The sequence below is a fragment of the Sorex fumeus genome, unplaced genomic scaffold (assembly GCF_029834395.1).
Source record: "Sorex fumeus unplaced genomic scaffold, SorFum_2.1 ptg000037l, whole genome shotgun sequence".
Taxonomy (NCBI): domain Eukaryota; kingdom Metazoa; phylum Chordata; class Mammalia; order Eulipotyphla; family Soricidae; genus Sorex; species Sorex fumeus.
Window position 1 is genome coordinate 43,581,299 of NW_026606094.1, and position 231,032 is coordinate 43,812,330.

General features: G+C 38.3%; 2 protein-coding genes across 4 annotated transcripts; one reads left to right on the forward strand and one right to left on the reverse strand.

The window, feature by feature from the left end:
- Positions 1-255: 255 nt before the first annotated feature.
- KRIT1 (KRIT1 ankyrin repeat containing) lies at positions 256-30,537 on the reverse strand. Its single transcript, XM_056118651.1, has 17 exons — positions 30,402-30,537; positions 26,998-27,101; positions 25,282-25,441; positions 23,429-23,521; positions 21,485-21,614; positions 20,879-21,122; positions 20,576-20,691; positions 19,653-19,796; positions 17,111-17,267; positions 15,566-15,673; positions 14,083-14,239; positions 12,530-12,681; positions 12,013-12,179; positions 10,008-10,095; positions 8,453-8,659; positions 2,647-2,763; positions 256-1,359 (listed from the first exon to the last, which is right to left on the reverse strand). The coding sequence occupies exons 2-17, from the start codon at positions 27,097-27,099 to the stop codon at positions 1,291-1,293; spliced, it is 2,211 nt and encodes a 736-aa protein (XP_055974626.1). The 5' UTR covers positions 27,100-27,101; positions 30,402-30,537; the 3' UTR covers positions 256-1,290.
- ANKIB1 (ankyrin repeat and IBR domain containing 1) lies at positions 29,945-175,034 on the forward strand. 3 transcript variants are annotated; one of them, XM_056118648.1, is made up of 20 exons: positions 29,945-30,498; positions 82,041-82,311; positions 101,311-101,611; positions 115,585-115,767; positions 121,768-121,885; positions 125,160-125,368; positions 126,696-126,784; positions 131,707-131,851; positions 133,144-133,310; positions 145,218-145,306; positions 153,014-153,144; positions 157,047-157,181; positions 158,074-158,160; positions 158,245-158,311; positions 161,642-161,787; positions 163,421-163,599; positions 164,548-164,599; positions 169,020-169,128; positions 170,420-170,553; positions 171,077-175,034. In XM_056118648.1, the coding sequence occupies exons 2-20, from the start codon at positions 82,124-82,126 to the stop codon at positions 171,812-171,814; spliced, it is 3,267 nt and encodes a 1,088-aa protein (XP_055974623.1). In that variant the 5' UTR covers positions 29,945-30,498; positions 82,041-82,123; the 3' UTR covers positions 171,815-175,034. The 3 variants fall into 3 exon arrangements, with proteins under 3 accessions (XP_055974623.1, XP_055974625.1, XP_055974624.1); XM_056118650.1 differs by having other exon boundaries at positions 170,420-170,463; XM_056118649.1 differs by having other exon boundaries at positions 169,038-169,128.
- Positions 175,035-231,032: the final 55,998 nt, after the last annotated feature.

The window sequence follows — 231,032 nt, forward strand, 5'->3', positions numbered from 1 at the left end:
GTAGTACTGGGGACTGAACCTCTCAATTATGCTCAATTATGCTTATAAGATGGACATTTTAAGCCAGTGAGCCACCTGGCTCACTGAAAGACATTTCTGTAGTACCTCAAACACTTTGGCCTTTAAGTGTCCTAAGGTCTTACACTTCTTTCACTTTAGAGCTCATTTGGTCTGCCTCTTCCTGCTTGTCTAAAAACCTAAAACATTAGCTTTGTGAATACAAAATTTCAATGAGAATCATACCAGTATGAATAAGATTGTTGTAAAAAAAAAATTTCACATTCATTCAAAATAGACGGTGTGAATACCTGCACCAGATTGTCTTCAGTCGAACCAAGAAGGAAAGAAATGAGTAAGGACTTGAAAGATATTTGACAGAACTCCACAAATAGGATATGTAGGGTGATAAAAAGACCACAAGATTTCCAGGTTAATCAACTGAACGCAATTTGATGTGCCAGTTAACAAACAAGTGAAAGGATAGAATAGATTACACAAAACAAACTAATAACCAGCAGTGGTCCTTAATCTGTGTACCTAAGTATAAATGTGCTTACTATCATAATCACTACATAGTTTTAAGTAACTAACTTAAACAAACAAATACATTACTTGTTTTTAATTATTTCAGAAGGAAACAATTTAAATTCAAGACAAGAATACCAGGTCCTGCTACTTCCAGAGAGTGAATAAACTTGTCTAGAGTGAGTCTCTGAAATTCCTGTTCTAAGTAGGCAACCTGGTAAATATGACGCAGAGAGTTCAAGTGCTATACTTTGAAAAATACTAATATATAGAAGATAAATATTTTAACTGAGATTTTATCCAAGCATGTTGAGATTCTAGACTATAGAAACATGTTTTAAATAAGTTACATGGTTTAAGTAGAAAATGCATTTTCTTTATTCAAGTTCACTTTTTGTATATTTTTAAATGACACAAAATTATAGCAAAACCAATTATCAATTTCATTACATTCCACTTCAAATTCTTTGAAATTTACCAAAATATTGGTTTTTTTTAAATAAAGCTTACTATTTTGTCTACTAATAAAGGCTACTGATCTATATCTTTTTGTGTTTCTTCAAAAATTAGAATAGTTTATGAGAATATTATATAAAATTAATTGGTATATTACACACCAAACATAAGTACAGATTCTGTACAATACAACAGTATACATGTATATTATAAGAAACTTAAGTCCTTATTAGAAGTAACAGTTTAAGGTATCTTTCATGGAAAAAAACGCATCAATGTATGGTAGTTTGAGTATCCACTGCTTTCCACTCATGAATTTCTTTCAGTGGGCATTAACTGTCCATTTAACTTCATTAACAGTTTAACCACAAGGCCAGCCTACAAAGTGAAACACAAAAATAAAAATAAAATACATATGAATGTGGTAAATGACATAATGTAGCAGTTCCCTATTCTATCATACACCTAAATTATTGTTCTATTTTAAAATAGAATATTTTGGAATATTCTATTATAAAACATTATTCTATTCTATTTCTAAAAATTCAAGGAGTATTTATTCATGCTTTGGATGGATTTTAATAAGTCATCTGTTGAATGCAACTAGTGGCTCAGATAGATTACTGGTCAAGAAGAGGGATATGTTTCAGTAATAACGTAAATGTCTTGCATGCTTGAGACCTGGGCTTGACTCCTAGCAACGCAGAAATTAGAAAAAAAAAAAGTTACACAAGAGGCACTGTCAACCCAATACTCTGAGAGAAGAGAAAACAAAAACTGATCAGGAAAAGGAAATGACAGGAAAGAATTTTATGTTATAAAACTAAAATTATTTAGGAAAGTTTCTGGCTTTCTTTAAGAAATAACTGCTTTTCTCCCGTGGTCTTAAATATTTAAATTTATAAAATATTAGAAGTTCTTTAAAATAAAAATTATATATATTACAAAGAACTTTACTGCCAGGACTGTAACTCAGTAGCACAGCACATCCCTCCCCTGTGTGAGATACTAGGTTCAATCCCTAGCAGTGCCAAAAAAAAAAAAAAAAAAAAAAAGAGAAAGGTATAACTTTACTAATACAGTAATTCATTATTAAAAGTTCAAATTAAGACTCAGCAGTGAATTTGGGAAGACAGCAGCTTGCCGGAGATTTCTTGGGATCCCGTGCTGAGCCGATTTCACTGGGGAACCTTAGATGGAGCAGGCACCCTCTCTCCGCCCACTCTAGATGAACACAAACTTCCAGAAGAAAAACCCAGGTATGTGGGAATATACCATCTCTTCCTATCTCCCCGCCCCTTCAGGGTCCTGGCTCTCGCACCCACAAACTGCCTCCTGGTGCCATTTGAGCTCATTAACAGCCTAGATCCAGAGACTCACAAGTGAATCTCAAAACGGGTTAGCTACAGAGGTATCTCCAGACCCCAGTCATTTACAATTTTAGAATTCCAGGAGCATGTGGCTACTTTTGTGGCCACACAATCTCTCATGATATTCATAATAAGCAACAGAATATAAACTATCTAGCAACTGCCTGTGGTGGGAAAATTTGAAATAATGGTGGTGGGACTGGTGTTGAAATATTGAATGTAATCAATGTGAACAACATTATGAAAATAAAATTTAAACATTAAAAAAAGTTCACATTAATTGATAAGTACTTACCTGTTTTGTGTGTACTATAAAGCTCATTTTATTTTCCATACTATGAATCTGAAAACAAGTATCGGCATCTCCTAACTGCCACATGAAACAACCATACTTAAGACTGATGAGTAAAGCCTGAAATATAATTAGAAATCATTATATTAAAATACATACTGAAAATACTTACCTTTTTTTATTAGCCACACTTATCTAATCAGGTCTAAACATAGTCCTTGAGTGTTACAAGAGTCTATTCACTGTCAGCGCCCACACTAACCTCACAGTCTACAGTACAGAGCCACTGAGATGGTAGATCCCAGGAGAATGCCTTGAGCAATGACACTCTTTGTATCAGACTGATATAATTTTTAAAGATGCTCATTCTGTGATATATTAAAATACACACACACGAGAAAGAAAATCATAACATCTGCAACAACAAAAGGGCAGACATAGAAATAATAGAATTGTGATTGCTAGAGGTGGTAGGGGAACAAGATGTTGTCAAGAATACAAACATCTACTAATATGGGTCTAATACAGAACATGAAAATTAGAGTTAACAATACTGTCACTGTCACTGTCCTCCCATTGTTCATCAATTTTCTCGAGCGGGCCCAGTAACGTCTCCATCGTGAGACTTTGTTGTTACTGTGTTTGGCATATTGAATACATCACGGGTAGCTTGCCAGGCTTTGCCGTGTGGGCGAGAGACTCTCGGTAGCTTGCTGGACTCTCAGAGAGGGCCGGATGAATCGAACTCAGGTCGGCCATGTTGGCTACATGCAAGGCAAATGCCTTACCTGCTGTGCTATCGCTCCAGTCCATAGTTAACAATACTGTATCATATACTCTAAAAGAGAATAGATCTTTTTTCTTCTTTTTTTGGCGGGGGGAGCACTACTGGGTAGTGCTCAGGAGCAACTCCCAGCTCTGGGATGGCAGGACTACAATTCACCAAGTACCATCAGCAGAAAACCCTGAACACAGTTGGGTGTGGTACAAAAACCCCAAAGCAATTCCTTCTTTATCAGTACCTTTTGAATATTCTCATATAAGATGAACAGCTGAACAGTGTGGAACTTTCAGAATTCACTTGATAGTTCTAAGAGCTCAGTGTGCTCCAGAGGAAAAGCAGGTCCTCTTATTTATTTATTTATTTATTTATAGGATAAACTTATAAAAGATGAGGTTCTAAGTGAGGGGAGTCAACAAAGCTCAAGCACAATGCCAGAGATGGCTGAGAGCAGAAAAGGGAAAATCAGAGAAGTCAGAAGTAGCACACAGGAGAAATGATCCTAATTGAAATAACGATCATTAAAAATGGCACTGTGGGGGCTACAGAACTAAGTACATGTAAGGCATGTGCTTTAAAGTAGCCGACTGGGTTGAATTTCCTGTACCCCATATTGTCTCAGTTTACCAGGAGTGATTCCTGAGCACAGTTTGGTATGTGCTTTTAAGTGTGTTGTGTAACTATGTTCAAAAAGTTCTCAGTATTTTGTTGCTAAAACATTGCTAACTATATAATAAGCTAGAGTCATCAAGAAAGTTGATAAGGCAGATGTTCGAATAGGTCACCGCGGCCACAGGGGGCATGCGATCAGCCCGAGGTTATCTAGAGTCACCAAGAAAGCTGATAGGGCAGACGTTACCATCTGGATTCCACAGGACATCAAAAGATCACATGGCTGCCCACCTAAGAGACGGTCAGACTTCTTTGTGAAGACCCTGAACCATTGGTTTGAGGCTCTTCAAGTTCCTGGAGCGAGCAGACGCCAGTGGGCTATACTAGCACACAACAGGGATGAATGGAGACGTTACTGGCGCCTACTCGAGCAAATCGATGAGTAACGGGATGTCAAGTGATCAAGTGATATAATAAGCTAAAAAATGCTAATCATCACCTAAACCTTCAGGGAGTTGTAACATTTTTAGTTAGGGAAGGATCTTGCCTATAGTTAATGCTGACAGATCAGGGTGGTGATTATGTATCTATTTGACATACCTGTAGCAGTTGCTTATTTGTTGCCAACATAACACTACAGATACAAGGGGAAAAAAAAGTTTCTTAGAGCTTTATTCCTGTCTAAGGACAGCTCTGACTGAGGAAAAAAAGTCAGTAATGACCTTTTGTAGGGATTGGAGGAATAGTACAACTGGAGTTAGATCTCTAGGGTCACCGTTATATGATTCCCTGAACTCTACCTAGGAATGATCCATAAGTAAAGAGCAAAGAGTAAGTCCTGAACAGTATGGGGTTTGACCCCCCAAAAACTATAAAGAAAAAGATAAAACAAAATCCTGAAATATTCTTCTGAGGCATCCAATGCTATTTAGCCACAGAACTTTCAAAACTGGAGTCAATGCTCTAAAACTTGTTTGCTACTTTACCAACTACGTAGTATTTTTAATCCTCTGTTGTAAATTCAACAATGTTCACAGCATCTTCAAGAACAGATTTCATCTCAAGAATTCACTTCACTTTGTCATTGATTAAAAAAGCAACCCTTTCTCTATTCAGCTTTCAGTATGAGATTACATCAATTTAGCATATCTTCAGGCTCCACTTCTAATTCTAGTTCTCTAATTGTTTCATAACTGCATTTTACTCCATAAAGTCTTATATCTTTCCTACTTAAGGTCATCAATGAAGAATGCAGTTCATTTCTTTCAAATGCAATTAACTTCTTTCAAATAATGTTGATTATTTTGACCTCTTCTCATGAATCACTTATGGTTCTTCAATGGCATCTAGTATGGCAAATTTGGGGGGGGTGGTTATTTGTTGTTGTCAAGATCCATCACAGAAATCATTATTTTTGGCAGCTATAGCCTAATAAAACATTTCTTAAATAATGAGACTGAAAAATTTTAAATGACTCCTTGGTTTATAGGCTTGCAAAACATATATGTGTTAGCATGAATAAAAATATTAATCTCCTACACATTTCCATGAGAGCTCTTGGCTGACAAGATGCATGTTAAATGAAAAGTAGTATCTTGATGGGACTCATTTTCTGAGCGACAATTCTCAACAGTGAGCTTGAAATAGTAAGCCATGCTGTAAATGAATGTACTGTCATATAGAATTATCTGTAGAACAAAGGCAGAAAAGACTTAGCATATTTCTTATGTCCCAGTATGTGTGCACCCATTGGTGCTTAGGGCATACTCCTGGCTCAGTGCTCAGTAATCACATGCAATGCTGGGTATCATATTCAGGTCAGCTCTATGCCAGGCAAGTGCCTTACCAAGGGTTCTATCTCTCTTGCCCAGACTTAGCATATTATTTAAGGGAACCTACAGATGGCTGAAATGGTAAACACTGACTTTTACTTAGTCAGTAGCTGCATTAGCCTGTTCTTTGAAGCTGGACTGACTTTTCTGTGTGGCAGTTTTTTTTTCCTTCATCTTTTTCATCTTCAGTGAAAACCTTCTGTTTATCAGTGCCACCTTCATCAATGATCTTAACTAGATCTTATTGGATAACTTGCTGCAGGCTTTCACTTCAGCATCTGTTGCTTCACCTTCCTGTTCTGTGATACAGAGATGGCTGCTTTCCTTAAATCTCATGAATCGAACTCAACAAACTTTTCATCTGGACCTTCCTCACAAGCCTCAGACTTGTTTTTATAGAATTAGAGCTTCTTCTGAATTAGGTTTTGGCATAGAGACAAACAGATTGTTCTTACCTCTAATGATTAAAGAAAATAGAATCGTTGTCAAAAATTTATCAGCAGTTTACAGATCATAAGGTAAAGACCAAAAGGACAGAAAATTATTGGCTGGATACTACATACATACTTTTTATTGCTTTCTAAATGTAGAATGGTTCCAAATGTCAAATATAAACTACTGCTTAGAGAAAGGTTGTTACAGCATCACTAATCAGTCCAATGGAGGACTGCCATAATATGCTCTGAAATAGTAATCCCATTTTGTGTTGAGTAAATGTTTTAAACAGAAAATTATAAGCAATAACCCCAAAAAAGCAAGCTGATATTTGAAACTATAAAAATCAAGTCATTTCATTTTTGAAGTCACTAGTTATATATATTCCTACATATTCCTTATGTCCTTTCATATGCCTATCTAACTGTAGTAAAATCACTGTTGTTTATAAGGTTCCTGAGTTACTAGGAAATGACTAAGATATGATGGGTTAGTCAGAGGTTATGAGATTACGTAGTAAAGCATCATAAGTTTAAATTAGATTTATGATAAAGTACCTGATGTTAAATGCCCTTTCAAAATATGTATAACCTTAATTACTATAACTGATTTGGAAATGATCTATTCTTGACTAATCTAAATGAAGAAAACAAATTTTATTTGTTATTATAAAAATAGAAAGCTATTATGAATAAGAATCTTTCATTAAACTAGAGTGGTTATATGTGCTAGATATGCTAATAATAATCCTCATTTTATAATATAGTGACTTTGATTAGAAAAAAGTAATTTACAATTGCAATGAAAAACTTCTGACTGAAAAGTCTGAAATGTCTTAATGAGTATTCACAGTTTCCACACTGCATCCTGTTTTCCAAAAGATTTCTATCAGCAACTATAACTTTCACCTTCATGTCAGATACTGTATTTAATTCACTATTTTATTTTAAAATAAGGGTCACATCCAGTGATGCTTGGTGGGGGTGGGACTGGGCAGTGCAGGGGCTATACCTAGTGATGCTGGCCCAGTGATACAGGCCTGATGGTTCAATGCACAGCTAAGGACCGTACTTGGGGCCATCACAACCACCTCAGTGATGATGAGTGACAGTGTCTTAAGGTTCCAAGGATCAAACTCAGGACTTTGTACATCCTAGGTATGTGCTCTTAGCACTTGAGTCATATCCCCAGCCCCCAAATTACCATGCACACACACACACACTCTGAGTCACAACCAGTGGTGCTCAGGTTGGATACTCCTAGCAGTGCTTGGGGGACCACATGATGCCAGGGATTATACTTGGGGTTCTCACATGCAAAGACTGAGCTCCAGTCTTTTAAGCCCACTCCCCAAACCCTAAAATATTTACAAATGGCATATAGAGGATAGGGAAATCTTTTTCCTACTCTTGCTTAAGTGACTTGGTATTATTCTCTAAAATCTCTAAAATTTTATATGCCTATATAAGCAACATACATTTATATTGTTTTTATACTAATTTTTACATGAATGGTAGCATATTACATGATTTAGCATTTTGCTTTTGGTTTTGGGGGCATAACTGGCTTACTCCTGGTTCTGGGCTCAGGGATCACTCCTGGAGGAGTTCAGGAATCATATGGGGAGCTGGGGATCAAACCTGGGTTGGCTGTGTGCAAGGCAAATGTCCTAACGGCTGTATTACTGCTCCAGCACTAGCAGTTGTCTTAAAATAAATTTATCTTGGAAAATACTACACAAAAATATTAACTCCTTCATGTTTGCTATGTATTTTAATGTAGAACTAGGCGACAGCTGGAGAGATACCTCGAAGGGCTGAGTACATGATTGCACTCAAGAAGCCTGGGTTCTATACCTGGAAGTACATGGCACTCTGAGCATGACTGGGAGTAGTCCATGAGCACAGATCCAGGAGTAGCCCTAAAGCAAGCCCCACTATGTGACCCAACTTCCTTACTCCAAATAAATAAAAAGAAATGACTAAAATTCTTAATGCCCTATTTTGATGCCCCCACTAATCATTTGCTACTATACAAGACATTGCAAAGAACAATTTTGTATATATGCCATTTCAAGATTTTTCTTCTCATGGTGTTTAGATACTACATAAGGCAAAAATTCAAAACAGCTGAAAAACTAAAAACCTACCTTTGTTTCCATGTTGAGGAGATGAAGTCCTTTTATATTCACCCCTACATATACTGGGATTACTTTATGATTGCTGGGGCTTGCCTTTGTAAATATCTGTCCTGTGAAAAAAGCTGCTCCATATGTAGGAATTTCCCAACAATTCTGTAAGAACATGCGCTGAAGGTGATGCATTTCTTTACTGACACCCTCACTTGTACTAAGATTCTGAAACAAATGAGGAAAAATAAAAGATTCAGACATCCCACATTGCCACCAAGTAAGCTCATCTTACTGGCCTTGCTCTAGAGACTCAAAAATGATTCTCTAAAGAGATCAACTAGCCACAAAAATTTCTCAGATACTGGCTAAGACTCCTGGGGCAACTTCTGGTGTGGGTTGGACCAGCTTCTGCCCTACCAAAGTCCAGGTAACCACAGTCACACCCCAAAGTCACAGTATGCCTCTGGCCAGACAGTCCAGTTAAATATTCTGGATTTTCTGGAGCAACATCTCTGAACAATATAATACTAACATCCCAGTAGTAGCATACAAGATTGAAAGGAAATATAACATAGAAGCCAATCAATCTCAGTTAACAAAAACATTAACACAGAAGGCTAAACTTGCAACAACAGTTTGGTAAAAACCCTCAGACAAGCACTTAATGTCCTTATGGTGAGATACAAGTTTCACAAATTTTCTACGGAAATATTTTTTGATTATTCAGTTAGCCATTTAGTGGCAACAAGCAATATAAAATAAATTGTTGTAAATCTGCTAGAGGGGCAGGCTTGAGGAAAATGGAGAAAATAGTGGAGGGAAGGTAACAGCAGTAATGCTAATGGTGTTGGAATATTGTATGCCTGTAACAAACCATGATGAACAACTTTGTAAACACAACTTTGTGTTTAATAAAGTGGAGGAAAAAAATAAGACATGCAAAAAAAAAAAAAGGACTTCTGATAACCTAAGTAGATTTAATAAGCAATTTCCAAAATCAAGTGAGCTCCCAGTGAAGAATAGCATTGTGATAATATCCTAACCAGCTTTTCTATTGAGATCTTAAATATTAAAAAAAAAAAACACTAAGGTTTATCCTACTAGTTTTTAAGTGCATACGGATAGTGCAAGTGCAACAGTTCATATTTTAAAAACATTATCATAGTAATCAATATATAGAAAAAGTCAGTGAAGTATTCTACAGTGTTCTCACAAGCAAAACCTGAAACTCCAGCCTTTTGTATTCTCTCCCCAAAGCCTCGAAACATTAAGTTGTAAATGACATACAGTGAATAGTGAAATCTTTTTCCTAATCTTGTTTTAGTGACCTGACTATTTTCTAAAGTCTTTAAGATTTTATATGCATATATGGTAATATTATTTATGTTGCTACATTGTAATTTCAAGAAATTAAAATTTTAATTTTATTTAACGCACTGTTGCTTCTGGTATCACCAGTGAGTCACACTGGAATGCTATTTAACACAAATATAGCAGTGCTACTGTCAATGTTTAATACAAATAGCAGTTCTGTCATTAAGTTATTAAATTTATTATTTCATAAATAGCTTACCTTGTATTCATGTAGTATTCTATTTGTCCAGTGAGGTGCCTTACTTTTCAACTTGGTAATAGGAACAATGGATTTTAAATTTTCTTCACTGTAAACAAATTGTTATAAATAAATTGCCTATAGTAGCTAACTGTTGAGACACAAATGGCTTTGAGTAACAGGATTTGTTTTTGTGTGACACCCAGCAGTGCTAAGAGGTTACTCCTGCTCGGGGCTCAGTCACCCATGGTAGTGATCAGGGGACCATATATATGGTCCTGGGCATCTGGCAAGCAGAGCATGTGCTCCAGCTTGTTGAGCTGTGGAGTAACAAAGAGCAATATTTTAATTAAAAAGGTTCAGTCCTAACATGCTCAATTTAAATAAATGTTTTCCTTTCAAAAATCGCAAAATATTTTTGAAGTGTAAGAATATGAAAAGTAGACTTCAGATGTGGTAAAAGCTCAGTTGGGCTAGGAAAACAGCTCGAAGGGCTGAGTGGGAGCTCTAGGTTTGATCCCCATTGTCGTAGCCCTTCCACCCATCTCCCACGGACTGAAAGGGCATGGATCCTCCCCAAAAGTAAATAATAGAATCTTAGTGCTTTCTCTTAAGGACTGAACATGAAACTAGTTTTGTGATAAGAGGCTGGTTTTATTTTGTTTGTATTCTGGTCATTGCCAGTGAAATGCTCGGGGGGCAAAGCCAGTAAAGGAAATGAAATATGGTCTTCTCATCTGCTCAGCCATTTAAGTCATCCCCAAGGCCTATGGCAAGATTTCTTAAGTGTATCTACCTTATATTTTTATATATTCAAGTCAGATTTTAGTGTACTTATTTTAACCAACAGTAAAGAAAGCTGTACTTGAAAAATATAAGGTGTGGCCAGAGTGCTAGTAGTGTGGGTAGGGCATTAGCCTTGCCCACAGCTGACACATTCAATGCCTGATATCCCAAATGGTCCCCCAAACACCACCAGGAGTAATTCCTGAGTGCAGAGCCAGGAATAAGCCCTGATCATTGCCAGGTGTGACACTCCCCGCACCCCCCACAAGCCTATGTATATATATATAGTAGATCTAGCTACAGGCAAATGCTTTTTAAAAAAATTCCCACCCCCACTTTCTCCATCATTGTTGTTACTGTTATTACCACGGAAGCTGTACCTATGCCTGACAGTGATATTCAAATATATTTGAGTTGAGGTGCTTGTAAATTTGGCTGCAAGAAACCAAATTCTTTGTTTTCTGGGCCACACCCAGTGGTATTCAGGGCTTATTCCTGACTCAGAGATTAGGATCACTCCTCAGAGATTATTCCTGGCAAGGTTAAAAGAACCATAGGAGGTGCCAGGGATTAAACCCAGGTCAGCTTCATGCAAGACAAGCATCCTACCCACTGTACTATTACTGGCCCAGATTTTGTGGCATTTGCACAGCTGTTCGCCAGGGGTTGCACTCTTGTACGAGGCAAGTATCATTTGCCTTGTGCAAACTAAAGTTTGTTTATTATAATTGTGGTACTTGCTGCAGTTGTGGCTGTGGTCACACAGGTGCTTACCAAAGGCTGCACTTCCTTGCCATAGTATTCACACATATATGTTTAGTTACAGACTTCACTGGGGGTGGGTGGGTAAATGCCCTTTTGTAGTACTTATATGCACCTGGCTGCAGTGTGGTCAGTGACAGCACAGCTGGCAGTCTCAAGCAGCAGAGTTTCTAGGGTCACAACACTTGTGGGACACCAAGGAACTGAACTTATTACCCTGCACTTGCAAGGCAGATGCTCTAAATCACTATTCCTCTGAGCTCCATATCCAACTCAAATATCCTTATATGACTCTGAATAATTTTGGAAAGAACTCAATTAACTTTACCACAGTTCATTCCCTTTTCATGCCTTATATTAATTATTTAATTTCAAACAAATGTATGAATATGTCTTAAAACAATAATCTAAGCTTTTGTGATTCAAACAAACAGAACCTTGAACATAGCGTGAAACATGCACACTATAAAATACTTACTTTAGAAAACCTTGCTTGTGTTTTTTGCTTTCATAATTTCCATAAACTATTTGCAGTAATAGACTTGCCAATGTTATCAGTTTAGCATCAGGAGCTGTATAAAAGCCCTTCAGTAAATTATATCTGGCTTCATCAAAAAGAATAAGAATTGCTAGTGGGTCTTCAATCTTAAAAGGAAAAGTATAATTTGCTTATTAGGCTTTAATTTCTTGTTACAAATGTAGAACTTATCATTGTCTAATCAGGAATAGCAAAAGTCACACATCTCTGATAAAAGGAAGTATGTAAATTTCTAGAGGGGTACATGTAATTAAACGAATATAGAAATAAGAATACCAACTAGAGACTTTATAACTCACACTATACCTCTTACCACAGGCTTGTGAAGACTGAAGTTTAAAAAGAGAAGTAAAATCCTCTCATAAAAAAGCACAATTTTTGAATCTCTACTACTTAAAATGAGAACTCAATAGATTCTATGCATTTATATAATTATAAATGAGTTTTAAAAGCAAACCTTTTTTTCAACTTCCAAAGGAAGTCTCACATCTCTTCTTAGAAAAAGCTGTGGTGTTTCCCTTTGAGGATCCAAATTAGTCAATTCAGAAAGTATCTCTGGCCAATCACGAACATGCTGCAAGGGCTTATGATAAGGCTTCAGCTGAAGGCCTGAAAAACATCTTTCCTTTTATAAATGATAATGTAAAAATAAATATCAATACATTGAAAATGATATTAAACTATCTGCATTTAGGTTCTGAAGACACAAAGATTTAAATTTAAATCAATAATGAATTTAGTCATTATTTCTACCTAATACAAGATAACAGCTTTTGCTTTTAAGAAATAAGAATAAATTTTAAAATAAAAAAAATTTAGCAATTTCTCCATTACAATTGATTTAATTCTGATACATTCAACAGAATTTGGTATTAAAAAATACAATGAAATCATTAAACATTTAATTATAACATTCACAGGTAATTCCTGTAGGTATTTGTAATACTTTGAAAGATAATCTATAGTGATATTACATTGATTTTGTATGTTTTGTTTTCAATCTATACCTGGCTGTGCTTAGAGCTTAGTCCTAAATCTCTGCTCAGGGATCACTTCTAGTAGAATCTGTGAACCATATGAGGTGCCGGGGATCAAACCCAGATCAAGCTGAATGCAAGGCAAGCTTGGTACCTGCCGCACTAACTTCCCGGCTCTTACACTGAGTTAACATGAATAGAACATTTGCATTATTATGTTGAGTCAGGTAAGCACTGAAAATAAAAGCAATCTGGATAAGTGCTAAATTCAACAGTATTTATATAAAATTTTATTACCAGAGAAGAAAAGTTTTGTTTCTATCACTTTAAAATCATATTTCAGAGGCTGGAGTGATAATGCAGTGGGTAGGGTGGTATGTGCTTTGCATGCAGCCGACCTGGGTTCAACCCCTGTCATTCCAGATGGTCCACTGAGCACTGTCAGGAGTAATTCCTAAGTGCAGAACCAGGAATGAGCCCTGAGCATCGCCAGGTGTGGCCCAAAAGCCAAAATATTATTAGTAACAATAATAATAATAAAATCATGCTTTGAATAGAAGATCCCAAAGTTTTCCCTTTTTTAGTAGTTTGAGCTGAATTGATATAGAAGAAAAAAAAATTTAAATAGAAGGAAAAAGTTTATATATTTGTACATAAGGAAAAAAGTACCAAACTTTAAAGGTCAAAAACTGTTACTATACTTAAATTACCAACTGTAGCACTGTAGCACTGTCCTCACATTGTTCATCCAGTGGGCCCAGTAACACCTCCATTGTGAGACTTGTTGTTACTGTGTTTGGCATATGGAATACTTCACGGGTAGCTTGCCAGGCTTTGCCGTGCAGGTGAGATACTCTCGGCAGCTTGCAGGGCTTTCTGAGAGGGCCAGAGGAATCGACGCAGGGTCGCCCTGGTCAGCTGCGTGCAAGGCAAACGCCCTGCCCACTGTGCTATCGTTCCAGCCTTAAATTACCAACAACCTACTCAAAAGCAAATAATGAGGTTTTATGTAACAAAATATTAACTTTCTTACTAAGGTTTTCCGAACAGATCCAAATAGTGAAATACTGCTGTGTTTCTTGGGATAATCGCATTCCTTCCATTATCTGCTGCACTGTGGTATTATTTCCATGCTTCAGTTCAACAGAACGGTATGATCCATCCATTCTGTATATTCGAACTTTTTCATACTAGGATCAACAATAATACAAATTATACAACTTGGTTAATATCTATATATGACGATCTAACAAAATGATTTAATTTCAACTTCATGTGTTTCATGTTATTTCTAGAATGAAAAATAGAGAAACTACTTCAACTGGAAACCTGTTGATAATATTTTCAAGAATTTTACCCATTTTAATGTTTTTCAAAATGTTTTCCTATATTCCCAATTAGTAAAATAATTTTGAGAAACTAAGGCAAGTAGCTTTCGAAGAAATTTTCAACTTCATTGGCTGGGGTACAGATTCAAGGCCTAGAACACATGCTTTATGTGCAGAGCTATGGATTTTACTCCTGACAGTGCATGGTCCCCAAGTACTGCCCAACCTATTCCAGCACTGTGAGATATAGCCCAAAAAAGTGAGGGGAAACCACCATGCTCTAATTCTTCTGGTATGTATGGTGCATGGGGTATACGATATAGACTTGGTAACTAATGGTATTAGACAATTAACTAACTTGGTATTAACTAACTTGGTATAAGACAGCTTACTTTGGATAAAAGTAAATTAATCCTTATATACTGAGAATGTAAAAATTAAGCAAGAGAGACAAAAAGTATTTTAACTATGCAATTAGAAAATAAATTTAATTAAATCTAAGGATAATTATACTATTCATTTCACTGTGCCCATTGAATCATTCAGAAAATGTATCTGTATGTGGTTGTGTGTATATGAGTAATATTTCTTAAAGCTAGAGATAATATATTCATCCCTTATTACTTCCCGCATTTCATGTATTTCCATATCTTATGGAGCTAAATTCACAAACTACGATACAATACTGTCTAGTTGATAGAAATGGATGGAAAGGCTCAGGAATATCAAAAAAGGTATCTATCCTTTATTGGTGTATATCTTTTTATATGGTTTTCAGCTTTTTATACAATTTAAAAGTAGATCTTAGTTTTAGTAGAGTCACTCCCTGTAGAGTGAAACATGTTTGATGCTGGGGATCAAACCCTGGACTTCGGTGTGTCAAATATGCACTCCAGCCCTATGAGCCACATCTTGCTTCAAGGATACCTGTTTTATTGAGCTTTGTTTTATAATGGCTCAATTAATACTAAGATTTTTATAAACTGAAAGAAGTTTTCGGCAATCCAGCATCAAGCAAGTCAATTAGCTCCATTTTTCTAACAGTATGTATTTACTCACTTTTTTCTTAAACCAATTTGAGACTTTAATGTAATTCTTAGTATTATTATTATGATGTTTGGCTATCTCTGACGTGTTTATGCTGTGCTTGTACCTAATGTTCGAACTGCTTATGAAGATAATTCTTACTGGTTTATTGATGGCTTCTTTCAATAATTTTGCAGCTTCTTCCCAATTATTTTGTTTATTTTCTTCACAAATATTTAAAGGGGATCTTCCTTGTTGGTCTGTTATATGCTAGTATTGTGGGGGTAAAAAAGAAAAAGAGTAAAGAAAAAGGCATTACACATATATGCATTTTTAAGAATAAAAATCTTCAGTTTCATAAAAAACTCTTGTCAATATTAAGTAAATAATAACATACTTATACACTTGAAATTAACATGAATCCCATTCATTAAAGACATGAAGCACAAATCAATGTGATCACTTTACTGATTTTTGATCACTGTATCACTGTCATCCTGTTGATCACCGATTTGCTTGAGAGGGCACCAGCAATGTCTACATTGGTCCCTGTCATGTGCTAGTGTAGCCTGATGGTGTACTGGGGGCTCTTTCCGGGTCAGAGGAATGAGGACCATCATTGTTACTACTTTTGGCATATCGAGTATGTCATGGGTAGCTTGCCAGTCTCTGTCTTATGAGCAGGATATTCTTGGTAGCTTGCCGGGCTCTCTGAGAGGGATAGAGAAGCATGGTGTGATAGTTATGGAAAATGAGTAGGGAGTGTCTTATGAAGTGTCTTTTGAGGTTACACGGTCCAGGAATATGTTCACTCATACATGAGGCTCGCCCCAGCATGTGGAAAGCTGCCTGGAGCATGGCTGTGGTTCATTTGTGGAGGTCAGCTGCTGGTCCCTTGGGGCGGGGAGGCTCTCATCCACCCCCCTCTAAGGTGCCCCGAGTGAAAACAGCCTGGCGCAGAGTCCCGATTTTAGATACATTTTGATAAAGCTTTTTTCTTTATAAAATATTTGTTAATACAAATAAGAGAAAATGTGCTGAAAGATTTTTCTTCTCAAAGATATACTTGAGGAAATACAACATAAAATAAAACAGCTGGGCTAGACAACTCAATTGGTTGCAGTATATGCTCTGCTAGAGGCCAGGCTCAGTCCCTAGCACTGCCTGTCTCCACCCCACAACACAATATCACTAGGAGTGACCTCTGAGCACCACCAGGGGCCCATACCCTCCCCACTTCACCACAAAAAACAGTTAAATTTTGTGTGCCTCCTAGATATAAATATATAAAATAGAAATAAATGTATTTAATTCACTAAACTATATACCTAAAAATAGAGGAAATGGCAAATTTTATGTGAGGCATATTTAATAATCACAATAAAAATTTATGTGTAAAAGCAAAGTTTACTTTTATATAGCAAGTAAAACTTGTTTTTAGTTTTCAGCTGAATTTGCAAGTAAACAATTGGTGTCATTAGTTGTTTTTCACCACTGGAACTTGTTAAATAATGTTTATTTTGGGGATATACCCAGCTGTGCTCATGGATCACTCCTAGGAGGCATGAGGGGCCATATGGAGTACCAGCAATCAAACCTGTGTTGGTCCTGTATAAGGCAAACACCCTACCACTGTAGTATTGCTCTGGCTCAACTGCTGCAACTTAAAAAAAAAAACAAAAACAAAAACCTAGAAAAACAGCTTACTCTGTCAATTTCTGGATGGTTTAGGAGAATTTGTACTATTTCAGCATGTCCTCCTCCAGCAGCAAAATGAAGAGGAGAACTAAGCTGTCCATTTAAAAGGTTTGGATTGCACTTTCCTTTCTCCAGCAATATGCGAGTGGCTTCAACTTTCCCATACCTACAAGAAAATACAACACTTAAGAAAGACATCTGAAATGTCTTAGTTATAAATTTAATATCATCTTAAGGAAATCTAAAAATTTCTTAGAGCACAGAACAAGAGATTAGATATTGACATGAATGTTTTCACTGGTGATGGATTTCTTAAAAATTACTATTTATGATTTATTCAGTTTAGTGATTTTATGAATTAATCAACTATTTCTCAAATATGAGATCGAATTTTTTAAAAAAAAAACCCAAAATTGTGTAAATTCCATCACCAGGGAAAGACACCATGGCAAGCCTGTGTGTAAGCACTGCGGCAACCACTGGTAAGCACTGTAACAGTAACTTGTGTGCCTCAGTTAAGAGGGCTATCCTGGTGAGCATGTGTGCAAATGACACAACTAAAGGAATGCAAAGCTTAGTGAACACTGTAGCTAAGTGTACAAGTATCTCAACTTGATGTGGGACTCCTGGCAAGCACCACAGCTAAAATAATGTCAGCAAGAAAGCCAAGCATGTGTGCAGTTCTGGTCACTATAACAATAATTATCACACACACAAAAAAGGAAAGGGAGAAGATACAAAAATAATAAAAATTAAATAAATGCAAAATTTAAGTAAGATATTGATTCTTACATCTTAATTAAAATGTTTTTAAATGAAAATTAGAATTTCATGTGATCTAATAATACCACTTCTAAGCATTATATAAAAAATAAAACACTTAATTCTAAATGACATTTCACCCATATATTCATAGAATCACTTAAATGCCCAAGAACATCTAAAACACAGACTCACTCTAATTGCCCATGGGTAGTTGACCTGGTAAAGAAGTTGTATCATAGGCAGTCCAAGGTTGGCTCTACTACACATACTGAGTGTGATCTCATCACCACCACAAAAGGTGCAATCTCTGGAACACCAAGACTGTGTGAACCCTGATGCTTATCACATCCAAATATGTGACCCCAATCAACATAATAAGGGATTAGGAAAGGGGGTAGGACCTATTTAAACTAAATGAACAGATGATCTTGAGAACACACCTCTGAAATCTGATATAAATTTGGACATCAAACTGCATCAGATCTGAGATGCCTACTAGACTACATACCGAGGGTCCTGAAGTCTTTATCTAAAATTAAAATTTTGTTGATATTGTTGGTTTGGGGGCCACACCTGGTGACGCTCAGGTTACTCCTGGCTATGAATTCAGGAATTACTCCTGGCAGTACCTGGGAAACGCATATAGGATGCCTGAGATCAAACCAGGATCAAACCAGCATGAAGGGTAAGGGTCCTACCCACTGGACTATCTCTTCAATCCCTCAAATAATCTTCAGCAAGGGTTGCTACAGACTTGTGAGTGATGAAGATCCTTTGTCAAAAGCGGCTTCTCCTTCCGTAAAAACAAATATCTGTGACTACAAACACTCCTTTCTTCCCTCTGCTCCTCAACCATCTTATTTTCAATGCTAACTGAATTGTATGCAGGTAATGCTCTAATGTGGATTTCTCCTGGTAAAATTGTATTTTTAAAAAATCCAAGAGATGTATATTTAATAAAATATTACTTTGCTATTTAAAAAGTTGAAATTGTGTCCTTTGAAACAAAATGAATAGATATGAAGTAACTATGCCAAGCTAAATAAAATAAACACTACTATCATAGTGAAATATGAATTACTAAGGCATATGCACACAACGAAACTAATGCCTAAATGTCGTAAAAACTATGGTGGTTACCAGAGGGATAGTAGAGGTTCAGGGTGGAGAAGGGATGAGGAGACAGGGTCTTTTGGGGGGGGAGTAGTGACTAACACATGCAAGTATGAAGCCAAGTGCTTGAAGTTCTATATTGTGAAATAATGTTAGCAAAAAAAAAATAGGTTTAAAAGAATTTATTCTACCTCAGGGAGTTATGTATACAGAATAGGACAGTAAGAGTTATACTGAGAGCAGCTGGTGTAAAGAGCTAACTTCAGTCAAATCATCTAATAGCTCTAGGGGAGCAAAAGCAGGGGAGGCTCTTATCTGATAGACTCACAAGCCTTCCTTGGTCCTATAGCTAACCAAAAAAACTAAAATGATACTTTTCTAACATTATATCAAGTCACAAATCATTAACACAGGGGATCTTATGCTGCACAATTACACTAGTCATTAGCTACCTACTACAAAATCTGTTAATATCCAAGAACACTAATGATACTTTTCCCACTGGACAGGTCTTGCAGTTCTTAACAGTGGCACATAAAATCAATAATAAGTAAAGAACATAAAAACAGGGCAGAGAAAAAAAAGGAGATGAAATGAGAATAGTCATAAAAAGAACTCAAGAAAACTCATAATTCATTCTTTCTAAAAGAAAAGAAATAATTACTCCATTTACCAGCATGCATAATGAATGGGAGCCCAGTGGTCACTATCTAACTGGTTGACAGAAAATCTTTCATTGAGAAGACGGCTTAGTAATTCTGAATCTCCTTCACAGGCACTTCGATGGAGAGGGAAATCATCTACCCATTGTCGTTCCCTTCATAAAACAAACAAACAAACAAACAAAAAAAAACAGTTAAAATTTCAAATATGACAGCTACATATCATTAAGCAGGAGCAAACGAAATCATTTAACAATGACTGCACTGAACACTAAATGCATATTTTAAACCACTGTTTCTCCACCTTTTTCCAACTGTGCCCTACTTCTGACACCCTGCTCCATCCTTTCAGTTGGTTCTCTAGTCTTGCGCCTGACCCTCTCATATACAGTTTTCATCTGTGGCCCCTTATGAGTATCTTGGGGGCTGACAGAGGACAATTATGGCCCCTGATTAAGCTGCTTTGTTGGTTTTTTTTCTTCTTTTTGGGCTCCTCAGCCATACCTGGTGGTTCTCAGGGCTTATGCTCAGTGCTCTATGTTTAATAATCACACCTTATGGTGCTCGGGAGACTGTATGGCAAGCCAAGATATCTAACCCGGGCCTGCCACATGTAAGGCAAATACCCAAACCACTGTATTATCCCTCAGGCTCAAGAAATGCTGTTTTAAATATAGTAAAATGTAGTCTTTGTTGTTTTTGCATTTCCAAGTGGACCACTGGTTCGGTGCTGCTTGGCCCACTGGTACCAGGGATTACCCAAATCACCCCATCTGTGATAAGGGTTTCAAAGGCCACACTTGGTACTTCCAAGGGCTGTACCTGTATGCCTGGGGGACCATGTGTTATGGGGAAGAGTTGGGGCCATGCCTAACTTGACATACTATCTCCTAGCCCCACCAGAATGTAACTTGTAGTAAAAACAAAATAGTACTTGTCTTCTGTGACACTGCTCATGCTTCTCTGCCATTTTTCCTGTTTGGGAATTTGGATTTTTGAGTAGTCTGGAGCTCCTAGGCCAAAGTATGGATTTATTACCACTTTATCTACCTAGAAAGAGAAAATAAAACAAAATCTTCTTAGAATATTTAGATAACTTGACTTTAACATGAATAAAGCTAAGTATGTATATCGTTTCTATTTATATAATTTGTACCAGATTCATTTATCCTAGAAAAAAATTATATTTGAGATGAAGTATCATTTGCAATCGAGTCAAAATTCATTCAAGTCTTACCCGATTTGTATACTGAAGATCTGATCCAAACAAAGGATTATAAATACAGGTATCTGCTTTCTCTAGGGCTAGCATTTTACTCTTTATTTCTACTGCACTATAGCCCATATGCAGTGAATTTTCTGTCTGACCTGATTCAGTAGCATATGCAGGGTTTATGACATTAGTTTTTATCCTCTCCAGAGGAGAAGGTCGGAATAAAGCTGGAATAAAGTGAGATTGTGTATGACGTTCATCTAACCACCTGGCAAAATAAAAAGCAGAAGTATATGTTAAAAAAAAAGCATACGTTACAAAAATTTAGACCAAAATGAAAAAAAGATTATGAATCCAACTTCGATATATAATATTTCTTGATATTACATCCTGTCTTCATTAAGTATTTTATTTACTATTAATAAAAATTTTGTTAATGGACACAGAAAACTATTTTTAAAACTGCATACTAGTACAATAGCAAAAGTCCCTTAAAAAAATAACAAGAAATACCTTTAAAACTTTAACCACTATGAAGAGACATAAGCCTTCTGTTATTATCAGGGGTAATATTTACTATTAACCTGTTTTTATTATATTTATTACAACATTTTTAATGGCATTTCTTACTTATCCAAGGCTATTAACATCCTCGCTGTAAGTGTAGCAAAGTGTGTGCTGGATTCACTACAGACTCGCATAATGTCTTGTAAGCAATAAAAAATTGGGCATCCAGGAGTATATGTATATTTGGTATTATCTGAAATGCAAAAAAGAAGAATTACATCATCATATGACAGGCTTAGAACTGTATATTCATTTAAAAGTATACAGTACGTAAAAAAGATTAATAACATAAATTAACCTAGATTTGGAATAAGATTTGAATTAAACTGATAACCAGCTGTGACCATATCCACTGGGATGCATGCAGCATTAAGGATCTTAAGAGGGGCTTGAGCATCACCCAGTGTTTTCTGGTGTACAGAGCCAGGAGTAGCCCCTAAGTACCACCTATTGTGGTTCTGCACCCCCAAAACAAAAATTTAAAAAAAATCACTGATTATAATCTAAAAACTTTAAAATTATGGCATCCCTCAAAGCTTTTATCAATCATACTTAATTTGGGGATGTGTAGGTTTTTTTTTTCTGACCAGATGACAGTGCTCAGGGGTCACTCCCAGCTGTACTCAGGATTGACTGCTTGCAATGCAAGCACTTTACTATGCATACGCTCTCTCTAATCTTTTTTTTTTAATTGAAATTTCATTTTATCCACCATCCCTTCCTTTTGTTGTTGTTTTGACAACCAAGTGTCACACTTTTGGTTGCAGTGATCACTGGGAGTCACACATTTGGCTTCTGTGCTTGCTGTGAATTCCACATTTTAGTTATGGTGCTCACACACATTTGGTTGTGATATACCTGAGATCAAGTACTTTACTGTGATACTGCAGATCACAAATGGCAGGGCAGCCTGGATTGCACTTGACATGTGGGGCAGTACAGGGGATTGAATTTATGGCTTGTTTTCCCACCCCTAGTCCAAAGAAGTGGAAGCAGCACTGCATTGGGGTACGTTTATTCTTCAAGATCACCATTTTGCTTCCAGGTTAGGAGACCGCATAAAGCAGAGTTGGAAGTAGAAGGCTGTGAGACACTCTTGCTTGCCTCCTCCCAGCCCTAGTCCTGAGATCCCAAGAAACAGAAGCAGCACAGTGCCCGGGCACTGTTTATTCCTCAAGATTGTCCTTTTGCCCACAAGTTAGGTGGCCCGGAAGCCTCCTCTACTCCTCCAATCTTATCATTAGCATATAAAGATATCCTGACTCCAATCACCAAGACACAAAACAAATACATAAACACACCTCCAACTGCAAAAGTGAAAATATGAAAGCAACACAGAACCCCACCATGCTTATTGACCAGATGCTAGCCCTGAAGACTCAACCAGTTACAATGAGCTGTATAACCTCCCTGATAAAGATTTTAAAGAGGCAATGTGAGGATATTTAAGGAGCTCAAGCAAACCTTGGAATGGGACCAGAAATGAATTTATGACCTCATATTTGCAAGGCAGGTGATCTAGTACTAAGTTAAGCCTAGTCTTAACTTTTAAAATCCTAAAATAAATAAATAAATAAATAAATAAAATTACAGTTCAGTCCAGAGCCTGAATATTGCTTAAATCCAGTCACTTAGACTAATCAGCCATTCTGCATCTACAATTACTTGAAATCAAAACATCTCTAACAAAATTTTCCAGCTTCTATTAATCTAAAATTATGTATTTTAAAATAGCAACACAGTGGCTGGAGCGATAGCACAGCAGGTAGGGCATTTGCCTTGCACGTGACCAACCCAGGTTCGATTCCCAGCATCCCATATGGTCCCCCGAGCACCGCCAGGAGTAATTCCTGCATGTATGAGCCAGGAGTAACCACTGTGCATCATTGGGTGTGACCCCCCCAAAAGAAAAGCAATAGAGCAATAACTAGGAATATTTTTTAAATCGTCATTTTACTTTAGCATCAAAAGTACATAAAAATCCCGAAGATCAAACTTAGATTTTACCTTTGACAACTGATGGAACAATAAATAATGCTGCTTCTCTGCCCATCTTCTCCCCATCCAGCGGAAATTTCTTCATTAATATCACCCGTTTTCCTAATCATAATTTTAAAAGTCAGTACAGATTTTTAGAGTTTTTACATCTTATAAAATAACTTGAGAATTAGAATTGTTTAAAAATAAAATTAAGACTAACATATAAAGTCAATTTTAAATATGCATTAATAAAACCTGTTAATTCTGATAATGCAAGTTATTCTATGGACAGTCACTTGGTACCTTCCTAGTCCCTGTCTTGACTCACTGCAAAAGAAGCTTCCTATGCACATCAAGGAAAGTTTTCCTGCAAAGAATTGATAAAGCAGCTAAACAACAGGTGATCCTTTAAGGTTGAGGTATATGGCTTCTCACTTAGCAGGGATGCAGATGGAAAGAACTTCACTACAATCTAAGATGGCTAAGGAGAGTTTCAGAGTTTTCAGTTTAGAAACTCTTCATTTAACATTCAACCTTCACCCTCAAGTTCAGTTTTTATTAAAATCTGGCTATAAATTATAGTTCTGGATTATAATCACCATTCTTTGGCAGAAAGAAGGCTATAAATAACAACCTATGAATCTGGCACTCTAAAACCTCTCATCTTCTACAAATCTTTGCCAGGATTTTAATCAGCCCTCCTAGGTATTCCCAGAGCCACCTCCCCCCACCAAATAAATCATTTTTTTCTAACCCAGGTAGGAATGCCAAATTGGATGTGTTCAGTGATTATACAGATGAGTTCAAGTAGCTTTATTTACTCATAAAATACTAGTCAATTTTTTTTATTATTATGACTTTTAGTATATCCCCATAAAATTTAGAAAATGAAATTCACAATTGTACAAAATATGATAAATACAGTAACATTCTAATAGTTAGAAGCACTATTTCTTTTGAATTGTTTGAGGTATTGTGCCACTTAGATCTTTTCTGCCTTACTCCTTTTCCATATCCACTTGTTTTTAACTGCCTACTTCGCAAATTTGTAACTATAAACTATGATTTGGTGGGAAAAAAATAAATCACTCAATACAAATTAGGAAATGAAGTTTCTAATCCTAACTCCTCATATAAAAATCTATAAATTATATATATTTATAACAACAACAAAACTCTAAATAAGTTTCAGAAAACCAAACAGGAATGTCTTACCTAACAGAAAATAATGCAACCTATACTTGATGGAAATTAGCTTTATCTTTTTAATTGTGATATCTGACTCTGACATAGTTTATAAATTCTATAACTCATAACTGCTATCATAGTCTACTTCTTTTAGACTATGGCCTGAGAAAATGGATCACTATAATTTCATCAGTTTCACTGGTTCTATATCAGCTAATATTTTCATGGTACACTAACCTTTTAGGATTAATAATTCTACAGTTTGGCTCTCTAGAAATGATCATCTTGTGATCAAATGTGAAGAAAACCTTTGCTACCTCATGGAACCATTTCTAATCCATGAATCTTAACTTTCAGATACTGAGGTAGGTTTTAAGTTTCCTCTGTTCTGGAGTAGAGAAATATATCAGTAGTTTAAAGATATTTATCTAGGGAATTGTAGCAAAAGTAACTTGTGCTTTATTTTAGTGTCCAGGCTGCCCTTTGATTTCTCCTCTGTATTGAATAAATCATTAACACTGTGACTTAAATATTTCTCAGCTTTAAAAAGTTCTTGAGTACCTTTAAAGGATTTTTTAAATGGAAAGAAACATTTAAAAAGAGATGAGTTTACTAAATTTTTTAAAAAAGTGTTTTCCCTACATTATTTGGAGTAAACTATGTTAAAAATAGAGGGGAAAATATTTTCTTACCTTTGATACCCTGGTTTGCGGGAGAAATTGGTTTTGTGGTTTCTATTACATAATCCAATATGCCTTGTGTTATTTCACCATTGCTTTGAAGTTTAGCTTCCAACAAAACTTTCTTTCTCTTCTTTTTTTGTCCTTCAATGGGAACTTCATGCAACAAAATCTTAGATGCAAATAAGATAGTTTAAAATAAAATTCACTTGCTTAGAACATAATGAGTTAGCAATCTTTATATCTCTAGTTATATATTAGAAAAACTTGTGAGCTTTAAAAAAGTGCTAATACTCTCCTTTTTCTCAGATCTGTTAATTCAGAATGCATTGAATTTGGGGCCCTGGTCTAGACGCTGCTCTGGGGTCTGGAAAGTTTGGGCCATACCCAGCAGTACTTGAAGGGTGGGTTACTCCTGCCTATGCTTGGATACTACTGAATACCAAACTGGTTTCTCTGCTACATTGGCTCATACAAGGCAAGTGCAGTAATTACTGTACTTTCTCTTTGGCCTCTGGTTCTAGAATTTTTCAAAGTTTATCCTGGATGAATCAACAATGCAGCCAGGATTGAGAACCAGTAAAACAGAGGATTGATGAAGCAACAATCTCGTGAGGACTAGTGTTTCCTTTTATAGGCTTCCAGTAACCAAAGAGCAATTTAAACAAAAAGTTTGAGAAATTAGTTGGAGTCAGGTTAAATTAGAAGCATTTTATGATACCTGGAATCTGTTGCATATAAAAAATAATTCTACTTTGTGTTTTTTGGCCTCATTCACATATACTAATATATGTAATATTATCAAGACTTCAAATAAATAACTTGTCTAAAGCTCAATTAAAGATAAAAACCTATTTAAAAATTGAACTGTTAAAATAGTTATCAGAAAAATAGCTAAGAAAAACTGTTAATTTTGAATTTAGAATAAGTTAATTTTTGTGCTTTCAGTTTTGAGCTCTTCTATAAATTAAATATTAAACTTAAATAGTATATTTAATATCTAATAAAATACATATCAATGGATAGAAACAGGATCAAAAGGCATGTAGCAAGTGCTATTTACAATTGCTCTGGTCTGGAAACAATCCAAATAAAATGAAATGTGGTATATTATAGACAGTAGAATACTAGTTATATGAAAAAATGAAATCCTATCTTTCAGTACAATTTAGATGGAATTATAGGGTTTCTTAATGAGCAAAATTAGTCAGAGGAAGAAGGATAAATGCTGAATTATTTCAATAATATGTGTGATATAAAGAAACAAAGAAGGGAAATGGACAATGGCAATTGAAAACAAACTCTTGGATTCTTAACAACAGAACTGAGTTTACAAAGGAGAGGAGAATGCTGAATAGAGAAGACAACTCTAACAATGCTACTAAACCCCCACAAAAAAAAATTGTGTCTGGAGGGAAAGAGTTCATGATGTCTTTAACACATAGTTCCAGGATTGACTGTCTTTGCCCATGATCCCCTGTACTGCTGGGAGTACAGATCTGGGAGTAGCCCTAATGTGGCCCCAAAATGTAAAAATTAAACACACACATATTATATATATATTTTTAAAAAGCATGCTATGAAGAAAAGTGATGGACAAAGACCTAGAATTGCCAATTCTAGTTTGTCAAGGTCTAGGTGGTCAACATTATTAAGACTTTAAATGTTAATGAAAATGATAATGGAGAAAGGCATTCAATAGAAGTAAATCAAATGTTATATTCTCACTTCATATGACTTGGCTCTGTATTCCCGAGAATTGAGGCTTGCGATATTCTTTGGACGAATAACAGCAACATAAGCATCTTCTATGTTTTCTGGATTTCCCATTGCTTTACAAAACAAAATCACTTGAAAGATTAGACACAATTACTTTAAAAATCATTTTAAGATGTTGATTTTTCTTAGTATAAACTACATATAAAGGGCAACCTAGAGATAAAAAGGGCAACCTAGAGATAAAACTGGGTGCTCTTTGCATTGATACAAAGATCTAATCAAAATCTAAGCTTTGAATGTAAGATTTTCTTGTACTCCGCTTTCCTTTTTTTGGCTATAAACTTTTTTAAAAAGGAAATATATACTCTCATTGATCTTAATTTCATAAGGATCTGCTTTTTGAACCCCGGAAAGTAAGTTTGGACAAATACATAATTTCTTTCTGACTCAGTTTTATTATGTGACAAATAGGGCTGAAAATTGTAGTAATTTCAAACTGGCTTGAAAAATACACAGTTGAAATTATAAACTATTCAAAACAATGTCTGAATATAGCAAGCTCCTAATAAAATTTATTATTTTTAATAACTGTAAAAAAACTGAATTTCAAAAAAAGAAAGGAATCCGCTTTTTAGATGTAAAAACAAGGATAGACTTATAAAATATAAGTATCAATAAAGAATGACTTAAAAGTTATTTAGGATAACATACAGTGTTGTTCATAAATTCCACAGGTAGAGAGTTGATAGTTTGGAAACTGAAATTAGGTAGTACTACAATCTTTAAAAGAAGTGATATCAGATATTTGGATGAGCTACAAGATGATTTTTTTTTGAGGCATCTATCAGAAACTAAACAGTTTGCTAGTTAAGAAAACAATCCTAATGATAACAAAAATATTTTCCAATTTTGTTTCCAAATATGTGTATACATGTAAATATATATGCATATACGTATATATGTACTCACATAGATATGCATATACATGTACGCATACATAAAATGCTTGCATAAAACTACTTTTCCCAGACTACTGGGCTAATTTTAAGTTACCTTTGGATGATTGCCAACAAGTAATTGAATTTCAAGCACTCTTGGGGGGTGTGTATACACACACACACACACACACACACACACATCTATTTCCTCATTAACTACTGTTACTTTATTGTGACAAGTATCAATCCTTATAGTTATAAAAGGAAATATACATATTTATATGTATGCATTTATTTAATATTTACATATTAGTTTTCAGAGTCTCCCAAAGATGGTCAGGAAGACTGGACCACTCCCTGCAAGACTTGGCCATAGGGGCTGCAAGACTCAATGGTTCAGTCATCTGCTCTGGCCCATGGGTACTGAGGGGATTACCAGGGACTCCAAGACTACATACACTGGTACTCTTATTACTCAGCTTTCTTTTTCCTCATCCTCATTTTATCACTCATCACGTATCAATAAGGAAAATCTTCAAAAACGTGAGTCTATTCTGTAGCAAGATCTTTTTAGTTTAAAAGGCAATTTTACTAAATAAGGTTAACAGAAAGGGAACGAATACTGGAACTTGGAACCAAATAAATTCCCACTGATAACGGTAAGTACATTTAATGAAATTATCCGGGAAGCACGACTTTTTTCGGTCGAATACCGAAATAAGCGCTATACCAGTTGCTCCTGTAGTTTTTCAACCTAATTCTACGAGGGAACGCATGCATCAGGTATTTGGATAAGCTACAGTATAATTCATTATTTTTTGAGGTGTCTATCAGAGTCAAACACTTAGCTAAGAAAAGCTAAGTTCAGAAAGGATAATGCGGGGCTGGAGTGATAGAACAGCAGGTAGGGCGTTTGCCTTGCACGCGACCGGCCTGGGGTTCGAATTCCCAGCATCCCATATGGTTCCCCGAGCACTGCCAGGAGTAATTCCTGAGTGCAAAAGCCAGGAGTAACCCCTGTGAATCGCCGGCTATGACCCAAAAAGAAAAAAAAAGGGGGGGGAGTAAAGAAAGGAAAATGCAACCAGTTATTGAATTTTAAACTTAAGAAAACTTGTGTTTTGTAAGGTGAGAAGAAAGAAAAGCGCTCGCAAACCAAGTGTGGCAACACGGACCCACAAACACTTAAGAAGGGAATGGCATGAGATTCAGGGCGGGGTGGCAAGATCAAAGATTCCTGGAGAGGCTAAACCCACGGAGAAATAACAGAGAAGGCCCAAAGTTTTGGGACTCTCTGGGAGTTGCAAAGCGGTGAGCTGCAAGCTGAACCGCTCTGCCCCGAACTGACAGAAATACAAGCTGTCAGGAGGTTCGCCACCACCCGTCCACTCCCGGCCAAGGACCCCCAACTCCTCTTAGCTCGAAGAACTGCCACCCTGAAAGTGACTCTGACTCCTTCGCAACCACTTGAAAGAAAGAAACTCCTTGCCTGGTCAAACTGGAGGTGGAGAGTTCAGGCTCCCAGCTCAGTTTTTTTTTTTTTTTCTCGCTGTGATGGCGAGCCTGCGCCTCTTCGTGTGCCGAAGCACCAGGCAGCCAGCGGTCTCGCCCGTGCGGGCGGCCGAACACCCCCGGGCCGCTACATGCAATTCACTGGGCGGGACGGTCACTTTTGGGGCAGGGGGCTGTCATCGCGCTCGCAGTCCTGCCCTTCTTCCCAGCGGCTCGGCCCAACTTCCTGTGAAAGGAAAACCCTTGATCGCCTCCGGAGACTGCCCGGCTCCTACAGCAGCGCTCCCCACCCCGTGCCTCGAGAGCTCTGATCTGAGGATCAAAGACTAAGTCCACCGGCCCGTTACTGTCCCGGGTCCTCGCACCTCAGCCTCCCAGACGCCCTCATTCCCTCAGTAAGCGAGAGAATTCCAGACCTCCAGAGGCCTCCGAGTGCCACCCCGCTGCTACCGGGGCGAAAAATTCGCTTCCGGGTTCACACCCTGGCACCCTCGCGGCAGGCCGCAGAAGAGCTTCCGGGTCGGGGGCCGAGGGGCTGCCGTTCGCGCCGCGGCTCGCTGGGGCTGAGGGCTGTCTGGGAGCGGCGGAGGGCAGCGCGAAGACTGGGGCGACGGCGGCGGACGCGCCAGCTGCAGTGCCCGCGGCGGGGGAGGGGAGGAGGGCGGCCAGGGCGGCGGCGCGCGCGCGCCAGACGTGAGCATGAGCCGGACTTGACCGCGAGGCGGAGGCGAGAGCCACCGCCCCCTCTTCCCCTCCCCCGTGTGAGGCGGCGCGGCGGCCGGAGAGGGATGGGGGGCGCCCGCCCAGTCTGATCCTCGCAGCCGGCGCGGCCGGCTAGTTCAGCGCTCCCCGCCGGCCTGCGGCGCGCCTCCGCGGCCCCAGCAGCCTCCCGCCCAGCCCGCGCCCCCGGGTGGGCGACTTGGAAGGGCCGCCCGCCCGAGGTGGGTGGGGCGGAGAGGCTACCTGAGGTCGCCGACCCGGCGCGAGAAGCCGAGGCGGCCGCGGCGGTGGCAAGACTGCGGGGTCCCCCCGACCCTGAGCCTCGGCCGGAGAAGGAACCGTAAGTCTCAGCGTCGCCTTCCCGGTCGGTGTCGAGGTCGTCTCAAAACCATTTGGGGCTCTGGATTCCGCGCTGCCGAGTTCACGCCCTCCTGGGTCTCCTGTAAATGTGCCTCGCCTGCCTCTTGGCCCGGTTCTGTGAAATGGCAGCGTTTTCCGTCTATTCCTTGGGGGATTTTTTTTTTTTTTTGCAAACCCTGTGGATTTGCAAGCCGCCCAGTCGCCGTGGCGCGTCCCTCCTCCCCATCTGGGTGCATTGCCTTGTCCCTCTGTCCTCAGAGGATCTGTGTTCCTCCTCCTTTTTCTGTCTGTACCCCGGAGCAGACAGCCTCCCCCCCGCCAACCCCTAACCACCCCCCCACCCCCCGAGACGGGTTCGCCTCTTTGCAGGGCTTGAGAGTCCTGAACGGGTGGATTCAAGTGTTCTGCGGGGCGGTGCTGGGTGGAGATAGGTGCAGATGGCTCCAATGAACCTTTTATTTTTGCAGCTTCTGCCACCAAAACAAAAGAACGGGCCGCTCCCTAGGACCTTTATTCCTTTCCCTAACTGGATAGGATAGGAGCTCTTCTCTCTGTGTTGCTCTTTGAGTCCTAGGAAATTGGAACGAGAGCTATCATTGAGCATCTCCTGAGGAGGATTTGAGAATTAGCCTTACAAGCTCTATTCACACAGAATGGGATATTGGACACTTTTGTATCGAAACGAAGATCCATTCCAGAAAAGCGTTACTAGCAGATCCGAGAAACGGAGACGAAAACAAAAATCCGGTGTTTCAAATATTTTAAATGCCTTCAGATGATTTTTAGCGTTTTGGACCTGCATTTAGTCATTAATTTACCAACGTGCGTGTATGTGAATGATGTGAAAAGCTTTGTACTGGAAGGGTTTGCTTTGTTAGAAATTTTGAAGATCTTCAGATTATATATCTGGTGGTATTTAAAATCGTTAATTCCAAAGAGGTTCTTTTTAAAAAAAAATTTTTTTAGATGATTTAGATCTGCCATTTATAGACCTTACACACCTTGATGCTTCTGACCTTCCTGTTTCTTAGTTTTAAGTCTAATTAACTGTGAATATATTCAATGTATGTTTTCGGGTTTGAATTTGTGTGTTTGTGGTGTGATGGCGATGAACACAGGTTTTCACACATGCAAGGCATCATGTGCTTTACCATTGAGCCGTATTCCAGCCGCTCTTCCCAGATTTTGCACTAGAATTATTTTTTTTTTCACTAAATTTTGTTTGGCTTTTAAAACTGACGTGCCAGAACTTTCCAGAAATTAGATTTATAGATAATATTAATTCTGTCAAGAGATTGGACAATAAATAGCTCTTGCATTGTCTTCAAGGAAGCAAAATTAAGAATACTTTCATTTTCTGTTAATCTTTTTTTTTTTTAATGCAGACTGGTAGCTTTAGTTGTTTTTTAGCTTATATTTTCTCCTGAGAAACACTGTCATTTTGTTTTGAAATGTGAATGAATGTTTTTAATGATCCCCCACCTTTCAGCAGTTCATGTGATATTATTTATAGCCTCATTTTGTTCATAGATTTTAATTTGAAATAGTCTCAAAAGATGTAGTCCCAACTATCTCTGGAAATGTGCTTGTTTCAGAAGCCAGAGCTATAGAGTTCAGTTTTACTAAAGGGTGTGGTTTTGCTTTTCCCTAAATAAATCAGTTTTTTTAAGTGGAATTTTGTAGTGAGGTGATAAGCAACAACTTCAAGTTGCCTTTTAAAACAAAAGACAATTGATTCCCTCCCTCTTTTTTTAAATGGGCCACTCCAGTGCACTGGGGCCATGGTCAGTAGCACAACTCAGGGCTTAGCACAAACAAGTCTTGTATTCTATCTACCTCTTAAGCTACATGTTTGACCCAGTTGGTCCCTTCTTATCCTCAGGGGTGGGGTGAGCAAGATAGGACTATATTTTCATATTAAACTTTTTATTTCCCACTGATGTGGAAATGTTGAGTGTGAAAAATGTACTAAGACCATAGACTGCTTGCTGTAAGTGTATATTCTAACAGGTGGCTTCTGATTCAGCGTTTTGTTAGCTTGTCTTACTTTTTTATAGCACTGGTCATTTATGAGAGTTGATTTTCCCCCACCACCAGAGTTGGGTCTTTTCTTGATGCACTTGAACTAGTGAAAGTGAAATAGTTGTATTTACAACTTACAGCTGAAAGTTCAAGCTGATTTTCATATATAAACAGAAAGATAAACTAGGTCTTTCATATTCCTCTTGAGTTTAAATTAAGAAAGATTCCTCAGGATTTGCGGCATTTGTTTTTTCACCTCTGAAATGGCATATTACTTTTATATAGATGATTTTTTAAATAATTCTAATATTATATTTTTATATATGACACTTTTTCCGAAAAGGATTTGAAAGTGGTTCATTATTAATAAGGAACCATTCTATGGGAAGTTTCTGTACATGGTATTTTATTTATTTTCTTAAAGTGAAGTTTTAGAAATAGTAATTTTTAAAGTCTCGGTATTTTTCAATCTCAGACCACTTCTTCATTTATACTTAAGTAGCTCTTTATTGATTGCTTACTTTGTATGCCAGGAGCTGTGTTTGATTTTGGGGTTATGAGTATAAGTCAAACATTGAATATGTTACTCTTGATAGTTTACTGTGACTTTATTCCTTTGTTCTTCAAAAGTTTTCTACAAGTTTCCCCCCTACCATAAATAACAAATATTTTTGAGAATTCCTAAGATGGTTAATGCCTCCCAGCTTGAGGGATGCCTCCCACTATTGTAAGAAATCACTGAAAAATCACACACTATCCCAGTACCTCTGGCTAATCTACGAGGTTTTCAAGTCATTTGACCTTATTGCACGGCTGTTCCACTTCTTTTCTATAAGAACATACACAATACTATTTATTGAGTGTTGAACCCATGCTAGTCACCACTCCAGGCACATAGTAGTTAACATTATCTAATTTAATAAAACAATCCAAAAAATGTTTTAACTTAAAAACCATACCGATTCGCATTTATAAGGTAAAGGTAAGGTAAAGCTCCTCCTGTTGTTCATCGATTTGCTCGAGCGGGCTCAGTAACGTCTCCATTGGAGACTTTTGTTGTTACTGTGTTTGGCATATCGAATACATCACGGGTAGCTTGCCAGGCTTTGCCGTGCGGGCGAGATACTCTCGGTAGCTTGCCAGGCTCTCCGAGAGGGGCGGAGGAATCGAACTCGGGTCCGGCACGTTGGCTGCGTGCAAGGCAAACGACCTACCGCTGTGCTATCACCCCATTTTTTACTTGTAATGTGCTAGAATACATATAGCTTTAAAATTTTATTTTAAGGGGAGGACATATTGCAGTTTTAAACTTTTTGATTAGACATTATTTAGAGTAGAAAAAAACTAATTTTATGTGATTTAGTATCTTGTTTTCTAAAGCAGATGAGTTATATGTGTCGTGATGTAATAGTCAATTGTGTTTAACAACAGGAGGAGCTTTACCTTACCTTTACCTTATAAATGCGAATCGGTATGGTTTTTAAGTTAAAACATTTTTTGGATTGTTTTATTAAATTAGATAATGTTAACTACTATGCTTGAAAAGATTTTTCTAAAGTTTATTATGGTGTTAACTTATAGCAGAGATTTTTAAGCATCTTTTAGTTCAGCAATAGGTTCTATAGTTTATAAAATATACTAAAAATGTGCATTCACACAGGATAGATATGGATCGAGTATTGAACTATATGAAATCTACTCATTTTTAAATACCTTTGAGATCAATTTAAAAAAACTAAATGCCTTCGAAAGTTTTGCTTAGTTTAGTTTTTGCAATCCCTGGGATCGAACTCAGAGCCTCACACTTACTTGTAAGACAAGTACACTTTTGCTGATCTGGATCCCTGGCCTATAATAGTTTAGTTTCCTGCAATAAAAATCTGTTCCAGTTTATTTATTTTTTGTGTTTTGGGAGCAGACCCTGCAGGGTTCAGAGCTTGTTCCTACATCTGTACTCAGGAATCACTCTTGGCGGTCCTGTAGAACCATATGGGGGTGTAGTGGATACTGGATTGACTGCTTGCATGGCAAGCACCCTGCCCACTGTACTATCTCTCAGTCCCTTATTCCATCCAATTTAAAAGTGATCTTACCGGGGCTGGAGCAATAGCACAGCGGGTGGGGCATTTGCCTTTCATGTGACCAACCTGGGTTTGATTCCCAGCATCCCATATCATCCCCTGAGCACCGCCGGGGTAATTCCTGAGCACAGATCCAGGAATAACCCCTGTGCATCGCTAGGTGTGACCCAAAAAGAAAAAAAAAAGTGGTCTTACCATGTTTTAAATGTTAAGTTTTTCTGAGATTTAGGTGCTCTTTATAATGATCTATTAATAGAATATATGCTTTCAGAGCAGTTAGATATGGGCTGGAGAGATAGTACAGTTGATAAGGCACTTGCCTTGCATTCCGCCAATCTGGGTTTGATCCCAAACCATCAGGCGTGATTCCTGAGTACAGAGACAGAAGTAACCCCTGAACACTGCCGGGTATCACCCAAAAGCCAAAAAATGAGCAGTTATATATGATTCAATTTAAACATTTTTCAGAGCTTCTCATAAAAGATTGTCTTCTACTATCCACTCTTCCACCAAAAGTCTATTTGGCTCTCCCTTTCCATGGTCACGGTCACGGTCCTCCCGTTGTTCATCGATTTGCTCGAGCGGGCTCAGTAACATTTCCATTGTGACACTTGTTACTGTATTTGGCATATCGAATACGTCATGGGGAGCTTGCCAGGCTTTGCCGTGTGGGCGAGATACTCTCGGTAGCTTGCTGGGCTCTCCGAGAGGGGCAAAGCGATAGCACAGCGGTAGGGCGTTTGCCTTGCACACAGCCAATATGACTGACCCGAGTTCGATTCCTCCCTTTCCACACTTTTAAAAAATTGTAATTGGTTTATAGTGATACAGAATTCCATGAGTATAGTTTAAAACTTGTGTATAGGATTCATTACACTTATCACCAAAGTTCCACTACTACCCTCCCTCCATAAAGATATCTGTCTTGTTCTCTGCTGACTCTTCTGATAACTACCATAGTTTTCACTAAGTCTTGGAGATGCTTTCATTATCTTTTTGTTGGTTTACATATGAGTGAAATCTTTTTCACGCAGTATAATCATCTCAAGGCTGGAGCGATAGCACAGCGGGTAGGGCGTTCGCCTTACAAGCAGCCAACATGGCCGACCCGAGTTCGATTCCTCCGCCCCTCTCGGAGAGCTCGGCAAGCTACCGAGAGTATTCGATATGCCAGACACAGTAACAACAAAGTCTCCAATGGAGATGTTACTGGGCCCGCTCGAGCAAATCGACGATCAACGGGAGGGCCTTTACCTTTACCTTTACCTAATCATCTCAAGTTCCACATATTTTTTACCAAAAGGCATGATTTTTTTTTCCCCAAATAGCAGAGTAGTATTCCGTTGAGTAGAAGTACTACAGCTTCTTTGTCCTGTCCATGGGCATTTAGATTGATTATACCTTTTGGTTCTTGTGAGTAACGCTGTGAACATAGAGATCTAAATTCTCTTTCAATATTATTGTAATATCCTTTGGATAAATGCTAACTTGTGGTATCACTAAATCATATGTTACTCCCATTTTTATTTTTTAACGGATCTCCATGCTGTTTTTCATTGAGGCCACACCAATTTACATTTCAGTAACAGTGTACCATGGTTTGCTTTTCTCCATGTTCTTGCCAACATTTGTTGTTTCTAATCCAAAAACCTCCTTTGTATTTTGAACATTTTATTTCTGTTTTCTTACTCCAAACTGTCAACAGTTTACCATTATTTATGCTGACTTTTTTGCTTTGTTTTGGCTATTGGTTAAATACTCTTAGGATAATACTATAATTTTTCTTCTTGTAAATTTCTAAGAATGATAATCCTTGACATTTTACTATCTACAGTCTATGTATTTTAACTTCTCAGTTTTCCTCTTTCAATATAATAGAATCTTTATACTATATTTTCTAATCAGAGCAATGATGGTTGTAGAATTGCTATTAAAGGACATAGCAATGAATACATTATTAAATACGTGGTAGGATCTGGGATCACATAAATAAAACTATTCTATAAAACTATTTTTCTTAAGAAAAAATATTCATGATCAGGGGTCAGAGAAATAGTACATGGATTAAAGAAAGCACTTACCTTGCACATGGCCATTGTATCCTGGCATTGTCTGTGGTTCCCCAAGTACCTCAGGAGACTCCTGAGCACAGAACCAGGAGTAGACTCTGAGCAGTGTCATATGTGACCTAGAAGCATAACTCCCAAAACATATTTCATGATGAGAAAGCAAAGTGCATTTAAAAATATTGAGGTACTCTTAAGTTGTTCAGTAGAGAGATTGAACTAAGGCTTTATACATGTGAAGGTATGGGCTCTAACACAGAGTTATGCCCCCATCCCAGCTCTTTTCCCGTCCAGCATACTGTCCTGGTATACATGTTATATTTTGTTGTCTTCTTTTTCTTCAGACTTTTTCCCCGTCTGTCTTTGACAGTTTCAGAAAGTTTAGGTCCTGCGTTCTATAGGATGATCCACAACACATACTGTAATACTTTCTCATGACTTCACTTGGGTCATGCATTCCTCTCAGGATGACCACAGAAATACGGCTATACCTTCTCAGTTCATTGCACTCAGGCATAAGACGTCAACCCATATTGTTATTGGTAATTAACTTCCTGATCACACTGGTGTCCTTTTTTAATTGATCAGTATTTCTGGTGAGGTGTCCCAAAATAATGTCAGCATCCTATTTCTCATAAAATCTCTACTCTCTTATCTTAGCGTGGAAGTAATTGATGACTTCTACATGAATTGACTACTTTTACAATTGCCAAACATTATTTCTCTTTCTACATATATTAATTAGTATTTTATTGTGAGGCAACACTTCTGTTTTTCTTTCTTTTTTTTTAAATTACAGTTATTATTTGGAATTTTTGAAGGGAAGAAGGGAGATAAAGTGGAGTAAGGTGCTTGACAGAGCCCGGGCTTCTCCAAGGGTGGAGAGAGCCCTTCCACACATTCCAGCATTAGACATGAAAACATGAAAGTACACATCTCAAGAGGGGAGATGCAGGCGACACATATGCTCAGGCAGCATATGTGCACCCCTTTTTCTTTTTATTCCTTAACACAGTAGGTATTCAAGGACTTTAATTTTAAAGTATTGCAATTTGTTGCTATTATTTGTTGCTCTACTATTAAGGTCTCCCCTTGTTTAGCTAATGGGGTCCCTTTAAGTTTGCTCCTCTATTTATCATGCACCCATACCATTCGTTGTGAATTTCCTTCATACTTTTTGGTGAAAAATGCTGTTCCTGGATCATCTCATACTTTGCCTGATCTAGTCCTGGAATTAGCTGTTTCTCTAAGGTACCCTGATTGATTTAAGTTGTTGCTGTTTGTTTTTGTAAGAGATGGTACATAAAAACATAAATATGAGGTCTTGCAGAGTTATTTCCTCTCTAAGTAGGAAATATATGAGTGAAGATATGCACACATGTTGTAGATGTTCAGAAATCCATCAGTATTTTTGTAAATTTTAAGCTGCTGCTTATATTTCAGTTACCCAATCTAATACATCAGGATTCTTTGCTGTTCTCCTTCCTCTGTTTATAAATGCCTTCTTTAGCAGTAAGAAACTTGGCTTCATTTTAGCCTAAATATAGTTATTTGCTCAATGCTACTATTCTCTTTATGTAGACATCTCTTTGTATATTCCCTACCATGCTGCATTGTTGACTACGGGGTTTGCTGACCTGTGCCTCTTTGTGGATCCACAACCCCTCACTGGCTCTACAACTCTGCAATTCTCATGGCCACACAACACCCCATTATCCTTGCCTCTAAGCCTGTTGACTTATATCTCTGCTGGCCTTTCTGATATGCCCTCAATGTCCTGCATCCTATGCCAACATATTGAGTATTTTGCATAGCTCAATGTTTAATTTATTTTTAAGTATATTTTTAGGATTTACAAACATTGATTATTGACTATATACATAAATCTTCCATAGAGAAATGGTAATGTGCTACATATATTAAATGTTTTGCATCTTGTTTTTAACATTGCATGGTATTCTGTTGTGTATGTGCATTTGTACACTTACATATGCACATATACACACACACCTGCCTGAGGTAGAATGATTAATGATCATCAGTTTCTTTCATTCTGGTATTATTCCTCTTTATCTTGTGGTTTATCTAAATTTTCAATCTAGAGTAAGGTAAGGTAAAGGCCCTCCCGTTGATCGTCGATTTGCTCGAGCGGGCCCAGTAACGTCTCCATTGGAGACTTTGTTGTTACTGTGTCTGGCATATCGATCTAGAGGTGAAATCTTTATTATCTGAATCTTTCTTGACTTTATGATTTGCTTTGACCAGTGTATGGTGGAGGTGATGTATGAATACTGAGCTTATTCCATAAAGAATGCCTTTCTGCGACTCTCACATAAAGAAGCTGGTCTGAGTTCTAAGAGGATGGATCCGAGTTAACAGGCAACATCAACCAGCAGACAAAGAGAAAGGCTATCTTGACTCTGCTAACCCATCTGACCATTTAGATGAATGTTCCCACAGGGGATTTAGAGGTGAAACCAGACTATGCAATCCACCTTCTGAATTGTGAGAAATGCTATTTAGAGACTGAGGTTTGTTGAGTAGCAGTAAATATCTAAAACCATATCTGTGTTTATTTTAGACATCTAGGTTGTCTTTAGTCTTCTGTTATGAACATTATTGCAATATCTCATACACAAGTGCATACTGAATTATTTTCTAGAAGTGTTGGACACATTTTTTACTACCATCATTAATGTTTGATATTAATGTCTCATTTGCAATAAAATATAGAAAAAATTCTCTAATTTTGCAGAATAGGATTTGCTTCTCTTTTTATTTTTCTGTTTTAATATGTGGTATTTTTACTGTATATTTTTCTTTTTTCTTTTTTTTTCCTTTTTGGGTAATATCCAGCAATGCACAGGGATTACTCCTGGCTTTGCACTCAGGAATTACTCCTAGTGGTGCTCGGGGACCATACGGGATGCTGGGAATCGAACCTGGGACGGCCATGTGCAAGACAAACGCCCTACCCACTATACTATCGCTCCAGCCCTCTTTTCCATTTTATTTCATCATTTATGTCTTTTTCCCAATGATTTCTGATGTTCTTTTCTTGAAATTTTTTCTCTTATCCCAGGCCATACAAACCTTTTCTTAAATCATCTTCTTTATATTTATTTTTATTCCTTTCAAGTAGTTATGTTCAGTTGCTATAGAAATTAAAGAAAAGAATGGTGTAAAAAATTAGGGGTGCCAATTTATGAGAAGTTAGAGATGGATTGTCTAGGGCTGGTGTTGTGACTCCTCAATACTGTGGGGGAAATGCATATCTTTTTTTTTTTTTATTAGTGAAACACCATGAGGTACAGTTGTAGATTTACAAATTTTTGTGCTTGGATTTCGGTCACACCATGATCAAATACCCATCCCTCCACCAGTGCCCATTTTCCACCACCAGGATAATATCCCTCCCCCCCTGCCACTGTGGCAGGGCATTCCCTTTTGTTCTCTTTCTCCTTTTGGATATTGTGATCAGCAAAAGAGGCATTGAGTGGCAAACACGTTCAGTCCAGTCTACTTTCAACCTGCATCTGCCCTCCTGGGAGGATCCTCCAAACACCCTCCATTTGGTGCTCCCTTCTCTATCTGAACTGTCCTTTCCCCTAGAATACCCGGCTGGCCTCTAAGCTATGGAGTAATCCTCCTGGTGTTGATCTCAGCTATTCTTGAGTATTAATCTCATATTTTGTTATTTTATATCCCCCAGATGAAAGCAATCTTTCTATGTCTATCCCTCTCTTTCTGACTCATTTCGCTTAGCATGATACTTTCCATATTGTACCACTTGTATGTAAATTTCATGACTTCATCTTTTCTAAGAGCTACATAGTACTCCACTGTGTAGATGTACCAAAGTTTCTTTAACCAGTCATCTGTTCTTGGGCACTCAGGTTTCTTCCAATTTCTGGCTACTGTAAAGAGTGCTGCAATGAACAAACAAGTGCAGATGTCACTTCGGCTACACATTTTTGCCTCTCTGGGATATATTCCCAGGAGTGGTATCGCTGGGTCAAATGGGAGCTCAAGGAAATGCATATCTTTTTGCTTATCTTTTTCTTCAGTTATCTGTAGCAGCTGTTTGCCACCTTTAGGTTCCAAAGTGATATTCCAATCTGAACAGCAGTTTCTTTCCATTTTTACTTTCACCATCTCGGCTTATTTTAATTGAGGATCATATCTAGTTTGGAACCTTTATTTTCTAGGAATGGGGCTAAGACAATGCTGACCCTCCTACCCCCATTCTCCACCCCACCCCCGAAATAATGGTATGTTCTGTGAAAAAATTCTTTTCTGTATTTGAAAATAAATAATGCTGATTTTCTACATTATAATAAATATGCAGAATACGACTTACGCTCTTTTTCTTTAATAAAATAGTAGCCATTTAAAGATTTTCAAAGTTATAAAAAGACAGGGAGATAAATATGATATTCTCAAATTAGAAAGATATTGAGAACACAGCCTTTTATCATTATGTTCAATAAATATTATTAAAGATGTTTCATGTGACAGAAACTGTGGTAAATAATGATGTGTAAACCTTGTTCTGAAGAAGCTTAAGATAATTGGGGAAGCGTATTGAATTTTTCCTTATAGTATTTTTAGACTAACTTGGCTTGGGGTGGGGATTGGGCTGGGAAATCACTGCTTCTTTCTGGAAATCTGTATTTTTTAAAGAAACAAACAATATACCCATTCCTCTATCAGTTACACTCAGGGTACTTCCATACCGCTCCATTATTTTTAATGGGGCGTGCACACGTGCGCACACACACACACACACACACACACACACACACGTATATTTATGGAGAAAGAGAGAGAGAATGAGAGAGAGAATATGAGTGTGTTGGGGAGGAAGAGCACTCATGGCCAAGCACTAGGAACAATATGCAATGTCTCAAATCAAGCCAATCTTGGCCTTGTGCAAGAATGCACTTCAACCTCTATACTATTTATTAGGTTCTTGAGATTTTATATTTTAAAATAACTAAAACAAGATAACAGTAAGAGGCAATGTAATAATATGATGACCTCTATAAAATAGGTCAAGTAAGATCTAAAATTGAAACTAGAACACAGGTCTTCATGGCTCTGAAGCCCATATAGTTTTCCTGTTTACCATGTTGTCTTCCATTGCACTTAATTATAATTGTATTGTTTGTAAATTACCTCAAAATTCTTGTGAAATCAGATTAAAGTGCAGTTAAAATGCTTTTTTTTTTGCTTAGAAAACAGAATCAAAGGAACTCATTCTAGGTTCCTGTATGCAGTGCTTGTTGGATGGGTATAAAAAGTGGGATAAATGTCAGTCCAAAATATTGCCACATTATTTCAGTGAAATAGTTATTGTAAGTAGTCTTGAGATTGGTTCCCGGGGAATTTTAATATTGAAGTCCTAGTTCAGGAGAGGAGAAGACTTTCCATTAGATCAGCAGCATTAATGTTAAAGAGTTTTTTTTTTTCTTTTTGGGTCACACCCGGCGATGCGCAGGGGTTACTCCTGGCTCATGCACTCAGGAATTAACTCCTGGCAGTGCTTGGGGGACCATATGGGATGCTGGGAATCAAACCCGGGTCGGCCGCGTGCAAGGCAAATGCCTTATCCGCTGTGCTATTGCTCTAGCCCACAAAGAGTTTTTTTTTTTGAGTTATTTAATATAGGGTGAGGAAAGAGAAAAGGGCATGCACAATTTCCAAGAAATAAAACAATGATGCTTTTTGATAACGTATTTAGCTTGCATTTCCAGAAAGCAATTGTAACAGTAAAAATCACTCTTTCAAATATTCTAAATCCTTACTTTATTTAAATCTTAAATTATTTTATCTTAGTCCAGATAATGACAAATGGAGGTAATTTATTCTTCCTGTGTATTTATTTAAGGGGTTACTTGGCATGTGATCTCTTTGGGTCTTGGATTTCTCATTTATGTTAATACTGTATTTGGATAAATAATATGATGATTCTTTTTTAAAACGTGACTTGACATGACACCCCCTTCAACTACTTTAAAAATTACAATACAATATTCTGTTTGTACAACTGTTACCTTTTTCTACAGAATAGGAAGGATGACAAAGAGAAAAATGGTTGGGCTGATACTTGAAATCATAGAATGGAGAAAAATACGTAACTTGAAGGGAATTGATCCTACCAATATTTTAAGTATTCAAAAACTGTTTTTGAGTAAAATGCCATATAAGATAGTCAGAAATGCAAAATAATGAGTCCTATGTTATAGACTCATACCCATTTAATTATCATTCCTTGGAGTTGATCCTTAATATTTTAAGAATTTTTCAAAATTTAGCATGTATCTGAATCATTGGGAGGGATTATTTATGAACAGATTGCTGGGCTTAATCCCCAAATTTTTATAATTTAATGTGGAATTGCCTGATAGTCATAGAATATTTTGGTATGTATCTTGCTTTTGGATGATTTTGTGTTATGATTTATAACTTTGTATCACAACTTCTTACTTTTTTTTCAAGAAAGATTAATATCTATATTTATTAGAAATCTGAATTGAGAGTGCCATTTTGGTTTTGAGAGTTTTATGTAGCCAGTTCTTAACAACTACTTTCGTTGGGAGAGTTAGATTCCCCATCGTGCATCTTGCAGTCTTACACATTTTCTTTTGGCCCAGCAGTACTTGAATCTTACTTGCAATGGAATTTACTCTCTCCTTTTTCTTTTTTTCATTTTAGGCAATGTGGTTTGCAATCCTGTTACTGAAAGCATATCATGCATATCACTTTACTTCCTTTCTGCACCCAGTTCTCATCAAAATTGGCCACTTCCCCTGTCATTGACACAGTGTCCCTTCCCTTTCCAAATTTATTTCATAAATTCTTAAATCCTCCTGTGGCAAGCTTCCTACAAAGGACCAGTTTTCTTGCCCTTCACTTCTCCTTGCAGCCCCCTCCCCCACCCACACACACTTTATTCAAATACCATGGTTTACTAAGTTGTTCATGATACATTTGTTACAGGCATTCTATATTCCAATACCAATCTCGCCACACACTTCTCTTCACCATACTCTCAAGATGGCTAATGGACTTGTCAGAAAATAACTTCAGTAAAAGAATTTTTTTTTAATTGTTACATCTTACCATGGGAACATCAAGTCCTTTTGTGAAGGTTGGTATTGTAGAGATTGGAGATATTCTGGATATTCTGAAGTGCAGCCACATTCCATAAAATACAGAATATTTAACTGGGCAGTGAGTTACCTGCCCTTTATTGTCTTTGGGCTTTATTCTCCTATCATGTTTCTTTATATCCCACAAATGACTGCAATTTCTGTGTCTGTTTCTTCTTCCTCCGACTCATTTTACTCAGCATGCTAACTCTCCATGTCCATTCATATATCTACGACTTCATTTTTTCCCTAATGGCTGCATAGTATTCCATTGTGTAGATATACCCTAGCTTCTTAATCCAGTCAGCTATTTTTGGATACTTGGGTTGTTTCCAGAGTTGGGCTATTATGAGTAGTGTTGCAATGAACATAGAAATGCAGATGTCTTTTCTAAATTATATTTTGGGGCCCTTAGGGTATATTCCCAGGAGTTGAATTGCTGAGTTATGTGGAAGTTCAGGTCTAGTTTTTTTGAGGAATATCCATATTGTTTTCCAAAAAGTCTGAACTCAGTGAGGGTCCCTCACCCCTCTCCCACATCCATCATCCACACCAACACTGGTTGCTGTTATTCTTTGTGATGAGAGTCAATTGCTTTGTTGTGAGATGATGCCTCCTCATTGTTCTTTGAATTTTCATTTCCCTGTTGATTAGTGATACAGAACTTTTTTTCAATTATGGAGATGTTACTGGTGCCTGCTCAAGTAAATTGGTAAACAACGGGAGGACAGTGCTACAGTGCTATGTTTTGGCCATTTGTATTTCTTCTTTGAGTATTTGTTTATCTCCTCTTCATTTTATGATGGGGTTGGAATTTTTTTCTTGTAAAGTTCTACCAGTGCTTTATATGTTATATATTATATAACTATATAATTTTATATCACAGTCACAGTCCTCCCGTTGTTCATCAATTTGCTTGAGCGGGCCCGGTAACATCTCCATCATGAGACTTGTTGTTACTGTGTTTGGCATATATATATATATATATATACATATATATATACATATATATGGCAAAATACATATATTTTACATATATTTATATATTAATTCTCTGGGGCTAGAGCAATAGCACAACGGGTAGGGCATTTGCCTTGCACAAAGCCAACCTGGCCGGTCCGAGTTCAATTCCTCTGCCCCTCTTGGAGAGCCTGGCAGGCTACCGAGAGTATCTTGCCTACACGGCAAAGTCTGGCAAGCTACCCGTGGCATATTCAATATGCCAAACACAGTAACAAGTGTCACAGTGTAGACGTTAAATTGATGAACAACGGGAGGACAATGACAGTGACAGTGATATTAACCCTCTGTTAGATGAATGGTGGGCAAAAATTCAGTAGTTTTATTTGGGGAAAAAGTGAGAATTTATAAATTATGTATCCCAAGGTGAAATGCAGGCATTCTAGAATAAAATATGCTCATTGCTAAATGTTTTAAACATTGTCTGAGGAGCCAGAGAGATAGTACAAGAAAGAAGGTGCATGCCCTGCACTTGGGTGGCCACTTTTGGTTTCCATTACCACTGGTCCCCCAGGCTTATCTGGGTGCAACCCTGAGGACCTTCTGAGCACTTCAGGGGTATCCTGGACAACAGTGGATTCTCAGGGTCTTTCATTGAGTTGCTGGCCTGGGCTCTGTAAGCACTACCTGGGAGCTCCTTACCCCCCAACCCCAGCCCCCCTCAAAAAAAAGTGCATTTAGCCCAGTAATATTAAATCTGCATTTTTAACTTTTTTTTTTCTCTTTTTCCAAGAAAAGCAAAGCTAATCCACTGTTAGAATTTTGTTTTGAGAGTTTGCATATTTTTTGGTCAGTTTTACAAGTTTCTTTAGAACTAGTGAGGCTTTATTAAATGAGATAAAGTGTAGATCTGCTTTCCTTAAAAGGTGTTTTAAGAAATCTTATACTTTTATTGAGATTTAAAGGGACCCTGTTTCTTGTTTTGTTCTGAACCAATTAAGAAGTCAAACCAGGACCCTCTTCTCGCCCTATTACCCATGACCATGACCTCATTCTGAGTCCCCTGGACTGAGGCAGCCTCCTCCCGAATAATGCTGGCGCTGGCCTCATTCATCATTTTGGTTCATCAAGGGCACATATCCTCTTCCTCCTCCTTTTAACCCTGCACTGTGACACCCCCCCCCCCCCCCCCCCGAAACCAAAATGGCATGCGTTAGTGTGCAGGTGACATTTTCACTCTTTCAACCCCACCAACTCTACAGGTTGTTGTTGGTTTTGATATCTTGCCTCAGATACCTTCATACTAATACTCTATGCAAATGGGAATATTAGCTACTGACTTGTATGACCATTGAAAGAGTATCCTAAGGGCACAGAAATTCTTAAAACAGCTTGCTGAAAAATAGAAAAAAAAACAGATAATAGCTGAAATAATTGGGTATCTGAAGTTCAAATTAGAGCACCCTCAACTTTTTAGAAACCATTGGGAAACAAAGGAATTCACCTGCTCTGGCAGACAGACACACTAGTCCCATCAAATCATCTGGCTCCAAAAAAAAGACTCATTTCATTGATGAGGAACTTAAACCAATGCTCCATGAATGGCCATGGAAATAAAGCAGTCACTGGAAGAAAGATTCAACCAATTCAAAGATGACTTGATCAAGGATATCAGAGTCCATACAGATAGAATTGAAATAGTTAAAAAATACAATAGCATGCTATGGCAACAGAATTCAACATGTGGAAGACTTATCAGTGATACTGGAAAAAATACTAGTTGTCACCAATAATAAAGTGAGAAAAAAAATGTTTTTAAGCAAATGGAAGAGAATGTAAGATTTGTGATAGCAAGAGGGATAATCTGCATATCAAAAGATTACCAAAAGGAGAGGAAAAAGAGAAAGAAGAATGGTGGAAGACATAGTAACCAAGAACTTTCCTGATCTCTGGATAGAGACACATGCATAGATTCAGGAGGCCAAAAAAGTATCAAATAAAATAGACTCAAGCAAACCAACACATAGTAATTAAAATGGTAAATTCAAAAGACAATGGCAAACTATTTTAAAGCAACAAGAGAGAAGAAAACACTCAAAAGGGAAACAACATAAGAATCACATCAGACTTATCACATGACAATTTACAAGCCAGAAGAGTGGAATAACATGTTCAGAGTACTGAATGAAAAACTTCTAGCGTAGGGTCCACTACCCTGCAAAGCTATCATTTACGCTTGAGGGAGGAATAAACAAGAGCCTACAACATTTGCAACAACTAAACCAATCCTGCAAGAATTACTGAAAGGCCGAGTATAAAAACAAATAGATTCTTGCAAAAAGAACTTAATTCTAAAAACAAAAATGGCAACAGAACCTTTCTATCAGTAATTTCTCTCAATATCAATGGAATAAACTACCCTGTAGAAAGGCTTAGCTGAATGAATCAGGAAAGGAAATATGTTCCTCTGCTGCCTATAGGGAAATACACCTAAACTCACAGGATAAATAGACTCAGAGTGAAAGGATGGAAAGTAGTCATAGAAGCCAATGGAAGACCAGACGAGGGAAAAAAAAACCTTATCATACTTATCAAACCAAATAGCATTTAATCTAAAGAAAGTAATTAGAAACAGTGATGGATGCTACTTACTAGTTAAGAGAAAAGTAGATCAAGATCAATTGTCCCCACATTTGTGTACCTGATGAAGGGTCAGTGCAGTAAATAAAGCTTCTGCTTATAAGCCATAATAAACACATTGACAGAAACAGAATTGTAATGGGAGACTTCATACCACTTTTGACACTAAATATATCAACTAGACAGAATACCAGTAGAGAGAAGAGTCCTAAACATTGAGCTACAAAACCCATAATATGATAAAAGTAGAAATTTTTGACAGAAAGATGAGAAAAACTTCCAATACTAGGGGAAAAAAAAGCAAAAACAAGGAGGAAATAAAAAAATTCCTTCAAACTAATGACAGTGAAGATATAAACTATCAAATCTTCTGGGATACAGTGAGAGCGGTTCTACAGGGAAAATTTATAGAGATGAACATGTATGTTTAAAAAGAAGAGAGAGCTCAAATCTAAACACACATATCAATCATATGTAGAAGAAACAGCAAGCGAAACTGAAAAGTGGGAGGAGTAAAAATGAGAGCAGAAGTCAACAATATTGAAACCAAGAAAACAATTCAAAGAATCAGTGAAACTAGTAGTTGTTTCTTTGAAGGAATGAACAAGATAGGTAAGTTAGCTAGACTCACAAGGAAAAAAGAGAAAATATTCAAATAAATTGCATCAGAGATGAAAAGGGGAGAAATTACAGTGGATCCTTCAGAAGTTTAAAATATATGAGGTTTCAAAAAAATAAATAGATATAAAAGGTTTCTGTGAACAATTTTATACTCTAAAGCTGGACAACCCAGAAGGAATTAATAGCTTCTTAGAGTTGTGTAATCTTCCAAAGCTAAATGAGGAGGAAGTAGAAAGCCTAAACAGGCCAATCACAAGTAAGGAAATTAAAACAGTTAAAAATCTCCCCAAGAACAAAAGTCCAGATGGATTCACTGTTGAATAAACCTTAAACTTTCTCAGACCTTCAGAGAAGATTTACTGTATTTACTCCTTAAGCTTTTCCCAAGCATAAAGACATAGAATACTTACTAATATCTTCTCTGAAGCTAACATCACACTGATACCTAAAGCAAGGACACTTCCAGAAAGGAAAATTTCAGATCACTCTCCCTGATGAATATTGATGCAAAAATCTTAGCTAACTGAATCTGATGACATAAAAAAAATTCATAACCCTGACCAAATGGGATTCATACCAAAGATGCAAGGATAGTTCAACAAATCAATTAACATATTATACCACATTAATGAAAGGAAAGAAAAAAATAGTGATATGATCATATCAATCAATTAAAGGAAGCTTTGACAAGATCCAACATATATTCATAATAAAACCCTCAACAAAATAGGGGTGGAAGGAACCCTCCTCAAGTAATGGCCATCTGTAGCAAACCCACAGCCAGTATTATTTTTAATAATGAAAAACTGAAAGCTTTCCTTCTGAGATTAGGTACAAGGTAAGGATGTCCGTGGTACCATTTTTATTCAATATATTACTAGAATTCCTGGCTACAGCTGTCAGGCAAATAAAACAAATCATAGGTATCCAAATTTGAAAAGAAGTCGTAAAATTATCACTATTTTAAGATAATAGGATAGTATACATAGAAAACCCTAAAGATTCTAAGGGGGGTGGGGAAAGCTCCTAGAAACAGTAAACCAATACCACAAAGTAATTGGCAATAAAGTCAACACACAAAGATCAGTTGCATTCTTATATAGAAAGAGGAGAAAGCGATGAGGGGGTCTATCCATTTAAAAATAGTATCCCAAAACATTAAGTACCTAGAAATCAGCCAAGAGGTGGACGATCTAGTCCATAACAACTTTAAATTACTTAAGAAAGAGATAGGCCTTAGGAAATGGAAAAATAACCCATATTCGTGGATTAGAAGAATCAATATTGTTAAAATGACTCTTATCTAAGCTTTTATATAGATTCACCGCCATCACTATCCAAATTCAAGCATTTTTCAAGGATTTAGAAAAGTCAATAATAAAGTTTGCATGAAATAAGAAGTGACTATCAATAGCCAAAGTCATACCAAAAATAAAAAACTGGGAGATATCTTATTACCTAATTTAGAAATGTATTACAAAGCTATAGTGATCAAAACTGCATGGTGCTAGAAAAGATAAACTATCTGATCAGTGGGACAAAATCGAATTTTTACTCAGTATGCAATATAAAGTTTTTTTATTGATTTTCTTTTTATGCCTTTTGTACCTTTTGTCAAAACTGAATTGATTATATTTAAATAAGTATATCTGGACTCTGTTTTCTGTTGTATTAATATCTGTTTCTGTGAGTAACTCACTGTCTTAATTATTAAGAATAAACCTTACAATGAACTAATTTGTTTGCTCCAACTTTATTCTTTGAAAAATCCTTTTTCTAGTTTCTTTGTCACACAAAGTTTAGAACTAGTCTATAAAAAAATTCCTGTTAGGTATTTTGTTGTAATTGTTTTAACTCTGTGGATCAATTTGAAGAGTGTTAACACCTCTATGTTGAGTTATTGAAAATTGATTTTTCTTGGGTGTGTGTCAGTGGAGGGGGGATGGGATGGGAGAGTTTGGGTTTTTGTTTTATTTTGTTGTTTTTTCAGTATGAGATATTGAATCACAGAAAGACCTGACACATGAAAGGCAATGATCTATCGCTGAACTGCAACCTTGACCTACTAAAAGTTTTTAAAAAGACTGTTTAAAATCTTCATAGAGGGCCATCCTGCCAGTGCTTCAGGTTTTCAGGGACAGATCTGCCATATTTTGGGAGCCATGTTGTATTGGTGAGTGAACCAGGGTCCACCACATGCAAAGGCATTCTTCTTAATCCCTCTAATATCTCTCTGGCCTTTATTCTTAATTGGTAAAAATATGATCATTTTAATATACTAAAACTAGCAATGTACTGGATGACAAGGCAAATTGAAAAATAAAATGAATGCCATAAGTGAAAAAAAACCAAATATCTTCATAAAGATATTATATCTGTGATCCATATATTGTAGATATGGAGAAAGAAACACTCAGATGACTAGATTTTTTTGAAACTTAAATATGATAGTGAAAATTTAAACTCAGTATAGCACTGTCCTCCCGTTCATCGATTTGCTCGAGCAGGCCCAGTAAGGCTTGTTGTTACTGTGTTTGGCATATTGAATACGTCACGGGGAGCTTGCCAGGCTTTGCCATTTGGGCAAAATACTCTCGGTAGCTTGCCGGGCTCTCCAAGAGGGGCAGAGGAATCAAACCCGGCTCAGCCAGACTGGCAACTTGCAGGCCAAACACCCTACTGCTGTGCTATCACTCCAGCCCTCAGTAACTCAGTATAATAGTTGATAAATAGAGATAAAGGACAAAGATGAAAGTTTTGAAACTTAGATCTACTTAGAGATATTCTTTATCCAGAAAGGTAGAACAGAGAAATAGGAAGACAAAGATCAAAAAGTTTGTTCTAGGATAAATGAAGCATCTAGAGTCCTACATTTTGGAAAACTGATTTTTAAAAAGAATCACATGTCCCTTGCTCATGGATCAGGAGGATTAACATCATCAAATTGGCAATACTCCCCAAAGCATTATACAGATTCAGTGCAGTTCCTATCAGGATACCCATGACATTTTTCAAAGAAAGACAGAACACTCCTGAAATTTATATGGAATAATAAACCCCCAGGAATAGTAAAAACAGTCCTTGGGAAAAAATCACGGAGGCATCACCTTCCCCAACTTCAAAGTGTACTACAAAGCAGTAGTAATTAAAACAGCATGGTATTTGAATAAAGACAGATCCTCACACCACTGGAATAGAGTTGAATATCCTGACACAGACCCTCAACTATATCATAACTTAATTATTGATAAAGGAGCAAGAAATGTGAAAAGGAGCAAGGTAAAGCCTGTACAACAAGTGGTGCTGGGAAAACTAGACAGCTACATGCAAAAAAATTAACTCAGAGCTCTCTAATACTAGGCACAGAACTCAGATCTAAATGGATTAAAGACTTCAGTCTCAGACCTAAATCTATAAGGTACATGCGGAAAACATAGGCAGGACCATCCATGACATTGAAACTAAAAGCATCTTTAAGGATGAAACACCGCCGACCAAGAAAGTGGAAACAGACATAAACAGATGGGATTACATTAAACTAAGAAGCTTGTGCACCTCAGAAGAAATGGTGACCAAGATACAGAGACAACCCACTTTTGGAATTGGAAAAATTATTTACCCCATACCCATAAGATAAGGAGTTAATATTAAAGATATATAAGGCACTGGTAGAACTTTACAAGGAAAAAATCTCCAACTCCATCAAAAAATGGAGAGAATAAATGAACAGAAACTTCCTAAGAAAGAAATATAAGTGGCCAAAAGACACATGAAAATATGCTCTATATCACTAATCATCAAGGATAAGTAAATCAGAACAACAACAAAGTGTAATCTTTTACTGCAGAGTCTAGCACGTATCAAAAAAGAACAAGAACAGTCAGTGCTGCTGCGAATGAGGGAAATAATGGTCTCTCATTCATTGTTGTTGGGAATGCTTACTGTCCAGCCTTTTTGGAAAACAATATGGGCACTGAAGCACTGTAGCACTGTCCTCCCATTGTTCATCAATTTGCTCGAACGGGCCCAGTAACATCTCCATTGTGACACTTGTTACTGTGTTTGGCATATCGAATAGTCATGGGTAGCTTGCCAGGCTTTGCCTTGCAGGTGAGATACTCTCGGTAGCTTGCCTGGCTCTCCGAGAGGAGCGGAAAAATCGAACCCGCCACTGTAGCATGATAGCACTGTCCTAGCATTGTTCATCAGTTTGCTCGAGTGGGCCAGTAATGTCTCCATTGTGAGACTTGTTGTTACTGTGTTTGGCATATCAAATTCGTCACAGGGAGCTTGCCAGTCTTTGCTGTGCAGGCGAGATACTCTCGGAAACCCTCCGCCCCTCTCGGAGAGCCTGGCAAGCTACAGAGAGTATCTTGCCCTCACGGCAAAGCCTGGCAAGCTCCCCGTGACATATTCGAAAAGCCAAACATAGTAACAATATGGACATTCCTCAAAAAACTAGAAATCAAGCTTCCATATGACCTAGCAATACCACTTCTTGGAATATACCCCCAGGGTGAAAAAACACACAGCAGAAATAACATCTGCATTTGTGTGTTCTTTGCAGCACTGTTCATAATAGGCAGAATCTAGAAACAACCTGAGTGCCTGAGAACAGATGACTGGTTAACGAAATTATGGTACATCTACATAGAATATTATGTAGCTGTTAGAAAAAAATGAAGTCATGAAATTTGCTTATAATTGTGTGGGCATGGAGAATATCATGCTGAGTGAAATAAGTCAGAAGGAGAGGAACAGACATAGAATGATTGTATGTATTTCTGGGATATATATAAAAAAAAACATAGTATGAGACTAACACCCAAGTAATAAGGGCCAGGAGGATTGGTCCACGATTGGAAGCCTGCCTCATGGGCTGGGGGAGAGGGCAGTTGGATAGAGAAGAGAACTTTATGACAATGATGGTTGAAAGTTATTACTCCAGATAGGAGATGTGTGCTTAAAGTGGATAAAGGACCGAATACGATGACCTCTCTGTATCTGTGTTGCAAACTGTAATACCCAAAGAGAGAGAGGAAGTGAGAGAGAGAGAGAGCGAGTGAGAGAGCATGAAAGAGCAAGAGAGAGAGAAAGAGATTGAGAGAAAACAAGAATGAGTGCGCGAGAGAGAAAGAGAGAAAATGCCTGCCATAGAGACAGGATGGGGCTGGAGGTGGTGGGTAGAGGGAGGGAAATGGGCCACTAGTGGTATTGGAATATTGTATGACAGAAACCCAGTCATGAAAGCTTTGTAACTGTGTATGTTACGGTGATTCAATAAAAAAAATTAAAGATAAATAAAAAGAACCACATGATTTTTTGTTCTTTGTTTTTATTTTGATTAAAATTTTATCTACATTGAAGAGGTACAGAAAATCAAATTTAAGACCTCACACATGCATGTGTTCTACTACTCAGCCATATTATGCATCCCCCGAACCATATCCCTTAAGACAGAAAAGTGAATAGTAGTTGCTAATAGTTGGAGAAATGAGGAATGGGAATTATTATTAAATTGACACAACAGACTTTTGGTTTGGGAAAATGAAAATTTTTGAAAATGATTGTTTGGAATGGTAATACAACGCTGTGAATAAAGTACTTCAAACCACTGAACTGCATATGTTAAAATGGTTAAGATGTTAACTGTAATGTTATTTATATTTGCCACAATTAAAAACCGCACCAAAGCATATTCCTTGAGTTTTAGAATCATGTCTGTTATTTTAACCAAAACACATAATGAGAAATAATTTTTATATTATAATCTGTTTTTATAGTGTGTGTATTTGTGGATTATAGGGATGTGTGATTTATTTAATGGGAAGCTTTTTTGTCTTTATTACACCTTATGTAAATGTATTTGTAAATGGACAACTTAGATAAGGACATAAGGCTCTGTGTGTGTGTTTGTGCTTGTGACTGTAATAAAGTAGACATTTATATACTTAAGGCAATGCTCAGCATAAATATAAAATTAGAAAATCATTATTCAAAACTGGTTTTGTTTGGGACAGAAATAAAAATGGTATTTTGGGGGCCAGAGTAATAGTACAACAGAGAGGGTGTTTGCCTTGCTGACCCGCGTTGGATCCCCAGCATCCCATATGGGTCCCCAAGCACCACCAGGAGTAATTCCTGAGTGCAGAGCCAAGCAGTAACTCCTGAGCATCACAGGGTATGACCCAAAAAGCAAAAATATTAATTTTTTTTAAAAAAAGGCACCTTGGATAGAATGTGTTGATCATTTTTATTTTTAATCTTTTTTCTTGGCCCAACTATAGAAACTTAAAAGATTGAGTCTTTATTTTCCAGCTCTTCTCGCCATTCAATGGTAGTAATGTGATTCAGTTTTGTCTAGTGAGGCTTGCAGTTTGGAACTGTTGCTAACATTTTATGAATAGATGAATACTACAAATTAACAATGGCAGTAGGTAAAATTAGGAGGAGTTAAGGACTTCGATTAGAGTATATAAAAGCTTTGAATGACCTTCTAAATTTATAGTTTTAGGACAAAATGCCATTATTTGTTTAAGCCACTATAGATTTTTTTCATTTCACAGTGGGTAGGGCATTTGCCTTGCATGCGGCCAAATCTGGGTTCGATTCCTCCGCCCCTCTCAGAGAGCCTGGCTAGCTACCAAGATTATCTTGCCCACATAGCAAAGCCTGGCAAGCTACTCATGACGTATTCGATATGCTAAGCACAGTAACAACGAGTCTCACAATTTGTTTTGAGACATTACTGGTGCCTACTCAAGCAAATCAATGAACAAAGGGAAGACAGTACTACTTTAAAAATGTATACATATTACATATTGCTATAATAAACTTAGATCAAATTATTCTGTAGAAACAGATGACCACGAAAGTTAGGTGGCTTATGATAACAAACATGGCATTTAAATTCACTAAAATATTAGCTACAGATCTGCTTCAGATTTGCTCTGTGTCTTCATTCTGGGATCCAAGCTGAAGGAAAATTTGCTGCCTGGTCTGGCAATGAGAACCGTAGTAGGCTCTTAAAGCTTTATTCAGAATTATTGCTGTACAGTACAATGCAACTTGTTCCAGTGTCCTTTTGTCTTGTTCTTACTGACTTTGGAGTTTTTATACATTTGAGCTTCTAAGTGTCTGTTTAGCTTTTACACTTAGACCTGGGATCCATCTTAAATTTATTTTTGCATATGGTGTGAGGTAGGATGTACAAGTTCATTTTTTTCCACATAGGTATTCATTTACTATAATTTGATGCAAGACCTTAACTTTTCATCATTGGATTGCTCTGACACTCTTCGTGATCATAGTACTCTTAAGTGAGTCTGTGTTAAATTTATTTCCAATATGTTATGTCTTTCATACCTTAAATAAAATTTAATTTTTGATTTTTTTCTACTGCTTGTCCTTACTTATAAAAACAATACCATTTTGTTTTTCATTGAGTGTGTATATTTGTATATATTAGAAAATTGTCTTCAGGGCTAATGTATGCAACACATGCTTTCTACAGTCCAGCCACATGTTTGCTCCTATTCCTAATCTTTTTATTATCTTTAAGTTATTTGTACTGTGTCAATAATGCTGCAATGAAAAGTTGGCCATATATTATTTTAAATGTCACATGATTTGACTTAATTTTGGATCCTATAATTATAATACCATTATAATACACCCATCATTAGAACTAGCTTTTTTTTTTCACTTTTATTAGTGAAACACCTTGAGGTACAGTTGTAGACTTACAAATTTTTGTGCTTGGGTTTTAGTTATACAGTGATCTAGTACCCATCCCTCCACCAGTGCCCATTCCCCACGTCCACCAATCCCAGTATCCCTCCAACCCCCCACCCCCCATCCCACCCTGCCTCTGTGGGAGGGCACTCCCCCTTGTTCTCTCTCTCCTTTTGGATGCTGTGGTTTGCAAAAGAGGCATTGGGTGGCAATCATGTGACATCTTTGAAGATACCATTAGCTTCAATGTCATGGAGGGTTTTGCCAACTTTGTCTTCAGTTACCTTATGGATTCCGGTCTGATGTTGAGGTCTTTAATTCGTTTTGATCTTACTTTTGTACATGGTGTTAGGCAGAGATCTGAGACCAGTTTTTGGCATGTAGCTGTCCAGTTTTGCCAGCACCATTTGTTAAAAAGGCTTTCCTTACTCCACTTCACATTTCTTGCTCCTTTATCAAAGATTAGTTGATCATATGTTTGAGGGGAGATGTCAGTATATTCAACCCTGTTCCATTGGTTTGCAGCTCTGCCTTTGTTCCAGTACCATGCTGTTTTAATTATTACTGCTTTGTAGTAGAGTTTAAGGTTGATTCTTCCCATTTTCTTTTTCCCAAGAATTGCTTTAGCTATTCGTGGGGGCTTATTGTTCCATATAAATTTCAGGAGTGTTTGCTCCATTTCTTTGAAGAATGTCATGGGTATTGCAATAGAGATTGCATTGAATTTTACAGTGCTTTGGGAAGTATTGCCATTTTGACAATGATCCATGAACAGGGGTTATTTTTCCATTTCCTCGTGTCCTCTTTTATTTCCTGAAGCAGCGTTTTGTAGTTTTCTTTGTACAGGTTCTTTACTTCCTTAGTTAAGATAATTCCTAGGTAGTTGATTTTCTGGCGTACAATTGTGAATGGGATTTTTTTCTTCATGTCACTTTCTTCTCTGTCACTATTTGCATATAGAAAAGCCATTGACTTTTAGGTATTGATTTTATAGTCTGCAACTTTACTATACAAGTCTGTGGTTTCTAGGAGTTTTCTGGTAGAGGTTTTAGGGTTCTCTAAGTATAGTATCATATCATCTGCGAATAGTGAGAGCTTGATTTCTTCTTTTTCTACTTGGATGCCCTTAATATCTTTTTCTTGCATAATCGCTATTCCAGTACTTCCAGTACTTGCAATAGCGATTAGGCAAGTTATTTGTACTGTGGAGAGAGTGGGCATCCTTGTGTCGTCCCTGATCTTAAGGGAAAGGCTCTCAATTTTTCCCCATTGAGGATGATGCTTGCTGTAGGCTTGTGGTAGATGGCTTTAACTATATTGACGAAAGTCCCCTCTATCCCCAATTTGATGAGGGTTTCATCATAAATGGGTGCTGGATCTTGTCAAATGCTTTCTCTGCATCTATTGATATGATCATATGATTTTTATCCTTTCTTTTGTTGATATGATGGATTATGTTGATTGATTTCCAAATGTTAAACCATCCTTGCATCCCCGTGATGAATCCCACTTGGTCATGGTGTATGATCTTTTGATGAGTTGTTGAATTCTATTTGCTAGTATTTTGTTGAGAATCTTCGCATCTGTGTTCATCAGGGATATCAGCCTGTAGTTTTCTTTTCTTGTGGTGTCTTTGTTGACTTTTGGTATTAGAGAGATATGGGCTTCATAGAAACTGTTTGGGAGAGTTTCTGTTTTTTCAATTTCCTGGAAAAGCTTGAGACGAACTGACAATCCTCTTTAAATGTTTGGATAAATTCGCTAGTGAATCCATCTGGACCTGGGCTTTTGTTTTGGGGAAGACTTTTGATTACAGTTTCAATTTCCTTGATGTTAATAGTTCTATTCAGGTACTCTATATCTTCTTGCCTCAGCTTTGGGAGATTATAGAAATCCAGGAAATTATCCATTTCTTCTAAATTCTCTTGTTTCATGGCATACAGACTTTCAAAATAGTCTCTGATAATCTTTTGAATTTCTTTGGTTTCTGTTGTGATATCTCCATTCTTATTTCTGATTCAGTTTATTAGGGTTTCTGTCTCTCTGGGTTTTTTTTTTTTTTTGGTGAGTGTTGCTAGTGGTTTATCTATCTTATTTATTTTCTCAAAGAACCAACTCCTATTTTCATTGATCTTTCTAATTGTTTCTTTGGTTTCCATGTCGTTGATTTCTGCTCTAAGTTTTATGATCTCTTTCCTTCTGCCCGATTGGGCTCCTTCTGTTGATCCTTTTCTAAGATCTTGAGCTGTGAAGTCAAGTTGTTTATGTGCATCCTTTCTTCCGTCCTGAGATATGCTTGCAGAGCTATAAATTTTCCCCTTAAAATGGCTTTCGCTGCATCCCATAAGTTCTGGTAGTTTGTGTCTTCATTCTCATTTGTTTCCAGGTACCTTTTGATTTCAACCTTGACTTCCTTCCTGATCCACTCATTGTCCATCATTGAGTTGTTTAGTTTCCAGGTGTTTGATCTTGTTTTCCATGTCTATGTGTGATTCACTTCTATTCTCAGTGCATCATGGTCTGAAAAGATTGTTGTTACTATTTCTATCTTCCTGATTCTATTGAGGTATGTTTTGTGGCCTAGCACATGGTCTATTTTGGAAAATGTTCCGTGTACACTGGAGAAGAATGTATATTCTTTCTTTTGGGGGTGTAAAGCTCTGTATAGGTCTATAAGTCCTTTCTCTTCTATTTCTTCTTTCAAAGCCAATGTTTCCTTGCTGTGTTTTGTTCTTGTTGATCTATCCAGAGGTAATAAGGTGATGTTGAAGCCTCTAACTACTATTGTGTTGCTAGCAGTGTCCTCCTTAAAATCTGTTAGCAGTTTTAAGTATTTAGCTGTTCCTTTGTTAGGTGCGTATACATTTAAGAGTGTAATTTCTTCCTGTTGTACATATTAGAACTAGCTTTTTAATAAATTCTAGAAAATTTGAAAAATATCCAAAAATACTAAGAAAGATTTCTAAGTACAATGGTATAATTCTGCTATGCAGATTTTACAGTGTAAATTTTCTTAGTGACTGTATTCTAGCATTCTGTTAAGTTAGTTTACCTAATTGGTACCTAAACAGATAAACATTTGTTCATAGTTTGCTAAGAATTTATATTTAAAAGTCCATGAACTGCTTGTAAATTGAGTGTTAGCCACTTTCTTTCCAGTATATTTAAAAATTAACTTATAGCTTTCCCCTAAATCTCTTAAAATCTAATGATTCTAGTTTTACTTCTTTCACTCTAAGGCACTAAAAAAGAGTTGAAATATGAAAACTCTTTGTGGTTTTATTATGTAGCATATTACATTTATTGCAGTATAGACATATATTGTGGGAATAATAAAGCTTAGAAGGCCTGGGGGCCCCAGTGTTGAGTCTCCACTAACCACACCAGCAGTTGGGCAGAAGGGTTGGGAATGCCATGCTGCTAGTGGTGCCAGATGCCTCTGGAGATCATGTGGTGCTGGGAATGCTGTACTATCACTCAACCCCTAACCATGTGTGATACCTTTTCTTTTCTAAAGGAAATGTTAATTCTCTCGAATAAAGAATCTCCCAATCTCAGGAGAGCCAAGGGCTACTTCCAGCAGTACACAACCAGTTTGGTTGTATGGTTCAGTGCTCAAGCCTGGCATTGAGTTGTGAAGTGGGTTCTTTGCAACAATGGAGGTATCAAGGCTATACCTAGCAGTATTTAGAGGTATACCCACATGCATAATCTTTAGCTGAAGTCTAGAAAACAAATTGACTATTTTAACTTTTTTCCTAAAACTTGTTTGTTGAATCCATGCAAGGAACTTCAAACAAATTTTGGAAGGGAGTGGGAGAAAGGTCTATTTTATGTTTTGGGAATGGAAGGAAACATTGATGTTTTAATTAATTAGTTAATTCATTATTCTATCTAGAGAATGTTGGAGTCAAATAAAGAACCTGGCATTTATCCTCTGGATTTCTCTCTCACTCTTTAAGTAGAATGTGACATCAGGGGTTAATCAGTCACTCACCATTGTTTCTGTTGTTGATCTTCAAATAGCTTATTGTGAATTAAAGGACTATGACATAGAAGAAAATTGGCAGCATCCCATCTTTTGTTCGCTCTGCTTTACTTAGTATTGACTGATACAATAGTAGACTTGAGTTTTCTATTTAAAAGCTGCAACTTTGAGTGCCCAGAATGTTTATCTGAGAATATCCCATTGTTTTTTTAATTCTAAAAATGAGGATTCGATTCAGGTTTTAACTTGCCCTCACAGTTTAAGAAATTAGGAAGATTGTATATGCTTATATTTACATAACAAATACATCATAGCTAAAAGCTGTGATATTAACAGCCAGGATAATTCTTTATATTTGAGAATATTTCTGATACATGTATAAATAGCACATGACTATTTAAAAAAAGGGTTGGGATGCTTTATTCCTTCTTGATGTGATTTTTTTTTCTTTTTGGGTCACACCCAGCCGATGCTCAGGGGTTACTCCTGGCTCAGCACTCAGGAATCACTCCTGGCAGTGCTTGGGAGACCATACGGGATGCTTGGAATCGAATTCTGGTTGTCCGCATGCAAGGCAAACACCCTACCCGCTTTGCTATTGCTCCAGCCCCTCGATGTGATTTTTAATCATTTCTGTTTTCCTTGGGGCTTTCCTTTTTCCTTTTTTTTTTTTTTTGCCTTTTTGGGTCACACCCAGCAATGCTCAGGGGTCACTCCTGGCTCTGCACTACTCAGGAATTACTCCTGGTGGTGCTTGGAGGACCGTATGGGATGCCAGGTATCGAACCCGGGTCGGCCACGTGCAAGGCAAATGCCCTACTCGCTGTGCCATTGCTCCGGCCCCTTTTTGGGGGCTTTTTAAAGTGGCAATGTAAATTGTAAGGTTCATTGAAAACTTCCACTTGAATTTCATCTTTTAACAGGAAAATAGAGAGAATATTAGTGTGTTAATTTATTCACTGGGGCTGGAGAAATAATACAGTGGGTATAATGCTTGCCTTGCATGCGGCTGAACTGGGTTCAACCCCTAGCATCCTATATGGTGTCCCAGGCCCCACCAGTGATCCTGAGTGTGCAGGAGTAAGATCTGAGCACAGTCAGTATGGCCCAGAAACAAACAAAAATTTATTCTGAGCCCGGCAAGCTACCGAGAGTATCTCGCCCGCACGGCAGAGCCTGGCAAGCCACCCGTGATGTATTTGATATGCCAGACACAGTAACAACAAAATCTCCAATGGAGACGTTACTGGGCCCGCTCCAGCAAATCGATGAACAATGGGAGGGCCTTTACCTTTACAATTGTCTGAAAGTTCTAGTAAACAAAACACATTGAATTAAAATTATATTACCTTGATAAATGGGAGACAACCTTTTAAACAAAGTTGAATAATACCTCTTGGGTTTTGTATAAGTATATACACTTTTAATGAATTGATTTTAGCTGTTTTTATATTATCATTGGTTTGCATTATTATGGAATTTCAAGGACTTTAACTTTACACCTTCGTGTATATTAGTCACCAAGCCCACCACCAAAATTCCAGTACTGTCCTACCACCAAAAAGTCCCTCATTTCTAACCAAATATTTTTATATTTTGATTCATTTTTATAGATATTATGGCAAACAAATTTTGTCATGTGCATAGCATAAATTTCCTAATCTTTTTTAAATTTACTTTGTTCTAATGTATTGGGCTTTAAGTTTCCAGAACTATTTAGAAATAAATTCTTGGTTTTGTTTTTGTTTGGGGGCCATACTTGGTAGTGCTCAGAGCTTGCTCTTGTCTCTGTGCTCATTGGTCACTCCTGGTAGTGCACAGGTGACTATGCAGTGGCAGGGATTGAACCATGGTTGGCTGCATGCAAGAAAGTGTACTTGTACTCCTTTTCTGCCGCCTAGGTGTGAATTTTAAGAAGGTAGTGATAAAACAATACTTAGAGATCATCTCACAGCTTGGGTTTGAACAATCAGATATCATGTTTTTAGTGGTCAGACTTAGAGCCTTTTTATTTTTTTTTAAGCTGTCTTAAGATAAAGAGCCAGTAAGCAAGCAGAAGCAGGTTTCTGGGAAAATTAATTTTTTTAAAGTATACATATTTATTAAATGTCTTCTGTATCAGCTCTTATTCCAAGTATTTTACTTATTATATTATTTTCATGATCGTTCTGTACTCAAGGAAACCTATCCTGAGAGTTGAACAAATACTAGAATTCAGGTCCTTTTCAAAATCTTTTTTTAAAAGACCGTCTTAAGCTTATTGTAAAACTGAGAAGTAGATTTGACCATACACATGCATGACCTTCCCCATTATCAAAATCTCTCATCAGAGTGGTAAATTTTGTTACAAATGATAAGCACTTATTGCCCACACTAACACATAATAAATTCTTAAAATCTGTAGTTTATTTTAGGATTCACTCTTGGTATTATACATTCTAAGAGTTTGAATAAATGCATAATAATATTCCTTTATATAATATACATACATAGTATTTTCAGTATCCTAAAACACTGTTTCGCCTTCCTATCATGACATTCACTCATTTTTTGAAATTCTCTTCTTAGTGTTGTCTTTTCCAGAATGTCACATAGTTGCAGTATGTAGTCTTTTCAGTTTCGTTTCTGTCACTAGTATATGCTTTAAAGTTCCTACATATATTTTTATGACATGGTAGTTCGCTTTTTTGTTTTGTTTTGTTTTACTTTGTTTTTTAGCACTGAATAATACTTCATTTTCTGGTGTATCACAGTTTACTGTTCACCTGCTAAAGGGCTTCTTACTTGCTCTCAAGTTTTAGCAACGATGAATAAAGCTGTTACAAAAATCCTTAGCAGATTTTTGTGTAGATGTAAGTTTTGAGCTTTTTCAGATAATCACCAAGAAATATAATGAGAATATATTTTGCTTTGTAAGAAACTACTAAACTCTCTCATAAAGTGGTTTTGTCAGGGCTGGAGCAATAGCACAGCGGGTAGGGCGTTTGCCTTGCACGCGGCCAACGCAGGTTCGATTCCCAGCATCCCATATGGTTCCCTGAGCACTGCCAGGGCTGATTCCTGAGTGCAGAGCCAGGAGAACCCCTGTGTGTTGCCAGGTGTGACCCAAAAAGCAAAAAAAAAAAAAAGTGGTTTTGTCATTTACATTCCCACCTCTAATAGAGTTGCTTTTGCTCTTTATCTTTGCCAGCATTTGGTATTGTTCGTGTTCCAGATTGTGGCTAATATTATTTGTATGCATTACTGATTTGTTTTTTCCCTGTTTGCTAATGTGGTGTGTCTATTTTTTTTTAAGTGAGCAGTGTTTCTTTTTTTTTTTTATTAGTGAAACACCATGAAGTACAATTGTAGACTTACAAATTTTTGTGCTTGGGTTTCAGTTATACAGTGATTGAGTACCCATCCCTGCCAATGCCCATTCCCCACCTCCAATGCTCAATTGATTTATAGTATGATTTTCAGGAGTTTAGCTTTGCACCCTTATATGTATATAATCCTCAGTACTCTTACCACCAAATTTCTAGTGCCAAAAAGACCCCTTTGCTCATTCTTCACACTCTTTCCCGATTCCCCTTTTAATCTGGTAGCCATCATAGTATTCATAAGGTTTAGGACTTAGTTTTGAACACGTTTGTTAGCTGATTTGTTTGCTTTAGTTACACATATTTGATGTGGAGTATCTTTTATGTGCATATTTGCCTCTGTGTGTCATCTTTGATTGTTAAAGAGTTTTAGCTAATTTTAAAATTGGATTTCTTATTGATTTTGGTTGAGTTTCAAGAATTCCTAATATATTTTTAGTAACCGGAGAGCCTGACAAGCTACCGAGAGTATCTCGCCCGCATGGCAGAGCCTGGCAGCTACCTGTGACGTATTCAATATGCCAAACACAGTAACAACAAGTCTTACGATGGAGATGTTACTGGGCCCGCTCGAGCAAATCGATGAACAACGGGAGGACCGTGACCGTGATTTTTAGTAACTGTCCTGTATCAGATGTGTCTTTTGCCGATATATTGTCCTGTTACTTGTTTTATATTTTCTCCTATTCTATACATTCTCTTATGTGTATATTGTGTTCTGTTGAATGATCATGCAATGCCAGGGATCTAACAGGGGTTTGTTACATACAAGGCAAGTACCTTAACCCCTGATATTATCTCTCTGGCCTAGGAGTTTTTAATTTCAATAATGTTAATTCTTTCATGGCTTGCAACTTTAGTGTGGAAAGAAAAGGATCATCATTAAGATTATCTAGGTTTTTTACTTTCATGGGAGTTTTATCATTTTGAGTTTTACATATAGATTTATGATCTCTTTTTGGCTTAATATTTGTGAAGGATATAAGACCTGTTTATATTCTTTTTTTTGCATGTAGATTTTTTTTATTGTTAGAGCATCATTTGTTGAAAATAATTATCTTTGCTCCATTGTATTGCCTTTGCATTTTTGCCAAAGATCAGCTGACTGCATCTATGGCTATCTTTCTGGGATCTCTATTCTGTTATCTTGTCAGATATTAATTCAATACCACATTACTTTGATTACTATAGCTTACAGTAGTGGTTTTCAACCACTATCCATAGGTATATATAAAGGTTGAAAAACATTGGTCTACTTCTTGGTTATAATTGTTGACCCATGAACCAGTATACAGAACAGGTGCTGGTCTACAGGTATAAAAAAATGTTGAAGAGGGGCTGGAGCGATAGCATAGCAGGTAGGGCGTTGCCTTGCATGCAACCAACCTGGGTTCTATTCCCAGCAATCCATATGGTCCCCCAAGCACTGCCAGGAGTAATTCCTTAGTGCAGGGACAGGAGTAACCACTGAGCATCACCAGGTGTAACCCCAAAAGCAAAAAAATAAAATAAAATGAAAAATAAAAAGTTGAAGAGATAGTACAGCAAGTAGGGCACTTGAATGAGACTATCCCCAAGTTTGATCCCCAGCACTACACATGGACCCCCAAGCACCACAAAGAGTGATTCCTGAGCTCAAGTAGCCCTGCTCAAGTATGGGGAAAAAACAGAAGTTGAAGAATACTGGCTTGTAGGAATTTGGGTAGTATCAGTCCTCCAATTTTGTTCTTATCATTCAGGATTGTATTTGTTATTCTGAGTTTTACCTGTGCTTACAGACTTTAGAATCATGTTTTCATTATTGAAAAATAACTTGCTTGAATTTTGATTAGGATACATTAAATTTGCAGTTCAAATTGAGAAGAACTAAGGGAAATATAAAAAATGGTAAGATTGCTCATATTCACGGATAGGAGGGCTTAATATTGACAATATATTTCCTTTATTTTGTCCATTAGTGTGTTTTTTTTTTTAGTTTTTCTCGTGTAACTTTTACACATATTTTGTTAGATTTACACCTATATGTACTTCATATTTTGAATACTAAGGTAAAACGGTGTTGCTTTCTAAATATCCAAGTTTACCTTTTCATTGGTGGAATTTAGGAAAGCAATCTTTTTCTATTTAATCTTGTTTCTATGGCATTCTTATAATTGCTTTTGTTATAAAAAATGTTTTAGGGCTGGAAAAATAATATAGGAGGTAAAACATGGCTGTGATGACTGTGCCCTTGGTTCAGATTGTTGGTACCACACATGGTATCCTGAGCACTGCCAGGCTACACTAAGCTATGTTCAGAAAACCTAGTAGTGCGGGCAGTCAAACCAAAGATCTTGCATATGTTAGGCATGTGCTCTCCTGCTTGAGCTGTCCCAAGCCACAGTGTTTTCATATTAGTTACAATGTTTATGTTTTGTTTTGTTTGTTTTTGCTTAAGAGCCAGAGAGATACTACAGTGGTAGGCTTGCCTTGCATGCAGTAGCCTGGGTTCAATTCCTCTCTCCCTATGTGTTCCCCAGAACTCCACTAGAAGTGATCTCTGAGTGCAGAGCCAGGACTCAGTTCTGAGCATTACCAGATGTAGCTCAAAAATAAACAAAAAAATTGTTTTGTTTATTTTTCTTGATTTTCTAAGTAAGTGATTATTATTTTTTCCCCTTTCAATCCGTATACCATTTTGTGGCATAAGTAGAACTTCTAGTCTAAAATTGAAATCGAAAAATGTAGTGAGAGAATCATCCTTATCTTGTAAATATTTTTAGTGGGACATTTTGGGTGTCTTAAATATAACATTATTGTAGATATTAATATTAAATCATTACCTCTATTTCCAGTTGATATACATTATCATGGTCTTGAATTTTGTCAGACACCTCTTTCTCTTTTCTTTGTTTTTGGTTTTTGGGTCACACCTGGCTGTGCTTAGGGCTTTTTCTTGGTTCCATGCTTAAAGATCATATGGGTTTGAGGGACCATATGGACTGCAGGTGATTGAGCCCAGAACAGCTGTGTTCATCAAATGCCCTGCCCTCTGTACAATCTCTCTAGCACCTCAAACATCTTTTTTGCATATGGTGATAAGATCTTAGATTTCTTTTTTCAGTCCATTGATATGATAGATTTAATTAAATGTATTTTTAGTATTGAAGCAATTTTTTTAAAAATGTAGGTATTTATGGGGCTCACAAAGACAACACCAAGGTTCAGTGACTTGCTAGGATTTCCGAGATTAAGTTATATTTCTAGCTAGGATATATTCTTTTTTTTTTTATCATTTTTTTTTATTAGTGAAACACTATGAAGTACACTTATAGACTTATACATTTTTGTGCTTGGGTTTCAGTTATACAATGATCAAGTACCCATCCCTCCACCAGTGCCCATCCTCCCCCACCACGGGTCCTAGCATCCCTCCCACCCCCCATCACCCCCCCCCCCCCCCCCCCCGTCCCACCCTGCCGCTGTGGCAGGGCATTCCTCCCTGTTCTCTCTCTCTTCTTTTGGGTACTGTGTTTTGCCAGAGAGGCATTGAGTGGCAATCATGTTTGGTCTATAGACCACTTTTAGCATGTCTCTCCCACCCTGGGAGGGTCTTCACAACACCCTTTATTTGGTGCTCTCTTCTCTATCTGAGCTTCCTTCTCACCTTAGCTAGGATATATTCTAGTTAAAGAATTTTTTGTGGTCCAGTTTTGATGGTGTCCAGTGCTTGATGTGTTTAGGGCTTACTTCTGGCTTTGTACTTAGGGATCACTTCTTGCAGTGCTCAGGGGGCTTTATGTGGTGATAGGGATTCAACCTGGGGTGGTTGAGAGCAAGGCAAGCTGCTGAACCCCTGGACTTTAACACCTGTATTATCTCCGATGCCCAATAGAAGAATTGGAAGCAAACTCAGCAAAGGGAAAAAAAAATACATGGGACTAAGATTAGAAGAAACAAGTCAGTTCCTATGTCTCCTCTCCTCGTGGAATCAAACAGTGGGGGGTCTAATATCTCCAGAATTGAATTGTAACATGATGTATAAAATGTCTGTCAAAGAATGTTTTCTAAAGAGTTCGTGTATTTTTTTCTTTTTTTTTTTTTTTGTAGGAATACTGCTATTTATTCAGCCACTGATTAGCTGATTGAATTGGGCATGAACTCCACCTTAATATTTTTTTATTTATTTTTCTTTTTATATTTATTTATTGAATCACTGTGGGAAAAGTTACTAAGCTTTCAGGTTTAAGTCTCAGTCATACAATGATCAAACACCTTTCCCTTCACCAGTACTCATTTTTCACCACCAAGAACCTCAGTATACACCCCCTCCCACCCCTCCAAATGCCTGTGAGGCAGATGATTTCTACTTAACTCTTCTCTACATTGATTACATTCATTATTTCAACAAAAGATGCACCATTATTGTTTAGAATTTACCCCCAAACAATCAGAATTGCTGAAAGGACATTGTGAAATATTTTGTTTTCTATAGCTGGTTATGAGAATCATATAATGTCATGCGGCCATGATTTTGGATTTCTGCAAAGAGCCAGATAATTATGAGATTGGTTTCTGTGTGTCTGGTGTTATGGCCGTGCCGGAGAGCTGCTCATGGGGGTAACTCGTGACCTTGGTAGGGCGTGAAGGGTGTGCTGGTACTGCCCTCCTTCCCATGAGACTGCAGTTGCTCCATCACCGCCGGCTCATACCTGGCTTTCATAAAAGCTCTGAGGCAGCGGCCACCCTGCTGCGAGGGGGAAAAAAAGCGGAAGGGAGCAACACCCTTTCCCTCCTGGGGAGGCATGGTGCCATAGTTTAACACATGGTCCATTCACTTTTCTTCTGCAAGCTGCTGGGCTCTAGACAAAGTCCTTTTGCCTCTGGAGCCATGGTCATGCCAAGAGCCACTTGTAGGGGGCAACTCAGGACGTAGGTGGTGCATGAAGGACGAGCCGGTACCGTCCCCCTTCCCATGAGACTGCAGTTGCCCCTTCACCGCCGGCTCATACCTGGCTTTCCTATAAGCTCTGAGGCAGCGGCCACCTTGCTGCCAGGGGGGAAAAGGGCAGAAGGGCGCAACACCCTTTCCCTCCTGGGGAGGCATGGTGCCATAGTTTAACGCATGGTCCATTCACTTTTCTGCAACAAGCAGCCGGGTTCTGGATTAAGTCCTTTTGCCTCTGGAGCCATGGCCATGCCAGAGAGCCGCTCATGGGGGATAACTCGTGACCCCAGTAGGGCATGAAGGACAAGCCGGTACCGCCCCCCTTGCCATGAGACTGCAGTTGCCCCGTCATGGCCGGCTCATACCTGGCTTTCCAGTAAGCTCTGAGGTGGCGGCCACCTTGCTGCCAGTGGGGGGGAAAGGCCGAAGGGAGCAACACCCTTTCCCTCCTGGGGAGGCATGGCGCCGTAGTTTAACGCATGGTCCATTCACTTTTCTGCCTCAAGCTTCTGGGCTCTGGATTAAGTCCTTTTGCCTCTGGAGCCATGGCCGTGCCAGAGAGCCGCTCGTGGGGGGGGGGGGGGGCAACTCGTGACCTCGGTAGGGCATGAAGGACATGCCGGTACTGCCCCCCTTCCCATGAGACTGCAGTTGCCCCATCACGGCCGACTCATACCTGGCTTTCCAATAAGCTCTGTGGTGGCGGCCGCCTTGTATGCAGTCCAGATGCATTTCTGCCAAAAGCCACTGGGTTTCAAGATTTGTTTCTGAGTCTCCGGTATCATGGCTATTAATCAGCTTGATCAGGAGCCATAGAGGCCATTTGTAGGCAGCAAATCGGGGTCTCGTTGGGATGGGGAGAAAGAGTCGGCTCCACCCCCATGGGTGTCTCGTGTGTCTCGTCACTGCAGACCCAAACCTGACTCTCTAGTGGCCTCTGGAGGATGGTGGTCACTGGGCCGCCAGGGGGAACAGGCCAAGGCACGAAACCTATTCCCACCTGGAGTGGCCCAGCGCCAGTAACCTACTGCAGGAATAGGACGCATTTCTGCCAAAAGCCTTTGGGTTCCAAGATTCGTTTCTGAGACTCTGGGATCATGGCCATTAAGCAGTTCAGGAACCAGAGAGGCCCTGCCTCCAATTATATAGCTGAGCCGGAGGTGATTTGTGGGTGTGTCTCCCACATACCTAACTTTTGGCCATTTACTTTCTTGGTAAACTTTGCCCCAAGTTTTTGGGGTCTGGCCAAAGGCACAGCAGCAATTTTGGGGTATCTGAAAGTCTGACGTTGCCATCAGACTGCTGATGCACTCACCTCACAGGTACAGATTGACCTGCTGGCGGCACCATACCCCCAAGAATTCATCTTTTGACACTTGGCCACTGAATCTTGGGACCTATACCTTTTAGAGGTTCAAATTTAGACTGAACCTCTAAATGGCTAAATTTTATTAAGAATAAAGATCTATCCTGGAAAGCTAGATTGTATCCTTTTTGAGTTTCAGTTGGATTTGTTTTTTTTTGTCTTGACTGAGGTGTCACTTCAGATATAACACAAATCTGATACATTGGAAGAGACATAAAATGTCTTTTGGGACTGAAATAGTGACCTAGTAATCATCAGCATATACCCAAAGGAAGTACAATGCCAGAAGCCATGCTTATACCCTTGAAAACAAACAATTCACAATTGTTAAGATAGCCCACATAGGATATAAATTACACCAGTACAGGTTAATTGGACCCCTACTTTGGGGTCTCCCACTCCAGGGTTCCCAGTCCAGTTCATTCAGTTCATTTGGTTTTAGGACTACAATTTAGCAAATATTTCTAAACAGACTCCCATTTATTCACATCACGTGTATGGAACACGTTTACCATAAGTTCTTTGATAGAAAGTGCTAAACTGGACCTCCCTCTGCTTTCTTGTACTCAAAGCTGTCAGGCATGATTAGAGCTCAGTGTGAATTCGAATGCTTACAGCCCCTTAGGCAGCTTGGAGAGCTTTCCTTCAGGAAGAGATCCTTTCCAAGAGTAGTGCTGAAAAACAAAGATCATTAATACTCTTATCCTGTGCCAGCTTTTGTTTTGTCACTGTTGTTACAAAATCTATAATCCATCTAATAATTGCAACTTTCCATTTTTTCAGTCATTTGTTCTCCTCCATACTCTTTATCAAAAAGAGAGCATTTAAGATGGCATCTGAAACCATTTGGTATTTACAAAAGACCTTAAGTGTAAAAAAAAATAAAATTCTACATTTCATCAGGAGCAGGAAAAAAAATGTCCTGAATGCCAAGACAAAATAACCATACGGAAAACACTTTTTTTTGCTTTACTAATGATTTCATAGTCATGATAGTTAAAAGGTTCTACCAAAAATGTCCATACAGACTTTTCCCAGTATGTCCAAAGCTGCTTTCCCAGTACCTTGATGTATGGAATTGCTATCAGTCAGGGCTCTGTGGGCCTTAGGAGAAAGTTAATATATCTTTAGAATGCAAATTGACTCTACATAGGGATAGCTCCAGTAATTACCATTTAATAAGAGAGCTCCATCTTAAAGTATGATACACATCAGAGACAAGGTTTTGTCATATAATGTTGTCCCTTCTCTTCAAGTGAGGAGCTACCTGATGCTCCAGATCTTATCTTACAGTACAAAGTATAATGCCCTTTTTTGTGCCATTTTGTTTAGAATGTACAGCTATGTACATCCATGTAATTGAAGTTGTGGTATTTTTCCTTAAGGGGGGGGGGGGGAAGAATTGGGTACAGAAGAAAAGCACTTTCACAAAAAGTGGGTGTTTGTTGTTGGTGATAGTGGTTTTTAGTAAAATTTGACCAAAAAATACATTTTATCATTATGTCCAGGGTTGTCCAGGATTAAAGTCTGACTGCCCAAATGTTTTCAAAATATGTTATGTTTTCTCTTCCTTAGCCTGATTATCTAGTTAGCTACTTAAAAGATATTTGCTTTCTTCTTCTTCCTCCTCCTCCTCCTCCTCCTCCTCCTCCTCCTCCTCCTCCTCCTCCTCCTCCTCCTCCTCCATCCCCCTCTTCCCCTGCTCCCCTCCTTACTTCTCCATTGATCTTCTCTAAAGCAGGTCTATCAGGAATAAAGATTAGAGAAGTGGAGACTATCAGTATATTATTATGAAATACAACTCTGGTAAAAACCTCAACACATCTCATTAGCAGTGGGCCATCCTCACCCAGTTGGAGGCCAGAACTCAGTTTGTCAGGCATAGATGGAGGTGATCACATTGCTTATAATGTACCTTCTGCCAGCTTGCACCTTTGGTTAGAAGTTTCAAGTTAGGAATGCAATTAGTTTCTGTATTAAAAATATAGAGCCAGTCCAGTAGCCTAATTTTAGATAGTCCCATCAGAGAATAAGGTCTTTTTGTGGGGATATGGATGTGACCCAGACAATCCAGCCAGCATCCACTGATGTTTTCATTGTTTAGGACTCCATGGAGGAATGTCCTAAATCTGAAACCTTCCTAGATACTGAGTTCTGTTCAGCTCCTCATTGCTTTCAGTTCAGCAAAACTCATGCTGAGACTGAAAAATCCTGTATTAGACAGTTTCAGAATTTAGTTTAGAGTCATACCCAGGCAATTAGACACTGTGAATTGAGAATTCCAAAACAGATAGGTACCAGATTTTTTTCAAAGCTGAGTCTCTACAAGACTGGATGGGTGTGTTCCAAATCCAAGTGTTATATAGGGCTTTCTTCTTCCTTTGAGCATGTCAGTCTTGTTCCAAGTTGGTCCACTCAAAATCATGTACATCAGACTAACAAAATCACCAGCCTGTAAGGATCAATTGATTTTATACCAATTCATTAGCACCTAAAAGCTTCTTTCAAAACTGAGTTATACCGGGAGACTGCATATCTTTTTATATTGTCTCCTTTTTTTAATAGACAAAAAAATGGGTATGGAGAATAACTGTTGCTAATATTTAAAGAGTTTTGATCTGCTTGCCAAGAACAAAAAGCTAAGAGTGTTTTGTCCTACTGTTATTTTCTACTTCACTTCTTTTTCTAATCTAGAATTTCTGAAGTTGCAAGCATGCAGATATAAAACATAGTTCCATTTCATCAGACATCCAGGTGCAATAATCTCAAAATACATGGTATTTTGTAAAGCTTTCCCATTTTTCTCATTGAAATTTGAGTAGCCTTAGAACTAAATCTATTCTTGATTAATAGCAAGGTTAATATATAACATGAGAGAGCGCGCTCGTGCACGTGCATGTACTTGTTGTATTGGAGTATACATTTGTTGAAATGTAAGGGAGAAATGGTTGCTGTAGAAGCTTTTTCTTGCTTTATCTAAAGCTTTGCTTCAGCTTTCCTCCATTCAGTTGTAAAAGAGCAATGCAAATTTTCAATATTTTTGGCCCATTCCCAAACTCACCTCTGGGAATATTTTCCCCTCCCTCTTATTGAAAAAAAAATAAGCAAAATTGTCACCTGTGTTGTACCTATCCTCTCTCTTTCAGTAGTATAAACAGATCTGCAAGTCAGCTGTTCTTGAGGGGAGACTCATTTTCAAACATTTTTTACAACTTTTAAGGATTATCATTCCTTTTCTTGTTGCCTTTGTTTTCCCAAGTAATGATTGTTGTATATTTTAGTGAGCTGGGAATATGTCAACAGATCCCATTTTTTACTGGTTCATTATGTATAGTGTCCTCAAAATCACCCACAGATTCAGTGATTGTCTTGGAGCACTTAAAAGACACTATATACAGCTGTACTCAAAGCCACATAAAGTATTAAAAGGATTTGAAGGGAAAAATCAAAGGGAAGAGATGTGGGGCAAAGTCCAGAAGAAGTTAGACACAGATTTCTAAGAATTCTTTCCCCACATCAAACAAGATGTACCTGATTCACACGTTTTGTCAAATACTTCAGAATCAAATTGTATGTAGACATACATGGGAAGTCTTTTGTTCACTAGACTCTCAGTATCCATGGGTTTTATGAAAGCCCAGTCATGTAGGCAGCACTCACCTAGCATATACCAATATTCTAGGCTGTTAGAAGAAAAGCAAGTATTTAAACATAGTTTATTTAAACAACCTAGTTACAGTGAGACAGTAATCACTTAGGGAAGTGTTATTCCTTTGGAAGTTCAAGTTTCCAGCCAGTGACCAATCTTAGAAGTAGGCTTTTATAAGGAAGGATAACATCTCAGTTCCTCCCATACAATGGAAGATATAGCAAATCCAGAAAGACTCGCTATTTTATTTTATTTTTTTTGGTTTGGAGGCCATAGCCAGCAGTGCTCAGGCTTACTCCTGGATATGTACTCAGGGATCACACCGGGCAGAGTTCGGGGAACTATGTGTGGTGCTGTGGATTGAACTTGAGACAGCCATGTGCAAGGCATGTGCCCTACCCACTGTATTGTCCACAGAACTCATTGACTTTATTATTATTATTTTTTAATGTAGGAGTACTGCTATTTATTCAGTCATTGATAAGGCTGATTGAATTGGGCATGAACTCCACATTACTTTTTTTATTCAGAATGTTAATTTATTATTATTATTATTATTATTATTGGGCTGGAGTGATAGCACAGGGGGAAGGGTGTTTGCCTTGTACGCGGCCGACCTGGACGACCTGGGTTTGATTCCCTCGCCCCTGCCAAGCTACCCGTGATGTATTTGATATGCTAAAAACAGTAACAGTAACAAGTCTCGCAATTTGTTGTGAGATGTTATTGGTGCCTGCTGGAGCAAATCGATGAACAATGGGAGGACAGTGACAGTGATTATTATTTTCTTTTTAAATCACCGTGAGATATAGTTACAAGGGGCTGGAGTGATAGCACAGCGGGTAGGGCGTTTGCCTTGCACGCAGCCAACATGGCCAACACAGGTTCAATTACCAGCATCCCATATGGTCCCCCGAGCACCGCTAGGAGCAATTCCTGAGTGCATGAGCCAGGAGTAACCCCTGAGCATCACCGCGTGTGACCCAAAAAGCAAAAAAGAGAAAGAGAGAGAGAGAGAGAGTTACAAAGCTTTCCTGTTTCAGTCATACAATCATCGATCACCCAATCCTCAGCCAGTGCACATCTTCCACCAACAAGGTCCCCGATATACCCCATATCCCGCCCCTGCCTCTGTCACTGTCACTGTCCTCCCATTGTTCATCGATTTGCTCCAGCGGGCCAAGTAATGTCTCCATTTTGAGACTTGTTGTTACTGTGTTTGGCATATTGAATATATATATACATCATGGGTAGCTTGTGAGGGCAAGGTACTCTCAGTAGCTTGCCGGGCTCTCCGAGAGGGGTAGAGGAATTGAACCTGGCTCCGCTGGGCTGGCTGCATGTAAGGCAAACACCCTACCACTGTGCTGTTGCTCCAGCCTCTATGGCAGACAATCTCCTCCATAATCTTTTTTGTATTGCTTGTTATGAGTAGCATAAGATGTTGCATGGCCACAAAGAGTGGCTGTGTGCTCCCGGAATTCTAAAATTTTGGATAATTAGGGTCTGGAGAAATCTCTGCTGAGAGTTGTTTGGTTCAGAGATTCTTTTGTGTGTCTGGATCATTGCTGTTGAGTTTAAGTAGCAGTTGGAGGCAGTTTGTGGGCGTGACCTCTAGGGTCCCATGAGAAGGGACGTGGATAGAAGGACTGGCCAAGGTCCTATCCCATGAGGCCTGGCCTTCACTGAACCTGCGTAAATGCACTTCTCATTGGGTTCTGGAAGTTCGTGGCCACCAGGGTTTTTAGGAGGCAGGTGGAGGGACAATGCCTATCCCCATCTGAAGCACCCCGGTGAATCAGCCTAGCTTAAAGTCTGGAGGCATCTCTACAGCATGCTGCTCCGTTCGGAGATTTTTATTTGTGTCTCTGGATCATGTCCCTTGTTTCCATCTTTTCCAGAGAAATAAACTATTGGCATATGCCCTGCAGCGTGCCACAACCTGCCCTAACTGTGGCTTTTGATCTCTTTTGAGATTTATGGGTCTCTCAAATAAGGCCAATAAATGAGCTTGTATAACTGAACCAGAGGTGGTATGTGGGTGTGGCTCCTACATACCTAACTTTTGGCCATTTAATTTCTTGGTAAGCTTGGCCCCAAGTTGTTGGGGTCTGACCATACGCACAGCGGCAATTTTGAGTATCAGGAAGTCTGAAGATACCATCAGCCTGCTGATGCGCTTGCCCCACAGGTTCAGGTTGACCTGCTGGCAGCACCATACCCCCCAGAACTCATTGACTTTAGTGTAGCAGTCAGGGCAGTTTCTTTTTCAGTGCAGATAATCTAAAATCATTTTTATTATAGCAATTTTGTTCTTTGGATAACTAATTTGAGAAAGGGACTTTTTTAATAGTGCTTCATAAACTTGGGTTAAATTTGAAGGTATAAAATTATTAGATTTGTTAGGGAACAGTCTGATCTGAAGTACAAACAAATTTTTAGTTACAATTCAGTTTCAAAATTTTAAGTCTGAAAAATGGCTTATAAATATTAAAAATAAATTAATGTCTTTAAAACAATATTTGTTTATAAATTTCTAAAAGGTTATAAAAGTATGTAATTTTTGTCTTTTTAACTTTTAGACCTTAGCTTTATAATACCCAGATAAAATACTTTTCAATGTATTTTTCTCACTGGTTTTTATTTAATAAAGACAATATAGGATTCAGAAATTATGATGACATACACTGCCAAATATAGGTGCCACAGTTGCTGAAGCTAAGTCATTCACTGATGCACCATAGCAGTAGATCATGAAATGTAAATTTTCCAGCTGAATGTAAATAGAAATTCTCAGTATGGAAAGTAGTTGTGGAGGGAGAGATAAATTATAACATGTATATTGAATACTTGGAAAGTTAAATGTATGAAAGACAGCTCCAAAAATTTTATTATGTTCTGTAATCATTACAATTTGTTTATACATATTTACAGGTAATTTGTTATAATAAGAAATAGAAAAGTAAGACTGACACTTCATCCAAGAGTTGTATCCAAGTTTCAATTATTTTCCACTTGTGGGTCTTGTGTTAGCAGTTTTCAGTGTTCATTTGCCAATTTGGCAAAAGGTAACAGTTAGCTGCTGCCTTGCAGCTATTTTCATTTTTTCCTTTTCTAATAGCAGCATCTTCTTCCACACTGTGTATGGATACAAAAGATATACAACAGAGTCACTAAATTGGATTTTTTTTTTCCTTTTCATGTATTTGTTAAGAGGTTTCAGGCAAGTTACCACATAAATTAAATACATTCGTAATAATACTTTTGTATTTGTGGTTATTTTCAGTATTAAGATATTGTAACAGCAAAGTGATTTTTAAATTCTGGAATACATATTACTGGGAAGTTACTTTTCTAAAAGTTTTTTCATGGCTCAGATCATTTTCATTGTAGTCTCTGATACTCAGAAATTTTTCTGTAGTCTTTTGGGTATTCATGAACTTCTTCCAGGAAGCTACTAAGAATAAAGCTAAGTCTAATGTTCACTTAATATGCAATTAGGTAAGCTAAACTTCTTAAGCCATACTTTATTTTTAGCAGCATTTAGATTTTCCGGTAAAACTTAGAAGCCCAAAATAAGTAATTACTTTCTCTCTTTGATAATCCATTACCTGTTTCATGAAGCTCTGTAGATAGATTTATATTAGAGTTGGAGAAATACTATTTAAGCATTTGATTTAAACAAGGAGGGAATAATCACTAATTTTAACTATGAAAAAGTGAAAAGATAGATCTTATAAATTTTTAGGTAAGATTTGTGAATATAGAACTCTGTTTGAAATGATACATTTCCTTGCGTGACTTTGAGACATATTAAACTTAAATTTTAAAAGTGAACAGACTTGAAAATAGCAAAGAACCATAAGGTAAAGGTAAAGGTAAAGGCCCTCCCGTTGATCGTCGATTTGCTCGAGCGGGCCCAGTAACGTCTCCATTGGAGACTTTGTTGTTACTGTGTCTGGCATATCGAATACTCTCGGTAGCTTGCCGGGCTCTCCGAGAGGGGCGGAGGAATCGAACTCGGGTTGGCCATGTTGGCCGCGTGTAAGGCGAACGCCCTACCCGCTGTGCTATCGCTCCAGCCAAAGAACCATAAAAGATTTGTTATTTTTTAACATTATGCTTTTTAGCATTAATCATATAATATTTAATGCGCAGAGCTTTACTGATTCTTAAAAGTATCTTTTACCAACATAACCTTGACATAACTTTCTTAGATATTTTCTTCCACATTGTAGATAAAAATTATTTTGTTTTGTTTTATTTGGGGAGGGGTGTCAGTGGATGACATGGGCGTCAGGGATCAAACCTTGGTTGGTCATGTGCAAGGCAAGTGTTCTACCCACTGTACTATCTCTCTGACTCCTAGAAATTATTTTTCTTACAGGATTTTCTTTTTTGGGGGGGGAGTGAGCTGGAGCGATAGCACAGTGAGTGGGGTATTTGCCTTGCACATGGCTGACCTGGATTCGATTCTTCCGTCCCTCTTGAAGAGCCTGGCAAGCTACTGAGAGTGTCTCTCCCGCATGGCAGAGCCTGGCAAGCTCCCCATGGCGTATTAGATATGCCAAAAACAGTAACAAGTCTCACTTCACTTCATGTTCCTGGATCGAGCAGATGCCATTGGGTTACACTAGCACGTGACAGGGATGAATGCCCGCTTGAGCAAATCAGTGAACAATGGGATGACAGTGCTACAGGATATTTTACAAATTTATACTAATCTAATTAAAAATTGTTGGGGCGGAAAGATAGTACAGCAGTTAGGGCACTTACTTGCCTTACATGCATATGACCTGGGCTTGATCCATAGCACCAAAAATGGTTTTCTAAGCCCCATCAGGGATGGTTCCTGATAATAGGCTCTGTGCACAACAGGTTGCTACCCCCAAAACAAACAAACAAACAACCCCTTCCCCTGAAAAGATTATGCTTAGAGCTACGTTCTAAGATAAAGGATAAAGAATTTCAAATTCTCTTAGGAAATACCCTTTTGCACCAATATACTATTCTATACTTTTGATCATAGATAAAAACATACTAAAAGTGGAATGAAATTCTTATTAAGAATAATAATACACCCTTGGGAGTTGGGAATGACTGGCAGAAAGTGCCTTACTTGCAAACCTGAGGCCTTGAGTTGAACCCCTGGTGCTACTCACATATGCCAAGCACAGTCCTGGCTGTTCTATAGTTTGGAACCCCCCAGCACTGCAACAGAGTGTGTGATCTCTGGATCACTGCAGTCATGTGTATGTGAGCATTGCAGAGGTGTTACATACACTGTGTATTAATACCATGTAAGTACCAGAATTCCAGGCAAGTATGTGTGAGAAAACCACAACAACCACTAGCTAGTCCAAGAACTCAAATGTGTATAAATACCGCAGCTAAATGAGTGGGACTTCTGTGCAACCTAATGACCCTAGCCAACCTTGTGACTGCTAGTCATTCCAACAGCAACAAGTGGAAGGTGGGGTGGATGGAACTGAATAATATGGGTTTGGGGATGACTTAAAATGCAGTTTTTGTTCAATTAGTTGTTGGACCATACCTGATGGTACTCAGGACTTATTCCTATATCTGTGCTCAGGCATCACTCCCAGTACCCCATATGGCTTACTTAGAAGGTCATATGGGTTGCTGGGGATTGAACCCATGTCAGTTGCATGGAAGGCAAGCACTCTACCGGCTGTACTATCTCTGGCCTCCAAAAATTAAGTTCTTAAAGCAGAAAACAGCATAGCCAAAGAGATTATTTAACTCATAATAAAATTTACTGAATTTTCAGTTTTGTGAAAACTTACAGAAAGAAATAAAAAAATACACATTGTCTCTAAAAAATTCCCTAAGTGGCTATAGTATATTGTGATAAGCACCACATACAGGAGGGAGAGATTTGCTGCTTCCAAGATGATATGAAAAGGATTAATACTACAGACTAAGGGCTTAGCAAATCTCTGAAAATTAAATAAAAATTTAAAAAATGATGGAATATGATCTGTTACGTAAGTATACTATATATGTGTTATATACTTTGTCTTAGAAACACATTTTTATATATATGTATATATTATAAATAGAATATCAGAATGGTTGTCTTCAGCAATTAGGGGTTTTTTGGTTGTTAAGATGGTTTTGTTGTTGTTTTGGGCCACACCTGGCTATGCTTAGGGGTCACTCCTGGCTCTGCACTAAGGAATTACTCCTGGTAGTGCTTGGGGTACCATATGGAATTCTGGGCACTGAACCCTGGTTAGCCACGTGAAGGCAAGCACCCTGTTAGCTGTACTATCGCTCCAGCCCCTGTCTTCCATTATTAATCAAAATGGTTATCGAGGTCTTTATTGCCCAGAAAATAGGTACTTGGAGTTTTTAATTCATATTTTCAAATTTTCTACTTTGCATATGTATATAAATTTTTAATGAATTCTTAAAAGCCCACATGTTGACCTCATTAAATATAGATGTAGGCATAAAATGTTCTGTAGGGAGAAGTTATTTAATGTCTCTTCTAAAGTAGCTTTTAGCACATGTCTTATTCTGCTTGCTCACCTTCATCCAAATTCAGATATAAACATGTATCTGGAGGGATTCAGTTAGTTGTTTTTTATTTTATAAGTGGTGTGTGCACTTTGAAGACATCTAACAGGTTTAGATACCAGTGCATAGATGCTACCCCATAGAGACTGATTTAATTGATGTAGGATGAAGTTGGCCAGTGGGGCTCAATTCTTTAAGTTATTAAATGTACAGCCAAAGCCATGATCTCTGTTGTATAGGAAACTTGAGAAAACAAGTCATTTAGATTTTGGTCTTTTTTTAGATCTGTGTTCTTTTGTGAATATTACAACCCACAACAAAGCTTTTGTTAAACATGTGAAACGTTATTTTCAACTGGAAGGGGTGAGGGAAGTTTGGGGCCACCCCTTACTGTGTTCAGGACCTACTCTGCACTTAGGAGCCACTCCTAGTATCACTCAGTGAACTATATGTAGTGTTAGGGATTGAACAGGGTTGACACATGCAAGGTAAGAACCTAAATCTCTGTACTATCTCTCAGATACCTATTTTCAGGATTTTTTTTTTTGGTTTTGTGTGTGTGTGTGTGTGTTTGTAATTTGTGTTTATTTTGGTTTGGGGGGCCACACCTAGTGATTACTTCTGGCTCTGCACATAGAAATTATTCCTGGTAGTGCTCGGGAACCATATGGAGTGCCAGGAATTGAACCGTGGTCAGCCACATGCACAGCAAATGCACAGCAAAAGTGTAGTATTACTCTGGCCAAAATTTTCAACATTCTTAAAGCTGTGTATTAATGTCCAGTCTGCCTCTGAGTTAGATAATGTGATAGACTCTTGGTTTTTTCCCTATAGTTTGTCTTCTGCTTGTCACAATAGTTAATTCTTGAAAACACAGTTCTGTCTGCTCTTCATAAAAGCCTCTAATTGTGTGGGGGTTTTTCTTTCTTTCCTTTTAACAGGTTCAAGTATAAATTTCTTGGACTATTTCCAATCTATTTTCATTTTTTATTTCCTATTAGTTAAACACAAAAAAAGATAGAATTTTTGCTTCCTATTAGTTGAATACTAAAAAGATTAGTTGAACACTAAAAGTGCATCATTCCTTGAATAGGGTTTTTTTTCTAATCTTATACCTGACTTTGCATATGCTGCGTCTTTTTCCACAGTTTTGATCATAGTTCTAGTAGATTCAGAAACTTATTTTGGAATGAAATGAAATTAGCATCTCGTGAGTGCATTAGCCAAGTGTTATGGTAGGTACTTTCATTAAAATAGCTCTTATAATTCCGATAGCCATTTTTAAGAAGCAGTTATTTTCCTTCACTGAAGAATTTTTTTTCTTTTTTTGGGGGGGGGTCACACACGACGATGCACAGGGCTTACTCACTCCTGGCAGTGTTCGGAGGACCATATGGGAAGCTGAGAATTGAACCCAGGTCGACTGCATGCAAGGCAAACGCCCTACCTGCTGTACTATCACTCCAGCTCCATCTTGTTTTAATGCTTAATAAAACAAATGTAGCACTGCACTGTAACACAGTCCTCCCATTGCTCATCTATTTGCTCGAGCAGGCACCAGTAACATCTCACAACAAATTGTGAGACTTCTTATTACTATTTTTGGCATATCAAATACATCATGGGCGGGATACTCTCGGTAGCTTGACAGGCTCTCTCAGAGGGGTGGAGGAATCGAACTTGGATCTGCCACGTGCAAGGCAAACACCTTACTGCTGTGCTATTGCTCCAGCACCATCTTGTTTTAATTCTTAATAAAACAAATGTAAGGTCTAAAAAGTTATAATAGTCACTTTTCCATTGTTCTATGTAAAATCAGTTATGATCAGTTTTTATTTGCCGTTGCTGTGATCAACAGTATTTTCTGTGTATTTTCTTTGTATTTGCTTTGGGGACTATTTTTGGTGATCAGTATCTGTTCATCTTAATAGCTTCTTTCTTATCCCCTTTTAAATACTAAAACATTTTACTTTTTTGTTTCTGTAATATAATGCTTGTTTTTTCTTAGTTCTATTTGAGCAAAATTTCCTACATTTTTCACAATCTTACAAATAGTCTGAATCAGATGTGTAAGTAATTTATACAGACGTTTAAGTATCTTCAACCATAAAATTCATTCAGTCAAGCTCATTTTCTCTCCAGTTGCAGGAAAAAGGTAGAAAAGCTTGAGCATGTAAATAGATTTCAAACTTCAAATTGCAGCCTTTATTTGCTCTCTAGGAATGTACTATAGCAAGAAGTTCATTTGTATAATGTTAAAAATATGTTAATTTCAAAGATTAATTTGGTAAAATGTAAAATTGTTTCTTAAATTTTACTAATAGTCCTAATTGTAATAGTTTCTTTAGCTTATTACTTCATAATTATTGTTTTGCATTCTAATTTGATCATTTTTTTCTCCTCTATTAGAATATAAACATGTTGCAGAATCATTCAAGAAGTGGCTGAAAGGGGAGAGAAACAAGTGCCAGTCAGAAAAAAAAAAAAGAAAAATGGGAAATACAACTACCAAATTTCGTAAAGCACTCATCAATGGTGATGAAAACCTGGCCTGCCAAATATATGAAAACAACCCTCAGCTAAAAGAATCTCTTGATCCAAATACTTCTTATGGAGAGCCCTACCAGCACAATACTCCACTACACTATGCTGCTAGACATGGAATGAATAGAATATTAGGGTAAGTATTACTGTAAACCAATTGATTACAAGTGAAGGAAGGAAAATTTTTTAATCTTAAAGTACATATACATATATGTGCATTTAAATATGAGTTAATTTTTTAAATGGCCAAAACTTCTATATATACACACATATGTGTATCTTAGCATTGTCCTGTCCTCCCATTGTTCACTGATTTGCTTGAGCGGGCACCAGTAACGTCTCCATTGTGAGACTTGTTACTGTTTTTGGCATATTGAATATACCACAGGGAGCTTGCCAGGCTCTGCTGCTGTGCGGGTTTGTTACTCGGTAGCTTGCCGGGCTCTCCAAGAAGAACGGAGGAATTGAACCTAGGTTGTCTGGGAGCAAGGCAAATGCCCTACCCGCTGTGCCATTACTCCGGCCGACAGTGGACAGTGTTATAATCTGTCACTGTCACTGTCCTCCCATTGTTCATCGATTTACTCAAGCTGGCCCAGTAACGTCTCCATTTTGAGACTTGTTGTTACTGTGTTTGGCATATTGAATGCATCATGGGTAGCTTGCCAGGCTTTGCCATGTGGTCGCGATACTCTCAGTAGCTTGCCAGGCTCTCTGAGAGGGGCGGAGGAATCGAACCCGGCTCGGCCGGGCTGGCTGCGCCCAAGGCAAACGCCTTACCATTGTGCTATCACTCCAGCCCAGTGCTATAATACACGTACAATATATGCTACAATATATGTGTATACAATAATAAATTCATTTATATGTATATATATAATCTTGGCAGGTGTGTGTGAGTGTGTGTGTGTGTGTGTGTGTGTGTGTGTGTGTGTGTGTGTGTGTGTCTGAGGGAAGAGTGGGTTGGGCCAAATCCAGTGTGTTCAGGGCGTACTCCTGACTCTGCTAAAGGATCACTCCTAATGGGCTCAGGGGCCCATATATGGTACCATGGATTAAACCTGGTTGGCCATGTTCAATGCAAACATCTATTCACTGAATTGTGACTTTGGCCCCTTAAATTATTATATTTTTAGTATGTGTAAATTTTACCCGGCATGTTTATGTGAAGTTAATTTATGTATTCTTGTTGTTATAAACATATTTTTATCCTTGGTATGTTTTTAAAGCAGATGTTCTTTTAAAAATGTTTTTATTAATTGAGAGTCTGATAAATTCTTTTAAATTTTTTTTTATTTTATAAAGTAGTTCACAATATTTGATTACATTTAATATCCTTACACCAATCCCACCATCATTACACCTTCCCATCACCATATTTAGGAGGTTTCCATCCTGGACCCCAACCCCTGCCCCAAGGGAAAACCGAAAAAATCTATTTTGTATTGTTTGTTATGAAGAGCCACTGAAAATGCTACAAAAAAAGGTTCCTTAGAGGAAAGAGTGTGAAAATTGTATTTCATGCAGGGGTCATTAAGCTCTTCTATCAGAGATCACTAACATGTTTGAACCTTGTGTGAGTTTCTATATATGTCTGTAAAAAAAGATTTTCCTCTAAGATTGGTTGCCTCTTACTTTAAACCCCATCAAATGTGGTGCAGTTCTCTTAAAAAGTATGGATGGTGTGATGAATGAGGCATTTGCTGCCACATGGGTTCAGGAATAGGTTCACTCGTGGGTATGTGGAGAGCGGCCGTGACCATGGCAGTAGTTGAGTTCTGGAGGTTTTCAGCTGCCAGGGCTGTGTCCCTTGGGGTGGAGAGGGGGGTCTCACCCGCCCCTTTCCAGGGTGCCCTGAATAAAACAGCCTGGCACAGTGTCTGGTGGCATGGTTATAGCGTGTGTCATGTTATGCTCCCTTACAGGAGAGAAGGACATGCGACTCTGATAAATTCTTGATTTATAATACTGTTAATGGTGTTTCTCATGCACAGAATTTCAATACTACACCCATCATCAGTGTACCCACCTCTCTTCCCTAAGGATCCCAGCACCCTTCCCTTTTGAATATTCCACCACCAATTCAGTTGTGTGGATCAGTTTTTCAGTTGTGTTGCCTTTGGACTTTTTTCCTACCTTTCTGTGTATTTTTATGTCCCATATATGAGAGCAATCATTCTATATCCCTTTCCTACTGACTGACTATACTCAGCATGATATCCTCTTTAGTTTCATCCTTGTTGCCGCATATTGTATGATACTGTTCTTTCTTCAAGCTGCATAGTATTTTATTGTGTGTATTTCTTTTTTTTTTTTTTTTTTTTTTGGTTTTGAGCCGTACTCAGCAGTGGTCATGACTTACTCCTGCTCAACTCTTAGGATTCACTGCTGGCAGTGCTTAGAAGACCATATGGGATGTCCTACCTGCTATACTATCTCTCCGACTCAATTATATATACCACAATTTTTTTTTCCTTTGTTATGTTTTGGTTTGGGACCACACCTGGTGATACTCAGGAATTACTCCTGGATTAATACTGCTGGTAGTGTTCAGAGGACGACAAGGGATGCTGGTCAAACCCATATTGGATCAAACCCAGGTTGGCCGCATGTAAGGCAGACGTCCTACCCACTGTTCTATAACTCCAACCCCAAACACAATTTCATGATCCATCCATTCATAGTTGGGCAGATAGGTTATAGTATTGGCTATTGTACTAAGTGAAGGGGCTAGCTAGAGCGATAGTACAGCAAGTAGGGTGTTTGCCTTGCACGAAGCAGATCATTCGTAGTTGGGCAGATAGGTTGTTTCTATATTGGCTATTGTACTAAGCGAAGGAGCTGGAGCAATAGTACAGAAAGTAGGGTGTTTGCCTTGCACAAGGCGGACCCAGGTTCGATTCCTCTGCCTCTCTCAAAGAACTCGGCAAGCTACCGAGTATCCCGCCCACATGGCAGAGCCTGGCAAGCTCCCCGTGGCGTACTCAATATGCCAAAAACAGTAACAACAAGTCTCACAATTTGTTGTGAGATGTTACTGGTGCCCGCTCGAGCAAATTGATGAACAACGGGAGGACAGTGCTACTAAGTGAAGTGATGAACATTGGTGTGCACATATTCTTTTGAATTAATGCTTTTGTATTTTAGAGATAAATGCCAAGTCGTATCTCAGGGTTGTGTGGTAGTTCTGTTCCTATTTTTTTGGATAGGTCTCTATAATGCTTTTCATAAAGGATGATCCCGATGACATTCCCACCAGCAATAGTTGAGGATTCATTTCTCAATACAGCCATGCCAAACACTGTTTCCAGATTCTTTGATATGTGGTATTCTCAGTGGCATGAGATGATATTTGATTGTTGTTTGGATTTTGTTTTCCCCTCATTGCGTGTGTTTTTCCCTTTAGGAGCACTTTTTTGTATGCCTGTTGTCATTCCTGTCTTTTTTTTTGGGGGGGGAAGCATCTCTTCATTTCCTTGCCCTATTTGTGGATGAAGTTGTTAGGTATTTTTTTGTTGTTGAATTTGGTGAGTGGTTTATAAAACTTGAATGTCAGTCCTTTTTCTAATTGTTTGCTGATAGTTTCTCCCATTTACTATTGTGTCTTTTTATTATAGCTTGAGTTTCTTACACTGTATAGAAGCTTTTAAATTTGATGCAGTCCCATTTGTATATTTTTTGTTTTTGTTGTCTTTGTAACTGTGGTCATCTTTTTAAAGACTCCTCTGCAGTCAGTTTCCTGGAGAGTTCTGCCAATGTTTCCTTCAATATATTTTATGGATTCTAGTCTAATTTCAAAATTTTTAATCTATTTTGAGTTTATTTTTATGAATGGTATGAAGTACAAATATGTATTTTTTAATAGTATGAATTTTTGATGATAGTAAGTTCCTATCAGCAAAGTTCTAAGCTCTGACTAAATAGTTTAAATTGCAAACCTGATGCACTTGCTTTTTATAGTCATGATGAGATTTGAATTTCCTTTCTTTGAATGGGCTTCAGTAACTTGAAAGACTTTCTAAAATCAAAGCATTTTCTTAAAACTGAAAATTCTTAAGATTTTTTATTAAAAATATCTTCAATAAATAAAACATGAGTCACAGCAAGTATGTAAAGATTCTTATCTAATTATATTGGAATTAAATTGATAGAAGTAAAAGAACAAAGTAGTTCTAAAACATATTCAGTTCTTTGGGAACAAATTATGCAAGTGTGTTTGATGTTAAAGGAGAAACACTCTGCTTTGACAGTGAAATATAATTATTTTGTTGTTGTTGGTTTGTTTATTTGGGTTATTTTTGAGTGAGACCTGGACATGCAGTGCTGGAAATTGAACCTGGGACTCACACACTCAAAGCCTGTGTTCCTATCCTTTGAGATCTCTCCCCAGCCCCTGAAATATAATTCTTTTTGTTGTTATTTTTGGTATTCGGACCACACCCGCCAAGGCTAACTCCTGGATAAGTTATTCACATTTAGTTGTCTTTTTGGTAGCTCTGAAATATGCAGTGTGTGTCTGTTCTGTCCATGCTGCTCTCTCTGGGGAGTGTCCTCCTCCCCACTGACTCTACACTCAGGAATTACTCCTGGCGTTGCTTGGGGGACCATGTGGGATACAAAATCTATCTTAAGGGCTGAAGATTGAACCCCGGTTGGCCACATGTAAGGCAAGCACTCTACCTGCAGCACTATCACTTCAGCCCTTAAGATAGATTTTGTTTAAATACATAATTTTTAAATATATTTTAGTATGATGTAGAACTTATAAAATTTTATTTTATCATTTTGTGTATGTCTACCTGAATTGCAAATTAAAATATATATAGTCTCTGTATATAGAGTCTGGCAAACTTCCCGTGTCATACTCAATATGCCAAATACCAGTAACAATGATGGGTTTCATTCTCCTAATCCTGAAAGAGCATTGAAATGGCTCTTTTAAAATCTCAGGGCTAGGAAGAAGGAGACATTACTGGTGCCTGCTCGAGGAAATCGACGAACAACAGGATGCTCGTGATCGTGATAGTTTCTGTACTCCTGCATCTTTTATATATAATAAAAATACATTTTATATGGGCTGGAGCCATAGCACAGGGGGTAGGGTGTTTGCCTTGCACGCAGCCAACATGGCCGACCTGAGTTCGATTCCTCCGCTCCTCTCGGAGAGCCCGGCAAGCTATCGAGAGTATCTCACCCGCACGGCAGAGCCTCGCAAGCTACCCGTGAGGTACTCAATATGCCAAACACAGTAACAACAAGTCTCACGAAGGAGATGTTACTGGGCCCGCGCGAGCAAATCGATGAATAATCGGAGGACCGTGACATTTTATATAATTATTGCAGAAGGAATACTTTATGATCAGAATTTGTAAATGAGAAAAATTTGATCGTAAACAGTTTTGGCTATCCAGCCCACAACTTCTTGAAGTTTTTTTTTCATAATCTAAAAATAAATTATTTCCTGATTTTAAACGTTGGTGTTGCTATAAAATCTTTTTTTTTTTTGGTAAGGCACAGTGATTTACAATATTGTTAATGTTTCAGGAATGACATGTTAGTACACCACACCCACCACTGTTCAGCATGCCGTCACCACTGTTTTAAGGTCCTCTCTCACTTGTAACACCCCCACCGCTTAGCAAACTCAGTTCTGTATACCAGCTCTCAAGGTCTGATATTACTGACCATTGTTTTTTCCCTGTGTTGCTTTATATTCATACGTTTGAGAAAATTAAATAGCTGTCCTTCTTCTTTGACTCATTTCACTGAGCCCTCCAGTTTATCCAAATTGCAGCAAGTTTCATCCATTCTAGTTATTTTTTTCTTCAGGATTTGATTTTTTTCTTATAGCCGAACAATATCCAGTCATATGTGTGTATATATATATATATATATATATATATATATATATATATATCTACACACACACACACACACACACACACACACACATATATATATATAGAGAGAGAGAGAGAGAGACATACCCAAATTTCGTTTTTCATTCATCTTGGGCACTTGGGTTGTTTCCAGACCTTGACTTTTGTAAATAGCACAGCAGTAGGATTTCATTGAAAGTTTTTGTGCTTTGGGGTTAGATGCCAATAAATGGACTGCTAGGTCATATGTCTGTTTGGTTATTTTTGCATTTATATTTTAATTTCACCTCTCTAGAAACTTTTAGATGCCATTTCCAACTTACATTTTTTTGAAATTTCACTTATTTTCTTTTTTAGAGTTTCATCTTCCCTATATGTTAATAACTTTCATCATACTGATATGGCAAATATGGGCCAGAAAAATAGTACAGTAGGTAGGGCAGTTGCACTGTCATGCAGCTTACGTAGATTTGATCCTTGGGACTATAGATGGTTCCCTGAGCAATGCCAAGAAAGATCCTTGAGCACCAAGCCAGAATTAAGCCCTGAGTACAGATAGTTTGCCAGTCCCTACCCAAAAAAGAAATAAAATATGACAAACATATTGAAAATAATACTTTCTAGGCACCTGTAGCAGTGCTTATACCCGCTGTCTTACTTATTCTTATTAAACTTTGTGGTAGCTTCATTATCTATTATATTTTTTTAAATTTTATTGATAGCACAGCTGTAGGGCATTTGCCTTGCATGTAGCCAGCCTGGCTGACCCAGGTTTGATTCCTCCACCCCTCTTGGAAAGCCTGGCAAGCTACCAAGAGTATCTCGCTATGCCAAACACAGTAACAACAAGTCTCACAATGGAGAAGTTACTGGGCCTGTTCAAGCAATTCGCTGAACAACAGGAGGAAAGTGCTACATTTTTATAAAATTTTTTACATTGATCTATTAAAATTCAATATTCCAACACCAATCCCACCACCATTACACCTTCCCACCACCATTATTTCCTATTTTCCCAACAACTACCCAAGCCTGCCCCAATAGCAGATCCTAAATAATTTATCTTGTATTGCTTGTTATGAATAATCTACTAAAAATGATCTAAAAATGTTTCCTTAGAGGAAAGTCCGGGGCTGGAGCGATAGCACAGTGGGTAGGGCGTTTGCCTTGCGCACAGCCAGCCTGGCAGAGCTGGGTTCGATTCCTCCGCCCCTCTTGGAGAGCCCGGCAAGCTACCGAGAGTATCTCACCTGCACGGCAAAGCCTGGCAAGCTACCCGTGATGTATTCAATATGCCAAACACAATAACAATAAGTCTCACGCTTGAGACGTTACTGGGCCCGCTCGAGCAAATCGATGAACAACGGGAGGACTGTGACTGTGACTGAGAGGAAAGTCCATGAAGATTGTTATATCTCACCCTGGATCTATTACGCTTTTATATAAGAGATTACTAACATGTTGTTACAGGTTGAGCTTCGTGTGCTAATACACACACACACATACACACACACACACACGCGCATAATTTTTTTTTTAATAGAGATTGGTTTTCTTCTACTTTACGCCTGATCCAGTGTGTTGTGCTACTCCTGATACATCAGTGTAGAGTATGATATGTCACTCGAGGAATTCTAAAATTTTGATTGGGTGATACAGCTAGGGTTAAGTTTTTAAAACTGGATGGTGACTTTGGAGTCCAGAAGAATCTCTGCAGCTCGCTGATCTCTTTCAAGATTTATTTATGAGTCTCTGGGTCATGGCCAGTTAATGAGATTATTCGGTCCGCACTGGAGGCAGTTCATGGGCATGACTGCCAGGCTCCCAGGAGAACAGGGGCATGGGGGACTTCACCCCGGCTCCATGGGAGCCTGGAGATTTCAGTCACAAAACCGGCACACCTGAGTTTTTTAACAGATTTAATCATGAATGTGGCTTTCCCGAACCTGTGGGGTACGACCATGAGCTTGCCAGCAATTGGGTTCTGGAGGTTTTTAGCTGCCAGGATTCTGTTGGGGTAGGTGGAGAAACTCACCAGCCAGCTTTCAGAGTCCCCTGGATCAGAAATTCAGCCCGGTGGGGGTCTGGAGGCATCTCTGCCATTATTTGTATATTAGATCAAGAAAACTGAAGCACACAAAAATTAAGGAACTTGTCTGAAGTCTTACACCTTATAAGTAGCAAAACTAATTGCCCAGGCAAATGTCTGCAATCTTTAAAAACTTTCAATCATTGTGCCATTAGAGCCTCTTAACTCTGCAGTCAGGTCATTCTATGTATCTGTGCTGATTAAATCACTTATTAGATAGACAAGCTACTTGGTTGTTCTGGACATGTTTGTTTTTCTTAGAGTCTTACGGGGATAATTAAACCAATACACATATGTATATTATGTCTATTATCCTGATTATCATAAAACTATTCAATATTATCAGTCACTATGACCCTAAAAATAACTTTAAATTATTCTTGACTTCATTCTTGCTCTCTTTGTTTCCTTTTGTTTCCTATTTTCTTTTCCCTTTCCCCTTTCTTTTCCTTTTTCTTTTTTCCTTCTTCCCGCCTTTTTTTTTTAAATAAATATTTACCCCTTCCTTTTTGTTGTCATTGTAGTGATTAGGTAACATGCCTAGTTGCAATGCTTATACATGGTTTTGTGCTCACCACAGAAACTTGACTTATATGGTCAACTGACTGCTGCAGTCAGAGATCGCACACTTTGTTGAGGTGCTTAGGATCACAGTACTGACTGGTTCTCACTTTGATATGTGTGGTGGTACCCTTTGAGGGGGGGTATCATTGGGGTAGTGTTACACATTAAACTCAGAACACATTAAACTCTACAGCCTTTTTTTTTTGCAAGAGTGGCACTTGACCACTGAACTATTTCTGGCTCTGTGTGTGTGTGTGTGTGTGTGTGTGTGTGTCTGTGTGTGTCTGTGTGTGTCTGTGTGTGTCGGTGTTTTATGTTTCTTTTTTTTGGTTTTTGTTTTTTTGTTTTGCTTTTGGGGTCACACCCAGTGATGCACAGGGGTTACTCCTGGCTCTGCACTTAGGAATTACTCCTGTCGGTGCTTGGGGGACCATTTGGGATGCTGGCAATCGAACCCGGGTTGGCTGAGTGCAAAGCAAATGACCTACCCACTGTGCTATTGCTCCTGCCTCTGTGTGTGTGTGTGTGTGTGTGTGTGTGTGTGTGTGTGTGTGTGTGTTTTAATTTGCCTTACCTCCTCCTTTTAGGAAGTTCACTAGGTCATTACTTGGATTCTATTCTTTCTATTCTGTTTCCCATAGTTTTGTTCATTCTTATCAACCCCTGTTTCCAATACTGGAGACAACTAACTCCCTAAGCATTCTTTTATTTTTTTCAAGTCTTTTCTTTTTATAAGCTCATACTAGTTTAATATTGCTAAAGTATACCCTTTTCTGTGTTCTGTAACAGTACTCTGCTGTCTGTCTTGTTCTGTTTGACTTCCAAAACCCTCTTTACTTTGTCCTGATTCTCCCCAGCTAGTTTAATCTCCTCTATTCTTTAACCAATCTTGATAAGGTAGTTGATTGGATTCTTTCTTACTTCTCCTGTTTTAGTAATATCACCCCTTTTGTTATATTCCAGTTTCTCCTTGATTTCAAATATGGTGTCTTTTCTAATTCCGTCTTTTAAATTCTATCTTTGTTTTTACCTTTGTCATGAATCATTTTCAGCTACTCTAACCTGTAGTATTCTTTCTACTCTCTGAAAGCCCTAGACTGTAGATGTTAAACCATCCTATTATTATTAAACTTACCTCCTCCACTAAAATCTAAATATAGGTACAATGCTATATTCTTGGTAATGGTATCTGTGTATTAACTGTAAGTTGCTCAGTATTAGCTTCTTTTAATTGAACATTTTAGTGAGATTACTAAATTGTTGCTTTTAGCTTCCTAAGACTCAACACTCCAGTCATATTTAATATCTTCTTGTAATATAAGAATAAAGCCTATTTAGAATATCAAAGTAAAATATAATTATTACTAGTAAAAGGTAATATATATTTTAGTATAAAAGAAATTAAGATACAAAGTATATATTTACCACCTTTAATATAATTTGTAAAGTTATTTTGTAAAATTGAAAATACTACATAAGTTACCTAGTTCAGCTATACCCCAGCCTTTCCTTTTGTTTCTTTTGTTACCATGACATGAGGTCTGTCTCACCATACTTCCATAGGTACTTAAGGTGCTTGCTGGAGATCACACACTTTAGTGGAGCTTACTGAGGATTGCTGTAGTGCTCACATACATGCTGCCAGGCATCATACCCCTGACTGAGTACTCTCAAGTGTCTATGCTTAGCACATGTTGGTAGCACCAGGGATTGAACACATGCCATCATTCTTGTAAGCATGCACTGCTTTTGCCCATGAGCAATCCCCTGCACCCTAGTTCAGTTATTTTTAAAGTATTTCTGAGGACTCCTTGGGGTAAATATGGTCAGAACTACTTTATACTAATGTTAAGAAGATAAGTACCTTTTCACTGTGATGATATCTGCAATGATATCCGTGGGGTAAATGTGATCAGAGCTGTTTTACACTATTATTAAGAAGATATGTGCCTTTTTCACTGTGATGATATTTGCAATGATGTTGCAAAAAAAATGGAAGATAAAATTTCTGGTACCTTCAGGTAAATGAAGGCAGTTAGACAAGACCTTATTAATGGTCATTGTGTTCATCACTGTATACACTGGCAGTTAAAAAAAGAAAAATCATTTCATGTTAAAGTGCCATTGATGAAGAAGTCAAAATTATTAAGCTTAATTCATTTCCATCCTCGTGTACACATCTTTTTAAATATCCTACGTGAAAACTAGGAAGAATTTATAAAGCTATGCTAGACGTAAAGGTGTTTTGATTCTTTATGGATGTGTATTTGGGTTGCAAGTTGAGCCATTTTCATTATTGTGCTTTTTGTACCACATCTGACAATACTTGGGGACTGTTCCCAGCTCGGTACTTAGTCATCATTCTCTGCATTGTTCAGGAGGCCCTGAGATGTCAGGGGTTGAATCTGGAGCTCTTGTAGGTAAAGCATTCTAACTCTTTGAGCGAACTTTTTGGCCCCCATTTTCATTTTGCATGAAACATTTTAAACTAAACAACAACAAAGATGGTTGAAAAGACATATCAAACCATCATTTTCTTGAAAATGAATTAAGGGAGCTAATCATTTCAAGAGAAAACTGGTCAGTATTTGTTAGTAATGATAAGAATTGAGCTTTTAGGTGAATTTCACTCCCTTCATTATGCTATCTTCCCTGATAGTTGAGACTTTCTGATAAGATTGACAGTGACATAAATCAGTGTGGTTTAAAAAAATATATATTATATATAATATACATTATATATATGATGTAATGTTACATCATCTAGAAGCTTATAACTCAGTCAATTGGTTGTTTGGGGCATAAGTGGGAGAAGGGAAGAGAACCCAGGCTTCAGTCCTGGGATCCCTTCAAACTATATTTAACCTGGTAATACAGGTATGACAGTCAAGTACTCAGATGCTGTGATAATAGTGCTGTTTGCTCAGCAGTGCTGAGACATACCACGGCAAATTTAGGACCTTGTGCTTGCAAGGCATACAGTCTATCCTTTTGAGTTTCCCCTTATAGCTTTATTGGTCAGTCTCTCTCTCTCTCTCTCATTTTTTTTAACAAGTCCACATATTTTCTATTTAATTCAATTAAGGGCTTATATAAATATTAAACACAGTTACAAAAAATTTAGATTATCCATAAATATAAGTGTACTTTTTAGCCTGAAATATAGTTGAATGCAAAACAAAAAACTTATAATGACAAATTAGAATTTTTTAACTTAGTTGATTGTCATTGACTCTCCTTCCTCTTGAATACTATATAAATTCTGTCTAAAAAAAAGCTCGATTTGCTCAAGCGGGCCCAGTAACATCTCCATTGGAGACTTTGTTGTTACTGTGTCTGGCATATCAAATACGTCACGGGGAACTTGCCAGGCTCTGCCGTGCGGGCGAGATACTCTCGGTAGCTTGCCGGGCTCTCCGAGAGGGGCGGAAGAATCGAACTCGGGTCGGCCATGTTGGCCGCGTGCAAGGCAAATGCCCTGCCGCTGTGCTATCACAGCTGGAGCAAAAAAAGCAGTTTTTTTAAAAAGTAAAATCTGAAATGATTAAGCCAATATTTGAAATAAAGAAAACATTTTGACTTGAACAAAAGCAATATGATATATTCTATTAAATTCACATATAATACTCATAAATGGTTCGGAATTAAAACAACACATTCTGACACTGTTCTTTTATTTCCTAATTCATAAAGTAAAGCTAATTTTCTTTGTCAGTAAAATTGCTTTCTCATACAACTAAATTCAAGTGGAAGGAGAGAGGTGATAAACAAATGGATGCACAGGTAATAATTCTTATCATAATAAAACTATAAAAATAAAAAGCATTCAGTCATTCAGGAGGGGAGAAGCCTTGTTAAGAGTGCACAGGGAAGATCTCTGCAGGGGACACCACTGTCATTTTAAGGAGAAATAATTGCATTATGAATGATATATTCATATCTTAAGTATTTAAATATTATCTATTAATTTATAACTAGTAGTTAATTTTATAGGAAAATAAAAGTTTTAATGGGGGCGCATATGCCGCCAAAGCCCATGTGCTGCAGTGTCTACATGGTGAAGCATACGTGGTGCCCGAACAGGTATCACCCCATCCCATCTCCCCTCTTGAGATGTGTACTTTGATGCTTTCTTATCTAATGGATTGATATGTGTACTGGGCCTCTCTCCATCTTTTTATTGTTATTGTTGTTGCTTCTTGAACTTGTATTTTTTTTTTATTGGATCACCGTGAGATAGTTATAAGCTTTCATGTTTGGGTTATAATCACACAATGATCAAACACCCTCCCTCCACCAGTGCACATTCCCCACCACCAATATCCCCAGTATAACCCCCCTTTCCCACCCTCCCTCTGCCTCTGTGGCAGATATGATTCCCCATAATCTCTCTCTACTTTTGGACATTATGGTTTACAATACAGACCCTGAGAAGTTATCATGTTTGGTCCTTTATTTACTTTCTGCACACTTCTCCCATCCCGTATCAGTCAGTCTCTTGTCTTTAAAAATTATTCATGGGTAAAACACAAGCTCAAAATGCAAGACAGACCAAGAGAGTTCAACAGTACAAAAACTTTATTTTTAATATGATTTCAGATTTTGTATTGCTACTATTTAAGAAATGTCTGTTGAATTTTTGGGTTAGGATTAAATATGAATATTCACAATAATCTGAAAAGGCTATTTCAAAATGCTTCTTGTTTTTCTAATTATATAAAGCCTCATTTTCTTTATATATTTAAACCGGAATGACATATCTCAACAGATTGAATGCTGTAAGAATCCATCTGTCTTTTGTTAGTCAGACATTAAAAGAAATTTGTAAACATGTAAAACAATGCCATTGTTCTCACTTAATTTCTTAGCTAATTATAGTTTTAAAAATTTGACATGTTAAATATGTAATAGGTTTATTTTAAAATAGTCTGGTTGCATTTTTGTTTAAAATTTTAATATAATATCAACAACATACACAACATCCAAAGCACTTAGCTCGTGGTAATTTTTAAAGTTGTACAGTAGGACAGATGATGCAACTCAATGGTAGAGCTCCTGCCTTGCATATGTGAGGCCCTTGGTTTAATCTTTGTTCCATAGTAACATTCCTTACCCTAAAAAACAAAATGAACCTAAAGTTAAACAGTATTTCTATGACCAAAAATTTTGAGAAAACTACTGATCAGGCTCGAGCAAATGACGATCAACGGGAGGGCCTTTACCTTTACCTTACCTTACTGATCAGGCCAAAAATATTGGTTCTTCTAAGCAAGAATATGTGTTTCTCTCCATCATATGATTGTTATTTTATTAAAGGAATAAAAACCTGGCCAAAAGGTGACTGAGTAATCTGAAATCAGTTCATACTACATTTATAATTTGGCAGTACACTTTATATTTAACATTGCACTTATATTTTTACATGATACTTAAGTTGGATTTTTATAGGTGGTCTGGGTCAGTTCCTAGGAAACCCAGAGCAAGAAACGAAGGGCATACATATTTTCTGTGGGGATTAGAAACTTTGTGTAAACTCTGTGGGACTATGGAGTAAATATTTACAGTTAGAGTTTTCTGAGCAAATTTTACTGAAACTTGAGACCTTGGCTAAAAGATAAGCCTTGGGAATTAAACTATGACTGAATCAGTATGGAAAATACTTTATTAAAGAGTAACTTCCCAGGAGGTCTAAAATTTTATTTGAAGTGTAATGAGGACTTAATGAGACCCCAGACTTTGGAGAGTTTCTTACACTGTAAAACTCAAAAATGCTAGTCTTACTTTCCTTCTGGAGATAAATAGTAAGACCCAGAATCGTTTTAGATTCATGGATAGATTTTCCCCCATCTCCAAAGAGTAGAAGAAGCTCTGCCATATAGGGTCCCAGGATCTTAATTTGGGTTCCTTGCTGTATTAACCTCTAATTGCTCATATATATATGTATATATATATATGTATATATGCGTGTGTGTATATATATATATGAAAAGGAAATGGAGATGTGTAAAATCTTATCACACCAAAGGTTGTGTGTTCACGGGCTCACTGGATGGCTCTTTCTCACCGCCTGCGTTCAGTGCTCTTGAGCCCTGTGTGTGCTTGGAACAGGACGACTGTTCTTTCTCTCAAGCTTGAGCCCCTCTCGCTCTGACTCTCTCTCTCCGGGTTTATGTCTTAGTTTATATAGCAGTCACATAAGGCAGTGACATAAAGGTGGGTTGAATATTGGCGAATCAACAAAGAAAGGTAAGACCACGCCTCAGGAGATTAACTCAAAGATAAAATCTCATCTACAGAGATTACTCCAGATTACTAGGAGATCTGCTCAAGGGTGGGATCCCAACAAGGGTATGTTCTTCCCTCAGTTAGTAATCTACTTAAAGAGTTGTAATAAATCTACTTCTAATATTCCTAGCCATGTCATTCTGTATGAGCACAGTAAGAGATATAAATTTAGTTTGGTTCTTCCTGAGAACATCTCACTATACATTCCGCAATCCTCAGGCCAGGTTAATCTTCCTAGCTCCAGCAGGGTCCTAGTCTCCTCGTTACTTACTTTTGGATCATGACAGCATTTGTCCATGATCATGCCCTCAACTTATAGTTGAGCATGATGGGTGGCTCTTTGGCCTGGCCCATTTTGATGCCAGGGTAGCTCACTGCTTGCCCCGGGTCCATTCAGTCCCTCGTCGGGACCCTGCTTTGGGGGTGCTAGGAACTAAGGGCAACTGAGTCAAGAAATCAGATGCCCAGGAGTAAATATTATTCGGAGTCAATCAACTCCCAAGTTACAGATAATATTAACTGTCTTCCTGTGTCCATACAGAAAGGATATTGCTTACAATACAAGTTCAGTGTCCTTAGATGTGTGTGACCTGATAAACCTAAGCTACCTGAGAAAGGACAAAAGAGTGTTATCCTACAGAGATGTAAAGGAAAAACAAAAGAAAACAAAAGGGTCAAGGAAGTATACACACACACACACACACACACACACACACACATATTGCCATGAAACTGACAGTAATCCTCTAACTATAGCCAAAGGATAATACCAAAGGACTTATTAACAACTCTGATATCTGGCTTCTACTGTTGGTAAAGATTACCACCTTGGAATTAGGTCTTGATCCTCTAGAGCTAACCACACTTCACCTTTGAGAAAGTATGATACTTTACAAATATATGGTTTATTTCAAAGGCTGATGACTTCTAGGAAGTAAAATTTTCCCTAGATTTAAATTTTAGTCTCAGACTTACATGACATTATGTGCCTTACTTATGTTAACTGTCACCATCCTTACTAAATACATACCCAAAGCTCCAGAAGGACAGTACAGTGGGTAGGGCGTTTGCCTTTCACACAACAGACCTGGGTTCGATTCTCTTATATCCCATATGGGCCCCAGGAGTAATTCCTGAGTGCAGAGCCAAGAATAACCCTGAACATTGCCAGGTGTGGCCCCAAAATAAACAACAACAACAATAATAAATGTCCTCAAGAGAAATAAGGTAGAGAAATTAAAACGCTGTGAATCTTTAAGTAATAAGTATCATTACTTTCTAATACTGTTTTAAAATAACTGAAAACACTTTTTGATTTTGACATATGGGTAGACCCTAGGTGTTCCTCCCCCTTGACCCTTTTGTTTCCTTTTTTTTCCCTTTACATCTCCATTTCCTTTTCCTCCTCTTTTTCTCTCCATCTCTTTTATTAGCTAATGTTATAAAAATGTTTTGAATGTTTAATGAAACTTGGAACTGTACCTAAAAGATAAGCCTTAGAAATTAAATTATAAATGAACAGAGAGTGAGAACTCTTGCTGTGTTCTTGACCAGTATATGGCACTGCTCACCTGGATCTAGTGCTGCCTTGGAGGCTGGAATGATGCACTGGGATTAAGGTGATTACCTTGCATGCAGCTGACTGGGATTCAATTCCTAGCATACCTTTTGCCCCCTTATCAGCACCAGAAGTAATCCTAGCACAGGAGTAAACCTTGACACCTCCGTGTATGGCCCAACCAACCCTCTAAACTTGTATTTCTTTTTTTTTTACTACATTTAAAATTTTTTAAAGTTTTTTTTAAGTAGGCAAAAGTCACGACTGTACAATTCTAGCGTTGAAATTGATTAGATAACAAAGCTCTACTGTTAAATCAATTATTATGTGAAAATTGTTATGTCTTTCAACACTTGAATTTCTTAGTATTGTTATAGAATTGAGACATTTTAAAATGTTTATATTGTATAGGTATATAGGTAACTTTAAAAAATTATTTTAAAATATTTTTAAAATATAATTTTCATTTTTTAAAATGTAATTTTTTTTTATAATTACTGACAGGATTTCATGCCTATGGCATTCCAACACCACACCCTCCATCAGAATGTCAACATCCCTCCACCATTGTCCTAGTGTACCTTTATCCTCCACCCCCGCATTTGGTTCCTTCCTGATCCCTTCTGCAGTGATGTGATTCCTACTAAGGACCAGTTCTCTTTCTCTTCTATCTTTACTATGTGTCTTTATATCCCAGATATGGGGAAATTCATTCTGTATCTAACCCTCTCCTTCTGACTAACTTCACTCAGCATGATATTCTCCAGATCCATCCACATTAAAAAATACTGCATTTTTTCTTATAGTTGTGTAGCATTCCATTGTGTGTATATCTCTCATTCTCTCTGTCTCTCTCTCTTTCTCTCTCTCACACACACACTCACACACACATACACATATATACACCTTCAAAATTTCTTTATCCAGTCATCTGTTTTTGGACACTTGAAGTGTTTCCAGATTTTGGCTTTGTGAATAATGCTACAATGAACATAAGAGAGCAGATGTTCTCCTTCTATTAAAGGAGATTTTCAAAATATGTCAAAGATTTTGAAGACATCAAAGAACTCTATTCTGAATAGATTTTTGACTTTTGGGGTGGATGGCAAGAAGTAGAATTGCTGTATTATGAAAAAAATCAATTTCTAGTTTTCTGAGACGCGTGCATATTTTTTTCCCAAGGACTGGGCCACTTAACATTCCCACCAGCAGTGGGTAAGGGGTCCTCTTTCCCCTCCACATCCTCACCAACTCACCAAGACTGACTGTTTTTTTAAATTTTGTCTGTATATGTATAATGTGTGCCAGTCTCAATGGTGTGAGGTAATATCTCATTGTTGCTTTAATTGACATTTCCCTGATGATAAGCAGTGGAGAACATTTTTCATATACCTTTGGCAATCTGTAAGTCTTTGAGGAAGTTCCTGTTCATTTCTTTCCCCCACTTCTATTTTTTGGGAGTGGGGGGAATCCTTACCTGGCAGTACTCAGAGGCTTATATGGGGTTCTGGGGATTGAACCCGTGTCGGCCATGTGCAAGGCAAGCAAGCACCTCACCCACTGTCCTATCTCTCCAACTCTATATATGTATTTTTGATTGGGTTTTATTATTGTTGTTGTTGCTGTTGTTGTTGTTGTAAAGTTTTATCTGTGCATTGCGTGTCTTGGATATGAACCCTTTGTTAGGTATTTAGTGGACAAATATTTTCTTGCAGTCTCTGGGGTGCCTTTTTATTCTGGTCATTTTATCCTTTGCAGTGCAGAAACTGATTAGTTTCATGTAGTCCCATTTGTTTGTTTGCTTTCATATGTTTGGCTAGTTGCATCAAATCATCGAAGATTCAATGTCATTATCTTCAGTATAATTTTGAATCCAGGTCTGATATTAAGATTCTTTAATCCATTTTGATTTGACTTTTGTGGTGTTATAAAGTGGTCTGAGTTCAGATTTTTGCTTGTGACTGACTTGTTTTTCTCAGCACCACTTATTGAAGGGGATTTCCTTGCTCTACTTTATACTTTCTGCTCCATTGGCAGATTTTAAAGACATCAAAGATGTCCATACATCTCAGTATTTGTCTCTTTATTCTGAATTCTGTTCCATTGCTCTGAGAATTTATTTTGTCTTATTCCTGTTTCACACTGTTTTGATTACTGCAGCTTTATATTATAATTCAAAATTGAAGGTAAGTCCTTCATCTTGTTTTTCCCTAAGATTTCTCTGCATAATCTGGGGGTTTTATTACTTCATATAGAGTCAACAGCTCTCAGAGAGCCCAGCAAGCTACCAAGAGTATCTTTCCCGCATGGCAAAGCTTGAAAGCTACCCTTGACATATTGGATATGCCAAACACAGTAACAAGTCTCACAATGTTACTGGGCCTGCTTGAGCAAATCGATGAACAACAGGAGAACAGTGACAATGACTACAATAAATAAGTTGTGCATGTATCTTTTTGGATTAATGTTTTTATGCTTTTTGGAATAGGTGCCCAGAAATGGAGCTATTGAGTCTTGTGGAATTTCTATTCTTAGTTTTTTTGTTTTAAAGACACCATTCTGTTTTCCATAGAGGTTGTACCAGACAACACAGAATAGAGTTGTTTTGTTTTGTTTTATAGCTATGAATTAGTAACTAAACTGCAAGAATTCAAACTATTAAGAAGTAATAATTCTACAAAAATTGTATTAGCATCTTAGGCGTGGATTTTATCTTAAATTCCTTATCTCTGTGCTCATGCTTTTCCTTTACCATTTCAGGACTTTTCTTTTTGGTAGAGATGGAAATCCAAACAAACGGAATGTACACAATGAAACATCTATGCATTTGTTGTGTATGGGACCTCAAATTATGATATCTGAAGGAGCCTTACATCCTCGCTTAGCAAGACCTGCAGAAGATGATTTTAGAAGAGCAGATTGTCTGCAGATGATATTAAGGTGGAAAGGAGCAAAGCTTGATCAAGGCGAATATGAGAGAGCAGCTATTGATGCAGTTGATAACAAAAAAAACACACCCCTACATTATGCTGCTGCCTCTGGAATGAAAACCTGTGTGGAGGTAGAACTTTGCTTTTTAAAAATATTTGATATGGTCAAATTTATGTCTCAATAATATGTAACCATAATTGGTGTTGTTTAAAATTAAGTACACTTATCCTTATTATGATTTTGAAAAGAATTAGGACCATTTTTTTTTCTCTTTTTGTGTCAAACCCAGTGGTTCTCAGGGGTTACTCCTGGCTCTGCCCTCAGGAATTATTCCTGGCAGTATACTTGGTGGACCATGTCGATGCCAGGGATCAGTTCTGGGTTGGCCACATGTGAGGCGAACACCCTACTTACTGTACTATCACTCTGGCCCCTAATCAAGACCTCTTTTAAATAAAGTAATTCCCTTATTTTTTCTGGGGAAATATTAAAACAAATTCAAAGTTAATCAATATTGAGAATAAAATATAAGCAAAAGCAATTAAAATTTACTGATATCCATAAAAATAGCATTTATCAATCAGATAATATATTGAGAATAAGATTTTAGAAGATACACACTTTCTAAAATGTAGAGAATGTGTATCTTCTAATATGGAAGATCTACTTAGAATAAGACTTTAAAAGATATACATTTTCTACATTTCAGAATGTAGAATTTCTAAAATGTAATACATTTTAGAAAATATCTTCTAATATAGGAGATCTACTTTTTTATACCAATATTTGGTAGCCAATTTATAAAACAGATATTGGCGATAACAAATCTTAGCAATGGAACCTATAACCATATTATCGAGAATTTTTTAGTTCCCTTATCAAGGAATACATAGTAATGAATAATAATGAGTACATGTATTGGAGTGGGGTTTGAAAAACACAAATGTTAATGTGCTAATTTTTACTTAATCTACTGTGCTACACTAAAGTGCTTTTGAATGTTACATTGTAAGTAAATTATACATTATCTATTAATTTATATCTGTAATAATAATGAGCTTAAATGAAATCAACCATATTACATACGATCCCGATTAATTAAGAAATCATTACTTTTCCCATCACTGCTGGGCCTGAGCAGCACTGTATTTCTAGCACAAATTCTGTACTAGAAGGTATGCATGGTTGGGCTGATTATCACTGGAAATAGCTCCTGGTTCCCCTGAGCACTGCTTGTAGATTCTATCTATCAATAAAAAAGAAATGATTACTCCTTAACCTGATCACTGTTATTCTACAATGAAGAGAATAGATTTTCTCAACTACTTTATATCATGTCCTACACAGTTCATAGAATTTCTTTCTTTTTCTTTTTTTCATTTTTGTTTGTTCTTTAGCCACACCTGGCAGTACTCAAGGCTTATTCCTGTCTCTGTGCCTAGGGATCGCTCTTGGGGGGTTGAGGGTGCTGGGTATTGAACCTGGGTGAGCAGAATGCAAGGTAAATGCCCTATCTGCTATATTATAGCCCCACTCTAGCCCCAGGAATTTCTTTCCTATGATGAATCACAGAGTACCTGCATTGTCAAAAAATATAAACCTGTATTGGCAAACCAGTGGTTCTAACCAAATAAAAATATATTTCTGAAAAATTAATATTTCCTTTTTAAATTTTATTTTTTTATTGAATCATCGTGTGATACAGTTATAAAGCTTTCATGTTTGAGCTTCAGCTATACAATGATCAAAACCTATCCCTCCACCAGTGCACATTTTCCACCACCAATGTCCCCAGTATCCCTCCTACCATCCTAGTCCTCACCTTGCCTCTTTGGTAGACAATTTTCCCAATACACTCTCTCTACTTTTGGGCATTATAGTTTGCTCAAATTTTCCCACCACCATTCAAGCCCCGCTGTCAGGGGCAGATGCTAGAGAATTTATTTTCTATTGCTCACTTTGAATATGATGAGAGATCTTGTGGCGCGCTTCTGGAATTCTAAGATTGTAAATGGCTGGGGTCCAGAGACATCTCTAGGATGATATCCATTTTGGGATTCAATTGGGAATCCCTCCACCGACCCACGCCTTTGGTGTGCTGAGATGGTGGGCGTGACAGCCAGGATTAAGAGCAGAGTGGCTGGGGAGCTAGGGAGGGACAGCCTGACTCCTCTGCCACCGCCACTGGAGTCTTAGTCCTGGAACCTGAATATCTGGGCCTTGGTTGTGGAATAGTTCCTTAACTTACATATATTTTATCCTTTTAAATTTATAAATATACCAAAAATAGGGATTTTATTTTCTTATTCATGTTGAAAGATTATAGTGAGAGCTGGGGAGAAAACTTAAGTGGTACATGCCTAGGGTGTGAAAAGACCCTGAGTTCAATCCCTGAGTTTAAACAACTACTGGGGTAATAATTTAGAGTCTTTGTCTCGGGTTTGTTACTTTTGTGATACAAAGATGTCCTATAAATTTAGGGTGTAGGGGAGCAATTGACAGTATTCCTGAGGCGGGGAACACCCGCGGGCGCCTGTGGGGGTTGACCCCGCGCCTCACCGTGCATGCTCGGTGTCAGACGTCCGGGCTCAACCCCCTTGTGGGTGAAACCTCTCCCGATTTGTTGGGCTGGGGTGATAGCACAGCGGTAGGTCGTTTGCCTTGCACGCAGCCAACATGCCGGACCCGAGTTCGATTCCTCCACCCCTCTCGGAGAGCCTGGCAAGCTACCAAGAGTATCTCGCCCGCAGGGCAAAGCCTGGCAAGCTCCCCGTGATGTATTCGATATGCCAAACACAGTAACAACAAAAGTCTCCAATGGAGACGGGCTTATATTTTTTAAGTAAGTTAGAGTGAAAAATACTCGTTTTCTCTACAGAGGTAGTAATTTTTTTAAATTGTAACTTTAATAACTTGCTTCCAGGCACCAGAGTGATAGCATGGTAGGTAAGGTGCTTGCCTTGCATACAACCGACCCTGTTTCCATCTCTGGCATCCCATGTAGTTACCCAAGCATGCCAGGAGTGATTCTTGAGTGCAGAGTCAGGAGTAACCCCCGAGCATTGCTGGGTGTGGCCCTAATATCAAAAGTAAGATTTTCAAATAAATAACTTGGGATGCTGGGGATTGAACCCTGGTCAGCTGCATGCAAGGCAAGAACCCTATCCACTGCATTATTGCTTCAACCCCAAGGGTATGGTGTTTTTACTAGCATAATTTTTACTTAGTGAGAAAAACTAGTGCCAGGTTTATTCTGATGTATTTTACAATCCTTGACCTTATATAAGTGTACATGTAGAATTTATATATTTCACTTCAGTATATCACATTATATAAACCATACCATTTGTTGTGTTTTCATTTTTCTGTATTAAGAAGCATTAGTTTAATATAAAACATCCCAAATGGAACTCTTTAATTGTCGTGGTTATATTTATTCTAGCTCTTATCAACAAGTTTCACTGTAACATTTTGTTCAAATAAACAAAATGTCTTTCATTTCTCTTATCTCTTAACTGTACACTTTTCCATTGTTAGGCCCTAAATGAGTTTTGACAGTACAAAGTATTAATTTAAACTGTAAGAGTTTCTTGAAGAAATGGATATTGGCTAATTTCCAGAGATAGACTGTATTTTCAGTGACATAGACATAAAATATGTTGAAATTCACATGACGTACTACATACCTGTTCTATATATTTTCAGGTTTCTTTATGTGATATGATACTCTTTTGATAAACAAGAAAACCTTAGTCTTTATAAGATTATTTCATGAGTACTTTGGTTTGTTTGTTTTAGGGTCACTCCCAGCAGTACTCAGGAGTTACTCCTGGCTCTGTGCTTAGAAATCCACTTTTGGTGGTGCTTGGGGATCATATGGGATATCAGGGATTGAACTTGCTTGGTTGCATGCAAAGCAAGCACCCTATACTGTAACTCTGGCACTGGTACTTTTTGTGAAGCTATTTATTGATACTGATTTTTATCATTAACCATAAAAATAATAACTATAGTAGCTAATATTTATATAGTTTTTTGTTATGGTACACATTTTATCATGTATGATGAAAGTTAAGGGTTGAGAAAAAAGTACCAACAGGTATTTATTAATATTTTTTTTACAAAGTTAAAAGATCATGATAAGATTTATACTTTGAACTCCTAAGAGTAATTATCTCTGAGACAGAAACTATTCTTGATATGAGGAAATACAAATTAAAATTTATGTTTAGGTGAGCATTAAACCTTGGTCTTAATAGACACTGTGGCAGGTGTGGTCTCCTCATGTAGTTAACTGGGGGGATAGAATTAGGCAGTATTGTATTCCCCTCCCAACATCACAGGGTTTTTCACAGCTAAAAAGAGAAGGGACTTTTCCACCTGGCTAACTTAAAAACTTCTCTAAATTCACTTTCTCTCTACCTAATTTTATCCCACATTACACTTTAATTCCACAAAGAACTTTTAAATACTATGTAATGAATGCTCAGTCTACAGAAATGCAGTTTCATTAAAATTTAAATCTTAAATTCAATTCAGCAAAATAGTAATATACTTTTTCTTAATTGCCGAAAGATTTTGTTTTTCTGAATAGACTTTGGAAGGGAAGTATGATTACATTTATTGAATATGACCCATTGAAAATTCCAGTGATTTTTCTTTTCTTGGCAAGTCTAGTCTCATCTAGAGAAATAAATAAAGCCTCAATTTTATTAGCATTTCACCTTTCACAGTGATTCAATAAATGACTAATACTAGTTTTGATATTGTTTCATACTTTATAAAAAGCATTTTTTAAGTGAGCATATTTTAGATAATTCCTCCATAGGTTTTCCTGCTTGTTTATTCAAAGCTTTAAGTGTTGCTAATTATTTGTCAGATATAATAGAGGTCATCAGAAAACTAAGGGTGAAAAGTCACAGTCTTTTTATTTTTACAGCCATAGGGCCTATTTGATACTTTGGCAATTATCAGAGCATTTTACACTTCATTGAAAAGTCATAAAAAACCATTCACAGGATAGATTGAAGAGCTTTACCCAATTATATTGTGTTTTTTAGCACCTATACCTTTAAAACTATGAAAAGAATACAGAGATTATAATCTTAGCTCAGCTACTGAGTAAGTTTGCCTAGTTGGGCCTCAGTTGTTTAGTATTTAATCAAAAAAGTTATGATCTTATTGATCAAAAAATATTTTTATTCTAAGGGATGTGTTAATTATTGATATAGACATTGAAGGAAAGCAAAGATTATCTTCATTTTACTTATCCCAGACGATTTTGTGGATTAGACTTTAGTAGTTAAGATTTCAATTCCACAACACAGTTTCACAGACAAACAACTCAGGAAGTTCATAGACTCAAAACCATGATTACAAGAACAACTATTAGGGCTACTTTAAGACAAGACAAGCCCCTCACATACACCAAACTTTGGCAGAAAAATGGAATAAAACCCCATAACAGTAATCTCTCTCAACATCAATGGGCTAAACGCACCAATTAAAAGACAGAATCGCAGGATGGATCAGAAAATTGAATCCAGCATTCTTCTGCTTGCAAGAAACATATCTGAACTGTCAGAGCAAACATAGACTCAGAGTCAACACTGAAAAACAAATCTACAGCAAACAACTCCGTCAAAAAAGCTGGGGTGGCCATTCTGGTATCAGACCACATTGATTTCAGACTGAAGAAGGTCACAAAAGACATTGAATGTCATTTTCTTTTTTTTTTTCTTTTTGGGTTATACCCAGCGTGCACGGGGGTTACTCCTTGTTCATTCACTCAGGAATTACTCCTGGCCATGCTCAGGGGACCATATGGGAGGCTGGGAATCGAACCCGTGTCGGGCCACATGCAAGGCAAACACCCTACCTGCTGTGCTATCACTCCAGCCCCTGAATGTCATTTCTTACTGATCAAAGGTTCTGTACATCAGGAAGAACTTACACTCCTAAATGTATAGGTACCTAATGAGGGACCAGCAGAATACTTAAAACAACTGCTCATAGACTTGAAGAAAGACAGCAATAGCAACACAATACCAGTGGGAGATTTTATCACCTCTTGATTGATCAACTAGACTCAAGTTTAGCAAGGACTACTTTATCTGAGGGAAGAAATGGAAGAAAGGGGCCTAGTAGATATATACAGGACACTTCATCCTCAAGAAGCTGAATATACATTCTTCTCAAGTGTGCATGGGACATTCTCCAAGAGAGACCACATGCTGGGCCACAAAACAGACCTCCATAAAATTAAGAAGGTAGAGATTCTATCAGCGCTCTTCTCAGACCATGATTCAATGAAAAATAGAAGTGAATCACACACAAACAGAAAATCAAACCAAATACCTGGAAATTAAACAGCTCACTACTGAACAATGTATGGCTTAGAAAGGAAATCAAAGATTCCTAGAAACAAATGAGAATGAAGACATGAGTTACCAGAACTTATGGGACACAGCAAAAGCTGTGTTAAGAGGAAAGTTTATAGCTCTACAAGCATTCCTCAGGAAGGAAGAGTGAGCCCACATGACTAACCTAACCTCACAGCTTAAGATCTTGGAGAATGACCAACAAAAGAAGCCCAACCCAGGAGGAAGAAGGAAATAATAAAACTTAGAGCAGAAATTAACAAGATGGAAGCCCACAAACAATGGAATATCAGTGAAACCAAGAGCAGATTCTTTGAGAAAATAGGCAAGCTCGATAAACTTTTAGCAAGAGTCACAAAGAAAGGGAGAGAGAAAACCCTAATAAACAGAATCAGAAATGAATAGGGGGACATCACAATAGAAACTACAGAAATTCAAAGGATCCTCAAAGATTATTTTGAGAATCTTTACGCCACGAAAAAAGAAAACCTCAAGGAATGTATAAAGTCCTGGATTCCTATAGCCTTCCAAGGCTGAAACAAGAAGACCTTGGAGTACCTGAACAGACTTATCACCATCGAGTAAATTGAAATGGTAATAAAAAGTCTCCCCAGACACAAAAGTCCTGGCCCAGATCGACTCATTAGTGAATTCTTCCAAATCTTTAAAGAGAACTTAGTCCCAATCCTTTTCAAGCTTTTCCAGGAAATCAAAGAATCAGAAACACTTTCGGACAGTTTCTGTGAAGCCAATATTACCCCAATATCAAAAGCAGACAGAGATGCCACAAAGAAAGAGAATTACAGGTCGATATCCCTGATGAATACAGAGGCAAAGATCCTCAACAGAATCCAACAACGCATCAAAAAGATCATACATCATGAACAAGTAGGATTCATCCCGGGGATGCAAGGATGGTTTCACATTTGCAAGTCAATCAGCATAATCCATCTTATAAATAAAAGAGAAGATAAAAATCATATAATCATATCAGTAGATGCAGAGAAAGCATTTCATAAGATCCAGCACCCATTTTGATGATGAAAACTCGCAACAAAATGGGCATTGAGGGAACTTTCCTCAGTGTAGTCAAAGCCATGTACCACAAGCCCACAGCAAGCATCACGAGCATCATTCTCAATGGGAAAAAACTAAAAGCCTTTCCTCCAAGATTGAGGACAAGACAAGGTTGCCCACTCTCACCACTCCTATTCAATATAGTACTGGAAGTTCTTGCCATAGCTGTTAGAGAAGAAAAAAGGTATCAGTGGCATACAGATAGGAAAGGAAGAGATCAAGCTATCACTATTTTCAGATGATATGATACTATACTTAGAAAATCCTTAAGACTCTATGAAAAAAGCTCCTAGAAACAATAGGTTTGTATAGTAAAGTGTCAGGCTACAAAATCAACACCCAAGAGTCCATGGCTTTCCTATATACAAATAATGAAAGCAAAGAACGAGATATTAAAAAAAAAAACCCTGAGGTGGTGCTGCTGAGTGATAGAGGCTTTTGAAGGCTGCAGTGCTAGTGATACTCTTTACTAGCTCGAAATCCCTTGGCTCCCCTCATCCCTATGAGACCCTGAAGGTCACACCCACAAACCACCTCCAACTGCTACTTAAAGATCCTTAATGGCCATGATCCAGAGACACACAAAAGAATCTCCAAACCGAGCAGCTCCCTGCAGAGATTTCTATAGACCCTGATTATCTAAAATCTTAGAACTCCAGGAGCACACAGTCTTCCCCCCACACACATACAACATCTTATGCTATTCATAACAAGCAGTACAAAAGAGAGTATGAGGTAGATTGTCTGCCAGAGGCAGAGGGAGGGGTGGGGGGGATACTGGGGACATTGGTGGTGGAAGATGTGCACACTGGTGGAGTGTTGGGTGTTCGATCATTGTATAAGTGAAACTCAAACAGGAAATTTTTTTAACTGTATCTCATGGTGATTCAATTTAAAAAAAAAAAAGATCCTGTTCACAATAGTGCCTCAGAAAATCAGGTACCTCAGAATAAGCTTAATTAAAGAGGGAAGAACCTATAGAAAGAAAATTACAAAACACTAGTTGAAAAAAATAAAAGAGGACACTTGGAAATGGAGATACATCCACTGCTCATGGATAGGTAGGATTACCATCAAAATGGCAATACACCCAAAGCACTATACAGATTTAACACGGTCCCTATAAAGATATCCATGACATTCTTCAAAGAATTAGACAAAACACTCCTGAAATTAATATGGAACAATAAACCCCCACAAATAGCTAAAGCAATCATTGGGTAAAGAAGATGGGTGATGTCACCTTCCCCAACTTCAAACTGTACTACAAAGCAGTAGTAATTAAAACAAGATGGTCTTGGGCTAGAAACAGACCAACAGACCAATGGAACAGAGTTGAATATTCTTTCACAGATTCTCAAATATATGATCACTTAATCTTTGATAAAGGAACAAGAAATGTGAAGTGGAACAAGGAAAGCCTTTTCAGCAAGTGGTACGGGGGAAACTGGACATCTACATGCAAAAACATGAACTCTGATCTCTGTCTAACTCGAGGCACAAAAGTCATATCAAAGTGAATAAAAAAAAAAGACCAGAATACAGAGAGAGCCCACAGAATGGGAAAGAATATTTATTTGCCGAATACCTATCTGATAAGAGATTAATATCCAGAATATACAAGACACTAGTAGAATTGTACAAGAAAAAATTTCCAACCCCATTAAAAAAATGGGAAGAAGAAATGAACAGAAGCTTCCTCAAAAAAGAAATAAAAATGGCCAAAAGACATATGATAAAATGCTCTACATCACTAATCATCAGGGAGATGTAAATTAAAACAACAATGAGATACCATCTCACACCACAGAGACTGGCACATACTAAAAAGTGCTGGGATGGATGTGGGGAGAAAGAGACTCTTTCATTGTTGGTGGGAATGCCTACTGATCCAGCCTTTTTGGAAAACAATATTGGCATTCCTTCAAAAACTAGAAATTAAGCTTCTATATGACCCAGCAATACCACTTCTCAGAATATATCCCGCGCGTGCAAAAAAGCACAATAGAAATGACATCTGCACCTGTATGTTCATTACAGCACTGTTCACAGTGGACAGAATCTGGTAACAACCGAGTGCCCAAGAACACACGACTTGTTAAAGAAACTTAAGTACATCTATACAATGGAATACTATGCATCTGTTAGGAGAGATGAATTCATGAAACTTGCTTGTAAGTGGAGGATCATGGAGAGTATTATGCTAAGAAAATGAGTCAGAAGGAGAGAGACAGACATAGAATGACTGCACTCATTTTTGGAATATAAAATATCATAATATGAGACTAACATCCAAAGACAGTAGAGACAGGGCCATGAAGATTGCTCCACAGTCAGAAGGCTTATGAGCTGGGGGAGAAGGCAGCTGGGATGGAGAAGGGATCACTAAGTCAACGATGGTTGGAGGGATCACTCAGGATTGTAGATGTGTGCTGAAAGTAGATAAAGGATCAAACATAATGGCCTCTCATTATCTGTATTGCTAACCGTAATGCTGATAAGTAGAGAGAGAGTAAGAGGGAAACTGTCTGCCATAGAGGCAGTGGTTGGGATGGGGCAGGGGGTGGTAGGGATACTGGGGACATTGGTGGTGCAAAATGTACACTGGTGGAGGGATGAGTGTTTTATCATTGTATGACTGAAACTCAAACATGAAAGCTTTGTAAGTATCTCATGGTGACTCAATAAGAAAAGAAGAAAGGGAGGAAGGGAGGGAAACAAAAAAAAGAAAAGGGAGGGAGGGAGAGATTTATGGTGACTTTTCTACCAACAATTTTCCCAGTATCTCCCTCTCCCCGCCTCCCATCCCCAGCCAAACCCTCCCCCCACCTCTGTGGCAGACAATTCCCCCTATACATGCTCTCTACTTTGAACATTATGGTTTGTTCGAATTTTCCTACCAGCATTTAAGCCTGCTTGCCAGGGGCAGATACTAGATAATTTATTTTCTATTGCTTATTATGAATATAATGAGAGGCCACACAGATTTCTAAAATTGTAAATGGTTGAGGTCCAGAGACATCTCTATAGGGGGCTAATCTATTTTGAGATTCATTTGGGAGTCTCTGGATCAAGGCCATTGATGGCCTGAGATGGCGCCTGGAGGCAGATCATGGGTGTGACCCCGAGAACTGCAAGCTGACTGGGAAACTGGGAGGGACGGCCCCTCTTAGTTTCTGCTATGAAGCCTGGAGTCTTAGTAATGGAACCCGCGTACCTGGGTTTTGCTTCTGGAAACTCGTGGCTGCCCGGGTTTCATTGCTCCATTCACTTCTGGTGATATTCAGGGAAGCATGTACAGGTGCCAGATATCTAACCAGGATAAGCCACTTGCAAGGAAGCATCATAAATATGGTACTCTCTACCTCTTGTCTGTTGCTTCTAATGATAATTTTTTTAACTGTGAAGAAGCATTTTATTTTGGTCTAATGACATTAGCGTGTTTTTTCTTTGTGTGGTTTTGAATCACCCCTTGTGGTGTTGAAGAGTTACTCTTAAGTTCTATGCTTGGGAGTGTTTCCTGCCTAGGATCAGGGAACCACGTGATGTGGGGTCCCCTGATCCAAACCTGGGGATCCCAACCTGGGCCTCCTGGCTTTTTGGGTCACACCCAGAGATGCTCAGTGGTTACTTCTGGCTCTGCACTGAGGAATTACTACTGGCGGTGCTGGGGGATCATATGGGATGACAGGGATCAAACCTGGGTCGGTCATGTGGAGGGCAAATACCCTATCCGCTGTACTATTGCTCCGGCCGCCTTATTTTTGCTTTTAAGCTTTTTGTTTTTTTCAGCCTCTCGGCTATATTGCCAGGAGTAGTATTGCTGGAACATATGGAAATTCAGTTTCTAGTTTTTTGAGGATTGTCAATATTATTTTCCAGAAAGACTCAGTTGCTCGGCATTCCCACCATCAGTGAATGACTCTGGTTGCTTCATACCTTCATGCAGTCACAGACCACTGAGCTGTCCCTAGACCTCCCTAATTTTGATTTTATTTTCTTTATGGTTAGAGTTAAATCACTGTATATAGAGGCTAATATTGTGAAGTGTTTGCCTATTTTTTCTTCAATGTATAATATGGTTTGGGTCTAATATTCAAATATTAAATTTAAGTCTTTAATACAATTTTGAGTTAATTTTTGTGCATGGTATGAGTTAGTGCTCAGTTTTTTTCTTTGCATGTGGCTGTCCTTTTCCTCGGTATTCCCCTGTTGCAGAGACTTCCTTTTTCTAGTCTTAAAATGAGCATGGTTTTATTTTTGTTGTTTTTGTTTGGTTGGTTTTTTTTATTGTATCACAGTGAGATACACAGTTACAAAGTTGCTTATGATTGGATTTTGGTCATAGGATGCTGCGGTTCCCATCTCTTCACCAGTGTACATACAAGATAGCATAGTTTTGATCCTGAATCAATCTGAAGCCTGCTTGCAGTTAACAAATATTTAAAAGGGGAATTGAGGTAAAGGATCTAGTTGAAATGAAAGGAAAATTTTCTTTTTCTTTATTTCTTCTCTTTCTTTCTTCTTTCTTTTCTTTTTTTTTTTTTTTTCTCCTTACACCTTACACAGCAGGACTTATTCCTGGCTCTAAACTAAGGGGCTATGTTGTACTGTGGTGGGGGTGGGGGTAGCAGTGGGTGTCAAACAAGGGTTTGCTGCATGCAAAAAAGCATCTAAATCCCTATATTATCTTTTTGACTTGCAGAGAATATTTAGTTTTTATTTCCTGCCTGTGCTGGCTATTATTGGGGAACCCTGTGGTGCCAGAGATCAAACCTTGGCCTTCTGCAGACCAGGCACACACTGAGCCTTTTGAACTATCTCTCCAGTTCTGAGTTTTCATTTGTAGGGATGGGGACTGCATTCTAGGTTATTTACCTCCAGTTATTCAGACTATTGAAAATTAGATCCAGAACCTCAATTTTAAGAGTTTTAAAAAAAGACACAATTAGATATAAATAGGAATATTATCTGCATGGAATTGATAGTTGAGAAATGCAAGAAAGTAATGTATGGATAAAGTTAAAGTCAAGTTTACATCATCAGTTTAGAGAATCACTATATTTAAAGAAAGTGAGAGCAAGAAGCAATCTTTGTAGGAAACAGAAAAAGCAGTGAGGTTAATCAAGATAATACAGTGTTAAGAATGCCAAGAGAATGTCAAGGAGACAAGAGAGTCATGTGACATGCTGTAGAAAGGTAAAGGATTATAAGATGAGGAATGACTAAGGTTTAAAAGGTTTTGATTCTCACTGAGTTCACTTTACTGAAATGGTCAGGATGCAAGTAAAATGCTGGGAATAATTGAGTCATTTGATCAGGAAGTGGAGAGGTAGTTTTTGTCAGTCACTAATTTGAGAAACATGACTGAGAAAGAACAGAGAGTATTAGGAAAATAGCTAAAAGGATAAAATTAAGGTAGAAACCTGATAGTACAGGACATAAGGTGCCTGCTTTGCATTTGGCAGATCCTGGTTCCTTCCCCATCAAGACATGGTTCCCCAAATACAGCTAGGAGTGGCCCCCAGGCACAGCAACAGTTTGTTGTTTGGCTGGATAACTAATGATACACGTGAAAACCATTTTAGTAAACACAGGTGTTAGTGACTGCAGTTCTAGCAGTTGTGTATCCTTTTTTTTTTCTCACTTTTTTTTTTTGAATATTCTTGAGATAGACCATGACAAAACTGTTTGTGATTGGGTTTCAGGCATACAGTGATCCAACATCTATCCCTCCACCGTGTACATTTCCCACCACCAGTGTCCCCTTTTCCCTCCCACAAACACCCCCAGAATCCCCCTTCTTCTCAGCCTCCCTCTATGGCAGGCATTTTCCTTCTTTCTTTCTCTCCATTTGTGCATTATGGTTTGCAATACAAGTATTAAGGGGTCATCGTGTTTTTTCAGGACATTCAGTATTTTTATAGGGGAGGTAAAACTGGAGTAGCTTTTTTAACTGGGTGGCAGCTTTGAGGTGTGGATGTGACTGCCAAGGCTTCCCGAAGTACAGGGAGATGGGGAAAGTAGCCCGTCCCAACCCCAAAAAAGCCAGAAGATTTTAGTCACAAAACCCACATACCTGAATTTTCAGCAGATTATATCTCGGAGGTCTGTTCCAAGATGGTAGAGTCATGGCAGGGGCATGGTGGCGACTTTGGATTGTGGAAGCAAGTGGCTGCTGGGGGCTCTATTGGGGCAGGCACCAGGCTAACCCAGCCCCTTCCGATTTACCCTAGTCTGTTCAGCCTTGCATGGGTCTGAGATTAACTGCGGCTTTTGATCTTGGGTATCCATGTTTAAGAAAGATACATAGGAATTTATAAAATTTAAAATGTTGAATAACTAAGATTTTATATTTAATCAAAACCTTATTTTAGAATTCACTAGAATACTTCACAATTTATTTGTAAAGTTTTAGGTGTGGATTTTTGTTGTTTTTATCCAAAGGAATTCATCTGTTTTCTGATTAACAGAAATCACTAATCTTAAAATTAGAAGCTACTGCTATCTAAATAGATGTTATTATCATTTCATTTATACATTGTACATTTTTATTGTGCTCATTTTAATTTTTTTATGTAAGCATGAAGTAACTTGACTTAAGTTTGTGGTTACAAATTTATTACTGTTTCTTAATTCATTTTAGCTTTTAGTAAAGCATGGAGGAGACTTGTTTGCTGAGAATGAAAATAAAGATACTCCTTGTGATTGTGCTGAAAAGCAGCACCACAAAGATTTGGCCCTTAATCTGGAATCTCAGATGGTGTTCTCAAGAGACCCTGAAGCTGAAGAAATCGAAGCTGAATATGCTGCATTAGACAAACGAGAGGTCAGATTTTTAAATAAAAATTATATGAATTTTACATTAAATTGATCAAATTTGCCTTTAATTTATTTTGGAGGTGCCAAGATTTTATTTTTTGGGTGGTACTGGTTTTAAATTTTTATTAACCTAGTTTGTGTAGTCTGCAGTATATTAAATGCCTAATCCACTACAAAGCCATAAATACAAAGATATGTCCAAAAACCGGTTGATGAAGTCTTTCCTTTAACATTTGTATGTTTTACACCTAGAGATGCTGGCATGTGATGTATGAATCCTAACTATTCCTACACTCCAGTCCTCTTTTTTCCCTTTTTTTGAATTGCTCATAACAAACAAACCATAGTATTTTTCCTGTTTTGGGGCCATATGTGGTGCTGTGGACCAAACCTGGCTGGGCTTTATGCAAGACAAGTGTCTTACCTGCTGTGCTATTGCTCAAACCCCAGAAATTTCTCTCTTCTACACAATGGAATACTACACAGCTGTTAGGAAATATGAAGTCATGAAATTTGCTTATAAATGGATGGACATGGAGAGTATTATGCTGAGTGAAATGAGTCAGAATGAGAGGGACAGATATAAAATGACTGCATCCATTTGTGGGATATAAATATGTGTGTGTGTGTGTGTGTGTGTGTGTGTGTGTGTGTGTGTGTAGGAGATTAGTATCCAAGGCCAGGAAAAATGGGGGCCAGGAGAACTGGTCAGTAGTTGCCACAAGAATGTGAGGGGGTAGGGCATTTGCCTTGCACGCGGCCGACCCGGGTTCGATTCCCAGCATCCCATATGGTCCCCTGAGTACCTTCAGGGGTAATTTCTGAGTGCAGAGCCAGGAGTGACCCCTGTGCATCGTCGTGTATGACCCAAAAAGCAAAAAAAATGGAATGTGAAGGGGTGAAGGGCAGTTAGGAGAAAGTACTAGTATGACAATAATAGTTGGAAATAATCATTTTGGACAGGAACTGAATGTTGAAGGTAAGTAAAGGGATATACCTGATAAGCTTTCAATATCTGTACTGCAAACTATAAAACCCAAAAGGAAAGGGGAGAGAGGGAGGAGGGAGGGAGGGGAAACTGGTGACCTTGGTGGTGGGGGAAATGTACATTGGTAAAGGGACTGGTGTTGGAACATTATATGACTGAAACAAACAAACAAAAAAAGATGGGGAGTTTTATTTGTTTGTTTGTTTTATGCTTTTTTGGTCACACCCAGCGATGCACAGGGGTTACTCCTGGCTCATGCACTCAGGAATTACTCTTGGTGGTGCTCGGGGGACCATATGGGATTGCTGAGAATCAAACTCAAGTTGGCCGAGTGCAAGGCAAATGCCCTACCCGCTGTGCTATTGCTCTAGCCCCAGATGGGGAGTTTTTAATTCTGTGTTTATGCTCAAACCACCATCTTGTTTAAGTTGAAACAGTAATCTTTCATTTTTGTCCTAATTTCCCAGGATATAGTGATATCTTTATCTGTCTGGGAAACAAGCAAATCTTATTAAAGTCCAATCCAGTAATAAAAAAAAAGAAAAAAGAAATTTCTTTCTTAAAAACTAAAAACGGGACCCAGGTTGGTAGGGCTCTTGCCTGACCCAGGTTTGATCCCTGATCCATTATGTCCCCTCAGCCCTTCCAGGGGTAAGCACTGTCCCAAAAATAAAATTAAACTAAAAAATAACTTCTCCTTAAACCATTTTTTCCCAAGCCCTATTCTTTTTCACTTCATTTTTATCTCTGATTTCTATATGAGAAAAACTAAAAAAGTTGTCTATAAAGCCACTTCTTTGCTTTCATTTTATCTTTCACTCAGAGTTCTTCAGCCTATACCTGCAGGCCAGTATGCAGTACCAGTTCTAAATACTGGTCCAGAGACTAGCAGGTATAATCAAGGTGGTAAAACTTTTATGACCAGTGGTTAAAGAATGCTGCTTTAGCCCATTACGATTATTTTCCCTTCTACAAAGATGAAACTTCTCTTGTCGTAGACATTAAGGCCAGTGTGTTGCCAAATCCAGTTAGGTACTTTTCTCTCCTCATCTTATTTGAATTCCTCTGCAAATATTGATACAATAGACTACTCTCTCCTTAATGACACATTTCCTTTAGAATAACATAATTTTCTGATCTCTCTCTCTCTCTCTCTCTCTCTCTCTCTCTCTCTCTCTCTCTCTCTCTCTCTCTCTCTCTCTCTCTCCCCAAGCGATATTGGGGCAGTGCTCTGAGAATAATGTAGTGCTTGGACTCGAAGCTTTCGCCATAGCACTAAACTATGTATTAGAGGAAGATTGAAATATACTAAAAATGATAGTTACAGTTATTGAAATTTACTTTATTCTTCTATTATGTTATATTACCTAAATTTTATGATAAATATTTATTGCTAAATGCATAAAATAGTTTCCTTCTTGAATTGTCTCTAGTGGTAGTAGTGTCTTCTGTATACTACCAGACTTTCTTTGAAAGATTGGAGTGGGGAGTTAGGCCACAGCCGTCAGTGCTCAGGAACTATTCCTGGCTCTGAACTCCGGGATCACTTCTATTGGTGCTTAGGGGACCATACGTGGTACCAGGAATCAGACAGGACTGGCCATGTGCAAGGCAGGTTCCTTAACCCTATCTACTACTATACCTCCAGCCCATATACTACCTGACTTAAGGGAAAATATATACATACTGAATTTTTAATATAAAAATAAGATCATATCATGAGTTCTAAAACATCTTACAACTTAACAGTACGTAATGAATGTCTTTTTAAAGTTATAACATACTGTCTTTATATACTTACTGAAGAATATTAAAAATAATTTAGACATTTTTGCCATTAAAAATAGTCAAAGGGTCGTCCTAGTATATGGCTTAAAGGATAGAGTAGATGCCTAGCAATGTTTGAGGCCTGAATAAGAAACCCAGCAAGTTCACATCTCCCCCAGCACTACTGATTCTCACCATGATTTCCTCTAGCAACAAGAGTCCTAACACTGTAATGCCAGGTGAGCATTGAATTTTGGGCCTACAGCATACTGCATTGGTATGAGTGTCCCTTAAGCATGGTTGAGTATGACCCCTAAAATTAAAAAAATAACCAGAACACTCAAAGGGAATAATGTCTGATGGTCATACATACATCTTTATCCAGTTGTATAATTATTGCAGTTAAAATTGTGAAATTGTGAATTCTGAGGTCAGAATGGGTTTGTATCTTTATAAATTACTTACTGTATTACCTTGAGTAGCCTTCTGTTTTTTTCTTCCTTAAAATGTAGATAATTACTTCACAGACTTATTATAATTTTTAAACATGTATAAATGCTTAAAACAGTTCTCAATTCATTATAACTTACTATATTTGCTTTTATAAACATATCATTTTGCAGCATTTACATATACATTTAAAAAGGTTTATTCAGGAGCTGGAGTGTAGCACAGTGGGTAGGGCGTTTGCCTTGCACGTGGCCAACCCGGGTGTGATACCCAGCATCCTATATGGTCCCCCGAGCACCGCCAGGACTAATTCCTGAGTGCAGAACCAGGAGTAACCCCTGAGCATTGCCAGGTGTGACCAAAAAAGTTAAATAAATAAATAAATAAATAAAAGATTTATTCATATAAGATTGCAGAAACTTTTCATGTGTGCCATGATATTTATACATTTTTAAACTGGAATAAATGTTGTTAAGCCATTCTAAAAATATTTTAATAGCTTACTTCCAGTAGTGTAGTAGAAATTTTTTTTCCTTGCTTCTTTGTCAATATTAGATATTAGATATTATTAGTGTTCTCTCCTTCGCCAATTTAGGACAAATAAATGATACCATTGAAATTTGTTTTCTGAATTATTTTTGAATTGATAGTTCATTTGCTTTTTTCTATGAATTGTATTTTGTTAATACTGTCCAAGAACATTTTGTGCATGTTGTTTTTTTTTTAATATCCTAAACCTTTCACTTCTAGGGTATTCAGAGGTATATATTTCTTTTTTCTTTTAAGGGTTCCGAGTTAATAATACACTGATATTATAGCACATGCTCCTATATTTTACCTACTTTCATCCTATATTTTATCTACTTTTTGGTTTTATTAAATCTATATTAGGCTTATATTTGTCTGTTCTTTCATAATGTAAAAGAATAATACTTAATGGATGCTTATAACAGCAATATCCCAATAGCTCAAAGCTGAAAAAAACCAAAGTGGCTTATCAACAGATGAATGGATGAGTAAAATACAGTGGAATGTTAGCCATATAAAGGAATGAAATACTAATACATAATAAAATATGAATCAATCTCAAAAATAGTGTGCTAAGTGAAAGAAACAAGACATATAAAAGGTGACATATTGAATAATTCTATTTATGTGAAATACTCAGAATAGGTAAATCTGTGACACAGAAACTGCACAGTAGTTACTAATTTCTAGAGGAAGTAAGAAATGGGTAGTTACTATATAATGCAGATGGATTTTTTTTTCTGATGTCTTTATCTTGGAATTGAGTACAACTGCTGGTTGTACAACATTGTGAATGTACTAGAGATTATGGAATTATATATTTTTTTTATGTAGGAGTACTGCTATTTATTCAGCCACTGATTAGGCTGATTGAATTGTGCATGAACTCCACCTTACTTTCCCCCCCCCCCCATTTTTTATAATTTTATTTATTGAATCACAGTGAGAATAGTTACAAAGCTTTCAGGTTTAAGTCTTGGTCATACAATGAAATACCCATACCTTTACCCTTGCCCGTTATCCACCACAAAATCCTCAGTATACCCCCATCCCACACCCTTTCCCTATCTGTGGGGCAGATGATTTCCAAATTACTCTCTCTATACTTTGATTACATTCAACATTTCAACACCAGACCCACCATTATTATTTGGGATTTTACCCCAGCATTCAGATCTGCCAAAAAGGCAACAATAGACAATTTGTTTTCTATTGCTGGTTATGAATAACATATGATGTTGCGTGGCTGTAGTAGTGGCCGCGTGATTTTGAAATTCCGAAATTTTAACAATTAAATCTGGAGGGCTTTCTTGCCTAAGCCTGCTGGGTTTCAAGACTTGTTCCTAAGTCTCTGGGATCATGGCCATTAAGCAGCTTGATCAGGAGCCAGAGAGGCCATTTGTGAGCGGCAACTCAGGGTCTCCTTGGGGTGGGGAGAAAAGGGCCAGCTCCAACCCCATCCCATAAGGCCCCATGTGTCTCATCACTGCGGGCCCAAAACTGACTGTCCAATGGCCTCTGGTGGATGGCAGCCACCGAGACGCCAAGGGGGAACAGGCCAAGGCATGAAACCTATTCCCACCTGGGGTAGCCCAGTGCTGGTAGCCTACTGCAGGGACCAGACGCATTTCCGCCAAAAGCTGTTGGGTTTCGAGATTTGTTATTGAGTCTCTGGATCATGGCCATTAAGCAGTTCAATCAGGAACCAGAGAGCTCATGCCTCCAGTTATATAGCTGAGCCAGAGGTGGTTTTTGGGTGTGGCTCCCACATACCTAACTTTTGGTCGTTTACTTTCTTGGTAAATTTTGCCCCAAGTTTTGGGGGTCTGGCCAAAGGCACAGGAGCAATTTTGGTGTATCTGGAAGTCTGAAGGCGCCATCAGGCTGCTGATGCACTGGCCTCACAGGTACAGATTGACCTGCTGGCAGCACCATACCCCCTGAATTATATACTTTAAAGTGATTGAAGTTATGTGAACTTCATATAATTTTTTTAAAAAACAGTTTTTTAAAATGCAATTTTATTCCTTCAGTTTTGACTCTGGTAAATAGTTTTACATGCCCCATATATTAACCTATATAAATAGTACTTTAAAAATATTCATGTTTTACAAGATGAAATACCTATTTTAGCTAAGTTCTTAACTAATCACTGATCTCTTTCCTCTAGATGGTTAGCATTTTTAAGTTGATAAAGTTAACTTCTTAATTCCATCTTTTATTAAAACTGAGTGAACACTTAAGTAGTTTAACTTTTTCTTCTTATTTTCAAAGCCTTATGAAGGATTAAGACCTCAGGATCTTCGTAAATTGAAAGATATGCTTATTGTGGAAACTGCAGACATGCTTCAGGCCCCACTGTTTACTGCTGAAGCTTTACTTCGAGCTCATGGTAATGGAGAAATGTCTTATATTTGCAATAATGTGGATGCTATTTGAAACTTCAAAGTTAAAAGATGTCTAGTTATTTTAAAATAAAATTTGGGCTGGAGAGATGGTATAGTGGGTAGGGTGCTTTTCTTGCATGCAGCTGACCCAGGTTCCATCCCTGGCACCACATACAAGCATTGCCAGGAGTGATCCTAGAACTCAGAGCCTGAGCACCACCAAGTGTGGCCTAAAAATACAAAGGGGGAAAATAAAACTAAAGGCCAAAATGGTAGCTCTTGAGCTGTGTGCATTCTTTGTGCATTCTTTGCGGCCTGGGTATGATCCCTAGCACCATTTGGACCACTCAGCACCACAAGGAGCAAACCTTGAGAACAGCCAAGAGAACACTGCTAGATGTGGTTCCCAAACCAGAACAAATAAATAAGTAAATAAATAATAAAACTAGTTTGTTAACACATAAGCATGTACTACTATAGTATCAGTGGTCGTATTTGAATGTGGTAATAAACACAAATTACAGTGCCAGCATCAGGACAAGCATAAATCATTTTTTGCTTAGTGGTTATTAGACATTATCCTCATAACATTTTGTGTTTTCATATATAAGCTAGGCAGAGCTATAGCACAGTGGGCTTGGCATTTGCCTTGCATGTGGCAAACCCAGGTTCGATTCCTTCGTCCCTTTCAGAGTGCCTGGCAAGCTACTGAGAGTATCCCACCAGCTCGGCAGAGCCTGGCAAGCTACCTGTGACGTATTCAATATGCCAAAAACAGTAACAACAAGTCTCACGATGGAGATGTTACTGGTGCTCCCTCGAGAAAATCGAACAACAGGAGGACAGTGCTACAGTGCTACTAAGGCATAATTTATTTTATGGCTTTTCAAATAGCCATCCAAATTCTATTGTTTTTGAAGCTAAGATCACACTCCCAATCGTATACTTCTCCTTTATCTCTGCTGCTACTAACCATCTAGTCTTATGCTTCCAACATCTCCCTTATATTGCCTAATAGCTTTCTGTAAAGTCTGCCCTCTCTCCACTCTTGCCATATCAGTTGCTCTTCGTTTTTCTGTGCCATAATCAGAATGATCTTTTTGAATCTTGTTATGCCATAATTGCAAGTCCAGCTTTTTACTATTGGCCTGTCACCTCTAAGATGAAATAGAAGTGTAACTGAAATATCTTCTTTTACCTGCTCCCTGTCCTTTCTCATCTCACACATTGCTTCCCCTGTGGTTTGCATGCTCTGGTGACATTGACCTTTTTACTTTCACCAGGATGCCACTTTTGCTCCTGCCATGTGGTCTTTGAACATGTGGTGTAACATCTGTATAGAATGTCTTTTACCTAATTAACATAATATTTTCCTTCAGATCTCTTTCAAGCCATTTTCTCAGTTTTACTTCCCTGACTCATTGACTTGGATTCTTCAGGGCACTTTTAACAGTAGAGATCTGGTTGGGTTTTTTTTTTTTTTCAGTATGTCAGTTTTTACTTTACAACCTTATTACAGACTTGAAATCTCATGAAGGCAGGAATTAATATATCCTACCATTGTATCCTTATTATCTGGCATAGCTGAGTAACATGCTAAAGATAATTCAATAGATGAATGATGTGGCAGAATCTAAGCAACAGTTATTTTGAAAAGTTATTATACTATTAGAAAAAAACAACAATTTGGTATATTCAGTGTATTTTTTAACTTTGATTATTCTTTTCATTAAAAAGCAACAGTGGAATAACAACGCCATTATTCTAAGAAAAGTATTTTTCGATTTGTAAGTTATGACTATGAACACTGAAGTCCATTTTCAAATATTTCCTGAAATCTTTCTTGCCCAGTTTTTTAAATTGCTAATATTTTCCTCTTCTTTGTAATCTGAACCCTACATCCAATCTCATTTTCTATCTCCTAACCACAACATGATATACTGTAAGAACTACCTATCTTTTCATTTTGCTTCTGTGCCTTTGCATGCATGGTTTATACAGTCAGAAAGGCAATCCATCTATCTTTATTCTAAGTCTGAATCATAATAATCTAAGTCACCAAACATGACTGAACATGGCTGAAACAGTCTACATAGAAAATTTCCATAGTAATTTGTATTTGAGTAAAAATCTATATAGATTGGGCCTACTGTGAATAATTGACTATGTTAAACTTGACCACTATTTCTTATAATCACAAAACTTGGTTTCATATTGCTTGTCTTCCTCTATGAGCCTGGGCAAGTTATATAAATTCCCCTGAGTCTGTCTGTCTGTCTGTCTGTCTGTGTGTCTCTCTCTCTCTCTCTCTCTCTCTCTCTCTCTCTCTCTCTCTTTTCCTTAAATAATGATTGAACAGTTTTTTGGGACAAGTTGAAATACTGCATATGAAACATCTCCCAAATATAATTGGATACACTGGTTTGTTGTTGTTGTTGTTGTTGTTGTTTTTCTTTTTGGATCACACCCGGTGATGCTCAAGGGTTACTCCTGACTCTGCACTCAGGAAATACCCCTGGCGGTGCTCAGCAGACCGTATGGGGTGCTGGGAATCTAACCCGGGCCGGCCACGTGCAAGGCAAACACCCTACCCTCTGTGTTTTCGCTCCAGCCCCTGTTTATGTTTTTAAAGAACTAATTTTTATGACTCAAGATTGTAATAGTAATAATAATACTATCTGAAAGGGTATTCATAATATGAAGATAATTCTTTTTAGTTAACCCAGTTTTGAGACCACTTAAAAAATTTATACCTGAGTCACTAAAGCTTTATTTAAAACAATAGTCCCTTCAGAAGTTCCTTCTATTTTCAAGTAGTATATCAAATAATTTTTAGAACTTTTGGTATTCTGACATTTTCATACATAATAAGCTCTGAAGTCATTTTATAACGACACCAGTGAAGCAAACTACAAATTCATACTCTTTTCTAGAAAGAATAAACCATCTAAATCCTACACCAAGAAAATTGTAGTTAATTTTGAAAGAGAAATATAAATCATTCTTTCTGTGTTTCTAGTAAAGAGGACAAGGAATTTGGGCCACAGTGTTAGATATTTGGCACAGTTGGAAGCCTTGGTAAATTATAGAAGTTTAAATTCTATGAAAATTAATAAGTATAACATCTAAAATTTATAATTGCTATGTTGATATAACTATTTTCTTCCTTAGATGATTTATAGCTCTTTATCTCTACTGTTTCCTTTTGTTGTTACAAAACTCTTAAACATCACCATTTTTGCTCTGAATTATGAAAGATCCATTTCATTTTTCTTAAAGACTGGGACAGAGAGAAGTTACTTGAAGCCTGGATGTCTAACCCAGAGAACTGTTGCCAACGATCAGGTGTTCAAATGCCAACTCCTCCACCAAGTGGATATAATGCCTGGGACACGCTTCCTTCTCCAAGGACTCCACGGACTACTCGCTCCTCCGTCACTTCTCCAGATGAAATAAGTTTATCTCCTGGAGATTTGGAAACCAGTTTGGTATGGTATTCCAAATTATTACCTTTGTGTTTATTAGTCTCTTAATTTGTATTTACTTCTTTTGTTTGCTTTTTATTTTTTATTTTGAACCATACCTAGTGGAGCAAGGGAGATAATTCTCCCAGTGCTGTGTTAGGGTGTCTCACAGCATGCTTGGGGGATCATGTAGTGCATGGGATTGAACCTGAGGCTCCCGCATGCAAAGTACATCCTCCAGACCTTTGACCTGCCTCCCCCATCCACTTGTCTTTTAATTTTTTTATTTACTAATATTGCTCTGTGTAACCTTGCAGATTTTTGTATTTGAATTCTTTATCCTTTTTAAATATTTCAGTTATTTCACAACAGTAAACTTATTATCACAAAGTATTTTAGTGATTATTAAACTATAGGTGAAAAAAATTTTATTTTTTTAATTCAGTCAGAACAATTTTATGAAAAGAATTTGAGAAAATTGCCCATTTACCAATATTCTTACTTAAAACAATAGTTGTTTAAAGTTTCAAACGTGCAATATTGAAATATCTAACATTATTTATGATAACCACCTTAAATCAGATATTTCATAGCAATTTTTGTACTGAAAATTTTATAATATTTATAAAGACATTTATAACTATGTTTTTTATAAAGCTTTTAGAGTTTGTTATGTAGATTCATTTTCATAATGATTTCTTTTTAGTAAGGAACAATACTACTTTGTCTGCGTTTTCAGTTGGCATACATAGTTTGTGTTCCAAGAAGTTTTGGTATGTTTTTAAAATGATTCAGCCACTCAAAATATGTGGAAAACATGAAAGCATCCAAGTTTTATCCAGGCCTTTTGTTATATAGAATCTTATCTATAATTTTTATCTGAAACATTATAAAATGTTTGCTTTATAGTAAGGCCTTATATAAAAAATACATAATTTTTCTAAATAGAAATCTCTAAGATCTCTAAGTTGCTATTGTAAATATCTCGAGTTCTGTACCGAAAACATAGTTACTATGTTTATATAAATTATTCTGGAATGACCAAAGGGTAAAGGTCATAATTTCTTAAGTAGTTACTTTACAAAAGATCATTTGATTTTTGAAATCTATGTGTTTTGACTTAGGTGTTAAAACTTTTAAATCCCACAATAGTTTATAGTGAGATAGGCATGCATTTCTTATTCAGTCAAAGTAGGCATAACTTTAGATGCCCTTTAAGTTTGAAACAATAGACTTTTATAATTATTACTTCTCCTCCTAATTAAAAAACTAGTATTTTATGCCTTAAACCAAGAAACAGGTGAATGTTGAATATCCCTTTGTTTAAAGCCTTGCTCTTTTTTATCTACAGTGTGACATTTGTATGTGCAGTATTTCTGTATTTGAAGATCCAGTGGATATGCCCTGTGGACATGACTTTTGTAGAGGATGTTGGGAGTCGTGAGTATATATACAGCTTAGTTTGTTGTTTGATAGCGCACTGATTTGGCAATAAAATTGTTTAATTATATGGATCATTGATGGTTTCAGGGTTATGCCAAAATGTATTTAATTTTCCAAGGAAATTTTTTGTCGTTCCGTCTATTTTTTTGATAAGCAAATAACCTTAAGAAACTGAAACAATATTGGTGTTTAAAATTTCGTTTTAATTAATACAAAGATGTCGGGGTAGTTGGATATATATTACAAATGAAAAATTTATTTAACTTCTTCCTATTTATATTCTCTTTTATTGCTTTGTCAAGATTGACAACCTGTTTAATGAATTACTGTTTAAGGAAATCTTTACAGTTGTAAGTTTCCTTACTATGTAAGAAAATCTTTAAAATTGTAAGTTTTTCAGAGTGCTGGATACCAAGTAAATTTTCTTTTTTACTTTTAAAGCAACATGGGTGTAAAATTGGCAAAGAATAAACTACAAATTTAAATAAATAATATGTTCTGGCCTATGCAGACACTTATGAAAACATTACCACAGTCAAGATAGTACATATATCCATCATCCCCCAAAGTTTTTTCATTTGTACTTTTCTAAAGTCCTCCCCACAATTATGTCTTCTTATCCTCCCACCATCCACTCCTTCTCCCAGTCTATAGGAACTACTGATTTTCTCACTTTCATTTTAAGTACATTATGTTTATATGTATTCCAAATTGGGCTGTGATTCCAGTATTTCATATGGGGAAATAAAAGAATTGCTGTTTTTAAAGGGTCAGAATAAATTATAAAATCAGGTAGGGTTGTTTTTTTTTTTAAACATATACATGCTAGACACTGCTTCAAGTATAATTTGATAGGATCAAATCAGTACAGCAGTGATAAAAATGAACTTACTCTCAGGGTTCAGAGCTCACAGTCCAAAGTAAACTTTGTTGACCTATTTATTCTGAAACAAAATATTTTTAAGAGCTTTCTTTAACTTAAAGTTGTTGACTGTATTATGTTAAATAGCAATGTTTGGGTTTTACCATGTTTGTCATGGTTGCTTGCTTTGAAAAACTGATTACCACCCACCCTCCCAAGGTATTTACCTAAAAAAAAATTTAACATCCTTGACCTTTCTCACCTAACCACTATTCTAGGTACCATTTCTATACTTATCACCAATTGGTCATGAAACTTTATCATAGAACTTAAATTTGAAAGATCTAATTATTGTTTTCTGTAGTACATTACTGGCTACCTTGGATTCTCCTTCCCATTCTTGCCAAGTACTTGTCAAATCAAGCAGCTCCAGCAAAACAAGTTTCAGGTTGGGTGATTCATGTGTGATGAAACCATATTTTAATTAATTATAGTCCTTTCATAAGTTATATAGAAAAGAAACTTACATTACAAGCAAAGGAGAAATACTTTAAGGTAGTTAAAGAATTTGAAAACCTTTCAGTTATCTAAATCTTCCCAACCCACTTAATTCATTAATCTAGTGAGCTGCTTTCAAGGACCTAAATGAAAGGGAAATTTTATTTTAAATGAAGTAGCACTGCACTGTCCTCCCATTGTTCATCGATTTGCTCGAGCGGGCACTAGTAACATTTCCATTGTGAGACCTGTTGTTACTGGGGTTTTTTTTTTTTTTTTTTTTTTTGGCATATCGAATACGTCATAGGTAGCTTGCCAGGCTTTACCTTGCAGGCGAGATACTCTCAGTACCTTGCCAGGGTCTCCAAGAGGGGCGGAGAAATTGAACTCTGGTTGGCCTGGTTGGCTCGTTCGGCCGCTTGCAAGGCAAATGCCTACCCGCTGTGCTATCACTTATTATTCTCACATTATGTAAATTTCATTGTGCATCTTTATAGATAAATCTTAGTATATAAGTTGAGCGCTGAATTTCCAATTCTTCCCATTCTCCATCCTTTGAGTTAAAGGGGAAAATCTTGGGGCTGGAGTGATAGCACAGCGAGCAGGGTGTTTGCCTTGCACGCGGCCGACCTGGGTTCATTCCCAGCATCTCATATGGTCCCCTGAACACCGCCAGGAGTAATTCCTGAGTGCAAAGCCAGGAGTAACCCCTAAGCATTTCCGGGTGTGACCCAAAAATCAAAATAAATAAAAGGGAAGTTCTTTTCGACCTAGCCTACTTAGTCTGCTACTTAGTAGTTGTTAATTTAGGCAAGAGCTAACTTTTCTGTGCCTCAGTTTCCCAGTGTATAAAATGGTGGTGATAGTACCTTGTGGGATTATTGTTAGCTTATTGCTAAATGACTTAATAATATATATGAAACACTTAGAGGGGCTGGAGTGATAGCACAGCGGATAGGGCGCTTGCCTTGCATGGTGGCCAACCCAGGTTCGATTCCCAGCATCCCATATGGACCCCCAAGCACCGCCAGACGTAGTTCCTGAGTGCAGAGCCAGGAGTAGCCCCTGAGCATCTCTGGGTGTGACCCAAAAGGCAAAAAAAAAAAAAAAACCACTTAGAACAGGGCCTTACACATAATAGCCACTCAGTGAATGTTAATTATTATCATCTAACCATAGCAATGAGCAGAGATAATGTATTTATGATAAAATTTTTGAAGCCTATTTTTAGGATAAAAATAGTTTTCTCAAATTTATCTTTTAGTAGGAAATTCTATCTTGATGTGGCAATAGCACAACTTCCAGAAAAATAATTCTGTCTTCAATAAGTTCTTAGTTCTGTCATTTTATTTCCCAGAGAAAATTTAAACTGTTCTCATATATTTAAAGCACATAAAATTCAAAGCATCATCGTATAGGATACTCTCAAAGCAAACTGTCTTTAAGTTTAGAAAGGGAACTGTAAATTCTACTCATTATCATATCTATAAATTCTATTCAGCTGTCTAAGAAAGAGGAACAGAAGTTATCAGAAATTGTTGAAAAACTTTGATAAGAATGGAATGTGGACCTAAAAGGGGGCACTTGATTGAAAGGGTATTTTGGCTTGTGAAAATTCTCAGCTTATTTATTTTACTAAGGATAATTTGCTCGAGCGGGCCCAGTAACGTCCCCATTGGAGACTTTGTTGTTACTGTGTCTGGCATATCGAATACGTCATGGGGAGCTTGCCAGGCTCTGCCGTGCGGGCGAGATACTCTCGGTAGCTTGCCGGGCTCTCCGAGAGGGTCGGAGGAATCGAACTCGGGTCGGCCATGTTGGCTGCGTGCAAGGCAAACGCCCTACCGCTGTGCTGTTGGAAAATGAGTGAGAAGAAATAAGTTAATGGATAGTTCACGTCCCAATAATGAGCAAATTTAAGGGTTAATCTGAAATAATTAAGCCTTGTTTTGTTGAAGAGAGTGAGAAGATGACGTTATCTCAAGTACAAGGTTTAAGGTGTGGTAAAGATAGTAAGAGATAGAAGAGAGTTACAGAGACTGTTTCTTGTCCGTTGGTCAAAAGAAAATCATGTAGAAGAATATAAAGGAAACAAGTTTCATGAGATTTCTATAAACTTTATAGTTTTTCTTCTAAGAACAATGAAATTAAGAGACAGAGAAAACCAGGGAAAAAAGATTTTGTATACAGTGGAACAATCAACCTGTTTATAAAATTGACCAGAGAGCACTGTAGCACTGTCCTCCCGTTGTTCATCTATTTGCTCAAGAGGGCACCAGTAACGTCTCACAACAAATTGTGAGGCTTGTTGTTAGTGTTTTTGGCATATTGAATACGTCACAGTAGCTTGCCAGCTTTGCTGTGAGGGCGAGATAACTCTCAGTAGCTTGCTTGGCTCTCTGAAAGGGTTGGAGGAATTGAACCTGGGTCAGCTGCATGCAAGGCAAATGTCCTATCCACTGTGCTATCGCTCCAGTCCATAAAACTGACCTTAGAATGGTGATTTAATTTTCCATTTTCCTATCTGTTTTCTTTAGGTTTAAGTTTTAAATTCATACTTTAAATATTTGTGTTCTTTTATTTTCCATAAACAGTATATTAAAACCTTTGCTAAAATTTGTAAATTCTTTTGCTGTGCCAGTCACCATGCAGATATTTCATATACATGTATATTTCATCATTCAATATATATAACAGATTTAAGACTTGCATATTATTTTCTCCTCTTATTATGAAAGTGATCAGAACAGTTAAAAGTGTTTGTTAAGATCGTTGTTGCAGACACAATTTCAAGCTCACAATTTCAACTCTTAACCACTTAATTCATCTTGGTCTCTGTTCCAGTCACTTCCGATGCATTTTCCTGTTACCTCAATTTATGTCCCTAGATTAAGAAATGAAGGCCATTTTAAGGTAAAGGTAAAGGCCCTCCCGTTGATCATCGATTTGCTCGAGTGGGCCCAGTAACGTCTCCATTGGAGACTTTGTTGTTACTGTGTTTGGCATATCGAATGCGTCATGGGGAGCTTGCCAGGCTCTGCCCTGCTGGCGAGATACTCTCGGTAGCTTGCCGGGCTCTCTGAGAGGGGCGGAGGAATCGAACTCGGGTCAGCCATGTTGGCTGCGTGCAAGGCAAACGCCCTACCGCTGTGCTATCGCTCCTGCCCAAAGGCCATTTTAGTGTCATCTAAATAAAATACAAACAGCAAACCTTTCATTCATAAAGACTTTATTCTAGTGCCATCATAATATCTATTTTTTAAAAAATGTGTCGAGTATGGAACATTTAATGAGACCTTTTATGATATTTTTACACCACTCATTTATTTTACTTATTTGATGTTAAACATGTCTATTCAATATCAATAAAAGTTAAAGCAAAAGACAAACGTGGAAAAAAAACATAAGTATGTACATATGTATGTGTTCAGTGTTGTGAAATTACAATTGATATTTGTTCATTTATTTTAATTACACTCTGAAAATTTGGCATAAAGAAATGAGAATGTTCAAATAAACTGTATCCTTGCTTTTTCGTATCAATTGTTAATTTTAACAGATTTTTGAATCTGAAAATTCAAGAAGGTGAAGCTCACAACATTTTCTGTCCTGCATATGACTGCTTCCAACTTGTGCCTGTGGATATCATAGAAAGTGTAGTTTCTAAGGAGATGGATAAACGATACTTGCAGTTTGATATTAAAGTATGCTGTCAATATTAGATTCCCATCATTTTAATTTTCTTAAGATATATGTAACAAGATTTTAATATATTGGTTTTTTTAGCATAAAGTAATAAACTTTTCTCTCTGAAAAGTTACATGAAGAAATGGTACAAATTAAAATTTTAACTGAAGCATTTTTAATAATTATGATGGAAGTAAATGTAAAGAATATAATAGTTGTTGATCAAGAAAATAAAACTATTTCTCAGAATAATTTACTAATTTGCCACTTGTATAATTTTGTAATTGATTTTATAATAAAAATGTTAAAATAGATACTAAAGTGTTTCAAAAGATATTACATATTCCTAAATATAAATGTCTTTAAAAAAGAATATAATCTTGAAAACTTGAGTTTCAGTTTTTTTCAAGTAGCTATTAGATGAATTATGAATTATATTTTTTCTCCTTTTCTTTTTATTTTCAGTTCAGAAGTTATACAAGTTCTCTTTTTGTGTGATTTAAGTTATATTTTAATTGCCTTATACAGATATATTTGAAAATTTCACCCCAATAAATACTGTTTTTGAACCACACAGTGGTAATCAGGGACTACTCCTGGCTCTGTGTTTGGGGTTACTTCATGCAGTATTGAGGGACCGTCTGATCCCCATGTTCAAACCACAGCCTTCAGCATGTAAAGCATGCACTGCAACCTTTTTGAGCTATCTCCCTGAATCTCCTAGTAGATGGAACTTAAGAGTTTCTATTATTTCTTTAACATACAAAACATCATGCAATTGATTTTCATGTTACTAGCAGGATGTCATATAGAAATTTACTTTTCTAATGCAAATAAATAATCACAAGTTTCTATTTATAATTTTTCTCCATCAGAAAAGTAACACATTCTAAAAATTCCATGTTGTCTGTGTAAGTAATTACATTTCTCATCATTATATACTTGATTTTTAGATAAAATTTTCTTAGGGCTGGAGAGAGCTTAATAGGCTGGAGCCACAGCTTTATATGTAGGAAGAACAGGTTTGAGTCCTGGCACCTCATGTTTCCCCAAGTATCAGACCAGGTTTAGCTCCTGAATACTTCCTGGTGTAGTTCCCAAACAAACAAGAAAAAAAAAACCTAAAGTATATATCTTTTAGAATTGTCAATTTTTTTCTTATTATTGTTTTTAATCTTAATGTTTCAAATACTTTTTGAGAATGACAGATTTTTTATTTTACACTATTTACACTTTGAAGTAAGTTGATACATTGCATATTAGGATTTACAGTTAAAATATTTTTTGTTTTCTATTGCTGTTTAAACAGGCTTTTGTTGAAAATAATCCTGCCATTAAATGGTGTCCTACTGCTGGCTGTGAAAGAGCAGTCAGACTAACCAAACAAGGCTCAAACACATCTGGGTCTGATACACTCAGCTTCCCTTTACTCAGAGCTCCTGCTGTGGACTGTGGAAAAGGACACCTCTTTTGCTGGTCAGTATAAGACAAATTGGAGTCAGACAGACTGCTTTTTTACAGCTCTTAAAGAGATATTATACCTGAGTCATGCCTTAACAGTACTGTTTAAATGTGTAACGAGTAGTAATTGTTTGATTTTGTGGTGTGTTTAGTGTATGCAAGGCAATGCCAAATTTTTATTTGAATCACTGTGAGGTACACAGTCACAAAGTTCTTCATGATGGGGTCTTAGTCATACAGTGTTCCAGTACTCATTTTTTCGCCAGTGCACATTTTCTGCCACCAGTGACCCAGTTTCTCTCACACTCTTCCCCACAGCCTGCCTCTATGGCAGACACCTCTCTCATTCCTTCTCCCTCTCTCTCCCTCCCTGCCCCCCACTCCTTTTCTCTCCCCCTCCCTTCCTCCCTTCCTTTCCCCCTCCCCCCTTCTCTTTTTGGCACTGATGATTGAAATACTGTTAGTGAAAGATTATTATGTATAACACTTAACCTCCTTTCAGTACTCAGTTCTTGTCCAGAGTGATCATTTCCAATTATCATTGAATATTTTTATATATCCATTTTTCTCAACAATGCAATGACTTGTGCTTTTGTTACATCCACTTTATAGATAAGGAAACACAAGCTCAGAGAAGTTGTCCATGGTCATGCAGCTGGCAAATGACAGATATAGGAGTAGAACCTAGATCTGTTTGATTCCAGAACCCATGTGCTTACCAAATTGCTATCTGTAGATTAGAAAATTCTTAGAATGTGACTTTTTTCTCAAATCTCCAGCAGTAATTTTTAACCACAGGTGCCAAAAAAATTACTAAGTTTTTCCTTATTTTCATCATAAGCCCCAACAAGTAAGATTTTTATGTAGTAGATTTTAAAGTGGGTGTCCCCCCAAAAAATATATATATATAGTTCTAGTTAGAAGTAATCTTGTGTGCATTGTGTTTTGTTCATTTAATTTATGATGCCCAGTGAATACCTATTAAGTATGAGCTGCTGGTAAATCAGTAATTAAACTATATATTTATTTGACTACCTGTTTATCTAATATAAGCATTTCACTTAGATTTGATAATTTTTGTCTTACTCGCTTTGGGGATTTTTGGTTTGGAGGGTTTTTTATTTGGTTTTAGTTTGGAAGCAATACCTAATAGAACTTGAGGCCTATTCATGGTGCTAAACGACCATGCTGTGCTGAGAATCAAATCCAGGCCTCCTGTGTATAACAATAGTATTTGTTCTGATTTTTGCTTATTTACAGATCTGCCATATATACACACTGATGGATGAAAATTTGCTGTTTTCACTTAAGTACTTTTATTTACTTAAATCCTTTACTTTTTTACATAAATACCAGAAATAAAATTAAATTCTAGTGCTACAAAGGGAGAGTTCCGAAAATATCCCCACAGTAAAGGTTTTATTTCTTACCATTATCATTCGCTTAGATTATTTCTTTTTGCTTTGTTTTGTTTGGCTTTTTTTTTTTTGTGGGGGGAGGTTGATATTTTTTAATCACAATGAGATGCAGTTGCAAAGTTTTTCATGATTGTGTTTCACTCATAGAATGTTCCAGTACCCCTCCCTTCCCCAGTGTAGCTTTCCCACCACCAAAGTCCCCAGTTTCACTTCCATGCTCCACCACCGCCTGCCTCTGTGGCAGGCACCTCTCTCTCTCTCTCTCTCTCTTTCTCTCTGCCCCCTCCTCCCCCCCCCACTTTTGAGCCTTATGGTTTGCAATACAGATACTGAAAGTTTACTAAGATTATCTCTTGAACTGCAAACTTATGTGTTAACAGTAAACTTTAGGTCAGATGTCAGTGAATTATTATATGCACTACTAAAATGTTTTATTGAAGCTTAGCCATGCCCATTCATGCCAATTTATATATGGTTTATGACTGCTTTTAGATTATGATAACATTGAGTAGTTATAAGAGAAACAGACTTAAAGTCTAAAATATTTGCTGTTTGTCTTTTTACAAATACAGCTTACTAGATGCGTAGGTGCTTTTAATAGAGTGATTAATGAAAGAAAAATGATGATTACTGTTTCCATGGTTATATCAGACTCAACAAGTGAAAAAACAACAGAATGATAAATGAGAGCCACATGACATAAAGCAGTTTTTTGATAAATTTTTCTAGCTGACTTTTTGCTGGTTGGTTCTTAATTACATCTCGCTAATCTACCAGAAGAGATAAATATTCAGCTATAAGAAATAAGAAGTGACTTAAAATATTTTTTAATAAATGAATGAGCTTTAGATGAATATAAACTTAATTTCCTAAAAGAAAATAAAAATAAACTATGAAAGGAGTTTCCTTTGTGAAGTGGGGTGGTTGGGTTTCACTGAGCTCTCTGTGTTCAGGGATCTCTCCTGGTGGTGCTGGAAAACTTTGCAGTGTGGGGAGAGGGTGGCAAGTAGGGGATGAGGAGGAAGTTAGAACCAGATTCTGCTGCATGCATAAAGCTCCTGACCCTTGTATATGTCTCCAGCCCAGGACTTTTCTATTTGAATTGGTTTGGGAGTTTCTTCAGAAAGTTAAGCTCGTATGTTCCAGGGTACTCCGTAGTTTTATCCTATGCATTTAGAATGGTGCAAGTTCTATATCTTGGAAAAACTGAGAAGACTTTACCACATAAATCACTTTCTGAGTTCTCTGATTTATATAATGAACACTGGTTGAAAAACATGGTTCAGATACTACAAAAATGGAAATCATAAGACTTGGCTCTTCATGTCTACTCTCCCTTGAACATATATCTTGCTTGCTCTATGTTTGGAGAAGCCCGAGTTCTCTCTTGAGCACATTACTCTCCACTCTCTCCCACTTCCTCTTCCTCCTTCTCTTCAAAAACCTCCAAATAAAATGTTTTGCTTAAAAAAAGAAGAATAGTTCTTAACGAGGAAAACTGGACTGGATCGATAGTACAGAGGGTAGGGCATTTGCCTTCCACACAGCTGACCTGGGTTCGATCCCTGGTATCCATATCATCCCGTGAACACCGCCAGGAGTAATTCCTGAGTGCAGAGCCAAGAATAACCCCTGAGGGGCTGGAGCCATAGCACAGTGGGTAGGACTTTTGCCTTGCATGCGATTGACCCAGGTTCGATTCCCAGCATCCCATAAGGTTCCCTGAGTACTGCCAGGAGTGATCAGGAGTGATTCCTGAGTACATAAGCCAGGAGTAACCCCTGTGCATCGCCAGGTGTGACCCAAAAAGCAAAAAATAAAAGAAAAACAAGAATAAGAATAACCCCTGATTATCGCTGGGTGTGACCCAAAAGGTTAAAAAAAAAAAAAAGGAAAAACTATGATATAAATTGCCTTCTTCAACTAGTTTTTGTACTCTAGCTTTTTCTGTAGTTGTGCTTTGAATTCATTGTATTGTTTCCCACCTCTTTCAATACTGCAAAGAATAAGTTTGACCTGAATGAAGACAACTAAATAAATGGAAACATGTACCAGTATAGGATAGACTCTCTATTTTATCTATAAACATATGTGATACTTTAAAATATACATTTCTTTCCATTTTTAATTTTTTTCAATTTTTTTTTCTTATTGAATCACCATGAGATGCAGAGTTACAAATTTGTTCATGTTTGGGTTTCAGTCATACCCTATTCCAACACCTGTCCTTTTCACCAGTGAAAATGTGTATGTCTAGACCAGTGATTAAAGAAATGTATCAGCCCACTCTTTATCCCACCCTAAAACACCTAACACCTAGTCTCTAAGTGTTAATGCTAAGATCATAGATCCTACTTTGAGTTTATTCCAACTTAAGGGTCTGTGGATGGACACATGGATTAAAGGTCACATTTGATAATTATCTACTTTTATCCTTTTCATAAAAGGAGTAGAGAATGTAGCAAAGATAATGATCGTTTACTGAACCTACCAATTGTAGAGAATTGACTTAAATAAAATATGAGTAGGCTTCAAGGTCAAGAGAGATAATACAGGGTTAATGCACTTGCCATGAATGCAGTAGGCCCTAGTTTGCTCCTCAGTGCAACATGATCCTCTGAATATCACTGGAAGAGACTCCTAAAGCACAGAGCCAGGAGTAGCCCCTGAGCACTGCCAGGTATGGCACAAATACAATCACTACCACCTCCACCACATAAAATAGGAGTAAAAGAAAGACAGTGAAAGACAAACTCAGGTTTTAGTTTTTCAAGTGAACTTTGTTACTTTTCAGTTTTGATAGCTCTTAAGCTTTAGCATTGAGATATATATATATATATATATATAATACATTATATATGTTATATATATACATATATAATACATTCCAGGGTTTTTACTTCATTAAATAATAAGTATTGATTTGAAATGTTCACATTTTTAGCTATTTTGTCTTATTCATAAAAGCTTTACCTGTAATCATTTGTAATTCTACACATATGATTCTCCTTCCCCTGTGTTGCAAAAGGAAGCTTTGCAAGAGAGAACTTTATAAAATAAAAGACTATTGATTCTGTTGTTTTTTGTTTTTGTTTGTTTGTTTAGCCTTTCTTCTATGTAAGAATTGCATGTGACAGAGTCACTTAAGAATCATCCTAGAAACCGCTCTGTCTTGATATAACTTAGTACTACATTCATTGTTAGGAGGAAAGTTGAGAGTAGGTATTTCCCTTCCCACAGGACAACCCTTTCTTTTGTAACTTGATTACCAACCATATCAGTGCCCTTGATATCTAAACCTGTAATATTTTCGTGTCCTAGCCATAAGAATTGCAGTTTGTATGATTTTGACAATATTCTCCGTAGATAGTGTTCAAACCTAGATGGACTCTTTAAAACTAATAACCATCATCCCTCTATTTTTCTTCATATTAAGTTGTATGTAACTTCTCTGCCATTTAAACTAACAAAATATCTTTCTTTTTAAAAGAAAGATCTAAGGGCTGGAGTGATAGTACAGCAGGTAAGCATTTGCCTTGCACGTGGCTGACCCAGGTTTGATTCCCAGCTTCCCATATGGTCCCCTGAGCACCGCCAGGAATAATTCCTGAGTGCAGAGCCAGGTGTGACCCAAAAATTTTAAAAAATGCTCCCCTGAGCATCGCCGGGTGTGACCCAGAATTTTTTTTAATAAATAAAAGAAAGATCTATCTGTGTATCTGCTAAAATTCATTGTGAAAAGTGGGGCCAAAGTGATAGTGCAGCTGGTAGGGCAATTAAATTGCCTTGCAGGCTGCCAACCCAGATTCAATCCGCAGCACCCAGATCACTGGCCAGGAGTGATCCCTGAACACAGAGCCAGGAGTAAGCCCTGAGCACCTTTGGTGTGAGCCAAAACCAAAATATATATATATATATATATTTACTGTGAAAAATACTCTTCTGCCACCAAAATAATCATTTTAAAGAGAAAAATTCAAATTTTGTTTACTGTAATGGTGGTCATTTCTCTCTATCATCTCAGAATGTTTCCTCAGAATGGTCTCAAAATGGTCCCTGGTCCCTTTAGTTACCAATGTCTCCACTGCAAACAGAAAAATTTATTTGGAATTCATCTATTCTAAAACTATATAGTCAAACGTATAAATATTTACTGAAATTGGCAATAATATCTTAAAGTGATTTTTAATATATCATCCATTTGTGAAGGCTTTTTTGCTGAAACTATACAAAGAAACCTTTATCTTCTAGGTAGAAGTATTGCTACCATGAAAACAATGTGAACCCCTAATAGTAAAATGTAAATCATACTAATACACCTGACAGAGAATCACATTACCATATTACTAGTTCTAACTTTAAGTCTCTAGCTAATCAGAGCATAATCTCTACTTGCCAATGCCTAGTTTTGGGGGAAACTTTGAAGTGGATGTTTTGCAATAGAATTATCCTCTAATACCCACAATAAAGATTTTGATGTACCTATTCCTTTATTAGGATCATCAATCTTGATTGAATTAAAGAAATAGCTTCATGCATCATCTCCTCAATAGATTTCATAGGCAAAACAAACTAAGAGTCCTCTGGGCAAAATAAATGAGAATTTTCTTATTTGTGGACCTTAATAATTGAATCTCATCTTCCCTTTCAAAATTATTCTCTTTAGGTTAATAGTTTGGTGGTTAAAAAAGAGAGAGACAAGAAATTCCCCCAGGCTAGCAGTATTAAAACTTTAAGCCTGAGTCCTGCCAACAGAATCCTCCATATCTTCCTAGGTCTAGAAATTAAAGCCTTATGTTCTTAATTTGATAGTGTTCCTTCTTAGTACCCTGTTTAAGTATCTTGCCATCCCACATGCTGAGTATAATCCCAGTGGCATTGCTTTAGAATCTTGGCACATGGCAACTAATTGTGTGCAGACACCACAGCCAAGTGTTTTGCAATCCCCAATTGTTACAACAGTAACAGAAAGGGAAGGGAAATAACTAAACAAAATCTTAAAAATAAAAAAAGTAAACATATTGTCTACTTTTACAAAGTAGAGTATCCAAATGTCTTGAGAGTTCAATTTGTACAAAAGCTTAGATTACATGATTAACTTTAATCTGGAGCTTGAGGGCCCTCATCTGAGACTTAGCTTTGCCACTTACTAACTCTTTATCAATAAATAAGCACACTGTCTTATAATTCAGCAATACAAATGAAGTATTTATATTGGAATCAGTGAACATAAAGCATCTGCCTCAAAAGCCAGTCTATTTTGCCTTCAAATCTTAGCTTTGTGTACTACCTTTTTAACCTTTGGCAGTTTACTGAGTCTTCTTGTGTATGTAAAATGGAAATAAACAGTATCAGTTTTAAAGAGTTTAGTAGATTAAATGAGTCAGTACATGTAAGGTGATTATAATATTGCCTTGCATACTAAAAAATGTTGTAATTTAAAATTATTAATTTCTGGAGCTAGGGCTATCTCTCAGGGGACTAAAATACATGCTTTACTTGTGGGAGACCCATGTTCAATCCCCAGCACTGTGTGGTTCCACCAAGTACTGCCAGGACCACTGCCCCAGAAGCCCCTAGACATTGCCAGGTATGGCTCCAAAGCAAAACAAGATTATTTTTTTTAAGTTCATTTGTTAATTGGAGGAGAAAACTGGTTAAAAAGGAGAATGATAAAATAAGGATTACTACTAACTCAGGATTGATCATTAATGTTTCTAAAATGGCAGTAGACAAATTGTCAACTTTCTGGATATTTAATATTTAGATTTTTCTTTTTCTGAACTGTTTGTAGCCACTTTGTATTCTAGTCAGTGGTTGTAAATGTTGCATATTTTTAAGGAGAGATTCATCTATTTCTATTGAGAGTAGTAAGCCATCTGGACAGAATCAAGGATTTTAGATTGGATAGCCTTTACTTTTCTTTGAAATTTCTTACCAGACCCTGTTTCCCTGAATGAACTTACATTATTAATGTATTTAAATCCTCATTAGCTATATGTCAAAATACTCCTTTCCATTTACTTATTGATATTTTGAGGTGCTGTCTTATCAACAGGTACTGGCACTGTCAGAATACTTGAGTCTTCAAGAATACATCAGTGTCTTCATTAAAACTTGACTCAGGAATTTGGGTTTCTCTTGTCTATCGAGTATTCCAGAAATATCATTTATTTCTATTAGAATAGTTGTTGTCAAAAATAATACATGGCAGATTTTAGACTATCAATCATTTGTTATATCTGGTAACACTTTAATTGTCATACTTTGAAAAGGTTATGCTTATTTTCTCTAAGTATATGTGTTTGTGTTCAGTTTCAAAGATGCTTAATAATGACAATCTCTGAATCTCTTTCAGTTTTCTTTTTTTGCTTTATTTTCTCCTTTATTTGTAAGCTGCTTCTTTTTATACCTGTGTTGAATATTGCACTGGGAGTTAATAGAAACTGTGCCAAGCGGTTACAATGTCCAGAAATATCCTACTGATTGAGTTAGTGCCTAAGGAAACAAGGAAATATCTGTATTCTCTATGGAGGACTTCTTGAAAATCTCTGTAGCTGTCTAACATAGCACAACCTCAGAGAACCTAGCACATTGATAAACAGTTGTAGCCTTTTGAGGAAGTGGCATTAATTTTTTTAAACTATCTAAAAGCATTAAGCTCTTTCCACCCCATGTCTATTTTCTGTTTTTCTGTTAGAAAACATTTTTATAACAGAGCCAGTCCTACTAGTATTGAGTCTACTAGGGGAAAAAAAATATGCTGTTCAATCTTTGGGAACAAGAAGATTTTAAATATAGTAGGATTAATTTATTTTACTTTGTTTTCTTTAAATACAGATACTCTATTCCCACTTGTATTATCAGCACTGTATAGAGTGTTGTTCCTTTATCTGCGGCACATTTCTTTCTTTATGCTGGTTTACAAGCCAGATTATAGTCAGCAATGATCACAAATGTCCCTTTTTATTCCCCGAAAGCAGTTCATTTTAATGTACACAAATAATCCAATATATCTACTTCTACTTTTCATCAGTATAGTTTTTTTTATGATTCTCTCCATCTCTCACCCTTTGTTTGTTGTTCTTGTTGTTGTGATGATGACTCGAGGGTTGCACACATGCTCATCTGTGGTGCTCAGTCTTGTTTTCTGGTTGGGTATTTGCTAAAGTCATACTTCAGGTCCACCAGTGCTTATGCATTTGGCAATAGTGCTTATCTTGGCTTCTCCTCCTTTGATTGCAGTGCTTATGCACATGCTCAACCAGGGATTGCATTACCTGACTGCTCTTGCTGGGAGTTGCACCGTTTTTGTGGTGCTTACATGTACTTGACTGCAGTTTTTCTGGAAATCACTTATTCTGTGGTCTGCAGCCAGTTGAGCTGCTAAGCTCAGATAGGAGAACTTCCAGCATCCCATTCAACATATATGAGATATTGAGGATTTGGACTCATAACCATATGATTGCTAAGGTATTTAAGCCACTGTACTATTCCTTTTGACCCTCAACATATTTTTTTAGTTTTTTTTTTATTGTTAGACTATTTATTTTATTCAATTTCTTTAACAGGCTTTTTTTTTTTAGTTTTTATTGAAAAAAATTAGAGAATTAGGAGCAGAGAGGATGGGAGAAAGAGAGAGGAAGGAAGGGAGGAACAGGGAAAAGGAGAGGGAAGGATAGAGGTTCAAGAGAGAGTATGAGTGTCTCCAGAATGGAAGAAACCTTTTTATTCCATTGGGTGGGGGGTGACTCACTCCTGATGGTGCTCAAGGTACCATATGCAATCCCAGGTTTGAACCCAAGTTGTCCGTGTGCAAGGCTTTATCCCTGTACTAACTCTCTAACCCCTTAGTAAAATATTTTTTAAATGGTTGTTGTTACCACCAAGTTACTAAATTCTATAAAACCACATTTATGGAGGGGAAATTCCAACTGCCAAATTTAGTTCTAAGTGAAGATTTTTAAAAAATTAAATTACCCTTGAAAAATAATTGTAGCCTTTTTACTTTTAAAAACCATTTTTAAAATTTTTATTTATTTTTAATTGAATCACCATGAGCTACCATTACAAAACTTTCATGTTTGAGTTTCAGTCTTACAATGATCAAACACCCATCCCTCCACCAGTGTACATTTTCCACCAGTAATGTCCCGAGTATCCCTCCCCCGCCTTTCCCTCCCACCCCGCCCCCTGCTCTGTGGCAGACAATTTCCTTCTTACTCTCTCTCTATTTATGGCTATTATGGTTTGCAGTGCACTCCTGTTGTTTCCAGATTCTGGCTATCGTGAACAGTGCTGCAATGAATGTACAGGTGCAGATGTCATTTCGACTGTGCTTATTTGTACCCTCGAGACATATTCCCAGAAGGGGTATGCTAGATCAAATGGGAGCTCAGTTTCTAGTGTTTTGAGAAATGTTCATATTGTTTTCCAAAAAGGCTGGATCAGTCATCTTTACCACCAACAATGAAGGAGAGTCCCTTTCTCCCCACATCCACACCAACACCAGTTGCTTTTGGTCTTTTGGATGTGTGCTAGTCTCTTGTGGTGTGAGGTGATATCTAATTGTTGTTTTTATAGGCATCTCCCTTACAATTAGTGATGTAGAGCATTTTTCCATGTGCCTTTTGGCCATTCAAATTTTTTCTTTGGGAAAGTTTCTGTTCATTTCATCGCCCCATTTTCTGATGGGATTGGATGTTTTCTTCTTGTCAAGTTCAACCTTGTATATCCTTGATATTAGCCCCTTATCAGAACAGAAGACTGGTTAAAGAACCTTTGGTACATCTATACAATGGAATACTATGCAGCTGTTAAGAAAGATGAAGTCATGAATTTTGCTTATAAGTAAATGGTCGTGCAGAGTATCATTCTAAGTGAAATGAGTTAGAAAGAGAGGGACAGACATAGAATGACTGCACTCATTTGTGAAATATAAAATATCATAATATGAGACTAATATCCAAGGACAGTAGAGACAGGGCCAGGAATATTGCTCCATGGTTGGAAGCCTGCCTTATGAGCTAGGGGAGAAAGCAACTGGAATAGAAAAGGGATCACTAAGTCAGTGATGGTTGGAGAGTTCGCTCGGGATGGGAGATGTGTGCTGAAAGTAGATAAACAACCAAACATGATGGCCTCTCGTTATCTGTATTAAAAACCATTTTTAAGTGCAGAATTTAGTAGCATTAAGTATATTTACTATTGTACAATAATCACACCTTATCTTAACCCCCAATTAGAAATTCTGTAACCATTAAGAAATAATTTTCCATCCTCCATTCCTACCATCACCCCAGCGTTCAGCTGCTGGTGACCACTATTCTACTTCTGTCTCTATGAGTTTTCCTATTATATTATTTCAGTATAAGTGGAATCATATTGTATTTCTCCTTTTGTGTTTTATTTATTTCATTTAGCACAATGTCTTCAAGATTCATCCATGTTGTAATAGCTATCAATATCATTCCTTTTTGGCTAATATTATGGCCAGTATTTCTTTCTTACATCATGTTTTGTTTATCCATTCATCTGTAAATGGGTACTAGTTTTGTTTCTATCTTTTGGCTGTTGTGAATGATGTTATAAGCATTGATCCATTCTTAGTAAAGTATGTGAGATATTACCTCAGTGTTCATAAGACCAAGTCAGCACATCTTAAAAAACTTAAACTTTGTAAAGTATTGTAATTAAGACTGCTAATTATGATGACAGTGGCACTTGCAGGTTGAATTTGTAACTATAAAGATTGCCATTGAACTATAGGATGTGGCTTCATATTGAGTAAAGTAATTTATAAAGGCTTTAGATTCTTTATTATGTAACTTCTATGTAGTTATAGAAAGAATATAAAATTAAAATACAAATGTCAGATGGATATACTTTTATTATTTAAATCAAAATCAGCCAAATTTTAGTGAAACAGAAAAGATTGATCAAACTCAAAATTTATTTATAATTCCCGAGTTATTACTTGAAAACCAGAATAAAAGTAAACAAGCATATAATTAAATGGCAGTTCTCACACATCAAAATGCAGAAGGATTACATTAGTGATTTTAATAAAACATAGGTTCTTACCAGTAGATTTCCAAGAGCCTACTCTTCTGCACCTGTAACAAGTTCCTGGGTAATGGAAGTGCACAAGCCTGGGGAATATACATTGAGATGCAGTAATTTAAAATAATAGTGAGATAGAACTAATTGATAAATATTTTACAATTCCTAGACATAAAATTACTTTATAAATATTAGATAATTTATTTGGAACTTTTCAAATGTGCAAATGAATATAATAATTAAGAAAATAAAAAACAACCTGACCTAGTGGTATCAAGTTTTGGAATGTTTTCGATTCTTTATTGAGATGTTTCATGTTTCAGTAGTCACCATCTTTTGGTTTCCTCAGCTTAACAGTTGGGAATATGTTTACCACCTATTCTTCTACCTTAAAGTTAATAAAAAATATCTTAAAATTTCCTTTTTTATGTTTTCCTCTTAGGGAGTGCCTTGGTGAAGCACATGAACCTTGTGACTGCCAAACATGGAAAAATTGGCTACAGAAAATAACTGAAATGAAACCAGAAGAACGTAAGAGGAGTTTTAGATAACTATGCTACATGTTTTCCAAAAAAAAAAAAAGCATTTGAAGATTTTGTGACTGTATTTCTTTGAGTCTTTATTTAAAATTTTTTTAAGTTTGTTAATACTAAAGTTATCACCAACATCCTTTTGGAGATAACAGGTTTTGTTTTTGTTTTCTTTTTTTTTATAACTTATTTATTTATTTTGGTTTTGGAGTCACACCCAGCAGTGGTCAGGGCTTGCTCGTGGCTCTGTGCTCAAGGATCACTCCTGGTAGTGGGACCATATGGGATGCTAGGGATCAAACCATGTGAAAGGCAAGTACCTTACCCACTGGACTATTGCACCAGTCCAAGCAATTACAAGGTTTTTTTTTGCAAAAGAGAATCATAGGTCTTATGTTTGTAATGAATTCATTCTGTAACGAAAGATAAACAAGATGAATAGTCATTATGCTTAAATGCCCATTCTATAACTCTTTCATTTTATCCTGGAGTGGTCTTCTTAGCTTCTCTGTACTTTGAGGAAGAAATACATGATGCGTAATGAGCAGAAGCTAAATTCCCTAGAAGCTTCCAGTAGAGGATAATATAAGTTAATTTCTTATTATTATATTGATTTTTTAGATTTACTTATGTCAAATGACATCTATAAGTTTTTTTGTTGTTGTTTTGTTTTAGGCCACATTCAGTGCTTAACACTTACACCTGGCTCTGCATTCAGGGGTCATTCCTGAGCGGGGGTGCCTCAGGGAACCATATGGGGTGCCAGGGATCAAACCTGGGTTGCCACTTGCAAGGCAGATGCCCTACCCACTTTATTATAACTCCAGCCCCAGGAAGATAGGATTTACATATAGGTACACACTTTGTACATATCAGGAGAATACCATAATATTTCACAAATAATTCAGTACTCTTACCTTCCTATACTTTTAAACAAGAAAAGGGTATTAGGTTTTGTTTTGTTTTGTTTTGTTTTTTCTGATGTTTCTGGTACCTAAAAGCATATTTATTTCTTGAGTTGGCTTGCAGTTACTCACCTACCTGTGTTTCTTTGTAAATTATTCTAGAGCTTAAAGCAAGGTCCATCTGACATATTTACCAAAAATAAATCTGGAAAGATTAGTATAACCAGACTATGAAAGTTCTTAATCGCATTTTCTGAATTTATCCTATTAGCAAAATAAGTGACAATAACACATGATTTTTTTTTTTAGAGCAGGGAATTGACATTATTAGAACAAAATGTTTTGTCATATTGCCTATCATAAATAAAATTTTTATTTTTATATGTTGAACATGAAATATATTTCACAAGTCCTGGCAAATCCCTTCTCTCCTTTAGTAAAGATTGCATGACGATTTGAATAAAGTCAGTGTAATTTTGCTCAAAAGGGCTGGAGCGATAGCACAGCAGGTAGGGCATTTGCCTTACACGCGGCCAACATGGCCGACCCAAGTTCGATTCCTCCGCCCCTCTCGGAGAGCCCGGCAAGCTACCGAGAGTATTCGATATGCCAGACACAGTAACAACAAAGTCTCCAATGGAGACGTTACTGGGCCCGCTCGAGCAAATCGACGATCAACGGGAGGGCCTTTACCTTACCTTTACCTTTCTTAGAATTAATTGTTAGAACCTAAAGTTTTCTGTGCTTTATAACTGATTATTTTGTGAAACTTCCTTTAAATAGTATAATATATCATCTTCCTCTGCTTTTCTCATTTCTTCACCAAGAAATTTGTTCTTTTTTTTTCCTTTTCTGTGTTTGAATTATTTCAGCTATCCATAATTTGTATATTGTCTCAGAATTAACTGTTAGATTTGGTGATGAGTTGTTAGATATTTCTAACATGGGCAATCTCTAACATGGGTTCATTCTAACATGGTAACATTGTTCATATGTAGCATTCATTGTTATTTGCATCTTTCTGTTTGCACCATCAAACACAGTAATAAACTGTTGTTGAAGTAACAGCTTGCTTATATTAAGACAGAGGGTAAATTTTAAAATTTAGTGTCATAATTTTTTTCATATAATTAAGTTTTTAAAAATTACGAATTGTTGGAGCTGGAGTGATAGCACAGCAGGTAGGGCGTTTGCCTTGCATGCGGCTGACCTGGGTTTGATTTCCAGCATCCCATATGGTCCCCTGAGCACCGCCAGGAGTAATTCCTGAGTGTAGAGCCAGGAGTAACCCCTGTGCATTGCTGGATGTGACCCAAAGAAAGCAAAAAATAAAATAAAATAAAATCACCATGTTTAAAAAAAATTAGGATTTTTTAAAAATTTATTTTCTGCAAATAAACTCACTCTGTATTTAATTTTGGTAGCAGTGAGGCAAGGTTTCTATATACCTCTATAGCTAACACTGTTATAATCATGTTGCTTAAGCTATAATAATAAATGTTTTAAATAATATCAAAGGTATGTCCATGGTCCTCCCATTGTTCATCGATTTGCTCGAGCGCAAATGAGCAATGAGCCCAGTAACGTCTCCATCATGAGACGTTGTTACTGTGTTTGGCTTATCGAATATGTCACGGGTAGCTTGCCAGGCTCTGCAGTGCGGACGAGATACTCTCGGTACCTTGCCAGGCTCTCCGAGAGGGGCGGAGGAATCGAACTCGGGTCGGCCATGTTGGCCGCTTGTAAGGCAAAACGCCCTACCGCTGTGCTATAACTCCAGCCCATCAAAAGTATGTAAGATTATTTTTCTAGCGCCAAAGAGAAAGTACAGGAGGTAAGGTGCTTGCCTTATATGCTGCTGAACCTGGTCTGATCATGTGACCCTGCACTGTTTGTGACCCCAGCCCCACTCCAAATAACACCAGAGGTCACTCTTAAACACAGAGCCAGAAGTAGCCCCTGAGCACTGCTAGATGTGTCCCACCTCCCAAAAAAGAACATTTCTCTAAAAAATAAGATGTTTACAATATAATTGTAAGAACTGAAAATATTGTAAAGCTAAAACACTGGTATTTCCATCAGTAATAAGGATAGAATAGTAGAGAAATGACAGCCAGGGACATTTTTTCAAATCTTCGTTATAATAGGATCAGCAGTCCACTCCTACTTTCAAGAATCCTTGGAACTGTGATTACCATTTTTTTCTGAGTATGCAGGAAACTTGAAAGCAGATAATCACAATTTGAATTCAGGCATCAGAAATGCAGATAAAAGTACTGCTGTCTACCACCACTACAACTGTTTTTGTTCTTCTTATAGAAAAAACTGAGGAATGGACATTGTAGAAAAGGCAGAACGGGCCATAGCTTTGCCAGTTTCCCAGAAAATAACTCAAGTTATTTTAATTCAAACAAATGTGCTACCTAACATCTTCCAAATTACTCTGCATCTACAGAAGGAACATAATCTCATACCCATCTGCAAATAGGGTTTTAAACTTTTTAACAACTCCAGTGTAAGAATAATGTTGAAATGAAGAAGAAAGAGAAAACATGAAAGATACCAATGAAGCTAAATACCAAAGTAGAAAACCAAATAAAAGTTTGACATAATTTGGACTAGAATTGTAGCAATAGAAGTGATAAGAAGTGGCTTTGTTTAGAATTTAGAAGATCAAACTAAAAGAATATGCTGGAGTATTGAATGAAAAATAAGAAAGATAAAATGGTCCCTGACAGTTAATATTTTATGAGCATAAGCAAATAAAAACTGAAATTATCATTTTCTGATTTGGGAGAATTGAAGAAGATATGGGCAGGGAGTAGAGGTCAGAAATAAAGGACCTAACTTTTAATATTTTTTTTAACTGAGGTGCTTTGTTTCTTTAACTGTCATTGTCACTATCACCCCATTGTTCATTGATTTGCTCGAGTGGCCCAATAACATTGTGAGACTTTTTACTGTGTAGGGCTGGAGCGATAGAACAGCGGGTAGGGCGTTTGCCTTGCACGCAGCCAACATGGCAAACCCGAGTTTGATTCTTCTGCCCCTCTCAGAGTGCCCGGTAAGCTACTGAGAGTATCTCCCCCCTGGTCAAAGGCTGGCAAGCTTTCCCGTGAGGTATTTGATAACAATATAAAAAGTTTTAGATTAAAATGTGCAACATTGTATTTCTGTTTTTTTTCTATGTACCACATTTTTACCAAATACATGTTTGAGTATCTTTTAAACAGCAGTAGTTATCAAATAGGCAGTCAGAAAAATATCCTAAATTCCAGTGTGAGTTCATATGTAGAAAAAAATTTTGGAAGGGATAGATCAAAGGAAAAATAAAGTTGAATTTTTGAGTATCAGGTGATGTATGCATTGGTCAGCTTAGGAAAGGACTTCTGAGAAGTAGCTCATCAGAAAAGAAGCTAAAGCCAAGTCTACAAAAAGGTTTCCTAAAGCTGAGAAAATGTAGCCATTTTTTCACTATACTGGTAACTATATACAGTTATCTATTAATAACCACTTACATACAAAGTATATAATACAGTATGTCTTTGGTATTAGCATTTTCAACCTAATTTATAGATTTATGAGAACTTTCTCCCTATGTTTAGCTTTCCAAAGTATTTGAATTATGAAGCGCAAAAGGAGTAACAAAATCTAATGACAAAAAATACTAGAAAATATAACTGGATCAGTTCACAGAATTCACTATAAGTATTCAAATGTTCTTGTGCGGTAAGACTGCTTCTCCCCCCCCCCCCCCCAATCAGAGCAAGAAACAAAATGATAAATGGTTACATTTTCTGTGAATGATAATTTATAAAATTTTCAGCTGAACTTTTTTATAGTGTATATTCATTAAATAGTTGTAGAGTGTCTTTTTAAAGAAATTTAGCCCTCAAAAACTACTTACACTTACATCTTGACTCTACCTGAAAGTTTTATATTGTGTTATGCTCTATGTTTTGCTTTATGTTTTGATAAAGTTAATATTTATTACAAAGAGACTTGAACATACTAGATTAATCAGGAAAGATCAGGGTATCAAAGTATGGAAGCTAGTAGAGTAAGAAGACTTGCCAGGTAGGCTGGAGAGTGATAAGGGCTGACAGCTAAGACACTTTGTATGTATAAAGAGCTGATATATGAAATGAGCATGTTCAGAGAACAGGGTGAAAGGGCAGCTTTTTCCTAGCACATTTTCTAAGCACGATTTACTTCATGCGTTTTGCTAGAATGCAGTTAGAAACTAGCATTCTCTCCAAGTGGGAGAAAAAAACTTATGTTGCAGGCCACACAACTGCTTTGTTTTAATGGCTTTATGCTTTATTTACTGTAACAATGGACAGTAAAAATCTAGGAATATATTAGAGCTTCTGAGTGGAAAATAATTGTCAATGCTGAAAGCAGAAGAAAGGCCACTACTTCTAGGTCAAAATTATATATTTATATTTAAAGGTCTGGAGCGATAGCACAGTGGGTAGGGCGTTCGCCTTACACGCGGCCAACATGGCCGACCCGAGTTCGATTCCTCCGCCCCTCTCGGAGAGCCCGGCAAGCTACCGAGAGTATTCGATATGCCAGACACAGTAACAACAAAGTCTCCAATGGAGACGTTACTGGGCCCGCTCGAGCAAATCGACGATCAACGGGAGGGCCTTTTAAAGGTCACTACTTCTAAATTAAAAATAGATATTTATATTTAGTAATTAATTTTTTTAGCCATTCATTTTTATAAACAGCATTGCCTCCACAATTTGATATGTTGAGTTCCTTAAACTCTCTACCAAATTATCCCAAAAGACTTGCCACTAACACACAAAACTGATTATTGACTTCCACTAAGTGAAGTTTAGCACTGAACTGGAGTCTGATCAGTTTATTGCTGCTATTGTTTTTCTTTGCTATGTAGAATTATATTCTTTTGCTTTATAGATCAACTTGAAGCTGCTGTGCTGTTAACCCTAAATAGGTAGACATATAGACTGGTTTCCATGGCTTCCTTTCAGTTAGACAGTAGTCCTCACTGCTAGATTCTATCAAAGTGCTGCTTCTAGTGCTCAGCTCTTTCTGTTCCTATACAGAGCCACTTCCCAGGATCAGCCCAAAACATTTTTCCCTTCCCCTCCCCAAAGATTCCTGTCTTGGAGGAAGGTGAGGGGGAGGGTTGGTAACTTTTCCTCTTAAGTCTCAGAACTGAAAAGAATCTGATTTCTCCCCTGCTTAACTATGTATGACTAACCAAATACTTTCCCACTCTTTTGAGAGTGTCTGCATGTAAGTAGGAACTTGTCTAGAAAATAACCCAGTAGTGATTTCTAGACATATCCTATTAGAGAAAAAAAAAGAAAAAAGAAAAGAAAAAAAAAGGGGGGACAGCCCTTAGAGCTAGAAGGCAATCTAAACATAACAAACTTAATTGCTGACATTTTTGCAGAATAAAACATACACTTTTTAATTGTTCATCTGAAACTCTCGAGCCTCCCTACCTTTCCATCAGAGAGGGTGTTTTTATGTGTGAAGAGTTTGTAGAATATAAAATGTGAAATTTAGAATTTTTTTTTAAAGTTTGTATCACTGAACCAGAGAAATAGTACAGTGGGTTAACATGCTTGTCAGTGCTCAGCCAACCCCAATTTATCCTTGACACCAAATATGGTCCCCCCAAGCACCACCAGAAGTGGTTCCTGAGCACAGAAACAAGAGAACTAATTATAAACACAGAACCTAATTACAACTGGTGATAGGGCTCAAAAGCCATATAAAATAAGAAAATAAAATGATGCCTTCCTTAAGATTGCATACCTGACATTAGATTCATAAATTAGATTTTTTATTTTATCTGAAATCAGTAAAAATGTTGATAATTTCATCTAATTTTTATATTCTTTACTAGAATGAAGTTTCTGATCATTGTTTGCAATGGACCTGAGTAAGGAATTTTTGTTTAAATTAGTCATTCCTCATAATTTTCCTTGGTGTAATTATTTATTAAACAGAAAATGACATTGCTGGGGGCTTTTTTTGTTTGTTTTTACTATAGTTTTTCTCTTCCATAGTTGGGTAAGAATTCAGGAAATGTGCCACAGAGGTAGTAGGGCAGGTAAGGCTGTACTTGGATGCAGCTTACCCAGGTTTGATCCCCAGTATCACATTTGGTCTCCCCGGCATCCTTTATGGGAATCAATTGCATATGATTCCTAAGTGCAGAGCCAGGAGTAACCCCTGGTGTGGTTTGTGCATTATCAGGTGTGGCCCAAAATACAAAACAAAGCAGAAAAAGGATTTAGGAAGAAATACCCCTTAAATCATTTCAAAAGTAGAACATTAGGCATTTAGCTCCTTACCTATAGTCATTCTACTCAGAATGAAGCAGTTGAAACAATTTGCTGTAGGGATTGAGAGGTAGCTCAGCGGTCAGAAGACATGTACCAAGAACTGAGTTTGAACCGGAGAACTGCAGAGCCCTGATGGGATATAGAGGGATTTAACCCCGGAGGCTCCCCGAAGCACTGCTTTGATTGCACTGGTGGTCCCTGGCACTGCTGGGCCTGAGGAGCTCCACATCCTCGGACCCTAGCAGTAAACCATGCAACTTGGTTCTCTGATTATCAGTGTGAGCCACCCTGGAACCCCCTGAACACTACTTAGGAGCACCCTCAAAAAAAGAAAAAAGGGCCATAGAATCTATGGCAAATGGGCATGAGGTTTAAATTGAGAGAAAACCTACAATGAAAACTTTGGGGTCCCACCCAAAGTTTTACCCTAAATAATTTTCTGTGTGTGTTTTTGTGCTTACTATCCCAAAGTTGTGGGAGTTAGTGAAGCTTATGAGGATGCTGCCAATTGTCTCTGGTTGTTAACTAACTCCAAGCCTTGTGCTAACTGTAAATCTCCGATACAGAAGAATGAGGGATGCAATCACATGCAGTGTGCTAAGGTAAGCCATATAGAATTTTACCAACTTTTCAGTTAAAATTTGAGTTTTATTATTAATCCAAAGAAGAAATGTTAGAGGTACAAAAATATTAAGTTTCAGATAAACCTCAACAAGGGATTTTATTCTGTATTCTTTGTTGAATAATACAGTATTGGTTTACATTACTAAATTTTATACTCTTGGTGAATGTTAAAAAAAAAATAAGGGTAAGAGTTCAGTAATACATAGTCAAAAATAAATACCTAAATCTTTTCCTGAGAGCCACCTATATCAGTGAGGATTTTGAAAATGTTTTGGGTATATATGAATAGTAATATCAAATTATTAAGTAGTATCTTGCATAGATCTTCTGCAAAGTTGGTTTTGCACCCTAGACTCTGGAGCGCACAGTTCAGAGTCAGGCCCAATCCAGGCTGCCCTCCTTGCCCCCTGCCATACAAATGCAGAAAAAATAACCGTACTACAAATCCTACAAAATACAAATCTAAACCACAGTTCTGTATATATATATATATATATATATATATATATATATACATGGTATACATAATAAAGACACCCAAAGTGGTGGACAGACTTTAATTCTGCTAATAAAAGTATCAAATAACTAATTCACTGCTATATTTTTAAATGCCAATCTACTTAACTATAGGTCTGCAAAAAATATATAATTACCTATAAAATAATATTGTTAGAAAGTTACCCTTTTAGTGACATAGAAATAAATCGTTCTTGCTCTTCAAGCCCATGTTCTCCCTTGAACATGTATCTCGCTTGCTCATCTGTTTCTTTGCTTGCCTGTTTCCACTCTGAGAAGCCTGTGTTCTCTCTTGAACACACATTTACTGCTTTCTCTCCCCTCATCTTTCAAAATAAATTTCAATAAAAGCTATCTTTAAAAAAAGAAATTGCCATATTTAAAACAAATACTCTGAAATTAGATTTATCAGATTAATCCATATCTTTATGAAAATTTTAGTTTTAAAATTGTTATTCTTTTCCTTTTCTATTAGAAATGCGATCTATATAAAATAACTGTTTAAATTATTGATAAGAACAATATATTCTAATTTAGCATGTGATGAAAATTTTGAAAGTTTATAGCAGGTGGGATGTTCGCCTTGCACACCTCCACCCCAGTCCATTCCTGGCACTCCATATGGCCCCCCAAGCACCACCAAGAATGATCCCTAAGCTCAGAGCCAGGACTAAGCCCCTATGCACTGCTGGCTGTGGCCCCCAAAACAACAAAAAAGTAATTAGTTAGCAAATGAATTGACTTGGGGGATATTAATAATAATTTCCTAAGTGTAAGAAAAATCTTGTACAGTCTTGAAATTGTGAAGATTGCTTAATTCGTTCAGCTAAACAGGCCAGACTACTTCTATTTTATTTGTGCTTTTTTCTCTAACACCCATATCTTTTTTTTTAAGATAGTTTTTTTGGGGGAGGGAGGGGGGCTCTGATACACCTTACATTAATATATAAAGAAATATACTAGTTGATCATAAAAATTATCAGTTGTGCCGCTACAAAAAGTAGGATGTGGCATCACCTTTGTTTTCTTTATACTACCTACTAGTAGTAAGTACTGGCTAATATAATTATAGTAATGAGTATTTTTGTAAATTAGGTATTGGTAAGGTAATTCATCTTAAAATGATTTTGTTTAAGTTTTTGTCTTAAAAATGTTAATGTCAAACACGTTTAATGGAATCAATGATTAACACAATGATTAATTTTACATTTAGTAATGCCTTATTATTGAGTAGATATTTTTTATTTTCTGGTATCAAGTGGTTATACATTTTAAAAGAATAACAAGTGGGAGATAGCCCAAAGGACAAGAATTCATGTTTGGTACACAGAAGCCCCAGGTTTGATTACTGGTACCACTTGGTTCCCCAAGCACCCAGCAAGAGTATTCCTGGAACCCTAAGCCAGAAGTATCCACCAAGAAAATTCAGATTTTGCCCTCAAATTAAAATCATACAGACAAAATAATGACTAATATGTTTCTATTAGAATTATTTATGCACATTTTTATTTGATTTCCATTGATTTTCATCAGTTTCTGTGAGATCTTTTTTGCAACTCAAAATTATTAAAACTGTAAGCTTTTTCATCATAGAATATACAATTTGGCTATTTTGTAAGTTTATCTTGGTTTGATTTGATTTTGGTGCCACACCTGGAAGTTCCCAGGGCTTACTCCTGGCTGTGCACTAAGGATTCACTCCTGGCAGGGTTCAGAGGACCGTATAGATTGTTCAGGGTGTATAGAGCACACAATTCATTGTGTATTACATGTTTGTGAAGGAGTGTTTGAAAGAAGACTTTAGGGGCCAGACTAATAGTACAGAGGGTAGGGTATTTGCCTTACATGCAGCCAACCTGGGTCCAATCCCCAGAGCCCCAGGTGGTCTTCCGAGCACTGCTTGGAATGATTCCTGAGGTCAGAGTGAGGAGTAATCTCACAGCACTGATGAGTGTGACCCCCAAAACAACTAAAGAAATTTTAAAAATCAAAGTAGACTTTAAATTCAGCTCTCTGTTCATGGCAGATCAACTATAAAGTATATAAAATTCCATAAAAATCTAGTATACGACTAAGATATATGTATTGCTGTATGTTCAGACTCTGTATCCTAAAAACATGGACTGCTCATCTTTGCAGTACCTATGGAATAGTCACAAAACATTGATCATTAATCATCAAGGAAAATCTCAACAATATTTCAGAAAATAAAAAGTAATTTAGCAGTAAATCTAATCATAATGGAATAAAATAAAAATTAATAATTAATAATACTTTTTTGGAAATTTCAGATCTCACAAACATCTTGATTTCTCGAAAATAGTAAAATGAAAATTATCTTCTAGATAATTAGACTAGTGAAAATATTTCTTTATCAGAATCTGTAAACCATAAAAGTACCAGAAAAAATATATATATATTTTTTTAAAAAGGATTTTCCTGCTGAATACTCTTTGGCATTGTCTATTAATTATTGTAATTAAACGAGTGAAATTTTCTAAAAAATGTAAAATAGGTTTTATGTTTGATGTCATACTTTAGGAAACTAAAACTTGTTTCCAGTTTTAAAACCATTATAGACCAGTATAAATCAATAAGTTGCTACATACTCAAAAAATGAAATGTCAGTATGTTCTTATTATTTGGAAAGAAATTCAATTGATATTTTTTAATTTTTTGAGAGTGCATCAATATTATAATTTAATTTAATTTATCCTTATAAGCATATTTTAAAACTACATAGTGCAGATAAGAGGAAACTGAAAAGGAGGGCATGGCCTTTTTTTTTCTTCAAGGAAATAGAACAAATTCTACCATTTTTAATTATTTTTTAATTGAATCACTGTGAGATGGTTACAAAGCTTTCATGTTTGAGTTTCAATCATACAATGTTTGAACACCCATCCCTCCACCACTGCACATTTTCCACCACCAATGTCCCTAGTATCCTCCCCTCACCTTCCCCGCCCCATGCCTGTATGGCAGACAATTTCCCCTGTACTCTCTCTACTTTGGGGCATTATGGTTTGCCATACAGATACTTAGAGTCTATCACCTTTGGTTCTTTATCTACTTTCAGCACACATTTCCCATCCCAAGCAATCCCTCCAATCATCATTGACTTAGTGATCCCTTCCCTATTCCAGCTGCCTTCTCTCTCAGCTCATGAGGCAGGTTTCCAACCATGGAGCAATATCCCTGGCCCTTGTCTCTACTGTCCTTGGATGTGCGGATGTGTCTTTAATTTTTTCTTCTGGTCACACAAGCAGGATTGTTTAGTCTCTATAAATTGCTTTGCTAGAAATCGAAAAGTAATTTGTGTATTAACATACAGAGATATCAGTATATATGTTTTCTTTTGAAGTGCAAGTATGATTTTTGCTGGATTTGCCTAGAAGAATGGAAAAAACATAGTTCTTCCACTGGAGGTTATTACAGATGTACTCGCTATGAAGTCATTCAGCATGTGGAGGAGCAGTCTAAGGAAATGACCGTGGAGGTAAAAAGAATCATTTAAATCACAGCTTCCACTGAAGCTTTTTAATGCCTTGAAATATTCTACAGCTTCTTTTTCCCTCTTCCATTGTTCTTAATCAGGCATTAAATTGAATACACACTGGAGTAGCCTTTCATTGAAAAAGCTAGATCTATAAACGTGAAGTTTTTTAATTTTCTTTCCTTTTCTATGTTGAAGATGTCTTTCATATCCCAGTTTCCTTTGTAGTGTCTTAAAAACACTGACAATTAAGACAATACCATTGATCTTGTATTTTGTTACAGTATACAGTATCTTAATCTGTTGCCATAAGAAAATACCATAGACTGGGGACTCTTAAAATCCAGAGTCTGACTAATTTGGTTTCTGCTGGGGATCTCTTCTTGGCTTGTAAAGAGCTTTCTGTTTTGCTCTGCTTTCACAAGACTGGGGTAGGCCAGGTAATAGCAGGAGACAGTGAGAAAGATAGCATCCTCCAGTGTCTCTTGTACTTTAAAGGAGGAAGCAGTATTGAATTGAGACCTCACTCTAGTACCTTATTTTACTTATATCATCTCCTTGGACACTCTCTCTCCAAATACAGGTCCATTGGGGGTTAAAGTTTCAATGTATGAATTTGATGGTGAAGTGTACACCTCAATATATAGTATTAAACAATGTAAAACATGATCTGATCATCATCACAACATTTCAGAATTATCTTTGAGATTGTGTAGTTAATGTGTCACAGAATGGAAATGTAAAATCTTGTTCTGAGACCCTTTAAAATATTTTTCTCTCAGTAATATAATCAACAAGCCTGAATTTATTACTACTTATCAATAAATTTAAGTGCTACACCAATTTTAATTTCTTGTAGTTTTATCAGTACCATGTATAGATATTTGTTTCCTAGGCTGAGAAGAAACACAAACGATTTCAAGAACTTGACAGATTTATGCACTATTACACAAGATTTAAAAACCATGAGCATAGCTATCAGGTATGTTCCTAATTATTTTAAGCTGAATTAATGTTTTGGATGAATATAGGGAATGATTTAAATTATTTATTTCTATTCTTATAGTTAGAACAACGGCTACTTAAAACAGCCAAAGAAAAGATGGAGCAGTTGAGTAAAGCTCTCAAAGAAAGTAAGTTATAAATGATATGTGATAATTAATATGAAATAGGCTTTCTTGCTTGAATCACTTTACTGGTGGGAGTTTAAGGCCTTAAAAGGAATACATTATTTATATTAGCTTATTTTGATCATTGTATACTCTCTAAAGCTAAGACTACAGTTTAGTATTTAATGCCTCAGTGAGTAGAGTTTCCACCAGCTTTAACCTCATGAGCTCCTTTAATTCAGTTGGTACTGTTAGCAGATAAACACACTTCTTTGCTTAATTGCTCTGCCATTACTTATGCTCTACATTGTTGTGAAAAAAATGGATGGACCTTAAGGGAATCACTGACCTAATCAAAGGATCAAGATTCACATACAATCCAATAAATTGTGTGAATGATTTCTCAAAGTTTTTAGAGAAAATGTAGCAAAACTTTTAATAGAATGGAATCTTGTTCAGTTCCAAGAGAAACCTCACTTGTAAATCAGGACATTGGAGTAAAAAAATAAGTCCATGACATAGCTAGTTTATGGTTCATGAATTGGATGTTCAGGAAAACATTTCTAGGACCAGAGCAACAGTAGAGCATGTAGGGTTGCCTTACGTGCCGCCAACCCAGTTTCAGTCCCCAGCAGTCTTGTATGGTTCTTGAGCCCATCAGAAGTGATCCCTGAGCACAGAGCCAGGAGTAAGCCCTGTGCACCATCATGAGTGGCCCAACTCCCCACCCAAAAAACAAAATGTAAGCAGTGACGTTATAACTAATGAATTCTGAAAGAAAAAAATGTTCCTAAAATGCAGTGACTGTTGGTTACATTATTAGATTATAATCTCTCACAGTGGTCACACAGAGTATAGGTTCTGCTGTGTTTGGCTTAAAAGGTTGCGTTTTAAAATGATTATACTTTGTGTTAAAAAGATTTAAGCCAAAAATGTAACCATATGTGTGTGTGTTCAAGTCTATGAAAATAATGTATACATGATTCTCATAAGTATAATTCCCTAATGACGGTAGTAGCCTGAATTTAATTTAAATGGGGAAGAAATGTGTCGATATTAGCTTAGTCACCGTGTTAATAGTTGGTTCTTGGACATTAGTAATGCTATAATGAGAATGCATCAGGATCAAATTCTTGAAGATAATTGGGCTGTAAAAACTGAAAGTGAGAGAGAGGAGTGATGAGGCAGACAAAGGTGACATAGGGAAAATGAGATTCTTGGGGATTTCGGTAATGGTGGGATGCAGTAACTTTGTACGTTGATACTATAAATATATACATTGATCCTATAAATACTGTATCCACCAGGTTATCTAAATTATAAAAACAATTTTTTGTTAAAAATTGAAAGGTGCACAAGGGAGATAACTCAAATGGCTCAAGTGTATGCCTTGCATGCCAATGCCCCAGGTTTGATCCCTGACTTGACAAGATCCCCATAGCATGCCTGTGACCCTGACCACCATGCTGTGAGTAGTTCCAGAGCACAGTTTGATATGATCCAAAATCCAACAAAACTTTTGGAAGGAAAAAATTTCTCGTAGACTCTGCAGCAGGAACTTTTGTTCCAACACTGATTTATCCCTAATACTTGGAATAATGTCCAATACATAATATAGCTGCAGGTTGACTTTAGGTTGAACTTGCGACCACTCACTGGCTGGAGTGATAGCACAGCGGTAGGGCGTTTGCCTTGCACGCAGCCAACATGGCCGACCCGAGTTCGATTCCTCCACCCCTCTCGAAGAGCCCGGCAAGCTACTGAGAGTATTTCGCCCGCACGGCAGAGCCTGGCAAGCTCCCCGTGACGTATTCGATATGCCAAACACAGTAACAACAAAGTCTCCAATGGAGACGTTACTGGGCCCGCTCAAGCAAATCAATGAACAACGGGAGGGCCTTTACCTTTTACCTTTACATAATATAGCACTGTAGCACTGTCCGCCCATTGTTCATTGACTTGCCTTCAAAGGGCACCAGTATTGTCTCCATTGTGAGACTTGTTACTGTTTTGGGCATATTGAATGGGGAGCTTGCCAGGCTCTGCCGTGAGGGTAGGATACTCTTGGTAGCTTGGCAGGCTCTTCGAGAGGGATGGAGGAATCGAACCCAGGTGGGCTACGTGCAAGACAAGCGCCCTACCCACTGTGCTATCACTCCAGCCCAATATAAATATTATTTATATTTATATTATTTATATTGTTATATATAACATTTATGGATTACTTTTTTTTTAACATTCTGAAAGCTCTAAACAGTATAGTAGGATGTGAAAAAATTAACAGTTGCAAGGATTGGAAAATATTAAATAAAATTTTATATTTCATATGCAGCATTATAACGAGAGGTGGTTTATTTCTTTTTTATCTTAGTTAAATGCTTTCATCTTGGTATTTTGATTCAGTGGGTATACACACATATACTCTTTCCTTTTTATTTCTTTTTTCTCTTTTTTCTTTCTTTCTGTTTGTTTTAAAGCCACACCCAGCAGTGTACAGGGGTTACTCCTGACTCTGCACTTAAGAATTACTGCTGGCAGTGCATGGGGGACCATATGGGATGCCAGGGATCAGACCCGGGTTGCTATGTGCAAAGCAAATACCCTTCTATCACTTCAGCCTACATGTACTCTTCCTAAAAGCATGAAGAATGTTATTTTCAAAGAATGTATGAAATTCAGTTCTGCATAATTTCTAGGTATTTGTATTTTAAGGATGAGACTATAATGTTATAAGAATGTATGATGTATGCTCTCCAGTGTTAAGGCAATTTCTTTTCCCTTCTTTCTCTTTCTACTTCCCTTTCTCTCCCTGAAGATGTTTTATTTGCTAGCTTTAGTTGATCCAGTTAGTTGTTCCTGAGAGTGTTGTATCCTTTTTGTACAATATTGGTTTTTCTGTGGCATAATTGCAGTTAGGCTCCACCCACCCCCCAGTGCAAACATTTTGTCAAGACATTCATTCTGTTCCTTAATCAGCAAAATTTTGTTGAAGATAACCTCAGAAGTGTAGTAAAGTGTGGAAGTTTTGGGTTGACTCCAAGTTCAGTTTGTTCACCAAGAGATTGAGAACAGAATCCAAGATTGCTCTACGTATTTCGTCATGACTGCTGTTAGTGTGCTCCTGTACTACTGCAGTGTGGGCTTTGTTTGTAAAGAATAACTTGTCATACATGAGTATTTTATGTAGGTTTTTAGTCTTATTCAGATGCTATCCTACAGCTTTAGTTTTGTCTTAGGGAATAATTATTTTTTTCTCTTAAGAAAATAGATCTTAAATTTTATAATTAGATGATTTTTATATTTAAATTTTAAATTTGAAAAAAGTTTTTTTTCACTGTCTGATTTATTTTATAGCTGAAGGAGGCTGTCCAGATACCACTTTCATTGAAGATGCAGTTCATGTGCTCTTAAAAACCCGACGCATTCTCAAGTGTTCTTATCCATATGGATTTTTCTTAGAACCTAAAAGCACAAAGAAAGAAATATTTGAACTCATGCAAGTAAGATATCTTTTTAAAAAACTAAATGGAGTTCTCATTTTTTAAAAAATCCCCTTTCCATCATGTAAGTTAAGTTTTATCTTATTTGGGTATTAATAGTATACAGTTTTGGTTTTAGTTTTAGAGTGATTTTAATAAAGATACGGTTACCAGTAATAAGCTAAAATTTCCTATTTATATACGTCAATCTTCAGGTCCAAATAAGTTCCAAACTGTACAAACATTACTTTGTTTTAAACTGACTGAGGCTCAAATCTGGCCTAAATCTCATTATGTAATTTGGAATTTTGTCTTCAGAGATGAAACAGGTATTATTTACTAGATGATAAAATTGCTATCTTGTAGTTATTTTAGAAGTCCAACTGAAAATGACCAGTGAGATACCTTAGGGGGGCTGGAGTATCTGCCTTGCATATAAGAAAACAGAGTTCAGTTTCTGTTCCTATCCCTGTGCACTGCCAGCAGTGACCACTGAGCATCAGGCTAGGAGTAGTCCCAAGCTTCACCAGGTATGACCCCCAAAACTGAGAAAGTTAAACAGTATCTAACAAATAAAATCACCCAAACTTCATTATAGTTACAATTCATTGTGCCTTTTTTTTTAACTCTTGAAGCTACCAGAATTTCCCTTTTATTACTGTATTTCTTTCAAGATTAAAATAATCAGTTTGTTCCATGAAGCTGCCTTCAAGACCCAACTATGAATGACAGGGGTCTTTACTTGGCACAGAGTCCTTCAGCATTTACATACAGTATATTCTGTGTGGTGCATTTGATTATACAATGCCTTGAAACTTACTCATTTTTTATAGACAATTTGTAAGCTCCTTATACATCACTGCTATTTACTTGTAATCTAGCAACTAAATAGCTGTAAATGCCTAGCAAATGAGTGCTGTATTCCTGACTTCGTCACATACAATTCGTATTTTTCTTTCGTAGTCTGAAAAAAAATGTACAATATTGAAAATATATGTGTTCCATTCCAGAATATTCCCTAGCAATCAAACTTAGTGCTCTCAAGGAGTTCAGCTTACTTACTTGTTTGATTTTAGAGCAGTGCTCCAGTGCTCTGGGCTGTGCCTGGCTCTGTGCTCAGGAGTGAGTGATCCTTGATTAAACTTAAGGGGCCATGTGTGGTGCTAGGGATTTGAACCCAGAGTCCTCCACTTCCAAGACAAGCACATTAACCCTTATGCTTTTTCTCCATTTCTGAGAAATGGAGATTTTTAAACTCAGATTCAGATCAAGGGATGCGGATAGTTGAGGAACTGACATCTGTTTTTGATTTTGGATTTTTTCTTTTGGCTGTCAGTTCACTTGCCTTTCTGGGAGAGCAGCATCCTCTGGTCTATCAGAAAGCATAGATAATTCTGGGTAATACTTGGTTACATGTGGGTTACATGAAGTAAGTTCCAAAAGCTAGTCAGAATGGCCTGATTCCAGAAGAAGTATAGATGTGAGTATAACAAATATTTGTTATTTTTCAAAATAAAATACATTAAATAGGAAGTTATTTCAAAATCTCGATACATGTTTGATATCAAATAGATCTAATGGAAAAACAAGATAAACATTGTACTTGCTTTTTTATCTAATCTACTCAGTCTATAACCTTTTCTTGTTTTCATAGACAGACCTAGAAATGGTCACTGAAGACCTTGCCCAAAAAGTTAATAGGCCTTATCTTCGCACACCACGCCACAAGATCATCAAGGCAGCATGCCTCGTTCAGCAGAAGAGGCAAGAATTCCTGGCATCTGTGGCAAGAGGAGTTGCTCCTGCAGACTCACCAGAAGCTCCAAGGCGCAGGTAAAAGGACACACTGAAAATCATCCTCCCTCCAACCTCAGATGCTAGCAGGATTTTTACCTATCTAACTAGGGCTCATATTCTTGGAAGTTATTTAGAGCTAAACTATGGATTGCTAATACCTTTGTCTCTTCTTTTTGTGATTTTTTTCTATTTTTCTTGTTTTCTGTCATTGTATAATATCTAAGACTAAATTAGGCTAGATTAATTTCACATTTAAGTGAACCCAACTTCTGTTGTGGGGTTTCAAATAACTAATACAGGTAATGTGAGGGCCCTAAAACAGTTTTGCTCGGTTTGTTCTGTTTTTGTTATTTTTGGAATTTTTTGCTTCTTAATGTATTCTGTGTGAATTTTTTCCCTACAACCTTGCCTTGTATATATTATTGTAGTAAGCAGTTACGAAAAAATTAGAAATCTGTATTAGCAAAGTTATTTACGTCACCCATGCTGATACACTGAAGTAGTGATCTTCAGCCTTAAATGCATAGCAAACTAGACCACTGGTTTGTAAACGGACAGCAAGAAATTTCTGCAACTGGCATTGGTCCACAGTGGCTGAATACTGCTGCCTTAAAGTACATTTGATTTCTCATTGTTTCAGATAGTTTTCTGTAATTATAAATTGAAGCATGTTTTCTTATTCAGAATAGTTATAGGTATTTGACATTTTAATACTAATTTACATAAAAATTTAAAAAAGGAACAATCTCAAAACACTGTTTTAACAGATGATTTTTATTTTTTTAACCATTTTACACAAAGCAATTTAGAGTCTGAAAAAAATAAATGGAAGTACTATTTTAATTATAATAAAGGATTGCTCTTTTTTGTTAATCAAGTTTTAAGCTAACAAATTTAAAGTAATGTTCCAGGGGCAAGGTTCTTGTGTGATAGTACTTTGTAGTACTGATAATAAATCAAATGGTATGTCTAATTTCTTTGTAGCTTTGCTGGTGGAACATGGGACTGGGAATATTTAGGATTTGCATCACCTGAGGTAATTGTTCTTTGGAGGTTTTGTTTTGCTTTTAACTTTATTTTTCTTGCTTGCTTTTAAACCTTTGTCTTTTCTATTACTGAGGTTATCAGCAATATTTTCTCTTCTTTCTCTAATAAAAATGACTTAGAGCCTACATTTATCTCTTCATGCTGTATAAATTATCACATTATTAAGTGCATTCTGCTTATCTTTTCTAAACAGTCAGAATTAAGGTAAATTTAAAGCATTTTTGAAAAACGTTCAAATTGGTTAATAAAGGTACTGATTTTATTAGAAGTGCATTTCTACTTGTAATATTGTCGTAATATGAATCTACTAAAAATCTTAGTGTATTTTTTAGAGTTGTTGGGGCTAGAGCAATAGCACAGCGGGTAGGGCATTTGCCTTGCACGCTGCCAACCTGGGTTCGATTCCCAGCATCCCATATGGTCCCCTGAGCACCGCCAGGGGTAATTCCAGAGTGCAGAGCCAGGAGTAACCTCTGTGCATCGCCAGGTGTGACCCAAAAAGCAAAAATAAATAAATAAATAAAAGTTGTCTAACAATCTCAGATTCTTAATTGTTAATGGTAGAAATCTGACATTAATGGTGTTTATGCTGAAAAAAAATGCTTTACCTAGTTACTATGTTTCCCTTTAAGATTTTCCCACTCCTTATTTTTTTCAAGTGTTATTGATATGCCATATTAAAACAGTTCTAATATACATTGGAAACATCTGAAAAACCTAAAAATAAGAGTGAAAAATCTTAATCACATTTCTCTTTTTCTCAGATTTAAATGGCCACTGTCACTGATTTTAAGTGGTTTTATCAAATCTTTCTAGTTCTGTTGCTCTTGCTCTTCACAAAACAAAGTGATGCTAATCATACAATTCCTTTTAACTTAATTCTTGGAAGGGAGCAGGACAAACAATGAAATCCATATCACGTGTGATCCATTTGTAACTGAGAGACAGGGAAATGGTTTATTTTCTATTAATGACTGTGGCTTTTTTAAATCAAGAACTTTTTCTTTTCAGCAACTGTGGATACTTGCAATCACCATGTGACATTTTGTGTTATAAATATATTCTAGAAAATATTGATTTTTGAGAAAACAGTTTATGCTTAAATTTCTGATAGGAAATTTTAAATACATTAAAATCAGGAAAAAATGACATGATTTCTAATTGAAAGCAAACTAACCTTTTGTTTACCTGGTCCTGTGATTATTATTTCTATTATAACGTAATTGTCGTATTGGAGATATTGTGGTAAATTTCCACCTAAAAGGAAGAATAAACAAGCTTCAGTTGTCAAAGAAAGGGTATTGAACATTTCAGTGTTTTATGGTAAAACACATTTTAGGAGAAATAAAACTCTTACCAGTATGTTCATTATCATGAACAAATTATCATGAAGCTTCTAGTTCTTTTTTCTTAAGCTTCTAGTTCTTATAGTAACGTCAGTATACAAAAAAGTGTTGTCATTGACTGTTAAGGGTTTGCTAACTTACCTGTCACACATTAGTTAAGAAAAAACTAGGAAGACTTGTCACCTCACATGGAAATATTTATAAAGATTATTGAACTTGTCCCTAAAGATTGAAAATTGTGGAGATATAAATATTTTCTTCTTGAGCTTATTTTTTAATAACTCAGTAAATTTTCAAAGAGTGTGTGTGTGTGTGTGTGTGTGTGTGTGTGTGTGTGTGTGTGTGTGTGTTGCCCGGGATTGAACCTAGGCCTCATCAGAGCATGTGCTCTACCAACTAATCTATGTCCCCAGCCCCTATAAGAATCATTTTGACTGACTTACTTGGCACGTTGAAACACCAAACTCTTATTCAGCAGTTGGGATCAGTGCCAGGTCTTGGCACACAGTTAATAGGCTCTTTCTCGGAGCCACAACCTCGATCGAAAACAGCAAGCTTTTTTGAAAGCCTTATTACACATCTAAGGAATGACTATAGACCTTCACAGTTCTGTACTAACTGTTAGCTGTCAACATTATTCAGTTAGGTAACTGGCCAAATCATGTCTTTAAATATAACTCTTTGCTTTCATATAGACTGAGAAAAAGTAACATTACCAAACTCCAAACTCTAATAGAGATTTAGGTTGAATTTTTATTTTCTCAGTAAAGCTATTTCTAAATTACTCTTTATATATACAGTATTATATATATAAAGAATTATTATATACATATATAATCATCATCAGATGCATTGTTAAAAAACTCATCGTAGTGAGATTTTAGTCATACAGTGTTCCAATTCCCATCCCTCCACCAGTGTACATTTCCCACCACCAATGTCCCAGTTTCCCTCCTGCCACCCTCCCCTAGTCTGTCAGCTTGTCTCTGTTGCTGGACTGGCACTTTCCTTCTCTCTCTCTCAGTGCAGATACTGAGAGGTTATCATGTTTGTTCCTTTGCCTGTTTTCAGTACATAGTTATCCAGTCTTTATTATTCCTTAATGTTTCATCTTTGGAGCTGGAGCAATAGCACAGCGGTAGGGCATTTGCCTTACAAGCGGCCAACATGGCTGACCCGAGTTCAATTCCTCCGCCCCTCTTGGAGAGCCGGGCAAGCTACTGAGAGTATCTCGCCCGCAGGGCAGAGCCTGGCAAGCTACCCGTGAGGTATTCAATACACCAAACACAGTAACAACAAGTCTCACGATGGAGACGTTACTGGCCCGCTCGAGCAAATCGATGAACAACGGGAGGACCATGACCGTTTCATCTTTACCATGGAAGTGATATCTCCCCAATGAAATTCTAAAAGTATTAGAGCATCTTATTAAGTCAATGACAAAAATCAGTACTCAGTAAATGGTGGCTATTTTTATTACTAACAAAACTGGCAGGTTTTCTTTTATAGATCCTAAAATGTCTCCATCTTCTCTGTAGTATTTACACCCTCAAAGCCTCTGGAGTATCCCAAGTAAGCCTTCTCATATGCCTATTTGAAAATCCTGGGAGACTTTAAAATTTCAGATAAACTTACTTTTATGAGAACAATTAAACTTGTATTGTGAGAGAATGCCACTTGAGTTTCCCACCTGAATAATTATGTCATGTCTTTTGTAGTTTGTTTTAAATTATTTAGTTTTTTAAATTGGAATTAAATGTGTGTACTATGGTCAGTAATAATTTAATTCAGAATAACTCCCATAATCAAGTATTTCAAGTAAACAAATTTTCGTTAAACATAAATCTTGAACTGAGATAAAATTATGTAATCTTTAAGAAATATGGGGTCTTTAGTGAGCCATGATAACACATAACAACCATACAGTTTTTGACCAGGGAAAGAGATTATAACCCCACTCACCATGAAACTTTTAAAGAACTTTAATAATGTCTCTGAACACTTGTAATATATTTAACTTATTGTTTTCTAGCCTGGTAAGATTAGCTCCTGCTTCTTATTAGAGTCAAGTACTTACATAGATTATGTGGTTTAAATTAATTTAGCCAACGTTTTAAAATGTGAAAGTTATTTGTGATGTAAGTCTTCCTTTATTCCAGTACTTGTATTATATAAAGATACTGATTCTTCTTGGATAACCTAGGCAATTAAATAACTCAGTACTTTAGTGTTTATCACTAAAAGATTCAGCAGTGATTCGCAATATATTATTTTTTATGCTGTTTTCATGCACACTGGCCTTTACATAGTCTGTCACTTAGGTCTGGAAAAGTACCCAGGTAACAGAAAATCGCCCCAACTTTTGTCGCTCCCAAACTAATAGCAGACCCACTTTAAACTTTTTAGACAAAGATAAAATAGACTCGGGGACATCTGGAAAAATCTGTGTTTCTCCTATATGCTAAATAGAAAACATTTTCCCCTACTTACAGACAATCTCACATACTAGCAAATACAGAAAGGAAACCAAGTAACATTTTAAAGCAACCTCATGTTTTTCTTTTAATCGTTTGACTTGTGAGTATATGGTATATATATATATATAATAGTTTCAAAGAATATAACTTACAGTCTAACAACTACTTGTGTGTACTTTCCTTCTTTGTTCCTGCTTCCTATTGCATATATCATAGTCACTTTTAAAATATCAAGCCTACAGTGAAACCTTCAATTACGCTACTAAAATCATTATGCTATTATAATATTACATTAACAAGATCCAGATATTTGAAATAAGGCACAGTTATGATATATCATGGGGCTTGCAAGTATTCCCAGTTTGTTCAAGCAAATATTAAATTTTAAATATGTTTCCCATTTTATTTTTTTCATTTTCTTGGCATGGCAAAACCTGAAGTTTCTTTTTCTTTAAAGCAGAGTGATTTTATAATATATGTATAAAATCACACATTTTTTTCCTGGCAAAAAAGTGTGTTGTCTTGACTTACTAGCATTTTAAAAATTGCATGCTCTCCTGTATTTTATAACCTTTGGTTTATGCAGGAATATGCTGAATTTCAGTATCGAAGGAGGCACAGACGCCGTCGAGGAGACGTGCACAGTCTGCTTAATAATCCTCCAGGCTCTGATGAGACAAGTGAAAGAACTCTAGGTAAACTCTTGGCTTGGATACATTTTAATCTCTTGGTTCTAATAAGTTTATTTATAAATCTGGCTAATCTAAATGTTTGTGAATACTAAAGGGCTTGAGGCATTTGTTTTGCCTGGGAGCAACAGCTGGGAGTGATCCCTAAGTGTAAACAGGAGTAGCCCACAAGCACTGTTAGGTGTGGCCCAACCCACCCCAACCCCCCCGAAAAAAATTATAATTTGGGTTCATTATCAGTACACACATGTTTCTAAAATCACAGTATGTCGAAAACTAAGGGTGTTGATAATGTGGGCTTTGGAGTAAGACCTGGGCTCAAGACCCCCATCTGCTAAGTATCAGGAAGAAAATTGAATCAAGTGATTGAACCTCTTCTAGCTTCAGTCTCCTCCTTTTACAAAATCAGTAATGATGATGCTACTTCATGGGCCCTTATTTATGAGCATTAAGTGGAATAATACAGGACCAGAGAAATACTATAGGAGGTAAAGCATCTCCCTTGTTTGGGACCAACTGATTCAATCCCCAGCACTGCTTATGATTGGTCCCTCCAGCAATTACTTACAACCTTTGAGCCAGGACACGCCCCTGAGCAATGAACATATGGCTTAAAAACAATAAATAAGTAGAATAATGCATATTAAAAAACACTGAAGCACTGGTACCATCTGGTGAGGGGTTAATCATTGATTGTTATGGTTTGTGTTCATGGAATATTTTTCCTTGCCTCTTTTTTTTTAATAAGCATTCAGTTTTAAACTTTTAATGTTAAAGAGCTAATTGAAAATATTCAGGCTAGGTGCCAGAGAGATAAAACAACAGGCAGGCTGCTACCCTTGCATGCAGCCAACCTGGGTTCAATCCCTAACACCCTCTGTGGCCCCCAGGAGTTATCCCTCATGCAGAACTAGGAGTAAACCCTGAGCATAGGTGGGTGTGGCCCAAAGAAAAAGAAAAGAAAACATTCAGGCTATAAAAATCAGTAGATGTCTTTAATAAATCAAAATCAACAGACCCAGTGCTATTACAAAATTCAAATTAAAAACCAGAGTTCAAATTAAGAACCCTGGAAATTGAAACACCTTTTGTTAATCTGTAAGGAAAAAAGAGAATGGATAAAGGCACTTGAATTTATGAATAGAATCATCTGAAGTGTAAGCAGAAATATAAGGAGCAATCATAATTCAAAATATTAATATTAGTGATATGTATTATTGCCTATAATGAGAGAAATATGGTTGACAGTTTTCTGAAAGATTAACTTGAGTGTGTGGTACTGCTTCCTTTGAAACAGATATTCCAGAAGGTGGCAGCAGCCGCAGGCCTGGCACCTCCGTGGTAAGTTCTGCATCTATGAGTGTGCTGCACAGCTCTTCCCTGCGTGACTACACCCCTGCCAGTCACTCTGAGAACCAGGACTCTCTTCAGGTAGCCTTCTTGGGTAGCTCCATTGCTCCTGCTTTCTTCTCTCTTTGTTTAGCTTGGATTCCTATTTTCAATCTTAGGACTTTCCTTTCATCTTCAATTTCAAAATCTCTGTTTCAAAGATGTACTGTAGGAAAAGACTTCTGTCTGTCAGGTTTCTTAAGGAACTTTTCATACCCTTTAGCATGAACTAGGAGAAAATTTAAATAAGATTTGAGTTGATAGGAACCGGAGTGATAGTACAGCAGGTAGGGCATTTGACTTGCACGCAGTCAACCAGAGTTCATTCCCTGGCATCCCATATGGTTCCTCAAGCAACGCCAGGAGTGATTATTGAGCACAGAGCCAGGAATAACCTCTGAGCATTGCCAGGTGTGGGCCAAACACCCCCCTCCCCCCCAAAAAAAAACATAAAGATGCGAGTAGATAAAATAATTCTTTATCGAAGTAATATTAATTATCTGTTTGGTAAAAAGAACAGTGTTAATCCTCATTGGGTTAAAGTGACTTTTACTTTTTTCCTCAGGCTCTGAGCTCCTTGGATGAAGATGATCCCAATATACTTCTTGCAATACAGCTATCACTGCAAGAATCTGGGCTGGCCATTGATGAAGAAAATAGAGACTTTCTCAGTAATGAATCTTCCTTAGGAGCCATCGGCACTTCTTTACCTTCCAGGCTGGAGTCAGTCCCCAGAAACACAGATAGCCCACGGGCTGCCTTGAGTAGCTCTGAGCTATTGGAACTTGGTGATAGCCTTATGAGACTAGGAGCTGAAAGTGACCCATTCTCCACTGATACCCTGAGTTCACACCCACTCAGTGAAGTAAGAAGTGACTTCTATCCCTCATCCAGTGACCCTGACTCAGCTGATCAGGATGCCAGCATCAGTGACAATCTTCTTGGCAATATCATGGCTTGGTTTCATGACATGAATCCTCAGAGTATTGCCCTGATTCCTCCAGCAACTACCGACATTAGTGCAGATTCTCAACCCCCCTGTGTCAAAGATGGGTCAGAGGATGTGAGGGATATGGAACTGGTGCTGCCAGAAGAAGAGTCTGTGTTTCAAGATGCTGTTGTCAGTGAAGGTAGAGAAACCCAAGTCAAAGAGGAAAATCCTATGGAAGAGAATACTCTGACAGGGGAAGCAACATCTCAAACTGGCGATAATGAGGCTGACAACAAGGGGAATGATGCCAATATTTCAAGTCAGACACCTCAAGCCTCAAGTGACTGGCTTGAACAAGTACATTTAGTGTGAACTGCACACCTCTGGGCTCTTAACTGAGTGGCAGGTACAGATGCTAGTGGAGTATTCATTATAGAGACTTGACCCATTTAATTCTAACTCAGTTATCAGCCACTGACATTAGGATTGAATATGAAGGCATTCCCTTGAATGATAGCTTCATTTTTAGTGTTAACCTTACCAGGATTTTTTTTTGTATATAATTGGATAGCTTTTCCTCTTTTTGCTGACAAAATAAGAATCAGAGAAAGAAGAGAGAGAAACAAATGGAATGAATAGGTTAGTCACTTTCTACGAGAATGTAGTCATCCATTTAACCTAAGGTCAGCAGTATTTAAATTGGAAATTTAAATTAAAGGCTTACTCCCTAATCCTTGGGTGGTTTTTCCTTTTTAAAAAAAGGAAGTTTTCTTCATTTTAGAAGTTACTTTGGACAGATCTAATAGCATTTAGTTCCTTGGTCTCTTTGTGCTCTACCATAACTCTTCCTTCCTTTTTTTTCTGAGCATTGTGAATTGAGGTATCCAAGGCATCTGTTTAATGCTTCATCTACCACAGTATAAGTAATTTTAATTTTCACATGAATCAAAGACTTCTTTTCGTTCTTTTTACAGTTCACCTGTGCCAAACTCTGATTGTGTGCTTATTGGGAAAGCCTTTTTGGTGTGGTATCCTCGAAGGTTCTAGAGAAGTTTCAGTGTTCTTGGGAGTAAAAGGTGCCACTTGGTAGCAATGATATTTCAGAATTTAATGGGCTTTTATTGCCATGGAGACTGCATTTAAATAAATGTAGCCTGTAGTTTAAGTTAACTAAACCTAATGCTGCTGTTAAAAACAGTTTATTTTAATATTAAAATACAGTTGATTAGCAACAGCGGTGCTGTATTTTAAGAGACACTTTATTGGAAGTGCAATCATAGTTCTTTGTTTTCACAATTTTACAGTGCATTCTACTTACTAATGGGTGCAATTACTTTTAATGGTGTTTTATAAAATAGAAAAAGTGGAGTTTTCATGAGTTATAGTAAATCCCACCACAATTATTTAAAGAAAAAATTAATAAAACATCCTGCGCAACATGTTACCGTGCCTTTGCCTAAACTAAATGGATAGTTGCCAGTTAAATAAGTGAGTAATTCAAATCTCAATGTCTTTTCTGAAGTAACTATGCTACGAATTGCAAAGACCTCCATAAAACCACCCATGGCCTTGCCTTTACAGTAAATATTACAACTAAATGTCAAATCAGTTTGTTTGCTTAAATAGCAAATGCTGACATGTGTTTGTTCCATTGCACAATACTCATTGCTGTGTGATTACTGTTTAGTGTTGAAAAATCAACTTCCTAGTTATCAGTGTCTTACTGTGAAGTAAATACTGGTCTTAGTTGTAATTAAGATAAAATGGTACAGTGTGTAATTAAAACTAGAGTAAACGTTGGAATTGCTGTTTTACTTACATATTATCAAAACTAACTTACATAAACAAAATAGATATGCAACACTCCGATTAACATCTTGCCAGATTCTTACCAGAAATCTACAGATACCAAAATACCAGTACTGAGTTTTTACAGGCAAGTCATGGGCTGGATAAAGGGTGATATTAGTATTGATAGTCACATGTGTTATGATTACAGTTTTTGATTACATTTTTTTCCCAAACTATGCTTTCGAAATATTCTTGTACTTTGAATTCTATATGGCTAGGACATTATTTAGAGTATTTAATATTTCCCTCGTTCCCTTTAGATAAACTTTGTGGGAATTGCTCCTATGCCATGGCTAGCAAAGCTCCACATTCGTTTTTATTTCCCCAATTATCAGAAACATTGATAACTATTAAAATGAATTGGGGAAAATATTAACTATCTACAGTGTATTACTGTATATTAAACTGAAATAGTCCATTAAAGGATTTTTTTTACAAATTTATTTTGGATTAAAATACCAACACCAATCTGTTTTTAGACCAAGTTGTAATTTTTCAATAGAAAGAGTCTTTGTATCACATTGAGGCATCTTGCAAAGCTGCAATAAGGTGAGAAAGTGCTGTGTGTAAAGAAAGTTTAAGTGGTGGGTTCTGGTTCTTTGCACCTTGTGCGGTACCCTTTGTTTCTGTGCTGTTCTCTCCTAAGCATGAAAAATGATCATTATCCAATTTGTATTTCTTTGCTACCTATTTTAAAAGCAACACAGTCATTGACTTTACAATTCAGAAATAAAGTTTGGCAAAGCCTATTTTGTAAACAAGTTAATTTTATAATGTAAAAAAAAAATTACTCTAACCTTGACTTGTTATTTGCACTTTCATAGTCTATACTTGATACATTCCCACTTTATATACCGTAGGATTCTACAAACGTGTAGATGTTTGGCCAAATGAATGCTGTTAATAATATGTAAAATTCTTTGATTAAACATTTATTACTTAAACTTTTTTACTTTTGTCTCATTACATTACCAAGTCAGGAAGTTTATTTTCTTTAAATTATATTCCCTTCAATATGACAGGATTCATTTTTTACTAGCCTAGTGACTGAGCATTTTATACCCCAGAGATAAACCCCAAAACACTGCATGTCGGTATGTTAGAATATTGTGATTTTGATTTGTTTTATTTTAATCATTTCAGGAGAAAAGTATTATAATTTTTCCTCCTTTTTTGATATCTGATGGAAACAAAAATGGCTGAATTCGGGGCTGGAGCGATAGCACATCGGGTAGGGCGTTTGCCTTGCAAGCGACCAACCCGGGTTTGATTCCCAGCATCCCATATGGTCCCCTGAGCACCGCCAGGAGTAATTCCTGAGTGCAAAACCAGGAGTAACCCCTCAGCATCGCCGGGTATGACCCAAAAAGCAAAAAAAAAGGTTAAATTCAAGATGCCTTGTGAAATTGCTGGGGAGGGGGAATTCATACCATATGAATAGAAATGTCTGTTTCTCTATCATTTTATTGTTCTCTCTCTTCTTTGTTACCAAAACAGCCCTCTCACATTAGAATTTTAGCTTCCATAGAAAAGTATCTCCTGGTATTTGCCAGTGATAACCACATAGTTGTGTCATTTTATTTATTGTTTCATTTTGTGCCTTGTGAAGCCCAAGTACCAATGTTCATATGCTGAATTAATCTTTAATGTTACTGCTTACTGCAGCAGTTGATCTAATTTTTGTCCTCTTTATAGTTTTCAAATATCGCTTACCTGTTATGAATTAAAATGTGAGACTTTATTCAAGTTTGTTTGTAATTTAAAATTTTATAGTGTATCTCTGAAGAGTAAAAAAGCCTTGGAATCCAAATATTAAATAATAATGCAAATTGGAAGGGGGGACAGTGTCATTTAAACCTGAAATTAAAACTCTATAGGGAAGAAATACTCATATGCTCATCTCTTGGGCTGAATACTTTTATATCAGCGTAGGACTGTGGATATAATTACTATGTCTTCACCTTTGTAACAGTATGTTACTGACCTATCCGTTATTATCACTTTCTCACCAGAATAAATTTCTTTCTAAAAAGATACAAGTAGCTCTTTTTAGTCTATTATGTGACTACCTAATGTTAGGAATCAATAATAGCCATCATTTTTAAAGATAGACTGAAAACATTTCCTTTAGCTCCCTATCCATTTAGTATTGACAGGTAGATGACAAACTGAGTGGTAATGAAACTTCTGAAGAAATTCTTTGGTCCATGGGCTAGAGAGATAGTACTGTAAGATGCATGCCTTGCATGTGGCAAACCCAGGTTCAATCCTCGCCATCCTGTGTGGTCTCCATACACCATCAGAAGTAATTCCTGAGCACAGAGCCCTGGGCACAATCAGGTATGACCCAAAAACAACAACAACAACAATAATAATAATAATACAATAATAATAATAATTCTTGGTCTTTGAAACTTTACTTTCAAAATATTCTTGGTCAAGCTTTCTATCATCTCTTGGCAATTGTAATAAAACAACCCTGCATCAGTTGACATGGTGAAAGATAAGTATATAAAAGAGCAAACAAAATATAAGAGTAAAAGAACAATTGTCAGAGAAGACAGTCCAGTTTTCTTGTACCTGTTAAATGCCTATGCTTTTTGCTGGATATGTCGTGATTGGAAGGTCTGACAGCTTGGGTTTGCTCTCAAAATTTATTCATTAGCTTCTTCATACTTAGTATTCTTCAGCCATCTTAGTATTTCTCAAACTATCTGCAGGCTTGATTTCTGTCTTTTATCCCTGTGGAGCCAAAGGAACTAACACTAATTTCTTGATGTTTATTCTGTATGTGTGTGCCAAAAGTTATAACATGCTTATATCTTCTTTCTGCTGCCAAAAAACCAAAATGCTAACTTACTAGTTTGTAAATAGATCATTATCAGGTCTGGATAGTTTGAAACTGTATGACAAGTTTGGAAATTTAAGATTTCCTGGCATCTATCTGGTAGTGAATACTCTAACCCAAGTCATAGATAAGGGCAGGGGGAAAAGTGTTTCCAACTCTCCTACTGAACAGAGTTTAAAGTAATGTTTAGAGGCTTAGTAAAGAAGTAGACTTGCAATAAGCAGGTACTTTGATTGGTACTAACTCTTTTAGATAGGTAGAGGAAGGAATGTTTTTACTAAGGGTCAGCAGGCTCTGCCTGAATGGCCATGTAACTCCACTTGCTGGAATAAGGAGTCCCTAAACAGTCATTGTCAGCATTTGCTGTTTGAGTGGACCAAAGACATCAGCTCATTCAGTTGGCTGCAAGAAGTTGCAAAGCTATTCAAATGCCAAAGTGAATGCAAAGCCTTGAGTCACAGTGCAAAGCCAGCCACCATCATAGCCCAGGTCCTTGATTTAGCTGAAAAGGAGAGCAAGATGCCAGATTCAGGAGTGACACAGGTGTAAAAGGCTTCAGGGTAAAAATCTGGACACTGTGTAGAGAGAAGAAACTTGCCTCTGAGCACTGATTTTCTCTGGATGCCGGCAGGAGAGGTAGTTGTGCCCATACTCAGGTTCTGAGTTTGGAACAGGAGACTAATCAAGAAAAGAGGCCAACAATTAAGTTTTTCTCACTCCTACCCCAGGGTCCTTCACATTCGGGAAGGAGTGTAGGGGAATCTGACACCATATGCAGTGTGATGTAACTCCCAATTTACGCATTTTAGACTCCCTAGTTAGGATCAAGACATTCAGTTACTCTCAGAGGTGAAAAGGAAGACTTCTTCCCCTATGGGGAATACTGTCATTTCCAACCCTGAATGACCAGTGGAATTGGTGTTGTACATGCCACAAGTTTGTGTCTTTGTCAGTGGAATTTTTCCTGTGCAGGAGTAGCCATGATAGTGTGATACTGTAACATGAAAATTTCTCCCATTCTGCTTCCTTTCTCTCTCCATGGTAGTCCAGTTGAAATAGGAGAAACTAAAAAAATCATTATGTTAAAGATTCAATAGCACCAGAAAATCAGCCCATTTTTTTTTAACCAAAGAAGTGATTAACAACTAAGAATCTCTGTTGCAATTGAATGCCTGACCAAGAAAACCAATGGTATAACATCTCCAACTTGATGTAAGTTAACTGGAATTTGAGAATTAGCATGGACCCAACAAGTTAAATAGGAATGGTATACTTAAGACTTTAGTGGGCAAATGGCTCAAGTGGTAGGGCATATGCCTTGCATGTAAAAGGCCTTGAATTTAATCCCCACCACTGCATTATCTCGCACTGCAGAGTATAACCCTGGTTGCCTCAAAAAAATTACCAGGCCTGAGCACTGAACCACCAAGCCTGCACTGCATGGCTGACCATCATTAGGAGAGGTTGGAAGCCCCCATGACACAAAACACACACAGACACACACACACACATATACACACATATATATAGATACGTATGTGTGTTTCTTAAGTATCCCCATTTCAGATGAAAAATTAGTAGCTACCCCTTCAGAGGGGATATTCTGTGCCCAGGTACAGTGCCAAAGCTTAGTAGGGGTCTCAATGGACAAAATGAGGATGATTAATTTGATTGCCAGAAATTTCTTCTAATCATGAAATTTATATGGAAAGGCAAAGGAAGTAAAATAGCAACACAATTTTGGAAAAAAAATAACTGGTGCCTTAGAGACATAGTATAACAAGGCACTTGTCTTGCTTGCATCCCATATGGGTTCAATCCCCGGCACCCCATATGGTACACTGAGCTCACCAGGAGTGATTACTGAGTGCATAGCCAGTTGTAACCCCTGAGCACTGCTGGGTGTGTCAGTTGACGTTACTTGTGTGGAGGTTATTTTTGGTTTTCTGTTCTGCTTTATGAGTCTATAATTCAGTCCTATCAGTATCATAATCTTAATTACTATAGTTCTGAAATTGGACTGAACAAGTCTTTTCCATGCCCTAGCACAGGCTCTGTTGACATTCTCCCTCCTTACTCCTATTCTTCTCTGTCTCAAAAGCAGCACTCATGGGTGAATGTTATAGTTCTTTCCAGTTTTAAAAGAAAAAAAGGCTCTTAAGATTATCCCTTCCTATAATCCCTATCACTTCCCAATTTTTAGTACTTTCTGTCTGGGCTGGAGCGATAGCACAGCGGGTAGAGTGTTTGCCTTGCACATGGCTGGTCTGGCCAACCTGCGTTCGATTCCTCCGCCCCTCTCGGAGAGCCAGGCAAGCTACTGAGAGTATCTCGCCTGCACGGCAAAGCCTGGCAAGCTACCCGTGACATATTCATAGTTTGATATGCCAAACACAGTAACAAGTGTCACAATGGAGATGTTACTGGGCCCACTTGAGCAAATCGAACAACAGTAGTGACAGTGACAGTGACACTTTCTGTCTGCCTTTTAAACATGCCCAAAGTTATCATTGGAAATAAATTTTAAAATTAAAAAACAAAAAGCAAACACCTTTGCCTGCCCCTGCTGTTTCTATCCTTATAGAGGTGAACCATCCAAACTTCAGACTTCTCCCAGGATCTAGCCCCTCTGCTGCAAAACCATTGCTGCCTCCTTGTATTCTAGACTCCCATCTATCAACCTTTCCCTCCAGTGCACTCATTAGCTCATTGTCAAAGTTATTGGACTTCTGAGTTTTGTAGTGCCATGAACTTTAACTAAATGTTATATTCTCAAGATCTGAGATACCGTAACTAAGTGAACTATAACTGCACTTCACCCTGAGTCTTTGCTGGCCTCCATAATAGACTCTCCCCATTCTGATATTTAGCTGCTCTCACTCTCCCCTCCCCACCAATGATCTTATTTTATCTTACTGTCATGCAGTCCCAGAGGTCAGTCTTTGGGCTTTTCTCTTCCTCTCATGTCAGTTTTATCTCAAATCATCAGTTGTCACCTAACTATAATGACCCAAATTCCTCATCTCTAGCCCTGATCTCCATCTCCCAAATCTGCCAAATTAACTTCCTCATCTGCAAAATACCTATCCTACAACTGCTTAAGTCTTGTTCTCCTTTATATAAGATGCCCTTATTTAGTAAATGATAGTTGCCCCCAGTATCTGGGGCAGAGAGATAGTATAATGGGACCAGAGAGATGACTCAGAGGGCTGGAGCACCAGCTTTACATGCAGAAGCCCTGGGTTCTGTCCCCCAGCACTGTGCTGGGATTAGCCTCAGATACTATTGGGCATGGTCCCATCCCACCCCCAAACCTGGGGTGACAACCTAAACCCCTACCAGTCAGATCTAGTTAAGTGTCAACTCCAGTCAACTTTATTTGTCCATTCTGTTTTTCATATGTGGTTGATTTTCCCCATTTACCATACCTTTTGCCCTGTTTATTACTGTCTACGTTATAAAACCTGGAATCCTAAGCTTGAAAGTTGAGGTCCTGCATCATCTGGCACAACTGTCCCTCTACATAAATCTCTGCTTTTCTCTTTAGTTCCATCTCTGAACAGTATAAGTCACTTCAGGAATGGACCCACTTTGTGCTTTTGTCCATCCTACAGATGTGTCATAGTCGTACCCTACTGAGACAAGCATCCCCAAAGGTGACTGGGTCAGCATTTAGAATTCGAAATAGGGCAGGGATATGGACATAGGTTCATTTAAATAGATTTGAAAGTCTTTCTGTGAATTTTTTCTCATCAAACATCTCACACGTACATGGTATTTTATTCCAAGAGGAATATGGAGACCATCCAAGTCCATGACCTTCAGGAAGTTAAAATGGTTCTGTAAGATAGGCATAAATAAGGGGGCCATAGTGATAGTGCAGCAGGTAGGAAACTTGCCTAGCATACGGCCAACTCGAATTCAATCCCCAGTACCATATCTGGTCCCCCAAGTCCCAGCAGGAATTCTTGAGCCCAGAGTCAGAAATAAGTCCTGAGTACCACTGGGTGTGACCCAAGAACAAACCAAAAATAGGTATAAATAAAATGAGTTTAAAATGTTGATTCTTTTCTTGATTCTTGGGTATGGGGTTAAAGTTTTTACAAAATTAGAAACACGTCTCAGGGCTTGACGGAAAGCTCAACATGTTTTCATTACAGGAGACCTGGGGTCAAATTTCAGCAACGTACAGTCTTCGAAACTCCACCAAGAAGTGACCACCAAGCATATTGCTACGAAGTAGCCTCTGAGCACTTCCAGGTGTGCCTCCCCAATTAAAACAAACCAGGGAATAATGGGGGAAACCAGGCCTAGGGTAATAGCTGAAATGGTAGAGAACATACCCAGAATTTATGAGGCCACAAGTTCAATCCCTGACCCTGTATGCTCCCCAATGAGTATGCTTCCTTAAAAAAAAAAAAAAAAGGTTACATGGTAATATGAAGGCACTTAATACATAAGAGTCATAAACTTGAAATGGTTATGGTGGTAAATTTAGTTACTTATATTTTGTCACAGTTAAAATCATCTTTAAAATACTGTGGTACTTCAATGGAGATGTTTTGTCCCAATTAGAATTGATGGTCTCTGAGGTAGATTCAAAAGTACAGGTAAAACAGTGACTATTAAAACTAAAATTTCTTCCTGGCCCTTTATATACATTGATTTATTAGTCTTTTCAGAAAATACAAATGCTTGGTTTGATAATGCTTTTATTTAAAAAATAAAAACAAAATGTGGGCCAAAGAGATAGCACGGTAAGGAAGGATCTTTCCTTGCACACAGCCCACCCAGTGCCACATATGGGTCCCCAAGCACTACCAGGAGTCACTGCTGAGCACAGAGCCAGGAGTAAGTCCTGAGCACTACCAGGTGTGGCCCAAACACACCCCACAAATTTTTTTCAGAATCCCCAAATCTAAGAAAAAGGAAGGAGTAAATATAGGCTTCTATAATCAATTTTATTCATGTAGAGGTATATTTTGATAGTCTGAAAAATTTTGACAAATTAATAGATCTCTTATACATGCATGTAACACCTTTTAATAGAAGTGTCACACAAAAACTTTAGTGACAGTGGCACTGTTATTACATCTACAGCTGCACACTACAATATGCTTGGTTTCATTTGAAAAAAATAGTTATATGAGCTAATGAAGTGGTAACATTTGCTTCTTTGAGTCTTGTGAGTTCACAAGATTGCCTTCATCTCTCTTTTCAATACAAGCCAATATTGATCATATGGCTAGTGACCCATATGAACTAGTTGCAAGATAAATAAGAAAAGGTTAATTATATCCATGTAAATGTTCAGGGCAGCAAACACATACTCTTCTGGGTTCAGGTTATAATGATGATGACGTCCTCCCACCATTAGCTGCACATCCATCACCAAGTACTTAAAAGAAAGAAGAATGGCTTTTATTACAAATATCAAATAAGAATCCTAAGGTGTCTAGAAAAATTATTTTGTATCAAATAACTTGAAGATGGTCTGTGACTATACATGTTATTCTTCAGCATCAACTATTCACTGTATATACTCTGTTCCTGCAAGTAGTCCTGGTGAAGTCAGTGAGATCAAGTCCATGAATCTTCCTTGCTTTCAAGTTCAAAAACTTTTCTGCCTTTTTTTTTTCCCCTTTATTTTATTTTATTTTTTTTTAAGTTGTAGATTTACAATTTTTTGTGCTTTGGTTTCAATTATACAATGATCAGATACCCATCCCTCCACCAGTGCCCATTTTCCACCACCATGGATAATATCCCTCCCACCCCCATCCCCCCATCCCCCCGTCTCTGTGGCAGGGCAATCCCCTGTGTTCTCTCTCTCCTTTTGGGTGTTGTGGTCTGCAAAAGAGGCATTGAGTGGCAAACATGTTCAGTCCATAGTCTACTTTCGACATGCATCTCCCCTCCTGGGAGGATCCTCCAAACATCCTTTATTTGGTGCTCCCTTCTCTATCTGAGTAGCCCTTTCCTCTAGGATACCCGGCTGGCCTCTAAGTTATCGAGTAATCCTCCTGGTGCTGATCTCAGCTATTCTTGGGTATTAATCTCATACTTTGTTACTTTATATCCCCCAGATGAATGCAATCTTTCTATGTCTATCCCTCTCTTTCTGACTCATTTCGCTTAGCATGATACTTTCCATATTGTACCACTTGTATGTAAATTTCATGACTTCATCTTTTCTAAGAGCTACATAGTACTCCATTGTGTAGATGTACCAAAGTTTCTTTAACCAGTCATCTGTTCTTGGGCATTCAGGTTTCTTCCAGTTTCTGGCTATTGTAAAGAGGGCTGCAATGAACAAACAAGTGCAGATGTCACTTCGACTATACATTTTTGCCTCTCTGGGATATATTCCCAGGAGTGGTATTGCTGGGTCAAATGGAAGCTCAATTTCTAATTTTTTGAGAATCGTCCATACTGTTTTCCAGAAGGGCTGAACCAGTGGACATTCCCACCAACAGTGAAGGAGTGTCCCTTTCTCGCCACATCCACGCCAGCATCGGTTGCTTTAAAAACTTTTCTGCCTTTTGTCAATTACGTGGACTGGGTAGGCATGAAGAAAAGCTGTAAGGTGCTTTGGATTGTGGTTTTCCCACATATTCTCAAAAGATGAAAATAAAGTTGTGTCTCCAACACTTAAGTTCACACACAGCAGTAAGACCAATTCCTGGAACTTTGTGTGTGAACATTTTCAAACCTTGACACTGAGCATGGCTTTAAGACGAAGTCAGTATTTACAAAATAGAAAAGGAATTCATACGTGACTAAATAACACTTCCTCCCCTACCAAAAAAAATAGCATTTTTGATCCAACTGCAGTAGACAAAATGCTCAATTCCTCAAAGAACAGGATGATAAATTCATACTTATGTTTGTTGCAGAGAGCAGACTCCTGGCTGTGTGGGAGCATTAGAGGAATGAAAGGGAGACGAGCTACTTATCCCTTCATTGTTTCCAGACTTTACGCCAAGGCTAGTGATTTGATTGCTTCTTGGCCTTTGGGCTAAGAGTCTAGCAATTTGAGGTAGCCCTGTCAGGTTAAACATAGGGAATTCCCAAGACTTTAAAGCTTCATTGAAATGTTTATTTTAGAAAAATATCCACTTCAAGTGGAACTCCAAAGCTACCCTATATCAATGCTAAATATCTCACAATATTAGTCAAATAATATGGTGCTGGTAAAGAGTACATAAATAAATCAAAAAACAATAGAAATCTTTGACAGTTTCTTAAATAAAATCAGAATTTTTTTGCATGTGATAGTGTATATTTTTTATAACTCACAAGAACCAGAAATAAACCCACATAAATATATCCAGACAATCTTTGACAAAGAGGAAAGGAAATACTAATAGAGCAAAACTAGAATCTTCAACAAGTGCATTTAACAGGCCATCAACATGCAAAAAAAAGATACATCTACAATAGATCATAAATTCCATAAAAATTCAAATGAATCAAGAGTTAAAGGTAAAACAACTCTAAAATTCCTAGAGAATAACATGAAAAAACCTACGAGACATTGGTTTAGTGATACAACACTTCAAAAGTTGATACACAAAATAAATATAAATTGAATTTTATTAAAATTTAAAACTATGGAAAGCATCAAGAGAATGAGACAATCCACAGACTGGGAAATATTTTTTAAGAGCAAATATTTGCAATAGATCCATTTGATAAATCTTAAAACTCAACAATAATGCAACAAAAATAAGCAAATGAGCTTAACATACACCTCACCAAAGAATATATATCCACAGTTACAAATATCTAAGGCACTCTACATCATATTTCAGGAAAATTAAAATGTAACAAGACACCTCTACATTTCTCCCACAATGGTCAGTTTGGAACACTGACTCGGCCAGAATGCAGATTCTGGAGCAGCAGCAACTCACAGTGGGAATGCAAAATGGCAAAATGGCATCATCCACTTCAGAAGACAGACATTTTCTTACAAAACTAAACTTTCTCTAACCACTTAATCAAAAAATGTTCCTCCTTCACAATTACTGAAAGGATCTGAAAACTTGGACCAAAAAATGCACAGGGGGACTAGCGTGATAGTACAGTGGTAGGGCGGTTTGCCTTGCATGTGGCCAAACCAGGTTCGATCTCTGGCATCCCATATGGTCCCCCAAGCACCGCCAGGAATAATTCCTGAGTACAGAGCCAGGAGTAATCCCTGAGCATCGCTGGGTGTGACCCAAAAAGCAAAAGAAAAAAATGCACAGCGATGTTTATACACAGCTTTATTCATAATTGACAGTTTGAGAGCAAACGAGATGTTCTTTCGCAAGTGCATTCATACAATGGAATAACTCATTTCTAACACAGAAATGAGCCATCAGGTAATGAAAATAAGTACCCATGCAGTGAAAGAAGTCTGCAGAATCTACTGTGTAAATACTACTATATAACATTCTAGCAAGGCAAAAGATGAAACAATAAAATGGTGACTTCCTTCCAGCTATCAGGGGAGGGATCAATAGAGCCCAGAGATTTTTGAAAGCAATGAAAATACTCTCATATTATGATGGAATGACTTATAATGCATTTACTCAAACTCATAAAATGTACAATACCAGGATTGAACCCTAATATAAACTATAAACTTTGTAAGTTCACCAGTTGCAATAAATGTATCACTCTGGTGTGTGCTTGCTATTAACGAAGCACATGTTTGTTAACATGTCCACATATGTGAAGGGAAGTTAGTATTTGGAAAATCTCTACCTTTTTCTCAGTTTGCTATCAACTTAGAAGTGTTACAAAAATGTCTTTGGAGAGAGACAGAGGGACAGAGAGAGAGAGAGAGAGAGAGAGAGAGAGAGAGTAGGGGATAAAGAGAAGGAAGAAAACAAGAAGCTCCAAGAGTTGAAGCAGGAAGAGGTGAGGGAAGAGGGAGTTTGAAGTACTTCCCAGTGAATTACTGACTCTTGCTTCCAGGCCTAGCATCCTGGCTTGGAAGCTTCATCATCTGCATGTTCCTTATTCTAGTTAGAGAGAAAAATGAACTTACAAGCGAGAAGATTAGAGTCCCCAATGCAGCATACAATAGGTTCAACCACTGTAACAAGAAAAAATAGTATGTCAAGCACAAGATTTGAAACAGTGAAAGGACTCAGTCACAGTCATCAGATAAGAATTTTAAACATTATAATCTTTGGGCGAGGGGACTGGAGTGATAGCACAACGAGTAGGGTGTGCCAACCCGGGTTCGATTCCCAGCATCCCATATGGTCCCCTGAGCACCGCCAGGAGTAATTCCTAAGTGCACAACCAGGAGTAACCCCTATGCATTGCCAGGTGTGACCCAAAAAACAAAACAAAATTGGAGCAAGTCCATCTTTTCTTGAATATAGTCAACAGCAATCACTCAATTCCATTCAGCGAGCAAATGAAAATTAGATATGTCAAATAATGCTCATGAGGTAATTGTTGAGCATCTCAGGTGGTGGGCCAAAAATGTATCAGCAGTGTTTCATTTCTTGTCTCCTCCACATAGTCCCAACAGAGAACCTGCCTTGTACTCAGCTCTTGGAACAAGTAAATTACTCTGGGAAGAAAGTGACCATCACTTTCTTCCAGCACTCATTCAAGCTGATTGGTGAGAGGAGAAAGATACCTATTCCAGTAGCAGAGCCCTCTTTCAAATGCACTGGGCTGACCAGAAACCAAATTTGGGGTTAGAGAGATCCAGGTAGCAGAGACTGCTAGAACTGCATAAACAGAAGCGACAAATCAACTCAGCTTATGGGAGGAAAGTACAGTCCCTTTTTTTATGAATCCTGATGCCTCTTCCCAGCTAGGAATTCAATCTGGATCCTTGCAACATAATTAGCATGTTGGACCTAGTCTAAATGGCAAAGGGCCTACTCTATGGAAAGAAGATAGTAAAGTGGTATATAATATCTGAGAAAAAATAATGGCAGAGACTTTGGATCAGTGATTTGAGTAGTCATGTCTCCCATGTGTGAGATCCTGGGTTTGATCCCAAGCATCACAAAAAGAAAAATGCATTCACTCTTTGGGAGGAGAAAGCTGATCCTAGAGGAATGGGCAGAGCACTCTCAGCAGAGAATGTCCAGATAAAGGTGGAAAATTAATCAGGAATCAGCAACAGTGCAAGAAGCAGTGTTCCCAGACTGAGCTCACAGTAAGAAAGTACCTAACAATGGAAATGTAAAATGTACAATTGATCAGTTTAAGCAACATGTGTATATTGTACAAGGATATTTTAAGGTCTCCCATTTAGACATACAAATGAGATTGCATATTGTAGACATTTGTGAGACAAAAATTAGAATGGGAATTAAGGTTCATTTAACCTATGAAGGAATAGAATATCTTAATTGCATCTGCATCTAAGTGATATACACCACTAAATAGTTTTTGATTACTTCTAATTTCTGTACTACTGTCAATAATAGAGAACTGTGACCTTTTATGGTCTGTCTTTGTGTTTGTCTCAAATACAGATGCTTCCTCTCTAGCTGTAAGCCCATGAGGTCATTCACAAGTCTATGTGGTCATTAACAGTTTAGGCAAAACAGTTGATTATGTGTCTGAAGATCATTTAATAAGTCCCTCTGTTTCCAAGCAAACTCTGATTCAGTAATAGAACCAAGTAGTACTTGTGGCTTTAATCAAAGCCCAGGTCAAAGACCCCAGAACTATCTTCTGTGGAATTGACCTTCAGGAGTACAAAAAGAATCTCAACCTCCATTTTTCCACCATGAAGCTCACTTTCAGCCCAACCGTGCAAGAGAAAGGAACGAGTATGAGCAACAAGTCTCTCCCTGTGTAAACTTGGATGGCATTTTCATTGCTCTGAGTCTGTGTTCATATCTACGAGGTAGACACATACTTTTCAGGAATGGTATTAAAAATTAAATTTGATGTTCATGTGAAAACTATGTCATCAGCCTATATCTGTTCTCTAGTGAGAAGTCACAGGATATATTAAAATAAAGAAGAGGAGAAATGAGGGAGCTGATTTTGTAAAATAAGGAACTGCCTTTAGGTTGCTGTCAGAACTAGACCTTCTTTCCAGTCTCTCTACTTTAAACAAGCTGCACCTCCCCCTCCCCACCCCATGGATAGAAAGAGGCTGTTCTGCTCTATATTCAAAGATCCTCTGAGAGAAGAACTATGGGAATCTCTAGGTAAGAACTCAGTACTCAGGTCCTCAGCTTTTTTTACCCATTGTACCCTCAGTCAACCCACTGTAGAGGGTCTCTCACACCTCCAGCTATCAGGGAGTATAAAGTTATTGGTAACTGCAGTCAATAACTCAGTGTTCCATGCCAGAAGTACCCCGTCCTTTCATGGAGGATTGTCAACATTAGCTCAAGAACTCCTGATGACCCTTTGAGAGCGCGGTGTTTGGAATGCCCCCCACCAACTTTCCTTCCCTCTCCACTTCACATAGGGTCCAGTATACCATCCTGGTTCCACTGTAATTCCATTTGTCTCCCTGACCACCACAGTGCCCCCCACCTTTTTCGCTCATAGATGTTTCTTCCAGGTAAAGGTACCCCCAACATTTTATTCATCTCAATGTCTGCTTCTCAGAGGACCCAGCCTGTGCTCCACCCTGTTTCTTTTAACAATTCCCTGGGGTTTCCAAATGAGATCCCACTTACATAGGATTGTACGAAGATTAAGATAACTCCGTAGATTAAAAGTACTAACAGTGAAACAAGCAGCATGCCATTTAGAAGAGTGAAATCCCACTGAGGAAACAAAAAAAACAAAAAATTTCAAATCATCATTGATATGGAATGTTGAGATTTTGAGAGATGGCCAACATATAATCATTAGACAAAAAATCAACTTCTTGACTAACAATTTGCCCTAGATAATGCTGAGATTTATGGAAATCATCCCCAATAACTGACAAATACTACATAAGAAGTCTTATATTGACTGTGATTTGCTTCAGAAAGAGGGTAGGAATAAAGTTGAAATAACAAGAGCTAATTTTATTCATTTATTTATTTATTTTTATTACTGAGACACCATGAGGCACAGTTGTAGACTTACAAATTTTTGTGCTTGGGTTTCAATTATATAATGATCAAATACCCATCCCTCCACCAGTGCCCATTTCCCAATACCACGGATCCCAGTATTCCTCCCACCCCCATCCTCCCATCCCACCCTGCCTCTGTGGCAGGGCATTCCCTTTGGTTCTCTCTCTCCTTTTGGGTGTTGTGGTTTGCAAAAGACGCACTGAGTGGCAATCATGTTTGGTCTATAGTCTACTTTCAGCATGCATCTCCCATCCTGTGAGGATCCTCCCAACACCCTTTATTTGGTGCTCCCTTCTCTCTCTGAGCTCCCTTTTCCCCTAGCATGTGTGGCTGGCCTCCAAGTCATGGAGCAAAATTCCTGGTACTAATCTCGGCCATTCTTGGGTGTTAGTCTCCTATTTTGTTACTTTATGTTGCCCAGATGAATGCAATCTTTCTATGTCTATCCCTCTCTTTCTGACACAAGAGCTAATTTTTGAAATGATGTAATGAGTTCAATTAGTTCAACATACTGTATTCTGTTTTTTCAGATGAAATTTCCCCTAATAAAAAAAGGCACATAGGGGCTGGAGTGATAACAAAGTGGTAGGTCATTTGCCTTGTATGCAGCTAACCGGGGTTCGATTCTCAGCATTCCATATGCTCCCCCGAGCACCGCTGGGAGTAATTCCTAAGTGTATGAGCCAGGAGTAACCCCTGAGCATCACCAGGTGTGACCCAAAAAGAAAAAAAAGGAACATAAATAGGATGAAGATTTTTTACATATAGTTGGATCATAATTATTTGTATTTTTAAAACAAGCATAGAATATATTTATGAAACACTAAAGTGTTAACTGGGTGCCTTGTTCATGCTTATATACATTTAGTTTAATAGTTTTCAAAGCTTATTGTTAATCATCTTTTTATAATTTGAATATTCATATACTTTTTTCTGGTATTGCCTTTAATAAATCAATGACCAAACCAGCCTGGGCACAGTTAGCATTATTTAGTTAAATTTTAAATTGGGGGGGCTGGAGCAATAGCACAGTGGGTAGGGCATTTGCCTTGCACGCAGTCAACATGGCCAACACGGGTTCAATTCCCAGCATCCCATATGGTCCCCCGAGCACCGCCAGGAGTAATTCCTGAGTGCAGAGCCAGGAGGAACCGCTGAGCATCACCGGGTGTGACCCAAAAAGAAAAGAAAAAAATTTTTTTAGTTGGGGGTGTGTGTGGAGACCCAGAGCCACTCCCAGAGATACTTGGCTAACCCATTCAGCAGTTCAGAGCCCAAAGATATTTGGGTCCTTTTGTGCTAGAAATAACAAGGGCCACCCCGTAAGTGCTCAGAGTCTCCAGGACCACGTCCAACACTTCTTAGGGGCCCATAGAATGTCAGGTAATAATGAATGATGAATCAAAGTTGACTGCATGCAAGGCATGTGCCTTAACTCTAGTATTATCTCTGGCCTCTTTTACATTTTTATTGTCTTTGTTTTGTGATCAAAAGCCAAGGGGTTGTCATCATTCAGTACTATCTATTCCCAGGCTAAAGTTCTCTATATGCCACAGATATATGTGATAGTTCATTATTTGTCCTTTCTCCTCTTGATTAGTTTTAACATCATACCTTCCAGTTCCTTTCACATTGCAGCAAACTGTAAGAGTTTATCTTTTTCCTGTCAGCTGCATGATACTCTACAACTTCTTTATCCATTCTTCTGTCTTTGGATATTTGGGTTGTTCCCCTAGTCTGGCTATTATACTGAGTATTGCCATGGACATAGGTGTGCGTTTTCTTTTCTTGGGGGGCATGCTGAGAAGTGGAACCACAAGATCGTATGAAAGCTCTATTACTATTTTGATGTTCCCATAGTGTTTTTGATTCAGACATTTCTGCCAATAGTGAATTTAGGGTTCTTTATTTTTTTAACCACATCCTCATTTTAAAACACTGATTTTAAACAAAAACATTTCCAATCTTTTTGATAGTATCATTCTCAAAGATGTGATTTGATTCTTCATTGATTTGATTTGCATTTTCATAATAACAAGTGACAAGTATTTCTTTTCATATGCCTACTGAGTGTACATATATTTTCTTCAGAGAATTATCTCTTTCCTTACCCCATTTTATTATGAAACTATTGGTTTTATTTTTTTGAGCTTTGTGAGTACTCTGTATATCTTGAACATTAGCCCTTTATCAGATGTATGGAGTGAAAATATTTTCTCCCATTGGGTAAAATGCCTTTATTAGTACAAGTTTTTTTCTGCACACCAAAACTTATAGAGGGCATAGTTCCAATAATAGTTGGAAATGACCACCCTGGACAAGAACTGAGTGCTGAAAGTAGGTAAAGGGACAAACATGATAGTCTTTCAATACCTGTATTGCAAACCAGAATACCCAAAAGGAAAGAGAGAGAGAGAGAAATACGTGCCTGCCATAGAGGGAGTCTGGGGGTGGGAGGAGTGGGAGGAGAGTGGGAAAGGGGAAAGGGGTGGTGGCAGGAGGGAAACAGGGGACATTGGTGGTGGAAAATGTACATTTCTGAAGAGACAGGTGTTGGAAAATTGTTTGACTGAAACCCAATCGTGAACAACTGTGTTACTGTGTGTCTTATGGTGATTCAATAAATAAAACCTTAATCAATTTTACAAAGAGAAGATATAGTCCCTTTTGATTTTGTTTTAGTTTTCTTTGCTAGTGGAGTTAAATCACTAAGATATCCCTTAAGTCCATATCCCAGATTAGATGTTTTTCTTTTTTAAATTAATTTATTTACTTTTATAAACTTGTTCACAATGATTTATTACATTCACTATTCCAACACCAATCCCATCACCATTACACATTTCCACCAGCATTATTTCTAATTTTCCCAACCACCACCCAAGCCTGCCCCAACAGCAGACCTTAAATAATTTATTTCATATTGCTTATGATTAATTTGTTAAAAATGATCAAAAATGATTTTATTAGAAGAAAGCTTGGTATTTGAAAATTGTTGGATCTCACCCTGGAGCTATTAAGTCTTTATATAAGAGATTACTAACATGTTGTTCAGGTTAAGCCTTGTGTATTAATACTTTCTTAAATGAGATTGATTGCCTTCTACTTTAAATACCATCCAATGTGGTGTGCTACTCCTGGTATATCAGTGGTGTATAGAATAAGATGTCTGGCCCCGAATGTGAGTCTCAGTCTGGCGCGAAGCCCTGAGGCATCTTTGTAGCTTGCTGATGTCTTTTGAGATTTATTTATGTGTCTCTGGATCATGGCTGGTTAATGAGTTTATATGGCTTCAGAGGCAGTTCATTGGCGTGACTGTCAGGCTTCCCAAAGAATAGGCAGATGGAGAAAGGTCACCCAGACTGGACTCCATGAGAGCCTGGAGATTTTGGTCACAAAACCCGCATACCTGAGTTTTTCAACGGGTTCATTCTTGGATGAGACTCGTCCAAGCCTGGGGAGTCCAGCCCGTGAGTGTGATGGTGATCGGGTTCTGAAGGTTTTCGGCTGCTGGGGTTCTGTTTGGGTGGGTGGAGAGCTCACCTGTCCCCCTCCAGGGTGCACCGCATATGAGATTTAGCCTGGTGTGGGGTCCAGAGGTATTTCTGCAGCTTGTCTATGTTTTTCTTAATGTATTTTTTATGGATTCTGGTCTAATCTGGTCTTTAATCCATGATTAATCAACTTTTGTGTGTGCTGTGATATAAGGGTTCTGCATTCAATTTTTTGCATGTGGTTACCCAGTTTTCAAAAACCACCCTTTGTTAAATAAGTTTTCCTTGATTTTTTTTTATACCACCAGCTCCTTTGTTGTAATTCATTGTAATTCAACTGTCCATAAATCTGATGGCTTATCTCTGAAATCTCAATTCTATTCCATTTGTCACAGAGTTCTGATTAGTTTAGTTTCATTGTATAACTTAAATTCAAACAATGCAATACCTCTAATCTCTTTTTTTTCCCTCATAATTGCTTTTACTGTCAGGGAGTTGTTGGTTTGGGGGGTTTTTTTGTTTTGTTTTGTTGTTGTTTTGTGTGGTTTTTTTTTTTTACTTTTTGGGTCATACCTGGTGATTATGCACAGGGGTTACTCCTGGCTCTGTACTCAGGAGTTACTCCTGGCAGTGCTCGGGAGACCACATGGGATGCTGGAAATCAAACCCGGGTCAGCCACATGCAAGGCAAATGCCCTACCCGCTGTGTTATTGCTCCAGCCCCTGTCAGGGAGTTTTGCTATACAAATTTTAGTAGAGTTTCATCTAATTCTTGAAGAATGTCATCAGAATTTTGATGGAGATTGCAATGAATCTGTAGGATTCTTGGATAGGATGTTTAACTTGACAACGTTAATTCTCCCAATCCATAACATGAAATATTTCTCATTTTTGGGTGTTCTCATATTTCTTTTAATAGTAATTTACATTTTTTTGGCTTTTTTGGGTCACACCTGGCAATGCACAGGGCTTACTCCTGGCTCTGCACTGCGTTGCTCAAGGGACCATATGGGATGCTGGAAATCGAACCCGGGTTGGCCACGTGCAAGGTAAACACCCTACCCGCTATGCTATTGCTCCAGCCCCTGCCAGGGAGTTTTGTTGTAAAAATTTTAGTAGAGTTTTATCTAATTCTTGAAGAATGTCATCAGAATTTTAATGGAGATTGCGATGAATCTGTAGGATTCTTGGATAGGATGATTAACTTTACAACGTTAATTTTCCCAATCCATAACATGAAATAATTCTCTTTTTTGGGTGTTCTCATATTTCTTTTAATAGTAATTTACAATTTTAAATATATATCTTTCACATCCTTTTTTGAGTTGATTCCTTTGAGCTTAGTGTTTTTTGTTATCATTTCAGTTAAATTGCTGGTAGTTGAAAATGATCACTCTGGATAATGACTAAGTGCTGAAAAGTAAGTAAAGAAATAAAGATGATAGCCTTTCAGAATCAGTATTGAAAAGCATAATTTTCAAAAGGAATGAGAGAGAGAAGGAGAGAAAGAAAGAGAGAGAGAGAAAGAGAGAGAGAGAGAGAGAGAGAGAGAGAAGTGCCTGCCATAGAAACAGGCGGGCTGGGGTGGGGAGGATTGGAAACTGGGGACATTGGTATGGGCAATGTACACTGGTGAAGGGACGGGTGTTAAAACATTGTATAACTAAAACCCAATCATGAATAAATTTGTAATTGTGTATCTCATGGTGATTTAATTAATAAAAAAATAATTACATAAATAAAATAAAAAATAAAATTGAATTATTGGGACTGGAGAGATAGCAGGTAGGGCACTTGCCTTGCATGCAGCCAACCTGGTTTCAGTCTCCAGCTTTCCATATAATCCTACAAGTTCCGTATGATCCCTGACCACAGAGCCAGGAGTAAGTCCTGAGTACCAATAGTGATGGCAAAAAACCCTAAATAAATAAATTGAGTTCCCTTTTTAATGTTATTATCTTCTGGAAATGCTACATATTTTGTCTCTTGCTTTTGAAGATTATGCATGTTGTCATGTCAGTTGCAACGAATGATGAGTTAATTATTATTTTCCAATTTAGGTGCATTTTATTTCTTTTTCTTTCCTGACTCCTGTGCAAGGACTTCCAAATCTATGCCTAATATTGAAATGAATGTACTTGCCTTGTGCCTGATCTCAAAGAAAAGGCTCACATTTTCATCATTGCCTATGATGTTAGATGTGGGTTACGGGTTTGTTGTATATGATTATTACTATCTCAAGGTATGTTTCTTCTATTCCTATTTTATTGGAACTTTTCTAATCATTATGTTGAGTATGTCAAATGGATATTGAATCTTGATATGAATGAATCTGGATTCATGAATGTTGAATCTGGAGCTAGCCTTTTGTTCTTGGGGAACAATTTTGTTACTTGTCTGCTAAGTTTTTCTTTCTACTAATTTACTCTTCAGAGATTGTATGATTCTAAGAATTCCTTAATTTTTTTCATTTTTTCAACTTAGTTGCATAGAGTTTTTCATATTAATATCTTATGATTTTTTTGTATTCTGAAATATCTTTGTTAATAAAAAGTATTTTATTTTGCTGGGGCAGTTGCCTTGCACCCAGCCGACAAAGATTCAATTTCCAGCATTCCATTTGGTCCCCTGTGCACCGCCAGGAGTGATTCACGAAGGCAAAGCCAGGAGTAACCCCTCAACATCACCGGGTGTGACCCAAAAAAAAAATGGGCTGGAGTGATAGCACAGAAGGTAAGGTGTTTGCCTTGCATGCGGCCAACCTAGGTTCGATTCCTTCATCCCTCTAGAAAAATCTGTCAAGCTACCAAGAGTATCCCGCCTACATGGCAGAGCCTGGCAAGGTCCCTGTGGAGTATTCGATATGCCAAAAACAGTAACAAGAAGTCGTACCATAGAGACATTACTGGTGCCCGCTCGAGCAAATTGATGAACAACGGGAGGACAGTGCTACAGTGCTATCTTTGTAATTTCTCTCTTGTTATCTCTTATTTGACTTACTTGGATTTTCTGCTTTTTTTCTCATGAGTCTAACTAAAGGTTTGTTGCTCTTGCTTAATCTCTTTAGGGGAAAAATAGCCCTGGTTTCATTTATCCTTCATATTGTTTTCTTGGTTTCTATTTCATTGATTTTTCTGCTATGATTTTTATTATTTCCTTCCTTCTACTTATTTTGGAACTAATTTTTCTTTTCTCCCCAAATTTTATTTTATTAAAGCACCATGTGTTACATAGTTAATTATAGTTGCTTTTGACATACAATGTTTCATCACAGATCTGGATTTTTTTCTTTTTCTATTTTCTTAAACTGTGATAGTAAGTCACTTGAGAATTTTGTTTCATGGTATAAGCGAATATAGCTATACACTTTCTCTTCTTCATACTGCTATTTTGATGTCCCCTAGGTTTTGACATAGTTTGACATAATTTGTCTTTGTGTTTGTTTCAAGAATTATTTTTAGTTTCTCTTTTATATCCTGTTTGACCCAATAGTTATTGAGCAATATGTTGTTTGAGTTTGCAAATTTCAGAGCATTCTCTGGGTTTCTCTTTACAGTTAATTTCTACCTCCATGGCACTGTGATCTACCCATCCCTCCAGCAGTGCCCACCCTCCACTACCACAAGTCCCAGCATCCCTCCCACCCCCCATCTCCCCCATCCCACCCTGCCTCTGTGGCAGGGCATTCCCTTTTGTTCTCTCTCCTTTTGGGTTCTGTGGTTTGCAAGAGAGGCATTGAGTGGCAATCATGTTTGGTCTATAGTCTACTTTCAGCATGCTTCTCCCATCCTGGGAGGATCCTCCCAACAACCTTTATTTGGTGTTCCCTTTGCTATCTGAGCTTCCTTTTCCCCTAGCACGTGTGACTGGCCTCCAAGTCATGGAGCAAAATTCCTGGTACTAGTCTCGGCCACTCCTGGGTGTTAGTCTCCCATTATGTTGCTTTATGTTCCTCAGATGAATGCAATCTTTCTGTGTCTATTCCACTCTTTCTGACTCATTTCGCTTAACATGATACTTCCATGTAGTACCACTTGTATATAAATTTCATGACTTCATCTTTTCTAAAAGCTACATAGTACTCCATTGTGTAAATGTACGAAAGTTTCTTTAACCAGTCATCTGTTCTCGGCACTGGCACTCAGGTTTTTTTCCCGATTCTGGCTATTGTAAAGAGTGCTGCAATGAACAAACAATTGCAGATGTCACTTAATGTTGGAGTACACGGAGCTTGGGTTTATCAGATTGTACCCATCACAGTGCTCCCGAGTCACTCCCATTACTTTGTCTGTCTTTGACCTCTTCTATGCTCTCTTCCCCAACCAATTTGTAAGGTCTCATCCTGCTTAGACACTGAAGCTGTACTGTAAGTTAATATTGTCTTTCTCCTCTCCTTATGTCTTTTGAGCAGTTTACTTTAATGCAATGTCCTTTTGTATAGACACAGGAAGACAATTAATTAATATGCTCCGTAACTTAGGAATTGATTGGCTTTGAATGTTATTCACTCCTGGGCATCTGCCTTCTCAACTTAAGCCTCAGTTGCCCTCACTTCCTAGCACCCCAAGGGCAGGGTCCCGATGTGGGACTGGATGGAACCAGGGCAAGCCGGTAAGTTATGTGCTACCCTGGCATCGCGATGGGCCAGGCCAAGGTGCCACGATTCTTAACTATAAGTTAAGAGTTTGATCATAGGCAAATGATGTCATGATCCAAAAATAACGACAAGACTAGGGCCCTGCTGCTAGGAATAGGAAAGATATCTGGCCTGAGCACTGCAGTCTGAGATCGAGATGGCCCTAGGAGAGCAATTCTATAAGCTCAAAGTATTTCTTACTGTGTCCATACGAAATGATTAATATTATGTATGCTTATATGTTGGTTGGACAAGGAGAGGAGAAACACGTCCTAGAAGCAGTTTCCTGTGTGTCCTGACTAGCTTGGATGAGACTGCTTTTTTGGAGATGTAGATTCCAAGCTCTAGCAGACTGGTCTTTGTTGTGCTAATCTAAGTGCTTGTAGCTTGTGAAAAGGTGAGGCCAGGATTACTGGCCTGCGGATGTAAGGAAACAATGTATGTTTGCCGCCTTAGTGTTCTTTCTGTAACTCCTTTTGATGACATCATTATATTGCGCCCTTTAGAGGTACTATGATCTATATAAGGGAGATTTCAGGGCTCTCTGGGGGGACACGTGCATCAGAGAATCTGGGAAGATGGGGCTGAGGACAGAAGCAGAGAGAACAAAGGTGCGCACGTGCTCGAGGATTCCTGAGGCCTCCATGACATACATCTCTTCCATGTAATAAACGGCTGCTAAGACCAACCAGCTTGGCCTCGTTTCCTTCCTTCGCCTGACCATCGCCATCGACCTCCCTGGAGTGAGGAAGCGGCCTGACCGCCGGCCGTTTTATTTTTTGTGTGTTTACACAACTTAAACTATACTTTTTTGCCTCTCTGGGATATATTCCCAGGAGTGGTATTGCTGGGTCAAATGGGAGCTCAAATTCTAATTTTTTGAGAATCGTCCATACTGTTTTCCAAAAGGGTCAGACCAGTCGGCATTCCCACCAGCAGTGAAGGAGGGTCCGTTTCTCGCCACATCCACGCCAGCACCGATTGCTTTTGTTCTTTTGGATGTGGGCCAGTCTCTGTGGTGTGAAATGATATCTCATTGTAGTTTTGATCTGCATCTCCCTGATGATTAATGATGTAGAGCATTTTCTCATGTGCCTTTTAGTCATTCGGATTTCTTCTTTGTGAAAGTTTCTGTTCATTTTATTGCCCCATTTTTTGATGGGGTTGAGTGTTTTCTTCTTGTAGAGTTCAACCAGTACCTTGTATATCCTTAATATCAACCCCTTGTCAGATGTGTATTCTGCGAATATCCTTTCCCATTCTGTAGACTGTTATGAGGTATGTTTTTCATTTGCTAGTACCAGTTTAGGGCTAGAGCGATAGCACAGCGGTAGGGCATTTGCCTTGCACACAGCCAACGTGGCCCACCCGAGTTCGATTCCTCCGCCCCTCTCGGAGAGCCCAGCAAGCTACCGAGAGTATCTCGCCCACATGGCAGAGCCTGGCAAGCTACCCGTGACGTACTCGATATGCCAAACACAGTAACAACAAGTCTCATGATGGAGACGTTACTGGGCTCACTCGAGCAAATCAATGAACAACGGGAGAACCGTGACTGTGCTAGTACCAGTTTGCAGGTTGATACCGAACCAGGTAGAAATAGTCTTTCATCTTTGGGGTGTCTGATTCCTTCTGTGATCTGATCTATCTAGATAGATATTCCTGTTTCCAATCTGGGTATGAACTAAACACTGAATGTGCTAGATCCTGTCAGTTGCTAGGTTTTCTTTTTCTAATGTAACTGATACAGGCACAGAGCTGAATATCTGTGGGCCTCTTGCACTCTTTCTTCTAGGAATTAAGTCTGGTATACCCACATCAGAAACACTTCTTTAGTTCAGAGCTGCCTACAGCTATAAGCATGTCATTTCCTGTCCTACTGCATCTGCGTGGGCTGGAGCAATAGCACAGTGGGGAGGGCATTTGCCTTGCACGTGGCCGGCATTGATTCCTCCGCCCCTCTCTGAGAGCCTGGCAAGCTACCAAGAGTATCTCGCCCGCACTGCAAAGCCTGGCAAGCTACCTGTGATGTATTTGATATGCCAAACACAGTAACAGGTGTCACAGTGGAGACGTTACTGAGCCCGCTCAAGCAAATCGATAAACAGCAGGAGTGACAGTGACAGTGGCAGTGACTGCATCTGTGAACTTTTTGGCTGGGACCACTAGCTCAGCTGCCTTTCAAAGTTATTATTGCAAACACAAAATAAGATTCATCTTGAACATATTTTCCAAATGTAATATGCACTTTGCTAATCCCAGGTCATGTGTTATTGTGATTAAAATGACAAATGGAATTTTTTTTTTGGTAGGGTGATGGGTTGGCCCACATCCAGTAGTGCTCAGGCCTTACTCCTGGCTCTCCTCTCAGTGATCATTCCTGGATGTGCTTAGGGAAATATATGGGATAGGAGATCAATCCTGGTTCAGCCACATGCAAGGCAAGCATCTTACCCACTGTACTCTCTCACCAGCCCCAGAGCGACAAATGGGATTTTAAAAAATTATCCTTGAATTTTAGAAGATTTTACAGAAATTAATGAGTCTGTGCTCAGCAGAGGCCATTGGAGGGAAACATGGCCATATTTGTGACCAGCTTTCAAGATGGAAAATATCCATGTAGTAACAATTTAAATAATAATGTAAGTAACAACAGATTGTGTAAAAACAAGCTATTTTAGGGGCTGGAGTGGTAGTAGAGTGGGTAGGGTGTTTGCTTTGCACGTGGCTGACCAGGTGTCAATCCCCAGTACCCCATATGATCCCGGGTGCCTTGCCAGGAGTGGTTCCTGAGCACAGAGTCAGGCATAACATCTCTGAGCATCTCTGTGTGTGGCCCAAAATTGTTTTTAATTATTTTAAAATAAAATAGATAAATTTTTCTCTAAAATTAACTAATTTTCCAATAGATTTTTCTGTGTCTCTGACACTTATTCTTTTTTCCCCAGGAAAAGGACAAAATCCTTCATCTGTATAAAACCTTCCTTAAGTTATATGCCAAACAATTTGAAAAACATGTTCTCTCCTGTGCAAATTATTAAGCTGTCTATGATTAGTCCATCATTTACTAAATGAAAGTTGCCAGAACTGGAAAAAAATTTAAAAAAAAAGAAAAGAAGGGAAAGAACTGCTTGAAATATCTCATCAAATCTCTTGGAGTGGCTAATTGTTGGAGAGACTCTTGTTTCATAATTTAAATATATATATATATCTCCTCACTGAATAAATAGCAGTATTCCTAATATATATACATATATATATATATATACATCCTCAAATTATGAGATGTTCTCTGGGAAATCTCAACAATTATAAACCAGAGTTAATGGTACAATTTTTTTTTCACTTTATAAACCTATTATATCAACAAAGGTCCAGCAAGAGATTGATGATGGTACAATGAGGTTTGATAAAAGCACTCCCTAGAAAAGCAGTGGGGTCAGAGGGAAGTAGAAGGAGGAAGAGCAGGAAGGGAACTTCAGTAGCCTTGAGTTAGTAGGCAGGAGAGCCATTAGTGACTTTCTGATCCAACAGGAAGAGAGAAAATCTTTAAGGGTGAGAGCCCTCCCCGCCCCAAAGGACCCAGCTCCGGCAGCAGAAAATCTCCAGAACCCAACCGCTGCCATGCTCAAGGTCGCTCCCCACATGCTTGGGCCAAGCCTCATGCATGAGTGAGCGTATTCCTGGACTTTATGAATGCAGCCACGCGACACATCGTAAGACTCTACCTACCCATTCTCCTTATGTACCACACCACATTTGATGTGGTGCAACCAATAGTAGGCAACCAATCATAGAGGGAAATATATATATACATATGCATATATACATGTTTTCAGATCTATATACAAAAGCTCACGTCACTCAACCTTTAACAACATGTTAGTGATATCCTAAAGAACGTTGTAATGGCTCCTGCCAAAATAGAACAATCTTCACACTCTTTCCCCGATGGATACTTCTTTGGAGCATTTTCAGCGGTTTCTCATAGCAGACAATACAAAATATATTCTTTCAGTTGTGCTTTGGGACAGGGATTGGGGCTTGGGATGGAAACATTCCAAATTTGGTGATGGGAAGGTGTAATGGTGGTGGAATTGGTCTTTGAATATTAAATGTAATCAAATATTGTGAACTACTGTATAAAATTTTTTTTAAATTTTAAGAAAAAAAAAAAGAACCTAGAAGGTTCTTGGTGAATTCTCCCCCTAAGACAGGGTGGAACTTTCTGTTAATCAGCATGGTTAGTGCAAGAGGGTCTTGCTCTCTTTGGAATAAATATTCCCATGTCTCTGCCCCTCCCTCCAGTCTCTAGCTGGGACTCTTCTTTGGTCCAATCCTATGGGAAACTAGACCTAGACAGCAAGATGGAAGGCATGTTAGCGTGGCCCACGGGACAGCAGAGGAAAGTAAGAGGAGAATGTGTCAGGAAGGGTGAAGATACATGGCCACATGCTCCCTGACCATAGACATCTTATTTCAGGGCCAGAACAGTAGCACAGTGTATAAGGTGTGTTTGCCTTGCCTGCAGCCAACCCGGGTTTGATTCACAGCACCCCATATGGTCTGCTGTTTACTGACAAAAGTGATTCCTGAGTGCAGAGCAAGTAGTAATCCCTGAGTACAGCCAAGTATGGCCCAAACACCCTCTCCCACATAAAAGAAAAAGAAATATTGTTTTAGTAATACATACTTTTGTCTGCAGAGCAAATAATGTGAGCAACATTGTCATCAGAGCCGTTGCTGCTGTTGCCCATAATATTTCATCAGCTTGATAGAAACTAAAACCAGAGACTGTAATTATTGTTCACATACATTCAAAGAGCTCACCCAAAGAGACAGACAATGAGAACGTGTATCAAGGACTTACACTGTTACAGCTCCTAGTAGCAGACCTTGAAGAATTGTCTTAAAAAAAAAAATTTACAACAATCAGGAGACCAAGTACTGAGCGCAACAATCCGGAGGAAATAAGTTGAGGTTTGTGGGTCGAGGAAACAAGTGGGAATAGGTACACCCCTAGTGCACCCTAATAGTTGGTTATGAGACATATGTAGTACAAATAAACATTTGTCCCGACACTGACAAGGAAAAATTATCAGTAAAAGTTTCTTAGAGTGTGATAACAACTTTATGTAGATTTAGCGAGTTAAATATGCACTTATTATGAATGTGAAATTTGTAGAGCATACTGCCATTGATCAAATGGTATTGTTGGCACATATTGACATTCTATCAGGGCAAGAAGTACTATTTCTGCTAATGATTCGCAAACAAATTCAGTGCTATCCTTCTCTGTGAAGTTTGAGAAAGAATACAATACTTCTTGAAATAAGTTAAAAAGAGAGGGACAGGCATAGAATGACTGCACTCATTTGTGGAATATAAAATAACATAATATGAGACTAACACCTAAGGACACTAGAGACAAGGGCCAGGAGGATCACTTCACGCTTTGGAAGCCTGCCTCGTGTTCTAGGGAAGAAGGCTTTTGGGTTGGAGAAGGGACTACTAAGTCAATGATGGTTGGAGGGATTACCTGGGATAGGAGATATGTGCTGAAAGTAGACTAAGGACCAAACATGATGGCCTCTCACTTATCTGTATTGTGAATCATGATGCCCAAAAATGAAGAGAGAGTAAGAAGTAAGGTGCCTGCTACAGAGGCAGAGAATGGGGGTAGTGGGAGGGATACTGGGGACATTGGTGGTAGAAAAATGTGCACTGGTAGAGGGATGGGTGTTCGATCATTGTGTGACTGAAACTCAATCATGAAAGCTTTGTAACTGTATATCATGGTGATTCAATTAAAAAAATAATTTTTTAAAAAGAATAAAGTACTTCAAACCTCAGATGTGGGATGAGAATTGATATCTTGAGATCAAGGTATGGGGCATCACAGAACGTAGAGTTACACCCATCATAGATGCCTCCAGAATGTAGATAAAGGCCTGCACTTGGAAAACATCAAGCTGGAAGATTCCCATCATCCATGTGGAGCTAGGGATGGGACAGTGAGGGTGGGGGTGGGACTGAGATCCAGCATTCAGGCTAGAGTATGAGACCCAGAAAGAGAATGATAATGTGCCAAATGCCACTGTCAGGCTCCAGGACTGCAGGGTAGCATGAGAACTTCAGTATATAATGACTACAGGACCCAAGAATACTCCCTAGTGAGTAGGACATCATTAGAGGCAACTCCGGAAATCTAACTGATGTTCTGGTCCAAGGCAAGAGCCAGGAAATCAGCCTTCAGTCTCAGAAAGTAAAATGAGGACTGATCCTAAGTGAACTAGAGATTGTTCAATGGGTGCTGGCCACCAGTGTACAGGATCAGCGACTTGTAAAGAACTTATGCCTCCAGAGTGGTGGATCACTTTTCTGCAATCCCACAAATACTGTTACTGCCTCATGCTCAACTTAGAAAAGGTGAGCCCGAGAAACGTTCCTTTCCATCATAAGAAAAAAGAAAAGAAAAGAAAAGCATATACCTCTTCGTTAAATACATTAACAGTGCATTTGTAATCACCTTCCACTTAAGATTTTCTTTTGTATGTTCAGTTGTTTCACAGTTCTTTATCTCAGCAGAATATAAAAATAAAGTGTGTGTATGAGAGAGAGAGACAGAGAGAGAGAGAAGAGGGGGAGAAAGAGAGAGAAGATATAAGAGAGAAAATAAGAGAAGAAGAAAGGGGGAGAGAATGATGTCAAGCTGGAAAACCACACTGCAGCTTTCTGAAGAAAGCTCAAGTGAGTAAAACCAGACCTTAGGAGTGAAAACTTCCTGATAGTTTTAAGAGCTTGAACATGGACTCAAGAGCCTAAAATTACAGACACACTTTGTCATATTGAAAAAGTTCTGGATCATTCCACTTATTCTCTGGGCACTCCAGAGAGATCACTGTGACCCAGGAAGCAATTTGTGCTCTGAGAGCAAGAGTCAGACAAAGTGGGGTTGATTCTTCTGTTCTCCCCAGACCAGGGACCTGTGCCAGGCTCCAAATGTGGGGTAAAGCAATAGAAATTCAGATATGTATTTAGGATTTTGAAATTCAGGAGAAGCCCCAGTAACCTGCTGAAAGCTAGTGAAATCCTGGAGTCCCTGTAAGAACCGGAAAAAGAAAGTGCAAGAAAGAGCAACCTAGAGAGGTCACATCACAGGGAGGCCCCACCTGGAGGCGAAGTTGACCCAGATCAGGACCCAACTCCCAGGTGTGGGAAAAGTCCTCCTAAATAAAGTGCGATGTGGGGGATGGGGTGAACCTGAGCTGAGATTTTTTTTCTTCTCCAAGTGATACTTCACTCAGTAGAAGTGAAAGAAACATTACAAAGTAACTCTTTGGGGGCCAGAGAGATGGTACAAGGCTTAAGGCAATTGCCCTGCATACCCTTGACCTGGTTAGAACCTCAACAACACAGATCACTGTCAGGAGAGATCCCTGAATACAGAGCCAGGAATAAACCCTGAGCTTATTTTTATCACAACACTCGGTGTGATAAGAAAGAAAGAAAGAAAGAAAGAAAGAAAGAAAGAAAGAAAGAAAGAAAGAAAGAAAGAAAGAAAGAAAGAGAAAGAAACCAACATTTCTTGCATATGAGTTTGTGAAGTAAACCAAGTTATCTAAAAAAAAAATGTCTGTTGAATCAGGCTAAAGTTCAGGAAGCATCAGGATTCCTTTTCTAGGTATGTAGCCTAAATGGGTTCCTAGTCATGGCCGCTCAGAGGTAAGTTTATGTGGATGATCTCCCAGATCTCCCAGATTCTCTTGCTTTCTAAAAGGATGGCAAATATCACATAAATGAGTTTGATTTCATTACATCCAGAGTTCAACCTAGAGAACATACCATGAGTATGAAAATTTCAATTTGTATTATTCCACAGGAAGACTTCGTTCACAGTAAAGGAATGGACTTAAAAATACAACAAAAATATGCCATAGAGTTGGGATACAATTGATTTGTAAGTAACAAGATTTACTTACAAATATTGTCAGGAGAATGTAATTCGCAGGCACTTGACGGCGGAGTTTCCCACAGCAAGCAAGTAAAATTAATACAGTAAAAAATAAAGGCCTAAGGATAATTTAAAAGTACATTATTCGCTTTCAATGATGATATCATATGACATTAAATGTATAAAGATAAGAAATGCAGATATATTGTTAAGCAATACTACATTATGAAAATAATTTATGAAAATAGTATTAAAAAGTTTATAAAAATAGTATGAAATAAACAAAAAATAGATGGTTTTTTCTTCCTTGTTTCCATCCCTTACACACACATGATTCCCTGAGCACTGTCGGGTATGGCTCCCAAACACAGCACATGCACGTGTGTGCGTGCACACACAAGCACACACACACACACACACACACAAATACACCTAGTCCTTCTCCTTGCTATCCATATACACTACTTATTTTGATTTTTTAATTTTTAAGTAATTGTTAATTCACAGAAGTTGAAAAGAACAGAGTGGTCCTATGTAACGTTTTCTCAATTTTCCCCGAATGATTAGAGATTAATAGTCTAATACCCAGACCTGTCATCTGGCATTGGTATAGCATATCATTAAACTATTACATAAATTTCTGTGTGTGCACATGTAAACAGCTCCACAATGAAGATTCAGAGTTCTCAGTCATTCAAACATCAACAAAGAGTTCTATCTTGCCATCCCTTTGTGGACACAACATTCACACACACACACACACACACACACACACACACACACAAACATCCCTTCTTGACTTCTGGAAACCATTCATTTGCTTATTTTACATCTTAATAAATTTATGGTTTTGAGAAAGTTAAACCTTTAAAGAACTTCAGTCACACCCAGTACAGAAAAAAAAGAAAACATTATTTCTGAATATAGTGATACTTACAAAATTGCATAGGTGTACCAGGGATTCTTGCGTACCCAAAATCTTAATTTATCCCTGGTTGAAAAAAATCATAATGTCATTTTACATGAAGCATAGTTAATTCTGCTAAAAAATATTTTAGAAAAGACAATAGCATGAAAAGAAAAGAGGAAACTCAAAGCTAATTCACAATGTCAAATGAGAAATGAAATAGCAAAACATAATTAGGCCATCATTTATAAAATTATGACAGTGATAAGTTTTTAGTAAAATTAAACAAGTGAAAATTTCATAGTAAGTTTATTCTAAAAATCATTAAGAGGGTGGTACCTGTGGGTAAGTGGGGTGAGTGCATCAGCACCCTGATGGTGCCTTCAGGTTTTATGATACCCAAAAAGTGCTATTGTGCCCTTGGCCAGACCTCAACAATTTGGGGACCAAGTTTCCCAAGAAATTAAATGACCAAAAGTTAGGTATGTGGGAGCCATGCCCACAAATCACCTCTGGCTCAGCATTACAAGCTCATTTATCGGACTTTTTTCAGAGACCCATAAATAAGTCTCAAAAGAGATTAAAAGCCCCAGTTAATCTTGGACCTGAGCATGGCTGAATGGACAGGGGTAAATCTAAGGGGTGGGGGAAGTTAGTCTAGTGCCCACCCAAGCAGAGCCCCTGGCAGCTGCTTGCTTCCACAATACAAAATTGCCACCATGCCCCAGTCTAACTCCACTGTCTCAGGACAGACCTCACTGAGACATAATCTGCTGAAAATTCTGGTATGCGGGTTTTGTGTCTGAAATCTCCAGGCTTTCTCAAGATCAGGATGGACTACCTCCCCGCACCTTCCTGTGTTTCTGGAAGCTTCAACAGTCACATCCACACCCCAAAGCTGCCACCCAGTTAAAAAGCTTCTCCAGCCTTACTGTCCTGATAAAAATACTGAATGCCCTGAACAAACACAATGATCTCTTAGTACCTGTATTGTAAACCATAATGCACAAAAAGAAAAGGAGAGAGAGTAAGAAGAAAAGTGTCTCCCATAAAGAGAAGCTGGGGATGGGGGTTGGGATGTTTGGGGATGGTGGGAGGGAAACAGGACATTGGTGGTGGGAAATGTACACTGTTGGAGGGATGGGTATTGGATCATTGTATGACTGAAACCCAATTATGAATAGCTTTGAAATGGTCTATCTCACGGATATTCAATTAAAAAAATTTTAAGTAATCTGGAGTTCAATCCTGCTTCAGTCAGCTTAATCATTGGCTAAATAAATAGCAGTACTCCTGCATAAGAAAAATCAAATGAGAGGGACCTGAAAGATAGATCTTTGGTTAAGGCACTTGCTTTGCAAGCACCTGACCCAGGTTTGATACCCAGCATCCCAAATGGTCCCCCAAGCCTGCCAGGAATATTTCTTGATTTCCTGAGTGCAGAGCCAGGAGTAAGCCCTAAACACAGCCAAGTGGGAGTCCCCTCCCCAGTCCCCACTCACCACGCACCCCCTGCCCCACCAGAACAAACAAAATAGTTAAGCAGTGAGATTGGGGCCAGAGAGATGATATAGCAGGTAAAGTGCTTGTTCAAATTCAGCACCACACAGGTTTCCCCTGAGTACTGGCAGTTGTCCCTCCTGAGCACAGAGCCCAGAAAACCCTGAACACCACTAAACATAACCAAAGCCCCTCACCCACCTGCCAAAAAAAAAGTAATGAGATTGATATATACAAAAGCTAAGACATCAGCTTATTGTGTATTAATTTGTAAGTAGAGATTTTTCACAAGCTGGGTTTAATCACAGTTTTTCAGGGAGCACAGTCCCTGAAATAATTTCTGCATTTTAGTTTCTGCGTTTAGCCTCCATAAATCGCACTATTTTATACTTATATGACTTAATCTGTAAATACCTCACTGGCAGACCTGCACCACCCCACTACCTCCACTACCCAGCTGCTGCCACACTCTGGACCCATTATAAGACACTAAATACCCATCCTCCAGAATTACCGTACCATATTTGATAGGGTTCGAATATGGTAACACCTACAAGGGCGATTAGAGGTCGCCCCAAATGGCTCTATCCCTCTCAGAAAGCCTGGCAAGCTATCAAGAGTATTCCACCCGAATGGCAGAGCCTCACAAGCTATCCGTTGTGTGTTCGATATGCCAAAACCAGTAATTACAATGGGTCTCATTCCCCTAGCCCTGAAGGCGTCACCAATATGGCAGCATTGAGGATGAGAAAGGAGAGGCCAATGAAATCTCAAGGCTGAACTAGGCTGCCACAATGAAGAAAGACAAAAATGATGGTCTGTACTTTCAATGCACGTACGCTAGCATCAGATGCATCCATTCAGGACCTGATGGTACAAGCGTGAAAGATCAAGTACAACATCATTGGTCTGACCGAGACAAGAAGGCACCAATCTCATCACGCCGTTTTGGACACTGGAGAAGAATTGTTCCTTGGAACATGCGATAAAGGAGGTGTCGGAGGCGTCGGTGTCCTTGTCAACACAAATTTGGCCATGAGCATTGATTCATTCAAATGCCTAACAACCCAAATCGAACATTTACATTTGAATAGATGTGGCTCACTGCCAGCAGTTTCTATCTTTGTTGTCTACGCACCAACATCCAATTATGATGAAGGAGAAATTGAGAAGATCTACACGGAGCTGGAGAAATTCTATAAAGAAGACCACACCTTCTACAAGATCATTGTGGATGATTTTTTTTCAATATGTTTACTTCTTTATTCTTTTTTCTTAAATTTTTTATTAGTGAAACACCATGAGGTACAGTTGTAGATTTGCAAATTTTTGTACTTGGATTTCGATTATACAATGATCAAGTACCCATCCCTCCACTAGTGCCCATTTTCCACCACCATGGATCCCAGTATCCCTCCCACACCCATTCCCCCATCCCACCCTGCCTCTGTGGCAGGATATTCCCTTTTGTTCTCTCTCTCCTTTTGGGTGTTGTGGTCTGCAAAAGAGGCATTGAGTGGCAGTCATGTTCAGTCCATAGTCTACTTTCAACATGTATCTCCCCTCCTGGGAGGATCCTCCAAACACCCTTTATTTGGTGCTTCCTTCTCTATCTGAGCTGCCCTTTCCTCTAGAGTGTCTGGCTGGCCTCTAAGCCATGGAGTAATCCTCCTGGTACTGATCTGGGCTATTCTTGGGTATTAATCTCCTATTTTGTTACTTTATGTCCCCCAGATGAATGCAATCCTTTTATGTCTATCCCTCTATTTCTGACTCATTTTGCTTAGCATGATACTTTCCATGTGGTACCACTTGTATGTAAAATTCATGACTTCATCTTTTCTAACAGCTACATAGTACTCCATTGTGTAGATGTACCAAGGTTTCTTTAACCAGTCATCTGTTGTCGGGCACTCGGGTTTTTTCCAGAGTCTGGCTATTATAAAGAGTGCTGCAATGAACAAACAAGTGCAGATGTCAATTTGACTATACATTTTTGCCTCTCTGGGATATATTCCCAGGAGTTGTATTGCTGGGTCAAATGGGAGCTCAATTTCCAATTTCTTGAGAATGGTCCATACTGTTTTCCAAAAGGGCTGAACCAGTCGGCATTCCCACCAACAGTGAAGGAGTGTCCCTTTCTCGCCACATCCACGCCAGCATCGGTTACTTTTTTTCTTTTGGATGTGGGCCGGTCTCTGAGGTGTGAGATGGTATCTCATTGTAGTTTTGATCTGCATCTCCCTGATGATTAATGATGTAGAGCATTTTCTCATGTGCCTTTTAGTGATTCGGATTTCTTCTTTGAGAAAGTTTCTGTTCATTTCATTGCCCCATTTTTTATGGGGTTGGATGTTTTCTTCTTGTGAAGTTCAACCAGTATTTTAGATATCCTTGATATCAACCTGTGGGTGATTTTAATGCCAAGATAGGACCGGGAAGATCAGCTGAAGAACTTCACATAGGGATCCATGGACTAGAATGGAATGAATAGGGTGAGAGACTGTCTGAGTTCATCATGTCGACCAAGACCATCGATGTTAACTCAAGATTCCAGAAGGCCGAATCTAAACGTTGGACATGGGAGTCTCCCGGTGGACGATTCCACAATGAAATAGACCACATCATATTCAATCGACGGTTTTGCCTGACCAATGTTGCTGTTGTCCCAAAATTCCAAACAGGATTGGACCACCGTCTCCTCCGTGCAAAATTCTACTTCACAGAGCGGGGAGAAAGGGCTGCAAAGTTTAAAAAGAGAACCCCGGAACGACCACCAACTGGGAGCTCTTTGGCACTATTGCGGCAACATGGGAAGATGCCATTGTTGACAACATTGACGAGAAATATTATCGACTAGTTCAGCACCTCCATGATTGTACGAGGAACGCCAAGAGATAGCCACAAAAAAATGCCTGTCTTCGAAAACTCTTGAGCTTATTCTCCAATGTGGTTTGGCGCATGCCTCAGGCAACCACAAGGGAACGTCTGAGCTCGCAAAGCAGTGCAGAGATGCGATCAAGGAAGACCTCAAAGAGAGAAGAGCAGAAGTGCTGGTAGATGCAGCAGAAGCCGGGAAAAGTATTTGTAACGCCCGCCTGTCCTTCGCCAAACTACAAGATCAAGATGACTACCCTCCAACATCCTGATGGATCTATCACATCTTCCAGAAGGAAAATGGAGAAGATTATCCATGACTTCTACTCAAATCTCTTCGATAGCCATGTCCATCTGCCCACATACCAAATTCCACAGGATGGATATGTCGTTCCCAATGTTCTCCCTTCTGAAATCCGACACGCCATTTCATCAGTAAAGAAACGAACAGCACTCAGCCCAGACAAGGTCAGGCCTGAACACCTAAAGAACCTGCCGTCAGTACTCATCAATATGCTGGCTCGGCTTTTCACATGCTACCTGTCTGAATGCAAGGTTCCGTCCCAATGGAAAACCAGCAGGACTGTACTACTGTACAAGAAAGGAGACATCCATGACATTGGCAACTATCACCCAATCTGCCTATTGTCTGTCATCTACAATTTGTTCACTCGAGTCATCCTGAATAGTATTGGCAGAACACTAGATGAAGGACAACCATGAGAGCAAGCCAGGTTCCGCAAAGGATTCAGCACCATCAACCATATCCACACGATAACCAAGCTCATTGAGGTTTCTCGGGAGTTCAAGATGCCGCTCTGTCTAACGTTCATTGATTTAAAGAAGACCTTTGATTCTGTTGAGATGGAAGTGGTCATTGAAGCCCTAACCAATCAGGGCATTCAAGCTCAATACATCAAGATCCTCCGTGAGCTGTATTGCGGATTCACTACCAGGATCTCACCATTCTACAAAGAGGTAATCATCAATGTCAAAAGAGGGGTTCGGCAGGGTGATACCATTTCACCGAAACTCTTCAGTGCCACCCTCGAGAACATCATGCGATGACTAGAATGGGAAGGAATGGGAGTGAAGATAGATGGTCGGCAATTACACCACCTTCGCTTTGGTAATGACATCGTTTTAATAACACCAAACATTAGCCAAGTGGCACAAATGCTGGCCGACTTTGACCGTGAGTGTGAAAAGGTCGGACTACAGCTGAATCTAACGAAGACAATGTTTATGAGAAACAGCCTCATTCCTGACGCTCCATTCACTCTCAATGGAATGACCATCTCCGAATGCAACAGCTATGTGTAACTAGGTCGAGAAGTCAACATGACAAATGACCTGGCACCCGAGCTGCGCAGGAGGAAGAAAACAGCTTGGAACGCCTTCAAGAACGTCGAAGAAATAGCTAAGAGGACAAAGAACCTCCGGCTCTGGGCACATCTCTTTGATTTCACTGTTCTTCCTGCTTTAACATACGCCTCAGAGACCTGGGCCCTACGCAAACAGGATGAGAATGCTATTTGAGTCTCCCAAAGAGGAATTGAAAGAGCTATGCTTGGAATATCATGTTTCACTAAAATGAGAGAAAGAATCCGGAGTTCGATATCCATCGACGATCAAGAATCAGGGATGCTGTCTCGTTTGCCAAGGTGTCAAAAATCAGATGGGCTGGTCACGTAATGAGATTTAAAGACGACTGCTGGACTAGAGCTGTTACCGACTGGATTCCACGGGATGTCAAAAGACCGCTTGGCCGCCCACCTACCAGATGGTCAGACTTCTTCATCAAGATCATGAACGATCGGTTTGAGGCTCTTCATGTTCCTGGAGCGAAAAGATGCCATTGGGCTACACTAGCACGCGGCAGGGACAAATGGAGACGTTACTGGCGCCCACTTGAGCAACTCACGATTAACGGGAAGTCAAGTGATCAAGTGACTTAATCTGTGGTTATAACTCAGGGAAACTTTTTTAAATAGTGCCTAAAATCAGAGTAAGAAAAAAAAGTTTTGGTTTGGGAAATTGAGGCATTACTTTAGAAATCTCCAATACCTTGCGGTAGGAGCTTCCTTAGAAAAACTAGATATAGAAATGTTCTACCCTATGGATGATTATGGAAAAATAAGCAACTTTAATGGTCAAATTATATCAAGTTGGTTCTATTGGTAATCAACTGAATGTTTACATCAGAAACTAAAACTCAAGGGCCAGAGTGATAGTCCAGCAGGGAAGATGCTTACTTCTGCCCACAGTTGACCCAGATTCCATCTTGGAAGTACATATGGTCCCCCAAGCCACACAAAGAGCGATCCCTGAGAAGAGAGTCATGGATAATCCCTGAGCACACCTCAAAAATACTTACCATAAAACGAACATGCTGATAATTGCCCCAGTCACCATCAGCTGGATAGACAGGATGAAAAACACTTTTCCAATAAAATCTGTAGAGAGTGGAAACATCGATTTTATGACTTTTCCAAAGTAAAACTATAGTAATGATCTCATTTTGATACTGCACAGATTTTTTTTTTCTTCATTGTATATGTTGTGTGTTTGAGAGGAAGAGAGATAGATGGGTTTTGAGGTTGGAAGGGGAATTTCTAGACAAAAATCAGAACATGAGATGACAGCAGAAATAGAGAACTTTTGTAACATCACTGGGTTAGTAAATTTTTAGAGGCATTTTCTTGAAAATCCTAGGAAAGCCTCCAAACTTTGAAGACAAATGAAGTCATTTCCTTTTTTTGTGATTGAAAAAAGAAAAAAAATACCTTTCACTGAATTAAGCCAAACTTTTTCAGTCTTCTGTTACTCATAGCTGCATATTATTACTGACACAGAACTAATAGTAAAGACATAGGGCTACTGTTGTGGAAAATTCGAACCAATTTTGTCTATATTGTCTATAAATAAGAGTGTCCTACAACCACGATCAAATTAGTATTTCCTGAGAAAACATAGAAAACCATAGAAGCCAGGCTGGAGTGATAGTACAGCAAGGAGGGCATTTGCCTTTCACACTGCTGATCTGGGTTCAATCCTCAAATTCCATAAGATCCCCTGTTACACCACCAGGAATAATTTCTGAGTGCAGAGCCAGGAGTAACCCCTCAGTATCGTCAGGTGTGACCCAAAGAACCCCCCCAAAATAAAATAAATTAAAATGATAATAATAATAATAAAAATAAATCATAGAAGTATTGCCTTCCTTCATTGGAGTGGTGACCTCTAATTCTACATATGGAGAGGGACTGGAGGGCTAAGGACAAGTCCTTCTGACAGCCTCAGTGTAATGTGTGTGCTGGGGGGTAGGGAAGAGGATGAGGTCAGTTACTTATGACAGTGTGACAGAAATTTCCACACTCCTGAACAATGTAGGTGACATGGGAACCATCAAGGACAGCAGCCCTTTGCTATTTGTCATGGAAAAGCTCAACTGGGGGAAAGTTCAAGTAAATGTTTCTGAGTGGTCATTCTGTGAAAGTGTATCTTGAGCTCCCAGGAAGTCCTCAGCGTCCACGCCCACCTACCCATTATGCCCAGCCCATCAGGGAGGGGCCAGGGTTCAGCAGTGCTCCAACCAACTGATGCTGGTGGCCCTCAGGATCACCATGCTGTGTGGTGGGGAACCTGGAAGAGCCAGGATGCAGCCGTGGGCCCATTGATCAGTCCTTGGAGGATCCCTCCAGTCCATGGAAATATTTTAAGAAAGCATTTTATTTCTTTCAAACAGGCAAATTTCTTCATTCTCACCTTTGCGAATCCTCTCATCTGAAAATACATTGGCAGGACTGCTGTCTGTGATGGTGTCCTCTGAAATACTTACCACAAAAGAATCCTCTGTCTCATTTTGTTTTGTCTTTGGAGTCTCAGTATTTGAGGATAGCCTAGAGGAAGGAGAAATTGTGTAAGACTGGCCAGATTTGGTCTGGAATACATTATCTGCTACTTTTAAAAAATAGATGTTAATGATCTCCAGAGAGCAATCTACTGATTCAGTAATATCCAGATTTATTTTCATGGAAGGAAAGGATTGTCATTTATGTTATTGTGATCAAATGCACAGACTTGAGCATCCTCATTGTTTTTGGATAATTTTTATCTCTTAATTTGAATTTCTTTGTCTCAATATTTATAATAGTTGGCAAATAGTTATTGAATGCATGATGATGAACAAATACTTTTATGTGAGGCCTATACAGTGCAATAACTACTTAAATTCTTATTAAATAAATATTTTTGTGAATTTGGGGTCATTTCTTAAGTTCCTTAGTCCTTAAGTGCTATTTGTAGAGGTGCCCTGGTCACCTCCTCTGCCCTCAGGGAGCATACATTTTGGAAAGGAAGATAGTCAAACTTTAATAACAAAAAAAGGCATTGTGAACAGGGCCAGGGAAAAGGAAGTACAAGAGCATGGACTCTGGAAGATTACACACAGTGGAGTAAGACAGAAGTTTTCCAATGTTTCTATAAAATTAAAGTGTGAGACAAAGCCAGAAGATTATTAGGAGTGATCCAAGTCAAGAGGAAGAACAAGATTTCCCAGAAAGAAAAATCAAACCTGGACCAAGACTACTGGGAGAGGAGAGGAAGAATTCCAGTAATTGAAAGAAGTCAATGTGATTGTTGCAGGAAGTTCCAAGGGGAGTAGATTGAGGCTAGACACAAAGGGAGTTGGGCAGGTCACTGAGGCTAGCAAGCAGAGACAGAATATCATGTTCCACCGAAGAAACCCTCATTCCTGGAATTTGTGATTCTATTACCTTGCTGGCAAGGAGATAAGGTAACATATGGTAGATGTGATTAAGCTGACAATTTTGGAAGGAGGTAGAGAATACCCAGTAGTACTCAGAAGCTAGACCTGTTTCTGTGCTCAGGAATGATCCCTGGCATGCTCAGGGGACCATATGTGGTGCCAAGTATTGGAACCTAACCAGGGTTAATAGGAAGCAAGGTGTCTTAATCCCTGTATGATAATTCTAGTCCTAAATTGAAAGCTTTGAGGCAAGAAAATGGTCCTGGATTATCTAGGCAGGCCTAATCTGATCACAAGACTCTTGATGAACATGGATACAAAATGAGGATGCAAGAGGATCAGAGGCAGAAAGAAGTGTGACAACATAAGCAGGGTGCAGAACAATAAAGTTGCTGGTTTTTTGAAGGTGCAGAAGGTGCAGAGATAGTGGTGGCCTCTGGAGATGGAAGAAGACAAGGAAATGTGTTCTCCAGAATCTGCCAGATCCTCCCCGAGGAAAAAAACAGTTGATACCTTAAGTTTTACCCATTGAAACTAATTGGAGTATTCCAACTCTCAGAACCATAAGATAATAAATTAGTATTGCTTTGAGAGTGTGGTAATTGTTAAACAGCATCTAGTCTTGTAAAGGAGTTTTTAGTCTTCAAATTAAAATTTTGTGACTACTTTTTCAGTATTTGAAAAGATTATATTGTCATCCAGAGGGATGGCTAATTAATTTTGGCATATAGACTTACATAAATATATGTGGAATGAAGCAGGAATATCACTCTGGTGTGCTTCTGAATAAAAATATCAGGTTATAGGATAACATGTAGTAAGATCACACTGGGCTGGAGCAATAGTAGGGCGTTTGCCCTGCTGGCCCAGCCGAGCAGGGTTTGATTCCTCCGCCCCTCTCAGAGAGCCCAGCAAGCTACCGAGAGTATTTTCCCTGCACGGCGAAGCCTGGCAAACTACCCTTGATGTATTCAATATGCCAAACACAGTAACAACAAGTCTCATGATGGAGACGTTACTGGGCCCGCTCGAGCAAAACAATGAACAACGGGAGGACAGTGCACATGCTAGGGAAAAAGGCAGCTCAGATAGAGAAGGGAGCACCAAATAAAAGGTGTTGGGAGGATCCTCCCAGGATGGGAGATAAGTGCTGAAAGTAGACTATAGACCAAACATGATTGCCACTCATTGCCTCTTTTGCAAACCACAGCACCCAAAAGGAGAGAGAGAACAAAAGGGAATGCCCTGCCACAGAGGCAGGGTGGGATGGTGGGGATGGGGGGTGGGAGGGATATTGGGATCAGTGGTGGTGGTAAATGGGCACTGGTGGAGGGACGGGTACTCGATCATTGTATAATTGAAACCCAAGCACAAAAATTTTTAAGTCTACAACTGTACCTCATGTGTAGTGCAAGATCACATTAAAGTTTTATACATTTAAACACAATTTAAGACACTGAAAGTGTATGCACTTAAATGGTTGTCTCTAACACAACAGAATCAGGGAAAATCTTCTGAATTGTATGACTCTATAATAAGCATTTATTATTTAAATATCTTTAAAATATATTTACATTTTGGAGAAAAATAGAGAAGTTTCTCTTTTTGACACTGTCTAGCAATCCTCAGAATAAAGCAGTCTTCGTATACAAACTGAGTACGAAAGGGGCTCAGAGAAGCTGTTTGCTTCTCTGGCCCTCCTGCAAATCACAAAGGGGGAAAAGACAGCAAAATTTTTAAAGCACTCAAATCCCAAACCCAACAAGGCAAGTAGTTTTCCCTCAAGAAATTATATTTAATTGGGCCAGAGCAATATCAGGGCTGGTAGTGTTTGCTTTGCATGTGGCTGACCCCCATTCAATTCCCCAGCAATCCACACGATCCCTGGAGTCTGCCAGGAATGATCCTTGAGCGCAGAGCCAGGAGTAAGCCCTGAGCACCTCTGGATGTGGCCCAAAGAACAAACAAACAAAAAGAAACTACATTTAGCTGGTGCGTGAGTTACAAAATGAGGGTTTCACCTGGTCCTCAAAAAACTTTCCGGATTCCTAAACCAGTCACCATCCAAAGGTCAGGCAAGTGAGTGCTGGGTCTGAGAAGTAAAGTTCTGAGTGACAGTTACAGAGGAGTGACAGTTGGAGGGTGGAGTGTGGATGGACCAAAGACTCACTGATTAGGAGAAAGGCTCAAGGCAAGTCCATCTGCTGAGCTGTGTAATGTTTAAGTAGGCAAACTCACCATCTATGTGTTGACTTTCAAGGATACTGACCTGAATGAATCGCCCACCCCAGACTCCATATCCAGGAGCATATTCTGAAATTTTAGTAAAAGTCTTCTGGAGAACACAGCATTCTCCCCACTGTGTCTTCAGCTTCTCCCAAGGAGGCAGAAGAGATTTATAAAATTTCACCAAGAATCCTTTGCAGTTATATCAAATAAGTAAGACATGTTTATGACAAGCAAGCATTGTTTTTTCTGATGGATGATGATGGTAACATTGGTGTCCCCCATGCTCCAAGGAGGTGATTACCTTTGGATTGCAGGCCAGTGAGTTTACAGAGAAGCCAGTGCAGAAGTCAATTTTTTGATGGGAGAAGTCAGATAATAAGATGGTGGCAATAAAAAGGGTTATTAGAACAGTTGCTTGCTCATGGAGACTATTGCTGAAAAGTGACTGACTGATATATTATCTCGTTGAACTGCACATCAGTGCCTGCTGTCCTAGTGCATAGTGTTGAGAAATGGAAGAAACCCAAAGATTTGATTCCCACCCCCTCAGTCCCCCCCAGCAAGAATGAAAATATTGAATAGTAAAGATGATCAAATTCAGAGTTGGGAAGTAGAAAAGTTTATTGCAAAGTAGAAGAGAAAAGAAAAAGAGCTCCCCAACTAGGAAGGAACATAGTCTAGGACTAAGTTAAAAGGGTGTTTTGGGTGATCCCTTTTAAAGGTTCTTTGGTCAATTAAATTTCTTACCAATTGACGAATTTACAGAGAACGCAAGGAAGTTACAGGAAAAGGCTCTTTCTGTAGATTCTTTTTTTTTTCTTTTTTTTTCTTATTTATTTATTTATTGAATCACCGTGGGAAAGGTTACAAAGCTTTCAGGTTTAGGTCTCAGTCATGCAAATATCAAACACATTTCCCTTTACCAATATTATTTTTTACCATGAAGAACCCCAATAAAACCCCACCCCCACCCCTCCAGTCCCTGTGGGGCAGATGAATTCTAGTTAACACTCTATCTGCTTTGATTAGATTCATTGTTTCAATAAAAGATTCACCACTATTATTTAGAGTTTACCCCCCCCCCCAAATCAGACATGCTGAAAAAGCATTGTGAAGTGATTTGCTTTCTACAGCTGGGTTCAAGAATTAAATGTTGGTTTTGGATTTCTGCTATTTTACTTATTGACCCTGGAAGTATTTCTACTGAACGTCAGATAGTTAAGAAATTGGTTTCTGTGCTCTGGAGTCGTGGCCGTGCTGGAGAGCCGCTAGTGGGGGGCAACTGGTGGCCTCGGTAGGGCGTGAAGGGCAGACCGAAACGCCCCCCTTCCCATGAGGTTTTAGTCGCCCCCACTCCCCCGGCTCATACCTGCTGTCCACAAGGCTCCCATGTGGCCGCCATCTTTCTTTCCAGAGAGGAGAGGGCGACTGGGGCAACACCCTTTCCCCTCCAGACAGACATGATGGCCTGGATTAATGCATAGTCCGTTCACTTTTCTGCTCCAAGATGCCGGGTTCTGCATTAAGTCCTTGTGCTTCTGGGGCTGTGGCCGTGCTGGAGAGCCGCTTGCGGGGGGCAACTGGTGACCTCGGTAGGGCGTGAAGGACGGACCGAAACGCCCCCCTTCCCATGAGGTTTTAGTTGCCCCCACACTCCCGGCTCATACCTGCTGTCCACAAGGCTCCCATGTGGCCGCCATCTTTCTTTCCAGAGGGAGGAGGGCAGAAGGGACCAACACCCTTTCCCCTCCGGGCAGACATGATGGCCTGGATTAACGCATAGTCCTTTCACTTTTCTGCTCCAAGCTGCTGGGTTCTGCATTAAGTCCTTGTGCTTCTGGGGCTGTGGCCGTGCTGGAGAGCCGCTTGTTGGGGGCAACTGGTGACCTCGGTAGGGCATGAAGGACGGACCGAAACGCCCCCCCTTCCCATGAGGTTTTAGTCGCCCCCACACCCCCGGCTCATACCTGCTGTCCACAAGGCTCCCATGCGGCCGCCATCCTTCTTTCCAGAGAGGAGAGGGCGAATGGGGCAACACCCTTTCCCCTCCAGCAGCCTTGATGGCCTGGATTAACGCATAGTCCTTTCACTTTTCTGCTCCAAGCTGCTGGGTTCTGCATTAAGTCCTTATGCTTCTGGGGCTGTGGCCATGCTGGAGAGCCGCTTGTGGGGGGCAACTGGTGACCTCGGTAGGGCGTGAAGGACGGACCGGAACGCCCCCCTTCCCATGAGGTTTTAGTCGCCCCCACTCCCCCGGCTCTTGCCTGCTGTCCACAAGGCTCCCATGCGGCCGCCATCTTTCTTTCCAGAGAGGAGAGGGCGAATGGGGCAACACCCTTTCCCCTCCAGCAGACTTGATGGCCTGGATTAACGCATAGTCCGTTCACTTTTCTGCTCCAAGCTGCTGGGTTCTGCATTAAATCCTTGTGTTTCTGGGGCTGTGGCCGTGCTGGAGAGCCGCTCATGGGGGGCAACTGGTGACCTCGGTAGGGTGTGAAGGACAGACCGGAACGCCCCCCTTCCCATGAGGTTTTAGTCGCCCCCACACCCCCGGCTCATACCTGCTGTCCACAAGGCCCCCATGCGGCTGCCATCCTTCTTTCCAGAGAAGAGAGGGCGAATGGGGCAACACCCTTTCCCCTCCGGACGGACATGATGGCCTGGATTAACGCATAGCCCCTTCACTTTTCTGCTCCAAGCTGCTGGGTTATGCATTAAGTCCTTGTGTTTCAGGGGCTGTGGCCGTGCTCCAAACTTAACTATGATTTTCAGAGAGAAACGTTGGGTGGTTTACTTCCCATGGATCACTTTGTATATAGAGAGATGTTTTGAGGAAAAGTCCTAGTTCCCGCATACTCGAGCTGTGCTTGTAGAGGCTTCTGGTCACCGGGGTTCCATCTGGGGGAGGCGGGATGCGGTACCTACCCCATCTGGGACTTCCCGATGATCTCGGCTCTTTTTGGAACCTGTTTTTTTTTTCCTTCGGGATCTGTGGATCCCGCCCTCCATGTAGTCCTTTTCTTCGGCTGAATGCTGTAAAGATGGCCTTTCTGTAGATTCTTTCAGGTGGAAATTGGGATCTTTACATTCTTATCAACTGACAAATGTTACAGAGGATGTAAGGAAGTTACTGGTTTGTCTTTCCAGCCATTTGCCTCAGACATTGTTTGCTTCCTGTGAGCCTAAACTCCAGGACAGAATTTTATGGTCTTGGGGAATTCCTTGGATATTAAGATACAGGACCTTGGGGATGAAGAATGTGTTAAGTGGATAGGCGAGAGATGAAACATCAAGGAAGATAAAACTGTAGCCTCCTCTCTCATTGGCAAGGGGAAACTGAGGCTAGCTCCCTCAATAAGAGTGGACATCTTTGTGTTGCTCTTTTTATTACCAGAAAAACTTTCAGTTTTTCTTCACTGAGTGATGTGACTGTGGGTTTGTCAGAGATGGCCTTTACTATTTTGAGATTTGTTTCTTCTATTTCCATTTTGTTGAGAATTTTATCACTAAATAACTTTGAATAGTGTTAATACTCTTTCTGCAACTGTTGAGATGATATGATTCTTTTTGATCCGCTGTTTCTCATTGACTGATTTGCATATATGTTCAACCATCCTCTCACCACTTGTATAGATCCCACTTAATAATAAATATGCTTTTTTAAGTGTGCTGTTGAATTTGGTCTGTTAGTATTTTGTTGAGGATTTTTGTAGGATGACATTGCTTTGTCCTTTCTCCCTTTCTCCATAAGGAATTCAGGTTTATCACAGTGCTCCGGAGGCACTTCCATTCCATCGTGTTTATCTGTAAATTCTTCCCTATGCTCTCCTCCCCAATCAGTTAATTGGCTTTTCCCCTAATCAGACCCTGTTAACTTGTAGCTTAGATTCCTCAGAAATCTATGATTTTATATGTATGAGTGTAATATTGCCTTTCTCCTCTCCTTATGCCTTATGAACAGTTTACTTAAAAACAATGCCCTTTTTGTATAGATACAGGAAGACCGTTAACGTTATGCTTTGTAACTTAGGATTTAATTGGCTTTGAATATTATTCACTCCTGGGCATCTGCTTTCTCGACTTAAGCTTCAGTTGCCCTTAGTTCCTAACACCCCCAAAGCAGGGTCCCGACGAGGGATTGAATGGACCCAGGACAAGTGGTGAGCTACCCTGGCATCGAAATGGGCCAGGCCAAAGTGCCATGATTCTTAACTATAAGTTAAGAGTTTGATCATAGATAAATGCTGTCATGATCCAAAAGTAACGACAAGACTAGGATCCTGCTAGGGGTAGGAAAGACTATCTGGCCTGAGCACTGTAATCTGTGATCGAGATGGCCCTAGGAGGGCAATTCTATAAGTTTAAGGTGTTTCTTACTGTATCCATACAAAATGATTTATATTATATTTGATTATATGTTTGTTATTCAAGGAGAGGAGAAACACACTCAGGGGAATCTGCTCTAGGGTGGATTGATCTGATAATGAGGATCTGTCCTAGGATTGGATGTCCCTGAGGGAAAGAATTCTACCCCTATTGAGTGTGATAGCACCTATGTGTAATTATTACCCCAAACCCTCATGCTTTGGGATTTAACTAGACTGTAAAAGTGGGCTGAGAGATCAGAATCAGAATCGAGACTCCAGAGAAGGAGGTGAAAGGGGGATCAAGAAGGAGAATGAAGTAGCATGGGGGAGGACGAAGCAGGAGGAGAATCAGAGAAGAATGAAGATGGGATGGAATAAACTGCAACTAAGACCAACCAGCCTGGCCCTCGTTTCCTTCCTTCGCCTGCCCATCACCATCGACCTCCCCGGGGTGGGGGAAGCGGCATGAGACTACCGAACGCTGGCGGTGGGAGAGACAGAGCCACCGCCACTGTGCTGTCTTTTTTGAGTTTATACAGATTTTTAAATTTATGTCCATCAAAAATAGCTTGTCTAGGGGCTGGAGGGATAACAAAGCAGGTAAAGCATTTGCCAAGCACGAGGCTGACCTGGGTTCAATTCCCAGCATCTCATATGGTCCCCCGAGCACCAACAGGAGTGATTCCTGAGTGCAGAGCCAGGAATAACCCCTGAGCATTGCCGGTTGTGACCTAAAAAATAAACAAAAAAAAATAGCTTGCCTAAAGTTGTCTTTTTTTCATGTGATGAATGGTCCTGTTGTGCTGGCATGAGATGCGAATGAACAGAGAGGCAGCTTAGGATAGGATAGAGAGTTTATTAAAAGCTCAGCATTGAGGACCCCAAGTCAGAAGAGAAAGAGACTTGAAGACTTAGAGTCCTGTTCACTGAAAGGGTCTCTCTCTCTTTTTTTTTTTTTATGTAGGAGTACTTCTGTTTATTCAGACACTGATTAGCTGATTGAGTTGTGCATGAACTCCATCTTACTTTATTTTTTTCATTTTTTATAATTTTATTGATTGAATCGTTCTGGAGGATGTGATGGATCCATCAGGACGTCGGAGGGCAGTCATCTTGGTCTTGTAGTTGGCAAAGGACAGGCGGGCATTACGAATACTTTTCCCGGCTTCTGCCGCATCTACCAGTACTTCTGCTCTTCTCTCTTTGAGGTCTTCCTTGATCGCATCTCTGCACTGCTTTGTGAGCTCGGACGTTTGCTTGCAGTCACCAGAGGCATGCGCCAAACCACGCTGGCGAATTAGCTCAAGAGTTTTCAAAGATAGGCGATTTTTTGTGGCTATCTCTCTCTTGGCGTTCCTTGCACATTCATGGAGGTGCTGAACCAGTCGATCGTATTCCTCGTCCATGTTGTCAACAATGGCATCTTCCCATGTTGCCGCAATAGTACCAAAGAGTTCCCAGTTGCTGGTCATTCTGAGAGTTCTCTTTTTGAACTTTGCAGCCCTTTCTCCCCGCTCTGTGAAGTAGAATTTTGCACGAAGGAGACGATGGTCCGATCCCGTTCAAAATTTTGGGACAACAGCGACATCGGTCAGGCAAAACCGTTGATTGAATATGATGTGGTCTATTTTGTTGTGGAATCGTCCACCGGGAGACTCCCATGTCCAACGTTTAGATTCTGCCTTCTGGAACTGTGAGTTACCATGAATGGTCTTGGTCGACATGATGAACTCAGACAGTCCCTCACCCTGTTCGTTCCATTCTAGGCCATGGGTCCCAATGTGAAGTTCTTCAGCTGATCTTCTAGGTTCTATCTTGGCATTAAAATCACCCACAATGATCTTGTAGAAGGTGTGGTCTTATTTATAGAACTTCTCTAGCTCCATGTAGAACTTCTCGATTTCTTCTTCATCATAATGAGATGTTGGTGCATAGACAACGAAGATAGAAACTGCAGGCAGTGAGCCACATCTATTCAAATGTAAACGTCCGATTCGGGTTGTTAGGCATTAGAATGAATCAATGCTCTTGGCCAAGTTTGTGTTGACAAGGACACCGACGCCTCCAACACCTCTTTTATTGCATGTTCCTAGGAACAGTTCTTCTCCAGTGTCGAAAACAGCATGGTGAGATTTGTTCCTCCAGAACGGCAATGGAGAAGATTATCCATGACTTCTACTCAAATCTCTTCGATAGCCATGTCCATCTGCCCACATACCAAATTCCACAGGATGGATATGTCGTTCCCAACGTTCTCCCTTCTGAAATCCGACACGCCATTTCGTCGGTAAAGAAACAAACAGCACCTGGCCCAGTCAAGGTCAGACCTGAACACCTGAAGAACCTGCCATCAGTACTCATCAATACACTGGCTCGGCTCTTCACTCACTACCTGTCTGAATGCAAGGTTCCGTCCCAATGGAAAACCAGCAGGACCGTACTACTGTTCAAGAAGGGAGACATCCATGACATTGGCAACTATCGCCCGATCTGCCTATTGTCTGTCATCTACAAGTTGTTCACTCGAGTCATCCTAAATAGGATTTGCAGAACACTAGATGAAGGACAACCATGCGAGCAAGCAGGGTTCTGCAAAGGATTCAGCACCATCGACCATATCCACACGATAACCAAACTCATTGAGGTTTCTCGGGAGTTCAAGATGCCGCTCTGTTTAATGTTCATTGATTTAAAGAAGGCCTTTGATTCTGTTGAGACGGAAGCGGTCATTGAAGCCCTAGCCAATCAGGGCATTCAAGCCCAATACATCAGGATCCTCTGTGAGCTGTATTGCGGATTCACTACCAGGATCTCACCATTCTACAAAGAAGTGATCGTTGATGTCAAGAGAGGGGTGCGGCAGGGTGATACCATTTCACCGAAACTCTTCAGTGCCACCCTCGAGAACGTCATGCGACGACTAGAATGGGAAGGAATGGGAGTGAAGATAGATGGTCGGCAATTACACCACCTCCGCTTTGCTGATGACATTGTTTTAATAACACCAAACAACAGCCAAGCGGCACAAATGCTGACCAACTTTGACCGTGAGTGTGAAAAGGTCGGACTACAGCTGAATCTTACGAAGACAATATTTATGAGAAAAAGCCTCGTTCCTGACGCCCCATTCGCTCTCAATGGAATGACCATCTCCGAATGCAACAGCTATGTGTACCTAGGTTGAGAGGTCAATATGACAAATGACCTGGCACCCGAGCTGCGCAGGAGGAAGAGAGCGGCTTGGAACGCCTTCAAGAACGTCGAAGAAATAGCTAAGAGGACGAAGAACCTCAGGCTCTGGGCACATCTCTTTGATTCCATTGTTCTTCCTGCATTAACATATGCCTCAGAGACCTGGGCCCTAAGCAAACAAGATGAGAAAGCTATTCAGGTCTCCCAAAGAAGAATAGAAAGAGCTATGCTTGGAATATCACGTTTCACTCAAATGCGAGAAAAAATCCGGAGTTCTGACATCCGTCGATGATCAAGAATCAGGGACGCTGTCTCATTTGCCAAGGTGTCGAAAATCAGATGGGCTGGTCACGTAATGAGATTTAAAGACGACCGCTGGACTAGAGCTGTTACCGACTGGATTCCACGGGATGTCAAAAGACCACGTGGCTGCCCACCTACCAGATGGTCAGACTTCTTCGTCAAGATCATGAACGATCGGTTTGAGGCCCTTCATGTTCCCGGAGCGAACAGATGCCATTGGGCTACACTAGCACGCAACAGGGACAAATGGAGACGTTACTGGTGCCCGCTTGAGCAAATTGACGACTAACGGGAAGTTAAGTGATTAAGTGATTAAGTGATTGAATCACCGTGAGAGCAGTTACAAAGCTTTTGGGTCTTAGTCTCAGTCATACAATGAAACACCCGTATCTTCACCAGTGCCCATTCTCCACCTCCAACAACCCCAGTATACCCCCATCCCACACCCTCCCCCTACCTGCGGGGCAGATGATTTTCGCATTACTCTCTCTCTATTTTGATCACATTTAATATTTTGACACCAGACCCACCATTACTATTTGAGATTTTACCCCAACACTCAGATATGCTGAAAAGGCAACAGTAGACAATTTGTTTTCTATTGCTGGTTATGAATAACATATGATGCCACGTGGCTGGAGTAGTGGCCACGCAATTTTGAAATTCCGAAATTTTAACACTTAAATCTGGAGGGATTTCTGCCAAAACCTGTTGGCTTCTGAGATTTGCTCCTGAGTATCTGGAATCATGGCCGTTAAGCAGCTTGATCAGGAGCCAGAAAGGCCGTTCGTGGGCAATGACTTGGGGTCTCGTTGGGGTGGGGAGGACAGGACCGGTTCCACCCCCATTCCATGAGGCCCAAAATGTCTTGTCACTGAGGGCCCAAACCTGACTGTCCAATGGCCTCTGGAGGATGACGGCCACCAAGCCGCCAGGAGGAAGCAGGCAGAGGGACAACACCCTTTCCCCCCTGGGGTAGTCTAGCAACAGTAACCTACTGTGTGGTCCGGACGCATTTCTGCCAAAAGTCACTGGGTTTCAAGATTTGTTTCTGAGTCTCTGGGATCATGGCCGTTAAGCAGCTTGATCAGGAACCAGAGAGGCCGTTCATGGGCGATGACTTGGGGTCTCGTTGGGATGGGGAGGACAGGACGGGCTCCACCTCCATCCCATGAGGCCCAACATGTTTCGTCACTGCGGGCCCAAACCTGACTGTCCAATGGCCTCTGGAGGATGACAGCCACTGAGCCGCCAGGGGGAAGCAGGCGGGGTCTCTCTTTTTATCCTCTAAAGGTGGGCTACAATCTACATACATTCTTACCAGTGAAATAGGGGATACAGAGGTAAAAGCACTGTAGCAATGTTCTCCCTGAGCGAGCCCAGTAATGTATCCATTGTTAGACTTGTTGTTACTGTGTTTGGCATACTGAATATGTCACGGGTAGCTTGCCAGGCTTTGCCATGCGGGCAAGATATTCTTGGTAGCTTGCCAGGCTCTCCGAGAGGGGCGGAGGAATAGAACTCAGGTTGGCCAAGCTGGCTGACGTGCAAGGCAAACACCCCACGTGCTGTGCTATAGCTCCAGCCCACAGAGGTAATAAGTGAAATAAAAACAATGTATTGTACCCACATGGTAGGGCCTTCAGGTGCTCAAAAGGAAAACAGTCAATATATTTTGCCCACTTTTGGTACCTTCAGGTACCATCTCCCATGCACTCCCATAAATCTCTGGTGCAGTGTGTTCCCATAAATCTGGTGAGCTGATGGACCCTTAATGTGGTTGATTGAGGTCATAAAAGGAATGCTTCTTCCTCCCTTCTCTTGTTTAACTTAAGGGGTCAATTTCAGTTTCCCAGTCCCCATTATATTTTCTTATTTTTCAATAGTTTCAAAATTCTCATAACTTACAGCTTTTTATTTGTCATCACAGTTCTTGTCTGGTTCTTGAGTCTGATAATAGAATATTTTCTCTTTTTTAACTTAATAATGAACCTGAGAAATATTGTTATTTATAATTCTTTAAAATGATGATCAGATACACTCATCAAACCATCTGGTCCTATATTTTTGTTTCAGGAGAGGCTACTATTGCCTCAATTTACTTACTTGTGATGGATTTGTTCAGGTTTTCTATTTCTTGAAATATTGTATATTTCAATAAATTTTTCCACTACTTTAAAATGGTCTGATTTTGTATCCATATTATTATATATAATAGTCTATCAGTGTTTGTGCGAGTGGTGTGTGTGTGTATGTGTGTCTGTTGAGGCATTGCATCAAATTTTGGTTTGAATCTAATTTACTGGCTTCCACTGAATCTTCTGTCAGTTTCTGAACTCATTATTTGGAAAAATATTATGATTGTGGAAGAAAACTTGAGTACTTGGAGCTTGAGAATATAGGCATTACATATCTTTAATTTGATAAAACTTAAATTTGCTTCAAGCACTTGACATTATTGTTGACTGGAGAGCAATAAGGGAAAGTCTCAATGGACAGGAGGAGAAAACCCTCCCCAAACCATCACCAAACTTTAGCTCCTTTTGCCACTCTGGAGGACACCATGATTGACCTTCCTTTCCCAAATACTCCTTGGGCATCAGTTCGCTCCATCCTGACTTACGTTCTATGTTGACTCTTTTCTAGAGTCACAGGCTAACCTCATTTTTGTCTTCCTGAAGAATTTTTAATGGATGACCTTACTAGCTATTAAGATCCAGGAATCTTTAAAGATGAATACTGAAGACTTCAAGAATGAAAGGATTTATAGGATTTATGTTTAATTCCCCAGCATCCCCTATCAATCCCCCAAGTACCACTAGAAGTGATACCTATGCGCAGTCAGAAATAAGCCCAAGCACAGATAGGCGTCCCCCACTCCTGACAATCTCTTTTAACTATCTGGTATTTATTATTTTCATTCTTCTTTCCTTAATATCTCTTAAAAAATGAAGAAAGGTAAAGGCACCAAGAAGTTATTTCCTGCTCATTTAATTATTCTTCACTCCAAGCATGGAAGGTTCTAAGGTGCAAGGAGATTTGCAGGAGAGAGGTTGAAGTAAAGTGAAAGGATCTTATGAACTTGACTTGTGTTGCTCTTAGATCCAGGATATTGCATCAAACAGAAGATGTTGGGTCAGTGGCATTTCTGGGAATGATGAAATACTCAGGTAAGTAGTCATAGGAAAAGCCCAACACAGAATAAACTAGTAATGAGGCATAAGACAAGTCAGAAAAGTTCCTACACATATCTTTGTTGCCCAAAATCCAAGCATGTGGTAAGTTTTTTCTTTCAGGGCCTCTCAAGGTCAAAGACACAGGAAAATCAGCACTGAGGATTCCAGGGTTAGTGTCTCCTCGGGGGCATTTCCAGGATTAGGAATCCTTGAACTGTTCATATAAAAATGCTCCAAATTTCCTCCTTGGCTACCCATCCTACAACTTTTCAGGCCCAGCCTATTCTTTCTGATGGTTTCTGATACTTCACAGGTCATTGACTGTTTATTTCCTTTATGATTTTTTTTGTTTTGTTTTGGGTTTGGGGACAACACTCAGCTGTGCTTAGTGATCACTCCTAGTGGTGCTCAGGGGACTTTATGTGGTGCTGGGGTTTGAACCTGGGTTGACCACATGTATGTTAATCACCTGCCCACTATATTATCTCTCCAACCTTCCTGATGATTTTGTGAATCCATATCTTTCAGTTCTTTGTCATTCATCATTGAAGAACAGTGAATTTTTGTTGTTGCTGTTACTGTTGTGTTTTATTGTTTGAGTCACACCCGGTGGGTGCTGTTCAGGGTAACTCCTGACTTTGTGCTTAGAGATCACCCTTGGAAGTGCTCAGGGGATCATGTATGATGTCAGAGATTGAACCTATGTCCAGTGCATGCAAAGCAAGTGCCTTAGACCCTCTATTATGGCTCTCCACACCCCTTTCCTCCTCCTATCTCCCCTCCCCTCCCCTCCCTTCTTTGCTCCTCTCCTTCACTCTTCTTTCCCCTCTGCATTACTCCTCTTTCTTCTCTCTCACCTCTCTCTTCTCCCTCCCCTCTCTCTCTCTGGGCTTCCCCCAGGGGTACTGGGAGCCATCAGTCATCAGAGTTGTTTGACTCTTGGAGGTCATGTGATCCTGGGGGTTCAATCAAGATCACACATGTCAAGCATTCACTACAGTCCTCTGAGCTATCTCCCCAACCTGAACAGTGCAACATCTACATGTCCTTGCCTGTGAAAAATAAGACAAAATAGAGGGAAAGAGGATGGTTAGGGGGCCAGAGCGAAAAGTACATCAGGTAGAGTGTTTGCCTTGCATTCAGTGGACCTGGGTTTGATCCCTGAAATCCCATATAGTGCCCTGAGCCCCACCAGCAGTAATTCCTGAGTGCAGGGCCAGGAATAACCTCTGAGCAACACTGGGTGTGGCTCCAAAACAAAAACAGAAAAAAAAAAAAAGGATGCTTACACTGGTGGCTTTTTGGGTCAACACTGACACCTAGTGCTTTTAAAAACTGATCTTTAAAACTGTGTGACAAAATATTAGATTTCAAAAACCCTTGAATGATAAAATTCTGAGCAAGAGAAGACAAATATTATGATTATGATTAAACTTGAATGTATCATTGTGAATATGAGAAAGTTGACCTCGGCAATATGTTTTAATAATAAGCATCATTTAGCCTCCACTAAACTATAACTCCAGTAATGAGTTTACTAGGGCTAAACAATGTTCTGTCACGGAACTGAAAGAAATAAGGGAACTTCACTTGCCTACAGCAGCGTTTTGATTTGAGGTGCTTAGTTCCTTTATGGCTGACATAGGCTCATGCAGCCAGGACACTGCTGCTGCTTACCCAGTTCACAGACAAGCGGACAATTCCTGCTTTCCACAGCAATTGCTAACCTTCTCTGCAGAGTCTGGGGTAGGTACATCTTCTGTTGGGTTGGCAGACATTCTCTGTTGGACAGTTGCTCTGAAGTTCTAAATTTAGTCACAAAGTGGCATTACCTGGGATGCTTAAAAACACCCTGAGGAAGCAGAAGCAAGCAATAAGTAAAGCAAGTAGTTGCTTGTAGTTACTTCGCACACTGACAGAATTTGATCTCCTGCATCCTATATGGACCCCCGAGCACTGCCAGGAGTAATTCCTGAGAACAGAGCCAGGAGTAACCTATGAGCATAATTGGATGTGACCCAAAAAAGCCAAAAACAAAGCAAAATAAAACAAGAACAAACAAACAAACAAACAAACATCCCTAGGCTTAGAAGTGTCACATGTAACTGTGAAAGTTCTCCAGGGTATTCTGAGTGCAGGAAGCCCAGCCCGCCAGGAACCTGCCAGGGTAGCAGGCCCTGTCTCTCTTCTCCTTTCTTCTTGTCAATACTGTAAACTGAAACAAAGATATCGGAGCCCTCTGCTCAAGAGGGGCTCCAGCTCTGGGTTTCTGCAGCCCCTTCTCCCTCTCTGTACCCCCAACTGTCCACCTATGCCCCGAGGACTTAATGAGCTTTGGATTTCACGTGGTGGCCTTCCTAGAGGCCAGCTGGGACCAGAAGATACACTACTGCCTCCAGGAAAAAGTTTGCAAAGTCCTGGTGTTGCCAAGGTCAAGGGCCAGGTCAGTTTTCTCTCCTGATTATTCTGAATCAAAGGTCTTCTTCATGCAGCAATCAGTAATCTTGTGCAATCAGAAATCTAATCCAGGTTTTTCCTTCAGAATTTTTCATATGGGATCCTGGGTGGTCTAGCCTACAATGAAAATGACTCAACTTGAAACATAAGTGAACTAGAATTGCCTTTTAAAGGCTGCTTTGCCACATGTTTACATGTATTATATCTATTTAAATAGAAAATATATTAAGCACATTAAGAGATAATACAGGGGTTAAGGTGCTTGCCTTGCATGTGTCTGACAGGGGTTCCAATCCCCAGAACCTCCAAAAGTGATCCCTGAGCATTGAGCCAGGAGTAAGCCTTGAGAAAAGCCAGAAATGCCCCCTCCCAAAAATAAATTTAATAAAGTAAGCTATTTCCTTAAATTTCCTTTAGATTTTATTTCATAAAAATCACTAGGTAATACCTAATTTATAGAACAAATCTTGGAGCTAGTGTCTGGGCAGAGCCTATACAACAAACAACTTCTGATTCAAGGAGTTTCTGGCCACTTCTGCTCTTGCTTTAAGTAATCTGTATGGTCATGTGATGGAAATCATGGATGTGTGTCTATTTGATTGTTTGGGGGCCACACCTGGCTGGGCTCAAGGCTTACTCTGACTCTGTACTCAGGGATCACTCATAGTGGGTTCAGGGGACCATATGGGGTACTGGGGAGCAAACTCGGTCAGCAATGAGTAAGGCAAGTACCCTACCTGCTGTACTATCACTCTGGCTTTGCATATCTATTTGAAATTGGTAGGGAGATAAGTATTGTTGATACTCCTTGAAAACCATGAACTTAAAAGTCACTGAAATATGGGTTCAACTTTTTTTTTCTCAGATTATTAATTTTAAAAATTAACAAAATGGGGGGGGGCTGGATCAATAACACAGCGGGTATGGTAGTTGCCTTGCATGTGGCCGACCCGGGTTTGATTCCAGCATCCC

What these genes read in the sequence shown, in the direction of transcription:
- ANKIB1 (XM_056118648.1), top strand. Translation starts at nt 82,124, where the DNA reads ATGGGAAATACAACTACCAAATTTCGTAAAGCACTCATCAATGGTGAT. An exon ending in TGTAGAGGATGTTGGGAGTC is followed by an intron (nt 126,785 to 131,706) that starts GTGAGTATATAT and finishes TAATTTTAACAG; the next exon opens with ATTTTTGAATCTGAAAATTC. An exon ending in TGAAATGAAACCAGAAGAAC is followed by an intron (nt 145,307 to 153,013) that starts GTAAGAGGAGTT and finishes ACTATCCCAAAG; the next exon opens with TTGTGGGAGTTAGTGAAGCT.
- KRIT1 (XM_056118651.1), bottom strand. Translation starts at nt 27,099, where the DNA reads ATGGGAAATCCAGAAAACATAGAAGATGCTTATGTTGCTGTTATTCGT. An exon ending in CGCAAACCAGGGTATCAAAG is followed by an intron (nt 23,522 to 25,281) that starts GTAAGAAAATAT and finishes AATTATGATTAG; the next exon opens with GAAAACGGGTGATATTAATG. An exon ending in ATGTTAATAGCCTTGGATAA is followed by an intron (nt 21,123 to 21,484) that starts GTAAGAAATGCC and finishes TTATTTTGCCAG; the next exon opens with GTGGTTAGATGAACGTCATA.